The 288358-nt window shown below is 48.3% G+C and overlaps 4 protein-coding genes across 6 annotated transcripts; 1 reads left to right on the forward strand and 3 right to left on the reverse strand.

Annotated features, from left to right (window-relative positions):
- Nucleotides 1-34197: 34197 nt before the first annotated feature.
- Nucleotides 34198-59951, reverse strand: TRMT10A (tRNA methyltransferase 10A). Of its 3 annotated transcripts, XM_075350879.1 has the most exons (8): nucleotides 59867-59951; nucleotides 58511-58767; nucleotides 51930-52092; nucleotides 51748-51819; nucleotides 48330-48404; nucleotides 35616-35765; nucleotides 35216-35321; nucleotides 34198-34707 (listed from the first exon to the last, which is right to left on the reverse strand). In XM_075350879.1, the coding sequence occupies exons 2-8, from the start codon at nucleotides 58720-58722 to the stop codon at nucleotides 34484-34486; spliced, it is 1002 nt and encodes a 333-aa protein (XP_075206994.1). In that variant the 5' UTR covers nucleotides 58723-58767; nucleotides 59867-59951; the 3' UTR covers nucleotides 34198-34483. The 3 variants fall into 3 exon arrangements, with proteins under 3 accessions (XP_075206994.1, XP_075207005.1, XP_075206998.1); XM_075350890.1 differs by lacking the exon at nucleotides 51748-51819 and having other exon boundaries at nucleotides 51978-52092; XM_075350883.1 differs by lacking the exon at nucleotides 51748-51819.
- Nucleotides 59952-74558: 14607 nt separating this feature from the next.
- Nucleotides 74559-213010, forward strand: MTTP (microsomal triglyceride transfer protein). The gene is made up of 18 exons (XM_075350870.1): nucleotides 74559-74686; nucleotides 114305-114492; nucleotides 114980-115123; nucleotides 147293-147400; nucleotides 148010-148126; nucleotides 149373-149512; nucleotides 152304-152454; nucleotides 152547-152704; nucleotides 162722-162890; nucleotides 164588-164695; nucleotides 165075-165287; nucleotides 171593-171804; nucleotides 175864-175961; nucleotides 177012-177133; nucleotides 179923-180150; nucleotides 183440-183564; nucleotides 193513-193683; nucleotides 208319-213010. Exons 1-18 carry the CDS (start codon nucleotides 74626-74628, stop codon nucleotides 208485-208487), a joined length of 2682 nt encoding a protein of 893 aa, XP_075206985.1. The 5' UTR covers nucleotides 74559-74625; the 3' UTR covers nucleotides 208488-213010.
- Nucleotides 213011-216792: 3782 nt separating this feature from the next.
- Nucleotides 216793-221492, reverse strand: LOC142291977 (uncharacterized). Its single transcript, XM_075336982.1, has 2 exons — nucleotides 220235-221492; nucleotides 216793-217979 (listed from the first exon to the last, which is right to left on the reverse strand). Exons 1-2 carry the CDS (start codon nucleotides 221319-221321, stop codon nucleotides 217834-217836), a joined length of 1233 nt encoding a protein of 410 aa, XP_075193097.1. The 5' UTR covers nucleotides 221322-221492; the 3' UTR covers nucleotides 216793-217833.
- Nucleotides 221493-243874: 22382 nt separating this feature from the next.
- Nucleotides 243875-274579, reverse strand: C1H4orf54 (chromosome 1 C4orf54 homolog). The gene is made up of 2 exons (XM_075350899.1): nucleotides 270052-274579; nucleotides 243875-248718 (listed from the first exon to the last, which is right to left on the reverse strand). The coding sequence occupies exon 1, from the start codon at nucleotides 274542-274544 to the stop codon at nucleotides 270060-270062; it is 4485 nt and encodes a 1494-aa protein (XP_075207014.1). The 5' UTR covers nucleotides 274545-274579; the 3' UTR covers nucleotides 243875-248718; nucleotides 270052-270059.
- Nucleotides 274580-288358: the final 13779 nt, after the last annotated feature.

Here is a 288358-nt window from a genome sequence, read left to right on the forward strand (position 1 = left end):
GGTGGCCGCCTATGCCGGCTGCTGTTTGGCCGCCTATGCCAGCTGCTGTTTGGCCGCCTTTGCCGGCTGCTCTTTGGCCGCCTATGTCGGCTGCTGAGCAGCCGCCTATGTTGGCTGCTAAGCGGCCGCCTATGACGGCTGCGGGGTGGCCGGCTATGTCGGCTGCTGTTTGGCCGCCTATGCCGGCTGCTGGGTGGCCGGCTATGTCGGCTGCTGGGTGGCCGCCTATGCCGGCTGCTGAGTGGCCGCCTATGCCGGCTACTGTTTGGCCGCCTATCTCGGCTGCTGGGTGGCCGCCTTTGCCGGCTGCTGTTTGGCCGCCTATGTCGGCTGCTGAGTTGCTGCCTATGCCGGCTGCTGAGAGGCCGCCTATGCCAGCTGCTGGGCGGCCGCCTATGCCGGCTGGTGTTTGGCCGCCTATGGAGGCTGCTGTTTGGCCGCCTATGCCGGCTGCTGTTTGGCCGCCTATGCCGGCTGCTGTTTGGCCGCCTATGCCGGAAGTTGGGTGGCCGCCTATGCCGACTGCTGTTTGGCCGCCTATGTCGGCTGCTGTGCGGCCGCCTATGCCGGATGCTGGGCGTCCGCCTATGCCGGCTGCTATTTGGCCGCCTGTCGGCTGCTGAGCGGCAGCCTATGCCGGCTGCTGAGTGGCCGCCTATGCCGGCTGCTGAGTGGCCGCCTATGCCGGCTGCTGTTTGGCCGCCTATGTCGGCTGCTGAGCGGCCGCCTATGCCGGCTGCTGAGCGGCCGCCTATGCCGGCTGCTGGGTGGCCGCCTATGCCGGCTGCTGTTTGGCCGCCTATGCCAGCTGCTGTTTGGCCGCCTATGCCGGCTGCTCTTTGGCCGCCTATGTCGGCTGCTGAGCAGCCGCCTATGTTGGCTGCTAAGCGGCCGCCTATGCCGGCTGCTGGGCGGCCGCCTATGCCAGCTGCTGTTTGGCCGCCTGTCGGCTGCTGAGCGGCAGCCTGTGCCGGCTGCTGGGTGGCCGGCTATGTCGGCTGCTGGGTGGCCGCCTATGCCGGCTGCTGAGTGGCCGCCTATGCCGGCTGCTGTTTGGCCGCCTATGTCGGCTGCTGAGCGGCTGCCTATGCCGGCTGCTGAGCGGCCGCCTATGCCGGCTGCTGGGTGGCCGCCTATGCCGGCTGCTGTTTGGCCGCCTATGCCGACTGCTGTTTGGCCGCCTATGTCGGCTGCTGAGTGGCGCCTGTGCCGGCTGCTGTTTGGCCGCCTATGCCGGCTACTGGGTGGCCACCTATGCCGGCTGCTGTTTGGCCGCCTATGTCGGCTGCTGTGCGGCCGCCTATGCCGTATGCTGGGCGTCCGCCTATGCCGGCTGCTGAGCGGCCGCCTATGCCGGCTGCTGAGTGGCCGCCTATGCCGGCTGCTATTTGGCCGCCTGTCGGCTGCTGAGCGGCAGCCTATGCCGGCTGCTGGGTGGCCACCTATGCCGGCTGCTGAGTGGCCGCCTATGCCGGCTGCTGTTTGGCCGCCTATGTCGGCTGCTGAGCGGCCGCCTATGCCGGCTGCTGAGCGGCCGCCTATGCCGGCTGCTGTGTGGCCGCCTATGCCGGCTGCTGTTTGGCCGCCTATGCCAGCTGCTGTTTGGCCGCCTATGCCGGCTGCTCTTTGGCCGCCTATGTCGGCTGCTGAGCAGCCGCCTATGTTGGCTGCTAAGCGGCCGCCTATGACGGCTGCTGGGTGGCCGGCTATGTTGGCTGCTGTTTGGCCGCCTATGCCGGCTGCTGGGTGGCCGGCTATGTCGGCTGCTGGGTGGCCGCCTATGCCGGCTGCTGAGTGGCCGCCTATGCCGGCTACTGTTTGGCCGCCTATTTCGGCTGCTGGGTGGCCGCCTTTGCCGGCTGCTGTTTGGCCGCCTATGTCGGCTGCTGAGTTGCTGCCTATGCCGGCTGCTGAGAGGCCGCCTATGCCGGCTGCTGGGCGGCCGCCTATGCCGGCTGCTGTTTGGCCGCCTATGGAGGCTGCTGAGTGGCGCCTATGCCGGCTGCTGTTTGGCCGCCTATGCCGGCTGCTGTTTGGCCGCCTATTCCGGCTGCTGTTTGGCCGCCTATGCCGGCAGTTGGGTGGCCGCTTATGCCGACTGCTGTTTGGCCGCCTATGTCGGCTGCTGAGTGGCGCCTATGCCGGCTGCTGTTTGGCCGCCTATGCCGGCTACTGTTTGGCCGCCTATCTCGGCTGCTGGGTGGCCGCCTTTGCTGGCTGCTGTTTGGCCGCCTATGTCGGCTGCTGAGTGGCTGCCTATGCCGGCTGCTGAGAGGCCGCCTATGCCGGCTGCTGGGCGGCCGCCTATGCCAGCTGCTGTTTGGCCGCCTATGTAGGCTGCTGAGTGGCGCCTATGCCGGCTGCTGTTTGGCCGCCTATGCCGGCTGCTGTTTGGCCGCCTATGCCGGCAGTTGTGTGGCCGCCTATGCCGACTGCTGTTTGGCCGCCTATGCCGACTGCTGTTTGGCCGCCTATGTCGGCTGCTGAGTGGCGCCTATGCCGGCTGCTGTTTGGCCGCCTATGCCGGCTACTGGGTGGCCGCCTATGCCGGCTGCTGTTTGGCCGCCTATGTCGGCTGCTGTGCGGCCGCCTATGCCGGATGCTGGGCGGCCGCCTATGCGGGCTGCTGGGCGGCCGCCTATGCCGGCTGCTGAGTGGCCGCCTATGCCGGCTGCTGTTTGGCCACCTGTCGGCTGCTGAGCGGCGCCTATGCCGGCTGGTGAATGGCCGCCTATGCTGGCTGCTGTTGTGCCGCCTATGTCGGCTGCTGTTTGGCCGCCTATGTCGGCTGCTGAGTGGCGCCTATGCCGGCTGCTGTTTGGCCGCCTATGCCGGCTGCTGTTTGGCCGCCTATGCCGGCAGCTGGGTGGCCGCCTATGCCGACTGCTGTTTGGCCGCCTATGTCGGCTGCTGAGTGGCGCCTATGCCGGCTGCTGTTTGGCCGCCTGTCGGCTGCTGAGCGGCTGCCTATGCCGGCTGCTGGGTGGCCGGCTATGTCGGCTGCTGGGTGGCCGCCTATGCCGGCTGCTGTTTGGCCGCCTATGTCGGCTGCTGAGCGGCCGCCTATGCCGGCTGCTGGGTGGCCGCCTATTCCAGCTGCTGTTTGGCCGCCTATGCCGGCTGCTGTTTGGCCGCCTATGCCGGCTGCTGTTTGGCCGCCTATGTCGGCTGCTGAGTGGCCGGCTATGTCGGCTGCTGGGCGGCCGCCTATGCCGGCTGCTGAGTGGCCGCCTATGCCGGCTGCTGGGTGGCCGGCTATGTCGGCTGCTGTTTGGCAGCCTATGCCGGCTGCTGGGTGGCCGCCTATGCCGGCAGCTGAGTGGCGGCCTATGCCGGCTGCTGGGTGGCCGGCTATGTCGGCTGCTGAGCGGCGCCTATGCCGGCTGCTGTTTGGCCGCCTATGTCGGCTGCTGAGTGGCGCCTATGCCGGCTGCTGTTTGGCCGCCCATGCCGGCTGCTAGGTGGCCGCCTATGCCGGCTGCTGTTTGGCCGCCTATGCCGGCTGCTGTTTGGCCGCCTATGTCGGCTGCTGAGTGGCCGGCTATGTCGGCTGCTGGGCGGCCGCCTATGCCGGCTGCTGAGTGGCCGCCTATGCCGGCTGCTGGGTGGCCGGCTATGTCGGCTGCTGTTTGGCAGCCTATGCCGGCTGCTGGGTGGCCGCCTATGCCGGCTGCTGGGTGGCCGCCTATGCCGGCAGCTGCGTGGCCGCCTATGCCGGCTGCTGTTTGGCCGCCTATGCCGGCTGCTGGGTGGCCGCCTATGCCGGCTGCTGTTTGGCCGCCTATGTCGGCTGCTGAGAGGCCGGCTATGTCGGCTGCTAGGCGGCCGCCTATGCCGGCTGCTGAGTGGCCGCCTATGCCGGTTGCTGAGTGGCCGCATATGCCGGCTGCTGGGTGGCCGGCTATGTCGGCTGCTGTTTGGCAGCCTATGCCGGCTGCTGGGTGGCCGCCTATGCCGGCTGCTGGGTGGCCGCCTATGCCGGCAGCTGCGTGGCCGCCTATGCCGGCTGCTGTTTGGCCGCCTATGCCGGCTGCTGGGTGGCCGCCTATGCCGGCTGCTGTTTGGCCGCCTATGCCGGCTGATGTGTGGCCGCCTATGCCGGCTGCTGTTTGTCTGCCTATGTCGGCTGCTGAGTGGCGGCCTATGCCGGCTGCTGGGTGGCCGGCTATGTCGGCGGCTGGGCGGCAGCCTATGCCGGCTGCTGAGCGGCCGCCTATCTCGGCTTCTGGGTGGCCGCCTTTGCCGGCTGCTGTTTGGCCGCCTATGTCGGCTGCTGAGTGGCCGCCTTTGCCGGGTGCTGAGAGGCCGCCTATGCCGGCTGCTGGGCGGCCGCCTATGCCGGGTGCTGAGAGGATGCCTATGCCGGCTGCTGGGCGGCCGCCTATGCCGGCTGCTGGGCGGCCGCCTATGCCGGCTGCTGTTTGGCCGCCTGTCGGCGGCTGCCTATGCCGGCTGCTGGGTGGCCGGCTATGTCGGCTGCTGGGTGGCCGCCTATGCCGGCTGCTGAATGGCCGCCTATGCCGGCTGCTGTTTGGCAGCCTATGCCGGCTGCTGAGTGGCCGCCTATGCCGGCCGCTGTTTGGCCACCTGTCGGCTGCTGAGCGGCGCCTATGCCGGCTGCTGAGTGGCCGCCTATGCCGGCTGCTGTTTGGACGCCTATGTCGGCTGCTGAGTGGCGCCTATGCCGGCTGCTGTTTGGCCGCCTATGCCGGCTGCTGTTTGGCTGCCTATGCCGGCTGCTGTTTGGCCGCCTATGTCGGCAGTTGGGTGGCCGCCTTTGCCGACTGCTGTTTGGCCACCTATGTCGGCTGCTGAGTGGCGCCTATGCCGGCTGCTGTTTGGCCGCCTATGCCGGCTACTGGGTGGCCGCCTATGCCGGCTGCTGTTTGGCCGCCTATGTCGGCTGCTGTGCGGCCACCTATGCCGGATGCTGGGCGGCCGCCTATGCCGGCTGCTGTTTGGCCGCCTATCTCGGCTGCTGGGTGGCCGCCTTTGCCGGCTGCTGTTTGGCCGCCTATGTCGGCTGCTGAGTGGCCGCCTATGCCGGCAGCTGAGAGGCCGCCTATGCCGGCTGCTGGGCGGCCGCCTATGCCGGCTGCTGTTTGGCCGCCTGTCGGCTGCTGAGCGGCTGCCTATGCCGGCTGCTGGGTGGCCGGCTATGTCGGCTGCTGGGTGGCCGCCTATGCCGGCTGCTGAGTGGCCGCCTATGCCGGCTGCTGTTTGGCCGCCTATGTCGGCTGCTGAGCGGCCGCCTATGCCGGCTGCTGGGTGGCCGCCTATGCCGGCTGCTGTTTGGCCGCCTATGCCGACTGCTGTTTGGCCGCCTATGTCGGCTGCTGAGTGGCGCCTGTGCCGGCTGCTGTTTGGCCGCCTATGCCGGCTACTGGGTGGCCACCTATGCCGGCTGCTGTTTGGCCGCCTATGTCGGCTGCTGTGCGGCCGCCTATGCCGGATGCTGGGCGTCCACCTATGCCGGCTGCTGAGCGGCCGCCTATGCCGGATGCTGAGTGGCCGCCTATGCCGGCTGCTATTTGGCCGCCTGTCGGCTGCTGAGCGGCAGCCTATGCCGGCTGCTGGGTGGCCACCTATGCCGGCTGCTGAGTGGCCGCCTATGCCGTCTGCTGTTTGGCCGCCTATGTCGGCTGCTGAGCGGCCGCCTATGCCGGCTGCTGAGCGGCCGCCTATGCCGGCTGCTGGGTGGCCGCCTATGCCGGCTGCTGTTTGGCCGCCTATGCCAGCTGCTGTTTGGTCGCCTATGCCGGCTGCTCTTTGGCCGCCTATGTCGGCTGCTGAGCAGCCGCCTATGTTGGCTGCTAAGCGGCCGCCTATGACGGCTGCTGGGTGGCCGGCTATGTCGGCTGCTGTTTGGCCGCCTATGCCGGCTGCTGGGTGGCCGGCTATGTCGGCTGCTGGGTGGCCGCCTATGCCGGCTGCTGAGTGGCCGCCTATGCCGGCTACTGTTTGGCCGCCTATCTCGGCTGCTGGGTGGCCGCCTTTGCCGGCTGCTGTTTGGCCGCCTATGTCGGCTGCTGAGTTGCTGCCTATGCCGGCTGCTGAGAGGCCGCCTATGCCGGCTGCTGGGCGGCCGCCTATGCCGGCTGCTGTTTGGCCGCCTATGGAGGCTGCTGTTTGGCCGCCTATGCCGGCTGCTGTTTGGCCGCCTATGCCGGCTGCTGTTTGGCCGCCTATGTCGGCTGCTGAGCGGCTGCCTATGCCGGCTGCTGAGCGGCCGCCTATGCCGGCTGCTGGGTGGCCGCCTATGCCGGCTGCTGTTTGGCCGCCTATGCCGACTGCTGTTTGGCCGCCTATGTCGGCTGCTGAGTGGCGCCTGTGCCGGCTGCTGTTTGGCCGCCTATGCCGGCTACTGGGTGGCCACCTATGCCGGCTGCTGTTTGGCCGCCTATGTCGGCTGCTGTGCGGCCGCCTATGCCGGATGCTGGGCGTCCACCTATGCCGGCTGCTGAGCGGCCGCCTATGCCGGATGCTGAGTGGCCGCCTATGCCGGCTGCTATTTGGCCGCCTGTCGGCTGCTGAGCGGCAGCCTATGCCGGCTGCTGGGTGGCCACCTATGCCGGCTGCTGAGTGGCCGCCTATGCCGTCTGCTGTTTGGCCGCCTATGTCGGCTGCTGAGCGGCCGCCTATGCCGGCTGCTGAGCGGCCGCCTATGCCGGCTGCTGGGTGGCCGCCTATGCCGGCTGCTGTTTGGCCGCCTATGCCAGCTGCTGTTTGGCCGCCTATGCCGGCTGCTCTTTGGCCGCCTATGTCGGCTGCTGAGCAGCCGCCTATGTTGGCTGCTAAGCGGCCGCCTATGACGGCTGCTGGGTGGCCGGCTATGTCGGCTGCTGTTTGGCCGCCTATGCCGGCTGCTGGGTGGCCGGCTATGTCGGCTGCTGGGTGGCCGCCTATGCCGGCTGCTGAGTGGCCGCCTATGCCGGCTACTGTTTGGCCGCCTATCTCGGCTGCTGGGTGGCCGCCTTTGCCGGCTGCTGTTTGGCCGCCTATGTCGGCTGCTGAGTTGCTGCCTATGCCGGCTGCTGAGAGGCCGCCTATGCCGGCTGCTGGGCGGCCGCCTATGCCGGCTGCTGTTTGGCCGCCTATGTAGGCTGCTGTTTGGCCGCCTATGCCGGCTGCTGTTTGGCCGCCTATGCCGGCTGCTGTTTGGCCGCCTATGCCGGCTGCTGAGTGGCCGCCTATGCCGGCTGCTGTTTGGCCGCCTGTCGGCTGCTGAGCGGCAGCCTATGCCGGCTGCTGTTTGGCCGCCTATCTCGGCTGCTGGGTGGCCGCCTTTGCCGGCTGCTGGGTGGCCGCCTATGGCGGCTGCTGAGTGGCCGCCTATGCCGGCTGCTGTTTGGCCGCCTATCTCGGCTGCTGGGTCGCCGCTTTTGCCGGCTGCTGTTTGGCCGCCTATGTCGGCAGCTGAGTGGCCGCCTATGCCGGCTGCTGAGAGGCCGCCTATGCCGGCTGCTGGGCGGCCGCCTATGCCGGCTGCTGTTTGGCCGCCTGTCGGCTGCTGAGCGGCAGCCTATGCCGGCTGCTGGGTGGCCGGCTATGTCGGCTGCTGGGTGGCCGCCTATGCCGGCTGCTGGGTGGCCGCCTATGCCGGCTGCTGAGTGGCCGCCTATGCCGGCTGCTGTTGGGCCGCCTATGTCGGCTGCTGAGCGGCTGCCTATGCCGGCTGCTGAGCGGCCGCCTATGCCGGCTGCTGGGCGGCCGCCTATGCCAGCTGCTGTTTGGCCCCCTCTCGGCTGCTGAGCGGCAGCCTATGCCGGCTGCTGGGTGGCCGGCTATGTCGGCTGCTGGGTGGCCGCCTATGCCGGCTGCTGAGTGGCCGCCTATGCCGGCTGCTGTTTGGCCGCCTATGTCGGCTGCTGAGCGGCTGCCTATGCCGGCTGCTGAGCGGTCGCCTATACCGGCTGCTGGGTGGCCGCCTATGCCGGCTGCTGTTTGGCCGCCTATGCCGACTGCTGTTTGGCCGCCTATGTCGGCTGCTGAGTGGCGCCTGTGCCGGCTGCTTTTTGGCCGCCTATGCCGGCTACTGGGTGGCCACCTATGCCGGCTGCTGTGCAGCCGCCTATGCCGGATGCTGGGCGTCCGCCTATGCCGGCTGCTGAGCGGCCGCCTATGCCGGCTGCTGAGTGGCCGCCTATGCCGGCTGCTATTTGGCCGCCTGTCGGCTGCTGAGCGGCAGCCTATGCCGGCTGCTGGGTGGCCACCTATGCCGGCTGCTGTTTGGCCGCCTATGCCGGCTGCTGTTTGGCCGCCTATGTCGGCTGCTGAGCGGCCGCCTATGCCGGCTGCTGAGCGGCCGCCTATGCCGGCTGCTGGGTGGCCGCCTATGCCGGCTGCTGTTTGGCCGCCTATGCCAGCTGCTGTTTGGCCGCCTATGCCGGCTGCTCTTTGGCCGCCTATGTCGGCTGCTGAGCAGCCGCCTATGTTGGCTGCTAAGCGGCCGCCTATGACAGCTGCTGGGTGGCCGGCTATGTCGGCTGCTGTTTGGCCGCCTATGCCGGCTGCTGGGTGGCCGGCTATGTCGGCTCCTGGGTGGCCGCCTATGCCGGCTGCTGAGTGGCCGCCTATGCCGGCTACTGTTTGGCCGCCTATCTCGGCTGCTGGGTGGCCGCCTTTGCCGGCTGCTGTTTGGCCGCCTATGTCGGCTGCTGAGTTGCTGCCTATGCCGGCTGCTGAGAGGCCGCCTATGCCGGCTGCTGGGCGGCCGCCTATGCCGGCTGCTGTTTGGCCGCCTATGGAGGCTGCTGTTTGGCCGCCTATGCCGGCTGCTGTTTGGCCGCCTATGCCGGCTGCTGTTTGGCCGCCTATGCCGGCAGTTGGGTGGCCGCCTATGCCGACTGCTGTTTGGCCGCCTATGTCGGCTGCTGTGCGGCCGCCTATGCCGGATGCTGGGCGTCCGCCTATGCCGGCTGCTGAGCGGCCGCCTATGCCGGCTGCTATTTGGCCGCCTGTCGGCTGCTGAGCGGCAGCCTATGCCGGCTGCTGGGTGGCCACCTATGCCGGCTGCTGAGTGGCCGCCTATGCCGGCTGCTGAGTGGCCGCCTATGCCGGCTGCTGTTTGGCCGCCTATGTCGGCTGCTGAGCGGCCGCCTATGCCGGCTGCTGAGCGGCCGCCTATGCCGGCTGCTGGGTGGCCGCCTATGCCGGCTGCTGTTTGGCCGCCTATGCCGGCTGCTGTTTGGCCGCCTATGCCGGCTGCTCTTTGGCCGCCTATGTCGGCTGCTGAGCAGCCGCCTATGTTGGCTGCTAAGCGGCCGCCTATGACGGCTGCTGGGTGGCCGGCTATGTCGGCTGCTGTTTGGCCGCCTATGCCGGCTGCTGGGCGGCCGCCTATGCCAGCTGCTGTTTGGCCGCCTGTCGGCTGCTGAGCGGCAGCCTATGCCGGCTGCTGGGTGGCCGGCTATGTCGGCTGCTGGGTGGCCGCCTATGCCGGCTGCTGAGTGGCCGCCTATGCCGGCTGCTGTTTGGCCGCCTATGTCGGCTGCTGAGCGGCTGCCTATGCCGGCTGCTGGGTGGCCGCCTATGCCGGCTGCTGTTTGGCCGCCTATGCCGACTGCTGTTTGGCCGCCTATGTCGGCTGCTGAGTGGCGCCTGTGCCGGCTGCTGTTTGGCCGCCTATGCCGGCTACTGGGTGGCCACCTATGCCGGCTGCTGTTTGGCCGCCTATGTCGGCTGCTGTGCGGCCGCCTATGCCAGATGCTGGGCGTCCGCCTATGCCGGCTGCTGAGCGGCCGCCTATGCCGGCTGCTGAGTGGCCGCCTATGCCGGCTGCTATTTGGCCGCCTGTCGGCTGCTGAGCGGCAGCCTATGCCGGCTGCTGGGTGGCCACCTATGCCGGCTGCTGAGTGGCCGCCTATGCCGGCTGCTGTTTGGCCGCCTATGCCGGCTGCTGAGCGGCCGCCTATGCCGGCTGCTGAGCGGCCGCCTATGCCGGCTGCTGGGTGGCCGCCTATGCCAGCTGCTGTTTGGCCGCCTATGCCAGCTGCTGTTTGGCCGCCTATGCCGGCTGCTCTTTGGCCGCCTATGTCGGCTGCTGAGCAGCCGCCTATGTTGGCTGCTAAGCGGCCGCCTATGACGGCTGCTGGGTGGCCGGCTATGTCGGCTGCTGTTTGGCCGCCTATGCCGGCTGCTGGGTGGCCGGCTATGTCGGCTGCTGGGTGGCCGCCTATGCCGGCTGCTGAGTGGCCGCCTATGCCGGCTACTGTTTGGCCGCCTATCTCGGCTGCTGGGTGGCCGCCTTTGCCGGCTGCTGTTTGGCCGCCTATGTCGGCTGCTGAGTTGCTGCCTATGCCGGCTGCTGAGAGGCCGCCTATGCCGGCTGCTGGGCGGCCGCCTATGCCGGCTGCTGTTTGGCCGCCTATGGAGGCTGCTGAGTGGCGCCTATGCCGGCTGCTGTTTGGCCGCCTATGCCGGCTGCTGTTTGGCCGCCTATGCCGGCTGCTGTTTGGCCGCCTATGCCGGCTGCTGTTTGGCCGCCTATGCCGGCAGTTGGGTGGCCGCCTATGCCGACTGCTGTTTGGCCGCCTATGTCGGCTGCTGAGTGGCGCCTATGCCGGCTGCTGTTTGGCCGCCTATGCCGGCTACTGGGTGGCCGCCTATGCCGACTGCTGTTTGGCCGCCTATGTCGGCTGCTGTGCGGCCGCCTATGCCGGATGCTGGGCGGCCGCCTATGCCGGCTGCTGAGCGGCCGCCTATGCCGGCTGCTGAGTGGCCGCCTATGCCGGCTGCTGTTTGGCCGCCTGTCGGCTGCTGAGCGGCAGCCTATGCCGGCTGCTGGGTGGCCGGCTATGCCGGCTGCTGGGTGGCAGCCTATGCCGGCTGCTGAGTGGCCGCCTATGCCGGCTGCTGTTTGGCCGCCTATGCCGGCTGCTGAGCGGCCGCCTATGCCGGCTGCTGAGCGGCCGCCTATGCCGGCTGCTGAGCGGCGCCTATGCCGGCTGCTGTTTGGCCGCCTATGCCGGCTGCTGTTTGGCCGCCTATGCCGGCTGCTGTTTGGCCGCCTATGCCGGCTGCTGTTCGGCCGCCTATGCCGGCTGCTGAGTGACCGCCTATGCCGGCTGCTGGGTGGCCGGCTATGTCGGCTGCTGTTTGGCAGCCTATGCCGGCTGCTGAGTGGCCGCCTATGCCAGCTGCTGTTTGGCCACCTGTCGGCTGCTGAGCGGCGCCTATGCCGGCTGGTGAGTGGCCGCCTATGCCGGCTGCTGTTTGGCCGCCTATGTCGGCTGCTGAGTGGCGCCTATGCCGGCTGCTGTTTGGCCGCCTATGCCGGCTGCTGTTTGGCCGCCTATGCCGGCAGCTGGGTGGCCGCCTATGCCAACTGCTGTTTGGCCGCCTATGTCGGCTGCTGAGTGGTGCCTATGCCGGCTGCTGTTTGGCCGCCTGTCGGCTGCTGAGCGGCAGCCTATGCCGGCTGCTGGGTGGCCGGCTATGTCGGCTGCTGGGTGGCCGCCTATGCCGGCTGCTGTTTGGCCACCTATGCCGGCTGCTGTTTGGCCGCCTATGTCGGCTGCTGAACGGCCGCCTATGCCGGCTGCTGAGCGGCCGCCTATGCCGGCTGCTGGTTGGCCGGCTATGTCGGCTGCTGTTTGGCCGCCTATGCCGGCTGCTGGGTGGCCGGCTATGTCGGCTGCTGGGTGGCCGCCTATGCCGGCTGCTGAGTGGCCGCCTATGCCGGCTACTGTTTGGCCGCCTATCTCGGCTGCTGGGTGGCCGCCTTTGCCGGCTGCTGTTTGGCCGCCTATGTCGGCTGCTGAGTGGCTGCCTATGCCGGCTGCTGAGAGGCCGCCTATGCCGGCTGCTGGGCGGCCGCCTTTGCCAGCTGCTGTTTGGCCGCCTATGTAGGCTGCTGAGTGGCGCCTAGGCCGGCTGCTGTTTGGCCGCCTATGCCGGCTGCTGTTTGGCCGCCTATGCCGGCAGTTGGGTGGCCGCCTATGCCGACTGCTGTTTGGCCGCCTATGTCGGCTGCTGAGTGGCGCCTATGCCGGCTGCTGTTTGGCCGCCTATGCCGGCTACTGGGTGGCCGCCTATGCCGGCTGCTGTTTGGCCGCCTATGTCGGCTGCTGTGCGGCCGCCTATGCCGGATGCTGGGCGGCCGCCTATGCGGGCTGCTGAGCGGCCGCCTATGCCGGCTGCTGTTTGGCCACCTGTCGGCTGCTGAGCGGCGCCTATGCCGGCTGGTGAGTGGCCGCCTATGCTGGCTGCTGTTTGGCCGCCTATGTCGGCTGCTGTTTGGCCGCCTATGTCGGCTACTGAGTGGCGCCTATGCCGGCTGCTGTTTGGCCGCCTATGCCGGCTGCTGTTTGGCCGCCTATGCCGGCAGCTGGGTGGCCGCCTATGCCGACTGCTGTTTGGCCGCCTATGTCGGCTGCTGAGTGGCGCCTATGCCGGCTGCTGTTTGGCCGCCTGTCGGCTGCTGAGCGGCTGCCTATGCCGGCTGCTGGGTGGCCGGCTATGTCGGCTGCTGGGTGTCCGCCTATGCCGGCTGCTGTTTGGCCGCCTATGTCGGCTGCTGAGCGGCCGCCTATGCCGGCTGCTGGGTGGCCGCCTATTCCGGCTGCTGTTTGGCCGCCTATGCCGGCTGCTGTTTGGCCGCCTATGCCGGCTGCTGTTTGGCCGCCTATGTCGGCTGCTGAGCGGCCGCCTATGTTGGCTGCTGTTTGGCCGCCTATGCCGGCTGCTGTTTGGCCGGCTATGTCGGCTGCTGTTTGGCCGCCTATGCCGGCTGCTGGGTGGCCGCCTATGCCGGCTGCTGGGTGGCCGCCTATGCCGGCTGCTGAGTGTCCGCCTATGCCGGCTGCTGTTTGGCCGCCTATGTCGGCTGCTGAGTGGCCGCCTATGCCGGCTGCTGGGTGGCCGGCTATGTCGGCTGCTGTTTGGCAGCCTATGCCGGCTGCTGGGTGGCCGCCTATGCCGGCAGCTGCGTGGCCGCCTATGCCGTCTGCTGTTTGGCCGCCTATGCCGGCTGCTGGGTGGCCGCCTATGCCGGCTGCTGTTTGGCTGCCTATGCCGGCTGCTGAGTGGCCGCCTATGCCGGCTGCTGTTTGTCTGCCTATGTCGGCTGCTGAGTGGTGGCCTATGCCGGCTGCTGGGTGGCCGGCTATGTCGGCTGCTGAGCGGCGCCTATGCCGGCTGCTGAATGGCCGCCTATGCCGGCTGCTGTTTGGCCGCCTTTGTCGGCTGCTGAGTGGTGCCTATGCCGGCTGCTGTTTGGCCGCCTATGCCGGCTGCTGGGTGTCCGACTATGCCGGCTGCTGTTTGGCAGCCTATGCCGGCTGCTGAGTGGCGGCCTATGCCGGCTGCTGGGTGGCCGGCTATGTCGGCTGCTGAGCGGCGCCTATGCCGGCTGCTGAGTGGCCGCCTATGCTGGCTGCTGTTTGGCCGCCTATGCCGGCTGCTAGGTGGCCGCCTATGCCAGCTGCTGTTTGGCCGCCTATGCCGGCTGCTGTTTGGCCGCCTATGTCGGCTGCTGAGTGGCCGGCTATGTCGGCTGCTGGGCGGCCGCCTATGCCGGCTGCTGAGTGGCCTCCTATGCCGGCTGCTGGGTGGCCGGCTATGTCGGCTGCTGTTTGGCAGCCTATGCCGGCTGCTGGGTGGCCGCCTATGCCGACAGCTGCGTGGCCGCCTATGCCGGCTGCTGTTTGGCCGCCTATGCCGGCAGCTGGTTGGCCGCCTATCCCGACTGCTGTTTGACCGCCTATGTCGGCTGCTGAGTGGCGCCTATGCCGGCTGCTGTTTGGTCGGCTGCTGAGCGGCAGCCTATGCCGGCTGCTGAGTGGCCGCCTATGCCGGCTGCTGTTTGGCCGCCTATGTCAGCTGCTGAGCGGCCGCCTATGCCGGCTGCTTAGCGGCCGTCTATGCCGGCTGCTGGGTGGCCGCCTATTCCAGCTGCTGTTTGGCCGCCTATGCCGGCTGCTGTTTGGCCGCCTATGCCGGCTGCTGTTTGGCCGCCTATGCCGGCTGCTGTTTGGCCGCCTATGCCGGCTGCTGTTTGGCCGCCTATGCCGGCTGCTGAGAGGCCGCCTATGCCGGCTGCTGGGCCGCCGCCTATGCCGGCTGCTGAGAGGATGCCTATGCCGGCTGCTGGGCGGCCGCCTATGCCGGCTGCTGGGCGGCCGCCTATGCCGGCTGCTGTTTGGCCGCCTATGGAGGCTGCTGAGTGGCGCCTATGCCGGCTGCTGTTCTGCCGCCTATGCCGGCTGCTGTTTGGCCGCCTATGCCGGCTGCTGTTTGGCCACCTATGCCGGCAGTTGGGTGGCCGCCTATGCCGACTGCTGTTTGGCCGCCTATGTCGGCTGCTGAGTGGCGCCTATGCCGGCTGCTGTTTGGCCGCCTATGCCGGCTACTGGGTGGCCGCCTATGCCGGCTGCTGTTTGGCCGCCTATGTCGGCTGCTGTGCGGCCGCCTATGCCGGATGCTGGGCGGCCGCCTATGCCGGCTGCTGAGCGGCCGCCTATGCCGGCTGCTGAGCGGCCGCCTATGCCGGCTGCTGTTTGGCCGCCTATGCCGGCTGCTGTTTGGCCGCCTATGCCGGCTGCTGTTTGGCCGCCTATGCCGGCAGCTGTTTGGCCGCCTATGCCGGCTGCTGAATGACCGCCTATGCCGGCTGCTGGGTGGCCGGCTATGTCGGCTGCTGTTTGGCAGCCTATGCCGGCTGCTGAGTGGCCGCCTATGCCAGCTGCTGTTTGGCCACCTGTCGGCTGCTGAGCGGCGCCTATGCCGGCTGGTGAGTGGCCGCCTATGCCGGCTGCTGTTTGGCCGCCTATGTCGGCTGCTGAGTGGCGCCTATGCCGGCTGCTGTTTGGCCGCCTATGCCGGCTGCTGTTTGGCCGCCTATGCCGGCAGCTGGGTGGCCGCCTATGCCAACTGCTGTTTGGCCGCCTATGTCGGCTGCTGAGTGGCGCCTATGCCGGCTGCTGTTCGGCCGCCTGTCGGCTGCTGAGCGGCAGCCTATACCGGCTGCTGGGTGGCCGGCTATGTCGGCTGCTGGGTGGCCGCCTATGCCGGCTGTTGAGTGGCCGCCTATGCCGGCTGCTGTTTGGCCGCCTATGTCGGCTGCTGAGCGGCCGCCTATGCCGGCTGCTGAGCGGCCGCCTATGCCGGCTGCTGGGTGGCCGGCTATGTCGGCTGCTGTTTGGCCGCCTATGCCGGCTGCTGTGCGGCCGCCTATGCCGGATGCTGGGCGTCCGCCTATGCCGGCTGCTGAGTGGCCGCCTATGCCGGCTGCTATTTGGCCGCCTGTCGGCTGCTGAGCGGCAGCCTATGCCGGCTGCTGGGTGGCCACCTATGCCGGCTGCTGAGTGGCCGCCTATGCCGGCTGCTGTTTGGCCGCCTATGTCGGCTGCTGAGCGGCCGCCTATGCCGGCTGCTGAGCGGCCGCCTATGCCGGCTGCTGGGTGGCCGCCTATGCCGGCTGCTGTTTGGCCGCCTATGCCAGCTGCTGTTTGGCCGCCTATGCCGGCTGCTCTTTGGCCGCCTATGTCGGCTGCTGAGCAGCCGCCTATGTTGGCTGCTAAGCGGCCGCCTATGACGGCTGCTGGGTGGCCGGCTATGTCGGCTGCTGTTTGGCCGCCTATGCCAGCTGCTGGGTGGCCGGCTATGTCGGCTGCTGGGTGGCCGCCTATGCCGGCTGCTGAGTGGCCGCCTATGCCGGCTACTGTTTGGCCGCCTATCTCGGCTGCTGGGTGGCCGCCTTTGCCGGCTGCTGTTTGGCCGCCTATGTCGGCTGCTGAGTTGCTGCCTATGCCGGCTGCTGAGAGGCCGCCTATGCCGGCTGCTGGGCGGCCGCCTATGCCGGCTGCTGTTTGGCCGCCTATGGAGGCTGCTGAGTGGCGCCTATGCCGGCTGCTGTTTGGCCGCCTATGCCGGCTGCTGTTTGGCCGCCTATGCCGGCTGCTGTTTGGCCGCCTATGCCGGCTGCTGTTTGGCCGCCTATGCCGGCAGTTGGGTGGCCGCCTATGCCGACTGCTGTTTGGCCGCCTATGTCGGCTGCTGAGTGGCGCCTATGCCGGCTGCTGTTTGGCCGCCTATGCCGGCTACTGGGTGGCCGCCTATGCCGACTGCTGTTTGGCCGCCTATGTCGGCTGCTGTGCGGCCGCCTATGCCGGATGCTGGGCGGCCGCCTATGCCGGCTGCTGAGCGGCCGCCTATGCCGGCTGCTGAGTGGCCGCCTATGCCGGCTGCTGTTTGGCCGCCTGTCGGCTGCTGAGCGGCAGCCTATGCCGGCTGCTGGGTGGCCGGCTATGCCGGCTGCTGGGTGGCAGCCTATGCCGGCTGCTGAGTGGCCGCCTATGCCGGCTGCTGTTTGGCCGCCTATGCCGGCTGCTGAGCGGCCGCCTATGCCGGCTGCTGAGCGGCCGCCTATGCCGGCTGCTGTTTGGTCGCCTATGCCGGCTGCTGTTTGGCCGCCTATGCCGGCTGCTGTTTGGCCGCCTATGCCGGCTGCTGTTTGGCCGCCTATGCCGGCTGCTGTTTGGCCGCCTATGCCGGCTGCTGAGTGACCGCCTATGCCGGCTGCTGGGTGGCCGGCTATGTCGGCTGCTGTTTGGCAGCCTATGCCGGCTGCTGAGTGGCCGCCTATGTCGGCTGCTGTTTGGCCACCTGTCGGCTGCTGAGCGGCGCCTATGCCGGCTGGTGAGTGGCCGCCTATGCCGGCTGCTGTTTGGCCGCCTATGTCGGCTGCTGAGTGGCGCCTATGCCGGCTGCTGTTTGGCCGCCTATGCCGGCTGCTGTTTGGCCGCCTATGCCGGCAGCTGGGTGGCCGCCTATGCCAACTGCTGTTTGGCCGCCTATGTCGGCTGCTGAGTGGTGCCTATGCCGGCTGCTGTTTGGCCGCCTGTCGGCTGCTGAGCGGCAGCCTATGCCGGCTGCTGAGTGGCCGGCTATGTCGGCTGCTGGGTGGCCACCTATGCCGGCTGCGGTTTGGCCGCCTATGTCGGCTGCTGAGCGGCCGCCTATGCCGGCTGCTGAGCGGCCGCCTATGCCGGCTGCTGGTTGGCCGGCTATGTCGGCTGCTGTTTGGCCGCCTATGCCGGCTGCTGGGTGGCCGGCTATGTCGGCTGCTGGGTGGCCGCCTATGCCGGCTGCTGAGTGGCCGCCTATGCCGGCTACTGTTTGGCCGCCTATCTCGGCTGCTGGGTGGCCGCCTTTGCCGGCTGCTGTTTGGCCGCCTATGTCGGCTGCTGAGTGGCTGCCTATGCCGGCTGCTGAGAGGCCGCCTATGCCGGCTGCTGGGCGGCCGCCTATGCCAGCTGCTGTTTGGCCGCCTATGTAGGCTGCTGAGTGGCGCCTATGCCGGCTGCTGTTTGGCCGCCTATGCCGGCTGCTGTTTGGCCGCCTATGCCGGCAGTTGGGTGGCCGCCTATGCCGACTGCTGTTTGGCCGCCTATGTCGGCTGCTGAGTGGCGCCTATGCCGGCTGCTGTTTGGCCGCCTATGCCGGCTACTGGGTGGCCGCCTATGCCGGCTGCTGTTTGGCCGCCTATGTCGGCTGCTGTGCGGCCGCCTATGCCGGATGCTGGGCGGCCGCCTATGCGGGCTGCTGAGCGGCCGCCTATGCCGGCTGCTGAGTGGCCGCCTATGCCGGCTGCTGTTTGGCCACCTGTCGGCTGCTGAGCGGCGCCTATGCCGGCTGGTAATTGGCCGCCTATGCTGGCTGCTGTTTGGCCGCCTATGTCGGCTGCTGTTTGGCCGCCTATGTCGGCTGCTGAGTGGCGCCTATGCCGGCTGCTGTTTGGCCGCCTATTCCGGCTGCTGTTTGGCCGCCTATGCCGGCAGCTGGGTGGCCGCCTATGCCGACTGCTGTTTGGCCGCCTATGTCGGCTGCTGAGTGGCGCCTATGCCGGCTGCTGTTTGGCCGCCTGTCGGCTGCTGAGCGGCTGCCTATGCCGGCTGCTGGGTGGCCGGCTATGTCGGCTGCTGGGTGGCCGCCTATGCCGTCTGCTGTTTGGCCGCCTATGCCGGCTGCTGGGTGTCCGCCTATGCCGGCTGCTGTTTGGCTGCCTATGCCGGCTGCTGAGTGGCCGCCTATGCCGGCTGCTGTTTGTCTGCCTATGTCGGCTGCTGAGTGGTGGCCTATGCCGGCTGCTGGGTGGCCGGCTATGTCGGCTGCTGAGCGGCGCCTATGCCGGCTGCTGAATGGCCGCCTATGCCGGCTGCTGTTTGGCCGCCTTTGTCGGCTGCTGAGTGGTGCCTATGCCGGCTGCTGTTTGGCCGCCTATGCCGGCTGCTGAGTGGCGGCCTATGCCGGCTGCTGGGTGGCCGGCTATGTCGGCTGCTGAGCGGCGCCTATGCCGGCTGCTGAGTGGCTGCCTATGCTGGCTGCTGTTTGGCCGCCTATGTCGGCTGCTGAGTGGCGCCTATGCCGGCTGCTGTTTGGCCGCCTATGCCGGCTGCTAGGTGGCCGCCTATGCCAGCTGCTGTTTGGCCGCCTATGCCGGCTGCTGTTTGGCCGCCTATGTCGGCTGCTGAGTGGCCGGCTATGTCGGCTGCTGGGCGGCCGCCTATGCCGGCTGCTGAGTGGCCGCCTATGCCGGCTGCTGGGTGGCCGGCTATGTCGGCTGCTGTTTGGCAGCCTATGCCGGCTGCTGGGTGGCCGCCTATGCCGACAGCTGCGTGGCCGCCTATGCCGGCTGCTGTTTGGCCGCCTATGCCGGCAGCTGGGTGGCCGCCTATCCCGACTGCTGTTTGACCGCCTATGTCGGCTGCTGAGTGGCGCCTATGCCGCCTGCTGTTTGGTCGGCTGCTGAGCGGCAGCCTATGCCGGCTGCTGGGTGGCCGGCTATGTCGGCTGCAGGGTGGCCGCCTATGCTGGCTGCTGAATGGCCGCCTATGCCGGCTGCTGTTTGGCCGCCTATGTCAGCTGCTGAGCGGCCGCCTATGCCGGCTGCTGAGCGGCCGTCTATGCCGGCTGCTGGGTGGCCGCCTATTCCAGCTGCTGTTTGGCCGCCTATGCCGGCTGCTGTTTGGCCGCCTATGCCGGCTGCTGTTTGGCCGCCTATGCCGGCTGCTGTTTGGCCGCCTATGCCGGCTGCTGAGAGGCCGCCTATGCCGGCTGCTGGGCCGCCGCCTATGCCGGCTGCTGAGAGGATGCCTATGCCGGCTGCTGGGCGGCCGCCTATGCCGGCTGCTGGGCGGCCGCCTATGCCGGCTGCTGTTTGGCCGCCTATGGAGGCTGCTGAGTGGCGCCTATGCCGGCTGCTGTTTGGCCGCCTATGCCGGCTGCTGTTTGGCCGCCTATGCCGGCTGCTGTTTGGCCTCCTATGCCGGCAGTTGGGTGGCCGCCTATGCCGACTGCTGTTTGGCCGCCTATGTCGGCTGCTGAGTGGCGCCTATGCCGGCTGCTGTTTGGCCGCCTATGCCGGCTACTGGGTGGCCGCCTATGCCGGCTGCTGTTTGGCCGCCTATGTCGGCTGCTGTGCGGCCGCCTATGCCGGATGCTGGGCGGCCGCCTATGCCGGCTGCTGTTTGGCCGCCTATGCTGGCTGCTGTTTGGCCGCCTATGCCGGCTGCTGAGTGACCGCCTATGCCGGCTGCTGGGTGGCCGGCTATGTCGGCTGCTGTTTGGCAGCCTATGCCGGCTGCTGAGTGGCCGCCTATGCCAGCTGCTGTTTGGCCACCTGTCGGCTGCTGAGCGGCGCCTATGCCGGCTGGTGAGTGGCCGCCTATGCCGGCTGCTGTTTGGCCGCCTATGTCGGCTGCTGAGTGGCGCCTATGCCGGCTGCTGTTTGGCCGCCTATGCCGGCTGCTGTTTGGCCGCCTATGCCGGCAGCTGGGTGGGCGCCTATGCCAACTGCTGTTTGGCCGCCTATGTCGGCTGCTGAGTGGCGCCTATGCCGGCTGCTGTTTGGCCGCCTATGTCGGCTGCTGTTTGGCCGCCTATGCCGGCTGCTGTTTGGCCGCCTATGCCGGCTGCTGTTTGGCCGCCTATGCTGGCTGCTGTTTGGCCGCCTATGCCGGCTGCTGAGTGACCGCCTATGCCGGCTGCTGGGTGGCCGGCTATGTCGGCTGCTGTTTGGCAGCCTATGCCGGCTGCTGAGTGGCCGCCTATGCCAGCTGCTGTTTGGCCACCTGTCGGCTGCTGAGCGGCGCCTATGCCGGCTGGTGAGTGGCCGCCTATGCCGGCTGCTGTTTGGCCGCCTATGTCGGCTGCTGAGTGGCGCCTATGCCGGCTGCTGTTTGGCCGCCTATGCCGGCTGCTGTTTGGCCGCCTATGCCGGCAGCTGGGTGGGCGCCTATGCCAACTGCTGTTTGGCCGCCTATGTCGGCTGCTGAGTGGCGCCTATGCCGGCTGCTATTCGGCCGCCTGTCGGCTGCTGAGCGGCAGCCTATACCGGCTGCTGGGTGGCCGGCTATGTCGGCTGCTGGGTGGCCGCCTATGCCGGCTGTTGAGTGGCCGCCTATGCCGGCTGCTGTTTGGCCGCCTATGTCGGCTGCTGAGCGGCCGCCTATGCCGGCTGCTGAGCGGCCGCCTATGCCGGCTGCTGGGTGGCCGGCTATGTCGGCTGCTGTTTGGCCGCCTATGTCGGCTGCTGGGTGGCCGGCTATGTCGGCTGCTGGGTGGCCGCCTATGCCGGCTGCTGAGTGGCCGCCTATGCCGGCTACTGTTTGGCCGCCTATCTCGGCTGCTGGGTGGCCGCCTTAGCCGGCTGCTGTTTGGCCGCCTATGTCGGCTGCTGAGTGGCTGCCTATGCCGGCTGCTGAGAGGCCGCATATGCCGGCAGTTGGGTGGCCGCCTATGCCGACTGCTGTTTGGCCGCCTATGTCGGCTGCTGAGTGGCGCCTATGCCGGCTGCTGTTTGGCCGCCTATGCCGGCTACTGGGTGGCCACCTGTCGGCTGCTGAGCGGCGCCTATGCCGGCTGCTGAGCGGCCGCCTATGCCGGCTGCTGTTTGGCCGCCTATGCCAGCTGCTGTTTGGCCGCCTATGCCAGCTGCTGTTTGGCCGCCTATGCCGGCTGCTGTTTGGCCGCCTATGTCGGCTGCTGAGTGGCCGGCTATGTCGGCTGCTGGGCGGCCGCCTATGCCGGCTGCTGAGTGGCCGCCTATGCCGGCTGCTGGGTGGCCGGCTATGTCGGCTGCTGTTTGGCAGCCTATGCCGGCTGCTGGGTGGCCGCCTATGCCTGCAGCTGCGTGGCCGCCTATGCCGGCTGCTGGGTGGCCGCCTATGCCGTCAGCTGCGTGGCCGCCTATGCCGGCTGCTGTTTGGCCGCCTATGCCGGCAGCTGGGTGGCCGCCTATGCCGACTGCTGTTTGACCGCCTATGTCGGCTGCTGAGTGGCGCCTATGCCGGCTGCTGTTTGACCGCCTATGTCGGCTGCTGGGCGGCCGCCTATGCTGGCTGCTGAGAGGATGCCTATGCCGGCTGCTGGGCGGCCGCCTATGCCGGCTGCTGGGTGGCCGGCTATGTCGGCTGCTGTTTGGCAGCCTATGCCGGCTGCTGGGTGGCCGCCTATGCCGGCAGCTGCGGGGCCGCCTACCTGCTGCTGTTTGGCCGCCTATGCCGGCAGCTGGGTGGCCGCCTATGCCGACTGCTGTTTGACCGCCTATGTCGGCTGCTGAGTGGCGCCTATGCCGGCTGCTGTTTGGTCGGCTGCTGAGCGGCAGCCTATGCCGGCTGCTGGGTGGCCGCCTATGCTGGCTGCTGAGTGGCCGCCTATGCCGGCTGCTGTTTGGCCGCCTATGTCAGCTGCTGAGCGGCCGCCTATGCCGGCTGCTGTTTGGCCGCCTATGCCGGCTGCTGTTTGGCCGCCTATGCCGGCTGCTGTTTGGCCGCCTATGCCGGCTGCTGAGAGGCCGCCTATGCCGGCTGCTGGGCGGCCGCCTATGCTGGCTACTGAGAGGATGCCTATGCCGGCTGCTGGGCGGCCGCCTATGCCGGCTGCTGGGCGGCCGCCTATGCCGGCTGCTGTTTGGCCGCCTATGTAGGCTGCTGAGTGGCGCCTATGCCGGCTGCTGTTTGGTCGGCTGCTGAGCGGCAGCCTATGCCGGCTGCTGGGTGGCCGCCTATGCTGGCTGCTGAGTGGCCGCCTATGCCGGCTGCTGTTTGGCCGCCTATGTCAGCTGCTGAGCTGCCGCCTATGCCGGCTGCTGAGCGGCCGTCTATGCCGGCTGCTGGGTTGCCGCCTATTCCAGCTGCTGTTTGGCCGCCTATGCCGGCTGCTGTTTGGTCGCCTATGCCGGCTGCTGTTTGGCCGCCTATGCCGGCTGCTGTTTGGCCGCCTATGCCGGCTGCTGTTTGGCCGCCTATGCCGGCTGCTGAGAGGCCGCCTATGCCGGCTGCTGGGCGGCCGCCTATGCTGGCTGCTGAGAGGATGCCTATGCCGGCTGCTGGGCGGCCGCCTATGCCGGCTGCTGGGCGGCCGCCTATGCCGGCTGCTGTTTGGCCGCCTATGTAGGCTGCTGTTTGGCCGCCTATGCCGGCTGCTGTTTGGCCGCCTATGCCGGCTGCTGTTTGGCCGCCTATGTCGGCTGCTGAGTGGCGCCTATGCCGGCTGCTGTTTGGCCGCCTATGCCGGCTACTGGGTGGCCGCCTATGCCGGCTGCTGTTTGGCCGCCTATGCCGGCAGTTGGGTGGCCGTCTATGCCGACTGCTGTTTGGCCGCCTATGTCGGCTGCTGAGTGGCGCCTATGCCGGCTGCTGTTTGGCCGCCTATGCCGGCTACTGGGTGGCCGCCTATGCCGGCTGCTGTTTGGCCGCCTATGTCGGCTGCTGTGCGGCCGCCTATGCCGGATGCTGGGCGGCCGCCTATGCGGGCTGCTGAGCGGCCGCCTATGCCGGCTGCTGAGTGTCCGCCTATGCCGGCTGCTGTTTGGTCACCTGTCGGCTGCTGAGCGGCGCCTATGCCGGCTGCTGAGTGGCCGCATATGCCGGCTGCTGTTTGGCCGCCTATGCCGGCTTCTGTTTGGCCGCCTATGCCAGCTGCTGTTTGGCCGTCTATGCCGGCTGCTGTTTGGCCGCCTATGTCGGCTGCTGAGTGACCGGCTATGTCGGCTGCTGGGCGGCCGCCTATGCCGGCTGCTGAGTGGCCGCCTATGCCGGCTGCTGGGTGGCCGGCTATGTCGGCTGCTGTTTGGCAGCCTATGCCGGCTGCTGGGTGGCCGCCTATGCCGGCAGCTGCGTGGCCGCCTATGCCGGCTGCTGTTTGGCCGCTTATGCCGGCAGCTGGGTGGCCGCCTATGCCGACTGCTGTTTGACCGCCTATGGCGGCTGCTGAGTGGCGCCTATGCCGGCTGCTGTTTGGTCGCCTGTCGGCTGCTGAGCGGCAGCCTATGCCGGCTGCTGGGTGGCCGGCTATGTCGGCTGCTGGGTGGCCGCCTATGCCGGCTGCTGAGTGGCCGCCTATGCCGGCTGCTGTTTGGCCGCCTATGTCGGCTGCTGAGCGGCTGCCTATGCCGGCTGCTGAGCGGCCGCCTATGCCGGCTGCTGGGTGGCCGCCTATGCCGGCTGCTGTTTGGCCGCCTATGCCGGCTGCTGTTTGGCCACCTATGCCGGCTGCTGTTTGGCCGCCTATGCCGGCTGCTGTTTGGCCGCCTATGCCGGCTGCTGTTTGGCCGCCTATGTCGGCTGCTGAGCGGCCGCTTATGTCGGCTGCTGAGCGGCCGCCTATGTTGGCTGCTGAGCGGCCGCCTATGCCGGCTGCTGGGTGGCCGGCTATGTCGGCTGCTGTTTGGCCGCCTATGTCGGCTGCTGGGGGGCCGCCTATGGCGGCTGCTGAGCGGCCGCTTATGTCGGCTGCTGAGCGGCCGCCTATGTTGGCTGCTGAGCGGCCGCCTATGCCGGCTGCTGGGCGGCCGGCTATGTCGGCTGCTGGGTGGCCGGCTATGTCGGCTGCTGTTTGGCCGCCTATGTCGGCTGCTGAGCGGCCGCTTATGTCGGCTGCTGGGTGGCCGCCTATGCCGGCTGCTGGGCGGCCGCCTATGCCGGCTGCTGTTTGGCCGCCTGTCGGCTGCTGAGCGGCCGCCTATGCCGGCTGCTGAGTGGCCGCCTATGCCGGCTGCTGGGTGGTCGGCTGCTGTTTGGCCGCCTATGCCGGCTGCTGTTTGGCCGCCTATGCCGGCTGCTGTTTGGCCGCCTATGTCGGCTGCTGAGCGGCCGCCTATGTTGGCTGCTGAGCGGCCGCCTATGCCGGCTGCTGGGTGGCCGGCTATGTCGGCTGCTGTTTGGCCGCCTATGCTGGGTGGCCGCCTATGCCGGCAGCTGCGTGGCCGCCTATGCCGGCTGCTGTTTGGCCGCCTATGCCGGCTGCTGGGTGGCCGCCTATGCCGGCTGCTGTTTGGCCGCATATGCCGGCTGCTGAGTGGCCGCCTATGCCGGCCGCTGTTTGTCTGCCTATGTCGGCTGCTGAGTGGCGGCCTATGCCGGCTGCTGGGTGGCCGGCTATGTCGGCGGCTGAGCGGCGCCTATGTCGGCTGCTGAGTGGCCGCCTATGCCGGCTGCTGTTTGGCCGCCTATGCCGGCTGCTGGGTGGCCGCCTATGCCGGCTGCTGTTTGGCCGCCTATGCCGGCTGCTGTTTGGCCGCCTATGTCGGCTGCTGAGCGGCCGGCTATGTCGGCTGCTGGGCGGCCGCCTATGCCGGCTGCTGTTTGGCCGCCTATGTCGGCTGCTGAGTGGCCGGCTATGTCGGCTGCTGGGCGGCAGCCTATGCCGGCTGCTGAGCGGCCGCCTATCTCGGCTGCTGGGTGGCCGCCTTTGCCGGCTGCTGTTTGGCCGCCTATGTCGGCTGCTGAGTGGCCGCCTATGCCGGCTCCTGAGAGGCCGCCTATGCCGGCTGCTGGGCGGCCGCCTATGCCGGCTGCTGAGAGGATGCCTATGCCGGCTGCTGGGCGGCCGCCTATGCCGACTGCTGGGCGGCCGCCTATGCCGGCTGCTGTTTGGCCGCCTGTCGGCTGCTGAGCGGCCGCCTATGCTGGCTGCTGTTTGGCAGCCTATGCCGGCTGCTGAGTGGCCGCCTATGCCGGCCGCTGTTTGGCCACCTGTCGGCTGCTGAGCGGCGCCTATGCCGGCTGCTGAGTGGCCGCCTATGCCGGCTGCTGTTTGGCCGCCTATGTCGGCTGCTGAGTGGCGCCTATGCCGGCTGCTGTTTGGCCGCCTATGCCGGCTGCTGTTTGGCCGCCTATGCCGGCAGTTGGGTGGCCGCCTATGCCGACTGCTGTTTGGCCGCCTATGTCGGCTGCTGAGTGGCGCCTATGCCGGCTGCTGTTTGGCCGCCTATGCCGGCTACTGGGTGGCCGCCTATGCCGGCTGCTGTTTGGCCGCCTATGTCGGCTGCTGTGCGGCCGCCTATGCCGGCTGCTGTGCGGCCGCCTATGCCGGATGCTGGGCGGCCGCCTATGCCGGCTGCTGAGCGGCCGCCTATGCCGGCTGCTGAGTGGCCGCCTATGCCGGCTGCTGTTTAGCCGCCTGTCGGCTGCTGAGCGCCAGCCTATGCCGGCTGCTGGGTGGCCGGCTATGTCGGCTGCTGGGTGGCCGCCTATGCCGGCTGCTGTTTGGCCGCCTATGTCGGCTGCTGAGCGGCCGCCTATGCCGGCTGCTGGGTGGCCACCTATGCCGGCTGCTGGGTGGCCGCCTATGCCGGCTGCTGTTTGGCCGCCTATGCCGGCTGCTGTTTGGCCGCCTATGTCGGCTGCTGAGCGGCCGCCTTTGTTGGCTGCTGAGCGGCCGCCTATGCCGGCTGCTGAGTGGCCGCCTATGCCGGCTCCTGAGAGGCCGCCTATGCCGGCTGCTGGGCGGCCGCCTATGCCGGCTGCTGAGAGGATGCCTATGCCGGCTGCTGGGCGGCCGCCTATGCCGACTGCTGGGCGGCCGCCTATGCCGGCTGCTGTTTGGCCGCCTGTCGGCTGCTGAGCGGCCGCCTATGCTGGCTGCTGTTTGGCAGCCTATGCCGGCTGCTGAGTGGCCGCCTATGCCGGCCGCTGTTTGGCCACCTGTCGGCTGCTGAGCGGCGCCTATGCCGGCTGCTGAGTGGCCGCCTATGCCGGCTGCTGTTTGGCCGCCTATGTCGGCTGCTGAGTGGCGCCTATGCCGGCTGCTGTTTGGCCGCCTATGCCGGCTGCTGTTTGGCCGCCTATGCCGGCAGTTGGGTGGCCGCCTATGCCGACTGCTGTTTGGCCGCCTATGTCGGCTGCTGAGTGGCGCCTATGCCGGCTGCTGTTTGGCCGCCTATGCCGGCTACTGGGTGGCCGCCTATGCCGGCTGCTGTTTGGCCGCCTATGTCGGCTGCTGTGCGGCCGCCTATGCCGGCTGCTGTGCGGCCGCCTATGCCGGATGCTGGGCGGCCGCCTATGCCGGCTGCTGAGCGGCCGCCTATGCCGGCTGCTGAGTGGCCGCCTATGCCGGCTGCTGTTTAGCCGCCTGTCGGCTGCTGAGCGCCAGCCTATGCCGGCTGCTGGGTGGCCGGCTATGTCGGCTGCTGGGTGGCCGCCTATGCCGGCTGCTGTTTGGCCGCCTATGTCGGCTGCTGAGCGGCCGCCTATGCCGGCTGCTGGGTGGCCACCTATGCCGGCTGCTGGGTGGCCGCCTATGCCGGCTGCTGTTTGGCCGCCTATGCCGGCTGCTGTTTGGCCGCCTATGTCGGCTGCTGAGCGGCCGCCTTTGTTGGCTGCTGAGCGGCCGCCTATGCCGGCTGCTGAGAGGCCGCCTATGACGGCTGCTGGGTGGCCGCCTATGCCGGCTGCTGGGTGGCCGCCTATGCCGGCTGTTTGGCCGCCTATCTCGGCTGCTGGGTGGCCGCCTTTGCCGGCTGCTGTTTGGCCGCCTATGCCGGCTGCTGAGAGGCCACCTATGCCGGCTGCTGGGCGGCCGCCTATGCCGGCTGCTGTTTGGCCGCCTGTCGGCTGCTGAGCGGCAGCCTATGCCGGCTGCTGGGTGGCCGGCTATGTCGGCTGCTGGGTGGCCGCCTATGCCGGCTGCTGAGTGGCCGCCTATGCCGGCTGCTGTTTGGCCGCCTATGTCGGCTGCTGAGCGGCCGCCTATGCCGGCTGCTGAGCGGCCGCCTATGCCGGCTGCTGGGTGGCCGCCTATGCCGGCTGCTGTTTGGCCGCCTATGCCGGCTGCTGTTTGGCCGCCTATGCCGGCTGCTGTTTGGCCGCCTATGTCGGCTGCTGAGTGGCCGGCTATGCCGGCTGCTGAGAGGCCGCCTATGCCGGCTGCTGGGCGGCCGCCTATGCCGGCTGCTGTTTGGCCGCCTGTCGGCTGCTGAGCGGCTGCCTATGCCGGCTGCTGGGTGGCCGGCTATGTCGGCTGCTGGGTGGCCGCCTATGCCGGCTGCTGAGTGGCCGCCTATGCCGGCTGCTGTTTGGCCGCCTGTGCCGGCTGCTGGGTGGCCGCCTATGCCGGCTGCTGTTTGGCCGCCTATGCCGGCTGCTGAGTTGCCGCCTATGCCGGCTGCTGTTTGTCTGCCTATGTCGGCTGCTAACTGGCGGCCTATGCCGGCTGCTGGGTGGCCGGCTATGTCGGCGGCTGAGTGGCCGCCTATGCCGGCTGCTGTTTGGCCACCTATGCCGGCTGCTGTTTGGCCGCCTATGCCGGCTGCTGTTTGGCCGCCTATGTCGGCTGCTGAGCGGCCGGCTATGTCGGCTGCTGTTTGGCCGCCTATGTCGGCTGCTGAGTGGCCGCCTATGTCGGCTGCTGGGCGGCAGCCTATGCCGGCTGCTGAGCGGCCGCCTATCTCGGCTGCTGGGTGGCCGCCTTTGCCGGCTGCTGAGTGGCCGCCTATGCCGGCTGCTGTTTGGCAGCCTATGCCGGCTGCTGAGTGGCCGCCTATGCCGGCCGCTGTTTGGCCACCTGTCGGCTGCTTAGCGGCGCCTATGCCGGCTGCTGAGTGGCCGCCTATGCCGGCTGCTGTTTGGCCGCCTATGTCGGCTGCTGAGTGGCGCCTATGCCGGCTGCTGTTTGGCCGCCTATGCCGGCTGCTGTTTGGCCGCCTATGCCGGCTGCTGTTTGGCCGCCTATGCCGGCAGTTGGGTGGCCGCCTATGCCGACTGCTGTTTGGCCGACTATGTCGGCTGCTGTGCGGCCGCCTATGCCGGATGCTGGCGGCCGCCTATGCCGGCTGCTGAGCGGCCGCCTATGCCGGCTGCTGAGTGGCCGCCTATGCCGGCTGCTGTTTGGCCGCCTGTCGGCTGCTGAGCGGCAGCCTATGCCGGCTGCTGGGTGGCCGCCTATGTCGGCTGCTGAGTGGCCGCCTATGCCGGCTGCTGAGAGGCCGCCTATGCCGGCTGCTGGGCGGCCGCCTATGCCGGCTGCTGTTTGGCCGCCTGTCGGCTGCTGAGCGGCTGCCTATGCCGGCTGCTGGGTGGCCGGCTATGTCGGCTGCTGGGTGGCCGCCTATGCCGGCTGCTGAGTGGCCGCCTATGCCGGCTACTGGGTGGTCGGCTATGTCGGCTGCTGTTTGGCAGCCTATGCCGGCTGCTGAGTGGCCGCCTATGCCGGCTGCTGTTTGGCCGCCTGTGCCGGCTGCTGGGTGGCCGCCTATGCCGGCTGCTGTTTGGCCGCCTATGCCGGCTGCTGAGTGGCCGCCTATGCCGGCTGCTGTTTGTCTGCCTATGTCGGCTGCTAACTGGCGGCCTATGCCGGCTGCTGGGTGGCCGGCTATGTCGGCGGCTGAGTGGCCGCCTATGCCGGCTGCTGTTTGGCCACCTATGCCGGCTGCTGTTTGGCCGCCTATGCCGGCTGCTGTTTGGCCGCCTATGTCGGCTGCTGAGTGGCCGGCTATGTCGGCTGCTGGGCGGCCACCTATGCCGGCTGCTGTTTGGCCGCCTATGTCGGCTGCTGAGTGGCCGGCTATGTCGGCTGCTGGGCGGCAGCCTATGCCAGCTGCTGAGCGGCCGCCTATCTCGGCTGCTGGGTGGCCGCCTTTGCCGGCTGCTGTTTGGCCGCCTATGTCGGCTGCTGGGTGGCCGCCTATGCCGGCTGCTGAGTGGCCGCCTATGCCGGCTACTGGGTGGTCGGCTATGTCGGCTGCTGTTTGGCAGCCTATGCCGGCTGCTGAGTGGCCGCCTATGCCGGCTGCTGTTTGGCCGCCTGTGCCGGCTGCTGGGTGGCCGCCTATGCCGGCTGCTGTTTGGCCGCCTATGCCGGCTGCTGAGTGGCCGCCTATGCCGGCTGCTGTTTGTCTGCCTATGTCGGCTGCTAACTGGCGGCCTATGCCGGCTGCTGGGTGGCCGGCTATGTCGGCGGCTGAGTGGTCGCCTATGCCGGCTGCTGTTTGGCCACCTATGCCGGCTGCTGTTTGGCCGCCTATGCCGGCTGCTGTTTGGCCGCCTATGTCGGCTGCTGAGTGGCCGGCTATGTCGGCTGCTGGGCGGCCGCCTATGCCGGCTGCTGTTTGGCCGCCTATGTCGGCTGCTGAGTGGCCGGCTATGTCGGCTGCTGGGCGGCAGCCTATGCCGGCTGCTGAGCGGCCGCCTATCTCGGCTGCTGGGTGGCCGCCTTTGCCGGCTGCTGTTTGGCCGCCTATGTCGGCTGCTGTTTGGCCGCCTATGCCGGCTGCTGGGTGGCCGGCTATGTCGGCTGCTGTTTGGCAGCCTATGCCGGCTGCTGAGTGGCCGCCTATGCCGGCTGCTGTTTGGCCACCTGTCGGCTGCTGAGCGGCGCCTATGCCGGCTGGTGAGTGGCCGCCTATGCTGGCTGCTGTTTGGCCGCCTATGTCGGCTGCTGAGTGGCGCCTATGCCGGCTGCTGTTTGGCCGCCTATGCCGGCTGCTGTTTGGCCGCCTATGCCGGCTGCTGTTTGGCCGCCTATGCCGGCTGCTGTTTGGCCGCCTATGCCGGCAGCTGGGTGGCCGCCTATGCCGACTGCTGTTTGGCCGCCTATGTCAGCTGCTGAGTGGCGCCTATGCCGGCTGCTGTTTGGCCGCCTATGCCGGCTACTGGGTGGCCGCCTATGCCAGCTGCTGTTTGGCCGCCTATGCCGGCTGCTGTTTGGCCGCCTATGCCGGCTGCTGTTTGGCCACCTGTCGGCTGCTTAGCGGCGCCTATGCCGGCTGCTGAGTGGCCGCCTATGCCGGCTGCTGTTTGGCCGCCTATGTCGGCTGCTGAGTGGCGCCTATGCCGGCTGCTGTTTGGCCGCCTATGCCGGCTGCTGTTTGGCCGCCTATGCCGGCTGCTGTTTGGCCGCCTATGCCGGCAGTTGGGTGGCCGCCTATGCCGACTGCTGTTTGGCCGCCTATGTCGGCTGCTGTGCGGCCGCCTATGCCGGATGCTGGGCGGCCGCCTATGCCGGCTGCTGAGTGGCCGTCTATGCCGGCTGTTGAGTGGCCGCCTATGCCGGCTGCTGTTTGGCCGCCTGTCGGCTGCTGAGCGGCAGCCTATGCCGGCTGCTGGGTGGCCGGCTATGTCGGCTGCTGTTTGGCCGCCTATGCCGGCTGCTGAGTGGCCGCCTATGCCGGCTGCTGAGTGGCCGCCTATGCCGGCTGCTGAGTGGCCATCTATGCCGGCTGTTATGTGGCCACCTATGCCAGCTGCTGAGAGGCCGCCTAAGCCGGCTGCTCAGTGGCCGCCTAAGCCGGCTGTTATGTGGCCGCTTATGCCGGCTGCTGGGTGGCCGCCTATGTCGGCTGCTTGGCGGCCGCCTAAGCCGGCTGCTGAGAAACCGCCTATGCCGGCTGTTATGTGGCCGCCTATGCCGGCTGCTTGTTGGCCGCCTATGCCGGCAGCTGAGTGGCCGCCTAAGCGGGCTGCTGAGTGGCCGCCTAAGCGGGCTGCTAAGTGGCTGCCTATGTCGGCTGCTGGGTGGCCGCCTATGCCGGCTGCTGAGTGGCCGCCTAAGTTGGCTGCTGAGTGGCCGCTTAAGCCGGCTGCTGAGTGGCCGCCTATGCCGGCTGCTTGTTGGCCGCCTATGCCGGCAGCTGAGTGGCCGCCTATGCCGGCTGTTATGTGGCCGCCTATGCCGTCTGCTGGGTTGCCGCCTATGCCGGCTGCTGGGTGGCCGCCTATGCCGGGTGTTATGTGGCCGCCTATGCTGGATGGCCGCCTATGCCGGCTGCTGGGTGGCCGCCTATGTCGGCTGTTATGTGGCCGCCTATGCCGGCTGCTGAGAGGCCGCCTAAGCCGGCTGCTCAGTGGCCGCCTAAGCCGGCTGTTATGTGGCCGCTTATGCCGGCTGCTGGGTGGCCGCCTATGTCGGCTGCTTGGCGGCCGCCTAAGCCGGCTGCTGAGAAGCCGCCTATGCCGGCTGTTATGTGGCCGCCTATGCCGGCTGCTTGTTGGCCGCCTATGCCGGCAGCTGAGTGGCCGCCTAAGTGGGCTGCTGAGTGGCTGCCTAAGCGGGCTGCTAAGTGGCTGCCTATGCCGGCTGCTGGGTGGCCGCCTATGCCGGCTGCTGAGTGGCCGCCTATGCCGGCTGCTGAGTGGCCGCCTAAGTTGGCTGCTGAGTGGCCGCTTAAGCCGGCTGCTGAGTGGCCGCCTATGCCGGCTGCTTGTTGGCCGCCTATGCCGGCTGTTATGTGGCCGCCTATGCCGTCTGCTGGGTTGCCGCCTATGCCGGCTCCTGGGTGGCCGCCTATGCCTGCTGTTATGTGGCCGCCTTTGCCGGCTGCTGGGTGGCCGCCTATGCCGGCTGTTATGTGGCCGCCTATGCTGGATGGCCGCCTATGCCGGCTGCTGGGTGGCCGCCTATGTCGGCTGGTATGAGGCTGCCTATGCCGGCTGCTGGGCGGCCGCCTATGCCGGCTGCTGAGTTGCCACCTAACCCGGCTGTTATGTGGCCGCCTATGCCGGCTGCTGAGTGGCTGGCTATGATCTGAATTTGGTTCTCGGAGCACTTCAGCTTCCTCCTTTCAAACCTTCGAGAGAAATCTCTCTTCAACGGCTGTCTTGGAAAGTTGCCTTTTTAGTCGCTATTACCTCTATCAGGCGAGTGTCCGAACTGGCAGCTCTGTCCTGTCACTCACCTTACCTGATATTCCATCATAAGGTGGTCCTTTGGCCTTCCCCCGTCTTCCTTCCGAAGGTCGTATCCTCTTTCCACCTGAACGAGTACATTGTGTTGCTGTCATTCTGCCCAGCCCTGGTCCACTCCTTTGAGAAAGCCCTTCACACTCTCGATCTTGTCAGGGCTCTACATCTCCAGAACAGCGCCGTTGCGCAAGTCCGATGCCCTTTTCGTCCTCTCAGAAGGACACAAAAAGGGCGACCGGGCTTCCAAATCCACAATTTCTCGATGGATCAGGACTGCCATCTGTGAGGCATACAAAGCACGAGGTTCTGTTCCCCCTCAATCTGTGCGGGCCCACTCTACACGAGCAGTGGGTGCCTCCTGGGCTATCCGCCATCAGGCTTCGGCGGCCCAACTTTGCAAGGCCGCTACCTGGTCCAGTGTGCACACGTTTACAAAATTCTACAGAGTGCATACGCATGCTGCTCTTGGAAGACAAGTCTTTCAGGCGGCAGTGGCCCATTTATAAATGGCCACTGCTCGGTTTTGATATGTGTTCACTGCAGTTGCAGTTGTTAAGTCAGCTCTTAAGGGGGCTTTACACGCTACGACATCGCTAATGCGAACTCGTTGGGGTCACGGAATTGGTGACGCACATCCGGCCGCATTAGCGATGCCGTTGCGTGTGACACCGATGAGCGATTTTGCATCGTTGCAAAAACGTGCAAAAATCGCTCATCGGTGACATGGGGGTCCATTCTCAAAAATCGTTACTGCAGCAGTAACGAGGTTGTTCCTTGTTCCTGCGGCAGCACACATCGCTCCATGTGACACCGCAGGAACGAGGAAGCTCTCCTTACCTGCCTCCCGGCCGCTATGAGGAAGGGAGAAGGTGGGCGGGATGTTACGTCCCACTCATCTCCGCCCCTCCGCTTCTATTGGGCGGCCGCTTAGTGACGTCGCTGTGACACTGCACGGACCGCCCCCTTAGAAAGGAGGCGGTTCGCCGGTCACAGCGACGTCGCCGGGCAGGTCAGTATGTGTGACGGGTCTGGGCGATGTTGTGCGGCACGGGCAGCGATTTGCCCGTGTTGCACAACAGATGGGGGGCGGGTACCCACACTAGCGATATCGGGACCGATATCGCAGTGTGTAAAGCGGCCTTTAGGGTGGCTTTGCACGTTGCAACAAAGCACATGCGATGTTGTTGGGGTCAAATCGAAAGTGACGCACATCCGGCGTCACTTTCAACATCGTTGTGTGTAAATTCTAGATGATACGATTAACGAGTGCAAAAGCGTCGTTATTGTATCATCGGTGCAGGCTCCGACTTTTTCATAATTACGCTGCCGCGACAGGTACGATGTTGTTCCTCGTTCCTGCGGCAGCACACATCGCTGTGTATGAAGCCGCAGGAGCGAGGAACATCTACCTGCCGCCGGCGGCTCTACGGAAGGAAGGAGGTGGGCGGAATGTTTACATCCTGCTCATCTCCGCCCCTATTGGCTGCCTGCCGTGTGACGTCGCTGTGACGCCGCACGACCCGCCTCCTTAGGAAGGAGGCGGGTCGCCGGCCAGAGCGACGGTCGCAGGGCAGGTGAGTGCATGTGAAGCTGGCGTAGCGATAATGTTCGCTACGCCAGCTATCACAAGATATCGTACCTGCGACGGGGGCGGGGACTATCTTGTGCGACATCGCAGCATCGGCTTGCGATGTCGCAACGTGCAAAGCCCGCCTTAGTCTGATGTTATACACTGTTAATAGTTCAGTTCCCACCCAGGGACTGCTTTGGGACATCCCAATGTCTGTGTCTCCCAATGAAAAGACGAGAAAGGAAAGGACATTTTTGTGTACTCACCGTAAAATGTCTTTCTTGGAGCCTTTCATTGGGGGACACAGCTCCTGCCCTTGTGGTTTTGGTTGTCCTTCTCCTACTGCTTTTACAACACACTGAGCTTGTTTCCTGCCTAGCTGGGGTATATGCTGTGGGAGGAGGAGCTAACACTTTTTTCAAATCTAGTGTCACGCCACCCTGGAGACACCATAATACCCAATGTCTGTGTCCCCCAATGAAAGGCTCCAAGAAAGACATTTTACGGGGAGTACACAAAAATGTCCTTTTTTCACTGACGTGTGAAACAGGCCTAAGGGAGACTTAGGAAGCAATGCGAAATCTCATTAACACACGAGCTAACACAGATGACTAGAGACAAAAGTTCTTCCTAGTTTCTCCTCTTCCATGATCCCCAATAGTGCATTTATATTTCATCACTAAAATGTAAAAAAAAACAAAATTTCAGTATATTGCCTAACTTTCCATTGAAGATATTTACTCTTCCAGTATGTTTCTGATGGGACAGAAGTATTGTGTTCAATAATTATACATTATGTTTATTAAATGCTTTTAATTAACCATTCAAGTCTTAAATAAAAATAAAGCCAGCGTGTTCTTCGAATGACCTTGGAAAGTGGTCCTAAAAGATATTTTTTGTAAAAGAAATTATTTGAAACAGTTTTTTGATTGACTGTGAACTGCAAAAAAAAAAATTCCCTTGAAAAAATACATATATACATTATGTGCATAAAGTACAAATTCTCAAGATGTCAACTGTCATTGTTATTTCCATTGTTTTTGGATTCTGTCTGTGTCATATCATCGAGGTCAGAATCACTGTCTAATTCTTCCTCATCCTCTTGCGCAGATAAGACTTCTGCTGGAGCTTCGGATGCCTCGTCAATGGGTACTGCCCCCTTGCGCTGAGGTAGAACCGAGAAAAAGGCTTTCTTCCAGTCTTTCTTCTCCAAGAAAGCCAGTATTATCTCAAACACTGCAAGAAAAATCGGAAAATGGAAAAAGCTTTTTATGAGATAAAAGAACTTGTTTGTTTCTTTGATTAGCAGCTATAGTTGGATGAGATATTGATGTCATGACCACTATGACCCTGGTATACAGGGAGTCCCAGAGTTATGAAATAAATAGGTTCTCCTACCGTATGTTTGTAGCCCAAATTTATATGCAAGCAAAGTGGGTAAGTGGGTGGTACTGCTGCTTCACAGGGCTGGGGTCATGGGTTCAAATCCCACCAAGGACATCATCTGCAAGGTGTTTGTATGTTCCCCTCGTGTTTGTGTGGATTTCCTCTAGGTTCTCTGTTTTCTCCCCACAGTCCAAAGACTCACGAATAAGGAATTTAGATTGCGAGTCCCAATAGGGACAATGAGGATAATCTGTATAACACGCTGCGGACTAATACGATACACATGCACAAAATACCAGACCAGCAGCTTGAGGTTTTATTAGCAAAACAGTCAGTACTGTATACACAGAAGACTCACCATGGTTCACTGCTAGAACTTTGCGGCTATTCATTTTCACAAAACTCCCCAGAGGAAGCTGAGCATGGCTGATCCCAAGTTCTAATGCTTGTTTATAAGTGAGGCCCTGCAAAAATGACATCTCCACATCATATAGAGAATAGCAACTTGTCATGTGCCATTCATATATTCCTTATTCAATTAAGGTCTAGAACATCATTGATACAAAGCGTCGCTTAGATACTACTAGAAGAAATTCTTCTATGACAGCAGAGGCGGATCCTCTGATGACACACTACATGGATTGATTGTGAAGCTGAAAATCTACTCTCTAACAAGCTATAAAGCTGAATGATATCACATATGCTGCCATAAAAACTAAAAATTAGATGGGTAGCTTTTATTAATGCCATAGGTGTACCTTATGATGGTTATGATCTACAAGGCCCCCAATGATGTAAGCTTTGGTTTCATCTAGCTCATGGAGTACTTCAGGGGAATCAGATGTAAGATACACCAGGTCTTCAGGCTTCATGAGATCTTTGTAATGCTCACACTTAATATTGATATCCTAAGGAAAAAAAATAAAAAGCCTTATTAAGCACCATCAACTTAACCAGTTCAAGACTGGGTTATTTCCCCCACACATGACTAAGCACAATTCAGGGTCTTTTTATGATCCATTCACTCTTTTCTCTTTTAGTAATTGAAATAACTATTTTGTGCTACATGTGGCTGATTTTTATATTCAGATTTTTTATTGTAAAATGTAAAGAAAAAGAGAAAGGTGTTTATTTTTCACTTTGTAGTTCTCTTTTTTTTTTTTAAAGAACACAAAACATTTTATGTAATTTATTTTTATGCATTGGATATATCTTTGTTTGCTTTCTTGTATATATGAGGCAAAGCAAGAAACAGTTCAAGCTGGCAACGGCTTTCTTTCTATTCCAAATTTGTTTTATCAATTTGTTTTCTTCATTTCTGTATTTATTTCACATGTGCCTTTCCACCTCCACTCATAAAATCATAAAAGACTTTTGGGGGTAAATACTGGGCTGGCATACTAGACCCAAGTAGAGAGCAGATTAATACTCTTGGCAAGACTGCAGAGATGATCGATAAGTTCCAGCAGCTTCTGCGCCCTCCTAGCACCTGGCAATCACAAGATCAGTATGGCAGGAGGAAACAATGTTTAAAGGGAACCAATCATCAGGATTTTCGTGTATAAGCTGCAGCCAGTGCAGTACTGGCACTATCATGCACAGTGTGTACATACCATCAGGGTGCAGCTCGGCTGTTTAGTCAGTGAAATCCAACTTTATAAAGTTTGAAATTTCGTGCACTTTTTGATTGACGTGTGCACCTCTCTGTTAATGTCCGGGCGGGTTATGCAGGAGTTCCCCGCCCCTACGCGCTGCCTGTTCCTCCCTCCCTCCGGCTGTATGTAAATATCTAATCTTCAGAAACATGGCGCCGGAGTGGGCCTCTGCGCATAGCGCTTATCTCCGGCGCCATGTTTCTGAAGCCCGCATTACACAGCTTGGTGTCTGCAGACTGCAGAACAGCTGATCGGAGGACGCGATATCACTACCGTGACCGGGTCTCGCAGCACTGCCGTCACGGGGTCATGTGAGTCCATTGTGAACTTACCTCACCTGACCCCCGATGTCGCTGGCAGGCTGCTGTCCTGGCCCGGTGTCCTGAGGCGGCACGTCATCATAGGTACAGCTGATCGTGTCCTCCGATCAGCTGTTCTGCAGTCTGCAGACACCAAGCTGTAATGCGGGCTTCAGAAACATGGCGCCGGAGATAAGCGCTATGCGCAGAGGCCCACTCCGGCGCCATGTTTCTGAAGATTAGATATTTACATACAGCCAGAGGGAGGGAGGGAGGGAGGAACAGGCAGCGCGGGGGGGCGGGGAACACGTGCATAACCCGCCCGGACATCAGGAGAGAGGGAGGAACAGGCTGTTGGGGGGGCGGGGAACTCCTGCATAACCCGCCCGGACATTAACAGAGAGGTGCACACGTCAATCAAAAAGTGCACGAAATTTCAAACTTTATAAAGTTGTATTTCACTGCCTAAACACCCGAGCTGCCCCCTGATGGTATGTACACACTGTGCCTGATAGTGCCAGCACTGCACTGGCTGCAGCTTATACACGGAAATCCTGATGATTGGTTCCCTTTAATCATAGCAACCAGAAAAGCAGAGATGGTAGTAAACCATGTGTGTCTTCTGTAAAAGTTCTCTGACAGCTCACTCCCCGCTGCTGCAGCTACACAATCTCACTTCAATGGCCCTTCGAGGGTATATGCTGAGCAGCCGCCAGTTTTAAGAAGCTAGACAATCCTCAAGGAGTTAACAAGGATCTGTCAGTTTAACTAGCTTCCCTATGTAAGGACAGCATATTTACACCTATAGGCCAATATACAGGTGCATCTCAATAAATTACAATATCAAAAAGTTAATTTATTTCAGTAATTCAATGCAAAAAGGGAAACATATAGTATATAGAGTCATTACACAGAGATCTATTTCAAGTGTTTATTTCTGTTAATGGTGATGATTATGGCTTACAATGAAAACCCAAAAGTCATTATCTCAGAAAATTAGAATAATTACCATAAAACACCTACAAAGACTTCCTAACCGTTTAAAATGGTCCCTTAGTCTAGTTCAGTAGGCTACACAATCATGGGGAAGATTTCTGACTTGACAGATCTCCAGAAGGCAGCCACTGACATACTCCACAAGGAGGGTAAGCCAAGCATATTAATGGAAATTTGGGTGGTTGAGTAGGTCCCCAAAAAATTAAAGAGATGGTGTCTTAAAAAAAAATGTTTTCAATAACTGAAAAATGTAAAGTATTCATGTTTAAATAGTATTTGTTTGTTTTTAATTGAGCAAAATATATAAAAAAAAAAATTAATAGTTTGATATTTTACATTCAAACACTAGGGGGAGCAGGTACTGAAATCCTACTGTAGAACAAGCTCACATTGCAATAAAAGTGAGTGGAATCTGCTCTCCTGTGTGTGATGTCACCCCCCCCCTCCCGTTCTGGGTGTTTCCAAAAGGATAAGGCTATGTGCGCACGTGTGCGTATTACATGCAGTTACGCTGCGATCTGCAGCGCAGCGTAATTGCATGCGTCCTGCGTCCCCTGCACAGTCTATGGAGATTGTGCAGGGGCCGTGCGCACGTGGCATATTAGAACGCAGCGATTCGGCTGCTGCCCGAATCGCTGCGTTCTAAGAAGTGACATGTCACTTCTTCCGTGTGGTTTGCATGCTGTCTATAGGGGAGGCAGCATGCAGAGCGCACGTTCTCTGCCGGCACCATGCGCTTCAGAACGGAGCTTTCCAGCTGCGCTCTGAAGCGCACCTTTTAGGTGCGGTGCAGAGCGCACACGTGCGCACATAGCCTAAGAGAGAATGAAGTTAGGATCACAGTGTGGAGGCATTTTGCTGGTGACCGCAAAGTGATCCTAATGTGTTTAAAGCTGCATAGTGCTCCACTGTATCCAGTGCCCCCATATACTGTCCTGCCGGCCGGGATCGGAGGTCCAGGTGACATGCAGTCTGAGCGGCACTGCACTACAGAGGTCACGCCGCGATCACCGCTTCCAGCCGCATGCACTCTCTTCAGACCTGTGCCTCAGGCAGCCTGTTCTGTCAGCGATCACAGTACATAGCAGCGAGGAGCGGAGGCCCGAGGTGAGCACACGTGGGGGAGGGAGAGGGAGCGATGGAGTGGAGAGTGAGCGGGGGTCGTGAGCAACGGAGTGGGGGGTGGTAGGAGACGGAATGGGGGGAGGTGATGGTGAGCAACAGAGTGGGGTCGGGGGGGGGGGGAGGTGGTAGTAAGCGATGGAGTGAGGCGTGAGTGACGGAGTGGGGAGCAGCCAGGATCAGTTACGGTGCAATCATCGCTGCCTGGCGCTGGTACTCACCCCAGCCAGAGCGAATGACCGGGGGAAAGTGCAGCACACAGCATACGCTGAGCTCCACAGAGATGGCTGTGATCTCCTCCCTCTGCTCTGATCTGGACAGCCCAAGGGGGAGTCTCCAGTTAACAGCAGAATCTGTCTGTGTTAAGTATAGAGTCACAGCCCGACAACAGTCCTCTATGCCAAGGGCACTGCCGTATTTGAGGTGAGTAACTATCGTTACAGCAAATCCAAGATGACAGCCCCCTAGCTTTATTAAACACTGTTTATTTAGTTTTTAAATAATTCTATGAGTTTAATTTTGGGTTAATAATAATAGATTCCATAATCACTATTATTAATACAAAAAAGCCCAACACCTTACCCTTAATCATAATTAATTCCAGAAAAATGGGGTAAATTACGACAAATATGTATTTCCCTCCATGACTGTTGCACGGCAGTTGAAAGATGTACTACATAAGAGGCACATACAGTTGTTTATAATGAATTTGGGGCCTTTTACACTTTGGTTTCGTTGTGTCCAGTTTATTATTTCATTATCCTTTTCAAGCAAAAAATGCAATATTTTTGTATTGTTTTGGCTACTAGCAGTCTGGACCTGTAGATGTATTATGTTACCAGATAAGGTTAAACTCCACTTCAGAAAAAAAATGGAAAGACAAATAAAAAGAGGTAGCATTTTACCAGATATCGGACAGGTGGCTGGCTACCACAGATACTCTTACTGCTCACTATCCCAGCCTAGATTAGCAACAAATACCGACTGCCACCTAAGGGAATGAGCACATGGACAAATACAGAGCCTTGCAAAAGTATTCGACTACCTTGATTTTCAACCTTTTCCCACATTTCATTCTTCAAACAAAGATAAATATTTTAATGTTATAGTGAAGAATCAACAACAAGTGGGACACAATTGTGAAGTTGAATGAAATGTATTGCTTATTTTAAACTTTTTAAAAAAATAAATAACTGAAAATCGGGGCATGTAATATTATTCGTCCCTTTTAAGTTAATACTTTGTAGCGCCACCTTTTGCAGCGATTACAGCTGCAGTCGCTTGGGGTATGTGTCTATCAGTTTTGCACATCGAGAGACTGAATTTCTTGCCCATTCTTTTTAAATAGCTCGAGCTGAGTGAGGTTGGATGGAGAGCGTTTGTGAACAGCAGTTTTCAGCTCTTTCCACAGATTCTCGATTGGATTCAGGTCTGGACTTTGACTTGGCCATTCTAACACCTGGATACGTTTATTTGTGAACCATTCCATTGTAGATTTTGCTTTATGTTTGGGATCATTGTCTTGTATGAAGACAAATCTCCATCCTAGTCTCAAGTCTTTTGCAGACTCCAACAGGTTTTCTTCAAGACTAGTCCTGTATTTGGCTCCATCCATCTTCCCTGTCCCTGAAGAAAAGCAGGCCCAAACCATGATGCTGCCCCCCACTATGTTTGACAGTGGGTATGGTGATGAGCTGTGTTGCTTTTACGCCAAACATAGCATTTGGCATTGTGCCCAAAAAATTCGATTTTGGTTTCATCTGACCAGAGCACCTTCTTCCACATGTTTGGTGTGTCTCCCATGTGGCTTGTGGTAAACTTTAAACAACACTTTTTATGCATATCTTTGAGAAATGGCTTTCTTCTTGCCACTCTTCCATAAAGGCCAGATTTGTGCAGTGTACGACTGATTGTTGTCCTATGGACAGACTCTCCCACCTCAGCTGTAGATCTCTGCAGTTCATCCAGAGTGATAGGCCTCTTGGCTGCATCTCTGATCAGTCTTCTTGTTTGAGATGAAAGTTTGGATGGACGGCCGGGTCTTGGTAGATATAAGTGGTATGATACTCTCTCCATTTCAATATGATCGCTTGCACGGTGCTCCTTGGGATGTTTAAAGTTTTGGAAATCTTTTTGAAACCAAATCCGTCTTTCAACTTCTCCACAACAGTATCGCGGACCTGCCTGTTGTGTTCCTTGGACTTCATGATGCTCTCAGTCTCAGTGTTCTGTTTAAAGCACTATCACAGAGCAAGTACATTTATACGGAGACTTTATTACACACAGGTGGATTATATTTATCATCATCAGTCATTTAGGACAACATTGGATCATTCAGAGATCCTCAATGAACTTCTGGAGTGAGTTTGCTGCACTGAAAGTAAAGGGAACTAATAATATTGCACGCCCCACTTTTCAGTTATTTATTTTTTTTTAAAAAAAAAGTTTAAAATAAGCAATACATTTCGTTCAACTTCACAATTGTGTCCCACTTGTTGATTCTTCACCATAACATTAAAATTTTTATGTTCATGTTTGAAGCCTGAAATGTGGGAAAAGGTTGAATAATTCAAGGGGGCCGAATACTTTCGCAAGGCACTGTATGGGGATTTTTTGCACTCACCATAAAATCTGCTTCTTGTTAGTCTTCATTGGGGGACACAGAACCAAGGGATAGTCTGCTGCCAAAAATGCTAGCTATCAGGTAGTAAATTTCAAAAAACAAAAAGAACCCTAACTTAAAATGTCAATTTTATTAAATACATTAAAATCATCAAAAACTACAATTTACAAGTATAGTATTAATCCGGTGCACAGAAGGGAGGAAGGAAGCAATTCTCTACAATGCACATTCCCTCCTGTGCTCTACCTGGCATTGGACGTTGGTACCCTAAATGCACGATATTGCGCCCCCAGTCAACGACGAATGTCCCTACACTTACCCTGTAAACCCCTGCAAAAAAAGAGAATAAAGTGCCTTGCTCAACGATAAAGTGATAAACGTGCAATAACCGGATTCACAATACCCTAAGAGGTCACAAAAGTGATGTAGCAGAGCTGAATTGACGTGGGACCTCATGTGGATTACTTCGGACCTGCAGGTGTGTTTCGGGGAGTTAAAGTGGTGAAAGAGGGAGCCTTTTAATCCACATAATGGATTTTTTCGGTGTTTGTGTTTATTTACTTTCACTTACAGATTAGGGATGGCGTGTCATAGATGCTGCCATCACCAATCTGGGGTTTAGTAGCAGCTGTGTGCTGTTATTAACCCCTTATTACCCCGATTGCCACTGCATCAGGGCAATCAGGAAGACCCGTTAAAGCGCCAGGCTTGTTCCATCCAATGGATGCAACAATTCCGGGCGGCTGAAGGATAATATTATTATGCTGAGTCACCCCAGTCTGAGAATACCAGCCCGCAGCTGGCTTTGTCACAGTTGGGTATGAAAATTGGGGGGACCACACATTGTTTAATTATTTTTTTAAATAATTGAAAAAGCTGCATGTGGTTCCTCTTCTTTTGATACAGAGCCAAGATAAGCGCAGGGCTGGAGCTGCAGCCTGTAGCCATGGGCTTTATCTGTGCTGGGTATCAGAATACCGGGGGACCCTGCTCTAATTGTTTTATTTCGTTATACCTCTGTACTGACCCGCATACAGCGTCTGTCAGTGATTGCAGTCACACAGGCTGGGGACGTGTCTGACTGCAACAAATCACAGACAACAGGACGTCTGGTGGGTGGGGAAAGCCGTGTGTATGCAATAAGATAATGTGCCGCACAGGAAGTGAATGCGCGACCTGGAAACAGTGTGCTGCCATGAAATGGTGCCTTGGTAAGTAGGAAGCGCTTGCTTCATTCTTGTTTTCTTTATTTTGCCTTTATTTTTATTTTTTAATTTGTCGAGTGCCGAATCCGGATCATATACCCAGAATCCCAGGCCCGGCACCCAGGCATCTTTGAAACCGCGCAGATCCGGACCTTTACAGCCCGGGTCCGCCTAGTCATAGTTACCCATGAACCTAATTATCTGAAAAAGAAAACAAATGTTAAAGGGAACCTGTCAGCAGAAGTTTTGCTTTAAACCTAAAAGTTTCCCCTTCTGCAGCTCCTGGGCTGCATTCTAGCAAGGTTCCTATAGGTTTTGTGCCCCCTTTTAGACCAAATTAAATACTTTATAAAGTTGTACCTTTTGGTATGCAAATCTTCTAAATTATCCACGGGGGCGGGCTGTCTGGTGTCTGTTACTGTCCCTCCTGCCGATTTACGCCGTCCCCCAACGCTCCATTTCATACTTCAGGATGCCGCCGAGTGCGCCTGTGGTCCCGGGACTGTGCACTGTGTGACCACTGGTGACGTGTTGCGCAGGCACGAGATTATGGGCGGCGCTGTGATTGTCATCAGCAAGTGCCCGCCCTTTCCCCTCTGCCTCCAGCGTTCTGCGAAAGTGCTGGCCAGATGACACAGTGCACAGTCCCATTACAATCGCACGGCGCATGCGCGGGACCTGGGGCGCACCGGGCGGCGTCCTGGAGGTATGAAATGGAGCGTTGGGGGACAGCGTAAATCGGCAGGAGGGACAGTAACGGACACCAGACAGCCCGCCCCCATGGATAATTTAGAAAATTTGCATACCAAAAGGTACAACTTTATAAAGTATTTAATTTGGTCTAAAAGAAGGCACAAAAACTATAGGAACCTTGCTAGAATGCAGCCCAGGAGCGGCAGAAGGGGAAACTTTTAGGTTTAAAGCAAAACTTCTGCTGACAGGTTCCCTTTAAAATCTAGGATCAACCAGAGGTCTGATACAGACCTTTCCTCCAAATGACACTTGAAAATAGTGAGGCGGCCGGTGGCTGGCAGGAGCCATTTCTTTATTCTATGTAATACCAGTGTCAGCCGCCAGGTGGCAGCAGACTATCCCATGGTTTTGTGTCCCCCCATTCATCATAGTATCATAGTTTTTAAGGTTGAAGGGAGACTCTAAGTCCATCTAGTTCAACCCGTAGCCTAACATGTTGATCCAGAGGAAGGCAAAAAAACCCCAATGTGGCAAACAAGTTGTAATGGGGAAAAAATTTCCTTCCTGACTCCACATCCGGCAATCAGACTAGTTCCCTGGATCAACACCCTGTCATAAAATCTAATATACATAACTGGTAATATTAAATTTTTCAAGAAAGGCATCCAGGCTCTGCTTAAATGTTAGTAGTGAATCACTCATTACAACATCATGCGGCAGAGTTCCATAGTCTCACTGCTCGTACAGTAAAGAATCCTCGTCTGTGGTTATGATTAAACCTTCTTTCCTCAAGACGTAGCGGATGCCCCCGTGTTCCAGTCGCAGGCCTAGGTGTAAAAAGATCTTTGGAAAGGTCTCTGTACTGTCCCCTCATATTTATACATTGTGATTAGATCCCCCCTAAGCCTTCGTTTTTCCAAACTAAATAACCCCAAGTTTAATAACCTGTCTTGGTATTGCAGCCCACCCATTCCTCTAATAATCTTCGTGGCTCTTCTCTGCACCCTCTCCAGTTCAGCTATGTCCTTCTTATATATCGGTGACCAGAATTGTACACAGTATTCTAAGTGCGGTCGCACTAGTGACTTGTACAGGGGTAGAACTATATTTTTTTCATGAACACTTATACCTCTTTTAACACATCCCATTATTTTCTTAGCCCTGGCAGCAGTTGCCTGACACTGTCCACTAAAGTGAAGTTTACCATCCACCCATACACCCAAGTCTTTTTCTGTGTCTGTTTTACCCAGTGTTCTACAATTAAGTACATAATCATAAATGTTATTTCCTCTACCCAAGTGCATGACCTTACATTTATCTACATTAAACTTCATTTGCCACTTCTCAGCCCAATCCTCCAATTTACATAAATCTCCCTGTAATATAAAATTATCCTCCTCTGTATTGATTACCCTGCAGACTTTGGTATCATCCGCAAATATTGAAATTCTACTCCGCATGCCCCCAACAAGGTCATTTATAAAAATGTTGAAAAGAAGCGGGCCCAATACTGACCCCTGTGGTACCCCACTATGAACTGAGACCCAGTCCGAGTACGTACCATTAATAACCACCCTTTGTTTCCTATCACTGAGCCAGTGTTTAACCCAGTTACACATATTTTCCCCTATCTCCATTATTCTCATTTTATGTACCAACCTTTTGTGTGGCACCGTATCAAAAGCTTTTGAGAAGTCCATATACACAACATCCACTGCATTTCCCTGGTCCAGGCTTGAACTTACCTCTTCATAGAAGCTGATCAAATTAGTTTGACAGGATCGATCCCTCATAAACCCATGTTGATACTCTGTCATAAAGTTATTTTTCTTGAGATACTCCAGTATAGCATCTCTCACGAAACCCTCAAGGATTTTACCAACCGTAGAGGTTAAACTTACCGGCCTATAATTTCCCGGCTCAGTTTTTGTCCCCTTTTTGAATATTGGCACCACATTTGCTATGCGCCAGTCCTGCGGTACCGACCCTGTTATTAAGGAATCTGAGAAGATTAAAAATAATGGTCTATCACAGAACTCCATTCCTGTAGTACTCTGGGGTGTATGCCATCCGGGCCCGGAGATTTGTCAACCTTAGTGATTTCGAGGCGGCGGCGTACTTCCTGCTGGGTTAAGCAGGTAATATTCAAGGGTGAATTTATGGTATCACTGGTCATGTCATCTGCCATGGCATTTTCTTGTATAAAAACCGTAGAAAAAAATTCAGCAGGTTGGCTTTACCCTCATCCCCTTCCACCAAGACTATTTTTAAGGGGGCCAACACTATCGCTTTTCGGTTTTTTACTGTTTATGTAGTTAAAGAATATTTTAGGATTATTTTTACTTTCTCTCGCAATGAGTCTCTCTGTCTCAAACTTAGCTAACTTAATTTGCTTTTTACATATTTTATTTAATTTTCTATAATTATATAATGCCTCATCACTACCTACCCTCTTTAATTCTTTTAAGGCTTTCTGTTTTTCTTTTATTGCTTCCCTTACAGCTCTATTTAGCCATAGGGGTTTCCTCCTATTTCTAGCATGTTTGTTCCCATAGGGTATATTTTCTGCACAAGCCCTATTCAGGATGCTCATAAAAGTCTCTTATTTGCTTTGTGCACTTTTATTATTTAGTACATCATCCCAGTTTATTGCACTAAGATCATCTCTCAACTGTTTAAAATTTGCTTTCCTGAAGTTTAGTGTCCTTGTAGCCCCTCTACTAGACATCTTACTAAAGAATACATGAAAACTTATTATTTTGTGATCACTATTCCCCAAGTAACCCCCAACTTGTATATTTGATATGCGGTCTGGCCTATTGGTTAGTACAAGGTCTAGTAGTGCTCCCCCTCTTGTGGGGTCCTGTACCATTTGTGAAAGGTAATTATCTTTCATTGTTATCAAAAATCTATTTCCTTTGCTGGAACTGCAAGTTTCTGTTCCCCAATTTATATCAGGATAGTTAAAGTCCCCCATAATAATTACCTCTCCGAGACTCGCTGCTTTATCAATTTGCTTTATGAGGAGATTCTCTACCTCTTCCATAATATTCGGCGTCTTATAACACACCCCTATCAGTATTATATTATTCATTCTCCCCCCCCTTATCTCCACCCATAGGGACTCTACATTCTCAGTACCTTCACATATGTTGTCACGCAGGATGGGTTTTAAGGATGATTTTACATATAGACACACACCTCCCCCTCGCTTATTTGTACAGTCATTCCTGAATAGGCTATAACCCTGTAAATTAACAGCCCAGTCATAGCTCTCATCCAGCCATGTCTCTGATATCCCCACTATATCATAATTTTCTTCCAACTATATTAATTCTAATTCCTCCACCTTATTTGTGAGGCTTCGGGCATTAGTGTACATGCACGTTACGTATGACTCTGTACCTGTATTCCTGCTTACTGTATTAACTGTCCTAACCCTTCCCCCCCGTACCACCCCCAATTTCATTACTTGTGCCCTGGTCACTATCTGCACTACATTCCCCTTCTATAAAGTGAATACCCTCGCCCCCCATTCCTAGTTTAAACACTCCTCCAACCTTCTAGCCATTTTCTGCCCCAGCAAAGCTGCACCCTCCCCATTAAGATGCAGCCCATCCCTAGCATAGAATCTGTAGCCAACTGAAAAGTCGGCCCAATTCTCCAGGAACCCAAAACCCTCTTTCCTACACCAATTCCTGAGCCACCTGTTAACCTCCCTGATCTCCCTTTGCCTCTCTGGTGTGGCTCGTGGCACAGGTAGTATTTCCGAAAATACCACCTTTGAGGTCCATGCTTTAAGCTTACAACCTAATTCCCTGAAATCATCTTTAAGGACCTTCCACCTACCTCTAACTTTGTCATTTGTGCCAATGTGTGCAATGACCGCTGGGTCCTCCCCAGCCCCTCCCAGTAATCTGTCAACCCGATCAGCGATGTGCTGAACTCGAGCGCCAGGAAGACAACACACTGTTCGGCGATCCCTGTCTTTGTGACAGATTGCCCTATCTGTCCCCCTAATAATTGAGTCCCCCACTACCAGTACCTGTCTTGCCTGCCCTGCACTCCTATTCCCCCCCTTACTGGAGCAGACACTCCTCTGGCGTTCAGAGGTCATGCCTTGCTGCAGCAATGCTACCCCTGTAATGACATCCCCCTCATCTGCCAAGTTTGCAAACCTATTGGGGTGTGTCAGTTCAGGACTAGCCTTCCTAGCACTTTTCCCTTTACCCCCCTTTCTAACTGTCACCCAGCTACCTACCTCACCGTCCTGCCGCTCCTTACTACGATCCTCCCCCATATCTGACCCAACAAGCTGCTGCTCAGTGAGCAGCACACTCCTTTCCATATTGCTAATGCATCTCAGAGTTGCCAGCTGCTCATTTAGATCCAGTATCTGGGCTTCCAAATGTGCAACTTGCGCACATCTCGAACAACAGTATGCACCCTCGAACGGCTTTTCAAGGACTGCATACATGAGACAAGATGTACACTGGATCGCATTAGCAATAGTGGAGCACATTTTCTAATGGGGATAGCACTAAACAAATGTTAAGTAATTAAACAACTAAATACAAACAATTCCACTCACACTTACTTTTGCTCACACTTTGCTCACTCACGCTCACAATGAATAAGACAGACTAAACATTGAAGCGAACGAGAAATAAAGATTTTCTGGTATTACAATAGAAGGATTGTAGATTCAGTTTCATTCTCATACTGCGGAGACAGTCAATAGTGTAATTTTTACAGCATGTGTTTTTGTGCCTGAGATGTAAAATTTTGCAATGAAAAGGTTAACGCTTGGGGAAAATCCACAGCAAATAATTCCCATGTGTCTTAGATAGACCCTTTGTAATCTCATTAGTATACTAACCTTCCAATTGATCCAACCCTTGTCATATTCCTCCATGTTACTTTTCAGCTGTCCACCATGGCTTGTTAGATAAAGCTGCAAAGAAGTAAAACAATGTCACTGCTACTGGTGAGATCTGTACAACGCAAAGGGCATGAAGTGCGGAGAGGTAAATACACATGTAGAAATGTACATTTACAGTGCTGGTCAAAAGTATTGGTACCCCTGCAATTCTGTCAGATAATACTCAGTTTCTTCTTGAAAATGATTGCAGTCACAAATTCTTTGGTATTATTAGCTTCATTTCATTTGTCTTCAATGAAGAAAAAGAAAAAAAATTGTCGTAAAGCCAAATTGGATATAATTCTACACCAAACATAAAAAAGGGGGTGGACAAAAGTATTGGCACTGTTTGAAACATCATGTGATGCTTCTCTAATTTGTGTAATTAACAGAACCTGTAACTTACCTGTGGCACCTAACAGGTGTTGGCAATAACTAAATCACACTTGCAGCCAGTTGACATGGATTAAAGTTGACTCAACCTCTGTCCTGTGTCCTTGTGTGTACCACATTGAGCATGGGGAAAAGAAAGAAGACCAAAGAACTGTCTGAGGACTTGAGAATCCAAATTGTGCGGAAGCATGAGCAATCTCAAGGCTACAAGTTCATCTCCAAAGACCTGAAAGTTCCTGTGTTTACGGTGCGCAGTGTCATCAAGACGTTTAAAGCCCATGGCACTGTGGCTAACCTCCCTAGATGTGGAAGGAAAAGAAAAATTGACGAGAGATTTCAACGCAAGATTGTGCGGATGGTGGATAAAGAACCTCGACTAACATCCAAACAACTTCAAGCTGCCCTGCAGTCCGAGGGTACAACAGTGTCAACCCGTACTATCCGTCGGCGTCTGAATGAAAAGGGATTGTATGGTAGGATACCCAGGAAGACCCCACTTCTTACCCCGAGACATAAAAAAGCCAGGCTGGAGTTTCCCAAAACTTACCTAAGAAAGCCTAAAACATTTTGGAAGAATGTTCTCTGGCCATATGAGACAAAAGTAGAGTTTTTTGGGAAAAGCCATCAACATAGAGTTTACAGGAAAAAAAAAAGGCATTCAAAGAAAAGAACACGGTCCCTACAGTCAAACATGGCGGAGGTTCCCTGATGTTTTGGGGTTGCTTTGCTGCCTCTGGCACTGGACTGCTTGACCGTGTGCATGGCATTATGAAGTCTGAAGACTACCAACAAATTTTGCAGTATAATGTAGGGCCTAGTGTGAGAAAGCTGGGTCTTCCAGCAGGACAATGACCCAAAACACACTTCAAAAAGCACTAGAAAATGGTTTGAGAGAAAGCAATGGAGACTACTAAAGTGGCCAGCAATGAGTCCAGACCTGAATCCCATAGAACACCTGTGGAGAGATCTCAAAATGGCAGTTTGGAGAAGGCACCCTTCAAATCTCAGGGACCTGGAGCAGTTTGCCAAAGAAGAATGGTCTAAAATTCCAGCAGAGCATTGTAAGAAACTCATTGATGGTTACCGGAAGCGGTTGTTCGCAGTTATTTTGGCTAAAGGTTGTGCAACTAAGTATTAGGCTAAGGGTGCCAATACTTTTGTCTGGCCCATTTTTGGAGTTTTGTGTGAAATGATCAATGATTTGATTTTTGTTTCATTCTCTTTTGTGTTTTTCATTGCAAGCAAAATAAATGAAGATAATAATAGCAAAGAATTTGTGATTGCAATCATTTTCAAGAAGAAACTGAGTATTATCTGACATTACAGGGGTTCCAATACTTTTGGCCAGCACTGTAACTCTGTTTTTTATGCATATTAAAGGGCTTGTCCATCCTTGAGGACAATATACCGATAAAGAAAAATTTTGCACATTTTCCTTCCAAACCCCCCCGTCTTGCACTGTCTATTGCTGGCAGCAGAATGAGTTAACTGAGATCTGTCAGTGAACGAATTACGATTGAATGTCAGGAGAGTCTGTAACTTTTATCTCTTTTTCTGAGCTCCTCTCAATGGATTCATGACCACTGACCACATCAAAGCTGAATCTGCAGCAAAATAAAGAGCCTGTAAAAGCCAAAATTTTAATGAAAATCCAGCTTGAAAAAAAATGATTTTTACCTTCAAACACATGTATTTAAGAAAAAAACAAATAATTGTCCCCAGAGGTGGCCAACCACTTTAACTCAGTTACCACTGCCCCACATATCATTACTAAGCTGCTTATTTGTGCAGTGCTGTAAAACATGGCGCTCCATAACATCAGCTTTATAAAGAATGTCAGAGAGTAGACACCCAAAAGAAGGAGACAGGTAGAAACCGTTTTATTCTGTTCTTGCCTCCCCAATCTCTCTGCACAGTGCTCAACAAGCATTATATACAATGGCGGGACTGCCAGTGATTCCGGCCCCCACATTCAGGTAGATGGACTGCCGTGTGGACCAGGGGTCACTTTGGGGTAAACACAGTGATGGGAACACTGCACTATATCAGCTCGGTCTTCATTCTCATGATCAATGAGAATCAAGGAGTTCAGATACCCACTGATCATAAAGTCAGGGTATATCCTAGCAATATGGCATCACTTCATCAGATAGTAATATGTTATGACTTCATGAGATGGGAAAATCTCTAAAGGAGACCCAGTGTGAGCCTGTAACCAAGGTAAAGATTAGAAGAACTGGAGAACACAGACAGAAGAGGGCCCTGTGCAAGAACAATACAATACATTTTCAGTCCAAAAGCTCATCGTAAGGCCTGTTTCACACGTCAGTGAAAAACAGACATTTTTCACTGACATGTAAAAAACGCATTTGTCCCTTCATGTGCTGTGATTCACGGCACACGTGGGTTATCCATGTGCTATCAGTGTCCGTCATCTGTGATAGCACGTGGACGTATACTCACCTGTCCCCGCTCCTGCTATCCGTGGTGCTGAACTCTTCGGCTCTGCTGTGTATCCTGCCTCCGCTGACCCCCGCTGCAGCTACATCCGGGTAAGCATGATAATAAGCAGCCGGGTTGGAAGCAGCAGCCAGCAGAGGCTGAAGACAGCAGCGCTGGAGAAGGCGAGTATAAAAAGCTTTTTATTTTAAATATACGTGTTTTCCTGGTACGTGTTTCACGGATCACACCATAGTGTGGTCCGTTGGACATCAGTGATGCAAAATAAAATGGACATGTCTTCGAGTGAAGCACAAAGACACAGTCAGTGAAAAATCACTGACGTGAGAGACCTATTGATTTTAATGGGTCTGCGTAGGTCTGTGATTCTGGTATGTACAAAAACTAGCACATACGTACCAGAATCACTGACATGTGAAAGAGGCCTAGGGCACAGTTCCACCTGCCTTTGAGGTAGAAATGGTCCCCCCCTTACCTCCTGGGTCCCAGGGGCATCAGTGGTACGCCCCTGCTTAGAAGTTACCTGAACGGGATGAATTGCCCTGCGATTTTCTGCATAACACCTTCGTATCTGTTTGTTTAACTTTTTCACATCCTACATGAGAAACAAAAAAAACCAAAACACTAATTTATCAGACAAATTAAAAATAAAAAAAAAAAAAAAAAAAAAAAACAATCTCATAGCACATAACAGCAGAAATTTACCCTCAACGCCATTAAATCATCAAAGCTACAATCTATTACAAGTCGCACGTTACTGGGCAGGATCTCCCTGCGCACTCTCTTGTGGAGGTGGTCTTCTACGTTCTGGGTCACTTGGGCCTGGCGCACCAGCTTTCTCTTCTGCCTTTTTTCTTTTCGTTTCTGCCTGAAAGGGAGTACAAAAAACAACAAACGACAAATGAACCCGAGTAAGGCTGGGGCTAGACTTCAACTTTACAGCATTAGGGTATGTGCGCACGTTGCTTTTTCTTCTGCGCTGTTTAATGCCAAAATGGATGTGTTCTTCTATTCAAGCAAAGTCTATGGGAATTTGGGTTTCTTGTTCACACTATGTTGTTCAAAATGCTGCCTTTTTGAGGCAGAACTTTGGTCAAAAACTCAGCTTTTCAAAGAAGCAACATGTCAATTGTTTTTGCCATTTGGGTTTTGCACTGCAAAGCTGAGTTTTTGACCAAAGTTCTGCCACAAAAAGGCAGCATTTTGAACAACATAGTGTGAACAAGAAACCCAAATTCCCATAGACTTTGCTTGAATAGAAGAACACATCCATTTTGGCATTAAACAGCGCAGAAGAAAAAGCAGCAAAAAAGAGGGTGAAAAGCAGGTAAAAAGCAACGTGCGCACATACCCTAACTATGCTATTCCACATAATGATGAAAGAGAGGGTGGTCACAATGTCACTCATACTGCAAGAACTCCAACTCGCTGGACTTATTGGAGCAGCAGCAACTCGAGGACCCCAACACACCCATCATATTACAGTAGCATCATCACACTGCAAGCATTGGCCAAAGATGCCATTTAGGCCCATCATTACATTCTCTTTTCAATATGTGTAACCCTCTGCAAACAAAAAGAAAAAAATGAAACTCACAATCGAAAGCTTTTTTTTTCAGAGCCGTATAACTTGCCTGAGGATCGCATCGCAATGCTCGGACTGGCCGTCAACTCTCCTGACCTGGGCGTATCAGCGTCTATTTCTATGTAGCTGTCAATGTTCGGGTCAGGAGAGACACCGGCAGTCCAAGCATTGCGATGTGATCCTTATACGGCCATGTGACTGCGCCCTAAATCTAAGCTCCCGCATATAAGAAAAGGAAAAATGGTATACTCTATAGGGATCACCAAAATATCTATAATTTCAAAGTGAAAAAAACTTTTATTCCATATTTAGTACAAAAATCATGGTACAAAAAACAGTGGATAGAACACATTTCACATACACAAAACTGGACAGACTACTAAAATCATTTAAAAAGCCTAAAAAGGCGCAAACCTCACATGCTTCACCAAAGTTAGTTAAATATTTATATCATTTCAATACCCACAAGTTTTGTTTATTGCTCCATGTGTTGTGTATACTTTGAATACTTATGATTAAATATAGGGTGTATCAAGTCTTCCCAAAGAATCAATATTTATACACAACAGGCACAAACAGTATGTTTTCCAAACCGTGTTAACCAGGGCTGTGGAGTCGGTAAGCCAAACCTTCGACTCCGACTCCGACTCCTCAAATTCTCTTGCACCGACTCCGACTCCGGCTCCGACTCCGACTCCTACATATATTGCTTATAGTTAGGTGAAAAATTTATTGTAGTACATGAATATGTGTATGTGAACATCAGACATTTAATAATTTTTATGATACAATAATCAAGATATTTGGATAGAACATAAAATATATTTATTGGAATACAACTTTAGAACACATAAAACTGTAATAAATTGTAAATATGTAATACACTATGTAATATACAGTAGATTACATATATATCTTGTGTGTGTATATACACTGTATGTGTGTATATATATATATATATATATATATATATATATATATATATATATATATATATAACATATTTACAATTTATTAGTTTTTTGTGTTCTAAAGTTGTATTCCAATAAATATTTTATGTTCTATCCAATTATCTTGATTATTGTATCATAAAAACAATTAAATGTCTGATGTTCACATTGTACTACAATAAATTTTTCACTTAAATATAAGCATTATACTAAATGTTATTATTTAGTAAAATATTCAGCACATTCTGCATTGCACTCCTGTCCCCAATTTATTATATATTTTAGGAGTCGGAGTCGGTGCATTTTATACCGACTCCGACTCCGACTCCGACTCCACCAAAATGAGCTCCGACTCCGACTCCGACTCCACGACTCCGACTCCGACTCCACAGCCCTGGTGTTAACAAGCCGCACAAATAGTCTATACCCACCTAGCTACAAATGTTGTCATCACCTATCAATAAAGTCAAAAGTACATCTGCTTGTTTCAAGCACACAGGTGGTGTTACTGAACAGCTACTAATGCATCAGCAGTTCCAGAATATGCTATCGCTAGTACAATTTGTGACCTCTAAAGATTGTTTAGGTACCATAAACGCATATTAAGATTTTCTATATACATTTGTAGACTAAATATCAAGAATAGACAGTAGTATAGCTACCTCCGGTGACCTAGAAGCTGTTTGGCCTCTGTAGCCTAAATAAGGCAGCAGTGGACAGCAGGACTCAATCTTAAAGGTGAAAAGAGGAGGGAGAATATCTACTGCGGCTAGAATGGGGAAGCAGGAGGGGAAGCCCCATGGGTATCGCCACTCCTGGTGGCTTTCTCAAGGGCGATAAGCCCTTTTTTGTACCATGATTTTTGTACTATATATGGAATAAAAGTTTTTTCACTTTGAAATTATAGATGTTTTGGTGATCCCTATAGAGTATACCCCTTTTCCTATATGCGGTAGTCTAAGTGTATACTAGGTGATCGCAAGGGGGTGGTGAACTTCTCTTTCTTACAAACTAAATCTAAGCTCCCTGCCTCCCAGTTATATACTCACCTTCTGGGGACTTCACCTTTAACTAATGCGGCTCCAATCCAGAGGCACTATCTTGTGCCCGTAGTTTCTAACTGGCCGGAAGTCAGAAGTTATGTCACAAGGTCTCAGTGTAAAACTATGAGAGCAAGAACAAGGCCCCCATACACAGTGCCTTGCGAAAGTATTCGGCTCCCTTGAATTTTTCAACCTTTTCCCACATTTCAGGCTTCAAACATAAAGATAACAAATTTAATGTTATGGTGAAGAATCAACAACAAGTGGGAAACAATTGTGAAGTGGAACGAAATGTATTGCTTATTTTAAACTTGTAAAAAATAATAAACTGAAAAGTGGGGAGTGCAATATAATTCATCCCCTTTACTTTCAGTGCAGCAAACTCACTCCAGAAGTTCATTGAGGATCTCTGAATGATCCAATGTTGTCCTAAATGCCTGATGATGATAAGTATAAGCCACCTGTGTGTAATCAAGTCTCTGTATAAATGCACCTGCTCTGTGATAATCTTAGTGTTCTTTTTAAAGCACAGATAGCATCATGAAGACCAAGGAACACAACAGGCAGGTCCGTGATACTGTTGTGGAGAAGTTTAAAACTGGATTTAGTTACAAAAAGATTTCTACAACTTTAAACATCCCAAGAAGCACTGTGCAAGTGATCATACTGAAATGGAAGGAGTATCATACCACGGCAAATCTACCAAGACCCAGCCGTCCCTCAAAAATGTCATGTCAAACAAGGAGAAGACTGATCAGAGATGCAGCCAAGAGGCCCATGATCACTCTGGATGAACTGCAGAGATTTACAGCTGAGATGGGAGAGTGTGTCCATAGGACAACAATCAGTCGTATACTGCACAAATCTGTCCTTTATGGTAAAGTGGCAAGGAGAAAGCCATTTCTCAAAGATATCCATAAAAATTGTGTTTAAAGTTTGCCACAAGCCACCTGAAAGACACACCAAACGTGGAAGAAGGTGCTCTGGTCAGATGAAACCAAAATCAAACTTTTTGGCCACAATGCCAAACAATATGTTTTACGTAAAAGCAACATAGCTCATCACCCTGAACACACCATCCCCACTATCAAACATGGTGGTGGCAGCATCATGGTTTGGGCCTGCTTTTCTTCAGCAGGGACAGGGAAGATGGTTGAAATTGATGGGAAGATGGATGGAGCCAAATACAGGCGGACCATTCTTGAAGAAAACCTGTTGGAGTCTGCAAAAGACCTGAGACTGGGACAGAGAGATTTTTCTTTCAACAAGACAATGATCCCAAACATAAAGCAAAATCTACAATTAAATGGTTCACAAATAAACGTATCCAGGTGTTAGAATGCCCAAGTCAAAGTCCAGACCTGAATCCAATCGAGAATCTGAGGAAAAAGCTGAAAACTGCTGTTCACAAACGCTCTCCATCCATCCTCACTCAGCTGTTTTGTTTACAAAGGAAGAATGGGCAAGAATTTCAGTCTCTCGATGTGCAAAACTGATAGACACATACCCCAAGCGACTTACAGCTGTAATTGCAGCAAAAGCTGGCGCTACAAAGTATTAACTGAAAGGGGATGAATAATATTGCACACCCCAATTGTCAGTTTATTATTGTTTTTTATAAAAGTTTAAAATAAGCAATAAATTTCGTTCACCTTCCCAATTGTGTCCCACTTGTTGTTGATTATTCACCATAACATTAAAATTTTTATCTTTATGTTTGAAGCCTGAAATGTGGGAAAAGGTTAAAAAAATTCAAGGGGCCAAATACTTTCGCAAGGCACTGTACTTGTATGGATTTGTGATCTCCAGCTCACCCTATGAAATACTGCAGCTCACAAATCACTGGAGACCAAACAGTGACGTTAGAAACAGATGAAGATGGCGGCAGATGAGTGTAAGACAGGGGAAGGGGAGTTACCCTTACAGCGCCACTCCAACAGGTAAAACTAAAAATAATAAATAAATAAATATATATATATATATATATATATATATATATATATATATATATATATATATATATATATATATATATATATATATAAATAAAAATAATTGACCACAGAACTGTTATTGTGATTGTGTCACCTGATAATCATGATTCAGCAACACATCTGCTCACCTACTATGCAAATGGTACAAATAACAAAAGAAAAAAAATACTATTCTGTTTGACTAATGGAAGGGACTTGCTTCCTTTGGGACTGGATGATTTTTTATTTTTGCACTTTCGCTTATTTCCTAAAAGTGATCGAAGAGCTAAAACTTGTACTGCAAAGGCTTATATTTTGCAGTACAAGCTGTGGTTTTGAATGACACCATTCATTTCCCCATACCATGTAATGAAAAAAAATGTAAAATATTCTAAATGGGGTGAAATTGAAAAAAAAGAATTCCACCACTGCTTCAGAGGACTACGATCATGGCGACACCAAAATTATACAGATTTCTTAAGTAATAATAAAAATAAATTCTGCAGTTTGTGAAAATAATAAAATATACATTTTTTGTTTTGGATTTTCTGGGACCTGTATTTTTTTTGAGGGGGGGGTAATATAACTATGTGAAAACACGATTCCTGCGTTCAGAGCTGTAGTTTTCATTCATACCATTTCGGCTGACATGTTGACTACTTTTTATTGCATTTTTGTGTAAATGTGGTGATTGAAAAAAAAACCCACATATGAAGTTATTAGTTTTTTTTATCGTCCGCTTTAAATAATTTTTAGATTTTGAAACTCCAAACTATTACGGGCGCTGCCGTACCGATTATGGACATTTTTTTTTCTTTCATTTTAAACTGGAAAAAGGGTGACTATTAATACTTTTGTTGCTTTATATTTTAGACCCAATAGAGGACCGTAACAAGTAATTGTTTGGTCACACACACATACATTTTATATAATATATTATACACACAGATATATACACACACACACACATTATATATATATATATATATATATATATATATATCTATCACACACACAGTATATAGAGCACCATATATAGTGGCTAGCGTCAATTGCTGCTGGTATGACCAGATGCTGATACCGGTTATGTATTACAGCTAGCATCTGACCTGTATGGAGTGGGCACAGCTCCTGAGTTAGCTCCATACCCACCCAACCCCCATCCCAACTATAATGTACATGTAGGATAGGGTGCACAAAAGCGTTCAAGCATACAATGGACAACTTGTAATGCGTGTGCTACATTTATGTCCCTCACCCCTCTCAGCCAATTACTGTGTATGAGGAAGCCCAGGACAGATGTACAGCGCTCTCCTCATGAACACAGCAGACTCATAATTACAGTGTCCTTTAATGAACAACTAAGCTTTGAATAGGAGACCCCCAAACAGGGTGCACCTCAGCAGATGGGAGAGCACATCTCTATGGTGAGGACCTGTACAATAGAAAGCAGATACGTAATAGCCCATGCTTGCAACTAAATCCAACATAAAGTGTTCTGCTGATCAGCTGCAATACCACAAACCAAGAGACAGGAGTGGCGCTATTTGTGGAAGAAAGCAGCCATTTTCTTCTAAACCTGTGCTGGCGGGGATCATGGGTACTACCAGCAGATAACTAGCAGCCCAGCAAGCAGTGGCCTCTGGAGGACTCTGCATGTAGAGTCGTCATGTCTGGCTCTTACTAACATCCCATACCATCCTGCAGTGTAATACCCTATCAGCTGAGCACATACTTGCGGAGCTCTCTTTGGTCTTCCCATTGCTTTTGTTTCATTAGTTTCTTCATTTGCCTCTTGGACATGACATCGGGTCCTTTGTGGCCATCCACAGATTCTAGATTGGTGCTGTCTGCAGGGAGACCATCGCCATTTTTGCTTCCCTCGTTGTTAGTGGATAGTATGGTAGGTTTATTGCTCTCCAAGAGGACTGATGACTCTGTGTCCATCGTGATATGGTGGGAAACGTTCCATGCAAGTCTTGTGCTTTATACCTGTAGTCACACAAAACACAAGATAACCCTACAAGTCAGGGTAACGGTAGACATGCGCAAAGCAGAAAGCGGTAATCGGCCGCGAGCGTGGGGTGGTTCGGGGCGGGGATCGGCAGCAAGCGTGGGTGGGGGATCGGCAGCGAGCGCGGGGGGGGGTTCGGGGCGGGGATCATCAGCGAGCGCGGGGGGTTTCGAGAGCGGGGATCGGCAGCGAGCGCAGGGAGGGGTTCGAGCGCGGGGATCGGCAGCGAGCGCAGGGAGGGGTTCGAGCGCGGGGATCGGCAGCGAGCGCAGGGAGGGGTTCGAGCGCGGGGATCGGCAGCGAGCGCAGGGAGGGGTTCGAGCGCGGGGATCGGCAGCGAGCGCAGGGAGGGGTTCGAGCGCGGGGATCGGCAGCGAGCGCAGGGAGGGGTTCGAGCGCGGGGATCGGCAGCGAGCGCAGGGAGGGGTTCGAGCGCGGGGATCGGCAGCGAGCGCAGGGAGGGGTTCGAGCGCGGGGATCGGCAGCGGGAGCAGGGAAGGGTTCGAGTGCGGCATCGGCAGCGAGTGCGGCGAAGTCGGGCCGGGGAACCAGCACTTACCCTGTCACCCCCAGCTTCTGCCTGTGCGCTGACCACTAAGTTATAAAGTGTTACAAGCCTTTGATTCAGCCTCCATCAACTGGGAGCATACCCCATGCTGTGCCCCGGGAGAAGCCAACCATAGGCCTTGCCACCACATTACGGCAGCGGGCCCACCCCAGTGGCAATCCTCTCCCTGTGGATAACTATTATGCGGCTGATGCGCTCCCCAAACACTGCTACCCACGGCCTCTCTTCACCCATTAGAGGATACCTACATGATGGAAGTGGCACGGAGAATGGTGGATCTGGTCAGTGGCTTTCCTGAAAATGGCCCATCCCTTTAATAATAGAGACTGTTCCGCACTCACAGCTCTGTGACTACCTGCCCTTAGGAGAAACCTGCCCATCTGCAGACTAGACACCCTCAGGACCCGGACACAGCCCTGAGTACATCACCCAGGAGGCTCCTTACACAAACTGCGCCCTCCACTGGCCGCACAACACAGGGCAGGTGTCTGCCCACCGGACGTACATACCGTACACAGCTCCGCCGCCGGGTCCTGCACATCAGCCGCTGTAATCACCACAACGTGCTGCCCGCAACACCGAGCTCCGGCGGCGCACCTCTGACGTCACCGGCGCACACATTGGGGTGAGGCAGCGGCCATGCTGGAGACTGGCAAAGGAAAAGCAGAAGCCAGGAGCAGTGTGTGCGCGCATGAGTGGCGGGAGAGGGCGCTGTACATTGTACTCAGAGCGTTTTCTGTGGTGTTACATAGGGCTGCAGCAGGCGACATACATCTACTACATTATCTGTATTCAGAGTTATCATTGTGTTATCTGTGGTGTTACATAGGACTGCAGGTGACATCTACTACATTCTCTGTACCAGGGGTAATCAGTGTGTTATTTGTGGTGTTACATAGGACTGTAGGTAATATATACTACACTATCTGTACTCAGGATTACCACTGTGTTATCGGTGGTGTTACATAGGACTGCAGGTAATATATACTACACTATCTGTACTCAGGATTACCACTGTGTTATCGGGGGTGTTACATAGGACTGCGTAGGACGTATATATGGCATTGTATAAATTAAAAGCACACCGTTGGCTGATACTCGTCTTTGCCTATCTGTTATTCTTTCCCCACATTGCAGATAAAAAGGTTACATGGCTCACTGTGCTGTATGTCTCTGCTACATCGCAGCATAGTGCAGATGAATGTGGGCGCTAGTGTCCTACAAGGTACCAGAAAGCAAACTCCAACTTTCGCAGTACTTGCCAGTTGCACTGCGATCCCCTTCACATGCATTGTACTTTGATGTAGCAATATTTGGCTGCATGACCTGTGCTGTGGCTAATGTTGTGTAGCCTCAGCAAGAACCTATGCTCGCGGGTCATCGACCACCTCGATATATCCAGGGCACATTTGTCCCATCGGCCCTACATCAGTTCATATGGATAATAATAGCTGATGTGGCCTCATTGATGCCACACAGGGTTGTACTCAGTCAGTGTATATTCCCATAAGTTGTATGGCAGGAATTTCTCATTGCTAAGGCCTACGACACACGGCGAGAAAAACGGAGCGAGTGGAATGTGATAAAAAAAATCGCATTCCACTCGGACCAATATTACTCTATGGGCATGCTCCCGTGAGCAATTATTTTCTCAGCCCTAATCAGACCGAGAAAACAGTCGCAACATGCTGCGGGTTTAATGCGAGCCTGTTTCTCTCGCACCCATTCAAGTCTATGGGGCGAGAGAAACATCGTACTGCACTCGCGGTACACCGGTGTACTGTGAGTGCAGAGCGAGAATGGCAATATCCGGCAACGGAGGAGAGAGGGAGATAAATCCCTCCCTCTCCTCCTCAGCGCTGGCCCGCCCCTCCACAGTCGCATGACACTCGGCTCCCGCTGTGCTGCGAGTAATCCCTATGTGGCCCCGGCCTAAGATGTATGCTGGGAGAAATATTAGCCCCTTCCCAACCAGGCAAATCTCTGTTTTTGTGTTTTTTGTTTTTTTTCTCTCCTTTAAAGAGCCATAGCATTGTTCTTTTCAGTCCACTGCCATATGAGGACTTGTATTTTGCAGGACATGTTGGACTTTATAATGACATCATTCATTTTATCATGTGATGTACTGGAAAATGGGGAAAAAAATTCCAAATGTGGGGAAATTGCTATAAAAGCTCAGTGATTTTAGGGTTTTGTTTTTACAGCATTTGTTACACAGTTAAATTGACTTGGAAACAACGCAATATTGCTTGAGATATATTTTTCTTATTATAGCGTTTACCAGTCGGGGTAATTCATTTTGATAATTCAGACATTTTACGGATGTGGAGATACCACATATGTGTATTTGTTTAATTTTTTTATTTTTAATGGGGGAAAAGGGGGTGATTTGAACCTGTTTTTTTCATATCTTTAAAGTGTATATATATAAGTATTTATTTATATATATATATATATATATATATATATATATATATATATATATATATGTATATATATATACTGCTCAAAAAAATAAAGGGTACACTTAAACAACAAAATGGTATTTTAGTGTTCCCTTTATTTTTTTGAACAGTATATATATATATATATATATTTTCACTTTTCCCTATATTTTACGGTCCCCATTGGAGACTTGTGATCATCTTGAATAAATGGCGCTACAATAATAAATAATAATAATAATAATCTGGATTTTGCACTATAACAAAAACCACAGTATCCTATGAACACCAGCAGTGGGCAAATTCCATCATGACCGGTAGGTCGCAGCTGTTGAGGGCAAATGATGGTTGAATAAAACAGCCATCATCTGTCTGGAAAGTTAAAGGCCCGCATCAGAGACGGAGCTGACATATGAGGTACTGTTATGTAAAATGTTTTCTGATACCTGCCTGAGTTGGAACGGTGCATGATATCAGCCGATTACACTTGTATGTGTAGATGCGGTTTAAGCGGAGCGGTCCAACTCTGTATTAGGCCTATCTAAAAAAAATTGTGTCATCTATACTCTGGTATTGCCGCCATACCTTTTTTCCATGTAGATATGTTGAGTATTTGGTGACGTTTTTTAACCTCAGTGTTTGGAGACCAAAATCAGGAGTGGCTAAAAATCACAAGTGGTGCACGTGTTTCTGTTATACTTCTGATTTTTCCACTCTGGTTTTGTCTTATAAATACTGAGGTAAAAAAACTCACCACATACTCAATGTGTGAACATGGCTTAAAGGTGTTTCATAGTTAGAGGGTAGACTTAAGGCCATCAAATTCTACTTATGTCCTAACATGCTGATACAGACGAAAGCAAGATTCTTCGTATGGTTTGGAAGTGCGGTGGAAACTATAACACCAAAATAAAACACACAAAGAAGGGGAGAACATATAAACACCATGCTGATATCTTTGATCAGATTGGAACCCAGGTTACCAGTGCTGTAAGGCCAGGGCCACACGGGGACTAATGTGATCCTCGCATGACACTCGGCTCATGCTGGCAGCACAGCGGAAGCCGAGTGTCATGCGAGTGTCCCTGCGACTGAGGTCCGATCATGCGATCGGACCTCAGCTGCGGGGGATGGGCCGGCACTTGGGAGGGGCGGGCCAGCGCTGAGGAGTAGAGGGAGGGATTTATCTCCCTCTCTCCTCCACAGCCGGCGATTGCCATTCTCGCACTGCACTCGCGGTACACCGGTGTACCGCGAGGGCAGTGTGATCTTTCTCTCGCCCCATAGACTTGAATGGGTGCGAGACAAAGAGTCTCGCATTACAATGGCAGCATGCTGCGATTGTTTTCTCAGTCCGAATGGGGCCGAGAAAATAATCGCTCATGGGTGCTGGCACATAGGCTAATACTGGTCCGAGTGGAATGCGATGTTTTATCGCATTCCACTCGGTCCGATTTTCATGCCGTGAGGCTTAGGCCTAAGGCAGTTCATAGCAAGTGTTCCCAACCTGGGCAACTGCAAAATTCCAACTCCTATCATTAAAATAACCCTAACAACATGTCTTCAATATTATCACTTGTATAAAAGCACTGGAATTGACACTCTAAGGCCATGTTCACATGAAGCACAATGCTGAATTTCTTCTGCTGCTTTTTATTTAAATTTCCTGCAAATATCCACACCAAAATATGGAGAAACAATTCTCTCTGACGATTGTCATTTTTGCTTTTTTTCCCTTTATTTGCTGTAAATGTTAGTGCCAATTTGAAGCAGTGTTTTTTAATGCCTTTTCTTAGTACAGAAAGGCTTTGATTCTTCACTGAAAAAGGCAAGTATGTTTTTACAAGTGTTTTTCCGTCTCCCCAAAGAAGCCTTCAGAGAAAAAATAAAAAAACATGAAATGCACACTTCTGTAGACACACTGTGGGCAGGAGATTTCTTGAAATGATATCCACTTTGCTTGAATGGTTAAATGCAACAAATTTTCTGTACAAAAAAAAAAAATGCAGCAGAGAAAACACCATATTTTTGCTACTTGGGAAGATGGCCTAATGAGAAACCTCTTCTGTAGGACACTGTGTAAGGGTAAGAACGCACTTTGCGAATTTGGGTTTGTCAATGTCAATTGTTTTGCCATTTGAGTTTTGAACTGCAAAGCAGAGTTTTTGCCCAAATTTCTGCCACAAAAAGGAAGCATTTTGAACTGCATAGTGCGGTTTAGAAAACCAAATTCCCACAGACTTTGCTTGAAAAGCAGAACACAACCATTTTGGCATTAAACGCTGCAGTTGAAAAAGCAGGTAAAAAGCAACGTGGACGCATAGCCTTAAACTCAATCCTTAGCATAACCACTAGATGGAGATATCTTTTACGAAAGAGACAAGTTCGGGTCAGTTATAAGATTCTGGGATATTGGCATGAATGACATCTAAAGAATAATCTATGGAGATGCCACAATTGGCTGATTACTGAAATTCCCAAGAAGCCACCATCAATTAGGAGAACAGACTCCTGCTTTTCATGTTATTCCCTCAAATCTGAGACTAAAGCCAGCTTTACACGTTGCAATTTCGCATACAATATCAAATAAGATTTGCAACGCCCCCATCGTATCTGTGACATGTTCAATTTGTTGAACGTGCCGCACAAACGATTTGGGCGGCGAACGTCCACTTCCTGGAGTGGGAGGGACGTTCGGCGTCACATCGACATCACGCGGCAGCCAGCCAATAGAAGCGGAGGGGCGGAGATGAGCGGGACGTAAACATCCCGCCCACCTCCTTCCTGCCGCATAGTCGGCGGGAGCCGCAGGACACTGGTAAGCTGTCCTTCAATGTTCCCGGGGTGTCACACACTGCGATGTGTGCTGCCTCGGGAACATTGCACAACCGCACGTTCAATCTTTGAGGAATGAACGACGTGCATGCGATGAACGGATTTTCGTTCAATCGCAATTGCACGGAGGTTTTACACGCTACAATCATACTTACGATGCCGGATGTGCGTCACTTACAACGTGACCCCGCCAACACATCGTAAGATTTATTGTAGCATGTAAAGCGGCCTTAAATGAAGCACAACTGGACAATTCTGTCCTGCATGTGCCTAGCAGTCGACATTGAAGTTTAATTATTGGATGTTGCAAAAACAGCGGTTCTTTCCTTTCAGTGGTGCACCTCTCGGGGTAGCACCATTTGTAACCAGGCTCTTCTGACCACTCCACACCATGTCTGTAGTAATTGGTCCCTGTGAGACCACACATACACAAGTTACTACTTCTTAAGAATTCTTAATCCACCACACTCCCAGATTGAGCCCACGCTGTAGACGAGTCACACAGGTGGGTCCTCAGCCTTTCTCCCCACCCACAGCCCTGGATCGACAGGTTTTGGTCTATGAGCGCATATACAGTCAGGGCCAGAAATATTTGGACAGTGACACAAGTTTTGTTATTTTAGCTGTTTACAAAAACATGTTCAGAAATACAATTATATATATAATATGGGCTGAAAGTGCACACTCCCAGCTGCAATATGAGAGTTTTCACATCCAAATCGGAGAAAGGGTTTAGGAATCATAGCTCTGTAATGCATAGCCTCCTCTTTTTCAAGGGACCAAACGTAATTGGACAAGGGACTCTAAGGGCTGCAATTAACTCTGAAGGCGTCTCCCTCGTTAACCTGTAATCAATGAAGTAGTTAAAAGGTCTTGGGTTGATTACAGGTGTGTGGTTTTGCATTTGGAAGTTGTTGCTGTGACCAGACAACATGCGGTCTAAGGAACTCTCAATTGAGGTGAAGCAGAACATCCTGAGGCTGAAAAAAAAGAAAAAATCCATCAGAGAGATAGCAGTCATGCTTGGAGTAGCAAAATCAACAGTCGGGTACATTCTGAGAAAAAAGGAATTGACAGGTGAGCTTGGGAACTCAAAAAGGCCTGGGCGTCCACGGATGACAACAGTGGTGGATGATCGCCGCATACTTTCTTTGGTGAAGAAGAACTCATTCACATAATCAACTGAAGTCCAGAACACTCTCAGTGAAGTAGGTGTATCTGTCTCTAAGTCAACAGTAAAGAGAAGACTCCATGAAAGTAAATACAAAGGGTTCACATCTAGATGCAAACCATTCATCAATTCCAAAAATAGACAGGCCAGAGTTAAATTTGCTGAAAAACATCTCATGAAGCCAGCTCAGTTCTGGAAAAGTATTCTATGGACAGATGAGACAAAGATCAACCTGTACGAGAATGATGGGAAGAAAAAAGTTTGGAGAAGAAAGGGAACGGCACATGATCCAAGGCACACCACATCCTCTGTAAAACATGGTGGAGGCAACGTGATGGCATGCGCATGCATGGCTTTCAATGGCACTGGGTCACTTGTGTTTATTGATGACATAACAGCAGACAAGAGTAGCCGAATGAATTCTGAAGTGTACCGGGATATACTTTCAGCCCAGATTCAGCCAAATGCCGCAAAGTTTATGGGACGGCGCTTCATAGTACAGATGGACAATGACCCCAAGCATACAGCCAAAGCTACCCAGGAGTTCATGAGTGCAAAAAAGTGGAACATTCTGCAATGGCCAAGTTAATCACCAGATCTTAACCCAATTGAGCATGCATTTCACTTGCTCAAATCCAGACTTAAGACGGAAAGACCCACAAACAAGCAAGACCTGAAGGCTACGGCTGTAAAGGCCTGGAAAAGCATTAAGAAGGAGGAAACCCAGCGTTTGGTGATGTCCATGGGTTCCAGACTTAAGGCAGTGATTGCCTCCAAAGGATTCGCAACAAAATATTGAAAATAAAAATATTTTCTTTGGGTTTGGTTTATTTGTCCAATTACTTTTGACCTCCTAAAATGTGGAGTGTTTGTAAAGAAATGTGTACAATTCCTACAATTTCTATCAGATATTTTTGTTCAAACCTTCAAATTAAACATTACAATCTGCACTTGAATTCTGTTGTAGAGATTTCATTTCAAATCCAATGTGGTGGCATGCAGAGCCCAACTCGCGAAAATTGTGTCACTGTCCAAATATTTCTGGACCTAACTGTATAGGCAAGCCCCTGGTGGCTTTTAAAGTATGTGTTTCTCTGAAACGCTACAGCATTTCAAAGTCAATTATACTTGTCTGGGGTGATACTGCCAGTGCCTAATACATACTGCTCAGAGATTGGCCAGCTTGTATCAGCTGACATTACTAATTACTAATTTCACAGCTGGCATCATGCCAATATATTACCCCGTTTGCCACCGCACCAGGGCAACGGTATGAGCAGAGGTAAAGCACCAGGATTGGTACTTTTAATGGATGCGCCACTTCTGGGGCGGCTGCGGCCTTGCTATCTTACTTTGGTTGGTGATCCAATTTGGGGGGACCCCATGTTTTTTGTTTTAAATTATTTATTTAATTTTAAATAATTTAGAGCAACAGCATGGGGTGACCTCTGTTTTGGATTACCAGCCAAGGTAAAGCTGCAGCTGTCTGCTCTACCTTAGCTGGTTAACAAACATAAGGGGGACCCCCGTTGTTTTTTAAATGATTGAATTTGGGGTTAAAAACAAGCCTAAATACCCTTTAGTTCCACATGAAAAGCATTAAAGGGTTCCAGTTTACAATATGCGGGGGGTGGGGCATTATATACAGTGCCTACAAGTAGTATTCAACCCCCTGCAGATTTAGCAGGTTTACACATTCGGAATTAACTTGGCATTGTGACATTTGGACTGTAGATCAGCCTGGAAGTGTGAAATGCACTGCAGCAAAAAAGAATGTTATTTCTTTTTTTTTTTTTTTTTTTTTTTTTTAAATTGTGAAAAGTTTATTCAGAGGGTCATTTATTATTCAACCCCTCAAACCACAAGAATTCTGTTTGGTTCCCCTAAAGTATTAAGAAGTATTTCAGGCACAAAGAACAATGATCTTCACATGTTTGGATTAATTATCTCTTTTTCCAGCCTTTTCTGACTAATTAAGACACTCCCCAAACTTGTGAACAGCACTCATACTTGGTCAACATGGGAAAGACAAAGGAGCATTCCAAGGCCATCAGAGACAAGATCGTGGAGGGTCACAAGGCTGGCAAGGGGTACAAAACCCTTTCCAAGGAGTTGGGCCTACCTGTCTCCACTGTTGGGAGCATCATCCGGAAGTGGAAGGCTTATGGAACTACTGTTAGCCTTCCACAGCCTGGACAGCCTTTGAAAGTTTCCACCCGTGCCGAGGCCAGGCTCATCCGAAGAGTCAAGGCTAACCCAAGGACAACAAGGAAGGAGCTCCGGGAAGATCTCATGGCAGTGGGGACATTGGTTTCAGTCAATACCATAAGTAACGTACTCCACCGCAATGGTCTCCGTTCCAGACGAGCCCGTAAGGTACCTTTACTTTCAAAGCGTCATGTCAAGGCTCGTCTACAGTTTGCTCATGATCACTTGGAGGACTCTGAGACAGACTGGTTCAAGGTTCTCTGGTCTGATGAGACCAAGATCGAGATCTTTGGTGCCAACCACACACGTGACGTTTGGAGACTGGATGGCACTGCATACGACCCCAAGAATACCATCCCTACAGTCAAGCATGGTGGTGGCAGCATCATGCTGTGGGGCTGTTTCTCAGCCAAGGGGCCTGGCCATCTGGTCCGCATCCATGGGAAGATGGATAGCACGGCCTACCTGGAGATTTTGGCCAAGAACCTCCGCTCCTCCATCAAGGATCTTAAGATGGGTCGTCATTTCATCTTCCAACAAGACAACGACCCAAAGCACACAGCCAAGAAAACCAAGGCCTGTTTCAAGAGGGAAAAAATCAAGGTGTTGCAGTGGCCTAGTCAGTCTGCTGACCTTAACCCAATTGAAAACTTGTGGAAGGAGCTCAAGATTAAAGTCCACATGAGACACCCAAAGAACCTAGATAACTTGGAGAAGATCTGCATGGAGGAGTGGGCCAAGATAACTCCAGAGACCTGTGCCGGCCTGATCAGGTTTTATAAAAGACGATTATTAGCTGTAATTACAAACAAGGGTTATTCCACAAAATATTAAACCTAGGGGTTGAATAATAATTGACCCACACTTTTATGTTGAAAATTTATTAAAATTTAACTGAGCAACATAACTTGTTGGTTTGTAAGATTTATGCATCTGTTAATAAATCCTGCTCTTGTTTGAAGTTTGTAGGCTCTAACTTATTTGCATCTTATCAAACCTGCTAAATCTGCAGGGGGTTGAATACTACTTGTAGGCACTGTATGTGTTGCACATCTATCTATTAGCTATCTGTCCATCCATCGATCTATCCATTCATCTATCTAGCTTGTAGTATGTAAAACACCATGTTAAAAACGCATGTCACACAAATGACACAGACGTCAGACGGATGACACGCAGATATCACACAGAGACTAGACGAGGGGGGAAAACGTACATGTATAGCACTCGCATTGCATACGGAATGACACTCGCATGTCACTCGCATCTCACTCCAAGACAATTCAGGAGCAGCAACGGAGCTATATTTTACACGCAGATGGGAGTTAACCTTAATAGTATGAATAGTATTGGATCTGCAATACTGTTCAGCTCCACAACTGCTAACATCTAACGAGACAGTATTAATTTAAAGAGAATCTGCCACCATGAAATTGCAGCCCAATCTGTATTCAGCATGTTATTGTCACGCTACGTGCATGGCGAGCGTGTTAAGACCAACAAATGTATGAGGTGTAACAAAAAACACCCAACAATAACACCACAAACAAGGAGAAACACTGGGAACAGCAGAACAATGGTGGTCCCTGGCGCTAGTTAGAGGGTAGATGGACACCTCCTGCCCTCACCTGGCACTGTACTCTGCACTCCTCATCAGACCCTATAAAGGCTATGTGTGCCGCCCGGCGCAAACCGGTGTGCTCGGATCCGGGGTGGCCGTGGTTGGAGGGGTCCGGACCCAGGCTCGGCACTCGCTCCCATCCTTGAAAGGGGGATTATTTACAGGGGAGAAGTTTGTGACGCTATCTGCGGGTTGCGGTAATGGGAGTACCGCTGTTGCTGGAAGTAGTAGCTAGGCAGATGGTGTGGAGCAGCAAGGTGTCAGTCCCTCCGCAGGTAGGGAAGGCCCCGGCCTCTGGGGTTTTGGTGGATATTTGGGAACGCAGGGTGCAGGGGAACCAGGGTACTCACTGTGGGTAGTCGTGGTGCAGGATGAGGATTATAAAGCAGACACTCACACTGAAGATAAACAAAGTCTCTGTGCATCACAGTAACTATGGGGGAGCCTTTCCAGGTGTCCGCTCCCACCAGTGTCACTTGGTAATCCGGAGCCGCCTCTGTGCACAATTTAGTTTTCTGTTGTGGCCCCTCGGCGGGAATCTGTTGGGAACCCGCTCACTATATTTGTAGTGTAGCTGTGCTCTTGATGGCTAGCACTTGGGATTTTAGTGGGCTGCGTTACTGGAAAGCCCTATTCCCCGCAGTGTGCTGTTGCCTTCAATCTCTGAGCTCCTAGGGAAGTTCATAAAGAGACTCACTCTCCTTCCCACGTTAATTATCAGCACAGATGAACATACTCCTGACCTAGGGTCCTGTACCCTGCCGTGCTCTGTAACGGTCAGTTCTTTTGGGGTTTTGATGCCGACAGTCCTCGTAGACTATGTCCGTCACACCCTTCCAATGTCACTGCCACCGGTCCCCGTCTCTTCTGGTCCCGGATCACCGTCTGCGACCCAACCTTGGTCTAGCTCCCCTGGAGCTATTACTCCATCTCCTCACTCCTTGAGGGCTCTCACTACTCTGCTCACTTCTTCCCTCCCACCAGTCTGCCTGACACCTAGGTGGGTGGCTTTATTCCGCTTAACCAACCCACTGGTGTGTCTGACAGGTCATGATGTCATCACCAGCATTATCCAAGTAGCCAGCCATAATCTCGCGCCTGCGCAATAACATCACCGGCGCTCGCGATTTGAAAACAGTGCTCAGTCCCGCAATAGTGCCACTACGCATGCGCGAGACTTCAGGAGCACTGCGGAACATGAGGGCGGCGGCCTCATCTATGTAAATGAACACTGGGGGACAGCGAACAGCGGCAGGAGGGGGAATAACTGACGAAATACAGCCCGCCTACCGGGCCAGCAAACCTCATTACTATAGCAAAAGGTAATATTTTATAAAGTTGTTATATAGGTCTGAAAGGGGGGCCAGTAGCAAGATGAACCTTAAGGCTATGTGCGCACGTTGCGTAATTACATGCACTTACGCTGCGCTTTGTAGCGCAGCATAACTGCATGCGTCCTGCGTCCCCTGCATAATCTATGAAGATTATGCAGGAGCCATGCGCACGTGGCGTCTTAGAGCGCAGCGCTTCGGTTGCTGCCCGAAGCGCGCGTTCTAAGAAGTGACATGTCACTTCTTCCGTGCGCTTTGCTGGCAGCCCCTGCTCTGTCTATGGCAGGAGCTGCAGTCAGAGCGCATGGAATCGGCTTTTTTTTTTCACTACGGACATTTCTGCAGCGATTTGAAGCGCACGTTTGCTCTTCAGATCGCTGCAGAAATTTCTGCAGTGACTGTACGCAATGTGCGCACATAGCCTTATAGAATGTAGCCCAGGGGCTGCAGAAGGTGATTCTTTTAGTTTAATTGCGAAAATTCTGGTGACAGGTTCCCTTTAAACCTGTATTTTATAATCTTTATATTTAATAACATTCTTGATTTACTATTATGTACATTACCTCTGAAACCATTCCACTTTTATGGTTGCTAATATCCTTTGCGTAGATTGATGTCATAGTGGTACCGGTGGCAATGAGCAATCTGCCCATGTCCGGCCGAAGGCGCCATTTTCCTGAAGACTGCCAAGAGATCAATCTGCGCAGGTGCCGCCCCCAGCTAGTCCAGCACCAGCGCAAAATTTCAATAAGGATGAAGAAAAGAGAACTAGAAGCAGCAGAGGGGTCGGAACAGAGCTGAAGACCCTTCCACCAGTCCTGCCCCACAGACCTGTGCAATGCACGAAGATATGAATACAAGAAAACTTCACACAGGTTAAAGAAAATATGCAAAACTTATTTATTCAACTTCGTTATCATTGTAATCAGTAAGATTGAGTCAATATGGCCCTGTCTGTATTTTAGTTAGTAAAATGCTACTGACAGCTTCTCTTTAGGCCTGCGACACACATCCATACCGCCGGCACGTGTTTGTCATTTTTTACACGTACCGGCAGCACGGAGACACATTAAGCAATGCTACCCTATTGTAGCAGGCACACACACGTAAAACCACACGGAACGTGTGTCCGTGTGCGTTTGTACATGTGTGCGTTTTTCAAAGCGCTGACATGTCAGTGTTTTCTCCGGCAGCACGGGTGTCACACGGCCCGCACCCGTACCACACGGGTGTAGTGTGGATGCGGTCCCGTGTGACACGCGCCGGAGAAAACACACGTGTCAGTGAAAAAAAAAAAAAACATTAACTCACCTTCTCCAGCCCTCCTGTCTCTGCCGCTGCTGCCTCTTGCTGCCGACCGCCGCTCATTATTCTCATTTAATATTCACTTCACTGGCTGGCAGCAGCAGCAGCGGGGTGACAGTAGGGCTGGAGACCGAGGATCAGCACCACGGACAGCAGCGCGGACAGCAGGAAGGACCAGGTGAGTATGTAAATTACCGGTTCTACGTGTGCTATCGCGGATACCACACGTAGAACACACGTGGCCCACACGTACCAGAGACACGTACTTACCTGCACGTAACACGCAGGGGAAATACGTGTCTCTCGGCACGTGCGTGATTTTCACGTGAGTGTGGCAGAGGCCTTAAAGAGCAGTGTTGTGGTGTGCTCTTAAACTCAGAATCCAAGATGCCACCGCCCCTTTTGCTGCAGCACTCTGTCTACTACATACTTTCTTTGGCACAGCCAACACATAACAGAGGGGCTGAGCCAGAAAAGGTAGCTGGTGTCATACTGGAATCTGAGCAGATCCCACTATTGCTTAGTAGAGAAGCAAAGACAACACAAGAAGCGGGTGCTATCTTTGCAATCGAAGGTACACAGTCAGCAGACACTTAATAAAAGGGATGTCATTAGCATAGGGAGCATGTTCCATCTTTCAAGCTTTAACACTATAACTACTGGACTCGTGACACCTACTAGAACTACATAGTGCGAAGTAGTCAAAATGACTACCTCAGTAGTTCTAGTGTTAAACCAGTGTGGAGGTATCCAGTACTTAGCATAGGGTCTGGGAAAAGGCAGCAGTTTCCATCCTTGTTTTAGAGCAGATGCAGCCAAGACTTAGCATAGGAAGCAGTCTATCTTGGACCAGAAAAGTGCCCTTAGCCCTATAACCAAGGGACAGTGCCCTTAGCTCTATAACTCAGTTACAGCACCCTAACCCTACAACCCAGGGACAATCCCCTAGCCCTGCAGCCTAGGAGCAGTCCCTTTAGCCTTACATCCCAGGGACAGTGCCCTTAGCCCCACAGCCCAGGGGCAGCGCTATTAGCCCTACAGCTCAGGCACAGCGCCCTTAGCCCTACTATCCAGGGACGGCTGTTGTATAGCCTTACTACACAGGGATAGCTGTGCTACAGCCCTACTACCAGGGACAGCTTCCTTATAGACCTAGTACCAAGGGACTGATATCGTATAGACCTTCTACTCATAGACAGCTTTTGTATAGCCCTCTACCCATGGACAGCTGTGGTATAGCCCTACTTCCCAAGGACAGCTATCTTATAGTCCTTCAAATCGGGGACAGCTCTCTTACAGCCCTATCACCCAGGGACAGCTCATATATAGCTCTAATATCCAGGGACAGATGTCGTAGTGGACCTATTATCCAGGGACCGCTCCCTCATAGCCCTACTACCCAGGGACAGCTCTATTATAGCCATGCTACCCATGGACAGCTGTTGTGTAGACCTAGTACCCATGAACAGTTGTGGTACGGGCCTACTTCCCAAGGACAGCTTTCCTGTAGTCCTTCAAATCGGGACAGCTTTATTACAGCCCCACTACCCCGGGACAGCTCTCGTATAGCCCCTGGCCAGTTTGTACATTGCAGTCAATGTTCGTACCATGTTACAAGGAGATTTGCATAGATCTGCACGAGCCCTTTCAATTACAAGTGGCCCTTTGGACTCAGTTATAATGCTGATGTGGCCCATGGTGAAAATGAGTGTGACACTTTTGCTTTAGTTGTTTCAAGATTTTAATTATGAAACACCTAATAGTGCAACCTATATACTGCACTTCAGTTTGCATTCACTAAATTCTGCAATACAATCCTTAACATTGAAACTGTGACACAAAGAAGGAAAAATTTGTGGAATTATTAAAATCATAAGATAGATAAACAAGTGCATTAGCGATGTCCCCTTAGCGGTGTGTTGAGTTATTTAGAGGGAACATCAAATTTACACTAATACACAAGCTGTTCACTGACTACGTTACATTGTATCAAAGTGTCATATATTCAGTGTTGTCCCATGAAAATATATAAAATATTTACAAAAATGTGATGGGTGTGCTCATCATTGACACTCATCCCAATGACCTCTGTCTTTACCATACATGTATTGTGTGAAACGTTTAAATAATGAGGGTACCATCTAAAAAGTCCTCCACAATAATCATTAACTAAAAGACCTTTGGTCAATAAAACTAACACATGGAGTTTGGATTCTGACCTTTACTACATCTAGATAAACATAGTTCTCCAGGCTAAATCTTTTCTTTCTTACTGAGTCTCTCCCCAGTAACAACTCGTCACTGGTTCCCAGTGAATGAACTAAGGCTGCCATTGGAGAAGGAGGACGGAATAATGATATCCCTCACGTTTTTTTTACTTTGTATATTTTCCACATTTTCTGCTTCCATTAAGGGTAAGTGTATTTATACACTATGTAGAAACGTTCTAGAGAGACGCTTTCACCTAAGTGGTTCTCCTTAGTGTAGACTGAGTGTAACTAGCAGTAAGCTGTCACAAGCCATATAATGTGTCATATTCTTTATTTACATAGGCTATACATAACAGAAAATAGTTTATGTGATATTATATATCCTGTGTATGATGTGTTTAGAAATGTGGAGAGGGACCCTTGTGTGACCTAGTCCTATCTAACATCTCATACACTGTGAGACAAAACAACAGCAGACAGACTTATGTGACCATCCAAAACTTAGAATTTCTATGGTATTACAGTGAGGTCTGTCACCCCTAAAGATATCAGACTTATCTCCTAAAAACTTCATACCAGGCATATACAGTTTAACCTTCTATTAAAGAAAAATCGACTTTTAATATGGGAATCAGAGGGATAAGGTGCACCCTTAGCGTGGCCCATGACTTGGTGTCATGTAATGCCATCTTATTGGCATTTTACGGTCAGTCCCATATCTTGATTGACAGCGAGAGTGAACGCCTTCTAAAACTGATCCTGTTTTTAACACTGGATCATCTCAGTGGCACATTCACAGTATCAGTGCTGTTGTGTATGTATCTGTGGGCACGCTCTCATGCCTGGCTCATGCCTGTGTGTGACCGCTACTCAAAACAACTGGAAGAGTACCAAGCAGACGGCTTCACAGAGGAGGAGAGGGCATTGAAGACATGACATGAGAACGGAGCCAGGCTTCTGATCTTACCCATAGCAACTTGCATGTGATCACACTGACACTGTAAGCACTCTGCTAGGCTTCTTCAGTGGGATTTGGAGACTTTCGGCCACATTCTGACTAGACGTTTGCGCCCTAACCCAATTCACTAGTATTGATTGAGGTCGAGCACATCTAGTTGGCCAATGGCCACATGTATGCAGATCACATAATTGTGGTCATGTGACTGCCTGCTCTCACCATCGACATGGAGAATCCTGACAATGTGTAGTGTACACACTGTAAAAATTCAGAAATCTGCAGTCACGTAGAGTGATTGTAGACTTTTATCAGACGACCGGACAACCCTTTAATTTACTATAGAATTTTATAACTATTTTCAAGATCTCTCTGTGCTGTTACTGTATGAAAACATTCTTTTTTACAATCATTTTGTGATTTTGTTACAATTAATTAATATCCTACAAAATAACATGTGAGTTAAACACAGCACAAATGTATCTTTTGTTGAGAACAAGTTTTATTTTCCTGAATACAAAATGTACAGTATGTCGTTTGGGAGGAACATTGTAGATACCCTGTTTCCCCAAAAATAAAGGCTCAGTCACACACGACTGACTAGCAATCCCGACAACGATATAGCCTGATAAGGATCGCTGGTAAGTCGCTAGGAGGTCGCTGGTGAGATGTCACATAGTCAGGCCCTACCAACGACGCAGTAACGATACAGGTCGCAGTAGCGACTTGTATAACGATCTCGGCGGTCATTGGGACCCTGTCACACAGCGTCAAACACAGCGATGCGTCCTGCCCAGCAGGGCATCGCCTTTGAAGAAAATGGCCTGGACCATTCTGCAACGACCGGCGACCTCACAGCAGGGACCTGATCGCTTGATAGGTGTCACACATAATGAGATCGCTGGCGAGATCCTTGCTGCGTCACAAAAACTGTGACTCAACAACGATCTCGTTATCGATCTTGTTGTGTGTGATGGGGCCTTAAGACCTACCCTGAAAATAAGCCCTATTAGAATTTTTGGGGATTTTTTGAGTAGGCGTAAAATATAAGCCCCGCTCCAAAAATGAGCCCTAGTTGCGGTTCCATAAGGAAGTATCTCTTCTTCATGGGCCATGGCACAACAGAGCTCTTTATCAAAGAAAGCAGACACTGCCAAAAGAAAGCAGACCCACCCCCCCAAAAAAAAAAATTGCACTCACCAGACTCCAAACGGTCATAGTTGACAAGAAGAGAAGATTAGATAAGAAAATGTCCACATGAACCAGTAGCAGGAGTAAGGGTACCATCACACTTTAGCGACGCAGCAGCGATCCCACCAGCGATCTGACTTGGTCAGGATCGCTGCTGCGTCGCTACATGGTCGCTGGTGAGCTGTCAAACAGGCAGATCTCACCAGTGACCAGTGACCAGCCCCCAGCCAGCAGCGACGTGCGCTTGCACGGAGCCGGCGTCTGGAAACTGCGGACACTGGTAACTAAGGTAAACATCGGGTATGGTTACCCGATGTTTACCTTAGTTACCAGCGCACACCGCTTAGCTTAGCGTGTGCAGGGAGCAGGAGCCGGCACTGGCAGCGTGAGAGCTGTGGAGGCTGGTAACGAAGGTAAATATTGGGTAACCACCTTGGTTACCCGATGTTTACCTTGGTTACAGCTTTTACCGCAGGCTGTCAGACGCCGGATCCTGCTCCCTGCACATTCAGATTGTTGCTCTGTCGCTGTCACACACAGCGATGTGTGCTTATCAGCGGGAGAGCAACAATAAAAAAATGAACCAGGGCTGTGTGTAACGAGCAGCGATCTCACAGCAGGGGCCAGATCGCTGCTCAGTGTCACACACAGCGAGATTGCTAATGAGGTCACAAAAAACGTGACTCAGCAGCGATCTCAGTAGCGATCTCGCTGTGTGTGAAGCACCCCTAACACAAAATGTTGATGTTCCAAAATGTAATGACATGATTAGATTTGAATAAATGTTGATTTTTTTTGTTCAAGAATAAATGTGGATTGTTGTTCTTGGGTAAATGGAGGATATCCTATGAAAATAGGCCCTAGCAGATCTTTCAAAGCAAAAAATATTATAAGAGCTTGTCTTATTTTCGGGGAAGCACGGTAGTTTGTTGAAAGTATAGAAGGTCAGTAGCTTCTGCTAGGATGATACATAAAGCAGATTTGCGCTCGTCTGCATTTTTACTTTGGCTCGAATTTGATGAAGTTGGCAAGATGATGTAATTATTGTAAGAGCAAGGTTTTCTCTGTATTACAGATTACCTACTATTTCTTAGAATTTTATTGCTCCTATTTATTGATTAAATCATCTTATTCTGGAAGTTAGTGCTCCTGCAGAGATAACTTCGCATGGCCATTGGCTTGTAAAGACAGTTGTTGGTTGAGCAAGGTATTAAATTCAGGAGTTTAGATAAGAAGTTGGTTAGCTGACGTTTCTGCATACTCATTAATAATATTGCTCTTGATAAACAGGTTACAGCAATGATGTGTAATTTTTAGAACAGATCTTATCAGACAATTTGACCTGAGCCAAGAACACTTTGACTGGACAACTGTCCTAAGTATGTCCTTGTTTAGTCACTTTCTTTTTTCAGGTATGTAAGGCAAAAAAAGTCTGAAAATTTAACGGGTTGTTCCTATGTTCATCAATAGGTAAAATTGCAAGGTGCTTGTAAAAAAAAAAAAAAAACTTTCTTGTTATTAAAAATCTTTTTCATTCTCATGAATAGAGGATTCTTAACTTTATGGAGGTTGTCTGATCTTCTGCAGGAGCACATTACTCCACAGGTTTCCTGGAGCGATAGTTTGCTCCTGCTTGATGGACAGTTCAAAACAGCATCATCGTTCTATTACTGGCCCAAACTGTGCTCTCCGATGCTGTGCTCTGCGGCATTCAAGGAGAGCAATGGTACTGAAGCTCGGCTGTAGCAATGCGGCCAGCTTCAGTGCAGCACTTTCAAGCTCAATTGCCTAGCGTTTGTAAGCACTTCTTATTAGCTGAACTGCAGCACTTAACGGTCAAATGCCACCATAGGCTTGGCTTACGTGACAGCCGAGCCCTGGCTCTCACAGCCAGGAGCTGTGCCAGCACCGTTACAGGCTGTTTAGCCCCCTGAATGCCGCAATCAATAGCAATAGTAACATTTAGGATGCTAGAAGAGGGAGTGCACTTGCACTCCTGTCTGTTTGGCGCCCACACAACTTCATCGCTTGGACCCGATCGTTGCCATGACAACCTGAGGTGATGATGACCTCAGGGTCAGACAGCTATGGCAAGCCTTTTAGACTGTGCCAGGAGCATGGACTAAGATGCTTCTGTCAGTGCAGCAGTGAAAGGTATAATGCATTGCAATGCATTATATGAGCAGTCAGAGTAATGCAAATTAAAAGGGTTATCCACTACTTTAACATTGATGGCTTATCCCTAGGAATCGTCATCATTGCCAGATCATCCGGGGTCCGACAACCCCGCCGATCAGCTGTTTTTGGTGCCGCCGGCGATAGCGGACAGCCAGAAATTCTCAGTTCTGGAGCTGCCCCATATTCTGATAGCAGCTGCGGTCGGGTACTGCACATCCGCCTCCTATTGATTTGAAAAATACCAGCAATTGGAGAAACGGACACTAGAGGGCCGTTCCTGTACCTCCTCTAGATATGGAACAATTGCCAGCAATAATAAAGGAAATTATAATACATAACTTTTAATCAATAAATCTTAAAAAATTGTGCAGTGTTGCAATCATAGAAAAAATCATTGCACTTTTTTTATGATTGCATCACTGCGCAATTTTTTAAGATTTATTGATTAAAGTTATGTATTATAATTTCCTCTATTATTGCTGCCAATTGCTCCTATTGATTTGAATAGGAGATGGACACAGTTCTGTAAATCATCTGTTTGTTTAACCCCTTAACGACCACCGATATACATATAAACATCGGTAGTTTAGAGGCCTTATTCCCTGTTTTAAAATGGTGATCGGGACCAAGGGAATAGCACCGCTCCGCAGGTGACACCTGGGTTTCATCAGTCTGGAAGAAGGCTTATTATGAGCGATCTTATTACAATAAACAAATATATGAAGGAACAGTACAGGGACCTTTCTAATGATTGTTTTACACCTAGGCCTACGACAAGGACAACTACATCTACACTAGGGGCATCAACTATATCTAAAGAAAAGAAGGTTTAATCATAATTACAGACACTGATTCTTTACTGTAAGAGCAGTTATGATACTCTGCCAAAATATATTCTAATGTTCAATTTATTAAAAAATTCAAGGTTTTGGATACCTTTCTTATAATATTACAGGTTTTTAGTACTAGACTCTGTAATTGCTCATTATATGATTGTCATATGTGTCATATAAAATATGGATTAACCTCAATGGACTTGTTCTTCTATAAATCTTAACACTATTAAACTACTGCATTTTTCAGTATATAAGACGCACCCCAAATTAAGAGCAAAAAATGGGGTCCGTTTTATAATCTGGTGGTGTCTTACCTGAGGCGCAGCGGTGATGGAGCAGAGTCACAGGAGGCAGGTGTGGTGGGTGTCCCAGAAACTGTAGGCTGTGCTGGGGTTACGGCGGAGGCTGGGGCTCGGGCAACTGTGCTAATGCTGGGGCAGCCGTGCTGGTGCTGGGGTAGCTGTGTTGGGGCTCGGGCTGTGGCGGCAGTGGCTGCAGGCGGTGAGGGCTTCAAAGAAATGGCGCCCGGAGTCAGCGCAAATTGAGCTCTCGGCTCAATGGCATGCCGAGATCTCATCTACACAAGCGCCACCTCAATGCGCCATTTTCCATAAGTCCACTGCTGGGAGATCAATGGGCCGAAGGTGGCGAGTGTGCAGATAAGAGTTTGGGGCGAGAGCTCCATCTGTGCATGCGTCGACTCCGGGCAGCATTATTTAAAGTCTTCACTGCTTGCACCGCAGCGCCAGTCAAGCCGCCGGAGACCCCGCACAGCCGCCCCAGCTCCAGCCGCCGGAGACACCACACAGTCTCCCCAGCACCAGCCGACACAGACCTCGTACAGCCGCCCCAACATCAGCCGCCACAGACCCCAGCACAGCCGCACCAGCCGCCGCAACACCCACACAGCTTCTGCAGACCTCGCCCAGCCGCCACAGCATTCCCTCGGCCTCTTGCGACCCCCCCCCTCCACTACCCCGGTGACCTACATTCAGATTTTAAGACACACCCTTCACTTTCCTCCCAAATTTTTGAGAGGAAAGTACGTCTTATAATGCGAAAAATACGGTAAATGATGGGTCCAGCCTAACAAATCAAATAGGTTTTGTGTATTAATAAAACTAGATAAAACAAAAAAAATATCTAGGATTCTTTATTGACTTGGATGTCAAAAACAACTCAGTTACTTCAATTATTTTTCTGAAATTACTTAACTTTCACTAAGACAATTGTTAGTATATCGTAATGTCAACTTCTGTCCTAGATTGTGATCACTCAGTAGACTAAAGGTACCGTCTCACTTAGCGACGCTCCAGCGATCCCACCAGTGATCTGACCTGGCAGGGATCGCTGGAGCGTCGCTACATGGTCGTTGGTGAGCTGTCAATCAGGCAGATCTCCACAGCGATCAGAGATCAGCCACCAGTGACCCGTGTAACGACGCTGTGCTTGGTAACCATAGTACACATCGGGTTACTAAGCAAAGCGCTTTGCTTATAGTTACCTGATGTGTACCTTGGCTACGTGAGCAGGGAGCCGGCTTCTAGAAGCTGCGGACGCTGGTAACCAAGGTAAATATCAGGTAACCAAGCAAAGCGCTTTGCTTGGTTACCCGATGTGTACCATGGTTACCAGCGTCTGCAGAAGCCTGCTCCCTGCACATTGAGATCGTTGCTCTCTCGCTGTCACACACAGCGATGTGTGCTTCACAGCGGGAGAGCAACGACCAAAAAATGGTCCAGGACATTCAGCAACGACCTGCGACCTCACAGCAGGGGCCAGGTCGTTGCTGGATGTCACACACAGCGACATCAGTAGCGAGATCACTGTTGCGTCACAAAAACCGTGACTCAGCAGCGATGTCGCTAGCAATGTCGCTTAGTGAGACATGGCCTTTAGTTTTGGACTACTATACTAGGACATCTGGAAGGCTTAAATTAATGTGACCTTCATATCTGTCATTGGGTTAGCATTATGTTAAATGTTTTCGTGGAGCATGAGTAATCTAAGTCAAGATAAAGGAAACTGATGGGTCATCAGTCACGGCAAGTGTAAAAAGCTTCTGGACTCTTCACCCTATTCAATGTTAGAATTCGAAGAATATCAAAGGAAGGCTGGGACACAACTAGACATAAGACTGGCATCTCTGTCCTTAAAGAAATATTAATGACAAATCTAAGGATTGTGTATCAAGTGTGCTCTTCTCAGGTCTAGAAAAAAATAAATGTTTTGCAATATAAATACTATTACTATGTGAAAAGCTTATCAAATGTACATACCACACCATACAGCAGAATACTTGTTCATGGGATGCATTAAAAGAGGCATAAGCGCTCATTGCAAGAATATAGTTTGGCGTTCTACAAGTCACTAGAGCAGCCACTTATACACTGGAGACAAAAATTGTCCACAGTATTCCAAGGATATACAGTCCTGCTCATCGTTATTGGCACCCATGAAGTTTACGTACATAATGTGAAATATCTCCAGAAAAAAATGAATCAAGTGAAACAGCTTTTTTGTATAGAGTACTTGTGTTAAATACAAAAGAGCAAATGATAAGCAACAATTTAGAACAAAAAAACATGGGGGAATAGGAAAGCCTAAAGCTTAGTGTGCCGCCCCGGCGCAGACCGGGGTGCTCGGATCCGGAGTGATTATGGCTCGAGGGGTCCGGACCCGGGCTGGCAGACATTCTAATCCTTGAAAGGGGATTATTTACAGGGGAGAAGTTTGTGACACCACCTGTGGGTTGCGGTAATGGGAGTACCGCCGCTGCTGGAAGGAGTACCGAGGCAGATGGTGTGGAGCAGCAAGGTGTCAGTCACTCCGCAGGTAGGGAAGCTGTTAGGGCCCCGCTCACTATATTTAGTGTAGCTGTGCTCTTGATGGCTGGCACTTTGGATTTTAGTGGGCCGCTTTACTGGTAAGCCCTATCCCCTGCGGTGTGCTGTCGCCTTCAATCTCTGAGCTCTTAGGGAAGTTCATAAAGATACTTTCCCTCCCAGGTTAATTATCAAGACATTGAATCGGTTCCTGACCTAGAGTCCTGTACCCTGTCATGCTCGGTACCGGTCAGTTCTTTTGGGTTTCTAATGCCGACAGTCCTCCTAGACTATGTCTGTCGCACCCTTTTCTAATGTCACTGCCACCGGTCCCTGACTCCTCTGGTCCCGGACCACCGTCTGTGACCCCACCTCGGTCTAGCTCCCCAGGAGCTACTACTCCAGCTCCTCACTCCTTGAGGGCTTTCACTACTCTCCTACTTCCTCCTTCCCACCAGTCTGCCTGACCCCTAGGTGGGTGGCCCTATTCCAGCTTGACCATCCCACTGGTGTGTCTGACAGGTCATGATGTTAGGTGTGATAGGGATTTGTGGTGCTGATGGTAGTGACACTGGTTTCTTAGGAACCTGGAACCATTGGGGGTTAGGCCCTGCACCCTGGGTGACAGGATGCAGTTCCCTGTGGCATCCTGATATACTCAGGGGTGCCACATTCCCCCTTGGTTAAACGTAGCTCATCCCTGAGCTACAGAACACACAGAGGTTTTATTGAACTGGAACTGAAAAAGATAACATTTTATATATTAGAGATTCTTCCCACACAGGGGAGGCAATACACTTAAACGTTACTAACTCACAGAGTCTAACAGTAAAACACTTGGGAACGCTACCGGTTGTAGCGGTAGTCGGAGACTCAGCCTACTCTGCTGCAGCTCCTTCCTGCGACAGTCCATTCCCATTGTCCCTTTTCCCTTCAACCCGCCACCCAAAACACCTGAACCCCTGGTGCCACCGCTAACCTTGGTGTCGCACCACCCCAAGTTCCTTGCAGTGGCCGTGGTGACAGGATTGAAGTCCTGATGGTTCAGTAGACAACTCTGGTAGGCACACTAGGTGCAACTATTGTAAAACGTTTCAAAATCAGGTGACTCATTTGGGTAATTAGCATTTTCAACATTTTCAAATGATCAACATTTTCAAGAAAAATAACAAACACAGGCATAAAACAACAGCAACTATTGGGGTAGCCTGGTTTCTCTACCATTACTCTACGGGAACCGGATGCATTCGGATTGCCGCGGTCCCGGCAGCTACCGAGAGGCCGCGCTGCAGTGGAACAGGCAAGTCGGCGGATTCCTCCTCTGCAGCGGCGATGAGATAAACCGGCTGTTCCGCAGCCGGGGTAGCAGTTGCCGGGTGCTCCATACCGAGGAGGTGGCCGGGTCTGGTCTGGCCATGGATGGTACCGGAGGCGTTGCGGCCTGGTCTGGTCTGGCCGGTGGTGGGGCCTGGAGGCGTTGCAGCCTGCTCGTCTTCCGCGGGGGCTGGAGGCTCCACTGCCGGTGTCGGGGGCAGCGGCTCGGCTATCACTTCAGCCGAGGGTGGAGGAGGTGACATGGCTGTCGCGGTGGCCGGGGGCATACCGGGTTCCGCGGCCGGGTAGGCTGGATCAACCGGAACTGGGCTTCTGCTTACCCGCTCCACATGCAGGGCTTCCACTTCACGGGCCCGCACCGCCGCGGCCACACTCCTCATCTAGACCCTCCAGTCGTCCAGCAGGAACAGGAACCGCGTCCGCATCCTCCTGCAGAGCTGCTCTGTCTCCTCTTCAATCCATGCAGCCATCCCGGGAACAGAACGTTCAGGCGACCAGTCTCTTGGCACCGACATCCTGCAGCTTTCTCTGTTCCAGGAACTTTTCTGCAGAGTCCTGGTGTCCCTGCGCCAATCTCCCGCTCTCACATCCTGCTCCCATCATCCGGCGCCGACATCTCCCGCTCTCACATCCTGCTCCCATCATCCGGCGCCGACATCTTCCTGTTCCCCCTTGGTTTTCGTCACCAACCGCTCTGGAACAGGTTATCACTGGGATCTCACTACTCTCCTACTTCCTCCCTCCCACCAATCTGCCTGACCCCTAGGTGGGTGGCCCTATTCCAGCTTGACCAACCCACTGGTGTGTCTGACAGGTCATGATGTGAGATGTGATTGGGATTTGTGGTGCTGATGGTAGTGACACCGGTTTCTTAGGAACCTGGAACCATGGGGGGTAGGCCCTGCACCCTGGGTGACAGGATGCAGTTCCCTGTGGCATCCTGATATACTCACTGGCGCCACATTAGTATGGAAGCACATTTTGACTCACCTGTGGTTAATCACAATGAAAATCACCTGTGATAAATTGTCCGTGCCCATGTGATATGAATTAGCCAATGAATGATGACTTCAGTGTTTTAAAAAGCCAGATGGTAGGCCTTATTCCTTTGTCACAATGGTGAAGACAAATGAGCTGTCTGAGGATATCAGAACTGCTATTATTAGCAAACAAAAGACTTGCAAATGGTATAAGGCCATCTCCAAAGACATTAGTATACCAGTTTCAACAGTGCGCATCATTATTATGAAGTTTGCCAAGCATTAAACCATCAAGAACCTCCCTTGACATGGGGGAAAGAGGAAAATTGAAAAGAGATGTCTTCGAAGGTAGGTGCGAATGGTGCAAAAAGCACCACGTCAAACATCCAAAGACCTGAAGGCCAACCTGGAACAGTCTTGGGTCATGGTTTCAACAAGTACCCTATGACGCACACTAAACCAAGCAGAGCTAATGAGTGAAGGGCAAGGAAGACACCATTGATGCAGAAAAGACATAAAAAGGAATGAATGATCTTGGCCAAAGAGTACCTTGACAAATCACAATCTTTCTGAAAAAATGTTCTGTGGACAGATGTAATTAGAATTTTTTGGCAATGCAAAGCAAACGTTTGTTTACAGACGGCACAATGAAGCTTATCAGGAAAAGAACACCCTACTAACAGTTAAGCATGGTGGAGGATCCAAAATACTGTCAGGTTGCTTGGCTGCGTCTGATACTGGAAGTCTTGACCAAATCATAAGAATCATGACATCGGAGAATTATCAAGAGATTTTAGAGCAAAATGTCATACCCAGTGTAAAAAAACTTGGTTTGGGTAGAAGATCATGGGTCTTCAAGCAAGAAAATGACCCATAGCACACATTGAAAGTACACAGGAATTATTGAAAAAGAAAAATGGCCAGCAAATAGTCTTGACCTTAATTCCATTGAAAATCTTGGAGTGATCTGGGAATAAGAACCCTGTAAACATTCCAGATCTTGAACAAACTGCAAAGGAAGAGTGGGAGAAAATAACAGCTGAGAAGTGCAAGAAGCTCATAGGTGTCTAGAAGAAACGTTTGGGAGCTGTCATCAATGCCAAAGGGTGCGCAACTGAGTATTAATTAGGGGTGCCTTTATTGCTGCACATGCTGTTTATTCTGTTTCTTCTTTGAAATTGCCACATGTAAGTTGACCAACAATGTTTTATTGTTGTATTACTTTGGACCAGTAATTAAAAAACCCTAAGGATATAACTTTGGTATATTTCCATTTATTTCCGAAGATATTGTACAGTTTATGAAAAAAATTAAGGGGTGCCAATAATGGTGAGCAGCACTGTAGCTGAACTAGAGAGGGAAAATTAAGGGGTGCCAATAATGGTGAGCAGCACTGTAGCTGAACTAGAGAGGGAAAATTAAGGGGTGCCAATAATGGTGAGCAGCACTGTAGCTGAACTAGAGAGGTTGCAGAGAAGAGCGACCCAGGTTTTTAACCACTTCCCTCTGTATTCACCTTTCTGACAAAGCCAAATTTTACAATTCTGACCAATGTCACTTTATGAGGTAATACTCTGGAACCCTTCAATGGTTTCCAGAGATTTTGAGATTGTTTTTTGTGACACATTATACTTTATGATAGTTGTAGAATTAGGTCTATATTTTTTACGCTTATTTGTGAAAATATCGAATGTCAGTTCATGCATCATAATGATTAAAACAGTCACTGTGTGAAAACTCACAGTGACTGCTTCATGCCAACAGTGGCCACTGACAGCTGACCGGCACAGCTAGAGATGCGGGGACCCATTTCAGCGGTCCCCACTCTCTCTGATTGCTGTAATCAGTCAGTCAATCTGACTGACCGATCACAGTATGATTGTATGGGAGGTGCTGAAATATCCGTACTTCCCGTACGATCACTGCAGGAGCTCAACTTATCTGACAACAGAACTCCTGCAGTAACAGCACTGTGTGTTATGAGGATTCTCCAGTGTCAGATCTGGGAATGGCGGGTCACCTGGTCATACTCCTGGCCAGAATCTGACTACATGGGCACAGCCTTGCCTAATACACTTGAATTTAGCAAGGCTGCGCCCCTGTCATCGGATTCTGGCCAGGTGTATGCATATCACATACCCACGGCCATGTGACTACCATTCCCAGGTCTGACACTGGAGAATCCCAACAGTGCACATGCAATGAGAGGATTCACAAGTCTACAGTCACAGAATGAGTGCAGACTTGTCATTTTTGACCAAAATTTAGATCAGAATTCTGGCTTATAACACTTTCATTAGTGAGAAAAATATTGCGCAACTTGAGCTTGCACAAAAATGTTGTGACTTTTTGCATTTTTATGCCAGTTGTGCCTAGTTCTGCCAAATGGGTAGAACTGGAATGGAACACGGACGTAACACCATAATTCATCTAATTCATGACAGGCTGTGTCATACCTTATGCTAGAAATCTTATTATACTGCCAGACTGGAGTAAGATATGTGTCGAGGCAAACGGAGGAGTTAGCCACTTGTCAGATGCTACTAATTAACTAAAAGGCGTGTGCCTCTTAATGAATTAGGAGCGTCTACCTCCAGCACGCCTCATCAAGGCCCGTGTTGTTCATGCCAGTCGTGATAAATCAGGGCCAGTCTATTACATTGTATAGTCGGGACATTGCCATTTAGACATTGTCTTGATGTAGACATTTTATTTTTGGTATGCCTACTGAAACTTTCCGTGATGCCTTATGCCATTCACTCATAGAAGTGTAATTTTCTGTAACAAACCTGTCATTGTTAATGAGCTAATGAAGGATAATGAGAACATACCATTCTCACTTCACAGTATCCCAGCACACTACACCCATTTTTTTAATAGAACTGTCAGCTGTTTTATACTGCCCTGTCCATAGCAAAGATGAAATACATAGTGAGGCCGCCCCCACTATTCGGGTTATTGCTGGAGCATGCATATAGCACAATTGTATTCATGTGACCATCGTTCCCAGCTCAGAAACTGGTGAATGCTCACAGCTCACAGCATGTGCCCTGGTAGGATTCATAAGTCTGCAGTCACAAAATGACTGCACACATTACTTTAACCAGACAGCCCCTTTAACACCATACCCTGTGTCATTTCATGTAGAAAATCCCAAGCAGGGTCAGCCGAGGGTTTGAAGTTAGTAATGGCATTTGAAAGCCTGTGGAGCAAATTGCTGTATAGTGAGTAGACAATGTTTGTGCCCTTGTGACAGTGGCTGATCCAGCTTTGTACCATAATTATAGAATGCAGACTGCTGTAAACTGCACTTTGTGAACTACTGACTGGAGGAGTGACATCATGTGGAATTTGGACTTTCCCCAGGAAACAACCCTGATGGACTCTAGTACACCAAGTCAGGGAATAATAAATTGCATGCTGCCCCTACATGCCCGCTTCCCTAAAAGAAAATATACAGTAGCTTTGCCTGTTCATGGGGAGAGATCAGAACTTATTGGAATTCAAATTAAATTTGAAAATGGAGGTCCCTTTTTTGAACTTAAAAGGTTGTACCAAGATACATAGCAAATCTTCCCCCAATTGACCGTTCCTAAGCACCTCCGACGAAGCCGTTGCGAAACGCGCGTCAGGTGTGGGCGGTGTGCTCTGGTGGGGCTCTTGCATTGGTGGGTATTTCCCTTACTAAAGCTCTATTCATTCATTTGCGGTATTCGGTGGTGTTGGCTCATTGCCTTACTAATCTAATTGCAGCCTATCTTTTGACTATCATTACCTTAAGCCTGTCCCTATGCACTTAGTGACATTGCTATTACGGCTAGCTGGACTATTTGGTCCTTAACCCTTTATGTGTCTTTTTTAGCAGCTTAAGCTAACACTCATTGTGCATATGTCTAGGCTTTCTACATTGTCTGGCTGCAATTTCATTTATATCCATTCTTTGATATAAACGGGCATTATGTTTATTCATCTAGTAATTCCTAGTATAGGATTTACCTATATACTCACTAATGTCCAGGTTTAATTCATTATGCTTATGGACCACTGTCACCATATACCTTACCATATATAGACCAATATACACCTTTTTTCCATCTGATTATTGTTGCTGATGTTGTAGCAATCTTTGATGATAGAGATCTTATGCAAATAATTTGCTATGTGCAATATATGAAAAGCCCCACTTGTTGTCACATCACCCATTTCTTCTGCTGTGTTGATTTTAAATCACTATTGTCTGTGTATGTCCTCTATGTGTCACGCATAATAATAAATACTTTTGTATTTTTCCAATATTTGTGTGCATTGTTGCCCTTATTGACATGTTATATAAATCCCAGACTGAGTCAATTTTCTCCATTAATATATGATATGGTGATCTTAGTCATTTTCTAATATGTATATTATGAACTCCTATATTCTACTGTATCTAATATATCCTAAACATCCCTTCTCTGATCCCTCCACTAACAATACAACCACTCTGGGTAATATTATACATGCCTAGGACAACCCATTTAATCTCTATCTTGGTGGTAGATAAGGAACTGATATTGCCATGGTAGTCTGAATTGCTCCCTAAACTGTGCTGGTGATTGATTGTGAGTAGTGATGGGCGAACCCAAACTGTAAAGTTCAGGGTCCGTACCGGACACCTAGTGTCCGTGCACTGACCCTAAACATGGACTCAGGGAAGTTCGTGTTAGGCTGAGTTCACATGTCCTGTAATCATCTGTTAGAACGGATCCCGTACAGGGTCATTGTATCATCATTGTGCCACAAAGAAACAAAAAAACAAAAGTTGCAGCTCATTGGTACCAACCCGCAGTAATATCTGACTTAGGCGGGCTTTGCACGTTGCGACATCGCAAGCCGATGCTGCGATGTCGCACGTGATAGTCCCCGCCCCCGTCGCAGGTACGATATCGTGTGATAGCTGGCGTACCGAAAATTATCGCTACGCCAGCTTCACATGCACTCACCTGCCCGGCGACCGTCGCTCTGGCCGGCGACCCACCTCCTTCCTAAGGGGGCGGGTCGTGCGGCGTCATAGCGACGTCACACGGCAGGCGGCCAATAGCGGAGGAGGGGCGGAGATGAGCAGGATGTAAACATCCCGCCCACCTCCATCCTTCCGCATAGCTGCCGGCGGCAGGTAAGGTGATGTTCCTCGCTCCTGCAGCTTCACACACAGCGATGTGTGCAGACGCAGGAGCGAGGAACAACATCGTACCTGTCGCTGCACCGGCATTATGGAAATGTCGGTGAATGCAACGATGATATGATAACGACGTTTTTGCGCTTGTTCATCGCATCATCTAGCATTTACACAGTACGATGTCGAAAGTGACGCCGGATGTGTGTCACTTTCGATTTGACCCCACCGACATCGCACGTGTGGTCGCAACGTGCAAAGCCGCCATAAGGCTGGGTTTAGACGAGCCTATAGCATCCAATGTGAGAACATTGGATACGATATGCTAATTACATTCGGCTTAGGTTCTGCTGCAATCGTGAGCCTACTGTCATTCACTGTGCCCCATTATCTCACGGGAGAATCGGAGCACAGGGGAGGAGAAGATGGAGAGATTAACTTCTCCATCTTCTCGCTGCCTGTCACTGCATATATCAGACTGCACTCAGATGACATCAGTATAGACTGAAATTTCACATGCACCCATAGACTTGTATAGGTGCACGCCATCTGAGGTACGCTGCCAATTGCAGCATGCAGCAATTTATATTTCTCTCATGCCAAAATGGTATGAGAAAAAAATGCTGATCAGCACTGCCCTATAGTATAACACTGGAGTTTGGTTTAAACACAAATATAAGACTATGTTCACATGCAGCATTTTTGCATTTTTTTTTGGGGGGGGGGGGCTTGTTTTTTAATAAAATTTAAAGTTGCTTTTTATAGTACCAGCAAAATCTTTGAGATTTGAGAAATTTCATGCTCACATTTTTTTCCCTGACTCATCTATTTGCCTGCAAGTTCTTAGCCCAATAGAGAAGACTAGGAAAAGTCTTGGATAACCCCTTTAATATTAGGTTAAAAATCCACTGTCAATCAAGACAAAACTGTTGGTGGAAGGGTGTTCCAGGTGACGCAGTCCCACCCACAGTGCTGTGAATACCTTACTCTTCCCACATTTGTGTGATCATATCCTTCAGTCTAAATACTATAAGCAGGTATTACACTTTTCTATAGATAAATATTTGTAAACATTTGTTTGTTTTTGTGTGTAGTCCCAATTTTTTGTATTTTTTTGTTTATACTAATATTTGTGCTGTAATGAAATATTACTGCTCCTACAAACTAAAACTATTAGTAAACTATACTTCAATTATAAGACATGCATGGCCTCCTACATAACCCCACAGGCACAGCTGTTGTTATCCTGTGACAGGATCTACTGCCCTATGACAGACATCGTCCGTGGGAGGCTGCTCAGTGAATGTCAGTGAGAATTATCTTCTTGTTCCTCCTTAATAAGACATGTTCTTAATGACATCTAATGTCAAGATAACCTATTCATACAAGCGCACTTCAGATGTATCATTGCTTGGGTCACATTTGTACTTGGACATCCATGAATTTATATAATCTTACTGATGTATGCTTTACAATGGTTGTAAATAAAGCAAACAATCGATTCAAGCATATACAGGTATATATTGTATATTATTATTATTAATTTTTATTTCTATGGCACCAACATATTGCTTAGAACTGTCTACAATTCAAAGGGGACATGACAATATCAGATATTATAGAATAACACAATTCAGTAGATACCAGGATACGCGGAGTTTTATGTGCAGATATTCCCCATAGACTTGCATTAGATACAAAATTTCTGCTGGTAAAAGAATATGGTGCAGTCCACACATAACTGTATCTATAAAAGTTTGTCAAAGCTAAATACCAAGAAGCATCGCAAACAAAGCAGCTTTATTTAAAACATGAACATACCAAAAAGAGTCAAAAAACACGGGTCAAAAATATGATAGAATGCATGTAAAAAAATGCTCTCTAAAAAAAGGAATGAAAAAAACTTATTTTCTGCAAAGATAATACTCTGGGTTTATTTTTTACATATTATGTTTAGCTTCTGGGGTCTCTACAGCCTAATCCAGCCTCCTGGACCCAGCCCTAGGGCTATGTGCCCACGTTGTGTCGAGGTAGTTGCAGTTCTAAACGCACCCTTTGGCAGAAATGGTATTTGCTAAAGTTCCTTTTGACCACAAAAACACTATAAATACGCTTGCGTTTTACCACGTTTTTTACCGCGATTTACATGCTTTTTCATTACTTAAAATCGGATGCGTTTTGATGACAAATACACTGCTAAATAAAGTTTTAACATTCAAACACTATGAAAAAATGGAAAAAGAAATGATAACAAATATCAAGATTATAATCAAACAAAATAGCTGCTTTTATTAAAATGATAAATGTTTGTTAATATTTACGTATAAAATAACGTTAAATTAATGGGTTTTTTTAATTTTAATTGTCGGACTATGTGTGTGTGTAAAGGGACATACAGTTAGGTCCAGAAATATTTGGACAGTGACACAATTTTCGCGAGTTGGGCTCTGCATGCCACCACATTGGATTTGAAATGAAACCTCTACAACAGAATTCAAGTGCAGATTGTAATGTTTAATTTGAAGGTTTGAACAAAAATATCTGATAGAAATTGTAGGAATTGTACACATTTCTTTACAAACACTCCACATTTTAGGAGGTCAAAAGTAATTGGACAAATAAACCAAACCCAAACAAAATATTTTTATTTTCAATATTTTGTTGCGAATCCTTTGGAGGCAATCACTGCCTTAAAGGGAACCTGTCATCAGAAATTTCTCCTAAAACCTAACAGATTCCCCCTCTGCAGCTCCTGGGCTGCATTCTATAAAGGTCCCTGTTATGATTGTGCCCACTTTCTGACCGAAAAAAAGTGTTTATAAAGTTGTACCTTTTTGGCTTCTGATTCTGTAAATCCGTCACGGGGGCGGGCTGCCTGATGGCCGTTATTCTGCCCCCTGGTTCTGTATGCCGCCCCCATCGCTGATTTCAATACTTCTGGACGCCGCCCACTGCTCCAGCCATCCCCGCGCATGCCCAGTGCTCATCTCTCGGGGATGAGCACTGTGCCCAGCGTCACCGCTGGTGACGTGCACGCAGGGTTAAGATTATGGGCGGTGCTGTGATGTTTATTCCTAAGCAACCGCCCATAATCGCGGGGCCGCGCTTTTCCCCTCGGCCTGCTTCGTTCTGCGCAAGCGCGCTGCTGGCCGAAGCAGGCCGAGGGGAAAAGCGCGGCCCCGGGATTATGGGCGGTTGCTTAGGAATAAACATCACAGCACCGCCCATAATCTTAACCCTGCGTGCACGTCACCAGCGGTGACGCTGGGCACAGTGCTCATCCCCGAGAGATGAGCACTGGGCATGCGCGGGGATGGCTGGAGCAGTGGGCGGCGTCCAGAAGTATTGAAATCAGCGATGGGGGCGGCATACAGGACCAGGGGGCAGAATAACGGCCATCAGGCAGCCCGCCCCCGTGACGGATTTACAGAATCAGAAGCCAAAAAGGTACAACTTTATAAACACTTTTTTTCGGTCAGAAAGTGGGCACAATCATAACAGGGACCTTTATAGAATGCAGCCCAGGAGCTGCAGAGGGGGAATCTGTTAGGTTTTAGGCGAAATTTCTGATGACAGGTTCCCTTTAAGTCTGGAACCCATGGACATCACCAAACGCTGGGTTTCCTCCTTCTTAATGCTTTGCCAGGCCTTTACAGCCGCAGCCTTCAGGTCTTGCTTGTTTGTGGGTCTTTCCGTCTTAAGTCTGGATTTGAGCAAGTGAAATGCATGCTCAATTGGGTTAAGATCTGGTGATTGACTTGGCCATTGCAGAATGTTCCACTTTTTAGCACTCATGAACTCCTGGGTAGCTTTGGCTGTATGCTTGGGGTCATTGTCCATCTGTACTATGAAGCGCCGTCCGATCAACTTTGCGGCATTTGGCTGAATCTGGGCTGAAAGTATATCCCGGTACACTTCAGAATTCATCTGGCTACTCTTGTCTGCTGTTATGTCATCAATAAACACAAGTGACCCAGTGCCATTGAAAGCCATGCATGCCCATGCCATCACGTTGCCTCCACCATGTTTTACAGAGGATGTGGTGTGCCTTGGATCATGTGCCGTTCCCTTTCTTTTCCAAACTTTTTTCTTCCCATCATTCTGGTACAGGTTGATCTTTGTCTCATCTGTCCATAGAATACTTTTCCAGAACTGAGCTGGCTTCATGAGGTGTTTTTCAGCAAATTTAACTCTGGCTTGTCTATTTTTGGAATTGATGAATGGTTTGCATCTAGATGTGGACCCTTTGTATTTACTTTCATGGAGTCTTCTCTTTACTGTTGACTTAGAGACAGATACACCTACTTCACTGAGAGTGTTCTGGACTTCAGTTGATGTTGTGAACGGGTTCTTCTTCACCAAAGAAAGTATGCGGCGATCATCCACCACTGTTGTCATCCGTGGACGCCCAGGCCTTTTTGAGTTCCCAAGCTCACCAGTCAATTCCTTTTTTCTCAGAATGTATCCGACTGTTGATTTTGCTACTCCAAGCATGTCTGCTATCTCTCTGATGGATTTTTTCTTTTTTTTCAGCCTCAGGATGTTCTGCTTCACCTCAATTGAGAGTTCCTTAGACCGCATGTTGTCTGGTCACAGCAACAGCTTCCAAATGCAAAACCACACACCTGTAATCAACCCCAGACCTTTTAACTACTTCATTGATTACAGGTTAACGAGGGAGACGCCTTCAGAGTTAATTACAGCCCTTAGAGTCCCTTGTCCAATTACTTTTGGTCCCTTGAAAAAGAGGAGGCTATGCATTACAGAGCTATGATTCCTAAACCCTTTCTCCGATTTGGATGTGAAAACTCTCATATTGCAGCTGGGAGTGTGCACTTTCAGCCCATATTATATATATATAATTGTATTTCTAAACATGTTTTTGTAAACAGCTAAAATAACAAAACTTGTGTCACTGTCCAAATATTTCTGGCCCTGACTGTATCATGCCCTTAATATAATGTCAAAAATGCATGCAAATAAATTGTCAAAAACGCATGTTTTCTGCATCCAAAAAGCATGCAAAACGCTAGGATTTTGATGTAGAATGCGTTTTGCATCTTCTCATTGACTCTAATGTTATCAAAACGCAGCTCAAGTGGCAAAAACAATTGACATTCTGCTTCTTTAAACGCTGAGTTTTTGCCCAAAACTATGCAAATTAAAAGCAGCGTTTTGAACAGCATGGTGCGCACAAGAAATCCCTATTTCTCATAGACTTTGCTTGGAAATCAAAACGCATGCATGTTGGCATTAATACACTGCAGTTGAAAACGCTGCGGAAACGCATGCAAAAACGCAACATGGGCACATAGTCTAATACAGCTGGTCCATAGAGGCCTAATACAGCGTGGTACACCCAGCCCTAATGCAGTCTCTTCTCTACTTGTAATTTTTTTTTGAGTGGTAAAAACATGAGCAGAGCAGCAAATAGTGGACTTGACTGTCGTGCTGCTGATGTTGGTGGTGTAGCTGCTGTAGGGAGAGAATGTGTGACGCCCCTGGACTATCAGGTCGTCACAGGGTACTGCACAAGCTGCCCTTCCGTGCAGTATTCCAAGTCCCTCATGGTTCTGGGTCCCTATCTTATGGTGTTGCCTACAACAGCAAATCAAATCCTAGAAACACACTGCACCACACCCACCAGGCACACCAGTGGACAGCTTGAGTGGAATAGAGTCGCCCACCTGGGAGGTCAGGGAGGGGAGGTGAGTAGTATAGTGAGTAGTCTGTAGTGAGGAGTGAGAGGAGGTTGGGAGTGGTGGCTCCCAGGAGAAGCTGTCTAGGTTGCAGACTGTGGTCTGGACCTAGAGGAGTCGGACCCCCGGTCACAGGGGATTGCGGCTAGGTGCCTGGACCTGTCAAGGAGGACTGTCAGCAGCCTGGCACTGTCACCGGTCCGGGACCGAAGGCACGGCGGCGTACACGGACCCTAGGTCGGGGAGACACTTCAGGCAACCCGGTAATTAACCTGAGGAGAACGGAGCCTTTATGATCTGTTCCCACCTGCTCCAGAATCGAGGCACTAGTGCAGCGAGGGGGATAGGGCCTTCCAAACAAACGGTCCAGGAAATTGCAAGTGTGAGTCCTGAGAGCAGGCTCCCACACTTAGCCACAGTGGGGAGCGGGGCCAGGCAAGTTTCAGACTACTGGGCCACCACGTTGAAGTTAAACTTAGTGCCAGGAGGCAGGTCACGGATCACCAGGCAACTCTATAGGGGACGGGACCCGGACGAGCTCCCATCAAGCGGCAGCGATACCCCAAGATTTGGTTTACCCGGTTGTCAGCGGCTGCTTATTGACTGAGTGAGTACCTGAGTGACCCCTGCATCCCACCGAGTCTCGGGGCCTGTCCCTACCCATGGAGGGCAACGTCACCTAGCTGCCCCACTCCATCACCTCGGGTACTCCCAACGGCAGCGGCGGTACTTCTACTTACCGTACACCATGGGTGGCATCATAAACTGTACCAAATCCCCTGTAAATACACCCTTTCCATTTGAGTGTGGCCCCTAGCCCCCAGGTCCGGAGACCCTCGAGCCACGAATAATCACCCCCGGATTCGAGCGGTTCGACCGCTGCAGGGGCGGCACAAATGCGTCTATCTATGCCTGCTGTGTCCAAATGAAACACCTTCCTCTGGTGCACGCCGGCCACAGGATGTTCTGTGTCCTTTCATAGGCCTGAGTTCGGCGAGGCCAGAACAGGTAGAGACAGTTTTAGGCCTGTTTCACACAGTGATTCTGGTACCAGAATCACGGACATACGCACACCCATTATAATCAATGGGTCTGCGCACGCATCAGTGATTTTTCACTGACCGTGTCTCCATGCAGCGTACACGCGTGTCTGTGATTGCCGCATGGAAACATGTCCATTTTTTTCTGGCATCATTGATGTCCGACGGACCACACTATGGTGTGATCCATGAAACACATACCAGAAAAACACGGACATTGAAAATAAAAAGTATTTTTAACTCACCTTCTCCAGCGACACTGTCTCCGGCCTTTGCATGCTGTTGCTTCAGAGTCGGCTAATTACTGTCATGCATATTCATTTATGCAGCCACAGCCGGCCCAGAAGTAGCTGCAGTGGGGGCGAAAACACAGCAGAGCTGAAGAGTTCAGCACCACGGACAGCAGGAGTGGGGACAGGTGAGTTTATTGCCATGTGCAATCACGGATGACGGATCACATCTCACAGATTGCACATGGACAAACCACGTGTGTCATGAATCACGGCACACGGAGGGACATATCCATTTTTAACACGTCAGTGAAAAACGTCTGTGTTTTTCACTGACGTGTGAAACAGGCCTTAGATTGGATGACTGATAGTACCTCCAGTTCCCTTACATTGTCTTCTCCATCACTTTGAGACATCTTAAGGCATTTTGTCAAAACAGTACATTCATGTATTCCTTCTATTGGAAAAGGAGAGAATCTCCTCCCTTCTCACTCTGGATTGCCTGAGTGAATGATATTATGTATATGTAGAATCTTAGGTTTTGGAGAACTTGGTTTTAGATATAGCAACATGTGATATTAAAACTTAACCTTTAATTGGGTTATTTAAAATAGATATACAAACTGTGATCCAAACACCATTAAAACCTGGAAATGATGGAACCAAAATGTGCTGTGTGTATCTATGGCACCATCATTTACAGAAAAGGGGGGGGAACGAGTAACGTTCACCCAAATGAACAGCACCGGAGACGTGCTGAGTTTTACAACACACAAATAGCTGATGTGGTATCACTGATTAGACGGATGCTGTGTAAGTGCAGCCTTCAAGGATGAGTGTATATACAGGAAGTAGCATGCCACTCGACAGACAGAATATTGTCACTCAGCGTCATCAACACCAGACCAAAAAGTAATGTGAATGTCCCACTATAGAGCTAAACTAGTGTGATATGCTCCAACAGGGGACAACCAATACTCATGCACCATGACAAACAATGTCCAAGAAATGGAGACCTCATAATACATATACCCTGCTCAATACCGACAGCGGCAGGGGGTCAGGGACAATAGGATGTCATATACAGTGTAATATTAGGACCACTTAAAGTGGAACCATCTCACCCAGTCCTTTTGTCGGTGAGGTGTCGTCCTTCTCCAGTGCTGCTTGATCCAAATACCGGCACGGGGGGAGCAGTGGCTTGGTCACTGGCCCTATCTAGGATACCACTGACCCTTAGATAATCCACAATAACTCCCGCCCTTACAAGGGCAGTCCACAGCTGGCCCTGTTGTGGCTGACCCTAATAACCATCAAGCAGGTGACTCCCGACGCGTTTCACAACAACTGCTCATCAGGTAAATGATGCGGCGGCAATAATGAAAACCTGGATGATATGTAACAACTCAACCCCACATCGTGAGGGCGATATGATGATCGCTAACCAAAATAAGATGCAGTAAGATGCAATCCGTTAGGTATAAAGAGACATAGCTCTTACCAGAAAGGACACACGTTTATTTCCCTCTCATTTAGTAATCCAGTTGAAGGACGCTGTACTTCCTGGTAGTCCGATCACGTGAGTAGTCACGTGATCGGAAATGTGAGGACCAATAGAGATCGGTCGCGTCATGCAGAGCCCGACCGCTCGTCATCAATATGCGGCGGCCTGTGGAACGCAGGACTTCCTGGTTCGCCGGTCACATGATCAGTCACGCGGCCGGTGACGTCACCAACAGAGGAAGGGGGCGTCTACAGGATATCGGTCTCCCGGCCCACTTCGTGACGCACAAGGTGCTCATCACGTGATAGCGGCCGGACAGATAAAGCACGAAACTACATGTTTGATAGTGCATATTTGGTCGCAAAATAGGGCGCGTATTGTTAGCACTGTAGCCCGCATTAAATGGTTGGGAAAAACCCGTGTGGATACACATTACGGGATACTCAGACGGATTGCAATGCTCCTATATCATAAGGGAAAAATGAAATGCATGATCGCACCTCAGTCCCCTTGATGAAAAAGGGGGGGGGGTTTTGGGGGAGTTTGGTTACATTTTCGTTGTACTCATCCTGTCCGTTCAACCTATAAACATACAGGTAACCCATATGGCATATACTCATGATGATGCGTCCGAAAGGATATAAAGATACACGTGATAGAAAAGTTAGACTCAGAAATCCAATCACATAAGCAATCCCATCCAGTGACATCAAACCAGTACAATAATGCCAAATTCGTATGGGTAACCAAAATGAGGTCTGAGAAAGGGGAGGATGGAGAACGGGGGAGGGGGACAAGGGGATCACTGTACTCATGTTAGTGAGATAAAAGTGATATATAAAGAGATTGTGTAGACAATCATGTGTATATTAAATCCCAACAGGATATCAAGATCACGTGTGATCTGATAAGGGAATTCAGTTGATATTAGCTAGAGATACAAACAGGGGAACAACAGAGAAACGGGGACAGATGAGGGAGAAATTTAGATGAAGCATCCGTAATTGAGCTGTTCGTTCAAGCCAGCCGGGGAGACCGTATTGAGCCGGAAGATCCACCTTGCCTCTTTTTGCAGGATCAACCGGTCCCAATCTCCCCCTCTGATTGGCTTTTCAACTTTCTCAATGCCGATAAATTTTATGGCATCCTTTTTACCCCCATGAGAGACATTGACATGACGTGCAAGGGAAGTATCCCTGTCATGTTCAATGTCTCCCATGTGGTCTCCAATGCGTCTACGGAACTCTCTCCTTGTCTTACCGACATACTCAAGTCCGCATATGCACGTTGCCTTATATATGATGCCCTTAGTCCGGCAATTTATGAAATCCCGGATGTTGAAAGATTCCCGTGTCACATTTGATACAAAGGTCTTGCCAGGTGAGATAGAAGAGCATGATACACAATCGCCACATCTGTGGCACCCTTTCAAATTAGACTTTTGCCACGTTTCTTGCTTGGGTGCCATAAAATGACTATGGACCAATCTATCCCCTAAAGATCTCCCCCTTCGATAGGTGACCTGAGGATGGGGACCTACTGATGTTTCCAGGTCACTGTCCATTGTCAAGATTGCCCAATGTTTTTCAAAGATGTTCCTGACAAGATTGGCACCGTTAGAAAACGTGGTAATGAATCGAGTGATTGGCTCACCTACCTCCTTCTTAGAGGTTTTTAGTAAGTCGGATCTATTTTTGGACCTTGCCTCTTTGAAAGCCTGACTCAGCACTTTTTGGGGGTAACCTCGATCGAGAAAACGCATCCTGAGGTCATTCGCCTGCGTCATAAACGAAGTGTCCTCAGAGCAGTTTCGACGAATCCTGTAATATTGCCCCTTGGGGATACCTCTCCTGAGGGGGGCCGGATGGTTACTATCCCACCTCAGGAGGGAATTGGTGGCGGTCGGCTTCCTGTAGGTGGACGTGCTTAAGGAACCATCCTCTGTTTTCCTGATGCGGACATCCAAGAATGGCAACGAAACAGGGTCCGCCTCAAACGTAAAGCGGAGACCTATCTCGTTGTCATTCAGTTGGTTTATGAATATCACCAGATTGTCTCGGGTACCGCGCCATATGATGAATATATCATCGATATAGCGCGCCCAAAGATCGATCCGGTCAGATGTTAGTCCTCCATCACCCTCCTCGGAGAAGACAATAGTCTCCTCCCACCAGCCCAGGAGCAAATTAGCGTACGAGGGAGCACAAGGGCTCCCCATCGCGGTGCCCCTGAGCTGGTGATAGAACCTCCCATTGAAAGTGAAGACGTTATTCCTCAAACAAAATTCTAGTGCTTGCAGCACGAATTTGTTGTGAAGATGGTATTGGCAGCCTCTCATAGAGAGGTAATGTCCTACTGCCCTAAGCCCCATATGATGGGGAATAGAGGAATAGAGTGCCTCAACATCGATGCTGACCAACATTCTGTCCTCACCCACAGAAATACCGTCTAGTTTCAAGAGAAGGTCAGTGGTGTCCCTTGTATAGGAAGGGAGGGATTCCACAAAGGGTCTCAAGATCACATCCACGTATGAGCCAAGGTTATGACATATCCCACCGATCCCGGAAACAATGGGCCTACCCTTCAATGGACTAAGTCCCTTATGGACCTTGGGTAGGCCGTAGAAAGTTGCCATGATGGGATGGTCTGGTAGTAAAAACTCATGCTCCTTTTTATCAATCACCTTTTCGGCAAGACCCCTATCCAATAGGTTTTTCAAATCGGACAACAGGGAAGCAGTAGGATTATCCTTCAGAATAGCATACCCTTCTCTATCTGAAAGAAGTTCATGGCACATTCCAAGATATTGTGCCGGGTCCAGGACGACCACGTTGCCACCCTTGTCGGAGGGTTTAATGACAACGTGGCGGTCCTGTTCCAAGGCCCGAATGGCCACGACCTCTTCTTTGGTGCAGTTGTAGTGTGTAAAAACATTATGTTCACTCATTTGCTTTAAATCTCTGGATACCAGATTCACGAAGATGTCTATTGTCGACATATCGTTCTGCACCGGTGGCATTTTAGTGCTTTTCTTTCTGAACCCGGAAAAAGGGCCTTGTCCAGAAAGGTTAGGGTTCATATCAGAAAGACTATCCAACAATCTCACGTCAGGTAGCATGTCAGGAGGGATACCTAACTCTTCGCTAAGTTTGTTGTCTTTTGTATTGAAGAATTTTCTCCACTTCAACTTACGTGCGAATAAGTTTAAGTCCTTAATACAGGAAAAGAGGTCAAAGTCTGTTGTAGGGACGAAGGAGAGTCCCCTTTCAAGAACCGCCGTCTCAGTTACACTGAGAGGACGGGACGACAGGTTGATAACTTTAGGGCCTACGCTTGCTCCTGGCTTCTCGCTGCACCCAGTCGATTCCTCAGGGGGTACACACTGTCTAAAAAAGGGGCACTATGCAAAGGTTGAGATCTGCCTCTCCCCCTCTGTCCTCGACCTCTCCCTCTATTCCGATTTCTGCCACGCTGATTAAATCCCCCACCACCTTGTTCACAACCAGATACCTCAGTATCGGTGGAGGAAATATCAAAATGTTGTTGAGGTTGGAGAGTCCTGTTGGTCAAAAAGAGATATGCCTTGTTCTCACGGAAATCTTGGATATCCCGCATATATTGTTTATGCTTGCGGTCCTTTATCAGATATTGGAAATGCTCTATTGTATTCTGTAGATTATTCTCTTTTTTAGTGAAGTCAGCCTCGCCAGAATATTTTTTTACGAGGGAGATCTGTTCCCTCAGGCTATCATTCAGGCCTAATAAACTCTGTCTCTCTTCCTCCAAGAGGAGCTTCATCAACTTAAGGGCACAATCAGTCGCTTCCCTTTCCCACTTTTTGATAAAATCAGGGGCTCTAAACCTATTTCCTGGATTAAGGGTAATTCGTAATCCTCTTGGCACTATTCCCTCTCTAATATAATTTTCTAGACTCTGCACTTCCCACCAGGAGATTATTTGGTCCTTATAAATTTTGGTCAGATCTTTGAAAGCACCATTAAGGGTGGGTGTGTATTTCTTTGGGATAGTACCTTTATCCGAAAAAACCCCCTTAGCGTCCTCGAGCCATTGATCTGTGTTGAACTCTCCAGAAAGAAAACTAGCCATATCAAAGTTGTTCAAAGTATGAATATAGCACCAATTCAGAACCAGTAGGTATTTGAAAAGAATTCCAACATGTACAATTAGTATAGATATAGCAACATGTGATATTAAAACTTAACCTTTAATTGGGTTATTTAAAATAGATATACAAACTGTGATCCAAACACCATTAAAACCTGGAAATGATGGAACCAAAATGTGCTGTGTGTATCTATGGCACCATCATTTACAGAAAAGGGGGGGGAACGAGTAACGTTCACCCAAATGAACAGCACCGGAGACGTGCTGAGTTTTACAACACACAAATAGCTGATGTGGTATCACTGATTAGACGGATGCTGTGTAAGTGCAGCCTTCAAGGATGAGTGTATATACAGGAAGTAGCATGCCACTCGACAGACAGAATATTGTCACTCAGCGTCATCAACACCAGACCAAAAAGTAATGTGAATGTCCCACTATAGAGCTAAACTAGTGTGATATGCTCCAACAGGGGACAACCAATACTCATGCACCATGACAAACAATGTCCAAGAAATGGAGACCTCATAATACATATACCCTGCTCAATACCGACAGCGGCAGGGGGTCAGGGACAATAGGATGTCATATACAGTGTAATATTAGGACCACTTAAAGTGGAACCATCTCACCCAGTCCTTTTGTCGGTGAGGTGTCGTCCTTCTCCAGTGCTGCTTGATCCAAATACCGGCACGGGGGGAGCAGTGGCTTGGTCACTGGCCCTATCTAGGATACCACTGACCCTTAGATAATCCACAATAACTCCCGCCCTTACAAGGGCAGTCCACAGCTGGCCCTGTTGTGGCTGACCCTAATAACCATCAAGCAGGTGACTCCCGACGCGTTTCACAACAACTGCTCATCAGGGGAGGCTTGGAACACCTGAAAATCGTGGTTTTGGCTCAAACTTATCATATCGCCCTCACGATGTGGGGTTGAGTTGTTACATATCATCCAGGTTTTCATTATTGCCGCCGCATCATTTACATAATCATGCTGGGCGGTTCCTTCAATTTGGGGAAGGGAGGTGGGACTAAGGTCCCCTTTAATTACCTCAGTACATCGTACACCTTCAATGATACCAGGCCACACAGGTTTGAGCTCCAAGTTTGAGCCAAAACCACGATTTTCAGGTGTTCCAAGCCTCCCCTGATGAGCAGTTGTTGTGAAACGCGTCGGGAGTCACCTGCTTGATGGTTATTAGGGTCAGCCACAACAGGGCCAGCTGTGGACTGCCCTTGTAAGGGCGGGAGTTATTGTGGATTATCTAAGGGTCAGTGGTATCCTAGATAGGGCCAGTGACCAAGCCACTGCTCCCCCCGTGCCGGTATTTGGATCAAGCAGCACTGGAGAAGGACGACACCTCACCGACAAAAGGACTGGGTGAGATGGTTCCACTTTAAGTGGTCCTAATATTACACTGTATATGACATCCTATTGTCCCTGACCCCCTGCCGCTGTCGGTATTGAGCAGGGTATATGTATTATGAGGTCTCCATTTCTTGGACATTGTTTGTCATGGTGCATGAGTATTGGTTGTCCCCTGTTGGAGCATATCACACTAGTTTAGCTCTATAGTGGGACATTCACATTACTTTTTGGTCTGGTGTTGATGACGCTGAGTGACAATATTCTGTCTGTCGAGTGGCATGCTACTTCCTGTATATACACTCATCCTTGAAGGCTGCACTTACACAGCATCCGTCTAATCAGTGATACCACATCAGCTATTTGTGTGTTGTAAAACTCAGCACGTCTCCGGTGCTGTTCATTTGGGTGAACGTTACTCGTTCCCCCCCTTTTCTGTAAATGATGGTGCCATAGATACACACAGCACATTTTGGTTCCATCATTTCCAGGTTTTAATGGTGTTTGGATCACAGTTTGTATATCTATTTTAAATAACCCAATTAAAGGTTAAGTTTTAATATCACATGTTGCTATATCTATACTAATTGTACATGTTGGAATTCTTTTCAAATACCTACTGGTTCTGAATTGGTGCTATATTCAGAACTTGGTTTTACCGGATGGAATCTTAAAACAAAGATAAATAGAAAAACCTTAATATGTAGTTATATGAAGTGTTCAGATGGACTAGGGTACTCATCACCTACTGTCTTCTTATATTCACATGTGTGACATGATAAATAGAGTGGACAGACCGGAGAGATCATAAGTTTTTATCCTTAACCACTAAAAGTAATATGAGAATTTGGTATATGCTGACATGTATGTTTACATATATGACATACTACCGTATGTTGTAGTACAAGCTTGCCCAGGGTCAGTTTACTACAAGCAAAACTAACTATCCTGCAACACATTTAAACATTTATTATTATTACAGTTAAAGAAAAAATATAATAATAATTATGCAATATATACACGACCTGGAGTTTTCTTTCACGGTCTCCTTACATGAGTCATGTTGCAGTAAATACACAGTAACATTTCACGTTGATATTGACAATACATCTCATTTAGAAGAGCACAAATCCTTCAGAAGATATAACTGTGAATATTGGACTAGAATTAATTTTATCAGTAAATATCAGGAAGAGTTTCTCCTAACATACAGCAGAAAACATAGTACATATTCTTTGTAAGACATTACCAGTCATATTATTTAAAAAAAAACAAAACATCCCTACTGATACGGAAGCAGTTAAGGCAACATTAATTCTGTGTAATCTACCTTGGGATCATGGACTCAAGCCTTCGTAGGGCTCTTCTGCTTTTACCATATATAGTAGACTTTCTGGGCAGGTTGGCAGGTCCTCCTGAAACACAGCCTGACAGATTTCAGTTCCAGTGTGTTACTGTTACTATTCAGGTTGGTGATAGCGTTTTTGCTGCCACCATTTAGCACTAAAAATAAGTGGCTAAAGTATATTGGGATACATTTTTATACCTGATTATATCTCTCGTAAAACTGGTCCGGCAGTACTGCGGCTTAATTTAAGTTCATCAGGGACAGGAGAAGGGTGGGGTGGGCACAACCCAATGACAGTAGTGAGATTGTGAGGACTTGTGGGTATGAGGAGATGTTGGTCCTGTATGTGACTATAGTAATATAGGCTTTGTTCACATAATGTCTCTGATTTAGGTTCAGTCTATAACGGTACGGCTCCACTAACGTATAGCTTCCGATGCGAGAGCATTGGAATCGATATGCTAATGACCCTCTACTGTCAGCTAAGGGTCATGTGTCGCGGGCGGAGGGGACGCGCTCGCCACGCTCGGGTCCGGGGCTTCTGCTGCTGCTGCTCAGTGGCTCGAGCGGTGGACCGGACCCGGGGACTCGAGCAGCGCTCCTCACCCGTGAGTGAAAAGGGGTAGTTTGTTTAGGGAGATTGTTCGTGACGCCACCCACGGGACGTGGGCACCAAGGGCACCACCGCTGATGATAACGGGGACCCCGGGAGAGATGGTAGGGGGCAGCTGAGATGTTGTCCCCTTCGTGGGTAGGGGGTTGGTGATCCCGGGGCCCGGTGGTAGTAACGGGGAGGCCGGATGGCTGGGGTGCAGGGTGCAGGGGCAGCGCAGTGCCGGACGGCTCTGGTGTACTCACTCAGATAAACAATGACCGAGTCTCTGGTAAACCAAATGGCTGGATGGACGGGTCCCGCAGCTGGCTGCAGTGTTGTTGTTGTGCTCTCCCCGGACGGCTGATGGTGGCTGTCTTTCCCTGCACCTTTAAGAATGTTCTTGACTCCTGTGGTTGCCCACCGGTAGTCCGCTCCCTGGCATATAGGTGCCGTAGGAGCCCATTTTGCCCCCAGGCGCTGGCCCTTGGATCTCTAGCCTGTGGCGGTGGCTGTATATCCTCTCTGGGTGGACGGTTGCCTTCAATCGGGACTTGGTAGTTGGGAAACCCCTGGGGTTCCTGTCACATTCGGATTTGACTATTGACGGCGGCTCCAAGCCTGGTCGGGGTCCGATGGCCCTGCCTGTGTGCTTAGCTTCACTCCGTTCCCCGGTCCGGTACCGGCGGGCCGTCGCCTGACCCCGGTCCTTACGGCTCAGCGAAGCTCCACTAACTCCTGCAGACGGCCACCACCGTCTGCCAACCTTGCTGTTAGTGTCTGGGCTCCAACCTAGACACCCGAGTGTTCACTCCTCTCTCTTTCACCTCCTGAGCTAAACTGTCACTTTTCCCGCCTCCAGGCCTGTGAACTCCTCAGTGGGTGGGGCCAAATGCCTGGCTCCGCCCCACCTGGTGTGGACATCAGACCCTGGAAGGAGGCAACAAGGGTTTTTGGTTTGACTGGTGTATCTGCCTAGGGTGGGGGTCTGTATGTTGGTATGTATGTGACTACCTGGCTAGTCCAGGGCGTCACATTCCCCCTTGGTAAAATGCAGACCATCCGCGGGCTGCCCGTCCATCATCGGTTTTATTTTTCTCAATTGAAAAAGATAAATAACAATTAAAACATTCAACATATGTATATTCAGGTTTTCCCTTACGGGAGGTGCATTGCTTTAACGTTTCAAATATTGAACAACTTTATTCAAACGGACGGGTTCGTGATCATCCGCTCCCCCACCCAAATAACCTGATCCTTGATGCTGCCCCTAAGAAACGGGCAGCACCCCTTTACCCCAGTCCTGATCCAGTTTACCCGAGCAGGAACGGGTACGGTGTCTCGCACCCGACTGTCACTTCAGGGGACCCCACGTCCAGGGGGACCCCTGACCCCGGAGGATGGCCACCGGTCCTGGTGGTGGCCGGGCCCCAGCCTGCTCTGCTGCGGGCCCTTCCTCCAATCTGCCTCTCCGGAGGCGGCACGGACGGAAACCAGCCCACAAAATTATTTACAGGCCCACTAGTTCGTGGGTGGCCTGCCAGTTCTCGGCCATGTTCATGAGCAGTTTCTCATGTGGGTGGTGAACACATAGGGTCCCTTCGGGGACAACTTGCCGGCAACGGCCGGGATAATCACTGACGACAATCAGGTGAATCTTTGGTTGATTTTGATTCATTCATTCGAAAACAAGATGCTGAGGGTCCCAACGGGGACAACTTGGTTGCAACGAAGGGCCGCTGCCACTATTTGAGGTCATATTCATCCAGGACCTCTTCCAGCTCGCTATCCGGACGGCTTGGTGGAGGAGGAGGCCGGGGCCGCACCTGTACACCGCGGCTCTCCCGTTGTTTGACATCTAGGGCGAACCAGCCCCTCTCTCCGCAGTGTCGAGTGTAGGTTACCAGGTCGCCCGGCAACAGATCGCGACCTGGGTGGCCCGTTGGGAAGTGCGAATTAACGTCGCGGCGGGCCACAAACACCTCGACCTCCAGGCCCGGCTCGTAGATGAAACTGAACCCCCTCCGTGTGTCAAACTGCCGGACTTGGCCCTTGTACACCGGGCCCCGCACCCGAAAGGTGGCATGGCGGAGTGCATCCTTCTCCTTAATCACTCGCGCCATCACTTCGGCCCTCTGCTGCTCCCTGGCAGCAATCTACCGGCCCAACTGGCTTGGTTCCCTGTCCCAATAAGGGGCGTTGGCAGACCCCTGCGCTCAGGTCGGGCCCCGCTGGACCGCACCCACACTGGCCACGACCAGTACTCTCTTGTGGGGGTCCTGCGGTGACGTGGCCTGAACTGCTGCTTTGCAGCGGCGGCCCCACGCAGCCTCAGCCGAGGCATGGGACTCAGGGACAGTTGGCCTCACCAGTTGGGCCTTCGGGCCCGCAGCGGCCAGTTCTTCCATGGCCGGGCGGACTGCCGGGGCCGGAACAGTCTCTGGTGCGGCCACTTCCGGGGCCGACGGCTTCTTGTCATGGACGGCCACTTCCCGCGGGATCTTCCATGGCAGAGGAAGGGATACTGGCCATTTCCGGACAATGCCCCCAGGCCGGTCCTCTAGGGCGGACGGGCTAGATTCTGCTACCGATGTTGGGGGTAGCGGACCGAGCCGAGGGGCAACAGCAACCGGTACGGATGGCAGGGGAGGCAGGAGGGTGAGCGGACGCAGGCCGGGCCCCTCAGCCGCAGTGGCCGGTCCTTCTCGGACACAGGGGCGTGGGTCGCTTACCCGCTCCTCCAACACTGCCTCCACCTCGCGTCTCCGCACGGCCGCCGCCACTTCCTCCATCTCGGCCACCCAGCGCTCCATCAAGAATTGGACCTGGGTTTGGAGGCGACAGCCCATTTGTGTGGTCCGGGCTTCCACCCACGCCGCCGTTCCTGGCGTGGGCTCGGGAATCTCGGCATCACCGGACGGGACGGACATGCTTGCTGGCAGACTTCCAGGAACCGGATATGTTGCAGAGTCCTGGCGTCCCCGCTTTCTATGCCCTCGGCTACATTAGGCAGGCTTTCACCCGCCCCCCCTTGGTTCTTTCTAGCACTTCCGCTTGTTGGGGGCGGGGCTTCGCTTTCGCGCCTGCCCTGCTCGGGGAAGACGCTCGAGCGGGAGATTTTCGCGCCAAAGATGGCGGCGCTCTCAATTTTTCAGCCGGACGCCGCCGGCGGAGACTGCAAGGCGCACTTCTACTGGTAAGTAGATCGGTTCTATCCTGTTCGTGACGCCAAGTTGTGGAGGCTCGCCACGCTCGGGTCCGGGGCTTCTGCTGCTGCTGCTTGGTGGCTCGAGCGGTGGACCGGACCCGGGAACTCAAGCAGCGCTGCTCACCCGTGAGTGAAAAGGGGTAGTTTGTTTAGGGAGATTGTTCGTGACGCCACCCACGGGACGTGGTGATGAGGGCACCACCGCTGCTGATAACGGGGATCCCGGGAGAGATGTTAGGGTGCAGCTGAGATGTTGTCCCCTCCGTGGGTAGGGGGGTTGATGATCCCGGGGCCCGGTGGTGGTAGTAATGGGGAGGCCGGATGGCTGGGGTGCAGGGGCAGCGTGGTGCCGGATGGCTCTGGTGTACTCACTCAGATAAACAATGACAGAGTCTCTGGTTAACCAAATGGCTGGATGGACGGGTCCAGCAGCCGGCTGCAGTGTTGTTGTTGTGCTCTCCCCAGACGGCTGATGGTGGCTGTCTTTCCCTGCACCTTTAAGAATGTTCTTGACTCCTGTGGTTGCCCACCGGTAGTCCGCTCCCCGGCATATAGGTGCCGTAGGAGCCCGTTTTGCCCGCAGGCGCTGGCCCTTGGATCTCTAGCCTGTGGCGGTGGCTCTATATCCTCTCTGGGTAGACGGTTGCCTTCAATCAGGACTTGGTAGTTGGGAAACCCCTGGGGTTCCTGTCACATTCGGATTTGACTATTGACGGCGGCTCCAAGCCTGGTCGGGGTCCGATGGCCCTGCCTGTGTGCTTAGCTTCACTCCGTTCCCCGGTCCGGTACCGGAGGGCCGTCGCCCGACCCCGGTCCTTACGGCTCAGCGGAGCTCCACTAACTCCTGCAGACGGCCACCACCGTCTGCCAACCTTGCTGTTAGTGTCTGGGCTCCAACCCAGGCACCCGAGTGTTCACTCCTCTCTCTTTCACCTCCTGAGCTAAACTCACTTTTCCCGCCTCCAGGCCTGTGAACTCCTCGGTGGGTGGGGCCAACCGCCTGGCTCCGCCCCACCTGGTGTGGACATCAGACCCTGGAGGGAGGCAACAAGGGTTTTTGGTTTGGCTGGTGTATCTGCCTAGGGTGGGGGTGTGTATGTTGGTATGTATGTGACTACCTGGCTAGTCCAGGGCGTCACACATGCGACTGGGATCTTGCGATTGCATCACAGGTGCGGAGAAGAGGGAGGGAACACTTCCTCCCCATCTCCTCCGCTGCCTGTCTCTGCGTATATCGCACTGCACTCGGTTTACATGCGAGTACATTGCAATGTTTCACACACTCCCATAGACTTGTATGGGGGTGCGTCAGCCGAGACTCGTTGCGAAACGCAGCATGCTGCCATTCATTCCGCATACCGCTATGGCATGAAAACTCAATCACAGATGAACACTGCCCCATAGTTTTGCACTAGAGTGAGAGCAATGCAATGTTTTATCGGATTGCACTCGCCCATGCAAAACGCTAGTGGAACTGAACCCAACTCCAGTGCTAAAGGCCCACCAACAGTGCATGTTTTCAGAATTTCCTAGCGTTGCACAGGTGATGGATTTATCACCTGTGCAGGTGATTAATTTAAGGAAATCCTGAAAACATGCACTGCTGGTGGGCCTTTAGGACTGGAGTTGGAAAACACTGGTCTAAGGCATTCAATGGGCAGCACACTTCCAATACGCACACTAATGGCCCTCTTGTAAATAGACTATGGGTGTAGTTGCACACTGACTCTTTAAGAGGGCATTGCCATCTCATACAATAAAATCCAAATAGTATCCCATAAATGTATTGTAGACGCTGGTCCCACCAGTGAGATCTTCATCTATCTCAAGTACATGGCCCAGTGGCATGCTGCTGTCAGTGGAGAGATGGTCAGAATTCTCATAGAAAATGATAAATGGGAATTCTGAACATTAAAAATCCTTTAGCACCTAACTGAATCCCATTGTTGAAATAGATGCAGGGACCAGCACTACCTGTGGCTATACCAAACATGTTCAAGATAGGAACACCCCTTTAACGTATTTCTTCAGGTATATTGCTAATGGAATATTTCTATCTGACTTATAATATCAACCAGTCCTAACCTCTAGAGAGCAGGAGGGTGACTCCTAATACTTGGATTCCCTTCTCCAATTGTGCATCTGAGTGCAGGTTATATAATAACACTATCACATCTAAGTTTTCTTTTGGCTCATTAACTTTTAAGCCCACATTCATACGTTGAGTATTTGGTGAGTTTTTACCTCAGTATTTGTAAGCCAAGACCAGGAGTGAGTAATAAATACAGAAGTGGTGCCCGTGTGTCTATTCTACTTTTTCCCTGGTTGTTCCACTCCTGGTTTTGGCTACAAATACTGAAGTAAAAAAAAACTCACCAAGTACTCAACGTGTGCCCGTGGCCTACCAGAAACACGGGCACTACTTTTGCATTTTTTTAACCACTTATGGTTTTGCCATACAAATACTGAGGTAAAAAACTGAAAAACTCAACGTGTGCACATGGCCTAATAGAAGTACGTTCACCATGTCTGTATTTTATACCCACTCCTGGCTTTGGCTTACAAATACTGAGGTAAAAACCTCACCAAATATTGTCCATGTGGCCTTACTATCCTGAGAATTTTCTACGAGATTACCACCATTTACTGAATGTGAAATTCAATCAGTGTCAAAGCAATGTAAGTTAGCAGTGTCACAGCCATGTATAAAATGGGAAAACATAAAAGTAAACAAAAATAATTTATTGCTTACAAAAGTTTCTCTGTCAACATGCCTAATAAAGTATTCTCAATGTATAGCAGAAGAGTATGCTGGGCAGGTGACAGATATGCATACTTAGCATGTCACTGACTTAGCCCCAGACACTTGCTTGTGCATGCATTACAAAGATATGCAGTATACTATGACATGATTTAATTATAGACCACACATTCTTATGCAATTGGTGATCAGTAAATATGCTCTTATGAGCTATTCAGCAACAACCCGAAAGCGACAGCTCCAACTATAGCACTGAGATGTATTTTCCTCTGATGTCACCATTTGGAAAACACAATTCAGTGGCAACGCCCGCTTGTCTAATTCTTAATTTGTGGCAAGACGCCTCTTAATGAACCAGGCACCTCTGACTCCACCACATCCCATCAACAAGAAGGAACAAAATACCAATATCTCTTGAAATATTTTGATAGAGGTCAGATGGCTAGAAAGCCATAAATATAATGTTAATATTTGTTCTGAGGCCTAAAATTTCAATATTATTTTGCACTTAAAAATGTCTACGACCTTTCTTTACGCTAGTATCTGAAACAAATGAATCTAATTAACATAGTATATACTGACTTTTCAATATTGGGGTTCAATATTGGATTTCTGTGGATCCCAGCATTGGCCCCTTATCAAAAAGCTTAAAAAAAGGGAATGTCCAAACTTACAACCTCTTTAACACAACTACGTGAACAGTACACTGGGATTGTAGTGACTATTGCTATTGGTCCACATATGAGGCATAAATATAATATTGCTATTTGCCATGTATCCTATTGAATGAAATATCATTATGTCTTTAGAAGACGTGGTCTAGAATTAAAGTCATACCTTATGGTAAATGCAAATATTGACAGGGAAGCTATTATCAGAAAATGACCAGTTTAGCCCCGTAGGCTTGTAGCCTGTTTTCACCTTACTGACAGAGCCGAATTTCACAATTCTGACCAATGTCACTTTATGTAGTAATAACTCTGACGCCTAAACTTATTCCAGTTCTTCTAGACTTCTTTGTCGTCACATGTTGTACTTCAAGGGAACCTGTCAAGTGCAATATGCACCCAGAACCACGAGCAGTTCTGGGTGCATATTGCTAATCCCTGCCTAACCATCCCAGTGTCTAGTAGCCTAGATAAAGAGATCTTTAGAAAAAGTATTTCTAAAGATCTTTTATCATATGCTAATGAAGCCAGTGACTAGTCGCAAGGGCGTTACTTCCCCTGGCTAGTTGGCCCCCTTAGAATGTTAGTACGCCCCTGTTGGCGTACTAGCATGCTAATAAATGCGTAGAGTCAGAAGCATGGTCACTCTCACCTCTGCTGCCACCGCTGGTTTTCGGCTCAGTGCGTATCCCCAGAAGTCCCAGACTTCCAGTCATGTATGTGTATTATGAAGCCGGGTGTATGCGTCCCGGCTTCAAACTGGTGTAGTTTGCATGACCAGAATTCTGATCTTGCTCACTGAGCCGAAAACCAGCGGTGGCAGCAGAGGTAAGAGCGACAATGCATCTGACGCTGCGCATTCATTAGCATGTTAGTACGCCCACAGAGGCATGCTAACATGCTAAGGGGGCCGACTAGCCAGGATAAATAATGCCCTTGTGACTAGTCGCTGGCCTCATTAGCATATGATAAAAGATCTTTAGAAATACTTTTTTAAAGATCTCTTTATGTATTCTAGTGTATACAGGGACAGTTAGGCAGGGATTAGAAATATGCACCCAGAACTGCTCATGGTTCTGGGTGCATAGTCCACCTGACAGGTTCCCTTTCATGTTAATGGTACATTTTAGTTGATATGATTTGTATTTATTAATAAAAAAATTAAAAAATTACAAAATGTGCAATTTTGTTTGTAAATTCCGGCTGAAATTGCAGAACCCAAGCTTCAACAGGCCCACTCATCTCTAGTTTCTAGTCACTGTAAACCTACCTGTGTTGATAAGGAGCCTGCTGAAAACTCTTCCTGAAAGGACAGGAAGTTTAAGTCAAAATAAAACTCAGTAGCAACTGTGAAAAGTGCAAGATTACTAATGTTGTTCTTCAATTAGGATCATAATATGGAAAAAAAAGCATTGCCATTTTTTATATACATGTAACAAAAATATGATTTAAACAATGTGCTTTTTGTGATGATAGCTTCCATTTAAGCATGGCCTTAGTTTAAATACCACTAATAGTTACAATACAACCATATTTCCAGGGTCCATGGATATAAATGTTGAATTCCACAGTGATGCCATGACTGCTTCTTCACCTTACATCTGTTTGCACTGACATATAGTTGTTCACTGCACTGTTTTTAATCAACATTTTTCATTAAGCTTCTCATTGTTGAACTATATAAAAATATTATTTTGAAGTGACATGTGCCACATTGGTGTATATTTGTTGCATGAATGAAAACATTGGTTGGGCTGAACAGAATGGAGTGACACTGTCCAATATATACATTTTTTATAATATTATTTTCTCTTTTTAATCCAGTACATACAGCGGGTCCAAGGCTAAACAATGACAAGATATATAAATATGCATACACTACGGAAGTACTAATCGATAAACCAAAAGGATCCTTAGAGGAAAGTGTGGGCTACAAGATTTTATCAGATGTAGAAGTCAACTTGATATGGAGAAACCCAACCAACAAAGATGACCAACTTATCAAGATTGCGGTATGTTTTCTTAAATCAATAGTACAAGTGTCTTAATGATATTGGGATGATGTTCTACACATGAACCACTGCGCTGTTTTAAGTACTTCTTTATACCACCTTCATGAAAACAAGTCCACCAGTAGGTCCTCCATTATGAGATGTACTAGGCAATGGGCCAGTGCTAGAACCTATTGAGATCTCTAAATTTCCTTGGTCAGTTTGGACATTTTGTTATGTAATAAAGAGGGGAAATCAATATCAGATCCATGGGGATTGAACACCAGGCAGTCTTACTGATCTTTTGTTGCCAGCTCCAGCCGAATGTAAATAGTTTATGCAGTGGAACTTAGTGGCCACTACCAGCTACTGAAGGACAATTCCTATGTATTTGAATAGGCCAGTGCCTAAAGAGACCCATACTGCTGTAATCTAGACCGGTGTAACTGATTATTTCCATTATGCAAGTTCAAAACATTTCTTAATAAGTCATTTTGTTTCATTATAGATGAAAAATATTAAAGTAGAAAGTATATACATACGCCCACAAGGTCAGAATATTTTTACTGACACCAATGCTGCAAAACTATTTGGAGATACTAACCTTGCTATTCTTCAGAAACCGATTCTTGTGCAGTGGACTAATGGAAAGGTAAGAAAGCAAATTAATTTTACATATTATATGATGAGACCTTAGAATCCTGCTATGCATGGTATCTTAGATTCTATGCTCACCAGTGTTAAGAGCGTTCTGATGTCATTGGCTATGCTAGTGATGATGCATCATTCCAGTCCAGTCACATGACCACTGTAGCCAATCATAGGCTTCAACGATTAAGATATCAAACTCGGGACATCACCGATCTCTGTCCTATCAGAGACCACTGGAAAGGCCAGTTTTAGATCCAGAGAATTTAGTGGTTGGTTATACATAATTTTATTTTTTTACCTTTCCTTTTGCTTCTGTATTTTTTTAAGGTAGTTAACCCCTTTAAGTACTTGAACTGAACAGCTGAGATTAAAGGGAATTTATCACATTCCTAAATACTATTCACTTGCAACTATGGGGGTAGTCTGATGGACTGTAAAACAGTTGTTGGTTGGCGCAGGGCTTGGGTGACATAACAACCTCACATGAGCCCTCTAGGAATGGTGCCGGCACTGGAGGTGAGCATAAGCTTTATAATGTTAGTGGCTCCAAACATGGGAAATGACAAGTGGTTGTCCTAGTAGTGAAAAATCCTTTTGAACATTTTTCAAAATATCTTTATTTAGCAAAAAGGTACGCTTTATCTACTGCACTCTGTCAGGATTTCAAGGATGGTAATGGCCATAAATCTGTGCAACTCATCTTCTATTTCAAAAGATAGTAGGATGGCTGCATGAAGCACGATGTTCATTCTCCTTCAGCTAAACAAAGGTGTTTATCTTCTCCTTTAGTCCACTTAGGCTATGTGCCCACGCTACAGGATTTACCGCGGATTTACCGCGGATTTTGCCACGGATTTACCGCGGATTTGCCGAAAATCTGCAGCAGCAGCACTTCCAAGCCATTTCAATGGCATTTTGGAAATGCTGTGCCCATGCTGCGGATTTTTCCGCGGCGGATTTGCCGCGGATTTTGATCCGGAAAAATCTGCAGCATGTCAATTGTTTGCTGCAGATTTGGTGCGGATTTTTGGCTTTGAATGGGGGAAAAAAAAAAAAAAAATCCGCATCAAAATCCGCGGCAAATCCGCGGTAAATCCGCGGGTGCGGATTTGCCGCGAAAGTCGCGGATTTTCAGGCAAAAAAATCCGCAGGGACATTCTAGCGTGGGCACATAGCCTTAGTGTTCTATCAGGTTGACTAAACAGAAGAATGTGCATTCACGATGCCTGACAGGAAGCTGCTCTGACCTGGCGTCTGTCTCGAGCGGATAGGGTTTTTTTATACAGTTTGTCTAACTGCATGTCTAATCTAGGATGGGTTGTGATTGATGAAAGTTGCCATCTTTAAAATCCTGGCAGAGGGAACTAGATAAATCATACATTTTTTGCTCAAAAGGGTATTTTGAAAAATGTTCAATATTTGTGTTCAATATGGTGTTGTGCAAAAATATTGCAACTTTTGTTATTTTCATGCCTATTTGAATCAGCTCTGCCAAAATGGGCAGAGCTGGGGAGAAGAGGGGGGCGAAATGAGGCGTGGTCACATTTGCCTTTATGCAGATTTCTGGTGAGGCACACGCCATTTAGAAGATGTGCCAAATCTTTTACATGTCCTGAGCCTTGTACACCAGGTCCCATAGTATTATGCTGCATTTTTTGCAGGCGAAATGAATATGTACACCACCCTCCTATGCTAATAACAGTCTCATTCATAATGTAAATGGAAATTTGATATAATTAATATCATTAAAAAATGTTAAAAAAAGGTCTACTTTAAGTCTTTGAAGACGTTAAACATTAATGTGCAATAAAAATAACTTTCTCCTGTCAGCATGTCCTAATAAAAGTAATAAATAGAATACCTGTATAAAGGTCATACACAACCAATCAAAAAAAGACACATGTTCAAATCAGTGAAGCCTTATCTGAATACTGTGGAAATGTGCCTGGAGACAAAGAAATCTAAAACTACTGCTTTATGGACACATGGACTTGTATAAAGTAGGTTTAATGATTGCTTAAAAAACTTATTACAAAACGTGTCTTATTCATAGGGTAACCTGCTTCCTCTGTCATTTGTAATAATAGAACAATTTTCTTTGTTATTTTTTGCTAGTATTTTATGTTTAAAACGTCTCCTATTGTGTTAAAGAAGTCTATAGATAAAAATGGAATTCAAGTTTTGGAGGTAGAAATATAACTAATGATATAAGACATAAAAATTATTCGTTCAGGTTAGCATCTTGGACAACCCCTTCTCTATCACTATGTTTTCACCAACAAAATAACAACACCTGTATTCACCTCTGGTGTTGCAACTGTCTCTCCCAGGGATCGTGTGACATAACAATGTCATATGATCCCTGAGAGAGCCAGTGCTTACACCACTGGGAAAAGCACTGGAGTACTATTGTTCTTTTGTTGGGGGGGAAACAGAGATTGAGAAGGGTTTGTCCGAGTAATGGACAACCATTTTTTTTATCTAAACTGTATGAATAGTTTCTATATGTTATATATAAAATAGTTATGATTTTACCTGAAAAAAACTTTTATTTCCTTTTTATCTAAAGACATCTTTTACGGAATATTAAAAGTGTCAAAATATAAAATACTAGCATATACCGTAAAATCTACAAAGAACTTATTACAGATGACAAAAGAAGCAAGTTACTCTAAGTAAGGCACATGCATTGGAAAAAATGGTAATCATTATCATGAACCTTTTTAGCAAATTTTACTTTCCCCTTCCAACAAAAAAAATGTATATGACTATAGCTTTCTAAATGATAAGCCAATTGATGGCTTATGACCCCAAAGTGCTACTCTAGCAGTGAGAAATTGCATTTTGAGGTTGAGTCTTCAAGTGCATTGGGGTATTTCAATGTACTTACAGCTCCTCAGCCTCCACTTTATTCCTAAACTAGCAGCACCCTCCCATGGCTGATTGATAGGTCCTTTGCTTTGGTATACTGGCCACTAACCTGCCAATGAACCAGGGTATGGTGCCTTCTAGGTAGATAATACAGAAGATTGAGAAGCTGTAAGAGCTTTGTCACACACCAATGCACTTCCAGACTGAACTTCAATGCAATTTTTCTCTACTGCTGCACTTTTGGGTCATAAAGAGATAGACTGGCTTATCTTTTAAAGGGCTCATATAAATTGTTTGGGGAGGCGGTAAAAGATGCTGACAGGTTCCCTTTAAAGGGAACCAATCACCAGGATTTTCATATATAACCTAAAGCCATTGCTATACTGGCACTATCAGGCTGATTCTATACATACCTGCAGTGGTCAGCTTGGATGTTTAGGTTTTGAAATCCAAGAAAGTGAAATTTGTAAAATGAGCAGCCTCTTGAGTGACAGTTGCAAAGGAACAGATCATATATTCATAGCTATCTCCTCCCTCTGTTAGAATTAGCCTAAACATTATACAAACGACTTACTTTGTCTAGCAGGACCTGTGGTGAGGTCATACCCATGTGACTTGGTATCCTGCTTTGGTGGCTGAGGCCCCGACCCTTCTGGTCATATGGGTATGACCTCACCACAGGTCCTGCTAGACAAAGTGAGTCGTTTGTATAATGGCTGCAGCCATTTCTGTACCAAGTGCAGAAGGTCAAACATTTGGGACTTGGGAGGTTTGTCCCTGTGATAGCCCCAGTGGTGCACCCATTGTGCCTTGACTGCCATGGACACATAGACAAACCAAAATCTGTCTTGAGTTTGTTTTACTCTTTGGCATTGTGAAGGGTCAGGGAAAAACACTTCTTTTGACATTCTCCGGTCAACTATGGTGCGAGAATCTCTGCCCACTCCTTCAGGGCTGTTTCTCCCAGTCCGCCACCCTCTCAAACATAGACAGGAATGCCTTTAAGTCATCCCCTGGTATCATCTGCTGCAACACCCTTCTTACCATTTTCCTCAGCTGAGCATCGTCACCTCGGTTTGGGCGTGGAGCGGTTTCCCTACCACGGACAGCTTCTGTCAGGAGCATCATCTGCTGCTGCTGTCCTTGCTGCCTCTACAAGCTGTTTAACAAGCTCCTCCATTTTATTAGATCATGTTTGCAGCGCTGTAGCTGCTTTTGCCCAAGACAGTGACTTTACACAGCAATTACTTATCCTCCTTGGAATTTATGCTCGCATTCTCCATGTATTGTAGGGATTCACTCACTCTGGTCTGAGGTAGGAAAAGGCAAAACAGGAAGATTTATTATAGTCCATAAATATCCAACAATTTGTGAGAATATCATGCGGCATGAGGGCCATTGTGGGGACATCATACTGCGTGGGGAGTTTTGTGAGGGCATAGAAAACAGTCTTCTGTTAGGCACAGAGGTATAACAAGCAAGACTGTCCATCCAGCAGTATAGGCTCACCCATTTACAAAAGGTCTCCACCCAGGTCTGCACAGGACCTCAAGTCTTCTCATCTTCACTCAGACTCAAGTTCAAGAGGACTTTCCACCTGAACTCCAAGACACCTTCTGAGACAGTTCAGCTGGCTTTTATATGAGCTGCAAAGCCTGGATTGGACATAAGAGAATAACCAGACCCATCCAGCTCTTCCAGTCATTTCTAAAACCTGTACACAAAAATCTGGGTCCATAAAATAAACCTCTCGGCACTCTTAGGGGTACTTTGCACACTGCAACATCGCTAGCCGATGCTAGTGATGCCGAGCACGATAGTACCCGCCCCCGTGGCAGATGCGATATTGTGTGATAGCTGCCGTAGTGAACATTATCGCTATGGCAGCTTCACACAGTCTTACCTGCCCTGCGACGTCGCTCTGGCCGGCGACCCGACTCCTTCCTAAGGGGCCGGGTCGTGCGGTGTCACAGCGACGTCACAAGGCAGGCAGCCAATAGAAGCGGAGGGGCGGAGATGAGCGGGACGTAAACATCCCGTCCACCTCCTTCCTTCCGCATTGCCGGTAGAGGCAGGTAAGGAGAGGTTCCTCGCTCCTGCAGCTTCACACACAGCGATGTGTGCTGCCGCAAGAACGAGGAACAACGTCATATGTCCTATTGGTGCGACATTATGAAAATGTCCGACACTACACAGATCGGCGATTTACGCCGCTTTTGCGATCGTTTATCGGCGCATCTAGGCTTTACACGGTGCGACATCGTTACGGCGCCGGATGTGCGTCCCTTTCGATTTGACCCCGACGATATCGCAGTAGCGATGTCGCAACGTGCAAAGTAACCCTTAGTGCTGGTGCGCTCTCTGTGCAGATTTCACATCAACGACACTATGCACCTCGTTCACATATTTCACATATATACTCCATCCAGGACTGCAACTGCCATCTTGCAGCTTACTTTTTTTGCAAAATTGAGTTGCATTTGTTAGTAGCACCATTTTAGAGTATATACTACATAATGCCCAATTTTTACTAACTCTTTGGGGAAGAAATAGTAAAAAAAAAGAAGAAGCAATTCTACTGTTGTTTTTTGACATTTAAAAGGTTACACTTTTCATTTGCTGCACTGCAAAGTGTTAACTTTATTCTGAGGGTCATGCAATTGTGCAGTTACAAAACTTAATTACGGTAGTTTATTTATTTTTTTATTATTGTTGCATTATAAATTCACTGTTGGGAAGAAAAATATTTTTGTGCCACCACAGAATATATTTATATCAATGGAGCCTTATTGTTTGCTTGACAAGAAGTAGTTTTCATTGGTGCCATTATAGTCATAAATTCTCTCTAAATATATAAATATAAATGGGCTATAGTCAGCAGTGGGATACCGCATGGATCTGTACTAGGACCGATTCTTTTTAATCTCTTTATTAATGACCTTGTGGATGGGATTGATAAAGTGTCAGTCATTGCTGATGATACCAAACTATATTAAAAACTGACCTTGATAGTACAATATTACAAAACAATCTGGATAAGGGTACTTTCACACTTGCGTTTATTTCCTTCCGTTACAATCCGCCCTTTTGGAAAACAGCGGAATCCGTTAACGGATTCCGCTGTTTCCCATAGACTTGTATGGGTGACGGATTGTACCAAAAGGACCTGCGTTGCTTCCACTGGGCGACGCTCCGTTGCTTCCGCCCAGCGGGAGGAACGCAGCATGTAACGTTATTTTGAGCAGCGGAATCCTCTGGATTCCACTGCGCATGCTCTTTTTTTTTTCTTTTTTTTTTTAAATCAAACTTTATTTTGGCTCGTGGTGGCCGAACGTTCAGCTGAGCGCCCGCCCGCCGGCATGCCCGGGCGCCGGCAAGAGACAGCGCTCAGCTGATCACCCGGCGGCCGGCAAGTGACAGCGCTCAGCTGATCACCGGCGGTCGGCTGCAGGGAGCGATCAGCTGATCACCCGGCGGCCGGCTACTGGGAGCGATCAGCTGATCACCCGGCGGCCGGCTGCAGGGAGCGATCAGCTGATCCCCCGGCGGTCGGCTGCAGGGAGCGATCAACTGATCACCCGGCGGCCGGCTACTGGGAGCGATCAGCTGATCACCCGGCGGCCGGCTGCAGGGAGCGATCAGCTGATCACCCGGCGGCCGGCTACTGGGAGCGATCAGCTGATCACCCGGCGGCCGGCTGCAGGGAGCGATCAGCTGATCACCCGGCGGTCGGCTGCAGGGAGCGATCAGCTGATCACCCGGCGGCCGGATACTGGGAGCGATCAGCTGATCACCCGGCGGCTGGCTGCAGGGAGCGATCAGCTGATCACCCGGCGGCCGCCTACTGGGAGCGATCAGCTGATCGTTCACAATAGTCTGCTGCTGGTAAAACTGTAAAAAAGAAAAAAAAAAAATCAAAACGAATTGCGTTGTTTTGCAGCATCCGTTGCATCCGTTGTGCCACTATATGCAACACATCCGTTGCATCCGTTACACAACGCAATGCAACAGATACCGTTCAACGCAAGTGTGAAACTAGCCTAAGATATCAGAATGGGCAGACACTTAGCAAATGAGATTTAATGTTGCTAAATGTAAAGTAATGCACCTAGGACGTAGTAATCCTATAGCTGCGTATACATACAGAACAGGAGAAGGACTTGGGTATTCTGGTTACAAATAAGTTGAGCAGCAGCACTCAATGTCAAGCAATACAACAATTCCATTTAGACAAAAATATAAATAGCATTAGCATACCTCCCAACTTTTAAAGAAGGGACAGAGGGACAAAGTTTGCAGCGCGCAAAGCGCGTCACGGCAATTTTTAGACCATGCCCATAACCAAGAAGATAAGGGAGAGTCCAGCTCACCAAGGACTGACCTGCTGGCTGCAATCAGGGATCCTGCGCAAGGAATGAGGCTCGGCAGCCATCCAATTGAAAATAGAAAGAAGGGTTTCCAGCGCCAGGAATAGATTAAAAATCCTTTTTTATTGAAAATAAGGTAATAAAAATCCAGTAGATACCATAATAGATGTCAGAAAGATGGCAGAACAACGCGTTTCGACGCTTCAGGTCTTAGTCATGTTCTCATGACTAAGACCTGAAGCGTCGAAACGCGTTGTTCTGCCATCTTTCTGACATCTATTATGGTATCTGCTGGATTTTTATTACCTTATTTTCAATAAAAAAGGATTTTTAATCTATTCCTGGCGCTGGAAACCCTTCTTTCTATGCCCCTAACCACACCCATTTTACAAATGGCCACACCTATATCCACTCCCCATCTACACCCATCCAGCAAACTGAAACTGCAGAAGCTGTCCGTGATCGCTCTGAGCCACCACAGATCAGCAATGTGCAGAACAGGCAGGGAGTTAACTACAGGGTGTGCAGGCAGCTAGGACCCAGGAGGAGAGCTGAACAGGGTGTGCAGGCAGCTAGGACCCAGGAGGAGAGCTGAACAGGGTGTGCAGGCAGCTAGGACCCAGGAGAAGAGCTGAACAGGGTGTGCAGGCAGCTAGGACCCAGGAGGAGAGCTGAACAGGGTGTGCAGGCAGCTAGGACCCAGGAGGAGAGCTGAACAGGGTGTGCAGGCAGCTAGGACCCAGGAGGAGAGCTGAACAGGGTGTTCAGGCAGCTAGGACCCAGGAGGAGAGCTGAACAGGGTGTGCAGGCAGCTAGGACCCAGGAGAAGAGCTGAATAGGGTGTGCAGGCAGCTAGGACCCAGGAGGAGAGCTGAACAGGGTGTGCAGGCAGCTAGGACCCAGGAGGAGAGCTGAACAGGGTGTGCAGGCAGCTAGGACCCAGGAGAAGAGCTGAACAGGGTGTGCAGGCAGCTAAGACCCAGGAGGAGAGCTGAACAGGGTGTGAAGGCAGCTAGGACCCAGGAGGAGAGCTGAACAGGGTGTGCAGGCAGCTAGGACCCAGGAGGAGGGCTGAACAGGGTGTGCAGGCAGCTAGGACCTAGGAGGAGAGCTGAACAGGGTGTGCAGGCAGCTAGGACCCAGGAGGAGGGCTGAACAGGGTGTGCAGGCAGCTATGACCCAGGAGGAGAGCTGAACAGGGTGTGCAGGCAGCTAGGACCCAGGAGGAGGGCTGAACAGGGTGTGCAGGCAGCTAGGACCTAGGAGGAGAGCTGTACAGGGTGTGCAGGCAGCTAGGACCCAGGAGGAGGGCTGAACAGGGAGTGCAGGCAGCTAGGACCCAGGAGGAGGGCTGAACAGGGTGTGCAGGCAGCTAGGACCTAGGAGGAGAGCTGAACAGGGTGTGCAGCTAAGGATATGTTCACACATCAGGTTTTTGCTGGGCGGCACAATCCGGCGCCTTGCGGGAAAAATGCATCTGGTTTTTTTTTGCCGCCGGGTGTGGTTTTTCCTCATAGACTTTTATTAGCACCGGATTGTGCCGCATGTACTTGCGTTTGATCCGGTTTTTGGCTGATGTGGCAAAAATCGTCACTCCGGCGGCCGCACAGGACGCAGAGAGGAACGTTTTTTGCCAGCGGCAAAAAAATGCATAGCGCCGGGTGCGGCGCTGTGCAGCATGGTGCATAATGAAAGTCTATGCGAGCCGGATACGGTGTCATGCTTCAAATGCCGGAAGCAGTTACCGTATCCGGTTTTTACTTCTGAGCATGCCCAGAAGTGATATAAATTCATTACTTATCAGAAAATCAATCACTCACTCTCAAACTCTCTCACTCACTGACTCATTCACTCACTCTCACCCACTCACCGATCACAGGCGCAGGGCTGCACGGCTGTCACACTGCTCCGGCGGCTTCTCCTGATTTGAAAATGCCGGCCGCTCATTATTCAATCTCGGATTCCCTGCTTTCCCCGCACACTGGCGCCTATAATTAGTTGCAGGCAGACACACCCCCACGCTGAGTGACAGCTGTCTCACTGCAACCAATCACAGCCGCCGGTGGGCGGGTCTATATTGTGCAGTAAAATAAATAAATAATTAAAAGAAAAACGGCGTGCGGCTCCCCCCCAATTTTGATACCAGCCAAGATAAAGCCACACGGCTGAAGGCTGGTATTCTCAGGATGGGGAGCTCTACGTTATGGGGAGCCCCCCAGCTTAAAAATATCAGCCAGCAGCCTCCCGGAATTGCCGCATCCATTAGATGCGACAGTCCTGGGACTCTACCCGGCTCTTCCCGAATTGCCCTGGTGCAGTGGCAATCGGGGTAATAAGGGGTTAATCATGGCAGGCGTCTATGAGAATGATTAACCTGTAAGTGAAAGTGAATAAACACATACACCCAAAAAAATCCTTTATTTGGAATAAAAGACAAAAAAACACCCTCTTTCACCATTTTATTAAAATCCCCAAATACCCCTCCAGGTCCGACGTAATCCACAGAGGTCCCGCAACGCTCTCATCTCTACTACATGAAGCTGACAGGAACAGCAGTAGAACATTGCCTCTCTCTATCAGCTCCATGCAGCAACTGAAGGGAGTTGCGCTGTCAGCGGTGACGTCACTGAGGTAATGCTGGGTTGTGTGCGGTGATGATGTGTGTGAGGTACTGCCTGCCTGTGCGGTGATGATGCGTGCTGGGTAGTGCTGGCGTGTGCGGTGATGATGCGTGTGAGGTAGTGCCTGCCTGTGCGGTGATGATGCGTGCTGGGTAGTGCTGGCGTGTGCGGTGATGATGCGTGTGAGGTAGTGCCGGTGTTTGTGCAGTGATGGTGGGGTATCTGTCTATCTCTCTCAGCATAACAAAAAAAACAAAAAAAAACAAAAAACGGATCCGTTGCATCAGTTTTTTCACAATCTGAGACGGATCCGTTGCATCAGGCACAAACCGGATTGTGCCTGATTGGAAAAAACTGATGTGTGAACTTAGCCTAAGGCGGCTTTCACACATCCGGTTTTTGCCGTGCGGCACAATATGGCGCTCTGCAGGAAAAACGCAACCGTTTTTTTTGCCGCCGGTTGCGGTTTTTCCTGCATAGACTTACATTAGTGCCGTATTGTGCCGCATGGGCTTGCGTTCGGTCCGGTTTTTGCCGCATGCGGCAGATTTAGCCGATGCGGCGGCCGGATGGAACGGTGCCTGGCATGTTTTTTTGTCCAGCAAAAAAAAAACGCATCGCGCCGCATCTAGCCGATGCGGCGCGATTTGCAATGCATGCCTATGGACGCCGCATGCGGTTTTTTCCACTGCGCATGCTCAGTAGCCTGCCGCAAGCGGCAAAAACCGGACGGGCCGCATGTAAAAAACGTATGCAAAAGATGCAGTTTTGTCGCCGCATCCGTTGCATAGGTTTTAGAGCTGGATTGGCCGGCTCTGCAAAACTGGAGGTGTGAAAGCAGCTAATGCAGCAGCTCTGCCAGGCAGGAGATCATGTGGTCGGTAGCTGATAGAAGCATTGCTAATGCTTCTATCTTTGCATATTACCGGCCAGTGCTGTGCACCTGCAGGAGAGGACACAAGTGGTAAGTACACACTGTCTTCTCCCCAATGTCCTGATCTACCGTGGTGTGTGCCTGCAGCATTGAGAAGCAAACACACGCTAGATCAGGACACAAACACACGGGAGTCAGAGAAACAGCTAGAGGAGCACAGGCTCCGGGCCGGGGGGGAGGGGAGAAGGGGGGAGGGAGGGGAGGGAATCAGCTCTGGAGACATTCATTACCTTAGCAGCAGCAGCAGCAGCACAGAGACTAGCGCGCTCTGCTCTGTAATGCTCAAGACACGTGTTAGGATGGTAGGAGGGAAAACCAGCGAGGCGGGGAAAGAGTGGGTGGGCGGAGCCACGGGATAAAGACCTCCCGCTCGTGGCAACGGGACAAACTCTGCAAAGCGTGATAGTCCCGATGTAGCCGGGACGGTTGGGAGGTACGCATTAGCCATGGGATATTAGTACTTGAATCCCTGTATGGTTATACTGCATATGTCCACAATTCAAAGTGTATCAGAAAGAAAGGGCAAAAATTGACAATTATGCCATAAAAAGACCAAATCACACTAATATACAAGGTACGTAAATGCGCAATTCAAGGTACGTAAATGCGCAATTCAATGCACAAAAAAGTATATCATGATAGTACAATATATAAAAATGACACTGTTATACAACGTGGCTGGTTCAGCAGCAATTGGGGCAATCTAAGACCATACATATAATGAACCTAGGAATGCAGATACAAATTAAACCCATGCAGGGTGCTCGTATAATACTATCCTATACTATATACTATTATGGGTGGGGCAGTGTTCTCAGACAGAAAGTGCATACTAATTAATGTACGTCTGGAACATCACTGGTGTGAACAAGGTGCAAGACTCAAAAACATACAACTATACAGTAGGATAAAGAGTTGCACATAAGTCACAATGTATAGGGGAATAATTAAAAGCAGAACTGTTTTATTTTCTTTACACAGCTTTGGGTTTTTTCATAACATGCTTTAGTTATTATCAGCATCATTTTGGCTTTTCTGATCATTTTTATTTCAGGAGGGCAAACAAACATGGCCCTGTATTTTCTTTTTTTCCTGATAGTACTGATAATTATGAATCAATTGATACCACATATATGTGTATTTGGACATTGTTTTTTTAAAATTAGAATAAACAACTTTTTATTCTGTAAAAAAAAATGATTTTCCATTTTTTAAGATTTTTTTAAACACTAAAAATTATTGAAACATTTTTTTACAATGTAGCTTCACAAGTGGGCTTCAACATGTGATTCTTTGATTTTATAGCTAATACACTGCATGTAGTGAAATTCATTATCTAGCATGTCACTGTTGTATTGAGAGGCAGCCTAATAGATCATGTCTCAGCATCAAGCCTATTAGGCGGGCTTTGGACACTACGATATCGCAGGTGCGATGTCGGTGGGGTCAAATCGAAAGTGATGTACATCCGGCGTCACTGTCGACATCGCAGTGTGTAAAGCCTTTTACATACGATTAACGAGCGCAAAAGCGTCGTTATCGTATGATCGGTGTAGGGTCCAACATTTCCATTATGCCGCTGCTGCGACTGTACGATGTTGTTCCTCGTTCCAGCAGGCAGCACACATCGCTGTGTGTGAAGCTGCTGGAGCGAGGAACATCTACTTGCTTTCCGGTCGGCTATGCAGAAGGAAGGAGGTGGGCGTGATGTTTACGTCCCGCTCATCTCCGCTTCTATTGGCTGCCTGCCGTGTGACGTCGCTATGACGCCGCACGATCCGTCCCCTTAGTAAAGAGGCGGTTCGCCGGCCAGAGCGACGTCGCAGGGTAGGTGAGTGCATGTGAAGCTGGCGTAGCGATAATGTTCGCTACGGCAGCAATCACAAGATATCGCACCTGCGACGGGGCGGGGACTATCGCTGCAGCGTCAGTAACACATTGTTATCGATGTTGCAGCGTGCAAAGCCCACCTTAGACTTTGATCTATAGTGAATCTACAAAGCCGTTGTTAGGTTTTCAATTGCCACTATCGCATCGAGCCGATGGAGGGATGGAGGGAAAGATTGAGCGATATTTCTCTGTCAACTACTACTTTGCATGCAACAGTCAGTATTGACTGCAGCATGTTTGGGGGTTACAAGCCCAAAAGCACACACTGAGGGCTAATGCTCACGTAACTGCAGAATATTCTGCAGCGATTTGACAGCACATGTCCGCGTCAAATCGCTGCAGAAAGACTGCATAATGAATGCAGTTTTTGCTGTTTAAAAAAGCCGATTTCATGCGCTCTGGCTGCTGCCCCCACCATAGACAGAGTGTGAGCTGCATCCAGAACGCACAAATAATTGACATGCTGCTTTTATGAGCGCACTGATTTGGGTCAAAATTTTACCACCCAAATCGCTGCGTTCATAAAAGCATCGTGCGCACGTGTCATGCACAATCTACATAGATTGTGCAGGGGACGCAGGACGCATGCATTTACACTGCAGTGCAATACGCAGCATAAGTGCACGTAATTACGCAACGTGAGCATGAGCCCTGACAGTGCTCACTCCCTTTCTGTGTCTATGGTGGCAGCCATAAGTAATCAGGGTCAGTAAATAGGAACCCCTATGATCATGATCACAGGGGGAAGACGCACTGCTTTTCCACATGCTAATGGAAACCAGCAATAACTGATACAGTAACCTACTGTATCTGTATTACAGTTTCTTGCAAGCTTCAAACCAAAGTTCATTTTGTAATTCATGAGTCATCTTACATAGATGAGGTTACACTAGGATAGCACAAAGGATAATTCTGGGAATAGTAAATAATGCAATGTAAAAATCACTGCACTTCATGAAATAAATGATAGATATGTTAGAGCCCAATACTCAGTTATATTTTGTAATACTTGCCTGGATAAGAAAGGTGATATAGAACATCAAACATTAATATTTTTTTTTTAATATATATTTTTATTGAAAATGTTAACCATTAAACAATAAAATATGATTAGCATTCCCATCAAAATATAGTAATAATCTTTCATCCAGTAGAAAGACTGGGAAATCATAACCTGTAGACAGAATAAATCTACAATAACCATTAGGATGATGAAAAGTGCAAGTAAGAGTAAAAACATACAAAAGAAAAAACAAACAAAAAACAAAAACAATAATCCAAACAAACGTAACAGCCATCTCATTTAAAAGAGAAAGAAGTAAAAGGGGGGGGGGGATTTTTCATTTAGTCACTTAAGGGGGCTTTAAACGCTGCAATATCGTTAATGAATTATCGTCGGGGTCATGGTGTTTGTGAGGCACATCCGGTGTCATTAACGATATCGCAGTGTGTGACAAGTACGAGCGACCTTAAACGATCGCAAAAGCGGTCAAAACCGTTTACCGCGTAGAGGTCGTCCTGAAACTAAAAATCGTTTTCTGCTTATTAGCGATGTTCGTCGTTCCTGCGGCACCACACATCACTATGTGTGACACCGCAGGAGCGACGGACATCTCCTTACCTGCCTCCACCGGCAATGCTGAAGGAAGGAGGTGTGCGGGATGTTACGTCCTGCTCATCTCCGCCCCTCCGCTTCTATTGGCCGCCTGCCGTGTGACGTCGCTGTGACGCCGCACAAACCACCCCCTTAGGAAGGAGGCGAGTCGCCGGCCAGAGCAACGTCGCAGGGCAGGTATGTGCGTGTGACGGGGGTAAGCGAGGTTGTGCGCCACAGGCAGCGATTTGCCCGTGTCGCACAACCGACGGGGGCGGGTACGATCGCTTGCGATCTCGCTAGCGAGATCGCAGCGTGTAAAGTCCGCTTTAGTCACGTTCACAGTTTAGTTACCTATTCGGAGGTGACCTAGCTTATTCTTTAGGTCTTCCATAATGTACCATGCAGTTGAGGTAAAAGGTTGCACTATTTTTTTCTTTTTTCTCCTTATTGCAATATTTCACCACAAACTGTTTCCATTTTAGTAGAAATCTACTCGCCTGCGCTTCCTTATTTGTGGGTGCATCTCCCTGCTCAATCTCCATATAATGCTTAAGTTGAGTTATAAGTTCTGAGATAGAAGGGGTGGAGGATGTTATCCAATATTTAAGGATCAACTTTTTGGACAGCAATACAATAGTGTGCAAAAGTCTTGGAATACCTCTACTTATATTACTGTCTATATCAGAGTTTTCCCAGTAATGCAGAAGTGCTGCTTGAGGAGATAGGGGGCGCATAAAGCTACAAAGTGTTTTTGCCAGATCCGAGACTGACCCCCAGAAAGAAGCAGTGTTGGGACACAGCCAAATATCATGATAAAGGTTCGAATTTTGCAGTTGGCATTTGGGGCATGCAATTAACCTTTCTGAACTAGGATCCACTTTAGGAATATTAAAAGCATAGATAGCTCCGTGCATTAATATTTTAATATCAAACATAGGTTAAACTGAAGATTAATAAATTGCATTGATATAGTTAATAACCCCTTAGCAACATCCTCTATACATGTATAGTGCATTTGTGCAGGAGTTGTATTAAAACTGTTGCAAAAGTCAACTGTGGTGTACAACCTCGCTGGCACTGATTGGTTCGGTTGTTATAGCTTACTGAAGGACCCTCTGTCTCCCATGTTACAATGGAGCCTTCTACAGGAAAGCAGTCAAAAGTGAGCACTAGAATGACCAATAAACTAACAAAACAGTAGTATTGAAATGTTTTAAACTAAAAATAACAAAAAAAGTTAAAAAAAATATTTGAAAAACATAAAAAAATTAAACTCCCCACCCTGCTACAAAAAAGTGACCCGTTGTTTATGTAACATACTTTCACTTAAATTAAAATCTAAAAACAAAAATAATATGCCATATCTATGTTCGCAATTGTCCAAACCTATAAAATATCAAAATAATCATCTCCTTTGGCAAACGCTTTCGAAAAATTAAAATGCCAGATTAATTTTTCCCTTGCTAATAAATGAAAAATAAAAAAAGTGATAAAATAGTATAATTTTGGGGTAGAAATGGCTAACAAAAACTACAGCTTGTCCTTAAAAGCAAGATCCATATATTTACTCCATTGACAGATCAATTTTATGGATTTAATATGCATAACTATATATAGATTTGATATTGCCATGATCAGGTTTTTTGTCCTACGAAGTGAACTTGATAAATAGAAAGGATGATGATGGAATTTCAGCAAATCAATTAATCCTCTTTTATAGATTTTTATTTAGTAATTAAAATGGCACCACCAACACATAAATCTCTTCTCACAAATAAAAATCCTCATATGGCTGTGTTCATTGCAAAGTAAAAAAGTTATGGCTTTTTTAAGCTACTGGGGAACTAAAGCGAGAAAAAAAAAACAATGAGCAGTTGGATGCTTGGATGGACTCGACTCGTTTACCAAATTGTTATGAATGTCATCCAAGTGGGTGCTGGTGTGGAGCTCCCTCTGGTGGCTGGGAATGGTAATGAAGCTGAGTCTGAATCTGTGACTCAAACAGGTGATGGAATTAATTGAGAATCCAGGAAGTCCTATTGCAGATCAGCCTAGTGTATTTAGGAGAGCAGTTTCTGCCTGGTGGCCATGGGTGATTAATGTCTCCTGATGCTTCTGAAAATGGCTGGGAGTTTTCCCTTCTGTTTCTCCCATTTACTCTGTGCCTGAATCTACTCCAGATAAGTTTACTAGTTTCTGTTCTTAATTGCTGGAATTGCACTTAAGGGTGTTTCTGCTTATTCCATTCTGTTCTGTGTTTTGGTTTCTTGTTTGTGAGGATCTGTCCCTCTGCTTTTAGTGAGCAGGGCAGTTCCTCCAGCAAGAAAGGGAGCTTGCTCCCTGTTCATCTTTGGATTATTTGCACTTTAGAATATTATTTGTTCTGGGATTTTGTTTCTTTCCATTATATTTACAGTTCTGTTTAAAGTGTCTGACACAAGAGTACCTGATATAGTGGGGGAGAGACTATGTGATCTTAGGTTTTTTATTTATCAGGAGTTTGGTATTTTTTGCAGGGTTTTTTTGCTAGCCGCAATCAGTTATCTTTCCTATCCTGTTGTATCTAGGAAGTCGGGCCTCACCTTTGGCATAACACAGGGGCAACACATACACTGTTGGCACAGCACAGGGGCAACATACACAGTGATTGCACAACACAGGGGCAACACACACACAGTGATGGCAGAGGACAGGGGCAAAACACTCACAGTGATAACAGAGCACATGGGCAAAACACACACAGTAATGGCACAGCACAGGGGCAACACACACACAGTGATGGAACAGTACAGAGGCAACACACACAGTGATGGCACAGCACGGGGCAGCACACACATAGTAATGGCACAGCACAGGGGCAACACACACACAGTGATGGCACAGCACAGGGGCAACACACACACAGTGATGGTACAGCACAGGGGCAACACACACAGTGATGGCACAGCACAGGGGCAACACACACAGTGATGGAACAGTACAGAGGCAACACACACAGATGACACAGCACAGGGGCAGCACACACATAGTAATGGCACAACACAGGGGCAACACACACACAGTGATGGCACAGCACAGAGTAAACACATACACAGTGATGGCACAGCACAGGGGCAACACACACAGTGATGGCACAGAACAGGGTAGTTTCTTTTTGTAGTGTCATAGGCAGACATTTGTATATTATAATACTCACCTGCTCCTGTGATGTGAGAGACCATGTTAGTGGCAGCCTCCATGCTGCACTTCCTGTGAGTACTCCTGGCTGCTCCTCCTGGCCTTTGCTTTTTCTTTCTGTTCCTTCTCTTCTTTGTTTCTCACTGTTTTTCCTGCTCTCTGTTTGCTCTGCTCTCTGGTCTATGGTCTCTACTCCTCCTCCACTCCTTCACTGTTTTCCTTTTCATCGTTTCTTTCTCCAGCACTGTACTGAACAAGTTCCGCCCCCTCTCCTGATCGGCTGTTCTTTTCCTGACATCTCTCACAGCTCTGCTGACTGGAGCAAGAAGCTGCCTGGCCACTCCCTCCTCTTCAGCACAGGCTGCGCACAGTGTGCAGTGTGGGTGAGTCTGCATCTCTGTATTGCGGCCAGCCTGCAGCTATACAAACAGTGTCGGTGCCCAGCTGCCTTAATCATCTGCTTGGTGACGACCCTGGGGGCATGATGCATGAAAGTGAAAATGCACATAGAGCAGGCAGCTGCCATGGGCCCCTCCAGCTCACGGGCCCCATAGCAGTGGCGTGGTCTGCCTCTATTGATGGTATGCCACTGGCCATGCCCCTCTAATTGTATTTTGGCCAAGTGTAGGCATATTGCATACTTGTTGTCATGTGACCACGGTTCTGTTACGTCACCGCCGGAGTCTGCTCCAGAAACTTCTGCTCCGATCACCAGGCGACGCCGTGTTCCTGCCGTGGATGGTGCTGGCGATGGGAGAGGAGTCGATGCCAGCAGCACCGGTGGGCGCAGGCTCCAATCATCCACTGGGATGGGTTATCTTGGGATCTGCAGTACCGCTGGCTGACTGTGGGTGGCGTGTGTCTTCCAGCTGAAGTTGCCAGCGTTCAGCTACAGCCAATGGGAAGACACCACACCCTTCTTATTCCCCCTTATGTCACATGACCACTGCCAGAGATAGTTCTGATTTCCTGGCTCCTGTTCCGCCCTATTCTGTTTTGTGATTCCTGTGTGCTGACTTCTGCATGTTTTCTGACTACCCTTCTGCCTGTTGTTTTTGTACCTCGCTGCCCGATCCGGATTTGACCTCTGCTCCGTTTTCTGATTACGTCCATGTCTGCCGATCCTGTCCCTGTTCTGCTATTCCTGGTTTGACCCTGCCTGACGACTACTCTCATCGGACACAGCCTTCCACAGGTAGTGATCTCCAGGACCCTGTGTAATTCCAAATCCCTGTATAGGGGTTAAAGGGTTTCAGGGTTCTGGGGGTCCTGCTTGGTGAGTGGCTTCCCTCTAGTCTGTCCATTACATCCCCCCTGAGTCTGTTGATCCAGGCAGGCGTTACAGGTTCCCAACTGTGACACCGGCAAATCCTCACAGTGCGTGTGATGTGAGGATTTATAAGTCAGATAGAGTGACTGCACACTTATGGATTTAGACTGGACAACCCCTGTAGGTAAAGGAAACCTGTCAGCCCATTTTTACATACTGAATTAGTGATATGGCTATAGAAGAGCTTGTCACCCAATAGAAATGATGCCTATTTTGTAGAGATTTTCTTATACAGTAAGAAAAAAGATACCTGCCTGGCATATACTAATTGGAATAATTTCCTGTCTTTAAGCTGAGCGTACAAACCAAGCATGGTGTGAACATAGCTTAAGTGAAGGACAGGCTTTTGGAACTTTACACAATGACTGGCAGTAATAACAGGTTCTCTACAAGATAAGTAAGGACCTTTAACCCATTCCCAACACACTGGGTGTGGGTGTATAGAGTGGGAATTAGAAGCTGAGCCTCTCAATACACTGAGCATCGGTTATGGTATATAGGCAGCACTTACCTCCGCAGGCTAACAAATTAGTCAATCTCTAGGTCTGTTTGGGCATCCATCACCCCCTTCCCTGCCACACTGACTTTCTACCTAAGGCCTCTGTTGCCACTATTGTTATAGTGTATAATACAAAATACTATGAAATCAATGAATGTACCACAAAATAATATCAATAAAACTACAACTTTAAAAAAATCTATATACCGTAACTTTAAAAAAAACCAAGGAGAAAAATTGTATGAAAAATACCCTGAATATAAATAAATAAATTGCAAGTGCTTAATAACAGGGTACTTAGTGTATACATTTTTGCAAAAAGGTAAAAAGCTGTCTCACCTCGTCACGGTGTACCCATCTGAGACAGTCCCTAACCTACTGAAGTTAAAAACATTATCAATACCTGACTTGTGTCATGTCAAGACTCCAATATGGATGGTGGCAAGTGGTCAGCTGTGTCCCAGATAAAATACACAGCAAAGTGAGACGCAATCAGCTGTTCAGTCTCAGTACTAGGAGGGCTGCACCCCCAACTTGCAAAAAAGCAAGATAACATACAAAAAACACAAAAAACCTGAGCTGAAACAATGTTCAGTAAACATGCAACATTAAGCATGTGAATTGCAGCCTTAAGACTAGAAAAAACCAAGGAGAAAAATTGTATGAAAAATACCCTGAATATAAATAAATAAATTGCAAGTGCTTAATAACAGGGTACTTAGTGTATACATTTTTGCAAAAAGGTAACTTTGCTGTGTATTTTATCTGGGACACAGCTGACCACTTGCCACCATCCATATTGGAGTTTTGACATGACACAAGTCAGGTATTGATAATGTTTTTAACTTCAGTAGGTTAGGGACTGTCTCAGATGGGTACACTGTGACGAGGTGAGACAGCTTCTTAGCTTTTTGCAAAAATGTATACACTAAGTACCCTGTTATTAAGCACTTGCAATTTATTTATTTATATTCAGGGTATTTTTCATACAATTTTTCTCCTTGGTTTTTTCTAGTCTTAAGGCTGCAATTCACATGCTTAATGTTGCATGTTTACTGAACATTGTTTCAGCTCAGGTTTTTGTGTTTTTTATACCGTAACTTTAGTAGTGCTGTAATCATACTGACCTGAAGAAAATTTTACCATGTCATTTTTACTATACACTAAATGCCATCAAAGCAAAAGCCGAAAAACAATGCTGGAATTGCAATTTCTTCACAATTTCACCCCGGTTTGATTTTTTCACCCATATTTCTCAGTTCCTTATCTGGTAAAGTGAATGGTATCATTCAAAACTCCAACTTGTCTCGTGAAAGTTCCCATAATAAGGACCTTTCATTACATTTTTCATGTTGAGCTGTACTCAGAATGTCATAGTGACTGCAATATCTTTTGTTTTATTATTCATTCTGCCTCTTGGTTACAGAGAGATTAGCAATCAAAGTACTTGGCACTTAATGTGTTAACTTTAGTTCAGTCCAAGTCAGTGTTATCAGAGTTTTCTCTGAGGGAGGAACTTTTCTCTATGTAAGTTGCTATCAGAGCAGCATAATGTAGGAGCTGATTCCAAGAGTGTGTCACTTATGAGCCTGTGTGCTGTAATTTCAATACAATCAGTGTTTTATCAACAAGAGATTATCACTACAGGACAAGGTATCTCATGCAGATCAAGCTCATTTGTGTAACCATGCCCCCACTACTGACTATCAGCTTGCTGACAATGCACAATGTACACAGGAAGCTGCCAATCAGGGATGTGGGCGGAGTTATACACAGCTCAGCATTCTGATCACTGCATGGAAGGGGGCTATAGAGCTACAGTAAATGTTCACTGTGGACGTGCTTGTTAGATGACACATGTATCTATAGTAAAGGAGCAGATTTTGCCTTTATTTAGTGTTACTTATTGCGTCCATTATAAAGCATTATATGAATTTGCTTTTGTATCTATCTCATGTTTCTGCTGTGTTGAGCCCTATGTGGAAATGTTAAACTATCACCCTACATCATTATTGTTTTCATCAAGATAATACAGTTGTTATCTTTGTGGCTAGTGACAGGGAAGGTAATAGTCCTTGAGTGCACTCACCTGTCCTTTCCTGACTCTTCACCTATATATGCTAAGTGATGGCAAAACTGACATACAGTAAAACTATATGAGGAGAGTTAAGATATTGATAAGATAGGGCAGCCGATAAGTCTTAAGCTGGCCATACACTTAATGATCATCTGGTCAACACGCAGCTATTTCTCCCATCTCCCCGATACACAGAAACACTAAAGGCCACGTCACACTAAGCAACATCGCTGCTGAGGCACGACTTTTGTGACGTTGCAGCGATGTTGCTAGCGATGTTGCTGTGTGTGACATCCAGCAACAACCTGGCCCCTGCTGTGAGGTCGTTGGTTGCTGCTGAATGTCCTGGGCCATTTTTTAGTTGTCGCTCTCCCGCTGTGAAGCACACATCGCTGTGTGTGACAGCGACAGAGCAACAACTAAATGTGCAGGCAGCAGGAGCCGGCTTCTGCGGACGCCGGCAACCACGGTAAACATCGGGTAACCAAGAAGCCCTTACCTTACCTTGGTTACCAGATATTTACCTTCATTACCAGCGTCCGCCGCTCTCAGCTGTCAGTGCCGGCTCCCTGCTCTCTGCACACGTAGCCACAGTACACATCGGGTAATTAACCCGATGTGTACTGTGGCTAGGAGTGCAGGGAACAGGGAGCCGGCACTGGCAGTGTGAGAGCGGCGGACGCTGGTAACGAAGGTAAATATCGGGTAACCAAGGTAATGGCTTCTTGGTTACCGTGGTTACCAGCGTCCGCAGAAGCCGGCTCCTGCTGCCTGCACACGTAGCAGAGTACACATCGGGTAATTAACCCGATGTGTACTGTGGCTAGGTGTGCAGGGAGCCAGCGCTAAGCGGTGTGCGCTGGTAACCAAGGTAAATATCGGGTTGGTTACCCGATATTTACCTTAGTTACCAAGTGCAGCATCGCTTCCACGCGGCGCTGGGGGCTGGTCACTGGTGAGATCTGCCTGTTTGACAGCTCACCAGCAACCCGTGTAGCGACGCTCCAGCGATCCTTGCCAGATCAGGTTGCTGGTGGGATCGCTGGAGCGTTGCTTAGTGTGACATCTCACCAGCGACCTCCTAGCAACTTACCAGCGATCCCTATCAGGTTGTATCGTTGTTGGGATCGCTGGTAAGTTGTTTAGTGTGACTGGGCCTTTAGTTCTGCTGAACCCTCCTGTGTTCTCTATGTGGAGAGTGGATTAGGCCGCTGCCAAAATTTATCTGGCAGTTACTTATTTTCCCACAGAACAAAAGGCTCAGGTGATTAAACTCCAACCACCCAAACATTGTGTATATTTAGGATAGGCTATCAATATCTGATCACTGTGAGAGGGACAGCCCCACCAGTGCCGGACAGAAGTGCTCAGATGCTCCGGTAACACGGCAGCTCCGTCATTTCTAGAGTGGCTGTGGCTGGGTACTACAGATCCACCCAGTGTTCAGATGAATAGCGATCAACTAACATTGTTTTGATGGAGCTGCTACTTTTCAACGGCATCCGAGAACGTCCGTCCACCTGTAACTGGTGTCGCACTCCCACTAATCTAATATTGACGGCCTATCCTGAAGATAGGCCAATAAAAAAGGTAGTAGCCAACCTATTTATCCAATTATGGGACATAAGGTCAGAGTGGAAGGCTCTTATACTTGATGTTGCAAAAATATCATCCATATGTGATATGACCAACTGGTCTGCTCAAGAGGGGACCCTTCCACCTCCAAAGCAACAAGAAACTGCTGTTAAGCTTTTGTTGGCCGACAGTGTTCTAAAATATATGGCCAGTTAAGACTTACCGGCTGCCCTATCTTATCAAGATCTTGGCTCTCCTCGGATAGTTTACCATATGTAACTCTTTTTGTGTGTCTCTCTTCCAGTTTTGACGCTTGATAATACGAGGCTGTGGAAGAGCCTTGATTTTTACACACAGTCAGCCACTTTTAGCCCTTTGGACTCTGCAATTGTTTAGCCTTTTAATAGCAACACACTTCATGACAGATATATAGGAAAGGGATTGTTGGGTCAAGTGGGCAAGTTACAACACTGTTTATTGAAAAATCTGCCCCCTTTAGTATTAACCCGTTAATGACTAATGACATACATAGCACTTTTCCTACATCATGACATGCTATGTACGTCATGGATTTAAACTGTCAGTGTGTGAAACGCTGGGAATCTGACAGCCCGCACTGTCACTGATCAGGAGTTACCAGCTGCCGCCTCCTGACGATTAGTTCCTTTTCATTTGGATAGGTTAAAGAGGAGGAGTACAGAGTAATGTTGTTTGTCCTTTAAAAGATCAATAATGAATTTGGTTAAGGTAGTTGTGCACTTTTGAGGACTTTTTTTCTCCTAAATGCAGTATTTGGACCCTAAAATTATTTTTTCAAGTGGGTTCTATTAAAAATGTTGCATTGCTTGCCTTCTATTGCCTCTGTGCTGCACCGTCTACTGCTGATTGCAGATTGAGTTACCTGAGAAAACATTAATTAGCTTGTAAGCTGTCGGACAGGAGAATTTGTAACTTTCCTTTGTCTAGTTCTGAGCTCCTCTCAGCTGATTTCAGACCTCAGATCTTTTCAAAGTTGAATCTGCAGAGAAACAGTCTGTAAAAGAGAAACTGTGCAAGATTTTTAAAGGGAATCTGGCACCACATTGATTTTTTTAAACTGTTAATATGGCCATACAGGTTGTAGAAAGCTGAAAAATGGCATACCTGTATGTCTCATATCAGATGCCTCGTTGTTGAAATATCATCTTTTATCATTTTACGTAAAAGAGCTCTTCCAGGCTATGGGTGGATGCTGCTTGAAGACAACTACGCCTGCAGAGATTATTATAAATAAAAGAGGCGTTACCAGTGTGATGTGTAATTGTTGCTCTCTGTGCTCACTGATGTGATTATAACTGACACTTCTGCAGGTTCTTCTCAGCTTCAGCCTCCATCTCACAGGCGGACAGTGTTGCAATATTGTTATAATGAAGCAGAGCTCAGGGAGCTGCAAAATATGTGTTTGCGAGAAGTCAAATTTAATTTCTCCTTTTCTCTGTCAGTTACTTGTCTCACACTGGTAACGTCCCTTTTATTTAAAATAAGCTCTGAAGGCAGAGATATCTTCCAGGCAGTATCCGCCCATAGCCTGGAAGAGCTCACTTACATAAAGTGATAACAGATGATTTATCCACAACAAGGCATCTTATATGAGGCAGACAGGAATTATATTTTTCAGCATTCTATAGCCATGTTTATAAGTTAGATAGGTCAAATGTGGTGACAGATTCCCTTTAGTAAAACCCAATAGCACTAACCCAAGTATTCCACTTTTGTCTCTTTTTATTTTTTTTTTTTTTTTTACAGTTACAGGGAATTCTCTCTCTGGTTTTGGAAAGGGGCAGTTGTGGAATCAGACTTTCCTAATTCATAAAGGGGTGCACCACGCCAGAAATCTTACACCAGTCCTCGATTGGTGTAAGATTTTTAGCATTTTGCCACAGCTCGGCATGAAATAGACGAACCATGGCATCACACACCCAATACACACCAGCTCCACCCAAACAGTTGATAAATTGCTAAATGACGCAAATTTTTACCTGAGTCAAAGTTGTGCCAAATTTTTGCAATTTTCAAAGCAATTTTGCCAGAACTCTAGTGAAATTACTTTGATGATTTGTGACCTTAATGTTTAGGCTTCATTCACACATCAGTATATTTTATCAGTATTTTTATGCCAAATCCAGGAGTGTCTCCAACACAGAAAGTGTGTTAATCTTTCAATTATAGTCTTTCTCTGTAAGTTCCACTCCTGGTTTTGGCACACAGTCACTGATGCAAAATACTGACATGTGAATGAGGGTTTACAGTAAGGCCTCGCTCCCACTTATGTTTAAAAAAAATCGGGCCCATTCTCATCCAGAGGAGTTGGACGAGTGAAATCCTTTTGCTACATTATGCCATACGAGTTTGTGATTTTTTTTTCTCGCCTAGTATCTGTAAGACATGCGTATGCCATCCATATGACATGCATTTTTTTTTTCTCAGCAACCATCATTTAGGCTAAGTTCACATGTCCAGTAATCATCTATTAGAACAGATTCAGCGGCAATCCTTTGGCAAGAAAGCTCTGCAGGCAAAATTTTTTTATTCGTTTTTACATTAATTATTTCAGCTGGATCCGTTTGTTTGGGTTTTTTTTTTACATTGGAGTCTATTGAAAATCTGTTTTCCTTGCATTTGTAAAGGATCACTTTTTTCTTACTGGATGGAATATAAATAGCAATCCATTAACAGATCCATTTTTCATAGACTCCAATGTTAAAAAAAAACCTGATCCATCTGCAATCAGTTATTTTAAAACAGACAAAATAGTTCTGTCTGCACAACTTTTTTGCCAACATAATGTTGCTGGATCCGTCCTAACAGATGATTATTGGACATGTGAACCTAGTCGTACTGTGTTTTATGCTACAGAATGGCAATGTATCCGTAAATATGGATGACATGTGGATGGTGGTCAGTGTGCCATCCATTTTTTTTCTCACACCCATAGACTTGCATTGGTGAGTCTCACTTGATATACGCAGCCATACACAGCATACTGCAGTTTTTTGCTCAGGCGGAATACAGCTGAGAAAAAACACAAATCAACTCTGACTCATTGAATAACATTGGTGCAACTGCAATCCGATTATTTCTCGCTTTGCACATGTCGTTTTATACTCAAGTGGGAGCGAGCACTAAGTGATCAGGATTACCTATTTAGCACACTATGAAATGAAATGATGTTGTCTGTACAATGGCTATATAATACTGTTTTGTTTCTAATATTATTGATGACAATAGGCCATGGATAAAAACATGGCATGTGCCGAGTCATGCTTCATAGAGACCAAATACAGGAGCCCCATTAGTGACACCCATTGCATGGACTCCATATAGTCTGCACAAAAGGCATTGCAATATACATAAACTCATAATCATTTTTAGGATTTGTGCTAAGATCTTCCAAATTATTACATAAGAAAGCAAGAAAGAATGTCAACATTTACAAAAATTCAAGGGCTATTCCCATTTCCAAGACCATATCTATATATATAATTGCCTTATTCTGTCTGTCTGTCTGTCTGTCTGTCTGTCATGCTCCGAAATTGTGTCCTTACGGTGACACAAAGCTGATTGGCCGCTGGGCTCGCCATGGCCCCGCCCCCCCACACGGATTGGCCTCTCGCCCCGGCTCTCTGCAGGCCCCGCCCCCCTCACGCAATCCACGCTCGCTCTGGCCCAACTGACACGGAGCCCCGATTCCCAGGTGAGTACACACACACATCAGATCACACTCACTCTCACACTCACTCTCACACACACCTCACACATCACAACATGCTGGGATATCGCTTGCTTCTACACCGGCTCCGTCAGGATCCCGGCAGCGCCACACATAACCTTGCGATGCTGGGATCTTCACGGAGGCCGTGAAAGCTGGTAACCATTATACACATCGGGTAACTAAGGTCCCTTAGTTACCCGATGTGTATCATAGTTACCAGTGTACACCGGCTCACACACACCTCACACACACATCACATCGCATCCACACATCAAGGTCCTGCAGCTGCGGAAAATACAGACACATAACAGCACACACACACACACATACACACACAAATCAGATCACACTCACACACACCTCACACATCACATCGCATCCACATACTCACAGCATCCTGGGATATCGCTTGCTTCTCGGCCTCGATACTGTGCTGTTGTGATCTTCCAGGACCTGCCGGAGGATCACATGGCCAGAAGCATGTGATATCCCCGGATGTTGTGAGTATAAGCGCGTATGTGCGATATCGTCAGTGTCTGTGTGTGTGAGTGTATGCGATCGGGTGTGTGTGAGTGGATGCGATCGGGTGTGTGTGAGTGGATGCGATCGGGTGTGTGTGAGTGGATGCGATCGGGTGTGTGTGAGTGGATGCGATCGGGTGTGTGTGAGTGGATGCGATCGGGTGTGTGAGTGTCGGCAGAGGAGCACGGCGTGCTGGAGGAGGCTGGGAGCAGAGAGGCTGATCATGGGGAAGGCTGGGAGGAGAGAGGCTGATGCTGGGGGAGGCTGGGAGGGGGAGGCTGGGACGAGGGAGGCTGATGCTGGTGGAGGCTGATGCTTGGGGAGGCTGATGCTGGGGGAGGCTGGAAGGAGAGAGGCTAATGCTGGTGGAGGCTGATGCTTGGGGAGGCTGATGCTGGGGGAGACTGGGAGGGGAAGGCTGATGCTGAGGGAGGCTGGGAGGAAGGAGGCTGGGAGGAGAGAGGCTGATCCTGGGGAAGGCTGGGAACGGGAAGCTGATGCTGAGGGAGGCTGATGCTGAGGGAGGCTGGGAGGGGAAAGCTGATGCTGGGGAAGGCTGGGAGGACGGAGGCTGGGAGGAGAGAGGCTGATCCTGGGGAAGGCTGGGAACGGGAGGCTGATGCTGGGGAAGGCTGATGCTGAGGGAGGCTGGGAGGGGAAAGCTGATGCTGGGGAAGGCTGGGAGGACGGAGGCTGGGAGGAGAGAGGCTGATCCTGGGGAAGGCTGGGAGAGGGAGGCTGATGCTGGAGGAGGCTGGAAGGAGAGAGGCTAATGCTGGTGGAGGCTGATGCTGAGGGAGGCTGATGCTGAGGGAGGCTGGGAGGGGAAAGCTGATGCTGGGGAAGGCTGGGAGGAAGGAGGCTGGGAGGAGAGAGGCTGATCCTGGGGAAGGCTGGGAACGGGAGGCTGATGCTGGGGAAGGCTGATGCTGAGGGAGGCTGGGAGGGGAAAGCTGATGCTGGGGAAGGCTGGGAGGACGGAGGCTGGGAGGAGAGAGGCTGATCCTGGGGAAGGCTGGGAGAGGGAGGCTGATGCTGGAGGAGGCTGGAAGGAGAGAGGCTGATGCTGGCGGAGGCTGATGCTGGGGAGGCTGGGAGAGGGAGGCTGATGCTGAGGGAGGCTGGGAGGAGGGAGGCTGGGAGAGGTAGGCTGAGAGAAGAGAGGCTGATGCACACACACACACACGCGCGCGCGCGCACTGCACAACACACCACACACACACACACACACTGGGAACCACAAACAACTGCCCTACACAGACACACACAGACAACGCTGCACACACACAACACCCAACACACAAACACCGCGGCACACACAAATATACGCACATACCGCACAACACACACATTGCACAAAACATACCTCCCCCCAAAACACACCACACACACACAAACCGCGCAACACACACACAACGCTACAGACACACAGCGCTCCACAAACAACGCAACACACGCAACACACATACAACACCGCTCTCACCCCCCGTCACACCCAGACAACACCCAGAACATGTACAGCGCCCTACACAAACACTTGGTAACTACAGACAACAACATCTCTCTCTCTATATATATATATATATATATAACAAAAATCATACATGAACTACACAATACGTAAATTCTAGAATACCCGATGCGTAGAATCGGGCCACCTTCTAGTACCAATATATAGGTATTATAATAATAATAATATTACCAAATACCTCCAATTACATATGTAGTATATTTCTTCCAGTAAAGCCATGTCTCTTACCTGCAGGACATTGCACCTTAGGTATCTGGTTATGTCCACTCATTTATTGACAGTTAGTTGCTCGTGACTCGTACGCTACTGCAATGCCCTGCACATGAGGTAAGAGGTATAGCTAATCAGGAGAATTATACTAGATTTCTAATTGGAGGTATTTGCTAATATGATTATTATTATTACACTTACTACATATTGGGATAGCATCTTGGGGATGAGAACACCCCTTTAATGACTTAAAAATTTATTTAGCGAAATAAAAGTAAGAATCCTATTTAAGGCAGAAATGTATGTCCAATTCAAAACATGCAACCAAACATATGACATTAATAAAAACGTATAGGAATTGTGAATGGTGATTGCTTGCACTTGTACTGGGATATTATTGCAGTGTTCACCGTTTTGTTACTATGCCTTCTTTGGATCTATTAGTCACATCTGCTTTATTTTCCAAGATTCTATTTCCAAGATTATTTTTAGTCAAGCTGGAAGTAAGGATACAAAGTCCTTATGTGTAAAGCAACACATAACAGCAGGTGAAACAGTAGTTCAAAGACTGCTGAACTGGTGACACGTCACTCACTACCAGTATAAGGCCTAAGCCACACGGCGAGAAAAACAGTCCGAGTGGAGTGCGATAAAACATCGCATTCCCCTCGGACCAATTCTAGCCTGTGTGTCAGCACACATGAGCGATTATTTTCTCAGCCCTAATCGGACCGAGAAAACAATCGCAGCATGCTGCGATTGTAAGCTGAGACTCTTTCTCTCGCACCCATACAAGTGAATGGGGCGAGCGAAAAATCGCACTGCAATCGCGGTACACCGGTGTACTGCTAGTGCAGTGCGAGAATGGCAATAGCCGGCTACGTAGGAGAGAGGGAGAGAAATCCCTCCCTCGCCTCCTCAGTGCCGGCCCGCCCCCTGCAGCTGAGGTCTGCTCGCACGAACAGACCTCAGTTGCAAGGACACACGCATGACACTCGGCTCTGCTGTACTGCCAGCACGAGCCGAGTGTCATGCAAGTGGATCGCAGTAGTGCCCGTGTGGCCCCAGCCTAAGAGTGTGATACTCGGCCGAACAGTAAATCGAAACCTTCAGGGCTGGTAGGAAACTATTCTATGTCATTTGTATCAAGGTATTCTTTCATTTTTTCCATTGGAGACTAAGGTTGCTTTCACACTTCCGTTTTTTTCCTTCAGTTGCAATCCGTCGCCTTGAGGAAATACGGTATCCTGCAAAATATTTTGCAGGAATCGTTTTTTTTCCGCCATAGACTTCTATTAGCGACGGATTGTGACTGATGGCCTTGCGTTGCATTCGCCGCATGATGGATCAGTCGTTTACTGACTGACCATCACGCGGGAGCAATACTCAATGTAACGATTTTTCCAGCGGCGAAAAAAATGGATGGCGATGGATGCGTCGGCGTCTGTCCTGTTTTATAATGGAAGCCTATGGGCGGCGGAATCCGTCGGTATCTGTCGAGTGACGCATTCTGGCGACGGATCCGTCTTTTCATTCTGGGCATGCCCAGATCCAGCTTAATTGAACTGGTCATGAAATCTCTCTCTCTCTCAGTATTGTTCAAAAGGATCAGCTGGTCACCCACAGACAGCTATTTTGAGCTTCTTAATCCTTCTCGGTGAAGAGCAAGGCACTACTTAGCTGGATTAGAGGCTTTTGGCAGATTTCTGCCAAAATTGTCAGTCTATTGAGACTAAAGGCCCTGTCACACACAGAGATAAATCTTTGGCAGATCTGTAGTTGCAGTGAAATCATGGACATATTGTTCAATTTGTAAACAGCCACAAACCTGGCACTGATTGTCCACAATTTCACTGCAACCACAGATCTGCCGCAGATTTATCTCTGTGTGTGACAGGGCCTTAATAGGCCAAGCAATGCTTCCTGAGATGTAAATTAGCTCTCCACAAGGAGAAAGGACATTAGCTCTAGTGCTGTCTAGTACTTGTGAAAGGTTTAGGCAATAGAGAGACAGTTTTCTTCCTACACAAAGAGAGCTAACTTGAATTACATTTTTACGGCGCAATGCCTAGCTTAGGAGTCACTCTACACCACCTAGTGGTTTCTGTAAGGAGAAATTATTACCCCAACCTCACTCCTGTAAATTCTATCAAGTATTCAGTACTGCATTTATCTTTGTGAATTTCTGCTCAGTTGTCCCCCACATTACAAACAAGGTTAACTGGCTTTTTTGAAAATGGCCTCTCATGGCTCCACTCTGAGTTTCGAACCAGTCATCTCTGGTTGTTGGTTGGTTTCCCTCTTGGCTGGACCATAGCCTGTCTTATTTTGGTCCAGTTGCTGAAGGATCTCTTGTCTTTCTTCTGTCGTGCTTTCCTGTTTCACTTTTATTCAGATGTGTGCCCTTTCTCATTTGGTTTGCCCAATCACATTTTGGGAGGGGCAGTTTATACTTACTACTCACATGCTTCCGTTCTGGCAATATTGTTGGTTGGATAGTTGCGTGAAGTCATAGCTCCTCAGTTAAGACATTACTATTGCTATTTCCTGTAGTTTCCTTGTTAAAATCACTTCCCAGTTATATGCTATATTGTTTCATTTAGGTTTGGGAAGGTTTCCACATATTCTGGTATTTTTGGGGTTTATAGTATTCCATCATTCCTGTACGACTGTGTTTGCATGTTCCTAGCCGTGTGTCTCACCCTCTGCCTGTATACACTTTATCTATGTTTATTGTTGTTTTGTGACACTTGGTTTATTGCTTAGGTGCAGTTAAGGACACTTAGGGTTGGCTGTTGACAAGTGGGGCACCATTACATGAGCTTAGGGTGCCAATCTCCGCTGTCAGGCAGAGACCAATCAGGGTCAGAATTAGGGCAAGTAGTAACCTGTTTTGGGACCTGTGGATTTCTGGTTTTACATCTCCCCTGGTTTGTCCATCCCCGTGAGACTGTTGGGGTTCAGTTGTAACATGACCAAAGTGTGTGTATGTGCCCTAGAGAGGAAACAGAGTGTGAACATCACTGGGGACAGTGACTGAAATAATTAACTTCAGTTTCTATACAGTGCTGTGGAGTATGTTGGTGTTGTAAATAAACAGATATTAACTGATCATTCATGTCAAATAGTAACAATAAAATTGACAAAATGCAAAGGAATTACTTGTAATGTGTATCATATTAATTGCCAGGTTACTAAATGTTTATTTGTTTCCTTAGGTGAAAACACTGTATCTGCACAATAATGAACCCACAGTCCTTCTTAATATCAAGAGAGGCCTGGCAAGCTTATTCCAGATCCAGCTCAGCCCTGGTACAGTCACTGAGGTAATAGATTTGCAAGATGTGGGCAGTTAACACAAGTGGCAGCTTGTGGTCCAGCAGGAAGCTAGGTCATAAAAGTCCTTGGACTTAAGATTCCTGCCTAGATCATCTCCTGTGCCTAGGAGGAGTAGAATCATATTCGTGCTCTGGGTGGGTAGGAAAGAAATAATGAAATGTGTAGGATTGTTAATCAACTGTAAACCTGTTTCCTCATTAATCCTTTTTTATCTGTCACACATACCCAACATGTACCATAGCAATGGCAGTAGGATGCAGGAGTATTTGGACAACGTTTTTTCGTAATTATGTAATCAAAAGATCTACAAAAATAACACAATTCTCATATATAACTTGTTAGATCATGGCCTCTTTCAAAACAAGGATATGAATCAATTTTGTGACAAAATATAATTAGATTTTCTTGGAGAAAGATATTAGAGAAAAGGGGCTGATCAATACTTTCTTTTCCCTTTCTCCCCAATATCAACATTCAGACTTCAAGCCACATATCATGGTGATGTACAACCCCAAGTCTTACAGATCTGTAACAGAGAAACCAGAATTATCTCAACTCTCTTATTCATCTGAATGTCTCTTATTTTGTTTTTTTAGGTTGATGTTTCTGGATATTGTAAAGTTACATATCGGCCAAAACAGAATCAGGTAACCAAAATCAAGGAACTTGACAGCTGCAAGATTTCCAAAAGTGGCTTTACTAACTCTAACAAGGTATGGAAACATAGGGTTACTAGGTTTTTAGTTCCATCATCAGTCAATGGAGAACCGGTGTTATTACTAGGGATGAGCGAATCTGAACTGTACAGTTCGGGGTCCTGTACCGGATACCTAGTGTCCAATGCTCGCACTCAAACACAGACTTCTCACGAATGTCCATGGTCGAATTTGGAGTTCACATGTTGTTTGTATGCTGAATAAAGTTTGTTGAAAAGCTACAGAATAGCCAATCAACACTTCGGCTATGGGCACTTCTGCAGCCATCACAGCCATATTGAGTACTTGCATGGCTGTGATTGGCCGGCCACATTGCATCATTGGATCTACATAGGACCCAGTTCTTTGTACACAATGTCCTCTGGAAGTTGACAAAAGCAAATTAAGTCCTCCCTCTACATATTGAATATTTGCATCCTTTAGTTCCTTTCATTATTATTATTATTATTATTATTATTTATTTCATGGGGCATTAAAGTGAGTTAACACAGATGTGGGGTTCCCCACCCATTTCTGACAACCAACCAAGGTAAAGCAGACAGCTGCGGGCTGTTATTATCAGGCTGCGAAGGCCCATGGATATTTGCCCCTTCCAAGACTAAAAGTAGCAGCCCGCACCTGCCCCAAGTGGCACATCCATTAGATACGCAAATTCTGGCACTTCACCCCACCTCTTCCTGATTGCTTTGGTGTTGTTGCAATCAAGGTATTATTTTTGGGCTTGATGTCAGCTGTGTATTGACAGCTGGCATCAAACCCTGGTGTTAGTGTTAGTAATGCATAGGCATTACTAGGCATAGGCATAGGGGGGCTCCACACTATTTTTTTTTATTTATTCCTTATCCACATTTATTTGCAGGACAAGTTACCCCCATTTTCTTTCCTTTTGCAGTCCCCTAACCGTTGCTATGACCATTTTACAGCACTAAAGTTCGGGTCCCCCTTGATTTCTATGGAGTCTAGTCCAGGTACCAAACTGAACTTTTAACTGAAGTTTGGCCCGAACCAATGAACCCAATCATCCAATCATCTACGGGTCCACTCATCCCTAGCTATCGCTATCAGTCTGACAATAAAGAGTAGTTGGGCTCTAGCATAACGAGTGCTGATGTGGAGAGTAAGACTGTGGGGTCCTGATTAACTGTGATATCTTGCCCATATATTCCAAGCCATCCAGGATATATTTCCTACATTCGTATACATTTCTTGTGATTTGTATGCTAGTAACACGCTTGTTGTACAGGTCCTTGGCATTTCCAACAAAGAAGCATCTAGTACAGTTTACCAAATCGAAGATGACAATATAAAGTCTGTGCTGGCAGAAGAAAATCATGTTCTGATGCTCAATGTATATGAAACCATTGCAGCAAAAATTACTTGTAGGTAAGTTTCTGCTGTCTAACTATTATCAATAATTAAGTGCAATCCATACTAAATACAAACCTATTGAGACATTCATGTTTCACGATCCGTATCGTGACCACAATGCCAGGACCAGCCCTGGTCTCCTAACTTTGCTGTGTTGTAAGGTGTTTACAGACCATGGCTTTTGCTACAAAAAGAAACTAAGAAAATGTAAGGAAAATCCTACTAGAATAGCTAATGTTTGTATGCGGTTGATCAGAATCACTATAACTGATGGCAGCTGTGTACTCACTATTATTTAACATGAGTTTAAATGTTTGGCTAATTCTGAACACAACCACATCCCCATTTATAGGAGCGTGTTCTCACCTATGCAACCACATTATTGTAGCTATTTTTTTCCCCCTCAAAATTTCACTTTGTTTGTCAATGGATTTGTAAATATGGGTGGGAAATTCTAAACTAACTCTTCTTGGCATGATTTTTTAGATGACAAATACCTGGCCTTCTAACAGGGGTGTGTAGATTTTTTTTAAGTCCACTGTACCCACATCCGATCTGGGCTATGTACCATACACGGACCATGAAACATGAACATCTGAATTCAGCCTAAAAGAAAGTAAAAAAGAAACATTTGGCAGAATCTCATTACTGAGATAATCAAAGGACAACATGTCTTGTTCTGATGTTTAGATCAAAAAAATTGGTCTGCACTCAGACAAGTGGGTGGTGGTGCAAGTGAAAAATGGGGCCAATCCAAGATAATAAATAAATTCACTGCACTCATAGATTGTGATGCAAAAAAATATTTAAATTTATTGAGGCGACTGTGAAGTCATTCGACTTTTCGACCCCGCCTTGGTCTTAAGGGTGCTTTACACGCTGCGACATCGCTAGCGATCTCATTAGCAATGTGACTCACCAGATCGCAGATGCGATCTGCTGAGATTGCACATGTGACCGGCGCTACAAAACCGACCTATGTGCGATCTCGGAAGATCGCATCTGCGATCTGGCGTTTCACATCGCTAATGAGATCGCTAGCGATGTCGCAGCGTGTAAAGCACCCTTTAGTCAAGAGTCGCTTAAAGATGTGTGCCTGGGATATGGAAATTTGAATGGATTATAGCGTTGGTAGAGCATACCTTGAGGATAAAGGTCCTGGGTTTAGCCAGAGCAGCAGCACTGTGGCTGGTGATATGGTGTATCAAATTTAAGCGACTCTTGACAAAGACCCAGGTGGGGTCAAAACGTCGAATAACTTCACAGATTTTTTTTTGCATTACAATCTATGAGTGCAGTGAATTTATTTATTATCTTGGATTGTTCTGATGTTTGTCACCTCCAGTTTGATCTCACAAGTCTTATGTGTGTTCATATCAATATCTATATCACTATCTAAATACTATAAACTCAAACCACAAAACATGCGCAAGGGACACCGACACCAACAAACCCCATTAAAATATAATATGGTCAGTTGGCTTCCGCCACAGTGTTTATGATCTTCTCATAATTTCTTGAAAGGGATCTTGTCAGACGTTTAACCCACCTAAAACCATTTAAACCTAATATGATTATGTAACAAGTGAAAAGATAATCCAGGCGATCCCTTTATGACTTCAAACCATTGCTACAACAGATTACATTGTAAAGTTCTGTCTGTAAGTGCATTGGAGCGTGATGATGGACTTGTAGCTTCTCTAATCTGGCTGATCAACAGGTCATTTGCTCTGATGCGTGGCCACCGACCTGTCAATCAGAAAAGGGATGATGTGGCTATTTGCAGCATGAGACTAAGAAGCTAGAAGTGCATCGTCACCTCCCGATAGACTGCCAGACCAAACTTCATAATGAGATTTCTCATTGCTAGAATAGTGCTTTGGGGTCATAAAGACATCAGCTGGCTTACGTTTTAAAGCGCTAAACAATGGTATAAATGATTTTGAGGGGAAGGGGTTTATAGTTTCCCACAGGTTCTCTTAAAAGGGAATCTGTCACCAGATATTTACTACCCCATCTGACTGCCTCTACATCATTCTGCTGAGACCCTGATTCTAGCAATGTGCTCTTTAATGGGCTGTTTGCTGTCATTTTAATAAAATCACTTTTTTACCTGCTGCAGAGCTAGCAGTTATGTGAAAATTGATCTGTGTATAACCTGCAAATATCACTGATTGGCAGCTTCCTGCCCTTGCACAGTGTACATATAAAGCTGACAATCAGTGGTGGGGGCAGGGTTATACAGCTCATGAATATGGTTGACTATCAGCAGTTTTACTAGTCCTCTAATAATAATCACCTGAGGATAAAACAGTGATTTTATCAAAACTACAATAAGCAGCCCAGTAAGTGACACATCGCTGGAATCAGGGTCTCTGTCTCTACATTATGCTCTTCTCAGATTAGCTGGCAAAAACCTGGTGACAGATTCCCAACAGATTCCCAAAGTGGGACAATATTTTTCTCATTAGTCACCAGTGTGCTGTCCGTATACAAACGTTTTTTTACTCAGCCGCTATTAATCTTGTACAGGACCATTTACTATTTTCCATCTTACAGGATTGTAATGTGTCTGTAAAAGTCTAATGCCATACTGATGGTCTTTGTATCTAACTGTAGGATATTAATTTAGGATTGATCTATTAATATATGGTAAATACCCTATCAAATGGCATAAATTAGTGATCAAAGTTCTGTACACATAAAGTGTTAGTTTTCCTTCACTTGTCTAGAATCTTCTGATGTCATGTACAATATACTTAATTTTCAGTTATTTTTATAAAGTTTCATTTCTTTGCACATGTAGACAAAAACTAGAGCTAAAATCCAGTGAAGCCGGGCCTAAAGAGGTTGCTGGAAAGCAGCTGTCTAACGTGGTAAAAGCAGTAGATCCCAAATATGTAGCTACTCCCTTAGTGGCTGATCCAGTCAAATCAGAGTGTAAAAGCTGCCCTCTGGTGAGTAATTTTATTTTTAAGATTTATATAATGGAAAACAAACTTATTTTTGGTAAATAATTTCGATGAATAACGAAGGATGTGTATTTTAGCTTTTGCAGCAATGGAAGACTATTCGTAAGGACCTGCAACCTGAAAATCTTTCAAAAACCAGTGCGGCACGTAGCTTTTTGAAACTGATTCAGAGTCTTCGAAGTGCTAGAAAGTCAGACATTGTGACACTTCTCAAGTCAGAGAAAGAAGATGTTCTGTGAGTTTTAGTATAGTATATAGACTATATAGTCCTGTGGTGATGGCTGCAGGTCACTTTATTCTCACATGTTTGTGACTCCAGATTAAAAAATACAATGACTATAAAGGCTACCTGTATGAGGAAACGTATATAGAGGATGAGACAAAACTTACTTGAAGGACAGCCACAGATAGACTTGAAATCTGTTGGAGATCATCTGTGTTGAGACAGAGCCCCTTATTATGTTCGTTGTCAGACCCACTGTAAAGCTACCCCATAAACTTTAGATAGCTGGACAATCGTTTGGCTGGCAGGTATCTCACCGACCCTTCCAAAACAGTTAAATAGCTTTTATGTTTTCTAATAAGGAGTCCCTGCCAGACATCTCTGGTGGCAATATCTCTTAAATGGAACCTGTTATGTAAAAAGTGCTGTTAACCTTCAAGGTTAATCTGCAGGTCAGTAGCGTTCTGACATCATGCGGTCACTGTACTGAAAGCCCAATTGCCGGGAGGAAATAAACTTTATTCCTCTGGGCAGCCTTGGGCTTTCAGTCATAGGGGCTTGGCTGGCGCAGTTTCAATCATCGCTCAGTGCATAGTAAGCAGCAGCTATAACCCACGCTGCATGGTGTTAGAACACTACTAGCCTGCAGATTAACCCCATATCTACTGTGAGACTGTGACCGGGGTTATCTATGACGGCCGGTATGTCTCGCCCCGGTTATGCTCACTCCATGATAGAAAGTAAATCCACTCCAGGGTTAATGCTGTTTTCCTACAGGCTGAAGGAAGGGTTAACTGGAAACAGGAACGAGGGCAGGTGTGCCGGGTGTGAGGGAGTGAACAGAACTTCCTGAGTTCTCTGCTGGAGAGGCACATGTATATTGTTGTGGACTTTTGTTTGGACATTAAAACCGTGTGCTGTGAACCTTAATGCCTGGATCCCGTGTCTTCTGCTGCGCAGCCGACCGTGCTACCTCACATGTGGTGGAGAATCGGCGGGCATGACAGCCGGTGAGGTGTACCATCCATCCCTGGTGACCCAGTAGCACATGTCCTGGATTCGAGCGGCTATACTACAGCCCAAACCCGGTGACGCCATGGAGGACATACTAAAGCAGCTGGCTCAGGCTAATGCACAGCAACAACAGGCTAATGCACAGCAACAACAGGCTAATGCACAGCTACAAGAGGCTAATGCACAGCAGCAACAGACCAATGCACACCTGCTCCGGGCGTTGGAACGTCAGCAGCAATCCTTGCAAGTGCAGGAAAAAAGGCACCAAGAACAGATGGTTCTCCTGGCCAAGTCGATCCGTGCCGGACCGGCAGCAACCACCCCGGGACCGGGTGACGACGGCAGCGTCCGGAAAGCGGTGAGACAAGCGTTGCAAAAGATGACCCCGGGGGATGATGTGGAAGCGTTCCTGGCGGTGTTTGAGCGGGTGGCCGAGCGGGAAAAGCTGCCGACCCCCCAGTGGGCTGAGGTATTGTCGCCCTATCTGACGGGGGAACCCCAAAAAGCGTACCTGGACCTCTGTACCGAGGACGCCATTGACTATGTGACCCTGAAAGCCGAAATACTGGCTCGGTTGGGGGTGAATACCTATGTACGGGCTCAGCGGGTAAATCAGTGGTTCTATGAGGAAGCCAAACCCGTACGCTCCCAGGCCTATGACTTATTGCATCTTGTAAAAAAGTGGTTGCAGCCTGACACTATGAGCCCGGCGCAAATGGTGAAAAGGGTAGTAGTGGATCGTTTTGTGCGCACTTTACCCGTCACCATTCAACGGTGGGTAGGACAGGGTGACCCGAGTACCCTGGACCAATTAGTGTCCCTGGTAGAGCGGCATGTGGCTACGCAGGACTTGATACGGGACACTGAGACTTTGCGTACCGCCCGTTGGTCTGGCCCCTCCAAGTCTAGGGCCAAGGACCCACCGCTGACAACGGTGCAGAAGTCCCCTACCGTCCCGTCAGAGGCCGCGCCCGCCATTCCTGAGGTCCGGAAGGTTCTGTACCCTAAACGACAACCCGTCAAGTGGGTTTCCGTCCCCATTAGATGTTGGCGGTGCCAGCGGGTGGGACATATGGAAGCCCAGTGTCCACTCACCACGGAGCCCATGGATTGTGGGGTTACCCGGCGGGGTTCAATGTATGCTCAGGTGGTGTGTACCGCTGACCTGGTCTCCCCAGAGACGGAGCCCCACTTGTGCCAAATACAGGTGAATGGATGTCCGGTTACAGGATTGTTGGATTCCGGGAGCTTAGTGACCCTTGTGCGATCCACCTTGAGGGCTAAAGTAAAGGCCACAGGACGTACCGTGGGGGTGGTTTGCATACATGGGGACCGCCGAGACTATCCCACCTTGCGGTCAGGTGCAACATAAGGTGGGACTTCTTAACACTCTTCCTTATGACGTGATCCTAGGAAGGGATCTGCCCTATTTTTGGACTTTATGGAGGGGACCCCCTAAGTCCCCTCAGATATTGGTCAGTCCGGGACCTGAGCCCTACAATCCTGAATCCGGGACGCCTGCCGTAGGGGTCACCATGATAGGGACAGAGTGTGAACCCGATAGGTCACCCCTAGAGGTATTGGCAGGAGAGGCTGAAATGGTCGAGCCCATCCCGGAGTTGGAGGCGTCCCCAGATACGTTTGGGACAGCCCAACTCCAGGACCCTACGTTAATACATGCCCGGAGTCGGGTGACAGTAGTTGACGGGGTGGCACAGCTGCCCGGTGCCCAGGTAAGGTACCCCCATTTCGCTCTTAAGCAAGATTTACTCTACCGGGTAGATGAAATACGGGGCGTGGGGGTAGAACAGTTGGTGGTGCCCCAGCCGTATCGCCGGCGGGTCCTCGACTTGGCTCATAAACACCTGATGAGTGGCCACCTAGGGGTCAAGAAAACGCAGGAGCGAATATTGCAAAGGTTCTATTGGCCCGGGGTTTTTGGGGAGGTAAAATGGTTCTGCAAAACCTGCCCGGAGTGTCAGCTTACCGCACCCCTGACCCATTTTCGCAGTCCGTTGGTACCGTTACCCATTATCGAAGTCCCTTTTGAACGGATAGGGATGGATCTGGTGGGGCCCCTCGTAAAGTCCGCTCGAGGGCACCAACACATCCTAGTGATCGTTGACTATGCCACCCGGTATCCCGAGGCGATACCTCTCAGACATACTGCAGCAAAGCTTATAGCTCGGGAGTTGTTTGCTGTGTTCTGCCGGGTGGGGTTGCCCAAGGAGATCCTTACGGATCAGGGGACCCCATTCATGTCTAAAGTGACCAAAGAGCTATGCCGGCTACTCCAGATCAAGCAGTTGCGTACGTCTGTGTATCATCCTCAAACGGACGGTTTAGTCGAGCGTTTCAATAAAACCCTGAAAACCATGCTCAAAAGGGTGATTTCAAAAGACGGGAAAGATTGGGATATGATGCTTCCCTATTTGATGTTTGCCATCCGTGAGGTGCCACAGGCATCCATTGGGTTTTCGCCTTTTGAATTGTTATACGGGCGACATCCCCGGGTATTGTTGGACCTGGCAAAGGAAACATGGGAGCAAGAGCCCACCCCCCATAAAAGTGTGATTGAACACATTTTGGGTATGCAGAACCGCATAAGCGCGGTCATGCCAATTGTGAAGGAGCATTTACAGGAGGCCCAGGCCGCGCAAAGCGGCCGCTACAATAGACAAGCCACCGTGCGGACCTTTAAACCCGGGGATCGGGTGTTGGTATTAATCCCCACGGCGGAGAGTAAATTCCTGGCTCAATGGCAAGGCCCCTACGAGATAAAGGAAAGAGTCGGGGTGGTTAACTATAAAGTATTGCAGCCCGGTAGGCGGAAACCTGAACAAATATACCATGTCAACCTATTAAAACCTTGGCAGGAACGGGAAAGCCTGATGGCTGTTTTTTCCCCATCTCCCTCCTCTTCGGGTCGTTCACATCCGGCTCCAGCGACCTCTGGAGAGGACGAACCTGAAGTAAGGATTGGAGAAGCCCTCACCAAGACTCAGAGGCGAGAGGCCAGACGGTTGGTTCAGCAGAACCCCGATGTCTTCTCCGAGCTGCCCGGTAGGACCAGTCTGATACGACATGATATTGTCACCGAGCCCCACCTGAAGGTACGCCTGAAGTCATACCGGGTACCGGAGGCTCGACGACAAGCTATATCGGAGGAAGTAAAGACAATGTTACGCCTGGGGGTCATCGAAAAATCCCGGAGTGAATGGGCTAGTCCGATTGTCCTAATACCAAAACCCGATGGCTCCTTAAGGTTCTGCAATGACTTTAGGAGATTGAACGAAATATCCAAGTTCGATCTCTACCCCATGCCCCGGGTGGATGAGCTGATTGATAGGCTGGGACAGGCGCGATATTTTACCACGCTCGACCTGACCAAGGGGTACTGGCAGGTGCCACTGACGGAGTCCGCCAAGGAGAAAACCGCTTTTGTTACGCCAGAGGGTCTCTTCCACTATGTTGTCTTGCCTTTTGGGTTACATGGCGCTCCGGCCACGTTCCAGAGGTTGATGGACTTAGTGCTGGAACCCCACCAGGCGTATGCATCAGCGTACCTTGATGACATCATTATTTACAGCTCTGAATGGCAGACCCACTTGGAACAGGTACAAGCGGTGGTGAACGCGCTCCGAACAGCCGGATTGACAGCCAATCCCAAGAAATGTGCGTTGGGGCTCACGGAAGCCCGCTACTTGGGCTACGTAATAGGCCAAGGAGTGATTAAGCCCCAAATTAACAAAGTTGAGGCGATCCAGAAGTGGCCTAGACCCCTGACCACGAAGTAGGTTAGGGCCTTCCTGGGTATCGTGGGGTATTACAGGAGGTTTGTAAAAAATTTTGCGGGACTATCAGCCCCCTTGACGGACCTTCTCAAAGGCAAAAAGTCCGTCATGGTGCGCTGGACTCCGCAGGCCGAGGATTCCTTCCGGGCCCTGAAGGGGGTCCTGTGCGGACAGCCCGTTCTTGTACACCCTGATTTCCGGAAGGAGTTCATAGTACAGATTGATGCCTCGGAGGTCGGCCTGGGGGCAGTGCTGTCTCAGGTGGTTCAGGGGGAGGAACACCCCGTCACCTTCTTAAGTAGGAAGCTCACCCCTCCCGAGCGGAATTATAGCGTAGTGGAGAAGGAGTGCCTGGCGATCAAGTGGGCCTTGGAGTCCCTACGCTATTACCTGCTGGGACGGCAGTTTCGCTTGGTGACGGATCACTCTCCACTGGTCTGGATGAGGTCCGCCAAGGAACGGAATGCCCGGGTTACCCGGTGGTTCCTTTCTCTGCAGAACTTCCGGTTTACGGTTGAACATAGGGCCGGTGGGTTGCAAGGCAACGCCGATGCCTTGTCCCGCGGCCCGTGTTTGATGGCGGGAGTTCAACCCCGCACGATTGAACTGAGGGGGGGGGGTATGTGAGACTGTGACCGGGGTTATCTATGACGGCCGGTATGTCTCGCCCCGGTTATGCTCACTCCATGATAGAAAGTAAATCCACTCCAGGGTTAATGCTGTTTTCCTACAGGCTGAAGAAAGGGTTAAATGGAAACAGGAACGAGGGCAGGTGTGCCGGGTGTGAGGGAGTGAACAGAACTTCCTGAGTTCTCTGCTGGAGAGGCACATGTATATTGTTGTGGACTTTTGTTTGGACATTAAAACCGTGTTCTGTGAACCTTAATGCCTGGATCCCGTGTCTTCTGCTGCGCAGCCGACCGTGCTACCTCACACTACAGAATAATAACATTTTTTACATGACAGGTTCCCTTTAGAAGAGTAAAAGGATTGGCAGTCTCGAAGTCAAACATGTGACCACAGTTATGCGTTATGCATGCTCCCGCCCAGAACCCTACTGGTAGACTCACTCTTAAGCTGGGTTTACACACTGCAACATCGCAAACGACATCGCTGTAACGTCACCGGTTTTGTGACGTTACAGCGACCTCCCCAGTGACATTGCAGTGTGTGAAACACATCAGCGACCTGGCCCCTGCTGGGAAGTTGTGATCGCTACAAATCGTTTAGGACCATTCCTAGGTCCTTTGTTTCCCGCTGTGCAGCAAAGTCTCAGTGTGTAAACACTGGAAACGAGTGATGTGTCACAATATCTGTCAATCACTATTCTCTGTCAGTCGGTCTCTCCCTCTCGGTCTCTATTCTCTCTCTGTCGGTCCGTCACTATCTCTGTCCCTCTCTCACAGTCTGTCGGTCATTTTCCCCTCCTCTCTCATACTCACCGTTCCCCCGATCTCCGGCGCTGCACTGCACGGCATTCACACTGCTGCGGCGGCTTTTACTATTTTGAAAAAGCCGGCCGCTCATTAAACAATTTCGTATTCCCTACTTTCCCCGCCCACAGGCGCCTATGATTGGTTGCAGTGAGATACGCCCCCACGCTGAGTGACAGGTGTCTCACTGCACCCAATCACAGCAGCCGGTGGGCGTGTCTATACTGTGCAGTGAAATAAATAATTAAATAATTAAAAAAAAACGGCGTGCGGTCCCCCCCCAATTTTAATACCAGCCAGATAAAGCCATACGGCTGAAGGCTGGTATTCTCAGGATGGGGAGCTCCACGTTATGGGGAGCCCCCCAGCCTAACAATATCAGTCAGCAGCCGCCCAGAATGGCCGCATCCATTAGATGCGACAGTTCTGGGACTGTACCCGGCTCTTCCCGATTTGCCCTGGTGCGTTGGCAAATCGGGGTAATAAGGAGTTATTGGCAGCCCATAGCTGCCAATAAGTCCTAGATTAATCATGACAGGCGTCTCCCCGAGATACCTGCCATGATTAATCTGTAAATTACAGTAAATAAACACACACAACTGAAAAAATCATTTATTAGAAATAAAAAACACAAACACATTCCCTCATCACCAATTTAATCAGCCCCAAAAAGCCCTCCTTGTCCGGCGGAATCCACGGACCTCCAGCGTCGCATCCAGCTCTGCTGCATGCAGCTGACAGGAGCAGCAGAAGACACCGCCGCTCCGGTCACCTCCACGCAGCTAATGAAGACAGCCGCGCGATCAGCTGAGCTGTCCCTGAGGTTACCCGCTGTCACTGGATCCAGCGGTGGATGCAGCGGTGGCCGCGGGTAACCTCAGTGACAGCTCAGCTGATCGCACTACTCACCGCCGCTCCGGTCAGCTCCAGGCAGCAACTGAGGTGAGTAGCGCGATCAGCTGAGCTGTCACTGAGGTTACCTGCGGCCACCGCTGGATCCAGTGACAGCGGGTAACCTCAGTGAAAGCTCAGCTGATCGCGCGGCTGTCTTCATTAGCTGCGTGGAGGTGACTGGAGCGGCGGTGTCTTCTGCTGCTCCTGTCACCTGCATGCAGCAGAGCTGGATGCCACGCTGGAGGACCGTGGATTCCGCCGGACAAGGAGGGCTTTTTGGGGCTGATTAAATTGGTGATGAGGGAATGTGTTTGTGTATTTTATTTCTAATAAATGATTTTTTCAGTTGTGTGTGTTTATTTACTGTAATTTACAGATTAATCATGGAAGGTTTCTCCGGGAGACGCCTGACATGATTAATCTAGGACTTATTGGCAGCTATGGGCTGCCAATAACTCCTTATTACCCCGATTTGCCAACGCACCAGGGCAAATCGGGAAGAGCCGGGTACAGTCCCAGAACAGCCGCATCTAATGGATGCGGCAATTCTGGGCGGCTGCTGACTGATATTGTTAGGCTGGGGGGCTCCCCATAACGTGGGGCTCCCCATCCTGAGAATACCAGCTTGCAGCCGTATGGCTTTATCTGGATGGTATTAAAATAGGGGGGGACCGCACGCCTTTTTTTTTTAATTATTTAATTATATATTTCACTGCACAGTATAGACACGCCCACCGGCTGCTGTGATTGGGTGCAGTGAGACACCTGTCACTCAGCGTGGGGGCGTGTCTCACTGCAACCAATCACATTTGCCGGTGGGCGGGGAAAGCAGGGAATACGAGATTGTTTAATGAGCGGCCGGCTTTTTCAAAAAAGGAAAAGCCGCCGGAGCAGTGTGAACGCCGTGCAGCGCCGGTGATCGGGGATCGGTGAGTATGAGAGAGGGGGGGAAATCACCAGCAAATGAGGTGAGTAACGCGATCAGCTGCTGTCACTGAGATTACCCGGTGGCCGTCACTGGATCCAGCGGTGGCCGCGATTAACCTCAGTGACAGCTCAGCTGATCGCGCTACTCACCTCATTGTGGAGCTGACAGGAGCGGCGGTGAGTGGCGCGATCAGCTGAACTTTCACTGAGGTTACCCGCGGCCACCGCTGCATCCACCGCTGGATCCAGGTAACCTCAGTGACAGCTCAGCCGATCACAAGGCTGTCTTCATTAGCTGCGTGGAGGTGACCGGAGCGGCGGTGTCTTCTGCTGCTCCTGTCACCTGCATGCAGCAGAGCTGGATGCCACGCTGGAGGACCGTGGATTACGCCGGACATGGAGGGCTTTGTTGTGGGTAATAAATTGGTAATGAGGGAATTTGTTAGTGTTTTTTATTTCTAATAAAGGATTTTTCGGGTGTGTGTGTTTATTTACTGTAATTTACAGATTAATCATGGAAGGAATCTCGGGGAGACGCCTGACATGATTAATCTAGGACTTATTGGCAGCTATGGGCTGCCAATAACTCCTTATTACCCCGATTTGCCAACGCACCAGGGCAAATCGGGAAGAGCCGGGTACAGTCCCAGAACTGTCGCATATAATGAATGCGGCAATTCTGGGCGGCTGTTGGCTGATATTGTTAGGCTGGGGGGCTCCCCATAACGTGGAGCTCCCCATCCTGAGAATACCAGCCTGCAGCCGTATGGCTTTATCTGGCTGGTATTAAAATAGGGGGGGACCGCACGCCGGATTTTTTAATTATTTATTTATTTACACGGCACACAGACAGAGCCGCGCGGCATTAAATGAAGTCGGGTGAAGTTCACCTGCTTTTTTGACACGTCCCCAACGACCAGCTAATAAAAAAGAGGGGCGTGCACACTAATTTGAGGATGAGGTGCTAGTGAATGGGAGAATCCCTATAGTATACATATAGAAGTACACTGCACACTCAATGAAATGAATAATGTATTAATTTATTGAAAATTCAAAAAAGCCATGCAAAGGAAATGAACTAAAGACAGAAAATTGCTCTGACGTTGCGGCCACAGGCCTTGTTCACAGAGTCTGCGGTCACTAATAGTTCTGTATTCCAGGGAGAATGCTGTATCAATATATTAGTATTAGATACCCTATTCATACCATATATGCAATCTCTACTAATATATTGATACAGCATTCTCCCTGGAATACAGAACTATTAGTGACAGCAGACTCTGAACAAGGCCTGTGGCCGCAACGTCAGAGCAATTTTCTGTCTTTAGTTCATTTCCTTTGCATGGCTTTTTTGAATTTTCAATAAATTAATACATTATTCATTTCATTGAGTGTGCAGTGTACTTCCCAACGACCAGCTAGTCGCTCTGCAGGTCCGGATCGCTGTTAGGTCATTGGCCAGGTCTGCCTGTTTGACAGCTCACCAGAGGCTTTGTAGCGATCCCGGCTAGGTTGAGATCGCAGGTTGGATCGCTAGAAAGTCTCAGTGTGTAAACCCAGCTTTAAGGCCTTGAACACACAGAGATAAATCTGCGGCAGATCTGTGGTGGTAGTGAAATTGTGGACAATCAGTGCCAGGTTTGTGGCTGTGTACAAATGGAACAATATGTCCATGATTTCACTGCAACCACAGATCTGCCAAAGATTTATCTCTGAGTGTAAAGTGGCCTTTAGACTAGATCATTAATGTTAGATCACATCAAATCTCTTCAGAGTGCTGTAATCTCTTTATTGTATACCATTGAGTCAAAATATGAGAATGTGCTAAGGTTCCAAGCATGTGGACACTTCTGTTCACTTAAATATCACAATGTGTTATCTGTACATTATATTCACTGCACAGTCATATTTGGATAATAACCTTTGTGAAATTATATTCTTATGCTATAACTATGCTCTGCCAACAGTCCTCAGCTGGTGGATGCTGTAACGTTTGCTCAAACACCTGATGCTCTAGAGGCGCTCTTGGAGATTTTGGACTTTAGCAATGGAAGTAGACCCTTGTTACAAGAGAGGTTTTTATATGCCTGTGGGCTTGCCTCACATCCAAATGAAAGCATGCTGCGAGCTTTACTTGTAAGTTTACTTATTAATCCTTACAACCTACAATATTGAGGACAAATTGAAAAGACCAATAATCATTATAGTGGCATCTTATGAAACAGTCTTCATTGTTTATACCAGAGATGTAGCTTTAAAGAGGTTATCCACTACTTTGACATTGAAAAAAAAAACACCAAAAAACTGAGCTGTAACAAATGTTCAATAAACATGCAACATTACAAGCATGTGAATTGCAGCCTCAAAACTAGAAAAAAACCAAGGAGAAAAATTGTAGGAAAAATACCCTGACTATAAATAAATAAATTGCAAGTGCTTAATAACAGGGTACTTAGTATATACATTTTTGCAATTGATAGCATAGGAGATCAATGTCTGATGGGCTGGGGTCCGACACCCCGCACCCCCACAGATCAGCTGTTCTCGGTGGCAGCAGGCAGACAGAAATGCTCACTTTCGGAGCTGCCTTGTCAACTGATAGTGGCCATGGCCAAGTACTGCACATCCGCCTCCCATTTAAATGAATAGGAGGCAAATCTGAAGTACCCAGCTGCTATCAGAAGGCAGGGCAGCTCTGGAACTGAGCATTTCTAGCTGCTGGCATCGAAAACAGCTGATCAGCGGGGATGCGAGGTGTCAGATGTTGATGACCTATCCTAAGGAGAGGCCATCAATGTAAAAGTAGGGGCCACCCTCTTAGAGCAATAGTTAAAGTTCTACTAGAGCCAAAGTGCCAGAGGATGTCTTTAACTGTCATTGGAGAGGACAAAAGTGCTAAAAGTGACCCAAGAAAATTGTGGTTTGTAAAGTTTCAAGCTTAAGGGGTACTTTGCACGCTGCAACATCGCTAGCCGATGCTAGCGATTCCAAGCGCGATAGTACCCGCCCCCATCGCACATGGACTACACTAAGGGGTACTTTGCACGTTGCGACATCGCTACTGCGATATCGTCGGGGTCAAATCGAAAGTGACGCACATCCGGCGCCAGTAACGATGTTGCAACGTCTAAAGCCTAGATGCGCCAATAAACTATCGCAAAAGCGTCGTAAATCGGTGATCTGTGTAGCGTCGGCCATTTCCATAATGTCGGGTCGACCGCAGGTACGATGTTGTTCCTCGTTCTTGTGGCAGCACACATCGCTGTGTGTGAAGCCGCAGGAGCGAGGAACATCTTCTACCTGCGTCCCGCCACCAATGCGGAAGGAAGGAGGTGGGCGGGATGTTTACGTCCGGCTCATCCATCTCCGCCCCTCCGCTTCTATTGGCCGCCTGCCGTGTGACATCGCTGTGACACCGCACGACCCGCCCCCTTAGGAAGGAGGCGGTTCGCCGGCCAGAGCGATGTCGCAGGGCAGGTAAGTGCATGTGAAGCTGCCGTAGCGATAATGTTCGCTACGGCAGCTATAACACAAAATCGCATGTGCGACGGGGGTGGGACTATCGCGCTCGGCATCGCAAGCATCGGCTTGCGATGTCGTAGTGTGCAAAGTACCCCTAAGGGTGGGTGAACAACCTCCTGCTGATTCTTGTGCGCTCAGATGAGATGGTGTCAGAAACAAATATGGGCTGCATTTGTGCCACCCCATCTTTAACTTTTCCCAACACAATATTTTTTGTTGTATGCTTAAAATAATAATTACTAAGACTTACTCAGAAAATGTTTTGTGGTCGTTTCAACTTTGTTATTGCTCCTTTTTATATGACATTACAGGACAAAAACAAAGGAAAAATAGCAAATGCTGAGATTAAAGAAACTGTGGTTATAATTATTGGGGCCCTCATCAAGAAGCTTCACCAGGCTACAGGCTCTGAGTTACCGGTAAATGCTGTCTTACATCGTGTACATGTATTTTGGGGTGTTTGTGCTTTGTTGGGGTATTTTTGTTTTGGGTATCACTACTTGTGATCCATACTAGAACACTGGAATCATTTTATTTTTATAGTTTACTCCATAATATAGTGGGATTCCAACACTAGTTTTATTATATTGGAAAATGAATCACTTTTTTAGTTTTTTCCTAATATACATACATCAGTAACCCCTCTAAACAAGGAACACTGGTAACAGGTATATATTACACTGAGTGATGGCTTTCATGCTGATAAATATATCAGGTGTGGAGTGAGGACCGCTAATAATTACAATTAGTTAACATGTCGGAAGCGTGAATTTGTTATCTGCATTGTTTGCTTTACAGGCAGTTTTGGAAGCCAAGAAGCTAATCTTGGATGGGTTACAAAAGGCGGGTAAACCTTCTGATGTTAAGATGTATCTTCTAGCTCTGAAAAATGCCAATCTGCCCGAAGGGATTCCATTGCTGTTGAAATATTCCGAATCTGGGGAGGGCCCTGTCAGCAGCATTGCTATCAGCGCTCTACAGAAATATCATACCTCCTTCATCACTGATGAGGTAAATTCACACAGGGACCTTCAAACGTCAGTACTACACACCAGTGTATATGTATTTCTAGATTTTAAGGACATTAATTATCTGAAGACTGATTAGTCTATGACCCTTTCCAATTTATACCACGTGCACCTTTGATGCTACATTCACACATGCGTTTACACATTCCATTTGTCTACTCCGCTGCATAACCAGATCCGTTGCATAACTGATGCAAATAGAAGCAGAGGAACCCTATTGATTAATATGGGGTCCATCTGGGATCCATTATGTGCCAGTTTTTAGAACTGAATAAAAAATTGTGCTTGATGCAGTTTCCCCTGTTCTAAAAATGGACTGCTAACAGAACCCAAATGAACCCTAATGGAGTCTTTTCACTTCTATTTCCATTGTTTATGCAACGGATCTGTTCTCTACATTGAGGGTGAGAACGCACTTTGCGTTCTCCTACTTGCAGTTCAAAACGCACCTTTTGGGCTTAATTGATTTGACCAAAGTTGCCTTTTTCTGAACTTTAGCGCTGAAAACGCATGCGTATTTACTGCGTTTTTGATGCGTTTTCAGCGCTTTTTACATGCGTTTTCACCTGCGTTTTGACAGATGCGTTTTGAACATCAAGACACTGCCTAATAAAGTTTAAACAGTCAAAAAGAATGAAAAAAGAGAAAAAAATGGTAAAAATCTATTTTAATCGGAAAATTAATGAAAATAGATATAATTCATAAAATTATAGCGGTAATATACATTTTATCGGAAATATATCAATAAATGCATATTTTTCAGAAAATTAATTGTCGGATTTTGTGTGTGTGAAAAGGGACATAGCAAATCATTATTTTGATGTCCAAAAAGCATGCGTTTTGGTAGTCCAAAACGCATGTTTTCTGCACTGAAAAAGCAGGCAAAACGCAGGAATTTGAAGGAATCTTGGTTTTTGCCATTTCTCATTGATTTCAATGTTAGCAAAACGCACCCAAAATGGCAAAAACAATTGACATGCTGCTTCTTTGAACGCATGGTTTTTGCCACAAAATATGCAAATTAAACGCAGCGTTTTAAAACGCAAAGTGGGGTCTGGAAATCATATTTATCCATAGAATATCATGGAAACGCAAAACGCAGGCTATTTGGCATGAAAACGCTGCAGCTCAAAACGCTGCAGAAACGCAGGTAAAAACGCAAAGTGCATTCTCACCCTAATTCTGTCTTTCTGTTGCTAACAATGGAACAAGCGGAGTATCAAAACACAAGTAAAAGTGATTTCCGCTAATTTTCTTCTTCTGTGACGTGAGCATTGCATCCCCAGACAGCAGTGTAGTACCAAAATGTACTGATACATTGGAGGTCTACATTGTATCTCACAGGGTGGTACTTTTCTATCACTTACACTGAATGATAAGTTGTGCCTATTATTTCCGTTTGAAAGTGGCTTCCTAATTTTCTAGCCGTTACGCACATAGCAGAGCTGCTGTATGATGCTTCATTATGTGTCATATGTTGGCTATAGTCTCACCTAGAAGCAAAGTGATACAGCATGCATTGGCCCATGCCACAATTTGGGGGGGGGCAGCAGTGGTGTAACTAGAGTTTGATGGACCCTGGTGCAAAATTTGGATCTGCCCCCCCAAACCGTACATCAATACTCAGGGTACGAGATAATGACACCAACACTCGGGTTACAGAATTGTGTCGCTGACACTTGGCTCCTTCCCTCAGCACTCATGTTTCCCATGATCTGAAATCCATCCTTCTATCAGCACCCAGCTTTCCTATATTCTGATATCCATCTTGTCCTGAGCATGCACCTTCCCCATGCTCTGATCTACACCTTTCCCTCATCACCCAGCTTTTCCATGACAGTAGAGCATGGGAAAGAGCCTCTTTCCTTCAGCACAAAACTTTCCCATCCCATGCTTTTATCTTTGTCTCCCCTCACATATAGCTCTCCAAATACTATAATGGCCCTTACATAGCCTTGTTTCCCATGATCTGAAATCCATCCTTCTATCAGCACCCAGCTTTCCTATATTCTGATATCCATCTTGTCCTGAGCATGCACCTTCCCCATGCTCTGATCTACACCTTTCCCTCATCACCCAGCTTTTCCATGACAGTAGAGCATGGGAAAGAGCCTCTTTCCTTCAGCACAAAACTTTCCCATCCCATGCTTTTATCTTTGTCTCCCCTCACATATAGCTCTCCAAATACTATAATGGCCCTTACATAGCCTTCCATATAGTATAATGGGTCCCACATAACCCTTCATATATTATAATGCAACCCCTATAGTCCTTCATATTGTATTATGTAGCCCACATAGCGTTTAATGCACACATATAGGCCTCCATATATTATAATGCAGCCCCATAGTCCTCCATATTTTATAATGCAGCCCCATTGTCCTTCACATTATATTATGCAGCCCCATACCATTTAATGCACCTCATAGGCCTTCTTGAATTATAATACACCCCCATAGTCCATGTATAAGGTGTCCTTTATATTGTTTTATGCAATCCCCATACCGTTTAATGCATCCCCATAGGCCTCTGGCCACAGTGCTCACTAATTAAAAAAAAATAGACAAGTCCTCACCGCTCCTCATTCCCCCGCTGCTCCGGTTAGGTTGTCCTCCCATACTGCTCTCTGCATGTCTCAGCATAACAGTCGTGCAGTAGTGACGTCACAAGACGTTGAGAGCAGGCACATGGGAAGATTGATGAAGGGTGGAGCAGAGTGTTCCACTTTATCCTTCATCATCACTTTGTGTGATGACCCCGGCTGAGGGGGGACTGGTGCCACCGCTGGCAGCAGGCCCCCCCCTGACTCACGGGCCCCATAGTGGCTGTGTGGTCTGCCACTGAACAGCGCAGCTCCTCTCTCACAGAGAGGAGTCAGCTGCTTTTCTGCAGGCGGGCGCCGGATCCCTATCCCTGCCAGGCCCGGTCGCAGTCGCGATCTCTGCAACTACTATCGTTACGCCCCTGGGGAGCAGGTTAGTAGGAAAATAAACAGAAAACCCCTGTGTAACATGTAACGGGGTGCCAGGGGTGCCTCCGGCCTTGTAGTCGTGGCCCTCGGTATCAGGCTTACCCCTGGTTCCACCGTCACTATGGGGACAGGAGCTGACTTGGTGGGGCAGAGTGTGGTCGTGGTGCAGATGTTGTCCGGCGCACAAACACTCTTCAGGCAGGGTACAATGCGATGAACAAACATTCTTTTATTCTTCACAGTTAAAAGTCCAGACAAAGCAATCCGGTCAGCAATAAATCTGGCAGATGACAATTCCTGTGGAGCTGGGGACACCCTGACCAAACGTCACCTCGGGTGGGGATATGCCCTCCGTACTCTACTTCCTTCGGGCACCCACTATTCAGCCAAGCATACACCGGACCCACACCGGCAGAATAGGCTCTGAGGTTACGTCCACCTCCTTCTCTCCGGTGTCCCCTGCTGTTCTGCTCACACACTCTGCCCGACGTGCACACACTGCTGCCCCGGATGCTACTTCTCACAAAGTCCCGAACAAAGCCATAAAGGTGCTGAGACGCTTTCTTAGCTGGGGGAAGCCTGTCCTTGCGTCCCCTCCAGTGGTGATGTGCCTGACTACTCCACTTCGCCCGGCTCCCACTGCTGGCTACCCACAGTCCGGACCCACACCGGACTGCTTCACACTATGAGGTTCCGCTCGCTCCTTTTCTCACCGGCTTCCCTGATTTCCAGCTCCCTTCTTTCTTTCTTGCTTTCTGCCCACTCAGCTCCACACTCTGCCCCGGCTCTGCTGCTCCGCTCCTGTCCCCGAGACAACTGCTTGTCTTACACACTTCCTTTTTCCTCCTAAGCTGCCAGCTCCTCCCCCTTCCCTGTCACTGTTACCAGGGGAACCACTCACTACACTGGCACCTAGGGAGTACCCTGACTCAGCATACATGCATACAACATAAAACATTTTTATTAATAACATTTCCGGGTTAACTATGCTCCCTTTTGCAGAGGGGTCTGCTCACCCACTGCATACCTCCCCTCTTAAAACCCGAGCCTCCCGGCACGGCTCTTACTTAAAACACACAGAAGCACGTAAAAGTCTGCAATACCGTCCACAATAGGCGCAGCCCCCACACAGAGGGTACCAGTGTGCCCAGTTCTGCCCCTCCGGACGGCCACCAGTGTGCGCAACTCTCCTCCTCTGGACGGCCACTAGTGTGCCCAGCTCTCCTCCTCTGGACGGCCACCAGTGTGCGCAGCTTTCCTCCCCTGGACGGCCACCAGTGTGCGCAGCTTTCCTCCTCTGGACGGCCACCAGTCCCGCGCCCGGCGGTTTCTGCAGCGCTCCCGGTCCTTCTTCCAACTAGCGCCCGGAGGCTCAACAGCGCTCCCGGTCTTAGATGGGCGCCCGGAGGCTTGGCAACAGCGCTCCCGGTCTTAGATGGGGCGACTGCCCGTACAAACACACAGAAGGGAGCTCATCCCGTGAACTTTAAAAAACCTTCTGCCGGCTAAACGGCGCCGGACTTAAACAACAGATCAGCAGTGGTGACTTACTCTGGGGGCCAGGCCCTCTTCCCTTCCTCCGCTTGGGTCTGGATGTATGCCCCTAGGGATTGTCCCGGCTGCTGACGGATCCTCTGTAAGGACGCAGGGACGTAGGATGGCTCCACAGGCGCAGCTGCTGCAGCTCCTCTCGGTGGTGAAGGCGTCGCCGCCCCTGACAATCTTGCTGGTTACGGCGGCGGTGTCAATGCTGAGACTGGGTAGAGTGGAGACGGGTCCTCGTTTCCCGCTCTTAAACAGACTCCACCCCCAGCCTCACGCATCATCTTGACTCCTCCGCTGGGGTACTTCTTTTTCTTCTTCCGTGTCCTGGAGCTGGCGCCTCCCCTCTTTGGGCGGAGTACTCCGGCCTTCTTCTTCGGCACCGGCCAGCCCCAGGCTCTTCTTTTGGCGCCAATTCTGCGCGCGCCTTCTGTGTCTTCACAGACAACGGCCATCTTGCCGCCATCTTGTGCCCGGTCCTTCACCTCAGGCACCGTCTCCTCTTCCCACCATGGGACTGCAAATCTTCGCTGAGAGTCCGGATCAGGGGCCCTCGGCACCACTTGGTCTCCATCTTCTTGGAGCGGGTCCCCTGGCATACGATCCGGATCCTGCCGACTACGCCACATGTAACGGGGTGCCAGGGGTGCCTCCGGCCTTGTAGTCGTGGCCCTCGGTATCAGGCTTACCCCTGGTTCCACCGTCACTATGGGGACAGGAGCTGACTTGGTGGGGCAGAGTGTGGTCGTGGTGCAGATGTTGTCCGGCGCACAAACACTCTTCAGGCAGGGTACAATGCGATGAACAAACATTCTTTTATTCTTCACAGTTAAAAGTCCAGACAAAGCAATCCGGTCAGCAATAAATCTGGCAGATGACAATTCCTGTGGAGCTGGGGACACCCTGACCAAACGTCACCTCGGGTGGGGATATGCCCTCCGTACTCTACTTCCTTCGGGCACCCACTATTCAGCCAAGCATACACCGGACCCACACCGGCAGAATAGGCTCTGAGGTTACGTCCACCTCCTTCTCTCCGGTGTCCCCTGCTGTTCTGCTCACACACTCTGCCCGACGTGCACACACTGCTGCCCCGGATGCTACTTCTCACAAAGTCCCGAACAAAGCCATAAAGGTGCTGAGACGCTTTCTTAGCTGGGGGAAGCCTGTCCTTGCGTCCCCTCCAGTGGTGATGTGCCTGACTACTCCACTTCGCCCGGCTCCCACTGCTGGCTACCCACAGTCCGGACCCACACCGGACTGCTTCACACTATGAGGTTCCGCTCGCTCCTTTTCTCACCGGCTTCCCTGATTTCCAGCTCCCTTCTTTCTTTCTTGCTTTCTGCCCACTCAGCTCCACACTCTGCCCCGGCTCTGCTGCTCCGCTCCTGTCCCGAGACAACTGCTTGTCTTACACACTTCCTTTTTCCTCCTAAGCTGCCAGCTCCTCCCCCTTCCCTGTCACTGTTACCAGGGGAACCACTCACTACACTGGCACCTAGGGAGTACCCTGACTCAGCATACATGCATACAACATAAAACATTTTTATTAATAACATTTCCGGGTTAACTATGCTCCCTTTTGCAGAGGGGTCTGCTCACCCACTGCAAACAAATCAGAAGCAGGTAGAGTTATGAAGGAATGCTCATGCTCCTCTGCAGTAACCCTCTTACTTATCTTTTTATGTAGACAAATTCTACATGATGAACTGCAAAGTGCTGATTACAATGTATTTTTTTGCTTCTTTACTAAGTTGGTTTTCTTATTTAACAAGGTAAAAAAGGTAATGAATAGAATTTACCACCAGAGTTATAAAATACATGAGAAAACGGTGAGAACATCAGCAGCAGATATTATACTGAACAGCCAGCCTACATACATGGAGGTTAAAAATCTGCTTCTTTCTATTGGCGAGCTCCCACTAGAGATGAACAAGTACATGCTGTCGGTTTTCCAAGACATTCTTCAATTTGAGATGCCAGCCAGGTACATGAATCTATGAATTTACTGCTATAAATGTTTATATGGAGATTAAATGATGGCAATGTAGGGAAAGCTACATGCAGTGCATAATCTAATGCCAGGGGCTGGCTAGCAAATTTTGGCCTAGGGGGAACTCAAAAACCAATGGATCTCGAGTTGTGTCGGCCAATTTTTAGCCTGCTTATCTCTGGCTGTTGCATTAAAACAGCAGATGTAAAAGGCTTTAGATATAATAGTGGCTATTACATGTAGGTGAGAACAGAACAGAGCTTACTACATAGATACAGGAACAGAAAGAAACTACAGCACAGGCACAGGAACAGAACCAAGCTTACTACATAGATACAACAGCAGAACCAACCCTACTACATAGATACAAGAATAAAATCAAGCTTACTGCATAAATATGGTACCAGAACAGAGATTGCATATAAATACAAGAACAGAAAGGAACTTAATACATAGATAAGGAAGCAGAACCAAGTTTACTACATAGATGCATAATTAAAAACAAACTTACTACACAGATACGAGAACAGATCCATGCTTAGTACATCAATATGTAAAAAGAACCGCAATTACTACATAAAAATCATAACAGAATGAAGCTTACTGCATAAATATAGTACCAGAACCGAGCTTACTACATAGATACAGCAACAGTAAAGCTTACTGCGCAGATACGAGAACAAAACGCTTATTGATTCAGTAAATGTGCCCCTAACATGAAAAACTTTAAAAAACCACAATACACTATTATATACATGCATCTTAAAAAAATACATGTAATTCCAAACTTTTAACATCTACAGCTCTTCTCTGTAGACTTCCATCTTCTCCGGTTTGCTCTGCAAAACATCCTGACATGGTGCCCTTAAATATAGCATGATTATAATGCTCCTGAATAAAAATATCTTACCCACGCTGTGCCCCTGAATAAATTATTGCCCCTCACTGTGCTCGCTGCACTAAATATGACACTGTCCCTGTTATGGTACATGGCTTCCACATTGCCCTCTCCTTTCCATTCTGGGCCCTCTTACATTGTGTCCTCTTGATACTGCTCACACAGACTTGCGCGCACACACGCAGACACACAGATGTGCAGACAAGCACACATACACAGATGGTCATATGCACAGGTGTCATGCACACACGACAAGCAGATGTGCACAGAAAGACATGCATGCACACATGCAAACGTGCATGCATGCATGCAGACATTCACACACGTAGATGTGCACACACAGACAGACATGCACAGGCGTGCAAACATGCATACACACAGACAAGCACACCAACGCAGACAATCACATGCATACAAGCATTTGCACGTGTATATACATACATAGACATGAACACAGGCACACACAGACATGCAAATAGGACACACACAGAAAAGTACCAGAACACATATACATAGACATACACGCAGACAAGCAAATGCATGCATACAGGCACATGACACGCACTCAGACACGCACTAACACATACATAGACATGCAGTCACAGACACACATTCATGCAGGCACACGCAGACAGGCACATACACACACCCATGCAGGCACACACATGCAGACACACACAGACATGCACACACACAGACACTCACATTCACACAAACAAGCCCGAGCACATGCATGCATGCATACAAGACACACAGACATGCACACATGCAGAAAAGCATATGCATGCAGACATGAAAACACACAGACATGAAAACAGGCACACGCAAGGAGACCAATGCACACGCGTACACACATGCAGACAAGCACTTGCATGCAGGGGCGTAAATACAAAACGTGCAGGGTTGCAATCACACCTGGACCCTGGAGCCTCAAGGGTCCTCAAAACTTCTTGATGACTATATGAAAAGACCAGTGCTATTAAAGACTTATCAAAAAACTAGAGTACAAGGAGTATATGTGCAAAATAGACACATTTTTATTATGAAATAACCACAATAGACAATTAAAAACACGATTAAGACATCACCAAAATGAATCATCTGGGGGGAATTTTAAGATTGCTACACATAAATGACAGGGCCTTTCTCAGAAAAAACACCCAAATCATTCCAGATATCCAGGATACAAGTGGATCCTAGAAATAATTAAAGTAAGGGTATCACAAAGTGTAATTACAATTAAATCAGGTAAATCTGAGACTCCTAGTCATATATAAAAATACTATTCAAAATGAAGGGATAGGATTAGTATCACAAAGCACCACCCAGGACCATTCATAGGATTAATACTGTATATAGCTGCAAAATGCAAACTAATAAGGTCCGTTGCAGGAGCACAATAGTCACATATAGGTTGCTTATGTAAAAGAACCCTCTATGGAGCTCCCAACCATGGACAGTGTTACCTGGGAATCTGGTGCATAACAGGGTAAAGCCTTCAGTTTGGAGACCCCCCATTGAGGAGCCTGGAAGTCCAGGTTCCTCACTTGGGGGTCTCCAAACTGAAGGCTTTACCCTGTTATGCACCAGATTCCCAGGTAACACTCTGTCCATGGTTGGGAGCTCCATAGAGAGGTTTTTTTACATACACAACCTATATGTGACTATTGTGCTCCTGCAACGGACCTTCTTAGTTTGCATTTTGCAGCTATATATTAATCCTATGAATGGTCCTGGGTGGTGCTTTGTGATACTAATCCTATCCCTTCATTTTGAATAGTATTTTTATATATGACTAGGAGTCTCAGATTTACCCGATTTAATTCTAATTACACTTTGTGATACCCTTACTTTAATTATTTCTAGGATCCACTTGTATCCTGGGTATCTCGAATGATTTGAGTGTTTTTCTGAGAAAGGCCCTGTCATTTATGTGTAACAATCTTAAAATTCCCCCCAGATAATTCATTTTGGTGATGTCTTAATCGTGTTTTTAATTGTCTATTGTGGTTATTTCATATTAAAATATGTGTCTATTTTGCAAATATACTCCTTGTCCTCTAGTTTTTAATATGTCCTTATGAGAAGGGCTGCCTGAGTAGATGGTTCATGGTGACCACCTCTCTGCATAACTTTAAACTGGATTCAATGGTGAGAATTTTGTTTCTGCTATTAAAGGCTTGTAGTGATTGGGGGCCCCATTGGAGATTTTGCATTGGGGCCCATGAGCTTCAAGTTTCGCCACTTCATATACGCATACATGCACACATACATAAATGCATAGACACACAGACAGACATGGGCACACAGACAGACAAGTGCACACATACATAGACATGCACATACACAGACATAAAAACAGACACATGCACACATACTGGCACACATACACATAAACAGGTATGCAGACAGTCAGACACACACCTAGGCAAGCACACGCACGCATATACAGATACGCAGACAGGCACACACAGATATGCAAACAGGATATGCATGCAGACAGGGACACACACAGACATGCAGATATGTAGACACCCAGACATACATTTAAACTCAAAGACACGCAGACATGCACAGGCATACGCACACACACATGCACAGACATGCACACTTACACAGACACGCCCACATAGACATATACGCACACGTGTGCAGGCATGCACATGCAAATATATACGCAGACATGTACACAGATATAGAGACACATATACAAAATGTCATATATAACAGACATATAAATATACACAATCACAGACATACACACATATTACATGTGGTTTTACTTTCCTCTGGCTTGTCATTCATCCAGCCTGCATGCTTCCTCGAAGTTCCTCTTTTGCTGGAAGCAGTAGTGCAAGGCATGCTGAGTGATGTCAAAGTTAGCAAACATGGCTGCGGATGGGCCGGCACACACAGAATTAAAGGCACAGTGCTAGCCCACCTGTTTTAAATGCCCCCCTACCCTAGCCCACCATTGCCTTATTACTTACAGCAATGTAATATTAATTTTGACATTTTTTTTGTTTTGTTTTTTAAATATGTGTATACTTCATTATTTGGGGCTGTCTTTAAAATGAAGTAATTAGAGTTACTCAATATGAGTGATTCTAAAGAATTAGCTGTAAGTAACTTGTTTTTTTTATTTTGCTCTTTAGTAAGCTCATTCGGCAAGTGTTGAAGGATATGAAGGTTCATAACTATGATCGCTTTTCAAAGCCTGGATCCTCATCTGCTTATTCAGGATATGTGACGCGTATGTATACATTCTCTATTTTCCTATCCCTTTCCGTCTACAATCTGAAGGATAAACATAACCCTATACTATAGTCTGTATATTATGCATGGTATCTAAAAAGCACAAATGAAAATACACGAAGCTCAAAGTTGTTAAAGGGAATCTGTCACTCTTTTGAGTTTTTCTGGTAATTAATATGGCCATACAGTTACCATAGAGGTGAAATTAGCCATACCTGTATGCCTCTTGGATGGCTTGGATTGGCAAAATTCCTCTTTTATATCTTCTATCTTCCGGGCTATGGGGTGTGCGCTGCCCAAAAGATAAGCCTTCCTCCAGTCTTCATTATACAGGATTCCTCCGCCCCTTCTCTTCAGAGTCTCTATGGCGTCAGGTGTGTGTCCAGAAGTCCCATGCCTGTGCATTCTGCCTGCCGTCTCTCCCTACACTATGAAGCAGCAGTGACTCCATGATGCGTGCGCACAGTAAAATTGAAGCCTGTGCCCACAGAAGAGCGGAACAGTGCAAGGAGGGACGGCAGACAGAATGCCCAAGTGTGAGATTTCCGGACGCACACCTGACATCACAGGGACACTGAAGAGAAGGGGAAGAAGAATCCTGTATATGAAGACTAGAGGAAGACATCTTCTGGGTAGCGCATGCCCCATAGCCTGGAAGATTGAAGTTATAAAAGAGGATTTTTGCCAAAAGACCCATGATCCTGGAGGCATACAGGTATGGCTAATTTCACCGCTATGCTACATGTATGCCCATATTAATAACTCTAAAAAAAATGCAAAAGGGTGACATTTCCTTTAATGATATAATTTAGTATATATTTCATAACTGTAGTAAAGAGACCACTACGCCTCATAAACTCTGTATTAGATATAGTGGGTAAGATAAGCATATGTCTGAAGAATGATCTTATAGATTTAGGTTCCTTATGGACAGTGGAAGTTATCTTTTCTAAACATGGTGTTCTAGAAGAATTCGCAGTAATTGCTATCATTAGTGATTTCTATTAAATAAATGTATTTCCTAGTAATGAATGGTTTCCTCCATTAGGTGGACCTGACTCATCAACAACATACAGTCTTGATATACTATACTCTGGATCTGGCATTCTGAGAAGAAGCAACATAGATACCTTTGTCTATTCCAAAAACACTGAGCTGCATGCCATTCAGGTAATCAGATACGTATCCAACTTAATTATCCAAGCAGCCTGCAACTTACCCTTGCTGGACTTGTCCTTTAGGCCTTGCTCTGTGCACTGAGAACTTCCGGCAAGATCTGTTGCCTGACATGTTGTATTTCACGGCAAATTATAATGAGATTCCATTTTGATTTTACCTTTGCTCATTCTGGTTACATGGGTTTTATAACAGAGGCAGAATTAACTAATATTATGTAATTTTCGTAAGCTGAACACAAGAATGGCATTGATAAAGTGGGATTCGTTCTTCTTTGGAAGTTACAGTAGGATAAAAGAAAGAATATCAAGTTTATCGAGATTTTATTTTATTCTTTTAGAAAGAAAATGCATGTAATTGCTTCATGACACCTTTTGTAGGTATTTTATATTCTGGAGCGTCTGGCAACATTATAAGGCGCCATTTTCCTTTGTAACTCTTCTCCATAACTGCAATATTGTGATGAAAACCCTCCATCGGTCATTGCACCATAATTAAATGGGATTGGGGACTATGCAGGTTCAGGGACATTCTGCACCCCATTTCTCATATGCTGTTACGGTAGAAGTGCATCCACATGCTGCTGGAAATTTTAGGCTCTGACATTCCCTACCAAACTGTTTGACACAATTTTGACAGCCGTCCATGCTTCTCTTTCACTATCCTTCAACTGAATCTCAAATTTCTTATCCTTTTGAAGTTGTCTGATCTGGGAACCAATAAATATCCCCTCCTCAATTTTCGCTGTGGTAATCTTGTTAAATAGTTGACACAAATGGGTACATTCATCACTGTTCCTACCGAGAGTGTTTACAAACTGGTCCCAGTTTAAAGAGGTTGTCTCCTACTATTGATGGCCTATCCTTCGGATAGGTCATCAATGTGTGATCAGCCGATTTCCCACGCCGATCAGCTGCTCTCGGTCCCGGCGGCGGCAGCAGACTGGCGGAATTTAGCTGTCCTGTCTTCTGATAGTGGCCGCTGCTGGGAAAGGCACATCCATCTCTTATTGATTAGACATCAGCAGAAGCATCAGAAGACTTAGCAGCTTCAGAACTGAGCATTTCTGGCTGTCTGCTGCCGCCGCCAGGACCAAGGATAGCTGATCGGCAGGGGTGCAGGGTGTCAGACCCCGGCCGATCAGATATTGATGACTTGTCCTAAGGATAGGCCATCAATAGAACATCAATGTAAAAGTAGTGGAGTGGACAACCCCTTTAATATGTAGGAGTGTAAGAAAACCTTTATCCGGAGTTGCAAGTGGCAGCTGATATATTACATTTCTCTGGCCAGGTGTAAATGATGATCAATGAGGACAGTCCTTCTTGTAATAATTGTATCTGTCACAGTTGTCCCATTCACAGTGCTGCTAAGCCCCATTAAAATAGAAATAATTTTAAAATCACAAGCTACTCATGATTCCTTTACTGATTAATTTTAAGTGCCCATTTACACTGATTGACCACCAACAATAAATGACCACCGATTGGTAAACCCTTATGATTTGATGGTGGTATAATAGCCTGTTTGCCTATTTACACTGGCAGACTGCAGTAAATGATGCTCACTGAATAATCTATAGATCGCTCAGTGCACATACGTAGCCATAGTCTTCGGTGAGACAAGTCCTGTTTATTCAGGACTTTGTACCGCCTACAATGTTGATCACAAAAGATCATTTCACCCAATGAATGAGTGTTTTGCTCGCTCATGTAGTGATCAGCAGCCTGTTTACACTGAAATCAAGTACCATGAAATGAGCGTTCTGAAGACCGCTCATTTTAGATTATCTTTCAGTGTTAAGAATGGGTTCTATGAATGTATAGATTTCTTGAGTTGAGAGAGAGAGAGAGACAGGATCCGGCAACATGGGTTTTGCGTTATTTTGCCGTTAGGCAAAAAAACGCTGATGTGAAACCAGCCTAAAAACGCTGCAAAGAATTGACATGCTCATTCTTTGAAATCTGCAGCAAAAACACAGGTATTTGACAAAACAGGAAAAAATCGGCAGGTCTGTGTGTGTGCGTGAGATTTCAGAAATCTCATAGACTTTGCTGGGACTGTAAAAAACAGCTTTTTATTAGCATGAATTTGGAGAAAACCAAGGCAAATCTGCTGTTGTATGTTGTTGCAGAAAGTGAGATAACATTTTCAGTATAGCATTGCACAAAACAAGGTGATTCCATTGCTTCAATTCTCCAAAGCACAAAACACAGCCCTTGTACTCCAGGTCAGCAGCTGCCTCCACATTCACATAGAAAAGCAGAAAGGTCTGACTAAAAAAGAAGGGATGAAGTTGTATATCTTTATAGTTCAGGAATAAGCACTTTCTAAAAAATTGTAATGGCTGGCAGAATAGCAACAAGAATTAAAAAAAAAACAGTGTATACAACTGTAATAGTATATTCAGATGTGAAATAAAACATTGTATCAAATATGAGAAAAGAAGCACTTTAATTCCCAAACATGCCACAACTGAAAAAGTGTAACAAATACTGGATGAGTGTTTTAAATCCCAAAATACCACAATTATCCATTGTTATCATTGTTTTTACTTTTTCCCTCTGTATGTCCCAAACAGGAATCAATCTCACATATTCAATGTCAATTTTGTGTTTACACATATGTATAGCGAATTTAAAGTCTTCCATTTTTGGTATTACTATGTGAAGCTCAGAAATATCCATGTGTTAGCTACCTACGTATACCTGAGATTGTTTAACAAGCTATTTTTGCACATGGATCCATTACATCTATTATAATAAAAGCACTCATAATTTTAGGTTGTGATCGAAGCTCAAGGTCTTGAAAGTTTAATAGCTGCCACCGCTGATGAAGGAGAAGAAGACCTGGAGTCCTTTGCCGGAATGTCAGCCATCTTGTTTGATGTCCAACTTCGGCCTGTAACCTTCTTCCAGGGATACAGTGATTTGATGTCCAAAATGTTCTCAGCAACTGGTGATCCTATAAGTGTGGTAAAAGGGTTTGTGCTCCTAACAGATCATTCAGAGGTAAACACCAAATCTTATATATTCACATGCATTTCTCAGGTGTTTTAGAGGGAAATATGTCTATTAATTTTGCCCAACTAAGCTGTCCTCAGTACCATAATGAACAGTATAGAAGTTACCTTCCATGTAAATTATTGGCTTCCAGTAATGTGGCTGGCTCTGGATGTTGGTTCAGTTACGTTCTGCTTCCCTGTTATTGCCTCCCACCACAGTTTAACCCTAGAACGCGCAACCATAGAAATCTACATAGAAAATAAGTACCCTAGCAGGCCTGTGAGGCCCTAGATATGCATTCTAGGGTTAAATGATTGACTGAACTGACCCAATGTCATGGAATTCTCCAAGGAAATCTTCTAGCTGATACCTGCACTATGGGTATGCGCATTGAAGCTGGGTGTGACTTCACAGCTTCATGTTTGATCTGCATATGCTCCAGAAGCCATTGGTACTCAGAGGCATTCATGAGTGTGCATTGTTCACATTGCTCTGAGCGCTCAAGGCATGCACAAAACCTCTGATTACCTGTGACTTCCAGCTCATGCACAGAACAAAAATGAAGTTGGGGATGTACACCCAGCTTCAATGTGCATGCCCGAGGAGCTGAATGTCAGTCCTCTGCAGTAGTTCAGCTCATCATTCAAACTCTGTTTGGTGTGACTACTGGGTGGAGGAGCATGACCAACCAATAACCAGTTCTACCCCATGTTTGGAAGTCAGGAGTATACATAGACCGTGAGTAAAAATTAAGTGTTTTTAATGGATACACATTAGATGACCAATATGGCATTAGGGGCAATTTAGTAGGGTAAACTGATGTGACAGGTTACCTTTAAGAGACACTGGGCTGAAGTGCTCTCAGTGCATTCATATTCTGCTCCATACCTGCTACACGAGACTCACTGATGACCATGTATACATTTCCAACACCTCATTGAAGTCTATCTCATATTGCATTTCATAGCGCTAATTTCCCTTCACACAGACTTGAGTTTTGCAAGCATACATGTTTTCACTCTATATTTTACATCAGCTCATACAACACCTCCCAGTATTGTATATCACCACTCAAGCAACCCTGTCACACAGCCTGTCAGAAATACACCAGGAATGTTTCAGATTTTATCAGTTATACTTGTGGCTATTAGTAATTAGTAATCCTTTTTTTATTTTTCTGTCTATGGAGCTCTGGGGCGGCTTGTGTTTTGCATGGAAAATTATCCTTTTCAGTGATATAATATAGATGCTTAGGAAATGTGGCATTCAAAAAATGGTCATTCTGGTGTTTTGATTATTTTTTTTTTTATAAATTGGCTGTACCAGTTAAATCATTTTATATTTTCACAGATGGGACGTTTTCAGATGTGATGATACTAAATATGATTTTTGTTATTTTACTTTTTTCTTTGTGTTGGAAACATGGGGTGTTTTATTTTAACTTTATTTTAGACTTTAATCTGTGATTGTTTGTATTGCAGTATATAGTGAAATTAAAGTGTAATCATTTTTATTTTTTCATAACTCAACAGCACATGTGAAAATAAGTAATTTAGTAATATATATTATTGGAAAAATCTGCTTATCTTCAGTATTTTTAGACTTTCCCATTACTGAAATAGGAGATAGCACTTTTATGGAGGAGGAGGCACTCACTATAAGCAGGAACAGACATTCTGTTGCATCTTCCCCTGTAATGTCAGTTACTCTAAAAGGGGTTGTCCACTAGTTTAACATTGATGGCCTTACCTTAGGATAGGTCATCAATGTCTGATTGGCCGGGGTCCGACACCCCACACCCCTGTTGATCAGCCATCTTCAGTGCTGGCAGAGGCAGCAAGCAGACTGGAATGCTCAATTACGGAGCTGCCTTCTATTGATTTGAATAGAACATGGAGGTACAGTACCTGGCCGTGGCCACTATCAGAAGACAGGGCAGCTTAGGAACTAAGCATTTCCAGACGCCTTCTACCACCACCGGCACTGAAACAGTTGATCGGCAAAAGACATTGATGACCTATCTTAAGAATAGTATTTAGATAAAGTCTGGCTCAACTACTATAGACTAGGTGCTATAGGGTAAACAATTCAAAGTAGCAAATAGCAAATACCCAAGCACTCAAGGACAAGGAGAAAATTGTTTTCATGCAATTGTTTTATTGGCAAACTGAAGAAAGTGTGAACCCTGACAGTAGCAACACCAACGTTTCGGTTATGACACCTTTATCAAGGTTGTTGCTTAATGTAACAAAGCTATGTCGCACGGGTCTCCTCGGACAACCGACGAGGCTTCATAAGAGTACGATGGGGACCTTCAGTAGGCTGCCAGGTAACATAGCAGCCCATCATCACTCTGCAATCTGGGTCGATGCCACTTAAATACAATTGTCTGAATTTGACAGTGATATTTAAGTGGTTAATAAGCCTCAATCACAGCACACTTCAATTGCTGTAGTTTGAGGCACATGCCTTAGCCCAGTTCATTCATGAATATCTGAAATGTACATGTACACTGTAAGGGGTTAAAGAAATTAAAGGGTTTGTACAACAGATACTGTAACTGTTTTTTTAAAGGACTGATATTAGTTAAACAAATATAAGAAGTCATTCTCATCTTCACCAATGCTGTGCAGTTCTCATTCAGTCTCTTACTTTGTCCTTCCTGGCCTCTACTTCCTACGCACCAGAAATAACAGGAAATGCCTACTTAGCCAATGACTGGCTAAGACAGACATCATTATGGCCAGTGATTGGCTGATGGCCAGGAGGATGGGATAAGGAAGTAGTGACCAATAGGGACCTGGTAAGCTTTGGAATGGGAGTTCTGGTTGATCACCAATGATGATTATGATTTTTTAAAAAAGGCAATGTAAAATGGAAATAGTCTTACATTGCAACAGAGTTAATTTCTGTTGACTAAAGTTCAGTATAGCAGGCCATTGGAGGAAGGTCTCCGTAGGGTGCGTTGTGATTGGCTCTGGATTGGTACAATATGCTGTTATTGTGGAACAGAATATGGTGGGTGCTAATCATAAAAGATCCAAGCACCAGTAAAACTGTAACAGCTTACAGAAGATTTCTTTTTTTAGGGAGATGGCATTAGAAACATGGTGTCAAATTCCATGGCCGGCATATAAAGACAAGATATTATTTTCTTGGATGTCACAGTTAATACTGATCCATCCTAGAATTTACCTTGGTGATATAAGTAATATTGTGCAATAATAATATAAAAACCGGTTTCAGATTGCCCACCCGTGGGGCTGATAATGACACCATGCTATAACTTTCCTAGATTATTCAGCTGCAATCTGGGCTGCAAGCCAGTGCGGAGTTCCAGGGCGGACTGGCCATTGATATCTCTGGAGGAATGGATTTCAGCCTTTGGTACAGAGAATCCAAAACCAGTGTTAATAATCGGTAAGAAAACCTATAACCACACTGCTCATCTGTATGTCTAGTAAGTAAATCTATAGACCCTGTAAGTATTGTTTGCTGCCTTCATTTCCCAACCTGAAAAGTGAGCATTGTTATCAGACTGGTTATCCAAAACCACAGTGGAAATTAGAGAATTCTTTAAAAAGAAAAATTCCCCATGAATCGCATGTGAAGCTTTAAACCTCAAGCTTTGCTAGACACTGAGCGCACAAGGAAGGCTAGGGGACTTCAGCCCTGAAAACTGCAGAATTGTGATTTACTATAATAAAGTCTGTAGCTTAAAGAAATTGTCTGCTCTTTTACCAATAAGGTTATGTGCGCACGTTGCGTAATTACATGCTTCTACGCTGCGTTCTGCGCCGCAGCATAAAAGCATGCATCCTGCATCCCCAGCACAATCTATGAAGATTGTGCAAATTCCATCTGCATGTTGCGTTTTAGAATGCAGCGTTTTGGCTGCTGCCAAAATGCTGCATGCTAAAAAGCAACATGTCACTTCTTTTGTGCGTTTTGGTTGCATTTTCCACCCACTCTCTCTCTCTCTCTGTCTGTCAATGTTGGTCTCTTTCTCTGTCTGTCGGTTTCTCTGTCTCCCTGTTGGTCGGTCTCTCTCTCTGTCGGTCTATCCCTCTCCCGCCCTCTCTCATACTCACCGATCACTGACCGATCAATGGCGCGGCGCTGCACGTCTGTCACACTGCGGCGGCTTCTCCAGATTTTGAAAATGGCGGCCGCTCATTATTCCATCTCGTATTCACTGCTTCCCCCGCCCACCGGCGCCTATGATTGGTTGCATTCAGATGCGCACCCATGCTGAGTGACAGCTGTCTCACTGCAACCAATCACAGCCGCTGAAGGGCGGGTCTATTTAGTGCAGTAAAATAAATAAATAATTAAAAAAAAATGGTGTGCGGTCCCACCCAATTTTGATACCAGTCAATATAAAGCCACACGGCGTAAGGCTGGTATTCTCAGGATGGGGAGCCCCACATTATGGGGAGCCCCCCAGCCTAAAAATATCAGCCAGCAGCCACCCGGAATTGCCGCATCTATTAAATGCGACAGTCCCGGGACTCTACCCGGCTCATCCAGAATTGCCCTGGTGCGGTGGCAATCTGGGTAATAAGGAGTTAATGGCAGCCCATAGCTGCCACTAAGTCCTACATTAATCATTGCAGGCGTCTATGAGACACCCCCAATGATTAACCTGTAAGTTAAACTAAATAAACACATACACCCAAAAAGAGTCCTTTAATTGAAATAAAAGACAAAAAAACACCCTCTTTCACCACTTTATTAAAATCCCTAAACACCCCTCCAGGTCTGGCGTAATCCTCATGAGGTCCCACGAAGCATCCAGCTCTGCTACATGAAGCTGACAGGAGCGGCAATAGAACACCGCCGCTCCTGTCAGCTCCACGCAGAAACTGAAGAGATTCACACTGTCAGCTGAGACGTCACTCAGGTTACCCGCGGCCAGCTCGAGTCCTCCACCCGAGACCTGTGGCCGCGGGTAACCTGAGTGACGGCACCGCTGATCACGCAGCTCACTTCAGTCAGTCAGGAGATTTGCGGTCACCGGTGAGTCCTTCACCTGTGATCGCAAATCAAGCCGCGGCACACGCACAGAGTCGCGCGATCACAATGAAGTCTGGTGAAGTTCATCCAAGTTCATTCTGATCGCGCGGCTCTGTCTCGCAGCCAGCCATGCTCTTTTTGACAGTGCGGTCCCACTCGGCTCTGCTGCAAGTTTATGGGGATGCAGCAGAGCCGAGTGGGACCGCACTGTCAAAAATGTGCGTTCTGGATGCTTTTCCCACTCTGTGTATGGCAGAGCAAGCATCCAGAACGCATTAATTCTGCAGGAATTCTGCAGTAAACAATGCGTTTCAGAACGCTGCTTTTCGGCTGCGTTCTGAGACACACATGAAGTGGCTTAAACGCTGCGGAATAGAACGCAACATGTGCACATAGCCTAAACCCAGTTTGCGCTAAAAATAATACAAGAAAAGAACTGCATAATGGGAAGCAGAGTCCAATATTATTATAAAAAGCAATCTTTATTGTAGCCAAAATTACATAAAATCATTTAAAATACAAAAACACACTAAATAGCACGGTATGAATCTCCCCACCAACTCACAATAATATAATGGTATACCATAGTATCATGTAATAAGCTAAAGAGACAAGATATACCCCTTAACAAAAGCCACAATATGCCGTACTGCACATCTAGAATAATATACACTTTAAATACATAATATAACAAGTCATGAGACCAAGCAAATAACATAATACATAATCTACAGAAGTAGAGAATTGCGTGTGGCTCTGTTATATAAAGTAGCAGACCCAGATTATATTCGGTGGAATAAGGAGTGGATATAGAGGGATTACAACCCTATGGGTCCTTGTCCAGAACAGGACAAGGTGGTACTATACCAAGATTAAAGCCGGAGGACCATCCATGCTGTAAAATACCCCACCAAGGGGTCAGTCACAGGGGAAAAAAAATCAAGGCTCGATAATAGCGGAGAGGGGAGGAAGAGTCAGAAAAATCCCGTGGGCAAGACCTGACTCTTCCTCCCCTCTCCGCTATTATCGAGCCTTGATTTTTTTTCCCCTGTGACTGACCCCTTGGTGGGGTATTTTACAGCATGGATGGTCCTCCGGCTTTAATCTTGGTATAGTACCACTTTGTCCTGTTCTGGACAAGGACCCATAGGGTTGTAATCCCTCTATATCCACTCCTTATTCCACCGAATATAATCTGGGTCTGCTACTTTATATAACAGAGCCACACGCAATTCTCTACTTCTGTAGATTATGTATTATGTTATTTGCTTGGTCTCATGACTTGTTATATTATGTATTTAAAGTGTATATTATTCTAGATGTGCAGTACGGCATATTGTGGCTTTTGTTAAGGGGTATATCTTGTCTCTTTAGCTTATTACATGATACTATGGTATACCATTATATTATTGTGAGTTGGTGGGGAGATTCATACCGTGCTATTTAGTGAGTTCTTGTATTTTAAATGATTTTATGTAATTTTGGCTACAATAAAGATTGCTTTTTATAATAATATTGGACTCTGCTTCCCATTATGCAGTTCTTTTCTCCTAACACTAGCTTGTTTCTTACTGCATGGGTTAGCATTGAGACCGTCTTTATATTATCTATATATATAATTGCCTTATTCTGTCTGTCTGTCTGTCATGCTCCAAAATTGTGTCACCGTGACATGTCCGTACGGTGACACAAAGCTGATTGGCCGCTGGGTTCGCCATGGCCCCGCCCCCCCACATGGATTGGCCTCTCGCCCCGGCTGCGCCCCCACACGGATTGGCCAGCCGCTCGCCCAGGCTCTGCCCCCCCCCACAGATTGGCCTCTCGCCCCGGCACCCTGCAGGCATTGGCAACTCGCCCACGCCCCGCCCCCCTCACGCAATAGACGTTAGCTCTCGCCCCCCCCCCCCCGCATTGCCCGAACTGACACGGTCACGGAGCCACGAATCCCAGGTGAGTACTGTACTCCCCCCCCCTTTCCCCCTTCACCAACGGGAGCCCACATCAGCGTACGCCGCCGCCGTATGCTGGTGTTGGCTCCCGTGCGAGCGGGGGACGTGTTGCGCTGGTAACCATGCTTGCATAGTTACCAGTAAATCAAGGTCCTGCAGCGGCGGGACTTCCACACGCACAAACATAACAGCACACACACACGCATACACACACACATCAGATCGCACTCACTCTCACACACACCTCACACACACCTCACACACACCTCACACACACATCGCATCCACATACTCACAGCATCCGGCGATATCGCTTGCTTCTCGGCCTCGATACTGTGCTGTTGTGATCTTCCAGGACCTGACGGAGGATCACATGGCCAGAAGCATGTGGTATGTCCGGATGTTGTGAGTATCAGCGCGTATGTGCGATATCGTCAGTGTCTGTGTGTGTGAGTGGATGCGATCGGGTGTGTGTGAGTGGATGCGATCGGGTGTGTGTGAGTGGATGCGATCGGGTGTGTGAGTGTCGGCAGAGGAGCACGGCGTGCTGGAGGAGGCTGGGAGCAGAGAGGCTGATGATGGGGGAGGCTGGGAGGGGGAGGCTGATGCTGGGGGAGGCTGGGACGAGGGAGGCTGATGCTGGTGGAGGCTGATGCTGGTGGAGGCTGATGCTGGTGGAGGCTGATGCTTGGGGAGGCTGATGCTGGGGGAGACTGGGAGGGGAAGGCTGATGCTGAGGGAGGCTGGGAGGAAGGAGGCTGGGAGGAGAGAGGCTGATGCTGGGGAAGGCTGGGAACGGGAGGCTGATGCTGATGGAGGCTGGAAGGAGTGAGGCTGATGCTGGGGGAGGCTGGAAGGAAAGAGGCTGATGCTGGTGGAGGCTGATGCTTAGGGAGGCTGATGCTGGGGGAGACTGGGAGCGGAAGGCTGATGCTGAGGGAGGCTGGGAGGGGGAGGCTGGGAGGAAGGAGGCTGGGAGGAGAGAGGCTGAACCTGGGGAAGGCTGGGAAGGGGAGGCTGATGCTGGGGGAGGCTGGAAGGAGAGAGGCTGATGCTGGTGGAGGCTGATGCTTGGGGAGGCTGATGCTGGGGGAGACTGGGAGCGGAAGGCTGATGCTGAGGGAGGCTGGGAGGAAGGAGGCTGGGAGGAGAGAGGCTGATCCTCGGGAAGGCTGGGAAGGGGAGGCTGATGCTGAGGGAAGCTGGAAGGAGAGAGGCTGATGCTGGGGGAGGCTGGAAGGAGAGAGGCTGAGGCTGGGAGGAGAGAGGCTGATGCTGGGGAAGGCTGATGCTGAGGGAGGCTGGGAGGGGAAAGCTGATGCTGGGGAAGGCTGGGAGGACGGAGGCTGGGAGGAGAGAGGCTGATCCTGGGGAAGGCTGGGAGAGGGAGGCTGATGCTGGAGGAGGCTGGAAGTAGAGAGGCTGATGCTGGCGGAGGCTGATGCTGGGGGAGGCTGGAAGGAGAGAGTCTGATGCTGGTGGAGGCTGATGCTTTGGGAGGCTGGGAGAGGGAGGCTGATGCTGAGGGAGGCTGGGAGGAGGGAGGCTGGGAGAGGTAGGCTGAGAGAAGAGAGGCTGATGCTGGGGGAGGCTGATGCTGGGGGAGGCTGGGAGAGGGAGGCTGATGCTGGGGGAGGGTGGGAGGAGGGAGGCTGGGAGGAGAGAGGCTGATGCTGGGGAAGGCTGGGAGGAGAGAGGCTGATGCTGGGGACAGAGAGGAGAGGCTGATGCTGAGAGGAGAGAGGCTGATGCTGAGAGGAGAGAGGCTGATGCTAGGATGAGAGAGGCTGATGCTAGGATGAGAGAGGCTGATGCTAGGATGAGAGAGGCTGATGCTAGGATGAGAGAGGCTGATGCTAGGATGAGAGAGGCTGATGCTAGGATGAGAGAGGCTGATGCTGGGAGGAGAGAGGCTGATGCTGGGAGGAGAGAGGCTGATGCTGGGAGGAGAGAGGCTGATGCTGGGGGCAGAGAAGCTGATGCTGGGGGCAGAGAGGCTGATGCTGGTGCAGCATGGGGGATGGAGCACGATGGGGGGGTGCGCAGCATCGGGGATGGAGCATGATGGGGGGGGTGCGCAGCATCGGGGATGGAGCACGATGGGGAGTTCACAGCATGGGGGATGGAGCACGTTTGGGAGTGCGCAGCATGGCGGGTGGAGCACGTTTGGGAGTGCGCAGCATGGGAGATGGAGCACGATGGGGGGTGCGCAGCATAGGGGATGGAGCACGATAGGGAGTGCGCTGCATGGGGGATGGAGCACGATGGGGAGTGCGGAGTATGGCGGATGGAGCACGTTTGGGAGTGCGCAGCATGGCGGATGGAGCACGTTTGGGAGTGCGCAGCATGGCGGATGGAGCACGTTTGGGAGTGCGCAGCATGGGAGATGGAGCACGATGGGGGGTGCGCAGCATAGGGGATGGAGCACGATGAGGAGTGCGCTGCATGGGGGATGGAGCACGATGGGGAGTGCGCTGCATGGGGGATGGAGCACGTTTGGGAGTGCGCACCTCCCCCCAAAACACACACACACACACACACACACACACACACTGCACAACACAACACAACACACCACACACACACTGGGAACCACAAACAACTGCCCTACACAGACACCCACACACACAGACAACGCTGCGCACACACAGCACCCAACACACAAACACCGCGGCACACACAAATATACGCACATACCGCACAACACACACATTGCACAAAACATACCTCCCCCCAACACACACCACACACACACAAACAGCGCAACACACACACACAACGCTACAGACACACAGCGCTCCACAAACAACGCAACACACATACAACACCGCTCTCACCCCCCGTCACACCCAGACAACACCCACAACATGTACAGCCCCTACACAAACACTTGGTAACTACACACAACAACATCTATATATATATACTAGAAGGTGGCCCGATTCTACGCATCGGGTATTCTAGAATTTACGTATTGTGTAGTTCATGTATGATTTTTGTTATATATATATATATATATATATATATATAGATGTTGTTGTGTGTAGTTACCAAGTGTTTGTGTAGGGGCTGTACATGTTGTGGGTGTTGTCTGGGTGTGACGGGGGGTTAGAGCGGTGTTGTATGTGTGTTGCGTGTGTTGCGTTGTTTGTGGAGCGCTGTGTGTCTGTAGCGTTGTGTGTGTGTTGCGCGGTTTGTGCGTGTGTGGTGTGTTTTGGGGGGAGGTATGTTTTGTGCAATGTGTGTGTTGTGCGGTATGTGCGTATATTTGTGTGTGCCGCGGTGTTTGTGTGTTGGGTGCTGTGTGTGCGCAGCGTTGTCTGTGTGTGTGGGTGTCTGTGTAGGGCAGTTGTTTGTGGTTCCCAGTGTGTGTGTGGTGTGTGGTGTGTTGTGTTGTGCAGTGCGCGCGCGCGTGTGTGTGTGTGTGTGTGTGTGTTTTGGGGGGAGGTGCGCACTCCCAAACGTGCTCCATCCCCCATGCAGCGCACTCGCCATCGTGCTCCATCCCCCATGCAGCGCACTCCTCATCGTGCTCCATCCCCTATGCTGCGCACCCCCCATCGTGCTCCATCTCCCATGCTGCGCACTCCCAAACGTGCTCCATCCGCCATGCTGCGCACTCCCAAACGTGCTCCATCCGCCATGCTGCGCACCCCCCATCGTGCTCCATCTCCCATGCTGCGCACTCCCAAACGTGCTCCACCCGCCATGCTGCGCACTCCCAAACGTGCTCCATCCCCCATGCTGTGAACTCCCCATCGTGCTCCATCCCCGATGCTGCGCAACCCCCCATCATGCTCCATCCCCGATGCTGCGCACCCCCCCCATCGTGCTCCATCCCCCATGCTGCACCAGCATCAGCCTCTCTGCCCCCAGCATCAGCTTCTCTGCCCCCAGCATCAGCCTCTCTCCTCCCAGCATCAGCCTCTCTCCTCCCAGCATCAGCCTCTCTCCTCCCAGCATCAGCCTCTCTCATCCTAGCATCAGCCTCTCTCATCCTAGCATCAGCCTCTCTCCTCTCAGCATCAGCCTCTCTCCTCCCAGCCTTCCCCAGCATCAGCCTCTCTCCTCCCAGCCTTCCCCAGCATCAGCCTCTCTCCTCCCAGCCGACCTCCTCCCACCCTCCCCCAGCATCAGCCTCCCTCTCCCAGCCTCCCCCAGCATCAGCCTCCCCCAGCATCAGCCTCTCTTCTCTCAGCCTACCTCTCCCAGCCTCCCTCCTCCCAGCCTCCCTCAGCATCAGCCTCCCTCTCCCAGCCTCCCAAAGCATCAGCCTCCACCAGCATCAGACTCTCTCCTTCCAGCCTCCCCCAGCATCAGCCTCCGCCAGCATCAGCCTCTCTCCTCCCAGCCTCCGTCCTCCCAGCCTTCCCCAGCATCAGCTTTCCCCTCCCAGCCTCCCTCAGCATCAGCCTTCCCCAGCATCAGCCTCTCTCCTCCCAGCCTCAGCCTCTCTCCTTCCAGCCTCCCCCAGCATCAGCCTCTCTCCTTCCAGCCTCCCTCAGCATCAGCCTCCCTTTCCCAGCCTTCCCCAGGATCAGCCTCTCTCCTCCCAGCCTCCTTCCTCCCAGCCTCCCCCTCCCAGCCTCCCTCAGCATCAGCCTTCCGCTCCCAGTCTCCTCCAGCATCAGCCTCCCCAAGCATCAGCCTCCACCAGCATCAGCCTCTGTCCTTCCAGCCTCCCCCAGCATCAGCCTCTCTCCTTCCAGCCTCCCTCAGCATCAGCCTCCCGTTCCTAGCCTTCCCCATGATCAGCCTCTCTGCTCCCAGCCTCCTCCAGCACGCTGTGCTCCTCTGCCGACACTCACACACCCGATCGCATCCACTCACACACACCCGATCGCATCCACTCACACACCCCCGATCGCATCCACTCACACACACCCGATCGCATCCACTCACACACACCCGACCGATCGCATACACTCACACACAACCGATCGCATACACTGACACACACAGACACTGACGATATCGCACATACGCGCTCACAGTCACAACATCCGGACATACCACATGCTTCTGGCCATGTGATCCTCCGGCAGGTCCTGGAAGCTCACAGCACAGTATCGAGGCCGAGAAGCAAGCGATATCGCCGGATGCTGTGAGTGTGTGGATGCGATGTGTGTGTGAGGTGTGTGTGAGGTGTGTGTGAGGTGTGTGTGAGGTGTGTGTGAGGTGTGTGTGAGGTGTGTGTGAGGTGTGTGTGAGGGTGAGTGCGATCTGATGTGTGTGTGTATGCGTGTGTGTGTGCTGTTATGTTTGTGCGTGTGGAAGTCCCGCCGCTGCAGGACCTTGATTTACTGGTAACTATGCAAGCATGGTTACCAGCGCAACACGTCCCCTGCTCGCACGGGAGCCAACACCAGCATACGGCGGCGGCGTACGCTGATGTGGGCTCCCGTTGGTGAGGGGGGAAAGGGGGGGGGAGTACAGTACTCACCTGGGATTCGTGGCTCCGTGACCGTGTCAGCTCGGGCAATGCGGGGGGGGGGGCGAGAGCTAACGTCTATTGCGTGAGGGGGGCGGGGCGTGGCGTGGGCGAGTTGCCAATGCCTGCAGGGTGCCGGGGCGAGAGGCCAATCTGTGGGGGGGGGCAGAGCCTGGGCGAGCGGCTGGCCAATCCGTGTGGGGGCGCAGCCGGGGCGAGAGGCCAATCCGTGTGGGGGGGCGGGGCCATGGCGAACCCAGCGGCCAATCAGCTTTGTGTCACCGTAAGGACATGTCACGGTGACACAATTTTGGAGCATGACAGACAGACAGAATAAGGCAATTATATATATAGATATATAACAAAAATCATACATGAACTACACAATACGTAAATTCTAGAATACCCGATGCGTAGAATCGGGCCACCTTCTAGTAATTAGATATTAGTTGTGCACCCCTTCCCCTGGTCTAAAAATAATACAAAGCACATACTCACCTACCACTGTTCTGCCCTTCTTCCTTACAATTTCTTGGGTTCCCCAGTGGTCTCCTCTATTTCTTGTTTTCACATGAGCAAAACTAGAAGAGAAAGAAAGGAGACCAGCGAGGGGCCCTGGGTAACAGTACAGAGACGTAGAAGACTTTTGTAGGTGTCTCCTTTTTAATATCTTTGCAATAAACTTGTGCCCTTGGTAAAATAAAAAGGTCATGGACAACCCCTTTCAGTCAAGCACAATATCAGGAAACCATGCATCTAAGGGTACTGAACTGTTAACGCAGGTTCTATCTATACAATAACTTAAAAATACACACTATTCACCAATCAGAGTAACCTGGTGTCTGTTTAGTTTGTTGGACCCCGAGTAGAAGGAGCAGAGATTCAAGGTGATATTGTGTATTTTTTCAGGTCACACATATTTTTCTCATACATGTATTCAATGAATTAAACAAATCATCTTGTCCTTTACAGTGGGGCCTTGGTTATTTTGGGCAACATAACCATCGATTCAGAATTTGCTAATATTGGTATGGAAACCCGCTTCGAAACAGAGTCATCCTTCAACTTTATCACAACTGTTAAGTTCTCATCATATCCATTTTTAGTTTGCATGCAAATGGATAAAGCAGAGTTTCCATTCAGGTAATTCTTTTCTTTCTTTATTAGATATGTATATTTATGAAGTGTGTACTTTTTATTAAAGGGAATCTGTCAGCCAGCAGTTTTTTTCTATGTATTATGAAGACAGCATGCTGCAGGAGTTAACACACAGATTTCAGCGATGCCTTTCTTATCACACGGTGTGCAGTTGTTTGCCTGCAATGTTTGTTTTAGCTGCAGTAGATTATCATTGACGGACTAGGTCAGCTAGAGTTGAGCTAGTCCGGCATGCCGCCTACCTCCTGTGGTGATTATCAACTCACTGTTTATAGACTCTTTATATAGATAGCATGGTGTGGGGCAGTGGCAGCTTTCTGACCTCTGCTGCATTGCTAAATTTAAAAATGTGATTGTTTTACAACTGCTGCACCCAGTAAAATAAATGATACATTGTTGAATTCAAGGTCTCTTTGCCTATATCATACTGCGCTCAAATGAGGTGGCAAAACCTGCTGACAGATTCCCTTTAAGTCTGATCTTCTGGACCTTTAACATTCTTAAATGGATTGTTTTCACAAGAGATTAATCGTAATTAGGGATGGGTGAACGCAAAATGTAAAGTTCGGGGTCCGTACCAAACACATGGTGTTCATGCACATGACCCCGAACACAAGCTTTCTGGGACATTCGTGTTACAGTTCATGTTACAGTTCGGGTCCAGGGGCTGTAAAAAAAAAAAGCATGTTATGAAAAAAACATTATGATCATACTTACAGGTCCTGCGACACGTTCTGCAGACTCTGTCTCCCAGCGCCGTCCGATCATTGCTGTGCCCCCCGGTGAGCACCTCTGGCTAAAAGGACCTGCCATGATCGTGACCTCATACCTATGTGACCAGTCATGTGTGAATGTTGTATTACCTCATTGGCTACAGACTGATCACATGAGTATGACGTCATCAAAGGTCCTGGTGAGCCATGATGCGAGTGTCATCGAATCACGGCGCACAATCTCCCGACAGCAGCGGGTCAGCTGCATGTATTTGCATGCAGCTGAGGTGCTCCTGTCCTGAGAGTGGTGATGCAATGTGAGACGCAAGTGCAATCATCTCGTCACTGTCAGCCTGCTACATTGCTCTGTCAAGAGCGATGTAGCAGACCTGACATGGCTCTCTGTGCTTCTCACTATGTATAAACACTGTCTGTGCACAGCAATGTAGCAAACCTGACATGGCTCTCTGTGCTTCTCACTATGTATAGACACTGTCTGTGCATAGCGATGTAGCAAACCTGACATGGCTCTCTGTGCTTCTCACTATATATAGACACAGTCTGTTCACAGTGATGTAGCAGAGATTACATGGCTCTCTGTGCTTCTCACTATGTATAGACACTGTCTGTGCACAGTGATGTAGCAGAGATGACATGGCTCTCTGTGCTTCTCACTGTGTATAGACTGTTTGTGCACAGTGATGAAGCAGAGTTGACAATGCTGTCCCAATGGATTACGTCGGACTAAGGATTTTTTTATAATAATAATGGAGTCTCTAAATTTTTTTTTGTTATATTTCTAATAAAAAAAAAATTCTCTGTGTTGTGTTTTTTTTTACTGTTTCCTAGAAATTCATGGTGGCCATGTCTAATTTGGCATGACACCATGAATTTCAGGCTAAGTACTATCTGAGAATAGAAAGCTGGTATTAACCCCTTTATTACCCAGCGAGCCACCGCCATCATGGCCGCTAGACGAGCCGGGTAAAGCGCCTGGAAATGGCGCTAAGAAACAATGCACCATTTCCAGGGGCGGCTGCGGGCTGCTGAGAATCCCAGCCCCTAGCTGCCTGGCTTTACCTGACTGGCGATCAAAATACGGCGGGAGCCCATGCATTTATTTTTTATTATTTTTTTAAATAAAAAAAATTAACCCATTCACGACCGCGGGCAGTAAAATTACGTCCTATTTTAACGTGACTTAACGACCAGGGACGTAATTTTACTGCCTAAACTTCATTTGATTGCCGTGGCCATAGCAATGGCTTTCAAATGATGTCCCCGGCTGTTTCTTACAGCAGGGGACCTTTGCTTGACCCCAGGGGGGTGGCATCGCCACCCCCCATCGACGATCGTTGTGATTGGCTGTTCAAATCTGAACCGCCAACCACAACATTCGCACTGATTTCGTCAAAAATAATGCCCGAATTAGTGCGATACTGTGAGATCCAGCTGTGAGATGCCGCAGCAGCTACAGCAGATCATAGGTGGATCTCAAACATGCCGCCCCCAGCCCCTGCAGCACTGATTGGAGCGATCGTGCTATGACGCGCAATCGCTCCAATCAGTGTGCAGTGGGGCGGTCTGATCTGCAGGTGGCCGCCCTCCCCAGGCCTGTGCTGGTCTGGGGAGCCTGCCCCAACATGTCTGCAGCGTGGAGTGGCTGGTACTTGTGGTACCACGCCACCGCTGCCGCCGCTTTTGTCACCGCTTCTGCGCCTGCTCCACGTGAGTATTCCACTCCCGTTATGGCCCCTGCACGCTCCCGTTATGGCCCCTACGCGCTCCCGTTATGGCCCATGCCCGTGCCCCCCGCGGTCTGCCCCCCCACGCCCCGATCTGCCCTCCGACATCCCGATCTGCTCCCCCTGCGATCTGCCTGCCTCCTTTGTCATCTCTATTCTGCTTCCTTCCTTCCTTCCTTCCTTCTTTCTTTGCTTCTCCGGTATCCCCCTCTGCTCTCCCACGCCCCTCTCTGTTCTCCCCCTCCCCCTCCCCTTGACGTCCACTTACCTGCCTTCACCGGGTCGTCCGATTTCTTCACTGGCCCGATCACATCTGCCTCCATCTCTGGGTCCTTCTTCTTTGGTCTTCTGCTGATCTGTCCAACGTCCTGCCTGCTGCTCCTGTACAGATGTCTATCTCGCTTGCCTTCTGTTCCTCCTGCTACTCCTCTGGGTACTGTGAGTATAACTTTTTTTTTTTTTTTTTCCCTGTATCCTGTCCATTTTTACACCTCATCTGTCCATGCGTCCCGCTGAGCACTGATCACGGATGCAGATAACGGATCTGCATCCGTGGTCAATTTTTGGCGTGACTTTTTTTTTTTCCGTATCCCCAACGCGTTTTGTATCGCATCTGTCCGTGCGTCCCGCCAATCGCTGATCAGGGATGCACATAACGGATCTGCATCCCTGCTCAATTTTTGGCGTGACTCTTTTCCGTATCCCCGTCGCTTTTTGTATCGCATCTGTCCGAGCGTCCCGCCGAGCGCTGATCAGGGATGCAGATAGCAGATCTGCATCCCTGCTCAATTTTTGGAGTGACTTTTTTTCCGTATCCGCAACGCTTTTTGTATCGCATCCATCCGTGCGTCTCGCCGAGCGCTGATCAGGGATGCAGATAACGGATCGGCATCCCTGCTCAATTTTTGGCGTGACTTTTTTCCGTATCCCCGACGCTTTTTGTATCGCATCCATCTGTGCGCCTCGCCAAGCGTTGATCAGGGATGCACATAACGGATCAGCATCCCTGCTCAATTTTTGGCGTGACTTTTTCTTTTTTTTCGTATGACCGACGCTTTTTGTATCTCATCCGAATGTGCGTCCTGCAGCGGTCGATCAGTGCACCACGTCTGTGCGTTTGAAAAGTCAAATGGCGTTCCTTGTCTTCTGAGCCGCACCATGCGCCCAAACAATTTATTTCCACCACATATGAGGTATCTGCGTACTCAGGAAAAATTGCACAATACGTTTTATGGTGCAGTTTTTCCTGATACCGTTGTAAAAAAAAGAAAAAGCTACCTGGTTGATGCAAAAATTTTGTGGTAAAAAAAATGTTCACGGTGCAAGGGGCTCACCAGACATCTAGATAATTTCCTTGAGGGGATGGGGTCACTTGTGAGGGAGCTCCACTGTTTAGGCACCATAGGGGGTCTCCAAACATGACATGGCGTCCGCTAATGATTCCAACCAATTTTGCTGTCAAATGGTGCGCTTTCTCTTCTGAGCCCTGCCATGCGCCCAAACAATTACTTTCCACCACATATGAGGTATCGTCGTACTCAGGAGAAATTGCACAATACGTTTTATGGTACATTTTTTCCTGATACCCTTGTGAAAAAAAAAGCTACGTGGTTCAAGTAACAGTTTTGTGGTGAAAAAAAAAAATTGTATTCATGGCTCAACATTATCAACTTGTGTGGAGCCCCTTGGGGCTCGCTAAACATCTAGATAAATTCCTTGAGGGGTCTAGTTTCCAAAATGGGGTCACTTGTAGGGGAGCTCCATTGTTTAGGCACCTCAGGGGGTCTCCAAATGCAACATTATGTCAGCTAATGATTCCAACCAATTTTGCGGTCAAATGGTGCTCTTTCTCTTCTGAGCCCCGCCATGCGCCCAAACAATTACTTTCCACCACATATGAGGTATCGTCGTACTCAGGAAAAAATGCACTATAAATTTCATTGTGCATTTTTTACTGATACCCTTGTGAAAAAAAAGCTACCTAGTTGAAGCAACAGTTTAGTGATAACAATTTTATTTTTTTCTTTTCACGGCTCAACGTTATAAACTTCTGTGAAGCCCCCAGGTGTTCAAAGTGCTCACCAAACATCTAGAAAAATTATTTGAGGGCTCTAGTTTCCAAAATGCGGTCACTTTTGGGGGAGCTCCATTGTTTAGGTACCTCATGGGGTCTTCAAACCCGACATGGCGTCCGCTAATAAGTGCAGCTTATTTTGCACTCAAAAATTCAAATAGCGCTCTTTGCCTTCTGAGTCCTCCCGTGTGCCCAAACATTTGATTTCCACCACATATGAGGTATTTGCATACTCAGGAGAAAATGCACCATACATTTTATGGTGCATTTTTTACTGATACCCTTGTGAAAAAAAAGCTACCTAGTTGAAGCAACAGTTTTGTGGTAAAAAAAAAATTTTTTCTTTTCACGGCTCAACGTTGTAAACTTCTGTGAAGCCCCCAGGGGTTCAAAGTGCTCACGAAACATCTAGAAAAATTATTTGAGGGCTCTAGTTTCCAAAATGCGGTCACTTTTGGGGGAGCTCCATTGTTTAGGTACCTCATGGGGTCTTCAAACCCGACATGGCGTCCGCTAATGAGTGCAGCTTATTTTGCACTCAAAAATTCAAATAGCGCTCTTTGCCTTCCGAGCCCTGCCGTGTGCCCAAACATTTGATTTCCACCGTATATGGGGTATCTGCGTACTCAGGAGGAAATGCACAATACATTTTATGGTGCATATTTTCCTGATATCCTTGTGAAAAAAAAAGCTACCTAGTTAAAGCAACAGTTTTGTGGTAAAAAAAAAAATGTTTTTTTTTCACGGCTCAACATTGTAAACTTCTGTGAAGCCCCCAGGGGTTCAAAGTGCTCACCAAACATCTAGAAAAATTATTTGAGGGCTCTAGTTTCCAAAATGGGGTCACTTGTGGGGTAGCTCAATTGTTTAGGCACCTCAGGGGGTCTTCAAACCCGACATGGCGTCCGCTAATGAGTGCAGCTAATTTTGCAGTCAAAAATTCAAATGGCGCTCCTTGCCTTCCGAGCCCTGCCGTGTTCCCAAACATTTGATTTCCACCACATATGGGGTATCAGCGTACTCAGGAGAAAATGCACAATAAATTGTAGGGTGCACTTTCTCTTTTCTCCCTTGTGAAAATTTAAAATTTTATGACTAAAGTAACATTTTTGTGTTAAAAAGTAAAATTTTCATTTTTTCCTTCCACATTGCTTTGGTTGCTTTGAAGCACCTAAAGGGTTAATAAACTTCTTGGATGGGTTTTGAGCAGAGTAAGGGGTGCAGATTTTAGAATGGGGTCACTTTTGGGTATTTTCTGTCACCTCGGCCTCTCAAAGTCACCTCAAATATGATGTGGTCCCTACAAAAAATTCGTTTGTAAATTTTGTTGGAAAAATGAGAAATTACTGATGAACTTTGACCCCTTCTAACGAAAAAAAAAATTTGTTTCGAAAATTGCGCTGATGTAAAGAAGACATGTGGGAAATGTTATTTAGTAACTATTTTGTGTGACATATTTCTCAGATTTATAGGCATACATTTTCAACTCAAATTGCGAAATTTTCAAAATTTTTGCAAAATTTCCTAAATTTTCACAAATAAATGGAAAAAATATCGGCCTAAATTTACCACTAACATGAAGTACAATATGTCACGAAAAAAACAATCTCAGAATCGCCAGGATCCGTTGAAGCGTTCCAGAGTTATAACCTGTCAAAGTGACACTGGTCAGAATTGCAAAAAATGGCCCGGTCATTAGGGTGTTTTAGTGGCCGGGGGTGAAGGGGTTAATGGGCTTCCCTGTATTTTGATTGCCAACCAAGGCAGATGGGGGTGGCAGCCCCTAGCCATCTACTTTATCTGTGCTGAGAATCAAAAGTATGGCAGAGAGCTAAGTCATTTTTTTAAAGACTTATTTATTTTTACAGTGCTGTGATGTTAGGCAATCAAAATACAGGGAAGCCCATTTTTTTTTTTTTAGTTATTTAAATAAATAATTAAAAAAAAATGAGTTGGCTCCTGCTGCATTTTCTATTGCTAGCTAAGGGTAATCCAAGCAGCTACTGGCTGCTAACCCCCATTGCTTAGTGTTACCTTCACTGGCAATAGAAAATCTAGGGAGAAAAAAAAAAGAAAAATGACGTGGGCTTCGCCATATTCTTGTATGCTAGCCAGGTACAGCAGGCAGGTACGGACTGCCCCCAACCCCCAGCTGCCTATTTTTACCCAGCTGGGAACAAAAAATATAGGAAAGCCGTTTTTTTAATTATTTCATGAATTTCATGAAATAATTAAAAAAAAAAAAAATGACGTGGGCTTCGCCCAATTTTTGTGTCTAGCCAGGTATAACTAGGCAGCTGGGGATTGTAATCGTCAGCGCAGTTTGGCCCAAGCTTTCTGGGCACCCCCGCTGCAAACTGCAGTCCGCAGCTGCCCCAGAAAATGGCGCTGTCATAGAAACACCATCTTCTGGCGCTGTATCCAACTTTTCCAGCGGCCCTGGTGCCGGGTGGCACTCTGGATAATAAGGGGTTAATACCATCTTTGTTTTACCAGTTAGTATTAAGCCAGAGATTCTTAATGTCAGGCGAAGTTTGACCCAGCCATTAAGAATCTCCAATAAAGGGTTATAAAGAGACACCCCACAGAGAAAAAATACTTTATTAAAAATAAATACACAGACACACTTAGGGACTCCATTTTTATTACTCACGGTGACGTCACCGCTGCCACCCTTGCCATAGTAACCTAACGAGCGGGTTACTATAGCAACGGTGGTCTCTCATCACCTGATTCCCGGTGTAAAGAGCGCCAACATGTAGGGAGGGGGAGCCAAGCATGTGCCCGAGCATCTCGCCGGTACACAGCACTCGACGAGTATACCAGGTACTGAGATGCTCAGGCAAGCACCTTGTACCGACGAGCTGCACTGATAGGACCTAGCATGACGTCATATTCATGTGACCGGTCTGTAACCAACAAGGTAATACAACATTCACATGTGACTGGTCACATGGTTATAACGTGAAGGAAGGTCCTATCGTCAGTGATGTTTACCGGGAGGGCACAGCGATGATCGGAAGCAGAAGTGGCGGGAGACAGAGTCTGCAGGACCTGTAAGTATAATGGCAATGTTTATTATTAACTGTATTCTTTATTTTACAGCCCCCTAGCCCTATCACATAACTGTAAAGTCCAAGTTCGATGTTTGGATGCAAGTTCGCATTATCTCAGAACCCGAACTCGAACTTTACAAAATGTTCGGGCGAGTCTCCCGAACACGAACATCGGATGGGTCGCCTATCACTAATCGTAATTATAGAGATTATGGGGCCAATACATCAAGGTGTTTATGCCAGTTTGTGTAAAACTCTTTGAAAGTCTCAAAATGTTTGTGCAACACGAAAAACAGAAAAGATACCAAAACATTACTCTACTCACAAAAAGTTAGGGATATTTGGCTTTCGTGTGAAATTTCACGATGATCCTAAAATGCTCTCTAACCTTTTCTGGTGAACTTAATGTGACCTTCTCTAAACTTTTAATGCACATGTCCAGCTTTTCAATATTTCAGTACTTTTTGCACAACTTGCTGATCTCTAACAAGGAGCTTAATGGCAAAATTCACAACAGGTGTTTGATCCATGAATCACCCAATACATTTCGGGGTTTAATTAAAATTGGTATTTAAAAAGTCCTTGTCATCATGCTGTTCACATTTTGACATCATGAGACCAAGACGACACTTAACAGTTGATCAACAGTACCTCGCCATTGTGAGGCTTCAAGCAGGATGAAGTACATATAAATTGGAAGAGTCACAAAAAGACATAGAAGTGGACGTCCTTTGGCCACATCCCAAACTGATGACTTCTTCTTTGGCAAAAATGCCCTACGGAACCAGATGATGAATGCCACACAACTCCAGGCACATTGAAGGGAGATGAAAACGCCTAAATGTAACATCAAACCATTCAAAACTGTTTACATCAGTGTGGTCTGTATGTTAGATGACCTGCAAGGGTACCTGACCACACCACCAGGCACAAGCATCAATGTATTTGTCAGGTTTCCAGGTTTTCCAGTTCTCTTTTGAATGAGCTTGCCCTCGGTTAACATGGAGTTTACTGTTCTGTTGCCCTACTTCCTGTCCAGCTGCTTAAAAGGCCGCCTCTAAGCCTAGTCCAGTGCCTGAGTATACTGCTTGCTGTGTGCTCCTGCTTTGCTGCTGCTAATCCTGATTGCCTCTGGATCCTCCTAAAGACTACCGACCGACCGACTCTGGACCTTACCCGGTTTCTCTAAGCTGTGCCCGGATTCCGTCTGCCATCTTCGGTCAGCACTCTGCCCGGTTCTCTCTGGTTCGTAACCACTCTGGACAATCATTCCGTACGGACACTCCTGGACTTTTACCGCTTGCCCCTTGTGTCCCGGCTGCGGCGCATTTAGGCCTTCCGGGGTGATTGCCGGACAGTCTCTGTATAGGGGTTCGCTCTGGTGGTCTCCCTGGGGGAGTCCGGTGCGTGGCCCCGGGAATTCCCTTCGCTCCGTTTCGGAAAGGTATTTTGTGTATTTGTACTGCTGTGTTTTCCGTTGTGTATCTACCGTGGTTACATATTATAAAACATCTTGTACCAGGAACTCGTCTCTGATTGTCATTGCCCTACGCTATCGAAATCCTCAGAACATATATAAGTATTACAGTATTGCTGGAACAGGGAACAGTAGGCCTCAGTGCTGTTCACTGACGAAAGTCAATTCATGCTGAGCAGAAATGTTATCCAGCAATGTTGTTAGATCTCAAGGAGCCACTGTTGTCACCAGACAAGCCTTTGGTGGTAATAAAATTACAATGTGGGCAGTTGAGTCTAGTCAATAGATAACTGCCCTACCATCCAGGTCGCATTATTAGGGAACAGTTGCTGGAGACTGATGTACTTCAAATGGGTTGGCTTGCACTTTTTCCAGACCTAAATCCAATAGAAAAGCCATGCGATCAGCTGAATCGGTGTTTAAAGGTTCGTAGCTCTGTACCCCAGGACCTCAATGACCTGAGGACCACCTTTCATGAAGAGGGGGATGCCATTCCTCAGCAGACAATAATGCCACTTATGAGCAGCATCAAACATTGTTGTCAAGCTGTAATTGATGTTCAAAGCCACATGATAAGAAATTGAGACAATTACATACTGTATAGGTGGTATCGGTGCTGGCCAAAAGTATTGGCACCCCTGCAATTCTGTCAGATAATACTCAGTTTCTTCTTGAAAATGATTGCAATCACAAATTCTTTGGTTTTATTATCTTCATTTATTTTGCTTGCAATGAAAAAACACAAAAGAGAATGAAACAAAAATCAAATTATCATGATCATTTCACACAAAACTCCAAAAATGGGCCAGACAAAAGTATTGGCACCCTTAGCCTAATACTTGGTTGCACAACCTTTAGCCAAAATAACTGCGAACAACCGCTCCTGGTAACCATCAATGAGTTTCTTACAAGGCTCTGCAGGAATTTTAGACCATTCTTCTTTGTCAAATTGCTCCAGGTCCCTGAGATTTGAAGGGTGCCGTCTCCAAACTGCTATTTTGAGATCTCTCCACAGGTGTTCTATGGGTTTCAGGTCTGGACTCATTGCTGGCCACTTTAGTAGTCTCCAGTGCTTTCTCTCAAACCATTTTCTAGTGCTTTTTGAAGTGTGTTTTGGGTCTTTGTCCTGCTGGAAGACCCATGACCTCTGAGGGAGACCCAGCTTTCTCACACTGGGCCCTACATTATGCTGCAAAATTTGTTGGTAGTCTTTATAATGCCATGTACATGGTCAAGCAGTCCAGTGCCAGAGGCAGCAAAGCAATCCCAAAACATCAGGGAACCTCAGCCATGTTTGACTGTAGGGACCGTGTTCTTTTCTTGGAATGGCTCTTTTTTTTCCTGTAAACTCTATGTTGATGGCTTTTCCCAAAAACCTCTACTTTTGTCTCATCTGACCAGAGAACATTCTTCCACAACGTTTTAGGCTTTCTCAGGTAAGTTTTGGCAAACTCCAGCCTGGCTTTTTTATGTCTCGGGGTAAGAAGTGGGGTCTTCCTGGGTATCCTACCATACAGTCCCTTTTCATTCAGACGCCGACAGATAGTACGGGTTGACACTGTTGTACCCTCGGACTGCAGGGCAGCTTGAACTTGTTTGGATGTTAGTCGAGGTTCTTTATTCACCATCCGCACAATCTTGCGTTGAAATCTCTCAGCAATTTTACTTTTCCTTCCACATCTAGGGAGGTTAGCCACAGTGCCATGGGCTTTAAACTTCTTGATGACACTGCGCACCGTAGACACAGGAACTTTCAGGTTTTTGGAGATGGACTTGTAGCCTTGAGATTGCTCATGCTTCCTCACAATTTGGATTCTCAAGTCCTCAGACAGTTCTTTGGTCTTCTTTCTTTTCTCCATGCTCAATGTGGTACACACAAGGACACAGGACAGAGGTTGAATCAACTTTAATCCATGTCAACTGGCTGCAAGTGTGATTTAGTTATTGCCAACACCTGTTAGGTGCCACAGGTAAATTACAGGTGCTGTTAATTACACAAATTAGAGAAGCATCACATGATTTTTCAAACAGTGCCAATTCTTTTGTCCACCCCCTTTTTTATGTTTGTTGTGGAATTATATCCAATTTTTCTTTTTGACATATTTTTTTTTTTCATTGAAGACAAATTAAATGAAGATAATAATACCAAAGAATTTGTGGTTGCCATCATTTTCAGGAAGAAAATGATGTCAGTATTAATGTCAAATTAATTAATTAATGTCAAATTTGATGTCAGTAAATGATTTCAGTATTATCTGACAGAATTGCAGGGGTGCCAATACTTTTGGCCAGCACTGTACCCACCACTATTGTTGCTTTTGTTTCATTAAGTTGTTTGAGCTGAGGAAATCACAATTACTTGCTTCTGCTTAAATGCCCTACTTTCATGATAAAATATCACTGTATCGTGAACTTTTTACGTTTTCCATAAATTTCACCCGAAAGCCAAATATCTCTAACTTTTTGTGAGTAGTGTTTTGTATACTTATCATCCTCCTAGTTTACAGGTTGGTGGCAGCTTGGGGTGTAAACATGTTAGAACTTCATTGAGTTCAACCAATAGTCTATCTTTTTTTAGTTATAATATATATATATATTTTTGTTTTAACTACTGCTAGATTTCAATTAATTTAAAGAGAATTTGTCATCAGAATATCAGACCCCTAGCTAAAGGCATGTGTGTAAAGAGTCTGTTATGATGATTATATCAATACCTTGCTTGTAGTATATAGCTTGCTAATTGTAGAGAAATCGAGCCTTTACGTTTTTTAATTGCAAATGCAGTGGTGGAACATTGCATTTCCAGCTCTCTTGCCTCTTTCCCTATTTCCCCTCCCACTTCAGGTTTCTAGGCACTGATGAACAGGTCACTCCTCTCACTTATCTGCCTGCACTGACCTAAATTCTCCAGAGTCATTCCCTGGGATAGTCTCATCAGAGGGGGATATTTTGCAATTAGTGAAGTTGGAAGAGCCAGACTATCGATCTGTGCATTGTGTGCAGTGATGGCATCATGAGCAGGATCTCCAGAGTGGAGGTAGATCACAGAGAAGAGTGACCTGTCCATCAGCGACCGGAGGCTAGTGGTGGGCAGGGAAATACTGAGAGAGGCAAGGCGATCTGGATGTACAGCTGCCCCTGCACTTGCCATGAACTTCAAGACTGGATTTCTCTACAATTACCAAATGAAATACTACAAGCAAGCAATGGTTTTACTAAGCATTAAAGGACATTTACACTCCTGTCTTTAGATAGTGATCTAATATCCTGATGACATTATCCCTTTAAGAGATTAAAAATAAAAAAAACAAAGCAAATATAAAATCCCACTGACGGGTCCCACTTAAGTGGCTTTGACAACCATTTTAGGCCCTGTGCGCACTGCGGTTTTACCCACGTTTTTACCCGCGGTTTTGCTGCGGAAATTTCTTGAGAAATGTTTGAAATCTTTCTGCAGACATTTCCCAGCAAAACCTATGGGAAAAAAATAGCTGTGCGCACACTGCGTTTTTTTCTCAAGAAAATTCTTTCTGCAGAATTTCTTGAGAAAATATCTTGAGAAAATGTGCATGTCACTTCTTTTCCGCAGGTACCTGCGGTATTTCACTCCATTCACTACAGTACATTCACTGTAATGTAGTCGCAAAATACCAGGGGTATACCGCAGGTAGCAAATCATGTGCGGTATACCCCCGGTATAGCCGCAATTTACCTGCGGTAATGCTCATCACTGCCCTGCGGTTTTGCAGGGAAGTGATGTCATTATGCCAGGAAGAGGAAGCGGAGCAGAGTAAACACACACGTCACACTCCCTGGACGCCGCACGGAAGCACTTCCGTGTGACCTCCAGGTGCCCGTGCAGTCTGTGTCCCGCTCCAGCCACGCAGTAATGGTAGCAGTGTCAGTGTCTGCCCGCAGTATCAGCAGCTTCTCACACTGCAGTGCTGGCAGCCGTGAGGTTGCCGAGCGCTTCTGTCAGGAGGTTAGATGAGATCATTACCTGCTTTGATGATCTCCTGCCTTTTGACGTCAGCGCGATCACTGCCTTCTATGCCCATCTCGCGGGCGGCCCGAGACTGTCACTAGCGGTGATGTCACGGGCTCTCGCGATACTGCTAAGAACGAGGTGGGCATAGAAGTCAGTGACCGCGCTGACGTCAGCAGTGCAGGAGATCGTCACCACAGGTAATGATCTCATCTAACCTCCTGATGGCAGCGCTCGTCATCCCCTGCAGTGACCTGGGCTGACCTATTGATATTAGCTCAGGTCACTGCACTACTTTCCCAGCCAATGGGGAACATTCTGTTCTTCATTAACTGGGACAGTGACTATGGTACGGATCGCCGTGGGACCCCTTTATTGGATTACGCCGGACCTGGAGTTGATTGTTCTTTTCAATAAATTGGTGAAAGAGGGAATGTTTGGGGAGTGTTTTTTCAAATAAAACTTTTTTTGTTGTCTATTTTTTATTTCTTACTGACTGGGTTTGTGATGTCGGGTATCTGATAGATGCCTGACATCACTAACCCCAGGGCCTGATGCCAGGTGACATTACACATCTGGCATCAACCCCATATATTACCCCGTTTGCCACTGCACCAGGGCAACGGGATGAACTGGGGCGAAGCGCCAGGATTGGCACGTCTAATAGATGCGCCACTTCTGGGGCGGCTGCGGCCTGCTATTCTTAGGCTGGGGAGTGTCCAATAACAGTGGATCTCCCTAGTCTGAGAATACCAGACCACAGCTGTCTGCCTTACCTTGGCTGGTGATCCTATTTTGGGGGGACCCCACGTTTTTTGTTTTAAATGATTTATTTAATGTAAAATAACAGCGTGGGGTGCCCTCTGTTTTGGATTACCAAAGGTACAAGGTAACGCTGCCAGCTGTGGTTTGCAGGCTGCAGCCGTCTGCTTTACCCTAGCTGGCTACAAAAGATCGGGGGACCTCACGTCGTTTTTTTTTTTAATTACTTATTTATTTTTTGGCTAAATACAAGGATAGGCACCCTTTAATGCCACATGAAAGTCACTAAAGGGTGCCAGCTTAGAATATTCAGGGGGATGGGACATTATATATGTCTTTCTCATCTATCTATCTATCTATCTATCTATTCATCTATCCATCTTTCCCTCTATCCATTATCTGTCTATCGATTATCTATCTATTATCTATATTATTTATTGCAGTTACAGCATTAAAAAAACGCAGGCACCAACCTGCGGGAAAACTGCGGCAAAAACGTGGCAAAACTGCAACAAAAACGCATGCGTTTTTCCCGCGGTTTTGGTGCGTTTTTTTACCACAGGTGCGGTAATCTTCAACTCCCAGAAGTTTCTCAAGAAATTTTCTTGAGAAAAATCACTTTTCTAGTGCGCACATAGCCTTAAATAATATTACTAGAATCAGTTATAGCATAGTCATAAAATTTCATATGTAGAATGAAATATATTAAAACATTGACATAGGAGATAGTGGATACTGTATAAATAGTAAAAAAACAGAATTGCATGATATCTAATGAATCTCCTAAACATTTGTTTTAATTTTACAGGCGTTACATCACAAAGTACGAGAAATTGCCTTGTGGCAAGTCATATGTATCTCGAAAAGGAAAAGTACAAACCGTGGCAGGTTCTGAGCTTCCTCTTCACCAGGAGAACTCCAATATGTGCAGGGTAGTTTTTGGAGAGCAAGAAGACTCCACAGACAGCTGGTTTTGAAGAGTAATCTCAATGTATTCCGCCAGTGCGTTGTGTATGTACTGTATTTGTCTGGTGCATGCATAAAGTTTACATATTTACACTTATTTAAGTCATTTGTAAAGTGTTAGGAAATGAATAAGTTGTGGTGGATATTAAGTGCACTAAAATTGTAAAAAGTCTGTATTATTCCCTTCGATGTTGGGCTGCCTATTACATTACCAAAGTAGTTTCCCCTCACATTTTAGAAAAAAACAGACATTTGAAAACACCATACAGTATAACTGGTACATACTATATCCATGAAAAAGATAAATCAAACACATACATGCCACATGGACGTCTGAATGAGGCTGAAAGTGTGGTATTACAAATAGGTTGAAGTTTATCGATCAATTTTAGAATTAAAGCCAATCTATCTTAAATGGAACCAGCCACCAGGTTTTTGGCCTACGAACTAGAATCAATTCCATATGGTGCTAGGATGCTGATTAAAATGATACCTTTAGGTGAGAAATTCGAGGCTTGATAGCAGAATAATCCATGTTCAAACCTTCAGAAATGATGTAATTTGTGCATTAGCTTGAGCATCAGGACGGGACTTTGTGGGTCAGGCCATCTGTAATAATTCCTCCTCCTGCTCTACCTCCTTTTCTTCATTTAATTTACAGCACTGCCGCCACTACCACTGTTGGTGGTGCGTTCACATTACTAATGTGACGTTGTCTTCACTAAAATGGTGATAGAATGAGTGGATGCTCGTATCACGATCTCTGGTGACATTTTACTGAGGACACTGTGGAGAAGACTATGAGCAGCGATGGCGCATGCGCTGATGAAAAAAATTCAATCTGTTCATGCACCATCGCCGATCATATTCATCTCCACAGTAACTTCAATAAAATGGAGCTGGAAATCATGGTACGCACATGTGCTGATTCAGGCACCATTTTATTGAAGATAGCATCACAATAGCAATGCTCAAGTGTTGCCAAGAGCAGTAATGGTAGCAGTGACACAAAATTTAAATAAAAAAAGGAGACAAGGCAGGAAGAGAAATGATTACAGAGGACCCGATTCACAAAGTCCCGGCCCGATGCTCAAGCCTTTGCACCATTGATGTCATTGAAGGTCTGAACAAGTTATTCTGCTATCAAACCACGGATTTCTTATCTGAAGGTATAATTTTAATAAGCATACTAGCACCATTGTGGTTCTGCCTCTAATTTCTAGGCCAAAAACCTGGTAATTGGTTCCCTTTAATCAACAATTATTGTCAAGACATACCAGGCCTATATATCATTATCAAAATGTATTCATTAGGCACCTTGTGGCCTTTAAAGGGAATTTGTCACCAAAGTTTTGCTACCTCATCTGACAGCATAATATAGCAAAGGAGACCCTGATTTCAATGATGTATCACTTAGTTTACTGGGTGCAGTGGTTGTGAGATAATCAGAGTTCTTAGATGCAACATAGAAGAGCGCAGAAAGCTAATTCTCCCCCCACACCACAGCTCTCTATGTACATAGTCTATTGACATGAGCTGCTTATCAGAGGAGAGGAAGTGGTTGATCTAGAAAGCGCATGTCATGCAGTCTGAGCAATGATAAGCTCCTGGTGATAAATCAATCTCTTGTGAATGTCAGTTATGCTTTTTCTGCTGTGAGGCTCCCTCTTGTGGCCAGGAATGGTTTGGACAGAGACCAGGTGTGCTGGAGCAATGGGCGTTTCCATTGCTAACTGCCTATTTGACCCTTGGCCTCCTGGCAGTCTGAGCCGGTTATCATTGTCCTTTAGCACTTCAGCCTTTTCATCTTGCTTCTGACCACATCTACCCCAGATAAGTGCTTGGTTCTTTCTTATGTTGTTTTGTTCTTTTGTTCTTATCTGGGTTGTCAATTATTGTGGTTATTGTCTGTTTATTTGCATGCAGAAATCTTCCTTCTCTGTTGCTTAGCTGGGAAGCTCCCTGCAGCTATGTTTGGAGCATTGCTCCTATAAGTCCATGTGTTTGTTGCTTCTTGAATTTGTAATTGTTCCTGTTTTCTGTTCATTGGTTTGACAAGAGTGCCGGATATAGGACGGAGTGCAGATCGTGCGATCTGAGGACCTTTTTGTACTATCAGGTATTTGGGTTTTTGTAGGGTTTTTCTCTGGCCACCATCAGCCCCTTTCCTATCCTTTCCTATTTAGTCAGTGGGGCCTCACCTTTGCTAATGCTATCACCCATATGTGTATTGTATTTTCCTATATCACCGTAGTCTTTGAATGTGGGGGGTTCGCTATCTTTTGCTGTCTATTTCTGAGGCAGAGAGTTATTCATCCGTCCTTCCTTTAGGATAGCTAGTTCTACGGCTGGGTTCGCAGTGCAAAGGATGTTAGTTCAGCCCTCAGTTACTTCTAGTGTTGATGGTTAGTAAGGGGATGGCGGCCAGATTAGTTGCCAATGCTCTTGTCACCTTTTGCCAATGATCTATTGTGATCTTCCATGGTTCCAGATCATAGCAACAATCATTGCAAGTAAATAACAGCACACAGCCTGATAAGAGATATACAATTGAAATCTATGTGTTAACCCCTACAGCATGTGGTCTTCTGATTACATAGCACAAGCCTGCTGACAGATTCCCTTTAAGAATGTCACTGTGGATTAAGACAAGCATCCACCAACCTCACCCTTTTATACCTACAAACCCAAGTTGATCCAGGAGTAAGGAAACACTTAAAGGCATAAACTATTTTGATACTAAGGACTTGTTCCCATGCTGAGTATTTGGTGGGCTTTTGATTTTGCTGATATTCTGTAGAATTGCTGCACCTATTGGCTAAAGTAGGTTTCTTGCGTTTATTTAACTGCATTTTTAAATGCATTTTTATATGTAGTTTTATCATGTTTTTGATACTGTGGGTTTTGACTCTTTTTAGTATGTTATGTTTTAAAATGAAGCTGCTTTGTTTTTGATAATTTTTTTTATTTGGCTTTTACAAAACTTTATTGATATAGTCATGTGCAGTTCTACTGTGGAAATGCCCTAAAAACGTTCGTGTTTTTTTATCTGCAGATTTTTTGCATATAATGGTAATTCTATAGGGAAAACCTGCCCATAAGGGTACGCTCACACGAGCATTGAAATCGGACGAGTGCAATGCGAGAAAATCTCGCATTGCACTCTGACCAATGTTACTCAATGAGGGAGAGCAGTTAAGGGTACTTTACACACAACGATATTGCTAACGATATATCGTTTGGGTCACGGTGTTCGTGACGCATATCCGGCGCTGTTAGTGATATCGTTGTGTGTGACTAAAAGGAGCGACAATCAACGATCACAAAAACGTCAAAAATCGTTGATCATTGACACGTCGCTCCTTATCATAATATCGTTGGTGGTGCATGCCGCTGGTTGTTCGTCGTTCCTGCGGCATCACACATCGCTATGTGTGACACTGCAGGAACGACGAACATCTCCTTACCTGCGTCCATCGGCAATGAGGAAATAAGGAGGTGGGCGGCATGTTCCGGCCGCTCATCTCCGCCCCTCCTCTGCTATTGGGCGGCCGCTTAGTGACGCCGCTGTGACGCCGAACGAACCTACCCCTTAAAGGAGAGAGTGTTCGGTGTCTCCAGCGACGTCGCTAAGCTGGTATGTGCGTGTGACGCCATAGCGATATTGTTCGCTGCGGCAGCGATCACCCCATGACGAAACAGCGACGTGGGCGGGTGCTATCGCGCACGACATCGCAGCGTGTAAAGCACCCTTTAGTCAGCTGCATGCTGCAATTTTCTGCGAGAGCCGTATCTTTCGCACCCATTCAAGTGAATGGCTGCGAGAGATATATCGGACTGCATTTGGATGTTATGCCAGTGCAGTGCGATATACACACAGGCTGACAATGGAGTAGATGGGGACATTAACCCCTCCCTCTCCTCTGCAGTGCCCGCCCTCAGCTTTGCAGCTGTGACCTGATTGTAGAATCAGGACACAGTCGCATGACACTCGGCTCACGCTCGCAGCAGAGCCTGAGCCGGGAGTCATTAGCATATCGCATCTGATGCTCTCGCATCAAATGCCATACGCTCGTGCGAGTCCAACCTAAATCTAAGTCTAATCTGACTTGCAAGACAAATTAACATTGTGGATTAGAAACAAACACCCCAGGTCAGTTTATAAATCCCCTCTATTTTGCTGGATCAGTATGACATTGCATTTTTCTTGCAGCAAAAATACACAGCATCAAAAACTTACCAAAAACTCATTATGGGAATCTAACCTACTTGTTAAAGTCAGTAACCTTATATATTCTATATACTGTGTTTCTTAAGAGAATGTCTATCTTTTTCATAAATGTTTATTGATGGAATACCCCTTTCACTAGATAAGTGATAAATGCTAAATTTGTGTGGGGCGGTGGCTGGGACCACCACCTCAGTTCACTGTTCTCACCAGCCACAAGAATACAGAAGAAAAATGTTCCGAAAACTGACCTTTGAGACAGCATCATTTTTGTATGTTGAAAATAAATCCCTTTCTTTAGATGAAGTGACCAAGTGTTTTTTTTTGTGAGGCAAAAGAATACTTATATTTGAGAAACACTAGTATATACAAAGTAGGTCATATTAGGCAAAGCCATCCACAGACAGCATTGTTTCATGGTTCTTGCCCCTCATCAACAGAGAGATTGGTCCTGGTTGGCTGAATGCGATGCCGTAGGCACAGGTCACTAGACGCTAGCTACATCTACCCGTCCTAGACTTTTCTCACACCACAGGCTCAGTAGAAGTCTGTCCAGGACAAGAAAGTCTCCTGACCACTGGTGATAGTGTTACAGTGTTCATTACAAATAGAGATTTACTCTTCTACACTCCTCGCTCCAGTGTCTGTGCAGTGACGTGACCTCAGGTAACAAACAGTACATAAACAGTACATGTGGTAATAATATATTGTGAAAGTGTCATTACCTCCATCACCTGAGGTAACAAAGTGCACTTTTCTTTTTTTATATAGAGTCACTGAATAGCCCGAGAGAAGGGGTTTTCAGAGAGTAATGTCACACAGAGTTTTACACAATCTTCGCGTACTGTCATGGCTGCATTGGGTTTTGTTCAGATTGCAGATTCTGACACTCCACCCAATGGTTTCTTTGGTGTCTGGGATCAACACAGGTAGACGTGGGTGTTGACCTGTTGTGTGCTGATTCATCGGCAGGCTAGCAAGAGTTAATCTCTGCTAGTCTGCTTGCTCCTTTGTGGGGAGACATGTTGTAGGGAGACCTATCACATCTGCTCCCCTCCTATTTATGCTAGTTCAATCCTTCTACTAATGCCAGCTATAGTTTATTCAGTGTTGGTCTGTGAGGTATAGTGTCCCAGACGCTCTCTGGTGAAAGTTGTGGTTTAATTGTGCTTATTGTGGCTCTGGAGTTTACCACTGTTGTTTTGTAGCTCCCTTCTTGCTCTTGTTTCTCTTCCTGAATCTCTCATTGTCTTTACCCTTGTGTGTGCATGCTATGTGACAGAGTTTTGGTTTTACTTTGTCTGTGTGATTTTCAACACACTCCTGCCCCGTCCCTCCCCGGGGAGAGGGGGAATAAGATCAGGACTGGTCAGGAGCAGGACCAAAAAGGAGATTAAGGCCTCTCCACCTTCAGGAGTATCCCTGAAGTTAGGGATAGCATAGAGCCCCCTATTTTGAGGGTCAGCTTAGGAGCCCCGGTTCCACGGTATCCCACAGTCATCAGGACAAGTAAATCTTTATTAGTAATGAACACTGTAACACTACCACTGGTGGTCGTCGAGATTTTCTTATCCAGCACAGGCTTCTATGGAGCCTGCGTTGTGGGAAAAGTGCAGGACTGAAAGACGTAGGGCCAATATGGGAGATCATGTGACCACATGCATATTTTCATTGACAATCTCCTTCGGACTCCATTTTATCAGTGTCCATATCACCCCAGGTCACTTGAGTTGCAAGAATATTGGGCAGATAAATGGTTTATTATATTTAAATAATGTACTGCTATTTCCAGAAATATAATTGATGAATAGTGCCCAACCCCTTTAAGTAATGTTTTCTATAGGTAAAGATATATGTAAGTTTATACACTTTTTTTTTTATCATTTCCGTTTTTTATGGGTTTTTTTTTAAACTTATTAAATTTGTCCTAAATTTGGTGAATCAAAGTCAAATAGAATAAAAGAATATGAGTTTGCAAGACAGACTACTTAAAAGACTTACATGGGACTAAAGGATACGAGGAAGCACACAGTGCCATTTGTGACCTCATACACAGATGTAACAAAGGTTATGATGACAACACCTAGATAACATGTCAAAGAAGTTTATCACACTTATGAGAATTAACATATCTAAACAAACCACTGAACCATGTCAAGATAAGAGTTAAGTGACACTTTCATGTCATGATATCCCAGGGCTGTTATCTGAGCCTAAAGACCACGTCTCACTAAGCAACATCTCTAGCAACATCGCTGCTGAGGCACGACTTTTGTGACGCAATAGCGATGTTGCTAGCGATGTTGCTGTGTGTGACATCCAGCAACAACCTGGCCCCTGCTCTGAGGTCGCTGGTTGTTGCTGAATGTCCTGGACCATTTTTTAGTTGTTGCTCTCCCGCTGTGAAGCACACATCGCTGTGTGACAGCGAGAGAGCAACAACTGAATGTGCAGTGAGCAGGGAGCCGGCTTCTGCGGACGCTGGTAACCAATGTAAATATCGGGTAACCAAGAAGCCCTTTCCTTGGTTACCCGATATTTACCTTCGATACCAGCGTCCGTGCTCTCACGCTGTCAGTGCCGGCTCTCTGCTCCCTACACACATAGCCAGACTACACATCGAGTAATTAACCCGATGTGGTACTCTGGCTAGGAGTGCAGGGAGCCAGCGCTAAGCGGTGTGCGCTGGTAACCAAGGTAAATATCGGGTTGGTTACCCGATATTTACCTTAGTTACCAAGCGCAGCATCGCTGCTGGCTGGGGGCTGGTCACTGGTTGCTGGTGAGATCTGCCTGTTTGACAGCTCACCAGCAACCCGTGTACCGACGCTGCAGCGATCCCTGCCAGGTCAGGTTGCTGGTGGGATCGCTGGAGCGTCGCTAAGGGCCACTTTGCACATAACGACATCGCAAGCCGATGCTTGCGATGCCGAGCACGATAGTCCCCGCCCCCCGTCGCAGCAGCGATATCTTGTGATAGCAGTCGTAGCGAACATTATCGCTACGGCAGCTTCACAGGGATTCACCTCTCCTGCGACGTCGATCTGGCCGGCGACTCGCCTCCTTATTAAGGGGGCGGGTCGTGCGGCGTCATAGCGATGTCACACGGCAGGCGGCCAATAGAAGCGGAGGGGTGGAGATGAGCGGGACGTAAACATCTCGTCCACCTCTGTACTTCCGCATAGCCGTCGTGAGCTGCAGGACGCAGGTAGGAGATGTTCCTCGCTCCTGCGGCTTCACACACAGCGATGTATGCTGCCGCAGGAACGAGGAACAACATCGTACCTGTCGCAGTCGCGTAATTATGGAATTCCCAGACACTACACCGATGATACGATTACGACGATTTTGCGCTCGTTAATCGTATCATCTAGTATTTACACACTACGATGTCGAGTGCGATGCCGGAAGTGCGTCACTTTCGACATGATCCCTCCGACATCGCACCTGTGATGTCGTAGTGTGCAAAGTGCCCCTTAGTGTGACGGTATCTTAAGTAAGGGGTACTTCTCACATAGCGAGATCGCTAGCGAGATCGCTGCTGAGTCACGGTTTTTGTGACGCAGCAGTGACCTCATTAGCAATCTCGCTGTGTGTGACACTGAGCAGCGATGTGGCCCCTGCTGTGAGAACGCTGCTCGATGCACACACTGCTGGTTCATTTTTTTATTGTTGCTCTCCCGCTGTGAAGAACACAGTGCTGCGTGTGACAGCGAGAGAGCAACAATCTGAATGTGCAGGGAGCAGGGAGCCGGCGTCTGGCAGCCTGCGGTAAGCTGTAACCAAGGTAAACATCGGGTAACCAAGGTGGTTACCCGATATTTACCTTATTGAAACAGCAGAAAAAAAGTCTTTAAATTTGCCTTATATTACATCATATCCCATGGCCCAAGAACCACCAACACCAAAGTAAGTTGCACATAGAGAAACTTTAATTGGTTGGGTCAAGCATATAAATATTACATGGGATATAAAAATTGTGACAAGTAAGAAGGTTAAATGACACATAAGAGCGAATAAAGAACCCCATGTGGGGCTGCATGGATCAAATTAGGTGCACACAAAAGGGTGTACTCCCAGCAGGGCCAGTGTAAGTGCCTTTTACAAAACGCAGGTTCACCTAATCAAGAACTCTAGGCACATTACAAATAAATGAACAGGAATATATTCCCAGCAGAGCCAGTGTAAGTGCCTATACAGAAGATAAATTCACAGTCAGTGACAGAATAACACCTTAATAGATGACAATAGGCATGTTACTCACACACATCATCCGGTGAACAGGGATGTGTTCCCAGCAAGGTCAGTGTAAATGCCATTGCAATAAACAGGTTCACAGTGAGTGATAGAGTAACACTTAAGTATATGAACATAGGCACACTGCCCAGGCATCTAGTCCAATGGACAGGGATATATTCCCAGCAGGGCCAGTGTACGTGCCTATATCATAAACAGGTTCACAGCAAATGACAGAGTAACACTTTAGTGAATGACAATAGGCACATTACACAAACACATGGTCCAGCGAACAGGGAAATATTCCCAGCAAAACCAATGTAAGTGCCTTTCCAAGTTCACAGTAATGACAGGATAACACTTAGTACATAATCATAGGCACATTACCCAAACACATAGCCCGGTGGATATTCCACCAATTATAGCACTCACATGCAGTCACACAAGGGGAAAAAAGTCCCAATACGTATTTCGTGATGACTTCCTCAGGGGACCATGGACAAAAGGAGGGAAATGGTTGCATTTATACACTAGTGTATATTAGATCATTTGCAGCACCTGTCGCTGCTACAGAGCACTAAGGCACACTGAGCAGGCGTGGGTGGCTACTCCAGCATCACCTGGGCCAGGGAAAACCCCTTTGATGACGTCAATATTACCCAGGGGACACTTCAAGGAGAGCCACACACACTGCACATGTGCAGAGCCGCAAACAGGAAGTAAAGCTGCAAATGCCATGTCTACTCCTGGCAAAAGAAAGGGCAAATCGCATTGGGAATCATACAAAGTGCATAGCACTATAGAGGGATAAGAATACATATAATTACATCATAATTACATCCAGTACTGTATACATAGAGCGTAAGGACATTATTCATGCATATAACAACATATTAAACAGTAAGACGCAGTCCAGTGAACAATCTCATATAGACGATCAGGATATACTGTATTCCTTCCCAACTCATTCTCCAATGCAGGCAGACCACCAGGTTAGTGACACAGAGAAATATTGCACCAAGAGCACAAACGTAGACAACTGTAGAAAAAAGAGGACACAAAGAATCCAGTTAAAAAAATATTTATAAAAACCATTATGTACAAAGCAGATTCAATCACAGGGGATCCGCAACCAAACAAATATTGCCCGTAATGGGGTATATGTCAACCGCAGACGAGACCTACTGGATTATAAATAGGAACTAAAGGTCTGCCTCTCATTCAAACCTCGAGGGGCCACTGTGTCCAGGAGAAATATCCAACGACATTCAACCCGTGCCAACACCTTATGAATATTACCACCCCTCAATCCAAGGTGTACACGGTCAATCCCCCTCACCTTAAAGCTTGAGGGGTCAGACCCGTGATGCACCCTAAAATGGCGGGGGATGGTCTTCAGGGAATCAACATCCTCAGGTTTCGCTTTTTTAGCCGCGATGATGTCCCTAGTATGCTCCCTCGTCCGGACCCGCAATTCACGACTAGTGAGTCCGACATATATTAAGTCGCAAGCGCACGTAGCGTAATAAATTACGCCCGTGCTACTGCAAGAAATATATTGCCGGATCTCGAATGTTTTGGAGCCGTCCGAGGAGGCAAAGGATGTTGCCCTGATGATGTTACCGTGACGGCACGCAATGCATGAGCCACATGGAAATGATCCACAGATAGAACGTCCCATCATAAATGGTGGTTTCTTTTGTGCCACATAGTGGCTGTGGACCAACATATCACGTAGGCTCCGGCCCCGACGTGCCGTCATGAGGGGTCGGTCTGGAAGCATATCTTTCAGCACAGGTTCCGTTTGTAAGACAGACCAGTGCTTAGTTAATATGCCACGAATATGATCCCATTGACGGTTGAATGAGGAGATAAAACGCACCTTCGGTTCAGCAGGCTTCGTCTTATCAGGATTGAAACGTAAAAGAAGTCGGTCTCTCGGAGCTACTTTAGCCCGACTATAGGCCTTTTTAATGGATCTGGAGCTGTACCCTCTCTCCCTGAATCTATCACGCATCTCACTGGCCCTACCCTCAAATGTATCCGTCTCTGAGCAAATCCGTTTCAAACGGATAAATTGCCCAGTAGGGATAGCATTGATGGTCGAATGTGGATGGCCAGAAGATGCGTGTAACAAAGCATTCACAGAGGAGGGTTTCCGATAGATGTCAGTGGTCAGAAGACCCTGATCATTAATGGAAATGCCAATGTCCAAAAAATCGACCCTAGTCGGATCAGCCTGATAAGTGAGGTAGATGTTATAAGAATTGGAGTTCAAGTGGCGCACAAAGCCCTCAAGCTCCGGGGCGGTCCCCCCCCAGATGACAAAGATGTCATCGATGAAGCGGAGCCAGCACTGCACATGGGAGCTGGCCGGCACGCCGTCGCCGAAAACCTCCCTCTCCCAGTATCCCAGGAAGAGGTTTGCGTACGACGGCGCGCAAGCCGCCCCCATCGCAGTGCCGCGCCGCTGGAGGAAGAACCGCTCACCGAAGGTGAAGGCGTTGTGCGTCAGTACGAACTCCAATAATTCCAGAATCAGGTGTTGTAATGGTGGTGCCCAGTTGCTCATACCCAGGAAATACTCAACTGCCTGCAGGCCGTGCTCGTGACAGATATTCGTGTATAAGGTCTCGACATCCAGAGTCGCCAGCAAAATCCCACGCTCAACCGTCAAGCCATCAATCCTCCTAAGGACGTCCGAAGTGTCTCTGACATGGGAGGGCAGCGTCTCAACCAAAGGTTGGAGATAGAAATCGATAAATTTGCATACTGCATCGCATAGCCCTCCGATGCCAGAGACAATCGGACGTCCAGGGGGAACCCGAGGGTTTTTATGTATTTTAGGCAAGAGGTAGAACGTGGGTGTTACCGGCATATCTGGAAGGAGACCATCATACATCTTTTTAGTAATGGTACCTGAGGCAAGAGCATTCTCGAGTATGAGCATCAGCTGGGTGAGGAAAACACTAGTTGGATTAGAGGGCAGCATCTGGTAAAAGTCTGCATTTCTTAGTTGTTTATATACCTCCCGCTCGTACATGGCAGATGGCCAGACCACCACGTTACCCCCCTTGTCCGCCGGTTTAATGATTACTCCCTCCATTTTCCTTAATTCCTCAAGGGCCCGTCGATGTTTAACAGAAAGGTTGTTATTTTTTACTCTCTTGGAGAGAGATCTCAAGTCACCCATAACTAGGTCATGGAAGACTTGGACCTGAGGGCACAGCGAAAATGGGGGGAACGTGGTGGAGCGCGGGTACAAACGTGTAGGAAAAATATTATCCAACTCACCAGATGCCTGTCCCTCCAATTCTTCAAGTATCCGCACAGCCTCCTCCTCCCTCTCCATGGTACAGGGATTCAGACTGGATCCTCTAGCGTGTATTTTATGGAGAACCACCTTTCTGAGGAACAGATTCAGGTCCTTAGCGACTGTAAAAAGATCAAAACTACAATCAGGTACAAAGGTTAAACCTAATTTTAGGACCTCAATCTGGTCATCAGACAGTTGGACCTGAGACAAGTTAATCACCTCCAGTTGGTTGGAATTGCCCTTCTTTGGAATTGCTCCCAAGGTAGATTTTCCAGGGGCTGGGGGTGTTTTATCGGGTCTATTTTTACCCGAAAAACCTCTCGTTACAGGTCTAGATGAAGAGCTTTCATCCTCCATTGAGGAGATGGAGGAGGCCGATACGGAGTTAGGGAGTCCGACAAAATGTCTCCTCCGGCGTGTTGTCCCCTTCCATCGATACACCTGCTGGTTTTTATAATCAGTAACGTCACGTTGATATTTTTTTGTTTTGGTAGAGACCAACTCCTTTTCCCATTTAACAAACTCCTTATTCAATGTCTCATGGAAATTCGATAACTCAGCGGGGGTGAGTTCCTTCGTGGTCCGGTCTTGTAACACAGAAATCTCCTCATCAATGGCACGGAGAGAGGCCTCATTGTTATTAATAAGAAGCCCCATAAAGGACCTGGAGCAAGCAGAAGCTGCTTCCTCCCAGTCCCTTTTAAACGTCTCATCCGTGACACTGAAAGAGGGAAAGACCTGTACCCTAAGCCCTCTAGGTATTAACCCCCGATCAACATAGCGCTGCATGAAGGCCTTGTTCCACCAGAGTCTCATTCTGCGGTTGAACAATGATTTGACTTGGTTGCAAAGCTCCCTATGATTTCTTGAATCCACTGAATTGTCCACTTCGCCCTCTGTGTCAAAAACCTGGTTCAATTGAGTTTGCCACGTGGATTCACGGGCTTTAAAGTCCATACTGCCTGGAAAAAGAACTGTGAAAAAACACAGAGAGAGACAATTAGCAACAACCAGGACAGTTAAAGCAGACTTATATAAGGTAAAAGGCAACAACTTCAGGGACATATTGAAACAGCAGAAAAAAAGTCTTTAAATTTGCCTTATATTACATCATATCCCATGGCCCAAGAACCACCAACACCAAAGTAAGTTGCACATAGAAAAACTTTAATTGGTTGGGTCAAGCATATAAATATTACATGGGATATAAAAATTGTGACAAGTAAGAAGGTTAAATGACACATAAGAGCGAATAAAGAACCCCATGTGGGGCTGCATGGATCAAATTAGGTGCACACAAAAGGGTGTACTCCCAGCAGGGCCAGTGTAAGTGCCTTTTACAAAACGCAGGTTCACCTAATCAAGAACTCTAGGCACATTACAAATAAATGAACAGGAATATATTCCCAGCAGAGCCAGTGTAAGTGCCTATACAAAAGATAAATTCACAGTCAGTGACAGAATAACACCTTAATAGATGACAATAGGCATGTTATTCACACACATCATCCGGTGAACAGGGATGTGTTCCCAGCAAGGTCAGTGTAAATGCCATTGCAATAAACAGGTTCACAGTGAGTGAAGGTGATAAGTGAGGTAGATGTTATAAGAATTGGAGTTCAAGTGGCGCACAAAGCCCTCAAGCTCCGGGGCGGTCCCCCCCCAGATGACAAAGATGTCATCGATGAAGCGGAGCCAGCACTGCACATGGGAGCTGGCCGGCACGCCGTCGCCGAAAACCTCCCTCTCCCAGTATCCCAGGAAGAGGTTTGCGTACGACGGCGCGCAAGCCGCCCCCATCGCAGTGCCGCGCCGCTGGAGGAAGAACCGCTCACCGAAGGTGAAGGCGTTGTGCGTCAGTACGAACTCCAATAATTCCAGAATCAGGTGTTGTAATGGTGGTGCCCAGTTGCTCATACCCAGGAAATACTCAACTGCCTGCAGGCCGTGCTCGTGACAGATATTCGTGTATAAGGTCTCGACATCCAGAGTCGCCAGCAAAATCCCACGCTCAACCGTCAAGCCATCAATCCTCCTAAGGACGTCCGAAGTGTCTCTGACATGGGAGGGCAGCGTCTCAACCAAAGGTTGGAGATAGAAATCGATAAATTTGCATACTGCATCGCATAGCCCTCCGATGCCAGAGACTGCATGTGAGTGCTATAATTGGTGGAATATCCACCGGGCTATGTGTTTGGGTAATGTGCCTATGATTATGTACTAAGTGTTATCCTGTCATTACTGTGAACTTGGAAAGGCACTTACATTGGTTTTGCTGGGAATATTTCCCTGTTCGCTGGACCATGTGTTTGTGTAATGTGCCTATTGTCATGCACTAAAGTGTTACTCTGTCATTTGCTGTGAACCTGTTTATGATATAGGCACGTACACTGGCCCTGCTGGGAATATATCCCTGTCCATTGGACTAGTTGCCTGGGCATTGTGCCTATGTTCATATACTTAAGTGTTACTCTATCACTCACTGTGAACCTGTTTATTGCAATGGCATTTACACTGACCTTGCTGGGAACACATCCCTGTTCACCGGATGATGTGTGTGAGTAACATGCCTATTGTCATCTATTAAGGTGTTATTCTGTCACTGACTGTGAATTTATCTTTTGTATAGGCACTTACACTGGCTCTGCTGGGAATATATTCCTGTTCATTTATTTGTAATGTGCCTAGAGTTCTTGATTAGGTGAACCTGCGTTTTGTAAAAGGCACTTACACTGGCCCTGCTGGGAGTACACCCTTTTGTGTGCACCTAATTTGATCCATGCAGCCCCACATGGGGTTCTTTATTCGCTCTTATGTGTCATTTAACCTTCTTACTTGTCACAATTTTTATATCCCATGTAATATTTATATGCTTGACCCAACCAATTAAAGTTTTTCTATGTGCAACTTACTTTGGTGTTGGTGGTTCTTGGGCCATGGGATATGATGTAATATAAGGCAAATTTAAAGACTTTTTTTCTGCTGTTTCAATATGTCCCTGAAGTTGTTGCCTTTTACCTTATATAAGTCTGCTTTAACTGTCCTGGTTGTTGCTAACCGATATTTACCTTAGTTACTAGGGTCCGCCGCTCTAACGCTGCCAGTGCCGGCTCCCTGCTCCCTGTACACGTAGCCGAATTACACATCGGGTAAATAGGCAAAGGTTTGCTTTTTAACCCGATGTGTACTGTGGCTACGAGTGCAGGGAGCCAGCACTAAGCGGTGTTCGCTGGTAACCAAGGTAAATATCGGGTAACCATACCCGATGTTTACCGTGGTTACCAGTGTCCGCAGCTTCCAGACGCCGGCTCCCTGCAAACGCAGCATCACTTCCACGTCGCTGCTGGCTGGGGGCTGGTCACTGGTCGCTGATGAGATCTGCCTGTTTGACAGCTCACCAGCGACCATGTCGCGACGCACCAGCGATCCTGACCAGGTCAGATCGCTGGTGGGATCGCTGGTGTGTCGCTAAAGTGTGACGGTAGCCTAAGGGTACCATCACACGTAGTGACGCACCAACGATCCCACCAGAAATTCGACCTGGCAGGTATCGTTGGTGCGTCGCTACATGGTCGCTGATGAGCTGTCAATCAGGCAGATCTCACCAGCGACCAGCCACCAGCGACTCGTGTAACGATGCTGCGCTTAGTAACCAGGTTAAATATCGGGTAACTAAGCAAAGCGCTTTGCTTGGTTACCGGATATTAACACTGGTTACCAGCGTACACCGCAGGCTGCCAGCTATGGCTTCCTGTACACATAGCTAGGGTACACATCGGGTTATTAAGCAAAGCACTTTGCTTAGTTACCTGATATATACCCTGGCTACGTGTGCAGGGAGCTAGCGCTGGCAGCCTGCGGTGTACACTGGTAACCAGGGTACACATCGGGTTACTAAGCAAAGCGCTTTGCTTAGTTACCCGATATTTACCCTGGTTACCAGCGTACGCTGCTTACACAGAATCGGTGCTAGATGATCTCCCGCAGTCAAACACGCCGATGCGTGCTGCCCTGCGGGAGACCAACGACCAAAAAATGAACCAGAACAGTGTGTAACAATCAGCGATTTCACAGCAGGGGACAGGTCGCTGCTTAGTGTCACACACAGCGAGATCACTGATGAGATCACTGGTACGTCACAAAACCTGTGACTCAGCAGCGATCTTGCTAGCGATCTCGCTATGTGAGAAGTACCCCTAAATTGTACCAGATCTGGACATTGCTCACCAATAATAAAGGGTCAAAGCCATCATGGAATAAGTCTATTCCTTCCACACAGTAGAAGTGATTGGAAATAGGCATGTTTTCTTCACATCTAATAAAAAAAGTCAGAAAACTGGTGCATTGTAACTTCTTAAAGGGAGCTTGTCAGTTGACTAATGCTGCCCAAACCATGCGCCACAACAATCAGAGCTTGGCGGTGCAATTGTTCCAGTGTTTTAGAGAAAATATAGTTTAAAGATCAGACTGATGGCCAAAGGAAGAGACCAAACTAGTCCGAAGCCTACTCACACCAGATTCTTAACGCATCACTCTAGTTGATTGACAGGTCTCTCTGATGTGTGTACATTGTGGTCACATGCCCACCCTTCACACCACTAGAGAGTCACAGCATCTACATAGAGTGATTGCTGACCTGTCAGGTCCCCCAATGCGGCCAACAACTCTGTGGCTCGGGCTATTTGGGACCAAGTTGATTCCCGATTGTCACTAGATCCATGATGTGACACATAGTTTAAATACTCTGGGGCAATATCGGCGGGATCCTCATCGTCCTCTGCATCATTCTGGGCATCCCAACGGACTAATTTCCGGATCAAGTCTGACCGAGTGTCAGCATTCCTGTAGTCAATCTTTTGCATCTGGCACATAACCTGTAGCATCAATTTACTGCTGTGATCGTAACTCCACTCCAGTCCTTATCCCATGGCTGAGCTGGTGGGGTGGGACATGGCAGCATCTGAAACCTGAATGCCTCCCCTATGGCCTGCTAGGTATGCTTATGTGCCTCCCTGATTGTTGAGCCCTGGACGGTGTCCGCGAACACCAGTCCTCTGCAGCTCCCCTGGATAAACCAGGCTGAGTAGTATCCCACTGCTGCCACCAATTGTGGAAACACGGGGTCAGGGGGTGCTCTCGTCCGCTGGCCCGGCCGCCTTTAGAAAGACAGCAGGGCCCAGGTCTCATCCCAACTGAACGCCCAACCTCCTTAACCGTGGGCGGAACACTACTCAGACAATACAGGGTGAGGGAATCACAATATTAAGACTTTATTGGATCCCCAAACAATTAACGGCACATAGCACATAACCAGCAAAACACACAAATGTAACAGGCAACAGAGTCTCACCATTCCGCTGGCTCACCAGGGATTTCAATGTCCGTGCCTCAGAGCTTCCAGGGCTATTTACTCCAATCCAGCAGCACCCCGCTTTCGGCGGGCACCCACAGAGAATGGAATAACGCCAGATTTAGGAAGCTGGCTGAGGTCCGCAAAGTCTGTAGTCAGATGACTGGATTGTCCCAAGCTGAATTCCTTCCTTAGGTAGTCCTTGATATCACAGCCGAATCCTTGAATTTGATGCTGAAGTCCATATAGTGTTATAATCCAGGTTTGGTTATGGCTTGCCAATCGGATCCGCAGATCCTAGATTGGTAGCATGTAGCAATGGACAGTCCTCCTTCTTATACCCCTGAGCACTCCATCCAGACCATTGGAGTCTTTACGATTGGTGGATAAGACTGGCCTCTTATTGGCTAGATTTCAAGCCATTATCAAATATCCAGAGACAAGGGGGAGTCAGGTAAGTTACATCACATCTAGCAATTCCCTTAGTAATACAATGGGAAGTTCGCATAATTGATTTATCTGTGTGTCTGGCCTTCATTAGCCAAGGCAAGGCAATTACATGAGTCAATAAGAGTCTTGTAAAAGCAATGAGGGACTTATCCCCCCCCCTCTTCCCCCCGTCTATAAACAAACTATCTTCATGTCTGGCTGAATTTTAAGAAATTTAACCCCTGACAGAGTCCATGTCGTCACAGCTTGTGGCAAACTTTAAACAACACTTTTTATGGATATCTTTGAGAAATGGCTTTCTCCTTGCCACTCTTCCATAAACGCCAGATTTGTGCAGTGTACAACTGATTGTTGTCCTAAGGACAGACTCTTCCACATCAGCTGTTGATCTCTACAGTTCATCCAGAGTGATCATGGGTCTCTTGCCTTCATCTCTGATCAGTCTTCTTCTTGTTTGAGATAAAAGTTTGGATGGGCGGCCGGGTCTTGGTAGATTTGCTGTGGTATGATACTCCTTCCATTTCAATATGATCACTTGCACAGTGCTCCTTGGGATGTTTAAAGTTTTGGAAATCTTTTTGTAACTAAATCCGGCTTTAAACTTCTCAACAACAGTATCACGGACCTGCCTGTTGTGTTCCTTGGTCTTCATGATGCTATCTGTGCTTAAGGCCCTCTTCGCACTGGAAAACGGAATTTTCTTAAGAAAATTCCGCAGGCGCTGAAAGATTACCGCACACGCGGAAAAAAACGCAAAAAAAAACACACCGAAATCCGCATGCGTTTTGGTGCAGTTTTGGTGCGTTTTTTCCGCAGGTTGGTACATGTGTTTTAATGCATTCAATGCAATAAAGCACATCAAGAAAAAAAAAAAAAAGTAATTTCTTTCTGAGATGATAGATAGATAGATAGATAGATAGATAGATAGATAGATAGATAGATAGATAGATAGATGGATAGATAACTGCATTTCTCCCGAGCGGTAGTGTGTTCACATTACCGGCCATGGGAAATGACCTGTGGTTACCTCTCTGCTGGCTCATTGCGAGGCTGCATTCTGTATAGTGTCAGTCGCGGCTGGATGCAAGCATCGTAGGACGTGGATTACGTTGGAGCTGTATGTTTGGGAGGGGTTAATAAAGGGGTGAAACGGGCTTTTTTGTGTTTTATTTAAAATAAAGGATTTTTCGGTGTATGTGTTTTTTCACTTTACTTACGGGTTTTAATCATGAAAGCTGTCACATAGACGCTGCCATGATTAAAAGCCGGGACTTAAATGGCAGTGATCCACTGTCATTTAACTCCTTATTACCTGGATTGCCCCTGCATCACGGCATCTGGAAGAGCCGGGACACTCCGGGACTGCCACATAATGGATGCGACAGTCCCGGGGCAGCTGCGGGCTGATATTCTCGGCTGCGAGAGGGGGGGGCATTAAACGTGCCCCTTGCCCTCCCCAGCCTGAGAATACCGAGCCGCTGCTGTGTGTTTACCTTGGCTGGAAGGTAAAAATACGGCGGAGCCTGTGTGGGTTTTTTTTATATATGTCCGTTTGATTTCTATGTGTATTCTATATCTCTGTGTCTGTGTGTGAGTGTGATATGTGTGTTTTCTATGTCTGTGTGTGTGATCTGTGTGTGTTTACTCTGCTCCGCTTCCTCTTCCTGGCATAATGACATCACTTCCCTGCAAACCGCAGGCAGCGATGAACATTACTGCAGGTAAACCACGAAATACCGGAGGGAATAACGCAGGAAAACGCAATGAACCGCACAGAATTTTCTACCTGCGTTATTCCCTGCGGGATTTCACGATTACATTGCAGTCAATTGAGTGAAATGCCGCAGCGACGTGTGGAAAAGAAGTGACATGCAATTGTTTTTGCTGCGGGAATCCCGTAGCAAAACATGTAGCTGTCAAAATCTGCATAGTGCGCACAGCATTTTTTTTCCCATAGGTGTTGCTGGTGAATCACTGCAGAGATGTTATGAACATAACATGCAGCAAAACATGCAACAAAACCGCAGGAAATCTGCGGCAAAAACCGGCAAGTGCGCACAGGTCCTTAAACAGAACACTGAGACTATCACAGAGCAGGTGCATTTGGAGACTTGATTACACACAGGTGGATTATATTTATCATCATCATCAGTCATTTAGGACAACATTGGATCATTCAGAGATCCTCAATGAACTTCTGGAGTGAGTTTGCTGCACTGAAAGTAAAGGGGACGAATAATATTGCACGCCCCAATTTTCAGTTATTTATTTTTTTAAAAAGTTTAAAATAAGCAATAAATTTCATTCTACTTCACAATTGTGTCCCACTTGTTGATTCTTCACTATAACATTAACATTTTTATCTTTATGTTTGAAGCCTGAAATGTGGGAAAAGGTTGAAAAATTCAAGGGGGCTGAATACTTTCGCAAGGCACTGTAGACCTGATGACGCTGTGCGGCCAGCCAATCACTGTAATGTCACAACCAACATGGCTGTGGCATTACAGTGTGTGGCAGCCAATACCTGCATGTGGGCTGACTCTGTAAAGAGTGCCATAATGCAGGGAAAGGGAGCCGAGCATGTGCCCAAGCATCTCGCCGGTACTCGGCGCTTGCCGAGTATCTCGAGTACTGAGCTGCTCGGGCGAGCACCGAGTATCGGTGAGCATCATCACCCATCTCTAATCCTGTTATAATAGGGCAGGACTTTGCCTTGTATTAGGACTTGTTGGGGAAAAAGAAATTGCCAGGTGGCTCAAACAACAACCAATGCACCTGTAAAGAAACAACATCGCAGCCTGAGTCTGATGGGTTTCCCTTTTGTGTGGTGGTTGGTGACAAAGATGTGACCAATCGCCCTGAGGCCTACATTCCTGAGCTGAGGGTGTCCGGAAGTGACTTTGGAACCGCCCAACTCAAAGACCTAACTCTTAAAGGGGCATTTGATAGTGTAACTGTTTTAAACGGGGTTTCTCAAGAGCCAGGGGCCAACAACATGAACCCTTATTTTGCCATAAATGAGGAGTTATTATGTTGTGTCAGCAAGCAAAGAGGTGAAGTTGTAGAGCAGTTGTTGATACCAGTGCCCTACAGATGCAGAGTATTAAACATGACAGATACTCATGTCTTAGGTGGTCAATTGGGGGTAAACAAAACAGGAACAGATCCTCCAGAGGTTCTAGTGGCTCCAGTGGTTCTAGTGGCCTGGCTGTCACTGAGAGAATTTTAATTATTGAAGGTCCTGTCCCGCTTGTCAGCTAACTGCCCTGGATGGATTTAGTAGGACTGATGGTCAAGTCTACTACAGGGCTTCAGTATATCCTAGTGCTCATGGATATATATATATATATATATATATATATATATATATATAGAGAGAGAGAGAGATAGATAGATAGATATACTGTATATATCCAGACAAGTACCATGGAGAAGTTTTTCTGCTAAGAGTACAGCTAAAGAACTGGACCAGAGCTTCTTCCAGACCTGACTGCCGAAATAAATCCTGAAGAATCAAAGGAACCCATTCATGTTGAATGTCATAATGGAATTGTAAAAAGCCCTGCAGATCACACAACTCAGGACCTCAGTATTCCAACCGTAGATGGATGGGACTGTCTACTACCATTTTATTCTCCATCAGAGAAGTCCCACAGTCCTCCATAAGGTTTTACCTGTTTGAGATGTTGCAAGGCCGACACCCCCGTCGACTCCATGATGGAGCAAAAGAGGTTACAACCTACAAGAGGGTAATCCAGCATGTGGCCCAAACGCAAGAAAGAATCGCTAAAGTGATGCCCATAATGAGAGAGCACCTTCTCAAGGTGGAAGAGGTCCAGTTGAGGGTGTATAATCGGAGAATAATATAGTCAGTAAGGGTGAGACAATTCAGTCAGGGAGGTTGTGTATTGGTGATTGTACTCATGGTAGAAAGCATATTTCTGGCCAAATGGCAAGGGCCAAAAAGTTGGGAGAAGTTAATTCGAAAATCGACCAACCAGGCGAGATAGAGGACTAATAAACCTGCTGATAGTTAAGCATATTCATGAGCTCTGCATAACCGCACCCCCACCAGTGATTGACAGTTTTCTGTGTATACTGCACATTCGCAGAAAGCTGCTAATCAATGGTGTAGGTGCTGTAATACAGAGCTCAACATTTAGTTAACTGTTAGATCTGCCACGGAGCAAACAGTGATTTTATCCAAAAGATAGCAAGCCGAGTTAGGGGTGCTTCACACACAGCGAGATCGCTACTGAGATTGCTGCTGAGTCACGGTTTTTGTGATGCAGCAGTGACCTCATTAGCGATCTCGCTGTGTGTGACACTGAGCAGCGATCTGGCCCCTGCTGTGAGATCGCTGCTCGTTACACACAGCCCTGGTTCGTTTTTTTATTGTTGCTCTCCCGCTGATAAGCACACATCGCTGTGTGTGACAGCGAGAGAGCAACAATCCTGAATGTGCAGGGAGCAGGAGCCGGCGTGTGACAGCCTGCGGTAAGCTGTAACTAAGGTAAACATCGGGTAACCAAGGTGGTTACCCGATATTTACCTTCGTTACCAGCCTTCGCAGCTCTCACGCTGCCAGTGCCGGCTCCTGCTCCCTGCACACGCTAAGCTAAGCGGTGTGCGCTGGTAACTAAGGTAAACATCGGGTAAGCATACCCGATGTTTACCTTAGTTACCAGTGTTTGCAGCTTCCAGACGCCGGCTCCGTGCAAGCGCAGTGTCGCTTCCACGTCGCTGCTGGCTGGTGGCTGGTCACTGGTCGCTGGTGAGATCTGCCTGTTTGACAGCTCACCAGCGACCATGTAGCGAAGCAGCAGCGATCCTGACCAGGTCAGATCGCTGGTGGGATCGCTGCTGTGTCGCTAAAGTGTGAAGGTACCCTTTAGTTACAAATTGCTGGAATCAGGGTCCCTGCCTCTACATCATGCTGCTCTCTGATAGGGTAACAATAACCTGATAACAGATTTCCTTTAAATACATAAATCAGTTGGTTGTTTTGGGCTTTTGGCAGAACCTTTTTGAGTTTTGCTGTTTAGAGTTTTGGTGAAGTATTTATGTGAGTATCTTTTTATTTAAAGGGAATCTGTCACCAGGTTTTTGCTACCCCATTTGAGAGCAGCATAATGTAGAGACAGAGACCCTGATTCCAGCGATGTATCACTTTCTGAGCTGTTTGCTGTCATTTTAATAAAATCAATGTTTTCTCTGCTGCAGATCTAGCAATTATACAGAGCTCATGAAAATGTTGGGCTACCTGGCAGCAGACCAAGTAGTCCTCTAATGATAATCTACTGCTGATTAATCAGTGATTTTATCAAACTACACTAAGCAGCTCAGTAAGTGACACATCACTGGAATCAGGATCTCTGCCCCTACATTATGCTGCTCCCAAATTAGGTCGCAAAAACCTGGTGACAGATTCCATTTAAATTTGTGTTTTGGCACTAAAATCCTTAATAATTTTTAATAAATCTCCTCCACTTTAAAGTGGTTTCCACGTGTGTTTGCTTAAGTTATTTATATTTAGAGAGTGACTGTCATACTATAAGTCTATATTCACCGAGGACAGATTTTACCTGGGAATTCAGAAATTTGACAATGAAAGATCATTCCAGGAGGAGAAACAAATTTGTCTGATAAGATATATTACAAAATTGCTTATTTTCATGTGCACTATTCATTTATTAAAAGGAATCTGTCAGCAGGTTTTTGCTACCTCATTTGAGAGCTGCATGAAGTAGGCTAAGGCTATGTCCGCACGTTGCTTTTTACCTGCTTTTTACCTGCTTTTTTGCTGCTTTTTCAACTGCAGCGTTTAATGGCACAATGGTTGTGTTCTGCTTTTCAAGCAAAGTCTATGGGAATTTGGGTTTCTTGTCCGCACTATGCAGTTCAAACTGCAGCCTTTTTGTTGCAGAACTTTGGTCAAAAACTCAGCTTTGCAGTGCAAAACCCAAATGGCAAAAACAATTCACATGTCAATTGTTTTTGCCATTTGGGTTTTGCACTGCAAAGCTGAGTTTTTGACCAAAGTTCTGCAACAAAAAGGCTGCAGTTTGAACTGCATAGTGCGGACAAGAAACCCAAATTCCCATAGACTTTGCTTGAAAAGCAGAACACAACCATTTTGGCATTAAACGCTGCAGTTGAAAAAACAGCAAAAAAGCAGGTAAAAAGCAGGTAAAAAGCAACGTGCGGACATAGCCTAAGAATCCTGAATCCAACAATGTTGCACTTAGATTACTGGGTACAGTCGCACAATCAGAATTTTTAGATTTAATCATGTAGCAGTGTCCTGAGAGCTGTCCCTGTCCACAACAGGTTCTTAATAGAGATTGACCATGGACAGTGATGTGTCACATGCAGGTGACTTTGAAGTCTGAGCAATGATAAAGGTCCTGCTGCTTAAACAAACATAAATAAACAACAGATCAGACTCTGACAAGACAGACAGCCCTGAATTTTCTGTGTTAACCCTTGCAGCATGCTGGCTTCAGCTTACATAACAAAGACCTGCTGACAGATTCCCTTTAAATAAAAATTAAAACAACAGTTACACTTTAAGTGTTATCAGAATGTTTGGATATGAAATATAATCCCATGCATAGTTCTTCTATACTCAAAAACACATTTGTTGTATGATCACGTGATCAGACCTAGCCATCAGCCTCCTCCAATTAAAAAACCTTGCAAATGGGACATTGTTGTTCTGTTGGAGGAAACTGATTGTTATATGCTTTTCTATTACCTGCAATTTTTAGAACATGAGCTCTGTGCAGTCTGTGAGGAGGGATGTTCTAACAAGTGCAGGTGGAGAACCTGTAATACTTAGTAAATACCAGAAAACCAGGTCCAACATATTTGTTGCAATAAAGATGAAGTGGATGTGAAGCCCGGTCGCCCCAGGGACATCGATCCACCTTCAGGGATGCCACAGGGTCTTCTTTAGTATATGGCTAGGCAACAGGTATGTAGATTTTTGTATAATGAGTCGTGACGCCACTCACAGTTTTGCAGTCAGGGTTATGGAAGACTGCCGCTGCAGGTTTAGTGAGCTTCTGGGGCTGGTGAGGTCTGCAGCTAGATGTGGTAGCCTCCCGTGAGTGAGGCAGGCCCCAGGGGCTCAGATGAGCAGGGTAGTCAGTCCAGGAATAAATCAGGCAGAGTCCAATAGTCTTTAACTGGTTGTTATTGGAGTGGACCCGGGCGATGCTTCAATAAACCAGGTGAACCAGGAGTTCCTTCAGGCCGGTCTGAGGGTAACCATTAACTCGCCTTCCTAGCACTTCTATGTTCGGATAACCCCTGACTTGAAGTACCGTGGGGTTCATCCAGGGAGTCGCTACTGCCTTTTCTCCCTTTTTGGCCCGTTTGCTGGCAGCGTGGACCAAGTGAGATAGCTCCAGGCTCGATCCCCTTATGGGCCCCTTCGTTGCTGCTGAGGCTTGGACTCTAGTTGGTTGGTGAGGGGCTTGTAGTTCCCCTCACCGGCAGGTTTAGTAGATCAATAAATGGACGTCTACTCTAGGGACCTGTTCCCCGTACGTGCCCTGTCACTGGCAGTCCCCGTATTCGACTAACTCTCTCTCCGTCGTCTTTCTGACTGACTGGCTGGTAACAGTTCTCCCCCGCTAACGGCTACTCCACGCGCGCAGGGTCTGACTAGTGTGAGCGCGCGTCTGCGTCTCCTAGCAACCGCCGCTCACCACTACCAGACTGGCTCTCTCCACTCCTTTCCTGACAGCCTCTGCACTTTAACTTACAGCCCCTCCACTACACCCCTTGATAAGAATTGAAGGCCAGCCTCCTCTAGAGACTGCCCAAGGGTCCCATCCAAAGGTGTGGGAGACCTGGTTGCTATGCTATGTGTCTGTGCATACACACCTCTTTTCCCCAGAATGGGTGCAGTACTTAGTGGTGCCTGACCAGGTCAGTGGCACAACATTGACAAGCCCTTTGAGGCTGGGAACACACAAGCATTAATGCGAGTGCATCGCATGACACTCCGCTCCCGCACTGCTGGAGTGTAAACAGAGTGTCAAGCAACTGTGATCCAATCCTGCAATCGGATCACAGCCGTGGAGCAGACGGCGAGTGCTGCGGAGAAGAGGGAAGGACTAATCTCCCGATCTCCATTGTCAGCTGACGGGTATATCACACTGCACTCCGATGTAATGTGAGTGCAGCTTGATGTTTCTCTTGCACCCATAGACTTGAATGGGTGCGAGTGAAAACAAATAAGATTCCACCCGCAGCATGCTGTGACTGTTTTCTTGGTCTGATTAGGGCTGAGCAAAAAATCGCTCATGGGAGCGGCCCGATAGAGTAACATTGGTCTGAGTGGAATGTGATTTTTTTATCGGATTTTACTTGCCATGTATCCTTAGCCTAATATTTACAGTATGAACACCATTTTATATATATTTGCATATCAGTTCATACGTGTATTACTACAGTCATATAAAAAGTGCTAGGACAGGAAATTCACATAAGTAATGAGTTAATTACTAACACACATACATCTTTGCTGGAGTAAATGAGTCTTCTGTAAAGCGTGTTGATTTCAGCCATGATGCATACAATCTTCATGAGGTCAGTTAACATGACAGTGCGCTGGTTATTAGCTGCTCCGACAGCTGAGCATAATGAGAGTGCCTGTGGCTTTATTCTGAACAGCTGTGAGACCCGAGGTAACAGCTTAAAGCTCGGAGACACCATGACTACAAGAACAACAAAACTGTTAATCTTCCAAAAATATGATATCTTGGAAATGTGTGTACTGTACAATGCACTATGACAACCACGCAAAAATGGGTGCAGGTTAGGCTTGGACCTCTGGATTAGAAATGATTTAAAAAGTCAGGGGGAATTATCACTAGGATACTTTGTTATCGCCAATGCGGGATCACAGTTCCATTGTAGATGTACATTGGCAAACCCACAGAGAAACCAGAGCTGCTACAGTGGAAACAAGCAAGAGAATAATAGATCTGCCAGCTTGTTCCATTCCACTGGCTCCAAGTACCCATATATAATTCCAGATTCATTTATGCCATCTATATTTCTAAGGCCCCATTCAAATAAAATTTGTTGGTTCACGATTCATGTATATGTAGAACAGGTTCGAAGAATGCAACGGCACAGGTGAATCAGTGATGACTCTCAACAAGTATTTATTTTACAGAAACAAAGAGTTGGCATCAGTAAAAGATGATGCGGACACAATATAAACGACTTTTAGGAGGCAGATCAATACAAAATCAGTAATATACAAAATGTAAAGGTGATATCTTATATGCAGGTATTAAAGACTCTAAAGCCTGCTTTACACGCTTCAATTGGTTGTGCGATCGCATATGTCCCCATCGTTTGTGCGGTACGGGCAATTTCTTGCCCGTGTTGCACAAAGTCGTAACCCCCCCCGGTCACACGTACTTACCTTCCAAACGACCTCACTGTGGGCGGCGATCATCCACTTCCTGAGGGGGGAGGGACGTTCGGCGTCACAGCGACGTCACACAGCGGCCGACCAATAGAAGCGGAGGGGCGGAGATGAGCGGGACATAAACATCCCGCCCACCTCCTTCCTTCCACATTGCCGGCGGGATGCAGGTAAGCTGTGTTCATCGTTCCCGTGGTGTCACACGGAGCGATGTGTGCTGCCCCGGGAACGTTGAAGAATTGGACGTTTGATTTTTAGAAAATGAGCGACGTGTCAGCGATGAACGAGAAGGTGAGTATTTCTGCTCGTTCATTGCTGTCACACGCTACAATATAACTAACGATGCCGGATGTGCGTCACTTACGACGTGACCCTGCCGACATCTCGTTAGATATATCGTAGCGTGTAAAGCCCGCTTAAGGCCCTGTCATACACAGAGATAAATCTGAGGCAGATATGTGGTTGCAGTGAAATTGTGGACAATCAGTGCCAGGTTTGTGGCTGTGTACAAATGGAACAATATGTCCATGATTTCACTGCAACCACAGATCTGCCAAAGATTTATCTCTGTGTGTGACGGGGCCTTAATTGACAAGTATTATCTGGCATTAACCCAGGCCTTTCTATCAGGATTTAAGAAATAACACAGTAAATCAGCACATAGATTCTAACAGAACTATGATACAATTTGTTAAGGCGCAAGTCCAAATCTAGCTAGTAATTCCCTTCACTCTGTACCGTACGTCTAATCAGGAGGCAGCAGCACGGCTCACTCTATACTTCTATCTTCTGGATCCGGTAATTGACGTCTGGTCTTTGGTGCTTGACCTGCGAAGTCTTCGGTACTTGACCACGAAGTCTGGTCCTCAATATCTAGTCTTCAGTGCTTCACCATGAAGTCTGGCTTTCTTAGTTTCGATTATAACCAAGTACTTTTCCTGCAATTATGGCCAAAAGGCCACTCTGCTGCTGACACATCTGCCTCCTTTCAAGTTTTGGTGCCAACTCCTCCCCTTCTTGAGCGGCCCGTGCTTTTATATTAGACAACTGTGCCACAACTGTCATCTGGCCTGGTGTCTTCTCTAAATTCTTCTCCCGAGGAACACACACTGTGTTCCTCGGTTCCTGTCTGCATGATACAGCCAGCAAATAGTGACATTTGCTTGCAGATGCTGTAAGATGTTGGATGCGTACATATTCTGTCTGCCATCAATTTACATATACGCCAGGAAAAGCTAAAGACGTATACATAATATGGAAGCTGTGATAACTGTTACTTACACACTTTAAGAGGATCCATTAAAGCCTTTTGATAGCTTTTTTTGCCATATTTATTAAACTGATGCCATAATAAAGTATGCGTCACTGATGCCACTGTTAGACATCTGTCACCCAAAGGTTATAATCGCATTTGCTTAATATATATATATCATGAAAAGTCATTAAAAAGCTCATATGCATGTAATGAACGCAATCTATCAAATTAAATTTTAAAAAGCAAAATAAGTAATGAGTTGCAAGTGGTCACACGGAAAGTTTCCGATAATGGGCTGGATTCATCAATTGGCATTTATTGAAGTCCCTTTTCTTTTTTTTGTCTTGGTGCAGAATCACAAAAAGCTCTTTTTCTCCCTTTCACCAGATTTTTAGCACCAAAAGTAAAAAATCCTTTAAAAAGTCGCCAAAATGTGCCAAATTGAAAACTGTAGAAACCCTACTCCAGGCAAGGACTGGAATAAGATGCAACTAAAACACTGCGACATTTCATAAATTTGTCAAAAACATCTGTATTAGCAAAGTTGTCGAGAAAAATAATAAAAGACCTAATGAAATATAACTTAAAAAGTGGTGCAAAATATATAGAGACTAAGGTCGACAATATTAGAGAGACTAAAAAGGAACAAATTACTCTGGAAAAGTGTAGAAACAGCAATGATGAATCTGAGTAAATGGGTCTCATTTACTAACGATTCTAATAAAATGCACAGGAATTATTTAGTGTTACCTTGGTCCACAAAGTTACATCACATTTTTAGGCAGAGTTTAGGCCATACCCCATTACCCCCCCCCAATGCCCCTTGTAGAAAAACATGTCTAATGTCTAAAAGTCATAATAACCATGACTGTAGCATGAATGGCAAAAATTATACCTATTTATGGTGCATGTAGTTTAGTAACTCAGCCAAAATATGTACCGTATTTTTGGGATTATAAGACGCACTTATCGTCCCAAAAATGTGGGAGGAAAATGAGGGGTTCATCTTATAATCTGAATTTAGGTTACCGGGGGATGTTGGAGAGGGGTCACAGGAAGCAGGGGAGATGCTACGGGCTGCGGGCGCTGTGGTACAGGCTTACTGAGGGCAGCGGGCTGTGCCGCGGGCTTGATGCTGGGTGCTGTGCTGCAGGCGGTGAGGCAGGGGCTGCTGTTGGCATTGCAGGCTTCAAATAATGGCGCCCAAAGTCGTCACGTGCGCAGATGGAGCTCTCGGCTCAAGATCTTATCTGAGCACGCACAACCTCTGGCCCATTGATTCCCTGCAGCGGACTTAAGGAAAAATCATGCCTGGAGGTGGCGTGTGCACAGATGAGATTTCGGCTTGTCATTGAGCCGAGAGCTCTATCTGCACATGCACCGACTCAGGGCACCATTTCTTTGAAGCCTGCACTGCTGACAACATATGGATGCTTTTCCTGCCTCACAGCACCTGCAGCAAGCATCTGGGACACCCACTGCACCGCCCACAGCATCACCCTACTCCACTACTGTCCCTGCCTCTTGTGACCTTGCTCCACCACCGGTAAGACAGCACCAGATTATAAGATGGACCCCATATTCTAAATTTGGGGTGCGTCTTATAATCCAGTGCGTCTTACAAAACAAAAAGTACGATATATATGTATCTAACTACTGGACACAATGTAGAAATGCCATCATTATAGGAATCATTTCTAGGGTTGAGCTACATATATTCTGGATCATCTAAAATGTTAGCCCCAAAAACTATTTTTGATTCCTAGACTCAATATCTCTTTCAGTTTTTAAAGACATGGTATTTAGTTCTGAGATACAGTTCTAGAAATATTTGGGTTATTAAAATAGGTTTCAATCGTTCACATTCATATTTGTCCTCATCGGTGTAGGAATATCTTAGTCAATCAGAACTAATCTTCCATCTGTGCAGGGAACCGTAAATCTTACATACAGTAGTTTTCAGTTTCACAGGGTCATGCCAAATTTGGGTCTCACAGTCCAAAAATAAATAAGTGTGCTTCAACAGCAATGTGATCCCACACTTGTGTAAACCAAGTAAATGGCTTTCCAAACAAAAATCCGAGTTTAATCCATGCATTTGTGAAAAGAACTGGCAAAGACTATAGTAGTGGGCATGGTATATTACATATGTATCACAAAACAAACTTAAGATAGAAATATCTCATTAGTTTTAATGATTTTGTCATTTACCATTATCCCTGTATATAGGAGGTAGCTATTTTGGAGCTGAGAAAAGGCTTCCAGGTAATTCAGAACATATGACATTAGCTGTCAGCTGTAATCTGGAAAGTTCAGCACTCAGAATAGGGAGAATGTAACTGGAAGGGTCGTTATTGTGTGATAGTCTTATGATTACATTACCTGTTAGGTAACATAGGTTTAAAAGACAGCGACCTCTATTGAAAATGTATTACTGACTGCTCGCAAAGGCAGAAAAAAATGTAAAGGTAGAAAGTAAAAAGCAATACTCTGTATTTGACTAGAATCACACTTGTGTGTGACTCGCGCAAGGATTTCATCGCTCAGACTGGCCGCCGGCTATCCTGACAAGAGCGGGTCAGCTATATACAAATACATAAAGCTGACCAGCTCCTGTCCGGAGAGCCGGTGGCCGATCTGAGTGATGTGATTCTCATGCGAGTCACACGTAAGTGTGACTCCAGCCTTCCTTGTAAAATGAATAGGACAGGACCTTAGAGAGGATGCTTTGCAGAGACGGAGTGCATTGTTGGTGTTCTTTGAAGCACATTGTCATGTACCTTAGAAATAAAGTGAAGCAGTTTGCCTGGAGTGTCCCCTTAGGCTGTCGTTTAGCAAAGCAAGCATCAATGTCTGGTCCATGCCAATTACGCCCAATGAGAAGTAACATAGCAAAAGAGCATTTTTTTAAAGAAGTATTGCGGAATTAAATGTATGGCATCCCAATGTGTGATCCATGTCTGGCCAACTGCAACAATACCCATGTACAAGTGTTAAAAGGCAAACAGTTTTCTCAACATTTTGGTTTTCAGGTTGCTTTGGATGGTATGAGAGAATCTATTGCCTGAATTTTAAAGTAAATGCATTAAAATCTTAGGAAAGAAAATTAGAGGTGCAAACAAAATGAGAACAAGGTATTGCAATGGAGATGAGAAGGATTGTACATTGCCCCCATAACAGAAGACAGATAGATGAGCTCTTCACATCCTGCTAGTTCTGCAGAGTTCTGCGCATATGCAGTTAGTAACATTTACCACTCCACTAAGCCAGGACATTAAGAACATGGTCTTTACAATGGCATAACCTGACGTTTGTGGTTCCCAATGTGTAATCTTCAGCAAGGTCCCTAATTATCACAATTCTTTAAAAAAGACCTGTCATAAGTGGCAATTTTTTGCACATATTTTATTCCCATTGTTACCATAAGTATTCAGGTTTTGTTTTAACCATACAGTTCCAGAGATGTGGCCCTTTTAATTTAGTTATAATTTTTATGTACTTTACCAAGGGGCATAGATCACAGTATTCTCTGGGGTACAGCGTTTCTTTAGGCAGCACCACCCTTGTAAAGATCATAAGACCATAACAATTAGCAGTACATAAAAAGGACCATATCTCTTGAATAGTAGGATGGCTTTAAAAAAAAACAATAAACCGAATGCTCACTGGAGCAGCGGGAATAAAGAAGAGAAAAAACTGTCCACTTTTGTCCTGGTGACAGGTCTTCTTTTGGTCCAAGGCAACCTTTTGGCCCCCATGAGTTCCAGGACCATATGTGACTGCAATTCTTCCACCTACTTTAGTCAAACCCACATGTCCTTACATTTCTTAATTGAACGCTCTTTCTATATACAGGTGCAATAACACTATTTGAAGTCTCTTAATTCATCCAATAATTACACAAGCTCATGTATGTTTTCCAGTCTTTTATTAAAAATATATTCCCACTGTAACAGTTATACACAATACAAATGTTTAGTATAATAAAAACATACATATTCAAAAGTCTCAAGCATAAAACATCAATATTTGCTCTATATATAAAATGTCCATATTTCCACAAATATAGCAGTGCATTTCAGACATATTGCTTTCAAAAGTTTAATAACTCATCCTTCCGCTTTTACCTATTTTAGGTAACTTACATACAATTCAAAATGACAAAGACTATATTGCATCTTAAAGGGGCTGTCCACTAATTTTATATTGATGATCTATTCTTAAGATAGGTCATCAATATAAGATCTTTGGTGGTCTGACACCCTCATCGATCAGCCACTAACTCCTCCACTGGAGGCCAGATGGAAACCTTGTAAATAATTTATCACCACAGCTTTATACACTGTATATTGGCTGGGACAATCTCATAATGAAGAGAATAGCGCCTGATTTGCAGTACCCAGTAGCAGCCACCAAATGGTATAAGGAGCTGTGGTGTCCTACTCCATACAGGTTACATCTGGCCAAAGCTGGAGGTGATAGATACCAGGTGATTGGTGGGGGTGATGGGTGTCAGGCCTGCTCCGATCTTATATTAATGACCTAACTTATAAATAGACCATTAATATAAAAGTAGTGAAAATCCCACTTATATGAAAAAATAGAGTTAAATATTATATAAATTGAAGGGTATTTCCAGGGCCTCATTTGCTTTGCTCCCACAGTAGAAGCTCATATAACTCACTTAACCGGATATAAAAACTTAGATACATATTTAAGAACTACAATGGTCTTCTGCTGGGATATTACAAATCAACTTGAAATATTGGATGCAGATCCATAATCCATTGCCTAGAGCCTACTACTCTTTTATGTGGGGAACACAGTATGTAAACAGCACAACATGCTGTGGAGGTATTCTTCCTAGGAACTTTACCCACAAGAGGCCACACAACAACACGTGGAGTTCATAGTGTGTGCCGCCATGCTGTGAGTATGAGCCCTTAATATGTAATTGGCTTATAGAGCTTGTTCACACAGTGCAGTGTAGAATTGGATGTATCACCATGCTTCATAACTACATAGTGTAAATCAGACTAGAAGAGTATCTGTCACCATGTTTGTAGGAAGAATGAGTGTTATATCAGAGCGTTAGTAATGGGTTCAACCTACTCTAATAACTATGGTAGAGTGGAAAATGAAAAATCACAGAGGAGGCTGCTGGATTATTTATTCTAAAAGGACAGAGCCCTTAATGAGCATTCATTACCGTTATGTATTATTGTTGAAATGCCAATGTGCCAAGAGGATCCATCCCAGTGTTATATAAAGATAACAATCTTTCCGTACTACAGAATATAATATAACATGTTTTGTACAAAAATATAGAATAGCAGCATTTCGGCGACAAATACTCTGCAAAAGTTCATAATAACAAGGTGGAAAAGTAGCATACAAAGTTGTAATATCTTTTCAGTACTGAAGAACTCCTGGACAATTGATGGCCAACTGAATGGATGAAGACTGAGTTTTGACTCCTTACATGTGTGTCATTGTTACTAATCATTCTCTGGGATAAAACAATTTTTAACTTAACCTTACATTTCATTTTAATACATTTCACTTCCTACGTCCTTCGTACCACATACTAATCATTCAGAACATAAACCATCGCTAGTAACCAATGTACATGTAAGTCAAGTTACAATTCAGGCCACATCCACACAGTTCACTTTAGAGGTATTTCTTATGCATTTTTTTACGTAGTTGGTCTAATGTACTAAAGAGTTCAAAACTAAAAAGAGAGAACTATTTTGGATATAATTCTGAGCACAAGCTCCCAATACATCTATATGAGAGCCAGAAGTAGGCTGCCATAGAGTTGTATTGAGTTGTGACCTCTTGCGAGCTTCATGGAACACTGAGCAGGTGGTAGAGTAACACGTGGCAAGGAGATTTGGAGCCTGCTCCACAATGATTTCTATACTTTTCAATACCAAAATGTTACCATTCTTTAATAACATGACAAAGGAACAATTTAACATTTATATCTCATTGTGAATTAAATACTGTATGTATGTACAAAGCCATGTCTTAAAGTTAACATGAATGAAATGCACAACAGTCATTTCTATACAGGGATTCTTAATTTGGAATTGATTGCACATATAAAATATAGAGACATATCAAGAGTTTTTATTGGCCAGTGTCCGGTTCCTGAGGCTTTCAGTCAAAGGAAAGCCCAGAAGTGCTCACCTAAGCACCAATCTCCTCCGAGGATAAAGAGTGGCTGAACAGAAAGTCATGAGCCCAATATTGGAGTCAGAGGAGAGCAGGATTTGGCAGACATCTTCTGCTGCTTTGCCACCTTTAGCGATCCGCACAGATCAAAACAGTTTTTGAAAAGCGTGGTTACACTTTAAAAGACTTCAAACTGTTAAGGACTTTTGCAGTGTTCTTCTGCTTTCCTGATTAATAGGAATACATAACGTGGGACCTTTACCAACTATAAAGAGATGAGCTGTTAGTCCTTGCAGGGTTTTATGCTTGTTTGCTTTCTACGGTCTCTATGTATCACAGTACATTGCAAACTGCAGTATAATGCATCAGAGATACTTTCAGAGAGCTTACCTGATAGTAGGGCCTGTAACCCTTTTCTTTCTACTGTTCTTCAGCTAAACAGACCAATTCAAAGATCACCATTTACGACCTTATATAAGTAACATAGCTTTTGGCTGAATGATTGCTCGGTTGACAATTATCTCTTCCAACTTCCCTATATATGAAAACTCTACGTTTGGCCAAACGTGCCTGTGTTCTCTATGAAGGGAGCCACCACCACACTCCTCAGGCCTTGTATTATCGAACAGAGAACAGAAGGATCGGCTGTTGGAAGTTCAATAGACTGGATCCTTGTCTCCCTTAACTTCATCTGTTGGGGGAGAGTCACTTTAGACTGCTAATCCTAACGATATTAGCAGATTTGGCTGATTAATGTGTATGGATGCTTTAACTGTTTTGAATTAAACTTGGAAGATTGCTCAGAAAGAGGTTATAATATAAACCATCAGAGGAACTCACTGACGACTTAAAGGGGTATTCCGATCTCCAATTTCCTATCCTTATATGTAGTAGGTGTAATAATAATAGCAAATACCTCAAATTTAAAATGTAGTATAGTTCTCTTGATATAGTCATGTCTCTACCTTATGTGCAGAGCATTGCAGCGAAGGTATCCATGGTGATGACCACAAGCAACCAATGAACTGTCACCATATGATTGGTCATAACAATGGATACCTAGGCTGCAATGCACTGCACATGGGGTAAGAGACATGGCTATATCAGGAAAACTATACAACATTTCTAGTCAGAGGAATTTGCTATTATTATTATCACACCTACTACATATTGGGATAGGATCCTGGAGATCGCAATACCCCTTTAACTCCTAAATTAATCTGCAGTCTGTGATACTTAAGGGCTGTAGAAGGTAAATAGTCCCACATTTTTTATAAAACCATACTGCAAAAATGGTATTTCAAAAGTGAGTTTAGGTTTATGCAGAAAAGGTGATTTATTCAAATATAGCCTATAGCTAAAAAAACAAACAAAAACCCTAAATACCTGTGAGATGATTGCTCTTTACTCCCATACTCGGCATTATCATCTTCCCAAAACATACCCTTCAGACAGTTATTAGATTTCATCTTCTAGGCTGCACATCACAGAGACCCCTCCATAAGGAGTACTGAACGAAAATGGCAAATGGTAAGCCAAATGTGAAAAAAGACCTTTCCTAAGAGACTCTCTATACATATGGTACAGTGTAAAACAAGATTTCCATTAAGCACCCATTGCATAAAATATATAAAAAAAGATGTTACTCTGATGTAAAAAATAAAAAGTATTGAAGACGTCATGTTCTGCACTGCCCAGCAGTTTAATAAGGCTGAATACAGTCTTTGCTGTATCAATTCCATGGTAAATTCTTCATACACCTTAGAAATAGTATTCCAATACACAGAAATCAGCATAAATGCCGTGAAAATCCACAAAGTTATTACCCGATATTCTAGAGCCTCAGATGTATAGCTCATAGCAAGAGCAGTTGAGCAGACTATCTATGCTGCAGGCAGTACATTGTGAACACTGAGGAATTGCAGGAAAATGCTTTGACCCAGATTCATTAGCCGTGGATTAGTTTCTTGGCTGTAAAATTTACAAATTTTGGTGCAATCTGTTTTGCTCAAAAAATGTCTACCTTTTTCCTTCCTGTGATGCATGCATTTATAAAAAAAAAATGGATGGAGCTTGTTGGAAAAGGTGGGTCCACGCACCACCAAACAGATTTTATATAATTTGCATCAGAATCTGAATTTCTATTGTAGTGCTTGGTCATATCTCACTCTGAACTAATAAGGCCACTTGAATATGCGAAGGAACAGACCCGTGAGCCAAGCAGAAGCCAGGGGTGAGCCATCCAGTGGCCATAGAAGAGGTCAATCAATCAAGTCGGAAGGTGAGAAGACAGAGAAGTCTTTTGATGAAGAATTCTCCCTGTACCCAGCTCTATTGAAATCTATTTATTCTCTGAAAGGCCGCAGTGTTACACAGTAAAATATCATTTATTGTAAACTGATAGCCCGTCAGCATTTTATGTTGCCCCTAGTTAGGCCAGAAATTCTTAAGCCAGACAAGTGACACATCAATGTCTTATGACCCACCAGGAATAGCAGTGTAGACATGGCAAGAACAGTGTCAGTGCGGGAAGTATATATTTTTTTACTTTTATGTGAGGCACTCCATATATTATTAGGCTAAGTTCACATGTCCTGTAAATCATCCGTTTTCACAGATCCGTTAGAGATTGTGCAAACACAACGTTTTTGTCCGTTGTTAAATAACGGATGTCAGCCAGATCCATTTTTTAACATGTGAAGTCTTTGGACAATGGATCCGTTAACAGATTGCTATTTATAGTTCATTTGTAGTTCATTTGTAACGGATACACTAAGAAAACAAAGGATCCATTACAAATGCAAGTACAATAGATGGCTAAATAACAATCCGTTAACTGATCCGTTGTCCGTAGACTCCCATGTTAAAAAAAGGTATCGGCAGAAATCAGTTTCCCAATGGATCCATTCTAAAGGTCCAGTCACACTAAACAACTTACCAGCGATCCCAACAACGATAGGGATCGCTGGTAAGTTGCTAGGAGGTTGCTGGTGAGATGTCACACTGCGACGCTCCAGCGATCCCACCAGCAACCTGACCTGGCAGGGATCGCTGGAGCGTCGCTACACGAGTTGCTGGTGTGCTCAACAGCAACCAGTGACCAGCCCCCAGCGCCACGTGGAAGATGCTGCGCTTGGTAACTAAGGTAAATATCGGGAAACCAACCCGGTATTTACCTTGGTTACCAGCGCACGCAGCTACACGTGCAGAGAGCAGGGAGCAGCGCACACTGAGCGCTGGCTCCCTGCTCTCCTAGTTACAGCACACATCGGGTTAATTACCCGATGTGTGCTGCAGCTAAATGTGCACAGAGCAGGGAGTAGCGCACACCGGGTGCAGCTGCACAGGGTACATATATAGGGTATAGAGTAGAGGGTGCAGCTGCACAGAGCAGGGAGCAGCGCACACCGCTTAGCGCTGGCTCCTTGCTCTCCTAGTTACAGCACACATCGGGTTAATTACCCGATGTGTACTGCAGCTAAATGTGCACAGAGCAGGAGCCGGCACTGACAGTGAGAGCGGCGGAGGCTGGTAACAAAGGTAAATATCGGGTAACCAAGGACAGGGCTTCTTGGTTACCCGATGTTTACTGTGGTTACCAGCCTCCGCAGAAGCCGGCTCCTGCTGCCTGCACATTTAGTTGTTGCTGTCTCGCTGTCACACACAGCGATCTGTGCTTCACAGCGGGACAGCAACAACTAAAAAATGGCCCAGGACATTCAGCAACAACCAACGACCTCACAGCAGGGGCCAGGTTGTTGCTGGATGTCACACACAGCGACATCACTAGCAACATCGCTGCTACGTCACAAAAGTTGTTCGTTAGCAGCGATGTTGATAGCGATGTTGCTTAGTGTGACGGGGCCTTAACAGATGACTACAGGACATGTGGACTTAACCTTAAACAGTTCTATTAGACCTAATGAGGCTTATGTACTTTGAAAATCCATGTCAGATTGGCTATATAATCCTCCTATTATAATGAGTTTTTTATGACACATAAAACACTTTTTAATATTAGGTGAATAATCCTTTAAAAAGAATTTTATAGCCATTATATTGTGGATTTTAAAAATATATACACCGGTCTCATCAATTCTATTCAGTCATGTATGCAGTTTATATCATTAAATTTTGTGATAGATTTTTTTTAGGGTGGCAAAAATGATCTGCATATGTCTGCCGGTATAGTTTTCTAAAGCCTGCTTTACACGTTTCAATCTGTCGTGCAATCGCATTTGCAATCGCACCCGCCCCCATCGTTTGTGCGGCACGGGCAATTTGTTGCCCGTGTTGCACAATGCTGTAACCCCCCGTCACACGTACTTACCTTCCAAACGACCTCGCTGTGGGCGGCGAACATCCACTTCCTGAAGGGGGAGGGACGTTCAGCATCACAGCGACGTCACACAGCGGCCGGCCAATAGAAGCGGAGGGGCGGAGATGAGCGGGACATAAACATCCCGTCCACCTCCTTCCTTCAGCATTGCCGGCGGGACGCAGGTAAGCGGTGTTCATCGTTCCCGGGGTGTCACACGGAGCGATGTGTGCTGCCTCGGGAACATTGAACAACCGGACGTTCGATTTTTAGAAAATGAACGACGTGTCAACGATGAACGAGAAGGTGAGTATTTCAGCTTGTTCATAGCTGTCACACGCTACGATATCACTAACGATGCCGGATGTGCGTCACTTACGACGTGACCCCGCCGACATCTCGTTAGATATATCGTAGCGTGTAAAGCCCGCTTTAGGAAAAAGGTTTGGTAGAGATATACTCCTGGAAGATTTCATCCTATCTGGCCATATAGTGAGCTGTACGGTTGTTTAGACCCTATTTGCTTGGCAAAGCTTTTAGAGCAATGTTTATATATTTGTCGATGTACAGTCAGCTTGTATGTAAATTAAAATACAGTAAGGTTTAAGATATTACCCATGTGACAGTGACTCGCTGGAGACAGAGGTGAGTCTTCAAGTTTATGGCGGTAATATTAATAAATGAATGAGGTACCTGCCTGTAGCATAGAAAAGCCACGATAGCTGCAATACGAAATCCTATACATGGCAGCCTATCTACTAATTTCTGTACAAATACCAAACAGACTTAGGCCACATTCACATGTTGAGTATTTGGTGAGTTTTTTACCTCAGTATTTGAGAGTAATAAATCCAGAATTAGAGCATGTTTCTATTATACTTTTCCTCTGATGGTCACATTCTTAGTTTTGGCTTTCAAATACTGAGGTAAAAAAATTACCAAATACTGAGGTAAAAAACTTACCAAATACTGAACGAGTGAACGTGGCCTTCGACTGTTTCTAATACCGGAAAGCACATAAGGACAGTAATACATTCAAAGCATTAATGCCATTGCAAACTAAGCTCCCAGAACAGATCCATATTTTTCTGTAATAAAAATCCATACACCAAGGAAACATTGAGAAAAAAAGAAATACACATACGAGCTTATGAAAAGGTATACTCATTAGAAAACCACCTCAGGGTTCCAATAGAAACCTAACCTTGGCTAACTATGCTATCTACAAACCCAAGTGCACACAATCATCAGCTGTGATTTGTCTTTTTCCACCTTGTGTTGTATATCAGTGACTCCTTGCTTTGTTTCACAGTATTGTGCAAAGCTTTTCTTGTAGGCTTCCATTATCTTGAAGGCTTCCGTTATCTTGTAGGCTTCCCTAGGGCCCAGCAAACTTTGTGCAAGTCCCACAGCCTGCAACGTCATGTGGAACTTGGTCCGAATCAGCAGACAAATTCACTGTATGGAGATATGGAAATGTAACGTGAGACAAACAATAGTATAGATCAAGATATTCACACTCATCATCATATCTACTTGCATCAGACCTGAAAACAGTTTAGTTGGGCAAGAGAAGCAGTAGCCAGCTTAGATCCCTGCCAGGTGGCCGGCAGGACCCAGCATTACACGAGCACTGCGCTCCTTTCATAATCAGGATAGTGGGGGTCCAAGAATTTAGACCATCATTGATTATAAAGTGATGGAATATCTCAGCAATATGTTATCATTTTATGACATAGGGTTAAGCCTGCTTTACACGTTGCAATTTTGCATACGATATCGTATGCGATTTGCAACGCCCCCATCGTATGTGCAGCACGTTCAATTTGTTGAACGTGCCACACAAACGATTAACCCCCGTCACACGTACTTAGCTGTCCATACGACCTTGATGTGGGCAGCGAACGTCCACTTCCTGGAGTGGGAGGGACGTTCGGCGTCACATCGACGTCACGCGGCAGCCGGCCAATAGAAGCGTAGGGGCGGAGCTGAGCGGGACGTAAACATCCCGCCCACCTCCTTCCTTCCGCATTGTGGGCCGGGAGCCGCAGGACACAGGTAAGATCTGTTCATCGTTCCCGGGGTGTCACACACTGCGATGTGTGCTACCCCGGGAACGTTGAACAACCTGACGTTCAATTCTAGAGAAAAGAACGATGTGCGTGCGATGAACGTTTTACCGTTCAATCGCACGTACCTGTCACACACTGCATGTAACTTACAATGCCGGATGTGCGTCACTTACGACGTGACCCCGCCGACACATTGTAAGATACATTGCAGCGTGTAAAGCGGGCTTAATACATAAAGCTCAGTGAAGGTTTGTAGACCATCAGTCTAATGATCTCTGATGGAAAGCCTTCTATAGGTATGTGCGCACGTTGCGTGTTATCATGCTTTTACGCTGCGTTCTGCGCCGCAGCGTAAAAGAATGCGTCCTGCGTCCCGAGCACAATCTATAAAGATTGTGCAAATTCCATCCGCATGTTGCGGTTTAGAACACAGTGTTTTGCATGCTGCCAAAACGTTGCGTTCTAAAAAGCAACATGTCACTTCTTTTGTGCGTTCTGGATGCTTTCTCTGCTCTGTCTATGGGAGAGGCAGCATCCAGAATGCACGAATTCTGCATGAATTCTGCAGTCAGCAAACTTTCAGAACGCAGCTTTCCAGCTGCGTTCTGAAACACACATGCAGTGACTTAAACGCTGCGGTGCAGAATGCACACACGTGCGCACATAGCCTATTAGTGACAGAAGATGCACCACTGCAGCACTTCTACACATTTCTACTGCTGCTACTCAACTCTATTTTCTGCAGTTCATCTGGGATGTCAAACAGAAAGGTCACTGTGCATGAAGTTTTGGATTGCTTTCAAATAGAAAAATTCTACATCACTGTCGAGTTCCTCTAGGTTGTATTGGAAAACCTCTAATGTCAAGTCAGAAGATAAAATGAATCCTTACGTTCACACTAGAGTAGGGGAGTTTTTGGGATTGTTAACAGGTAAAAGGATACATACATTCATAAAAACATACACCATGTTCCAAATTATTATGTAAATTGGATTTAAGTGTCATAGTGATTAATTTTTTTTTTTCAATGAAACTCATTAATGGTATTGTGTCTCAGGGTTCTTTGGATCACTGAAATCAATCTCAGATACCTGTGATAATTAGTTTGCCAGGTGAGCCCAATAAAAGGAAAACTGGATGTTCCTCAGTATTAAGCAGGCCACAGTTTTCAAGTAGCATGGGAAAGAAAAAGGATCTCTATGCTGCCGAAAAGCATCAAATCGTGCAATGCCTTGGACAAGGGATGAAAATATTAAATATTTTATGAAAACTTAAGTGTGATCATCGTACTGTGATGAGATTTGTGGCTGATTCTGAGCACATACATGTTCATGCTGATAAAGGCAGAATGAGGACGGTTTCTGCCAGGCAAGTTCATCGGATTAAGAGAGCAGCTGCTAAACAGACATTACAAACCAGCAAACAGATATTTGAAGCTGCTGGCGCCTCTGGAGTCCCTCGATCCTCAAGGTGTAGGATCCTTCAAAGTCTTGCTGTGGTGCATAAACCTACTATTCGGCCACCCCTAACCAGTGCTCACAAGCAGAAACGGTTGCAATGGGCCCAGACATACATGAAGACTAATTTTCCAACAGCTTTGTTTACTGATGAGTGTCGAGCAACCCTGGATGGTCCAGATGGATGGAGTAGTGGATGGTTGGTGGACGGCCACCATGTCCCAACAAGGCTGCGACATCAGCAAGGAGGTGGAGTCATGTTTTGGGCCGGAATCATAGGGAGACATCTGGTAGGCCCCTATAGGGTTCCTGAAGGTGTGAAAATGACCTCTGCAAAGTATATAGAGTTTCTGACTGACAACTTTCTTCCATGGTACAAAAAGCAGAAACGTGCCTTTAGGAGCACAATCATCTTCATGCATGACAATGCACCATCTCATGCTGCAAAGAATACCTCTGTGTCATTGGCTGCTATGGGCATAAAAGGAGATAAGCTCATGGTGTGGCCACCATCTTCCCCTGACCTCAACCCTATAGAGAACCTTTGGAGTATTATCAAGCAAAAGATCTATGAGGGTGGGAAGCGGTTCACATCAAAACATCAGCTCTGTGAGGCTATTCTGACATCATGCAAAGAAATTCAAGCAGAAACTCTCCAAAAACTCACAAGTTCAATAGATGCAAGAATTGTGTAGGTGATATCAAAGAAAGTTTCCTATGTTAACATGTAACTTGATGTTTTGGATTTAAAAAGCTTTTTATTTCAGTGAATGTGACCTCCTAATGCTGCAAATTCTACAAATGAGCATTTTCAGTTCTTTAAAACATATAAAATATTTAGAAACTCTACTGTGCCTAATAATTTGGAAGTGTGCATTTTGAGGGTTTTTTAATTTTGAAGATTATACTGTTATCATTGGGAGGTTTCTTCAATAAAATTCGATGTATACTCTAACGGGTGATGACTTTTATTAGACTGACTGTCATTTGCACCGACCATTTAGGAAAGTCAGAAAAAATATCATTTGCATAATAATTTGGAACATGGTGTAAATACATTAAAATACAATCTAGAGCAGTGTTTCTCAACTCCAGTCCTCAAGACCCACCAACAGATCATGTTTTCAGGTTTTCCTAGACAGGGAATAATTCCATCACCTGTGCAACATTAAGAAAATTCTGAAAACCTGATTGAGGAAAACCTGAAAACATGATGTGTTGGTGGGTCTTGACTCTTGAGGACTGGAGTTGAGAAACACTGATCTAGAGCAAAAGTTCCAAAACTTTCTTAAGTTTAGAGCCACATTCAACTCTGAGGGAAAGTCGCAAACCACAACCATCCCTCTCCCTAGAAGTGACACTCAGAGCCAATCATTACAGGTATGATGACAGCCAAAGTATAACGTCGGTGCTCCCTGCACTAACCAGCAGTGAGGCCAACATACTCACTGCTCCTCTCTCCTCAGCTGTCCCTCCGATCAGCTTCTGTGCTCGCCATGGCTTCCAAGGCCTACGCACGCCATATGGGTTTCCTGACTGCACGTTTAGGACGCACACGCACCCTGCTTCTTAAAGGAGCAGTGCGCACTCCTGATGTGTTCCCAGCCTATCGCTGGAATGTACCAGGTATTTAAGGCACTATTCTATATTGGGAGGGGCCTATGCAATGTTTGTCACCTGTAGCCAGTATGCCTTGTGGCTAGGGGCTTGTTTTCTGGTCCCTGGCTCCTGTCCTGAACCTATACCCGAACCTCAACCTGTATGAGTACCTGAACCTGTTCAAGTATCCAGGTCCATGCCTGTGTTTCTGTATGTGTTCCTGTTTCCCTGTACCAGCCTCAGTTCCTGTATCCGTTCCAGTGTGCCAGTACCAGCCTGAGTTCCTGTATCCATTCCTGTGTACTGGTATCAGCCTATGTTTCTGTATCCATTCCCTGTGTCCCGATGTCAACCTGCATTCCTGTATCAGTTTTTGTGCCCCAGTACCAGCCTTTGTTCCTGTATCCATTCCTCTGTTCCACTCTCTGCCTGTGTTTCTTTATCTGTGTTCCTTTGTCCCGGTACCAGTCTGTGTTCCTGTACCCGGTCCGGTGTCCCAGTACCAGCCTGAGTGTTTGTATCTGTTCCTGTGTCCCAATGTTAGCCTGTGTTTCCATATCTGTTCTTGAATTTGTTCCAGTATTCCGGTACCTGCCTGTTTTCCAGTATCTGCGTTTCTGCCTGAATCTGTAACTCTGCCAATTATCCTGATCCTGTTCCGGGTTGGCTGAGACTCCTCCTCGCCTGGTACTGTTAGTGTCAGTTACTGCAGATCCAGGGACTGCCTTGGAGGGGTACCTGGCAGTTATCTGCAGCACAAACCTAACCTCCCCACCAAATAAGTTACAAATAAGCTGAGCAGCTGTATTCAATGTCAGGCAGCAGCTGCTATAGCAAACAAGATTCTAGGGTGTATAAAAAGAGAGACTAGATCCCGGGATCCCAATGTATTGTTACCCCACTATAAATCACTTATAAGGCCACATCTGGAATATGGGATCCAGTTTTGGGCTCCGCATTTTAAGAAGGACATACAGTAGTTAGCATCAGTTCAAAGGCGGCTAACTAAACTACTACAAGGAATGGAAGGCCTCACATATGATGACAGGTTGAAAAAGTTAGATATGTTTAGCTTAGAAAAAAGACGTCTCAGAGGAGATCTCATTTATATGTATAAATACATGTGTGGTCAATATAAAGGACTGACACATGACTTATTTCTTCCAAAGACAGTACTAAGGACCAGGGGACACTCACTGCGAGTGGAAGAAAAGCGAATCTGGCAGCTAAATAGGAAACGGTTCTTTACAGTTAGAGCAGTCAGACTGTGGAATGCCCTACCACAAGAGGCAGTAATGAGTAGTAGAGAATGGGTTAATTTCACACCGCGCCAATGACCACTGGTAAAGATGATAAGATCAATGTCGCTTTACTAGTGGTCATTGGCGCGATGTGAAATTAACCCATTCTCTACTACTCTCTGCAATCAGCCTGTGGGTTGCTGCTGCCGTGGCCTATTTTTCATGCCTGTACAACTTTCACAACTCGACTTGGTGAGTGACCTCACTTGTGTTTACCCTGTGTGTATTGGGGTAAGACCCTATTGCGCTTTCTCTCCACAGCTCCATCAATTCCTTGACAAGAGGTAGTAATGGCAGACACTATAACAGCATTTAAAAAAGGGCTGGATGATTTCCTCAGTACACACAACATTGTTGGTTATAAGTGACTTAGGGATAAAATGTAGAATTGGTGGAGGAAGGTTGAACTAGATGGACTTAGGTCTTTTTTCAACCTATGTAACTATGTAACTACTAAGTAACACCAGAGTCTCTAGAGAAGGGGTGGGGAACCTTTTTTCTGCCGGGGCCATTTGGAAATTTCTACCAACCTTCGGGGGCCGCACCAAATTATCAGCTTGAAAATGACCCTAATATATTTTGTCAAACAATTAATTAACTCACCACAACACCCCTATTGTGGTGGCTGGAGCTGCTTCTCTTTGGTACAGCTGTGATGTTCGGCGATATTGATCATATTACTTCTTACAACTGTTTTCCCAGGTTTGTCTCGGTCTGGAGCGTAGCCAACAGATTGGTAAATCATATAAATCACACAGGAAACACTGGATGCACATACATCACAGGAGGGGCGGTGGCATATATATATATATCCCAAGAGGGGTTGGGGGCATATATACATCACAGGAGAAGCTGGGGACATATACACATCACAGGAGGGGTTGGGGCTCAGACAGTACTGACAGGCATGGACAGCACTGGCGGTAGCACGAACAGGACTGGGGGACATGGACAGGACTAAGGGAGCACAGACATCACCAAGGGGGCACAGACAGCACTGGGGGGTGGCAAATAGCACTGGGGGGGAAGGGAACACAGCACTGGTGGGTGTTCACAGTACTGGGTGGGTACACAGTCTGGGTGGAGGACTCACAGCACCGTAGGAGGCTCACAGCACTGTGGAAGTCAGGAGGCTCACAGCACCGCAGGAGGCTCACAGCACCGTGGGAGGCAGGAAGCTCACAGTACCGCGGGAGGCAGAAGGCTCACAGCAGTGTGGGAGGCAGGAGGCTCACAGCACCGCAGGAGGCAAGACTCACACCGCACCATGGGAGGCAGGAGGCTTACATCATCGCAGGAGGCTCACAGCACCACGGGAGGCAGGAGGCTCACAGCACCACGGGAGGCAAGAGTCACACAGCACCGTGGGAGGCAGCAGGCTCACATCACCGCAGGAGGCTCACAGCACCGCGGAAGGCAAGAGTTACACAGCACCGTGGGAGGCAAGACTCACACACAGCACCGCCAGAGGTAGGAGGCTCACATCACCGCGGGAGGTAGGAGGCTCACTTCACTTCGGGAGGCAGGAGACTCACTGCAGAGTGAGAGGCAGGAGGCTCAGTGCACCGCGGGAGGCAGGAGGCTCACAGTAGTGGGAGACATCTTCAAAAGGGAGTCCGGTAAACCTGATAATTCCTCTTCTTCTGTGGGATGGGAGCGCAGCGCATCTCACGCTTTCACCGACCACAAAGTACTTCCTCAGCAGGCTGGCACAGGCAAGCAGGCTGAGAACCTAATGATATGTGCGCCACACATGGTGATTCAAAAGGGCCAGCAGCCGACAAGACCGCAGCTGCCGCCCGAGTACTGCAGTCCCCGGGAATGTACCCGGGGGCCACATAAAAAGTCATCGGGGGTTGCATACAGCCTGCGGGCCGAGGTTCCCCACCCCTGCTCTAGAGAATACAAGGTAGCTGTTTAGTCACGTCCCTCCAGGGTAAGCCTGTGATCCATGGTCCACTGGATCCACATTCCTGTTGTGGCTGGAACGCTCAGTGTCTCTCCGCTCTTAACACAACGCTTCCCCACAGAAAGCACACTAAAACCTTGTGCCCTCCTCAAATATAAGTTGTATAATTCCAAGGGTTCCCACTTTACACTCACCACAGTATTGAATCAATCTTCATCCTATCTCCAGCTTACAATATTTCTCCCACCGTCCCTCCGCACAAGTATATGTGTGACGCCCTGGGCAAGCCAGGGGTCACAGGTCATGACACCACCACACCCTACACCCCGGATAGGTACACCAAAGCTACACAAAAATCCTTGTTGCCTTCCTCCAGGGGCTGATGTCCACACCAGGGGGTGGGCCAGGCGGTTGGCTCCGCCCACCGAGGAGTTCACAGCCCTGGAGGCGGGAAAACCAAGCAGATCAGTCTAGTCAGAGTTAAGAGTGAAGTGGTAGAGGAGCAAGTGAGAGGAGTAAAGGTGAAAGAGAAAGTGACAGTTGAGAAAGCCTGAAGTTGGTCCGGGTGTGTGCCCCGGACTGAGAACAGCAAGGTTAACAGACGGCGGTGACCGTCTGCAGGAGAGGCTGATCGGAGGTTGCCGAAAGGACCGTGGACGGGTGGTGGCCCGGCGGTACCGGAGCGGTATACGAAGAGAAGCCAGCACCATTGGCAGGGGCCTTTCGGATCCCGGCAAGGCTAGGAGTCGCCGTGAATTTGCCAAATCCGTCAGTGAAGGGGACCTCCGGGTCTCCCAAGAGCAAGTGAGAGGAGTAAAGGTGGAAGAGAAAGTGACAGTTGAGAAAGCCTGAAGTTGGTCCGGGTGTGTGCCCCGGACTGAGAACAGCAAGGTTAGCAGACGGCGGTGACCGTCTGCAGGAGAGGCTGATCGGAGGTTGCCGAAAGGACCGTGGACGGGTGGTGGCCCGGCGGTACCGGAGAGGTATACGAAGAGAAGCCAGCACCATTGGCAGGGGCCTTTCGGATCCCGGCAAGGCTAGGAGTCGCCGTGAATTTGCCAAATCCGTCAGTGAAGGGGACCTCTGGGTCTCCCAACAACCAAGTCCCGATTGAAGGCAACAGTCCAACCGTTAGAGAGAGACACCGCCACCGCCAAGGCACCAGTTTCTCAGGGCCAGCGCCTGCGGGCAAAGAGGGGCTCCTCCGGCACATATCGAAGCCGGGGAGCGGGTTACCGGTGGGAACCCATCTCTACCAACATAGACTTAGGTGCAGGAAAAGGGACCGTCACCGTCAACTACTGAGGAAAAGCAACAGCAGCCGTCCGTGGGAACCGTCTTTCCAGCCATGTGTTTTACTGAGAACTGTGTCCCCATCTCAGGCTGAGTGAGTACCACAGTGCCGTGAGGCACAGCGCTGCCCCCGCGTCCCTGCACCCCACCAAGCCCTGCACCGGCCCCGCCATCCCTCATCCCCCAACTCATCACTGGGCCCGGGACGACCACCCCCTACCCATGGAGGGGAGAACCAACAACTTTGCTGCTCCCTGTCACCGCTCCCGGGATCCCCATACAGAGCAGCGGTGGTGTCCATACAATCACCACAACCGTGGGTGGCGTCACGGACAATAAACTATCCCAAAAACCAAACCCCTTTCACTCACGGGCGAGGAGCGCCGCTCGAGTCCCCGGGATACGGCCCATCGCTCGAGCCACCGAGCAGCAGCAGGCCGCAGCAGCAGCGGCAGCCGGACCCGAGCAGTGGGAGAGCGCAGCGTCCCCTCCTCCGCCCGCGACAACTTGGCGTCACGAACAGGATCTTACTGCTCTGCCGTTGGGTAGAGGTGCGCCTTGTGACCGCCGGAGGTGTCCGGCCGGAAAATTTCAGAAGTCGCTATCTTTGGCGCGAAGAGTTCCCGCTCGAGCGTCTTCTCGAGTAGCGGAGGCGCGAAGGCCAAAACCCCGCCCCGATAGAGGAGGGGCCGGAAAGAGGCTAAGGGGGACGGAAACAAGATGTCTGCGCCCGACGGAGCCGCTGGAGGAGCGGTGGTCGCAGCCACAGTGGCACCCGTGGATGGGAATGGGCCTACCGCAGTATGACGGGAAACCTGATGCTTTACAGGTCTTCCGGAAAAAGCTTAACCCGCTTCTGGAATTGTACCCCCTGACCGATAAGCAACGTGCAGCGGTAGTGCTGGGCCAGCTAACTGGCGCGGCTGAGCAGGAAGCGGAGACCTGGGCCGAGGGGGACCGGTTCTCTGTAGCCACCATCTTTGAGAAGCTACAGACTGCCTTTGAGACCCGTACCGAAGCTGAGCTGAGGATGCAGTTTTACCAGTGCCGGCAACTGTCTGTGGATAGCATTCGGGACTACGCTTTACGTCTGCAAACCGCCCTTCGCACCCTAAAGCGGGTAGACACTATCAATGAGGCGGACAGCAACAAGATGTTAGTTGAGCAATTTGTGCAGGGGATGAGGTCCTCTGAGGATCGCAAACAGCTCCGGCTGTGGGCCCTGGAACACCCTGATGTGGACTTTGCTGTGTTAAAGGAACGGGCCATTAAAGCACTGCAACCCCCAGCTTCAGAAATCTCGGAGCCAGCCCCGTGGCCAATTGAGACGACCCCCGTCATGGTGGCCCCTGCCCCACCAGCCTCTCCAGTACCTACAGCTCCAAGCGGCACAATGGAAGAACTGGCTGCCCAGGTCCGCCGCATGGATGGAGACCTCACCAAGATTCTCGCTGCACTCCAACCTTTGACCAGATCCCAGCCTCCAACCAGGATACAGCTCGCCGACAGCCCTGAGGATGTTCCCTGGATGCAGCGGAGAAGTGCTAACAACTCACGGAACAGACCTCCAACCTGCTACAAGTGCAGCAAGCCTGGCCATTACTTCCAACAGTGCCCGTTAAACGAGCAACCCCTGGGGCCACGGGCCAATCCTCAGGAGTAGAACCCCGTGGCCCCCGAGACTGGCGGGACCGGTATATCGGGGCCCGGCCCATCATCCCCGTGGCTGTGGACGTCATACCGGTGATGGCTCTCTTGGACACTGGATCACAGGTAACCACCATACCATACACATTATACCAGCGGTATTGGGGGACAGACGAGCTGGCACCCCCAGATACTAGTATAACACTGATTGCTGCTGATGGACTCCCATTGACCCAAGCTGAACTGCAACACCAGGGTATGATTGTGATCATGAATGAACCCAGTGACCATAACCCGAAGATAGTGCTAGGAACCAATGTGATGGAGCACTGTATGGGTGATGTGTTGGCCCTACTGCAACAGCTGGCCGCCACGGCGGCGGGGAGCCGACAGAGAGCTGTGCAGCGTGAGATCCGAGCCTTGATGTACCGCCAGCATGTAAACTCAACAGGAGGAGAGATTGGTGGAGTGAGAGTGATGGATGCTGCTCCGTTGATTGTACCCCCTAGGAGTGAGATGATGATTTGGTGTAGAGCGGCAGTAGGGCCTCAGGGGCGTGACTACCCTGCCATGATAGAGCCCATGCCCTCCGAACACTGGCCCACCGTAATGGCCGCCCGAGGGGTGGTAGATGTAAATAAGGGGAGAGTGCCCGTGAGGGTGCTGAACTGTGGGGAGGGAGAAGTCAGGCTTCCCCGGTATGCCACCCTTGCCAAGCTGCTCACCCTGGATCCCCACACTATCCACGAGGCAGCTCCCCCAGTCTCCCCACCTACTACCAGCACTCACCCGCCCCAAGGGGAGTTAAATGAGTGGCACCAACAGCTACACGTGGGCACTGACGATACCCCTACACATCACAAAGAAGGGGTATACAGGGTGGTGCGGGAGTATGAGCAAGTTTTCAGCAAACATCCATTAGACTTTGGGCAGATCAAAGGGGTCCAACACCACATCCCCACCGGTGAGCACCCCCCTATCAAAGAGAGGTACAGGCCTATTTCCCCTGCGCATTACCAATGCGCCAAAGATATGTTGAGGAACATGAAAGAGGCAGGGGTTATTCGGGACAGCTGTAGTCCCTGGGCCGCCCCGTTGGTACTGGTCAAAAAGAAGGATGGCACCATGCGGATGTGTGTGGACTACCGGAAGATTAACCAGATAACGCATAAAGATGCTTATCCACTGCCCCGTATTGAAGAGTCTTTGGCCGCACTGAGAACTGCAAATTACTTCTCTACCCTTGACCTCACCAGTGGATACTGGCAAGTGGCAGTGGTACCGGAGGACCGGGAGAAAACCGCCTTCACCACCCCAATGGGGCTCTGTGAATTTAATAGTATGCCGTTCGGGCTGTGCAACGCCCCTGGAACCTTCCAACGGCTGATGGAGTGCTGTCTGGGACATCTAAACTTCGAGACCGTCCTGTTATACTTGGATGATGTGATTGTGTACTCCCAGACGTATGAAGCCCATCTGGAGCACCTGGCCGAGGTGTTCGCGTCCCTTGCCAAATACGGGATGAAGTTGAAGCCCTCTAAGTGTCACCTGCTGAAACCCAGGGTGCAGTACCTGGGGCATGTAGTGAGTGCAGAAGGTGTCGGCCCCGACCCTGAGAAGATCACTGCCATCCAAGGCTGGCCAAGACCAACCACAGTGAGGGAAGTAAGGCAGTTTCTGGGTCTGGTGGGGTACTACCGACGCTTTATCAAGGGGTACACGAAGATGGCTGCCCCCATGCAAGATCTCCTCGTGGGGCAGACCAAAGGTGGTAGACCCATCGGAGCCCCACTGGTGTGGGAAGAAAGGCATGAGGAATCCTTCCGCCAGCTGAAAGCGGCCTTGACCGGAGAAGAGGTCCTAGCGTACCCTGACTACGGCTGCCCATTCATCCTCTACACAGACGCCAGCAATGTGGGATTGAGGGCAGTCCTGTCCCAGGTCCAGGACGGGAAGGAAAAAGTGATTGCTTATGCTAGCCGAAAGCTCCGGACAGCTGCAAGGAACCCTGAGAACTACAGCTCCTTCAAGCTCGAGCTCCTGGCACTGGTATGGGCTATCACCGAGCGGTTCCGCCACTACTTGACCGCAGCAAAATTCACCGCTTTCACGGATAACAATCCGTTGACTCACCTGGACACGGCCAAGTTGGGCGCGTTGGAGCAGCGGTGGGTGGCCAGGCTAGCCAACTATGACTTCACAATCAAATACAGGGCTGGTCGTGTCAACATTAATGCTGATGCACTCTCTCGGATGCCCAACTTGTCAGAAGAAGGGTGCGAGGATGACGACCTCGAAGAGATCGAGTTGCCTGCATTTCACCAGCCACCAACTGAGAAGGTACATGTCCACCAACAACGGGTGAACCTGGATCCACTGCCCAGTCAGGAGTGGCAGGAAGCTCAAAACCAGGCGCCCGCTGTCCGCCTAGTCAAGACCCTGGTGGAACGAGGCGCTGTTGGGATGGACCCTGCCGCCCCAGCTGAAGCCCAACGCTTGTGGAAGGAACGGAACCGGCTGTATCTACATCAAGGGAAGTTGTACCGTGAGCTGATCAACCCGAAGACTCATGAGAAGATCCGCCAGTTGGTTATTCCCCAAGCTGATGTGCCCACTGTTTTGCAAGCATACCATGATGTGCCGGACACTTCGGATGGAAGAATCTGGAGATGCTGTTGAGAGAGCGGTTCTATTGGAGTGGGATGCGGGAGTATGTAGAGGCCTAGTGCCGAGAGTGCGGTCCTTGCACGCTGAGGAGGAAGGACGAGGCCAGCCAGAAGGCGCCACTACGCCCGATCATTACACATCAGCCGCTGGAGCTGGTCGCCCTGGACCATGTCAAGCTCACCCCCAGCCGAAGTGGGTACGCCTACGCGTTGACCATAGTAAACCACTATTCGAGGTTCATGGTGGTTGTCCCAGTCAAGGACCTAACTGGTCGTACTGCCGCTAGAGCGTTCCAGGCTTATTTCTGACGACCACATGGATACCCAGAGAAAGTGCTTACTGACCAAGACCCGGCTTTTGAAGCAGAGGTGTTCCATGAGTTCTGCCAGTTGTACGGCTGCAAGAAGATCCGGACCACCCCTTACCATGCCCAGACCAATGGCATGTGTGAGAAGATGAACCACTTGGTCCTGGGACTCCTCAAGACGTTACCGCTGGAAGAGCGGAACCTGTGGCCAGAGAAGCTACCCGACTTGGTTGATATGTACAACAACATCCCGTCCAGCTCAACGAAGTGCACCCCAGCATATCTGATGAGGGCTTGACCCGGCCGACTGCCGGTGGACCTGGAAATGGGATTGGAGGCCCCAGAAGCACTCCCTTCGACAGCTGAATGGGAAACTCGGCGGAGGGAACAATACCGGCAGATTCAAGAATATGTTGAGAAAAACTTGAGTCGGAGTCGGGAACTGCAGGAGCAGCGCTTCAATCAAAAGGCGTCTGCTGGCCCTTTTCAGCCTGGAGATGTTGTACTGAAGCGGAAGAGGAGAACACACAAGCTGGATGATCAATGGGAACAAACCCCGTACGTCATACAGCCCACAGGATGGGAAGATGGGAAGGCCTACCAAATCAGTCGTGACCAAGGGGGCACTTTGGCCACGGTTTCCCGGGACCATCTGAAAAGGTCCCCACCAGCCTTAAGAGCGGCGGCTGAAGTACCGGTTCCTCCACCAGCAGAGAAGGCAAAAGAGGTGATCCACACTGCGATGGGAGACTTCCCAGCAGACTGGCCTACACAGAACGGCGCGGTGATTCTTCCAGTGATACTGTTCCCACAACCCGTGGATGAAGAAGTGACGAAGGTGGTCAACCGTGAGTCAGTGCCAGTGCCCAGGGATGAACCTGTACTCAGCTCCCCTATGCCTCCGCCTGCCCCCCACGATAGCAGGGAGGAGGAACTGATCGTTCCCTTTGCCCCACTGCCTAGCCCCACGTACACCGGACCCCGGAGGTCCACCCGTCCCAACCTAGGTAGGCCCCCACTTAGGTACAGGGAAACCGTTCTTTAAAAGGGCGGGGGGAGACAAACTGTGTGTGTTTAAAAGTTTGAAAGTTTATGAGAAAATGAAAATGATAACCGAAGTCTCACCTGATTGTCAGCACCGTGATTGAACCGGCCGTTGCCGGCACCGTTGTCCCCGTGGGGACCATCCACAGTTTATGCATAGGAACTCCTATGAACAGGCCCGAGAACTTGCAGGGCAACCACAAACGTTAGTGGCATGTAAATAAAAATGTTTTGTTGCAGCTAACCATTACCGCCTCTGGAGAGGCAGGTTGGAGGGAGGGCCCGCAGTGGAGCAAGCTGGGGCCCAGCCACCACCGGAACCGGTGGCTACCCTCTGGAGGGGAAGGACAGATCCCACTCGGGTAACTGGTTCAGGACTGGGGTCAAGGGGTGCTGCCTGTTTCTTAGGGGCAGCATCAGGGCCAGGTTGCTTGGGTGGGAGAGAGCGGCAGCAGCAACCGTTTAAAATGTTACCTTAACGTTTAAGAAAAGTGCCTCCTGCTGTGGGATGAAGTTATTATACTTGTCTTGTGTTTTTTATCTTTTCAGAAAAATAAAACCGGTGTTGGACGGGCAGCCCGCGGACGGTCTGCATTTTGCTAAGGGGGAATGTGACGCCCTGGGCAAGCCAGGGGTCACAGGTCATGACACCACCACACCCTACACCCCGGATAGGTACACCAAAGCTACACAAAAATCCTTGTTGCCTTCCTCCAGGGGCTGATGTCCACACCAGGGGGTGGGCCAGGCGGTTGGCTCCGCCCACCGAGGAGTTCACAGCCCTGGAGGCGGGAAAACCAAGCAGATCAGTCTAGTCAGAGTTAAGAGTGAAGTGGTAGAGGAGTAAAGGTGGAAGAGAAAGTGACAGTTGAGAAAGCCTGAAGTTGGTCCGGGTGTGTGCCCCGGACTGAGAACAGCAAGGTTAGCAGACGGCGGTGACCGTCTGCAGGAGAGGCTGATTGGAGGTTGCCGAAAGGACCGTGGACGGGTGGTGGCCCGGCGGTACCGGAGCGGTATACAAAGAGAAGCCAGCACCATTGGCAGGGGCCTTTCGGATCCCGGCAAGGCTAGGAGTCGCCGTGAATTTGCCAAATCCATCAGTGAAGGGGACCTCTGGGTCTCCCAACAACCAAGTCCCGATTGAAGGCAACAGTCCAACCGTTAGAGAGAGACACCGCCACCGCCAAGGCACCAGTTTCTCAGGGCCAGCGCCTGCGGGCAAAGAGGGGCTCCTCCGGCACATATCCAAGCCGGGGAGCGGGTTACCGGTGGGAACCCATTGCTACCAACATAGACTTAGGTGCAGGAAAAGGGACCGTCACTGTCAACTACTGGGGAAAAGCAACAGCAGCCGTCCGTGGAAACCGTCTTTCCAGCCATGTGTTTTACCGAGAACTGTGTCCCCGTCTCAGGCTGAGTGAGTACCACAGTGCCGTGAGGCACAGCGCTGCCCCTGCGTCCCTGCACCCCACGAAGCCCTGCACCGGCCCCGCCATCCCTCATCCCCCAACTCATCACTGGGCCCCGGGACGACCACCCCCTACCCACGGAGGGGAGAACCAACAACTTTGCTGCTCCCTGTCATCACTCCCGGGATCCCCATACAGAGCAGCGGTGGTGTCCATACAATCACCACAACCGTGGGTGGCGTCACGGACAATAAACTATCCCAAAAACCAAACCACTTTCACTCACGGGCGAGGAGCGCCGCTCGAGTTCCCGGGATCCAGCCCATCGCTCGAGCCACCGAGCAGCAGCAGGCCGCAGCAGCAGCGGCAGCCGGACCCGAGCAGTGGGAGAGCGCAGCGTCCCCTCCTCTGCCCGCGACATATGCACATCCAGAGTTGCTCTTCTGTGCAGGACTACTTAAAATATTTACCATATAGAGACCTTGTTTTTATAGCTAATTTGCTAGACCTGGTGCTAATACACCAAGCTGGCAATCACGGCGCACACTTCTCTGGACTGCGAGCCACATGTAGCGACCGAGCCACAGGTTGGGGACCACTGATTTAGAGTATGGTCACCTCTGCAATCATTTTCTTTATTGCTCCAATGCATCTATGATAAAAATTAGATAATATTGCAAACAACAAACCCCTTATAGACTGTGCCCTTCAGTATGTAGCCTGCACAAGCGTGTTATTAGTCTGTAACTAAGCTTGTATCTGTCTAGGCGTGTAGACACAAAACAGCTGATTTCATATCAAATTGCAGGAGAGATTAAAGGGAACCTGTCAGTTGATTAATGATATGAGCAATCCCGTGGAAGTTTGTGTTGGCGGGTGCAGGTAAATCAAACCTCCATGGGTTTGAACTTGACCCAAACCCCAATAGAAGTCACTGATTTGCAGTTTGGGTCTCCGCCCCCACACAGACAGCCATAAGCTCAGCACTCAGGGGATGGGTAAGCGGGGTTTTTCCTTTTACTTATTTTTTGGTGCATACTACATCCGATCACACTGTTGTTACCCCAAGTGCGAGCTGTTCAAACACTGCAAGCGTCTGACAATCGGCTGAGCCCCGATCATGCCTGAGCACAGTGATGCGTGTGCGAGTGGTCAGCATATGTAGAGCACTCAAACTCCAGACCCAAACTCTGGTTTTTTTTTAAAGTCAGTGTTTGGCCCAAAAACCGAACACCAAACATCGTGTTTGGCTATCGCTAATGATGTCCAAACCACGGGCAGTATGAATCAGAGCCATTGTTTGAAAATCTGGCAAAAGTCTATAGGGAGATAGGAGAATTGACCGTTACCGCTCCCAGCCAACTTCTGCCTGTACCCACCACTCTAGGAGATTGACAAGTCTCTCCCATGTGTGTACGTATCCAGAATCCTATCAATCAATTAAAGGGCTGCAGGAAGATGCTGACTGGCCAGATCTTGTAGGCTACTTCTGTAACGGGGGCAGGGGGCGCCTCAGGGGGTGTAGTCGGGTCCCCTCGCCTTGTGGGCCGCAGGCTGAACCCCGACCCGGCCGTTACTTGCAAAACAGGTGTGTTGTTGGGGCAGAGTATGGATGCATGGGGCCCATTCATGACAGCGTTCTTTCTGTGCTCTCCAGCTCCTTCTTCACTTTCAGGAAAGAGACAATTGCAGGCACCGGGTAAACCAAACACCGATTTATTAAACAAAGCTTCCATCTTTCTGTTTGCAGCAGGCTTACTTTAGTACGTTACAAGTTACAAGTCCTTTTCTACGAAAATGGTTCCTTTTTCTCTACGGGCACTTTCCTTTGCCTGCAGGGGCCAATTGTTATCCCCCTAGCAGTGGTACTCCTATCCCGATTTTAGTCCAGCCCTTTCCCAGGGATTTGTATTGAACTAGGGGACGGCTCTAGTACTCACTACCGGCTCCGGATTAGCTCCAACTTCTTCGCTCCACTGCCACAGCACCCACTCCTGCACTCTGCCCCGGCACTTCTCCTCAGCTCTCTCCTGTTACATCTCACAGCACACTGCCCTGCATTCAGAGCCCAACCCCCCTTCTCTTCCCTCCTAGGCTGCCCTGCCCCTTCCTTCCCTGTCACTGTTACCAGGGGAACCACTCACTACACTGGCACCTAGGGGGGGAAGAACCGTATATAACACATAACATGGTACAATGTGCCACCATACTCCTGTGGCGTCTTCAGGGGGGGAAAAACGTCTTCTCCACACTAGGGGTCCGTCCACCCCTTACACTTCCACACAGCCGGTTTTTGCCGTCAGGCACAATCCGGTGTGTGCCTGATGCAATGGATCCAGCACAAATTGTCATAAAACTGATGCTCACAGCGAGTTGCAGTGTTCTACTGCCGCTCCTGTCAGCTTCCGATGTAGCAGAGCTGAAAGCGTCGTGGGTCCTCATGTGGATTACGCCAGACCTGGAGAAGTATTTGGGGATTAATAAAATAATGAGAGGGTGTTTTTTTTTGTCTTTTATTTCAAATAAAGGATTTTTCGGTATTTGTGTTTATTTACTTTCACTATAGTTTAGTGATGGGGGTGTCTCATAGACGTCTGCCATCACTAAGCTAGGACTTAGTGGCAGCTATGGGCTGACATTAACTCCTTATTACCCCGATTGCCACCGCACCAGGGCAATTCGGGATGAGCCGGGTAGCGTCCCGAGACTGTCGCATCAAATGGATGCGGAAATTCCGGGCGGCTGCTGGCTAATATTTTTAGGCTGGGGGGCTCCCCATAATGTAGGGCTCCCGATCCTGAGAATACCAGCCCTCAGCCGTGTGGCTTTACTTTGGCTGGTATCAAAATTGGGTGGGACCACACATAGTTTTTTTTTTAAATTATTTATTTATTTATTGTACTGCACGATATAGACCCGCCCACCGGCGGCAGTGATTGGTTGCAGTGAGACAGCTGTCAATAAGCGTGGGGGCTCGTCTGATTGCAACCAATCATAGGCGCCGGTGGGTGGGGGAAGCAGGGAATATGAGATGGAATAATGAGTGGCCGGCATTTTCAAAGCATGAGAAGCCGCCGGAGCAGTGTGACAGCTGTGCAGCACCATGCCGCGCCAGTGATCGGTGAGTATGTGAGAGGGAGAGACCGACCGACATCGACAGAGAGAGAGACACCGACAGACAGAGAGAGACTGACATCGTCAGAGAGAGAGACCGACAGACAGAGAGAGAGATACGGTGCAGTTTTTTGCTGGTGAAAAAAAACGTTCCCTTGGGCATCCTTTCCGGCAACTGGACACAGAACTTTTTCCGGATCCGGCACACGCAAGGGCATCAGGCACAATCCGACGCTAATACAATTCAATGAGGATAAAAATGATCCGTTTTATCCGGTGTTCGCCGGATTGCGCCTGACGGCAAAAAACGGATGTGTTAAAGTAGCCTTAAAGGGACTCTATCAGCACAGGATGACCGTTCACGCCATGTACAGGCACTCGGTGCGTCATGACGGGGCTAATCATTTATATACACCTTCCCACCTGCTGGTTTCCCCTCAATCTCCAACTCTCTCCTCTTCTGTAACTGACAGCACTGGCTTCATATAACCAGAAGGGAAGTGGGAAGGTGAATTTAAATAATTAGCCCCGTCTTGATGCACAAGTGCCTTTACTTGGTGTGAGCAGTTATCCTGTGCTCATAGAGTCCCTTTAACTATGAGCATTTCAGAGAAAAATGGTGATGGCTGCAATCATGCTGCCTGTGGTTTTGTCAGCATGAATTGACTGACAGATTCACAATAAAAGAAATCTGTCATCAAGTTTTTGTTACCCCATCTGGGAGTAGCATGATATAGAGGGGGAGACCCTGATTCCAGTGATGCAACACTTACTGGACTGCTTGTTATATTTATGATACAATCCCTGTTTTACCAGCTGCAGATATACAACTTCTCTAAATGCTGAGCTGCATAGCCCGCCCACACCACTGACCACTGGTAGCTTTCTGTATACACTGTGCATAGTCTGTAGCTGTAAATATGTGGTGGGGTTATACAGAGCTCATGAATATGGAGGACTACCTGGCCAAGGTTACTAGTCCACTAGTAATAATCTCCTGCTGATAAAACGTTGCTGTCATCAAAACTAGAGCCAGCAGCCCAGTAAGTGACACATCACTGTAACCAGGGAACCTGTCTCTATATTATGCTGCAAATAACCTGGTGACAGATTCTGTATTTTTAACACTGACTCCAAATGTTTCTTTACAGAAAAAATGTGAAACTGTAATAGTAACAATTTGTTTCCACGAAGATTTGTATCTATTTTATAAATAAAAGTGTCAATGGTTCTTCTCACAGAAGGATGAATAACTTCTCATAGCCAAGAGTAACTCTTCTCCATACATGAATGAGTCCTCACCCACACATTCCTGATATTACAGTCTTCATATATTTACTATATTGTATTAGGAGTCTAAACATTAGTATTTTGGGTCTTCTATTCATAATATACAACATACAGTAAATATTATGAAGGATCTATGAATACAAACTAGGCCAGACATACAGTAAATAATATGGATCCATAAATACAAACTAGGCCAGAAATACAGTAAATATTATGAAGGATCCATGAATACAAACTAGGCCAGACATACAGTAAATAATAAGGATTCATGAATACAAACTAGGCCAGACATACAGTAACTATTATGAAGGATCCATGAATACAAACTAGACCAGACATACAGTAAATAATAAGGATCCATGAATACAAACTAGGCCAGAAATACAGTAAATATTATGAAGGATCCATGAATACAAACTAGGCCAGACATACAGTAAATAATAAGGATTCATGAATACAAACTAGGCCAGACATACAGTAACTATTATGAAGGATCCATGAATACAAACTAGACCAGACATACAGTAAATAATAAGGATTCATGAATACAAACTAGGCCAGACATACAGTAACTATTATGAAGGATCCATGAATACAAACTAGACCAGACATACAGTAAATAATAAGGATCCATGAATACAAACTAGGCCAGACATACAGTAAATATTATGAAGGATCCATTAATACAAACTTGGTCAGGCATACAGTTGTGATTGATTAGCTATTCTCTTTGGCAAAAGATGCTGGAAGAGGTGGGTCAAATCATTATGGCATGTATAACACTAAGTGCAACCATTAACCATCTAAACCAGTGGTTCCCAAACTCCAGTCCTCATGACCCCCAACAGGTCCTGTTTTCAGGATTTCCTTAATATAGCACAGGTGATGCCTTGATAATGATTCTATCACCTGTTCAATAGTAAGGAAATCCTGATAACATGACTTGTTGGGGGTCGTGAGGACTGGAGTTTGGGAAACACTGATTTAAACATACAATTCTGGGAGCCTGTCACAAGTGTAATGTCGTCCTGCCTGTTTGCAGCTTGTTACATGCAGGAGGACCTGAGAAGTCTACTGTTAGTGTAAGGGTCTTTTCACGCTATATATTTCATTTTTTCTTTTTTGTAATCATATGCGCTGGTAAGCTTAATGTATGTGAGAAAAAGCACCATAGACCCCTATTTGGCTCAATATAGAAAGGTATGCATCAGAATTTCCATCTACTTGACTGATCAGCTGGGGTCTCAAAATCCAGACCCCTATCAACCTACAGGGCATTTCAGGCCCTGTCCGAAATGAAAAATAAAATAGTTTATGGAGTTGTAAACCAACAGGTGCAGAATATTGTTATTTCCTGCAATAGATTTATTCCTCTGGTTGATCACGGATGACACATTATGACATCCATCACGGCCTTCAAATATATATACACCAAGCGTTTTTGTAGCATATGGATTTAATAGAAGGAGCAATGCAGTATGTTGCAAGAAAAGATTCTAAATCCGAGCTGGTTTGGGGTTAGGTGTCAGGTCAGTGGTTCTGCACAGTGACTGACAGCTGTGTCTGTGTACACACTTATATAGGGTGTCCATCATTGAGTAAAACCACCCACTGGACTCATAAACCCAGACTGAACAAAGACTAAAATGAAACACAAACAAATAAATCTGAAGTAATTTTACCTGGGCGTTCATCTGTGCTCCACAACAAAGCGCATAGTGGTGCCATCGAAGGATGGTGGAGCCACAATCCTCGGCCCAGGTTGGGATAACATACTGATGACCTGCTTGCCATCTGGGCAGCCTAAGGATCCTCTTCTAATAGCAGTGGCTTGTGCTATTGATGGATTGGCAGTTGCAGAGCCTGTGGCTAAATAGTAAGGGCTATCAGCCATACTCATATCCCCAGGATGGGATCCGTCCACTATTGGCATTTCATAGGAGTGTTCACTGACTGGAGTGGAGAGTTGTGTTTGCAGGTGGTTTGGGGGAAGAATTGCAGTTGGAGGAGTGGGTAAAAACCCAGGATAAAACATATAAGCAGGTCCATATGCACCAGGGCTTAGGGCTAATTGTGGCATAGGTAGAGGCACTGGAGTAACAGGGGGCGGGGGCACAGGAACATCAACATACTGTCCAGTTTCGGGGTCAAAGAGCCTCCTTTTAATTGGCTGCACAGGAGTGTCCACTAGATAATACTGTCCAGTAGCCAAGTCTACCAACATCTTTCTCTGGGTCTGGGGGTACATCTCAGCTGGAGTGGCAGAAGTCATAGGAGGGGAGTAATAGATAGGGCCTTGGGCACTGGGCATTGCCATAGCCATAGGTGGCAGAGGGTGATGGTAGATGGCAGCTGGTGGGATTGAGTCTGGGGTCTGAGGCTCAGAGCCTGCTGAGGCAGCTCTGGTGGGCTGCACACCCTCTTTCACCTTGTTGCTCCAGTCTCTAGGGGCTTTGATGGGGCTCTTGGGGTTGGGCTCTTGTGCCTTGGTGTTGAATGGAGGGAGGGTGCACAGGGCTGCAGATTCCCGGATCACACTGGTGGGCTCTCGGGCACTGCTGTCTTTAGTGATGGGGACTTCTTTGGCATTGCCAGTGTTCTCCCTGGTACCTGTGCCAGTGTCACGGTTGTTGGTCGGTGGATCCCGGGTACTTACTGGAGGTTTGGCTTCTGCTGCCGCCTTCACCGGGATGGTGAGGTAGTTTTCAAAGTCGGCGCTGGCTTTGCGCACCAGGGAGGGAGGCTGCACCTCTGTCTTCTTGGGCTCCTCGATGGCCATGCCGGGGATCTTCAGGGTGGAGGGTGGCTGTGGTCGGGTGTTCTTGGTGTTGAGGCTGGCCTCCATGCTCTGCTGCTTGCTCCTGGCCGGGGCAGCGCTCACAGTGAACACATTGACGTTGCTGGTCCCGGCCCTGGAGCTCGGCTTAGGCTCCGTCTGATCCTGCTTCTTGGCTTCTGTGAACTTGGACACCTGGAAAGTCTTGTGCGGCTTGTTCTCCGGCGGGGGCTTGCTGGGGCTCTTCTCCACTCCTGGGTGAGAATTGCGGCGGACCAGTGGCTCGGGGGCTTTGCTGATCATGGGGACCGATGCTTTGCGGGGGATCTCCCCCACGGGCTTGGCTTCCTCTGGCGCTCCTTGGCCGGAGATCATGGACAGCACATGGCTGCCTTTCAGCGGCTGCGGTTCGTCTTTGCGCTTCCACTCCTTCTTATCAAACACATAGAGCTGCTCCATGGTCTTCACCGCAGCGGTGAGCTTCGCCAGAGCCGCCTGGGACTGCGGGGACTTGGGCTCGGGTTTCACTTCGGGCTCCTTTGGCTTCTCCTGCTTCCATTTGGACGCCTTGGATACGATCTTCACCACCGGCATCCTGGGTCCTGTTTTATTGGGCGCAATGGTGGCCACCGGCAACCTTCCAGATGCCCGGTGTACCAGAACAGTCTCTGCGGGAGATAGCCCCATTTCTAGCTCATTGTCTTGCGGGCTACCCTTTTCAGTCTCCTCCTTGCTCCTCACAGCCTGACAGGTGATCACAATAGGGGACAAGGAGGAGGAGATCTTAGGGACCAGCTTTGACTTGGGGTCGGTGGCACTGTGGTCAGACATTACGCTGCTCCTGCCGTTGCCCTCACCTGTGTCCTGGCTGTAGGAGCTCTTCAGCAGCTTCCTGACGTCCCTCACCTGGTGAATGGCTCCTGGCACTTTGGTTTTGGATTCTCTTACATCTCTGACAAGGAATTGGGGCATCTTCTCCATAACATCAGCTCTGCAGGGGACTTGATTCCTCAAGTCTTCGGCTGCCTTGGACAGACTGGCAGCAGTGGCTGCAAGGTTGGGGGTCAGCAGTTTGGCAATGTTGAAAGGGCTATCTTTATTCTCTGCAGATAATCCTAGCTTGAGTTTAATCTCCTGAGGCTTGGGGGTGACTCTAGGGGTCAGCCTGCTTACTGAAGCCTCCAGGATTTGGAGTTTTTCACTTTTGATCTCATTCTCATTGCGGCTGAAGCAGGTCTGGTGGGCATAGGTAGACACCGAGTACTTGGTGGCTTGCTTCTCCACCTGCTTCTCCTTTGGAGTGTGCTGGATGCCGGGGACATACAGCCGGGACATCTTAGTGGACTGCACAGAAGAGATCTCTCCTAGTTCTGCTTTCCAGTCCCTTTCTAGTGGGATCTTGATCCTTCTTGCTTTAGCAACGTTCTCCTCGATTTTCTTCTCCATCTTTTCTATCTCCTTCTCCTTCCATGACCTGAAGGCACTATTTTGACTGCGGAGAAAGATGCCCTTCATTGTCTCGGATGCAGTCTTCTTCATCTCACATATGGTTTCTTCTCGGTGGGTCTCAAAGGGTGACATTCGTTTATCTATAGAAGTCGCATCTTTGGGGGTCGCTGAGAAAAACTCCCCTAGATCTTCACTGCTGACTAGGGTGAAGTCTGAGCCCGCCTCGGAGAACTTGGAGTTCTGTCTCTGTAGACCCTTTTCCTTTACGCCCTCGATCTCTTTGGGGACAGCTTTGTGAGAGGTGTCGCTGAGCTCTCCTCTTTCCATCTTGAACTCCTGCTCCAGTTGCATTTTTTTGGAGATGATGTTCTTAAGCAGACTTGAGGCATACTTGGACTTGTGGGTTCCGTCCATGGCTTCTACTAGAGAGCTGTTGCTCTGCTTGTTCACCTCCAGAGTCGGAGCAGCACGGTCTGTTGGCAGTGTCTCTGTAACTCCATCTGTGCAAGCTGAGCCTGGAGCATGATCAGTACTGGCTAGCTTGCTGGCTTGCTCACTCCCGGCAGCACTAGCTTTCACATTGCTGCTACTGAAATTTAGGGTCTCTGTCAATGTTACCACCCGGGATCCAGACTTGATGCGCTTGGAGGAGGAGGCTGGGTTTGCCCCCTTTGCCACTTCGCTGACCACCAGCTCGAAAGCCTTGGTCTCGGACTTGTTGGCTTGCAGAAACACCTGTTGCTCCTTGCTTGCATCTTTGCCTATTTTCTTAAGTCCAAAGTTGGAGGTAGTTGATGTGTGTTGGTGCAGGGTCTTCTCTGCTTTTTGGGAGAGGAATGAGCCTCCTTTCCAGTCCAGGTAGGTGGACCAGCTGTTTATCCCTATGTTCTGGTCAGATAAAGAGGTGGTGGACTCACTGGAGCTAAAGTTGATGGCTTCAAAGTAGGGGTAGGCTAGGCTGCGGAAAGCCCTGGAGGTCAGGTTGCGCACCTCCTTGTCGGCATCGTCCAGCTCACTGACTGCACTGGAAGCCCCACTGGAGATGTCAGCGTGGACCCCGCTGCGGGCTTGTAGTCTTGCTGGGATGGCTACCAGCCTGTGGGCATCCGATGCCTGGGAGTAAGGGTGGCAGTGATGCTGCAGTGCCTTGCTCCCAGTGGCTGTAGACAGGCAGTAGCTCATGTCTGGCTCATGCTTGGCATCAGCAGGGGCGCTGTGTTGGTTGCTCTGGATAGGCTCATTTATAGTCTTGGATGCAGTCTTGATTGATAGGAGGATCTGTCCTTTGGAGATCTCTGGAGTTGCCTGCTCCTGCCTGTTCCTGGTGCTGCTCCTGCTGCTCGGGGAGCTGTCGCTCTCTGAGTATGTGCTGACCAGCTCGGTGCTGCCCAGGCTGTCTGTAGGGTTGGGATCACTGGCAGTGCTCAAGTAGTAGCTGCAGTCCTCTTCATCTGTCGGGGTGCCCCCCTGGCTGTCAAACGAGGCGTATTCCAAGAAGCTGCAGGGGGCGCTGTCCACCGGCTCACTCCAAGTTGATGGGGCCAGCCCAAAGTCAGGGTAGTCCGGCTCCTGGTCAGCCTCACAGAGCTGGATTTCGTGGGTGGTGATGTAGTGCGCCTCGTCGTTGGCACAGCCCTGATGGGGCATGATAACAGGGGACGGAGAGTCGCTGGCACGGGAGGAGGGGTAGGACGCAGTGCCCTCACATGTGCCCCCTGTGACTGGGAGCTTGCCAGGTGTAGGACACTGCTCCGGGCTCCAGGAGAACATGTTGTGCCCGTCCTCCATGCCCTGCGCTCTCCCCACTGCGCTCAGGGTGACGGTGAGGCCGGCAGTGCCGGCTGCTCTCTTCTCTGGAGTGACGGGGATTTCCACGTACCTTGTCTCCAGCTCTGCCCCCTTCTTCAGGCTGTCTGCGCCTGGTGTGTGCCCGCTGAGCGCCTGTTGCATGGCTGCTGCTTGTGTGCCAGGCGCCTGGCCGTCAGTCTGAGTGGCACCGGCGGAGGAGAGCTGCAGCCCCGGCCTCTACCCTCAGAAATGAAGGCAATGCAGATGGGAAATTCTTCTTTTCCTGAATGGGATTCATACGTCACCCTGAGAGCGGTTTAAGTGACATTGAGTGTGACACATGAGGGGGCTGACATACTTTATGTCTATCCCTTTGTAGTCTGCAGCATTGTCCCACCAGCAGCACAGGGGGCATTTCTTTCCATCCGCCCTCTGGGCATGTTCAGCCTTCACCCTTTTTCCTAGTGCAATGCTGGGGCATGTGAGAATCCCAAGTATCAACTTTCCTAGAAAATCCTGACACTGGGGGATCTTAGCTAGGAGCAGGGATAAGGTTATTTCCAGAAGATCGGAGACAGATCAAGCACTGGGGATGAGGAGTCGTGTGGAAAAAATGGTGGAGATCTGAGGAGACCAAGTGATAAGCTCCTCATAAGGAAAAAAAGTTACCTGAAGAAGTGATAAGCTCCTCATAAGGAAAAAAGTTACCTGAAGAAGTGATAAGCTCCTCATAAGGAAAAAAAGTTACCTGAAGAAGTGATAAGCTCCTCATAAAGAAAAAAAGTCACCTGAAGAGGAGACCACCAAGTGATAAGCTCCTCATAAAGAAAAAGTCACCTGAAGAGGAGACCACCAAGTGATAAGCTTCTCATAAAGAAAAAGTCACCTGAAGAGGAGATCACCAAGTGATAAGCTCCTCATAAAGAAAAAGTCACCTGAAGAGGAGACCACCAAGTGATAAGCTCCTCATAAAGAAAAAAAGTTACCTGAAGAAGTGATAAGCTCCTCATAAAGAAAAAGTCACCTGAAGAGGAGACCACCAAGTGATAAGCTCCTCATAAAGAAAAAGTCACCTGAAGAGGAGACCACCAAGTGATAAGCTCCTCATAAAGAAAAGAAAATTACCTGAAGAAGTGATAAACTCCTCATAAAGAAAAAAGGTACCTGAAAAGGAGAACACCAAGTGATAAGCTCCTCATAAAGAAAAATAAGTCACCTGAAGAGACCACCAAGTAATAAGCTCTTCATAAAGAAAAAAGTCATAGTGAGCCTAAGCTATGATGGAGCACACACAGCACTGGGCTTGTGGCAATTTTTAGGCTAGGTTCACACACTGCGTTTTTTTGACGCTGCGTTTTTGTGCGTTTTTTGCGGCAAAAAACGCACAAAAACGCATCCGCGGAAAAAAAAACGCGGCAAAAAATGCGCGCGATTTGGTGCGTTTTGTGCTGCGCTTTGCTGCGTTTTTGCTCACTGCGTCTTTATGCGTTTTTTATCAGTGAACAAAAAAAAAAGGTCTGATGTCATTTCCTTCTTCAATATGTTCTTCATTCTCCACTAATGTATGCAGGAGAGCAGACAGCTGCAGTACTACAAGTCTCAGCATACTCCATCCAATAGTGCATGCAGGAGAGCAGACAGCAGCTGCAGAACTACAAGGCTCAGCATGCTCCATCCAGGACTGTATGCTGGAGGGAGAGTCAGGGGGAGCAGACCTACAAGGCTTAGCATCCTCCATCCAATAGTGTATGCAGGAGAGCAGACAGCAGCTGCAGAACTGTAAGGCTCAGCATCCTCCATCCAATAGTGTATGCAGGAGAGCAGACAGCAGCTGTCGAACTACAAGGCTCAGCATCCTCCTTCCAGGACTGTATGCAGGATTTCTTTGCCCCCCCCCCCAAAAAAATGACGTGGGCTTCGCCATATTTTTGTATGCTAGCCGGGTACAGCAGGCAGGTACGGGCTGCCCCCAACCCCCAGCTGCCTATTTGTACCCGGCTGGGAACCAAAAATATAGAGAAGCCCTTTTTTTTTAATTATTTCATGAATTTCATGAAATAATTTTAAAAAAAAATATGACGTGAGCTTCGCCTAATTTTTGTGTCCAGCCGGGTACAACTAGGCAGCTGGGGATTGGAATCCACAGTGCAGGGTGCCCATGCTTTCTGGGCACCCTCGCTGTGAATTGCAGTCCCGCAGCCACCCCAGAAAATGGCGCTTTCATAGAAGCGCCATCTTCTGGCGCTGTATCCAACTCTTCCAGCTGCCCTGATGCCGGGTGGCTCGCTGGGTAATAATGGGGTTAGGGCTAGCTGTATAGCTGGCCCTAAGCCCGAAATTCATGGTGTCACGCCAATATTAGACATGGCCACCATGAATTTCTAGTAAAGATAAAAAAAAACACAACACACAGAAAAATATTTTTATTAGAAATAAAACACAACACAATTAGTGACTCCATCTTTATTGAAATAAAGAACCCGTCCAATCCGGATCCAATATCATCTGATCGGTTTGCTGGAAGGCAAAGCGATCAGATGATGTGTCAGGTTCTAGGGGCTGAATCCCATCACACATCAGCTGATTGTATAATCGGCTTTTATACAATCAGCTGATGCATCGGTGCAAAAAAAAAAAAAAAAAAATACTTATGTGCTGATTACCGGCAGCTCCTGCAGCGATGGGGCGGGAGTCTGATCCTGTCAGAACGCTGCAGGAGCTGCCGGTAATCAGGGATGAAGTCTCCTGACGCATCCGCTGATAGGTGAAGCCGGCCGGCCGCTGGCGTCACCCCGAGACTTACGATCAGCTGATGCGTCAGGTGACTGCATCAGGTGATCCATCGCCAGGTCCTGCATCCTGCAGGCATACGTACCCGGGGAGACTGCACACTGCCGGAGCGGCGATACCGTGACAGAATCTGGGAGCGGACATGGCACCGGGAGTCTGCAGACAGGTGAGTATAACTTTTTTTTTCTACTGTTCACTTTTGATTGCCGCTTCCACCTCCCGCCCAGACATGGCGCCGCACGGCAGCATACATGCACAGGACGGGAGGTGGACGCGGCGGTGACGGTACCGGGAGGATTCACGCTTCTGTGTTTACTGACAGAAGGAATCCTCTTCCTGTACACGTCACTTTACTACCCACCTCCTGCGTTTATAGCTGCGTTTTTGGTCTTAGAAACGCACCAAAACGCAGCTATATTTGCAATTTGCGTTTCTCATTGCGTCTTTCAACATCCCATTGCACTCAATGGATGAAAAGCGCAGTGAAAAACGCGGGAATAATTGACATGCTGCGTTTTTGTGGCACCACAAAAACGCAGCTGAAAAAAAACAGATGTGTGCGGACAGCAAAAATGAAAACTCATAGACTTTGCTGGGGAAGCAAAGTCCTGCAGTTTTGAGGCCAAAAACGCACCCGAAAGACGCGCAAAAACGCCGCGAAAAACGCACTGTGCGCACATAGCCCTAAGGTTCATTCACATGAAGGTATCAACTGTATAGCATAGCGACAGCAGGCATATGGATGACAAGATGGATGAAAATTGTCCTTTTTTTCTGGACTCAAATACGTTGGTGGGAACCCGACTTTAGTCTATGGTCACACATCCGTATTTTTGGTCTGAGTGCTGCATTTGTAAAAACCTGACCTCACGCAGACAGCACTCGGACTAATGTTATTCCTTTGGACTGTCCAGATGACCGTTTTCTCACATGGACCAAATGTTTGTGTGAAAAAAAATGTATGTCAGTGCGCACAATTCTCTTCTTTATTTCGGATGAGACTTGCCTACATAAGTCTATAAGTACGCAAAGAAATAGGACTCCATATGAATCGTACGTAAAGCATCCTATTATTATGGATGCATTTCCATTACTAAAAGAGGAAACTGTATTTACTTGTGTAAATTCTATTAATTACTGATATAAAAACATGTCACATAGAGTGACAGAGGTACAACACAGATAGCATAAGGGTCTCATACCGATTTAGGGTACATTCACATGACTGTCCCGTTTTTGAAGTCCGCAAAAAATTGTCCTGTTTTTCCACGAATGCATCCATGTGACATCCATTCCGTTCCATTCCGTATACGGTCCGTGTGCCTTCCATTTTTTTTTTTGCAGACCGTAAAAAAACGAAAGGAGGGTTACATACAGTCAAAAGCTAGAAAGATAGCTGGTTAGATAGCTGGATAGATAGATAGATAGATAGATAGATGATTAAGGCATATAATGTCCCACTACCCTGCATTTTGTAATCTTGCACCCTTTAGTGTCTTTCAGGTGGCACTAAAGGGTGTTTAGCCTTGTACTTAGCCAAAAAATAAATAAATAATTTAAAAAACGGCATGGGGTCCCCCCCAAATTGGATCACCAGCCAAGGTAAAGCGGACAGCTGTGGTCTGGTATTTTCAGACTAGGTAGGTCCACGATTATTGGACCCTCCCCAGCCAAAAAATAGCAGGCCGCAGCTGCCCCAGAAGTGAGGAAGCCGCCATTGTGCATGGTGATACGCATGGGGACTCTTCTCCTTGTTCCTCCTGTATGGTTTTTCAGCTTTTTCTTTCATGACTGGTTGCAGGCATTCATCCCACTGGTTTGTTTATAGGGCTAAAAAAGTATTTTCTCATGTTTATGTGTGACATGGCTACATATGAAGCATTATGAACTTTGCTATGTTATAGTCTGTATTTACTTGTGGTCACCACCTTGATATTGTACATATTTTGTATTTCTGGAGGTTGGAGTAGGGCTATGACTTTATTATATGCAACCCGTACTATTTCTATACACTGGTTGGAGTGTGTTTTTAAATGTTTTTAATTGTTTGTGTTTTTTTGCTGTTTTTGCTTATCAATAAAGATTTATTTATTTTTTTATATTATATTGTGATCCCGGATTCTTTGCACACCAACCTTCTTTCTCTTTGTTCGCAAGACTTGCCAATGAAAATCTGTGCTTTTCTTCATAATTCTCTCAATGTTCAGTGAATAACTATAGCTCCTGTTTCATTGAGAGAAGAAGGAAGAAAAGCTAGTTGTCATGTGACCATAAGTATGAAAATGGCATAAGAGTGGAAAGACCATGTGATGACTACTGGAATCAGCAAGATCAGCTGAATCCTGACAGTGAGTATATCGAACACTGTTAGGATTGGGCATGCTGCTACAGTGCTTAATTTGATAAAAGAGCTTATCCAGGTTTGTGACAGCAGACGTCTTAATTCTCACAGCGCGCACACTGCACACTTTTTGGAGTTTCCCTTACCAGCGGCAAGAACGGACGGTCATGTGAGTTGCAGTATGCGTTTTGCATACTTCTAACTACATTCCAACTAAATGTGTCCAGCCTCACTCCACTTGTATTGCGCGATGCCACGCATGTCTAGTCGGTACATGACTGAATGTATGTAAATTGCATACTTGCAGTTTTGTGACCTCCTGCTCTCACCGCCAGCACTAAAGAATCCTTGCAGTGTACAGTGCATGCACTGTGAGAATCCGAAGTCTGCAATCACAGAGTGACTTCATACTTTCATCACAAACCTTGACTATCTGTTTAATGCTCTTAACATAAATAAAAATGACCTAGGATGTATATGTATGTCCAAGTTCTCCTCCCTCCGTGACACGAGCCCTCTGTCATCTCCACACATGTCTGCTGATCTGATCAGCAGACCTGTGCGGCAATCAGGCGCGGGTGGATCTCTGGTCCATCTGCACCTTTTAATCCCTTAGATTGCACTGTCAAACTCTGACAGAGTGATCTAATGTGCTCTGCTGTGAATCACTCCGTTTCCCGCCTTCATTGGCGGCCCCATGGCATGATCATGGAGCGCCAATGGGTTGCCATGACAGCTATGACCTTTGTTGCTGCCATGACTCACTTCCTGTGAATACTGGTAGAGTACCAGCACTCACAGAAGATGAGCATTTCTGTTAATCAGAGCGATGCTGAAGCATTGATCTGGTCAGCACAAGCGATCAGACTGTGCAGTCATAAAGTCCACTAGGGGGACTAGTAACATTATTAAAAAATGATCAGCATTTCTGCTGTTCAAAGGGATGGCTCTGATCAGCAGAAGCAATTTTATAGTGTGGGCATTAGGTTGACGCAACACGAGCACTGCTGCGAGTGCATTGCATGACACTTGGCTCCTTTCTGCTGGAGTGCAAGCCGAGTGTCATGCCACTGTGACGCGATCACAGATGCATAGGGGGGGCTTGCGCCTTGGAGGAGAGGAAGGGACTAATCTTCCCATCTCCTCCATTATCAGCTGATGCGTATATCGCATTGCACTGTGGTGTAATGCGCGTGCAGTGCGATGTTTCTCTCGCACCCATAGACTTGTATGGGTGCAAGAGAAAACTAATCGTATTGCACCCACAGCATGCTGTGATTCTTTTCTCGGTCTGATTAGGGCTGAGAAAAAAATCACTCATGGGAGCGGCCTCATAGAGTAACATTGGTCCGAGTGGAATGCGATTTATATCACATTCCACTTGCTCCGTTTTTCTCACCGTGTATCCTTAGCCTTAAGTCACCTAAGGGAACTAGTAAAATCAATAAATAAATGTAAGTACAAAAGTTTTTAAAAATCTGAAAAAATAAAAAACCCTAAAAGTTCAAATCACCCCCTTTTGTCATAATGAAAATAAAACAATAAAAACATATTTGGTATTGCAGCGTTCAGAAATGCCCAATCAAAACAAAAAAATTAATTCATCTAATCAGTGTACGGCGTAATGAAAAAAAAAATGCCAAAAGCCAAAATAACGTTTTTTTTACTGTTCCACAAAATTTGATTAAAATCAAAACATCACATCTAACCAAACTTAGTATAATTAAAAATGCAAGCTCAAAGGGCAAGCCATCACTGAGCCCAGATCCCGAAAAAATGAGAATGCTTCGGGTCTCGTAAAATAGCAATGAAAGCACAAATCTTTTTTTTTTAAATTCCTGGTTTTTTTTCACCAATTAGCTAAAAGTAAAATTATACATGTTTTGTATCTACAAACTTGTACTGACCAGGGAAATCATAATGCCAGATACATTTTTCAAAATAGTGAACACTGTAAATAAACGACCTCCAAAACAATTGTGCACTTGCACTCTTTTTGCAGTTTTACCGCACTTAGAATTTTTTTCCATTCTCTCATACAATATAGGGTATATTGAAAGGTGTTTTTCTTGAGTACAACTCATCCTGCAAAAAACAAGCCCTCATATGACTATATTGATGGAAAATTAAAAAAAGTTATGGCTCTCGGAAGAAGAGGAGGAAAAAACTGAAAATCGCCTGGTAGTGAAGGGGTTAAAGGGATGGTCTGAAAGCTGAATACATTTTCATGTAAATCCTTATCTATTTATTGCTGTAATCTAAACTCATTTCTAACTTGACTGCATTAAAATTCCCTGTTTTTCACTAACTACACTATATAACTGTTATTTTTTTTCCTACTATTTTTTCTTACTTCCTGTCTGATGACGCTTCATTTGAGAATTCTAGTTCATGCTGGGATACTCAAACAAAGCCACCTTAAAGGCACAGATGCTGTGGTCACTGTCACAGGTCCTGCCCACTTGCTGACATGAAGCGTCATCAGTGACGTTTGTTTCAGTGGCTGCTCTAGTTCTTGCGTACTGTTATTTTGTGATTTGCACAGTGAAAGTGCACTCTGTGTTGCTGGCTTATAGAGTAGAGCTGGCAACAACAGAGCAGTGTCAGTGTACCTGGTGGCATTCAGAAACCAGCACCGCCCCTATACGTTATGTCATTTACCAGGGAGGCGTAGCTCTCTGAACGCCGCTGGATACACCAGCACTACTCTGTTGTTTCCAGTTCTACTGATCTGAACCGCCATCACAGAGCACGCTTCCACTGTGCAAATCGCACAATCATAGTGCACCAGGACATAGCAGGGACAAACCCAGCCCCTAAAACGACTGTTACTGATGACGCTTCATTTCAGGGAGTGGGCAGAGGCTGTGACAGTGACCACAGCCTCTGCCATTTGATGATGCTTCAATAGAGGATCCCAGTATGCACTGGGAATTGTCAAATGAAGCTTCATCAGACAGGAAGTAAGGAAAAAAAATTCAATAGAAGCTAGATAATGTAGTGAGGGAAGTAAAGGAAATTTTGAATGCAGACATATAGTATTAGAAATGAGTTAAGATTAGAACCAGGGCTGGCTCCAGGTTTTTGTGGGACCTGGGCGAAAGAGTATCAGTGGCCCCCTCCTCACGTAGAGATGCACATGCACAGATACGTACACATACAGGCATACGTACACATATATATTTAAAGACAAACTCACAAAAAATACATATAGACAGATATAAAGCTATACAGTCTTATACACTGACATACATAGATACGGTACACATCATACATGCACACACCACAGACATATTAGAGATATTATTAATATGAGGAATCCAGCAGCAGCCTCACTCAAGTCTCCACTTGTCTCCCGTCCAGCTCCTCCCGGGCATGTGGCTGTGCAGGCCGCGCTGATTGGTGGACATCACTAATAGATATGGCCACACACAGAGTACACTGACACTGCTGTATATACATCACAGGAGGGGCTGGGGGGCTACAGTATATAAATGACGGGAAAGGGCTGGGAACATATACATTGCTAGGGGGCATACATGTTACTGAGGTGCATACATATTACTGGGGGGCATAGATGTTACTGGGGTAGCATACAACTCTGTGGGGCATACGCAACACTGGGGTGGGTGGCATAGAGCTCTGTGGGACCACACATACGGCTCTGTGCTGGCAGCGCATACAGCTCTAGGGTGGCAGCGCATACGGCTCTAGGGTGGCAGCACATACAGCTGTGGGGGCAGCACATACAGCTGTGGGGGCAGCACATACAGCTGTGGGATGGCAGCGCATACGGCACTGGGATGGCAGCGCATACGGTTCTGGGGGGCAGCACATACGGCTCTGGGGTGGCAGCGCATTCGGCTTTGGGGGCAGCACATACAGCTCTGTGGTGGCAGCACATATGAATTTGGGGTCACAGCGCATACGGCTCTGGGGTGGAAGAACATAAGGCTCTTGGGTCGCAACGCATATGGGTCTGGAAGGGCAGTGCATATGGCTCTGGGGTAGCAGCACATACGTCTCTGGGGTGGCAGCACATACAGCTCTGGGGTGGCAGCGCATACAGCTCTGGGGTAGCAGCACATACGGCTCTGGGGTGGTAGCGCATACGGCTCTGGGGTGGCAGCACATACGGCTCTGGGGTGGCAGCACATACGGCTCTGGGGTGGCAGCGCATACGGCTCTGGGGTGGCAGTGCATATAGCTCTGGGGTGGCAGCGCATACAGCTCTGTGGGGCCACACATACGGCTCTGGGGTGGCAGCACATAATGCTCTGAGGTGGCAGCACATGTGACTCCTGGAGCAGAACATAAAACTCTGTTGTGTCAGTGTATACGGCTCTGGGGTGGCAGTACATAAGGCTCTGGGGTGGCAATACATACAACTCTGGGGTGGCAGTACATTCTGCTCTGTGGTGGCAGTACATACGGCTCTGGGGGCCGCACATACGGCTCTGGGGTGGCAGCACATATGGCTCTGGGACTCCAATACAGCTCAAGGGGGGGCACCTACTACTCTGAGAGAGCCCATACAGCTCAGGAATCGGGTCCCATACAGATCAGGGGGGTGGAACATACAGCTCAGGTGGAGAGGGGGCCCCATACAGATTGGGGGGGGTAGAACACATAGCTCAGGATGGGGGCCCAATACAGATGAGGGGTGAAACATATCAATCTTTGGGGAGCGTATAATCTCATTCGCATTAAGCAGGGTGATGAATCGAAGACGGTGTTTAATACCCCTGACTGGCGTTTTGAGTACCTAGTGATGCCCTTTGGGCTCACTAATGCCCCTTCCGTCTTCCAATCTTTCATGAATCATATTTTCCGGGGCTTTGTTGACAAGTTTTTGATTGTCTATTTAGATGACATTTAGATTTTTTCTGACGACTAGGATTCTCATGTTGAATAGGTTCGGACAGTGTTTCAGGTTCTCCCGGACAATGCGTTATATGTCAAGGGATCGAAATGTCTTTTTGGCGTACAAAAGATCTCTTTTTTGGGGTTTATTTTGTCCCCATCTTCTATTGAGATGGATCCGGTCAAGGTCCAGGCCATTAATGATTGGGTTCAGCCTACTTCTTTTAAAGCCGTTCAGAAGTTTTTAGGTTTTGCTAATTTTTATCGTAAATTTATTGGCAATTTTTCCAGTATTGTCAAGCTGTTGACTGATTTGACCAAAAAGGGAGCTGATGTTATCAATTGGTCTCCAGAGACAGTCTTGGCCTATCAGGAGCTGAAAAGGAGGTTTACTTCTGCTCCAGTCTTGCGGCAACCTGATGTGTCTCTTTCATTTCAGGTGGAGATCAATGCGTTAGAGATCGGCGCTGGGACCGTCTTGTCTCAAAGAGACCCTGTGACTTCTAAACATAGACCCTGTGCTTTCTTTTCCCGGAAATTTTCTCCACCAGAACGAAATTATGATGTGGGCAATCGGGAATTGTTGGCTATGAAGTGGGCCTTTAAGGGATGGCGACATTGGCTGGAGGGGGTGAGAATCAGATTGTTGTACTCCCTCATCATAAGAATTTGATCTATCTTGAATCTGCCAGGAGGTTGAATGCCAAGCAGGCTAGATGTGCCTTGTTTTTCACACACTTTAATTTTGTGGTCTCATATTCTGGGCACTAAGAATATTAAGGCGGATGCCCTTTCTAGGAATTTCTTTGCTGATTCTCTGGTTGTGACCGAGCCTGCTACCATCCTGCATGAGGGAGTGATTCTCTCCGCGATTTCACCTGATTTGAGACTTGCTCTTGAGGAATTTCAGGAGAACAAACCTGAAAGATGTCCTGTGGGGAAATTGTATGTTCCTGAACAATGGAGGAGTAAAGTGATGTCTGAAATTCATTGTTCCGTGTTGGCTGGTCATCCTGGGATTTTTGGCACCATGGATTTGGTGAGTAGGTCCTTTTAGTGGCATTCTCTATCTCGTGATGTGAGGAGTTTTGTGCAATCCTGTGGGAACTGTTCAAGATCCAAGCTTTATTGTTCTCATTCTAGTTGACTGTTATTGCCATTGCTGGTGCCCAAGAGACCATGGACTCACATCTCAATGGATTTTATTTCTGATCTCCCTGTTTCTCAGGGGATGTCGGTTATTTGAGTAATCTGTGATAGATTTTTCAAAATGATTCATATGGTGCCGTTGCATAAGTTGCCATCAGCTTCGGAGTTGGGTCCTTTGTTTTTTCGTCAGGTGGTTCATTTGCATGGTATTCCTGAGAACATTTTTTCCGACAGAGAAGTCCAGTTTGTGTCTAGATTTTGGAGAGCTTTTTCTTCTAAACTGGGAGTTGAGTTGTCCTTCTCTTCCGCGTTTCATCCTCAGACCAATGGACAAACTGAGAGGACAAATCAGATATTGGAAACCTATTTGAGATGTTTTGTGTCGGCTGATCAGGATGACTGGGTTTCTTTTTTGTCTTTGGCTGGGTTTGCTCTTAATAATAGAGCTAGTTCGGCCACTTTGATGTCTCTTTTCTTTTGTAATTTCGGGTTTCATCCTCAGTTTTCTTCAGGGCAGATGAAGGCTTCAGCCTGCCCAGGTGTTGATTCTGCAGTAGAGAAAATGCAGCAAATTTGGGATCAGGTGGTGGATAAATTGTCCCACTCCCAGGAAAATGCCCAACGGTATGCTAACTGGCGTAGGACTGTGGGTCCCCGGTTTAAGATAGGGGACTTGATCTGGTTGTCTTCCAGACATGTTCCTATGAAAGTTTCTTTTCTGAAATTTAGGCCAAGGTTTATTGGACCTTATAAGATTTTGGAGATTATTAATCCTGTTGCTTTCCGTTTGGCTCTCCCAGAGACTTTCAAGATTCACAATGTCTTTCATAAGTCTTTGTTGAAAAAGTATGTTGAACTGGTTGTGCCCATTGCTGCGCCTCCTGATCCTGTGTTGGTCAAGGGGGATCTTGAATATGTAGTGGAGAAGATTTTGGATTCCTGTATTTCCAGACAGAAGCTCCAGTACCTGGTCAACTGGAAAGGTTATGGTCAGTGGGATAATTCTTGGGTGGTTGCTTCCGACATACATGCTGATCGCTTTATCCATGCTTTTCATCGAACCCACCCTGACAAACCCGGGGGTTCTGGTGAGGGTTTGGGGACCCCTCCTCAAGGGGGGAGTACTGTTGTGAATAGAATTGAATTAGATTCCAGTTTGGGGTTCCCTCTTGTGGTCAGTGCTGGTAATGTAGTTGACTTGCTGAGTGGGAACTGGACAGCTGAGTAGGATTTGCAATCAGGCGATTTGGTTTGGGCCTATATAACTATGTAGCTTCCTGCACCATCATCCCCACAAAAGGGTGCAAAGCTGAAGCCCCGCCTCGTGCGAGTAACAGGACGTGAAGGCGGAGATTGGCGCAGGGACACCAGGACTCTGCACAAAAGTTCCTGGAAGAGAGAGCAGCAGGATGTCGGTGCCAAGAGACTGGTCGCCTGTGCGTTCCGTTCCCGGAACGGCTACATGGATTGAAGAGGAGACGGAGCGGCTCTGCAGGTGGATGCGGATGCAGTTCCTGTTCCTGCTGGACGACTGGAGGATCGAGATGAGGAGTGTGGCCGTGGCGGTGCGGGCCCGTGAAGTGGAAGCCCTGTGTGTGGAGCGGGTAAGCAGAAGCCCAGTTCCAGTTGATCTGGTCTACCCGACCACGGAACCCAGTCTGCCCCCAGCCAACGTGACAGCCATGTCACCTCCTCCACCCTCGGCTGAAGCTATAACCGAGCCTCTGCCCCCAACACTGGCAGTGGATCCTCCAGCCACTGCGGAAGAAGAGCAGGTGGCAATGCCCCTGGCCCTACCACCGGCCAGAACAGACCAGGCCGCAACGTCTCCGGTACCATCCATGGCCAGATCAGACCCGGCCACATCACCGTACCCTGAGTCAGAGCACCCCGCTGTGAGCTGTCCAAGCCTGGAGGAATCAGCCGCAGCGCCACAACCGGTAGCGTTCCCAGGTGTTCCAACATTGGACTCTCATGTTTGTAATGTTAAGTGTATTGCCTCCCCTGTGTGTGAAGTGTATTTCATATTTAATATGTTATTTTTATTCCGGTTAAATAAACTTCTGTGTGTCCTGTACCTCGGGGACTAGCTACGTTTAACCAAGGGGGAATGTGGCGCCCCTGAATAGATCATTGTGCACAGGGTACTGCATCCTTACCCAGGGTGCAGGGCCTACCCCCCATGGTTCCATGTCCCAGAAACCGGGGACCGGTAGCAGTGACATTGGAGAAAAGTGCGACGGACATAGTCTAGGAGGACTGTCGGCACCAGCAAGCCCAAAAGAACTGACCGGTACCGAGCACAATGGGGTACAGGGCTGTTGTGATCCAGTGACCGAGGAGGATCAGAATAAGAGCAATAACTCGGAAACCCAGAAAATAACCAGAGTGGCTGGAACCTTAATGGACTGCAGACCTAATACTGACACACAACTGGAAGTAGCCGTGGAACGAGCCTACGATGACCTAGTTGTCTCGACACAGCCGAAGAACTAAATACTCTAACAGAGAGAAATGTAGAAAAGCTAATCTGCCTTGGAGTAGTCCCCAAAGATATAGATAGCCCCCCACATGTAAAGATTATGGTGATATAGGAAAACACAACACGTAGCTAGAGAACAGAGTCAGCAAAGATGAGGCCCAAAACTATCTGCATAGGAAAGAATAGGAAAGAGCACTGACTGCAGCCGTAAAAACCATAATAAATACCAGCATGCCTGACATGGAAAAATACTGAGCCTGAACAGGCTCTCCCCCACTATGTCAGTACTCTGGTGTTACTGATATCCAAGAAAAACATTGATATAGAGAGGGGACTGAATATTGTACCAAG

Source organism: Anomaloglossus baeobatrachus, chromosome 1, assembly GCF_048569485.1.
Source record: "Anomaloglossus baeobatrachus isolate aAnoBae1 chromosome 1, aAnoBae1.hap1, whole genome shotgun sequence".
Lineage (NCBI taxonomy): Eukaryota > Metazoa > Chordata > Amphibia > Anura > Aromobatidae > Anomaloglossus > Anomaloglossus baeobatrachus.

Bases quoted from the DNA above. Each gene is read 5' to 3' on its own strand.
- LOC142291977 (XM_075336982.1), bottom strand. From the start codon at position 221,321: ATGTCCCTGAAGTTGTTGCCTTTTACCTTATATAAGTCTGCTTTAACT. The intron at 217,980-220,234 runs GTGAGTTGGATA...TTTTTTCTACAG, and splicing joins ATTGGAGGGACAGGCATCTG to TTGTCTACGTTTGTGCTCTT.
- MTTP (XM_075350870.1), top strand. From the start codon at position 74,626: ATGATATCCCTCACGTTTTTTTTACTTTGTATATTTTCCACATTTTCT. The intron at 162,891-164,587 runs GTAAGTTTACTT...ATGACATTACAG, and splicing joins GCATGCTGCGAGCTTTACTT to GACAAAAACAAAGGAAAAAT. The intron at 193,684-208,318 runs GTAATTCTTTTC...TTAATTTTACAG, and splicing joins AAAGCAGAGTTTCCATTCAG to GCGTTACATCACAAAGTACG.
- C1H4orf54 (XM_075350899.1), bottom strand. From the start codon at position 274,544: ATGCAACAGGCGCTCAGCGGGCACACACCAGGCGCAGACAGCCTGAAG.
- TRMT10A (XM_075350879.1), bottom strand. From the start codon at position 58,722: ATGGACACAGAGTCATCAGTCCTCTTGGAGAGCAATAAACCTACCATA. The intron at 35,766-48,329 runs GTTAGTATACTA...TTTTTTCCTTAG, and splicing joins AGGGTTGGATCAATTGGAAG to GATATCAATATTAAGTGTGA. The intron at 34,708-35,215 runs GTGAGTCTTCTG...TTTTTCTTGCAG, and splicing joins AGTTCTAGCAGTGAACCATG to TGTTTGAGATAATACTGGCT.